Source organism: Colletes latitarsis, chromosome 8 (assembly GCF_051014445.1).
Source record: "Colletes latitarsis isolate SP2378_abdomen chromosome 8, iyColLati1, whole genome shotgun sequence".
Taxonomy (NCBI): domain Eukaryota; kingdom Metazoa; phylum Arthropoda; class Insecta; order Hymenoptera; family Colletidae; genus Colletes; species Colletes latitarsis.
In genome coordinates, this window is record NC_135141.1 from 24,128,979 (window position 1) to 24,372,258 (window position 243,280).

The following is a 243,280-nucleotide window of genomic DNA, read 5'->3' on the forward strand; positions in this document are numbered from 1 at the left end:
GGTCCCGTGGTCAGATCCAGCTTCGTCGAAACGATGATCTCGAAGTTTCAGCGACGCGATGGTGTAGCCAATTGCCCGGAAAATGAGAAACGCCGACTCGCGCTAATTAGGATCGCTGTCCCGACTTTCCACCTCCCCTCCCCAAACCCCGTCGTATACAATAATTATTACGAGAAATCCCCTTTAATCGGGCGGAATCTGAAAACGTATGCAACGGACGTTCCATTAATAAGGGATCGCAGTTTACGGAGCTTATTTGCAAACGTAATGTCGCGACTGAACAACGACTATATTCTTTTCGTTCCTTTCGTAACAAACTCTTGAATTAGTTTCGAGATACGGAACACAGAATCCCTCTACATATCTCGGAGCAGTTAAAGATAATCCTCGTGTTTTTCTCGTGGATATTTCACGTATTAAGAAATCATGATTGCTACGGTAAAAATCTGGGTGAAATAACCAAAGTTGAAATATGAATTTAAGACCTCAAAACAAACAAAAATTTCCTGTCTAAGTGCGTTCGCAAACGCTTCCGTTCGAAAGATAGTGACTTCCGAAGTTACAAGACTCCAGGAACGAATACTGATATGATTTTGTTTGCGCTGTAAACAAAGTTCCTTCCATGTTCAACGGATTTAACACTGTCGAATTTTTTCGTACGAAATGCCTCTTCGATCGTTAAAATGCGGGAAGAAATTACACACGTCGGTCGGTCGCTCAAAGTTTATTGTATTACATTTTTTTTAATCGCAGAGAGACCGATAAAAACTTGAAAATCGAGGCTCGAAACGTACTCGAATCCTTTCGGAAGGTTGTTAAATTTCGTAACTTCGTTTCGAGCCATTTTCAATGCATGCCGTGACAAACAATCATTCCCCATTCAGTGCGTCATTATTAGTAGAAATGTGTACACAAAAGATGGAAAGCGTGACGGAGTTTACCTCGAAATTGTTTCGAAAACATTGTACGCAATATTTAGGTCCATACAAATGTTTGAAATGTGTTTCGTTCACATTTTTGGTAATACGCGTTTGAGAAAATCGAATTTAACGACGTGAAATTATGTGGTTTCGCTTTTAAAATAATCCCATACAAGTTTAAAAGTTTTCGACGCGTCCTAATACTTGCGATCGGTGGGCTAAGTAGAAACGTGCGATAATAATAATAATAAGAGGATGCAGATTTATACGCGGATCAGTGGTTTCGCTGTCGAACCGGGTGAACCTTGGAAGCCCAGCTTATCGCGTGGCGCAAGGAGAAGTAATCCCAAAGTTTGATCCCGCGAGCCGAGTCGCCAAATTGCTTCGCAAATGAGGGACGCTCGGGGATGGTTAATTAGGAGCGTCGGACACGCGAGCTCACAATTCGCCGCTGCTGGCAATTGTAGCATCACCGTTACATCGATTCAAGGTTCAAAACCGGTGGCTTCGTTAAAACTTGCCAAGCGGCTCGACAATGTTCATAATATCGCGCGACGTCGATCGAACGAGCGATACGTCCACGCGCGACCAACGGATGTATCTAATTAACAATTAACGCCGGCGGTAAAAAGGCTCGTTCTGCGTCGGGGGGGGGGGGGGGGGAAGGACGATATCGAAGCGACCGGGAGAAACTTTTTTAATCAACCGGTTCCCTTTAATTTCTCACTCTTTCTTTATCCGAGGCTCGTCCTTTTATCCCCGCGAATTGGCTGTCAACTGTTTTTACGCTGGTTCGAGAGGATTTTCAAACAGCTTGTACCAAAGCGAGGCTCGCCAGGTGCCCGACGAAATATTCTTCCTGTAGAGCATTTTTTTTTTTTTTTTTTTTTTTTTTTTTTTGTCAGCGACGCGAGTTAAAGCCAGCCAGACGATAGGTCATTAAAATGCAAAGCGAGGATCAAAGCACGGGATTGGATCCGCTCGGTGTCACGCCACGCGGAACTCTTCTGTACACGCGGATCGAAATCGAACGCGCCGGATACCTAAGGGTGGAAAGTATTTGTAATCAAGAAAAATGTTCGGGGGGGAAATAATTCTTTCGCGGAAGATCTTTTAATGTCCCTCGAAGGGTTAAGGAGGACCGTCGTTTCGACGTCAAATTATACGGGGGTACTTTTATTTTTTCAATAGAACTTTTCAATATAGAAAACAGAAGGCTATAAATAAAACGGACCGTTGAAAAATCTTCGGTGTTCGTTCGACGAGATCCAATAATCGTCGCGGCACGGCGCCTTAATTACTCGGGTGCAGCGTTTAGGTTTTTTTTCTCTTGGTTGTAACCGTCACGACTCGGACGTTAAGAAGCGTCGATGGTTGGACGCCGCGGGGCGAAAATCGCCGGAGGGAATTCCGTTCGGGTTTGCAAAAGCAACGACATCCTTTTTCCAGCGTGGCGGTCCCTCGAATATTCCCCCTTGGGCGAGGACCGTGCGCAAACCGACCCACACGTACAAACACACCGGGCTACGAAGGGAATAGACACACTGGGATGGAGTGACAGGAAGTGGAAGGATATTAGCCTGGATGTCACTCGACGTAATAGGAAGAGGTGAGCAGCCCTCCCTCCCCCTCTTCCTCCCCCGATGCGCCCATTCTCTATACGTCCCGAGGGTGCGAGACACCCCAGAAAAGGAAAGAGGTCTCCCCAGTAACGACAGCTCGGCGCTTCCACGCTTCCACCGATGGATTTTTCACCCAATATCGATATCTTTTTCTTCCCCCGCGTCAGCTTTTATTTCGTTCCCTAATGGCGCGAACACTCTCCTACCGAATTTCGTCAAGCCTGTGTTGTTCCAACCTGTCGACCAAGATCTCCATCGCGGAAGAAAACGAGCCTCGAGAAAATAGTAGCTCTTACAATTTTCGTAATTAATTTATTATTAGTCCCACTAGTCCATTTCTCGCTGACGCACAATAGGTAACATAGATTATTTTTCTTCTCGTACAATTTGTAGAACTTTATCTAACCGGAGGCTTTTACCTGACTTTTAGCGCAACATACGCGTTTCAACGGCCACCGAGAATTTATGCGAACGGGTTTGTAAATATATTTTCCCCGAATTTCGCCTAGAAGGACGCGCAAAAGAGAATATCGAACGCAATGGCGTCGATTCGCGCAGCTATCCTTTCAATTACAAATTTACCGACGGATAGCAGAAAAAACAAGCTTCGCATTCAAATGTAAAATACGCATCTGGCCCCGTCGAAACTCGCGGAATAGAGATAACGTAAAAATGCTCTACGCAAATACTGGATCAATACGCGGATTTTCGGGGCTAAAACTTTTGTTTGGTCGATCGCGCGGCCGTTCCAAAAAATCATTCCGGGGGGAGGAGGGAGACTGTTGGAAAATACCCATTGGAATCCTCTTAGTTGGGTCTGGTATCGGTTTATAAATGAATTTTTTAAATTGCACGTTAAATCCGCTAATCGATACGAGGAAACACGAAAGAAAAGCGCAACGCGTTCCAACGATTCGGTTGAATTTCTTCTCCTGGTTATTGCAAGAAACCTGCGCAAACTGTGCCAGCTGATACCTTCTCGAAGAACCCATTCGGGAAAACTAACCAACAGTGTCCTGAGAAATTGATAGGAATTTGAAAAGCTAGACATTGCTTTTTTCTGTCTCGTTCCCCGAGTAATCCGTCCTTAAAGTTAGCGAAATCATTGGTACAGAAAGGGTTAACAAGCCAATATTCGGAAACGCGACATCGATAATCCGTTAATGTATATCGCTCAGCCGGAAATCTCATTTGGGTCCCGACCACAGCCACCGACGACTGTGCTTCCACGTTCGCTTGCGTCGTCGTGCCGGGCAACATTAATTCGCAAAACGTCGACGGCTCCTGATTTCGCTCCTAGCAACGGAGCCCGCGAATATTCTCGACGCTCACTTCCTGCCGGGCGGTAGTTTGAACGTGTCCCGGCCGAAAACTTGCTACTAACGAGATAATAATTTTGACACGCGCGGAACAGGAGATAGACGAAGTTACGAAGGAAGTTGCGTGCGTAGATACACGAACGAAATTTTGCCGAGTATAATTCACCTCCAACCGGCGCGAAAAACCAGTTCCTCTTATTTAGAGTTCGCGAATAATATCATTTGTTCGTACGTAGCTTCGTTTCTGAAAACATCGATTTCCCAAGGTACGCGCGGCTGACCATTGTCGGTTGTTTCTACTTAAATCGAAGCTTTTAAACATTGATAGGTATCATCTGTTTTCCATCGATTCGACTGTTTTCTAGTTAGAACTAGCCAACGTCTACGGGCAACATGCAAGTAGAAATGGTAAATAACGATCAGACTTGTCAAATTTGTTTGCCAATTAGAGGAAATGCTCAATAACATTATTACATTCATTGACGGGTAGTTTCTTCTTTGGAAATACAATTCTCCCGAAATAAAAATCCAGTGAATTTAATCATGAATTTAATATTTTATTCTTATCGTATTACGAGGCTTTTGTATTTTTATTTCGTGAAAATCGAATTTTTAGTGAGGACCGAAACACGAACGTAAAATAAGATATTCCTCTGCTCTAACGAGCAAAAGAGAGTATAGAATATTCCTCTTGAATAATTATTATTCCGTCCATATATCTGTGTGAAATGATCAGCTTACTGATATAAGAAGAGTTTGATAAACATAAGCAAGCGTCTACCAACGTTTCGACTCTCGTTTTCAGGCCGAATTATCCACCAAAAAATTTCAAAGCGTTTTATACCAGCGACGAACTTCCTCCGACTTAAACAGACAGGTTACGATGATTGTTGTTAAGCAGTATCGCCGGGATTGAGACTCGACAGACAAGAAGGGATAGTAATTATCGTGTACAATCAAAGTCGCGCTTATTAAAGCAGAATTGTAAGCCGTGGGATTGCGAGATCGCAAAACCGTGAGCCGAATTACGCGAACCCTCCGAGCGTAAGGGAAGAGCAACAGATGCATAGAAGACAGAATATTCGCAGTTACATGGGCAGTCGAGCGTGCAAATGAACGGCAAACGGCACCGACGAACCGCGTTCCAGCGATCTTGGCGACGAAACGACGAAACGACGAGGCGGCCCCGATACAACGAGGCGATTTCTACGCTCGGTGTCTCGTCGCGTCGCGCGGAATACGACGTCCCCATTACGCGGGAACACGCAGACGGGCTTGTTCACCTTTTTAAATCCTTGTACCGATGACAACCGTACGGCGCAGACCGTCGTGAAAAATGATTTCCAACGGGCGCGAGCGTGTGTGGTGCTTTTGAGCCCGTCGCGCGAACATCCTGCGGTAAATTGGAAAGCCACCGCGGCATTCAGACCTTTGTCGAGCAGAGCTTCCCGCGGATCAAAGCCTGGCGGGAGTTTCGTTTCCATGGTGCACGCGCGACGCTCGAGAGCTTTTCTTTTTCCTTTCATTTCGAAAATTGTAAGGTTCCGGCGCTACGGAATATACAGGGTGTTCGACCACCCCTGGGAAAAATTTTAATGGGAGATTCTAGAGGCCAAAATAAGACGAAAATCAGGATAATCAATTTGTTGATTGAGGCTTCGTTAAAAAGTTATTAAAAAAATTAAGTTAAAAAATTTCAAATCATTCGCGGAAAAATTATTTTCCGTTGCGGGGGTCAAATACAATTATTTTTGGTCAATAGACATACCCTCGAAATCCTAACCATTTTCGAGGAAAAAATTCCTTACCGAAAATCTAATGTGAGGTCAGAAATGTTTCCCTGAAATTTCATGCGAATCTTTAAAATGTCATAACTCCTGAACGGATTGGACGATTTTAATGTTTAAAAAAGCAAACTACGCGTATTTTGATGGAGAATATGTACAAATCGCAAAAATATTCGAAAAGTTGGTCCTTGACCTCGTAAAATCAGAAAAACCCCATAAAAATGGTCCAATTTTCAAACAGCCATAATTCCTACAGTAGTGAATATATTTCAGTGAAACTTTTTTCTGAAGTAGAGCTCATGGGTACCTACAAAAAAGTATTAGACAACTTTTTTGTAGGGCGTTAAACAAATTTATTAAAAATGAAAAACGAATTTTTGAGAAAAATCGACAGGGGGCAGGTGCCTAAATTTTTCGGCGAAAAAAAAAAATTTCAAATCGTTCTAAAAAAATTATTTTCAGTTGCAGGGGTCAAGTACAATCATTCTTGGTCATTACACATACCCCTGAAATCCTACTCAATTTCGAGAAAAAAATTCCTTACCGAAAATCTAATGTGAGGTCAGAAATGTTTCCCTGAAATTTCATGCGAATCTTTAAAATGTCATAACTCCTGAACGGATTGGACGATTTTAATGTTTAAAAAAGCAAACTACGCGTATTTTAGTGTAGAATATATAGAAATTCTAAAAATATTCGAAAAGTTGTTCCTTGACCTCGTAAAATCAGAAAAACCCAATAAAAATGATACAATTTTCAAACAGCCATTATTCCTACAATAGTGAATATATTTCAGTGAAACTTTTTTCTGAAGTAGAGCTCATGGATACCTACAAAAAAGTATTAGACAACTTTTCTGTAGAGCGTCAAACAAATTTATTAAAAATGAAAAAGGAATTTTTGAGAAAAATCGACAGGGGGTAGGTGCCTAAATTTTTCGGCGAAAAAAAAAATTTTCATATCGCTCTGAAGAAATTATATTCAGCTGCAGGGGTCAATTATAATCATTTTTGATGAATACACATACCCCCGAAATCCTACGTACTTTCGAGAAAAAAATTCTTTACCGAAAATATACTGTGTGGCCAGAAATGTTTCTATAACTTTTTAAGGAAGCCTCAATCAACAAATTAGTATCCTTGACTTTCGTCTTATTTTGGCTTCTAGAATCTCCCATTAAAATTTTTTCCAGGAGTGGCCGAACACCCTGTATATTCCAAACGACTACCGACTCTGCATGCGGCGATTCGAACCACTGTAGTCCTCCAGGTTACCTATTAGGGTCGTTCCGCCAGCAATCGATCACTTTTTGCGGTTGAACCGCCGGGGTCTCTTAGCGTTTTTGCGCAGTATGAAAATATTATTTATTTTATTAAGGTTACAGCCCTCGTCCTTTTATTTTCTTCTACCTTCGCGATCTTCTGGCCAACGAGGTATTCACTGAAACGCTGACGGGGTTAATTATTCTCCAAGGTTCGTAGGAAACGGCGTGGGGCAGGAGAATTTTCAGTGCTCGTCGTTAATGATCGATCTCGCGAAAAGATAAATTTTATCGACGGGATACAAAGAGGATTCCATTCCGCGTCGAATCCTCAACGGATAAACTTTGCACGGCCACTTGATGGATGCATCCGCGTCGCGGGAGGGGGGAAAAAAAAATTCAGCCCCGGCAATCAAAGTTCGAGAGTGCATCGACGTAACGTTTTACTCCCATTCTCGCGGCAAGTTTGATACGGACGTCTATTTCAAAGCAAACGGAAGGAACCCGAATAAAAAGCGAGACGATCGAGCTCGCGTGTCGGGTTGAAACTTTTTCCACGGGAAAACAAACTGCGCGAAAAGGAGGGAAGTCCTTGGTGGATTATCAGCATCGAGTTTCGGTATTCGGTCTTTCATTGCCGTTTAGAGTTCTTTTCGCTTCGAACCTGCTCTCGATTTCGTCTCTTTTCCGCGGAGAAGCGGTAACCGTCGGTCGCGTTTGTCGCTCGAAAAAGTTTCACCTGTGGAAAATCCTTTGGAAATACCAGCCTCTGCTTATATCGTTGGGAAAATATCGCGAATAATTTACACCGTCCGTGTGGAAAAGTTCAAGGTCCTGTCCCGCTAGAATTTCGCGCGCAGACTGTATCATCGCGACTCTGTGTAAACTGCCTTATCTCGAAGGAAAAGTTAAAGGCGAGTGTTCTTTATGGTAGTCGGTGCTGATCTTCCGACCAAATTCGAGTTTGTCGAGGAATTTATTATGCAAGGTGTACCCTTTAACCTCTTTGGTTTCACGATTTTTCTCTAACCGAGTGAAAAATATCTTCTCTACGCGCTTCGAATAATTTCCTGGACTATAAATGTAAATGAATTTTTAGACGAATATCTCGCGATACTTTCCGCGCAAGGTAATTAATAATAATAAGGTCTCGAATTATTTTATAGACATTGACGTTCCGCTGAATTAACTTGAATCGATTGTAATTAGTCTTACGCATTTTCTCGTCGTTTAAAACGATTAACAGAGGTACGGTGACTACACCAAACAACTTCCAGACGACTACTACTATTAGCTCTGTTCCCATCGAGCTGGGTAATTGTCACGAGGAAACATTTCGACACGGTCCCTTGAGTAGTCGAAACCGATTTTCACGCACCGCGGAGCAATCGACCAACGATTCGCAACCAAACTAAGCTAATTCAAATGGACGCTCTAATAGCAGTCTACTGTTTATGCATGCATATGAACACGATTTAGTTGACACGGTTTCGAATGGACGCAATTATCTGCTCTCTTAATAATTAGAATTCTGATACCGTTCGTTCACGTCCGACCAAAGTCGTACCGAATTCACTTTCCACTTAAAGTTTCCAAAAAATTTCTATGGAGAACACTTTCCAGGCTTGCAATTAGTTAACGAGAGACCTTGGCTGCTATTATGCATGCATACGAACTCGTTCTGGCCAGCACACTTTCGAAAGTATGATCAGAATGCTGACACTGTCCGGACATGTCTGACCAAAGTCGTACCAATTTCACTTTCCATTGCGGACGAAGTTTTCGATGGAAAATATTTTTCAGACTTGGTTAACCGAGACACATTCTAGTGTGCGTTTGCATAACAATGAACTATTCTCAAATTAATTAATGCGCTATCGATTCTGTGATGTCCGACCAAACTCGTACCGAATTCACTTTCTACTTGCGAAAGACTTTTAGACGGAGTTATCGATTTCATAGAACAGTGGTTCGCAACCATCTTTGGAAACTCTGTCTCGGAATCCGCGGAGTACAGATACAGCTAACAATATTTGTTGAAGAGGATCGTTGGAATCGATAGCCCCCGACATGGACGCGGAAAGTGTTCCGTTAGAATGCGAAGCTACGAGCGTGTCTGCTCGCAATCCTCTTCTTGAGCTCCCCAATGGCGCGTGGAACAAAAGGGTGGGTGAAACCGAGTCGGAAAAGAGCCGCCGCGCGGGAAGACCGGTTACGGAAGGGGGTCGGTGACAAAGGTGTTGGATGGAGTTGGACGTTTGATCGATAACTCGAGGAGTCCTGGCGCACAAAGCGCGCGATCAAACGCCGAGCTGGTTAACGCTGCTTTAACGTCGACCACGCGGTGCACGCACAGCCTCGTCGCGGCCACGGTTGTGAGCGTCGTCTGTGTTTATCCACGCGCTCGTGCGCGCAACGATATTTGCCATAGGAAACCGCACAATGGTCCGTCACACCGCACCGCGACCCTACCAAACGCCGACGAACCTACGGCAATGCGGAACACGCCGGCGATATACCTGGATTCGAGTGTCGATACCCGACACAAACCAGCCTCTTCCCTCCCTCGCGTTCTTCCCTTTCATCTGCGAGTCGACGAGAAATGAGGATGTTAACCGGAGGCCGCCGCCTCCTCCCGACCACTCTTTTGTACGCCGACCACGCGTTGTCCCGAGGAAACGATTACCACTTTGATTTGTTGGCAAGGCGTCGCTTTCGAAACCGATCGGGCCGTCATCTTTTTCTTTTCCATCCACCTGGGATGGGGATGTTGGAACTACCGATGGCACCAATCCGATAATACACCACACGGTTCTACAATGGGAGCGTTAGAACATCATCCGTCATATTTGTTTATCATTTTATATCGTACAGAAATAGAATTTTGTTCTTCCGTTGTGAACTTTTCGAGGCAACGTAACGCGGGTGACGGATAAAAATTGCACGTTCCATTTTTCACGGTCCGCTGTTCGTTCTAAAACGAAGCAGATAATGCAAATCGGGATTACGCGGAGGGAGTTATAAAATCGGCTCGCCGGCGGTCCACAATGGGTATCCATTTGTTCGAAAATACTGCTAATCAAGCTTCTAATCCGTCGCGTAAAACGGCTTGAAATGAGAAGATTAATCGGTTTTTTTGTTCCCCCGACCTGTCAGCTCTTGTAAGTACTTACGAAGGATTAGAGCGCGCGCGCGCGGTGCTGCAAAAAAATACGAAATCCTGCAAAAGGTGCAATTTCGAGCGTCGATGTATCTCGAACGAAAGGGAACCTCTACGATCGATTCGATCGATTCTCCAACCCCTTCGATTACGATCCTACTTGTTCGTTGCTTCAACTTTTTCTTTTTAATATCTCCAAGGTATTTAACAAATTGTTGCGACGATTTAATTAATAACCCGTAGATGCTTTCTCGCTGCTAGGAGCAACAATTCCAATCGCTCGATTCATCTCCGTTACCTTTGGAATGAACTTTATTGGAAAAAGTTTGAATCGAAAAGATTTAATACTATAACGTGATTCGAGGTAAAACCAAGTGTCGCGTGTTTTTAAACGAACGTTACCAATGTTACGAATTCGCTGAAAAAAAGGAGACAAATTAACGAACGCATTTACAGGCTGTTAGTATTTTCATTCAACGTATTTTTCGCGTTCCAACAAGGAAATTTGTCGTGCACGTGTTGCTCAGTTTCACATGCAAATAATTGTTCAATAACAATTCAACGATCCGCAGTCGCGCGCGCTTTTACGCGAACAGACGCAATCGATGCTGCACTCGTGCCAGCTTTAAACGCCGACACACGGCCCACAAAAGCCATCCATCCCGGCTCGATACACACCCATCGAGATCAGAAAATTAATTTACATCCCCCTGCCACTCGTGTCTAGTGTAGGTTTCACCGAGCCCGCAGTAATTGTACAAGCCTCAGCTGGAATACCGAAGCAAAGCTCGATGACGAGAGCTTTAACGAGACTCGCTTTGTTTTACAAGGAGCTAGTCGCGTCGGCGATGATCGGTTACCGTAACTTGTCTAGCCCGCGAAAATGAAGGACAAATCGTATTTTTTCGCCTTTTCAAAGCATAAGTATTAGAGAAAATAATTGGCGTTGTCTATAAGAGAAATTCTGAAATATGAATTTAGAACTTTCAGAGCGAACGAACATTTTGGATAGTCGATAATGTAAAAAGCTTCGAGTTCGACGACAGAGAATAGGCGCAGTTGGTTGAAATATTAGGTGGCCAGGACACGGAAATACCCTTGATTCAGATACTGCGTAGCCTGGTATAAATTCCAAGTTTCGGCTGCTGGCTGGAATCGCCAAGCCGTTACGTCGTAAATGTATTCGCGTTAGGAAATGGAACTGTTGGCCACAAATACCTATCTGCGGGCCTTAGTTTATGATAGCACGTTCTACAAGGTTGGTAATGCACGTACGGGAAGCTGGGCAGTCGGTGCCGGGGCGCACAGCCGAAATTCGATAGCGCAATTCGATGCATTGACCCGCCAAAGCTTCGGGTAACTACGTATACACTCAGAAGCAAATAGTGTCTCGTGTTCAAAGACAAGAGATCAATCGATTCCGGTCTCCCCCAACCCATCTATCTCTTCGTTACGTTTCCCGAGTCACAGGCTAGACCGCGTCCTTGTCAATCGACGCAGTAATTAATTCCGGGGACCGATAAAGCGACCTAAAAATTGCTCGTCCCGCCGCGTACACCGACTAATTTCTTAGCCGCGATTGTCTGAGCCAATCCTCCTCTCGACCTTATTGGAACGTCTGCTCGCTGAACCGGACGAAGAAGCACGTTTTTACCCCCGGGGACCAATCGACTTCGTGCATCGGATAAAAAAATTCGTCGCAACGACGTCCGTCCATTGGGCGAAATTTCATTCTGGCTCGAAAATCTCTTCTATAGCTGGGAGAAGTAATCGATTGAATCCGGGTTACGAGAACGTTAGGGGGTGACAAAACGAATAGTAATATTTTATTCGTGAATTTTCACACCGTGTTCCAAACTCGAAACATCCAGAGGCACGATAATCCGTTCGAACGCGTCTAATCGTTTCTAATCAACGCGTTCGATGAAGCAACGGAATTAAACATCGCGAAATTCGATCACGATTAGCGGCGTTTCGTCTATTCGCGCGACGATCGATGCAATATGCATCCGGGCTGCATCACGCTCGATGAATAAGTTATAGTAATTAGTCCCGCGTCGCTGGCGAACCTCAACGTCAAAACGTATCAACGACGTCGGCATTCTTCGTTCAGTGTCATGAATTCGTTACGAGCGTCTCCCTTTGACGCCGTCCATTTTCATCGACGGGGCCAGCCCCGACGTACGTTTACATATTTATGCGTCCTTTCGCGAGGCTGTCGGAACCGTAAAACATTGAAACCTCGATGCGCGCGGTCGCAGAAAAAATCATTCGCAAGATCGCTGATGGAGACAGGGGGTCTCGAGTGCGTACTCGTGGCTCGAGACCCCCTGATTGCAGTCTGGACAGAGTCAATTGGCCGCTGAAGGTCACTGAGAGCCTCTACCCCCACCCTGCGTTTGGTTACGCCCACCACTCGTCTTGTATTAACTCGGTTTCAAGATATTTGCAATCCATGTGTCCTCGACGGAAGCTTCCGCCTAATAGTGGAACTCAAGAGGGCACAAATCACGTTTCGTGACGCGGTGGAAATTTTTACAAGAGTTACAATTTGCGGGACTATTATGAAAGTTTGTAGGAACGTTTTTCTCCCTTTAATACGCAACAGGAAGCGAATGCAAATCACGGGAAGACTCGTCTTCCGCTCTGGCCTGGTTAGAAACTTTCTCGACGACAGCCGCTTCTTCCGAAGCAGTGTGTATGATATTTCTCCGAGTTTTCCCGCGGCAGCCAGTCCTGTCCTCCGTTATCTGCGGGGGTCTTTCAATCGTATGCCCTGTTTCGTATCCGTAGCACGGAAGCTTCCTTACTCTTAATCCTTAATTAACCCCAATTCGAACCAATTCCCGGCAAGCAGTTCCAGTTCAATTCGAACTTTAATCTCGACCCGTCGAGCGTTTCGAATAACCAGCACGGAAACGTGGAAGTCGTGTTTTCCCTCTTAGAGCGTCGTGGAATTCCGACGAAACAATAATTCCAACTTTGGGAACGAAGTGCTGAGAAAACATGGACCTTCTGCGCGATCCTTCGTCGGATCGAATCTGGGGAATCTATCTATCGACCACTTAGAAATGGGTACACGATATCGCTCAAGCATCTAGGTCTTTTATTCTTTAGATAAGGTATAAACGGCTATTCTAACAGATAGTATTGTAGTATATCTTTTAAATGGACATACAATATTACCGAGTTATGCAGGTTTACTTTAGATAAAGCGTAAACAGGTATCGTAGCATGTCTTAACCCTTCGATGAATGTCCTTATTATTAAAAACTAAGTAATAAAAAAATTATATGGACGAAAGTTAGTCGGTACTCGATTGCCAAGAAATTGCAGCAGCAAACTTTGCGTCATATCAAGATGATGCGTCGTTTCAACGATGCCCCCGCGTTCAAGGAAATAATAATAATAGTTATCCCCTCGTTGGTCGTGATAGCAAGAGAAATTGTACCGACGGAAGCCCTTTCTTTTCTTTACAGCCACTTGGAAGCCCCACCTCGAGTTGTTTCATCGAATTCGAAGGCGTAACGCGATCTTGCGCAACGATTCCGTGGCTCCTTTCGAGAAAGTTTGTTCTCATCGCGATCAAACCGTTCCGACATTTGCATTAAGAGCATCGCCTGCGAACAATACATGCTAATTACGAGGTCGCAATTATGAGTAGTCGCCTCGCTCTTCGCGACGAGGGTTACGCCCGATGTAGATGAACGTATATCTGGAATCCGGGTGAAATATGGTGCACGCCGGGAGAACTTTCTTCGAGTGTAACAACCGTGCAGTTTAAAAAGGAACAGGAGTCGTAAAATTGTGTAACTTCCGGCCGCGGTAGCGAGTTCGATGGAAGAATTACAGGAATAACCGGGAAAAAGGAGGCGGAAGCGTGTCGTTTGAAAAATTGGAAAGGTCCGTAACGACGATGCAGTTAAAACTGCTTCGAATTTATTGCTTACCTTTGCCATTGCTCGATAATTCCCTTCCTTTATAGTTTGGCTTACTCGGTGACGTTTTTCCTTTTTTTAGACGAAAGAGTGGAGAACGATAAGATTCGTTATACAAACTACCCTCTATCGGAAGGAAACTCTTAGATTTTAAGAAACGATAAGACACGCTCGAGTAACAATCAGCGGCTATTATTGATTCGAATACCATTAGGCTCCGCTGAATAAGGAGTTATCGATACCTGGTATTCCGAACCAGGAATTATGGTAATCCGATCTCCTCAAGTAGGGTTATCGCTACTGAATCTCTAGAGTCGAAGAGACGTCAATATCCATGCTCGTAAATCAGTCATCGACGATATATGCTCTCCTCGGTCGAAGATGTAACATGTCGCGTGTGAAAACGCGCCTTTGCCCAATACGCGTGGTTTGGTGGTGGCGCGCGGCCGCCCTTTCGGGTTAGAAATTGTAGCTATCGAATTTTCTCAGTGTAAAGTTACTTAGTGTAAGGACACTCGACGTTAATATCCACTATCCTTAGCCTTGAGTCATCGATATCAGCTTTTTATAGTTGCACGGATGACAATACCGAATCGTTAGAGAACAAATCACCGCTGCCAAGGGTATTGGCCGCCGTCATAGTTACGCGAGTCATAAAGGAACGAATTATCGAAGATTCGTCAGTCTCTAGCTGGTGCCAGGAAGTTTCCCTTGGATTCTTTTCATTGCTGGAGCATAATAAAATTCCTCCGGGGATATCCCGAGTCATTGTCGTTCAACGCCATTACGCTCTAGGAGTACCGTGGCTAAATGCAGCCTCTAACCTCCTGGTCCAAAAGACTACCCCTTGGCTCTGCCATTACCAGGAGATTATTAGACTCGGAATAACTAGTCCTCTCTTCGTAAACCGAGTCGTAAAAAGAACAAGTCTAGAGGAGACCTATTTGAGCCTAGCGTACGACTGTAACGACTCCTTTCCGACAGAGCATGTAGACGACTCTCAAAAACATTGGATATTCTTCTTCTTAGCGTAGCTTATATTTTTATCTACCCCCTAACCGGAATGTCCATCGCCTCCAGTTAGTTTGAGACTCGTCTTCAGGGATACGACCCATATGTTCCGAGTCACCCAACAAGATGTTCCCTCGAATCAAATATAACTGGCGATTTATAAGGTCGCAATCGTCGCAAACTACATCCGCTTTAAATCCGAACATTTAACAAATGGTTCGTCATTATTTTCGTTACGTAACCGCCGGTACTGGCTGTCGCGCGCAGTTTATTTTCCCTTGTGCTTCAGCCCGTCTTCCTTGCAGAAGCTACCCGCATGATCTCTCCCCCGCGTTCGCACACGTACGGAAGATGTTCGTTCGGTGGCGTGTGCGGGATCGCGTACGGGAGAAGAATGGGACACCCTGGCCGCACACGGAGACGCAGCCGGGCACGTAGCGACGACGCCGAGCGTTGGATTCGCCCGGGGGTGGCGACGACCGTGTGCGTACCGTAGAATACTAGAAGGGATTTAGCAAAGTCCGGCCATAAAGAGTAAATTACGATGTCGGTCTCGCTTCACAGTTTTACGCCATCCCGCGCTACCCGTTGTCGTCGCCGGCGTTGTCCTCCTCCGTGCATTCTCTCGTATTGTGAACCCGCCGGCACTTTCTGATGTGCCACCGTCCTCCAAATAAACTGAACTCGGTTTGCGATATTGTGCATGCAGAACCAGACCGCCCATCGTTTCACCCTAGCAACGGAAAAACTCGTTCCTCTCTCGAAACTCTTTTGCGCGAACTAAAGGCTGCAGATATACTATCGACAGTATTAGAATACATAAGTATACGAACGCTTTCTAATCGGAATTATAATATTCGAAGTTCGTTGGCAGCACTCGAATGCCTAGGAAATATAATATCCCCGGATCGATCGTCGGAGAACTCGAGGGTCCAAACAATCGAGGATTTTAGGAGAAACAAGAAGCAGACGGTATTGTTAGCTCCGGGCGACTGAAAAGCAATTAATCCGCGAGCTTTTCAATTTCTCGTTTGCAGAAGTCTGGATGTTTCGAATTCGACGGAGGGGAATAAAAGACCCGTCGTGAGCTTTGTTCCGGCTGGGAAATATAAAGTGTGAAAGATACGCGCGTGGGACGTATATTATACTGCGAAATTAATTCTCCGCGGTCACGACTGTTACCGTGAAAATTGTAATTCGAAGAATTTGCCGCGCGCAAAGTACTCCGCTGAATCTGCTGAATACTTTTCGAAGTAATTCTCTGGCGCCAATTAAGTTTGTATTAAACTACGTCGCGTGTCCGTTCGAGGGACACATTTTGCGCTGAAATTGCAGCCATTCCCGAGCAAACCGCGCACGTTTACAGGCGCGTGCAACGAAAAGGGTTGCGGAACGTTCCATCGTGCGTATTATTCCGTTATCATAAATTTTCATAAATACTTCCCTTTCTTTGTTTCGCGCAACTGCTCGCCACTCGTGTGGTTAACCTGTACAGGAGTCCCAAGTAAAGTCTGTATAATTAACTTACAGTGACTTTAAACAGGATGTTCAGCCACCCTTGGGGAAAATTTTAGTAGGAGATTCTAGACATACCCCCGAAATCCTACGCACTTTCGAGAAAAAAGTTCACAGATTGCCGTTCTATAGGCGGAACTCTAAATCTACCTGATTTTTGTCCTATTTTAGCCTCTAAAATCGCCCACTAAAATTTTTCCCAGAGGTGGCCGAACATCCTGTATAGAACAACGCACAATTGCTGGATTTGTGTTATTCTCGTTTCGGAAAATACCTCGGTCTGCTCAATAATCGTATTATTTGCTCGAGTTCTTGCTTCAACCCTTCCCTGTCGAGGCCCTGAGTCGGTCTTATGGCAATATAACGAGGAACAAGTGCAATGAAACTCGTAGATAAAGCTACTTGGTGAACCCTTCGCTGCAAGAAGAAGACCCCAACTTCCGGTCCTCGATTTTCTGGAGAACAATGCCTAGCTCATCAAATTTTCGATTCGTTTACTATTTATATCGCGATCTATGAACGATAAGAAAGCAAGATATGAATTCTGGAATCGTGACGCGCACTTACAATTTTCTCCGGGGCAGCTGGGATCGAACAGTTTTTAATTGAAAGCCGAGTACAAAGCGAACGAACGAACGACGTTTCCCTGACCCCGAAGTCTCCTGGCGGTAAGAACACGCTCTGTCGAAAGAGAAGCGAGGCAAATCGAACGCTTGGACGATCTTCCAAGAGCAATTAAGATGCAATTTACAATTTCGAAACGAATCGTAGGACACTCGAACGGTCTTTCTCGATAATATTCCCTCGCGTTTCTGACCGACTGAAATTTAAACAATCCCAGTGTGCTGGCAGCCTTTTTCCCTTGTTTTTTGTTTAATAGACGAGGACGTCGCGTTACCGCAGGAGTGTATCGCTTTCGCGAAGCCCGCCATATCGCGGGAGCTGGAACGGAGTGAGTTACCGAGTGCCTTTTATAAACTGTACACGCTCAACTAAAACTGAAAGCGAGACAACAAAAAAAGCCTGGCGCATTTGCATGGCTATGCAGCTCTCCGGGCGTCGAAGCAGTCAGGTGTGACCCACTTCACCGCCGACGCTTCGTTAATGCTACACGAGTCGCCTTTCTTCGTATTCCGCGACGGAGTGCCCGCGAAATTGCACACCTAATTGCTATATTGTGCGAGGTATTCTCAATAGTCGTTGAAATTAACAATTTTTTTATCACGGAACGAAAATAACTTATCCGATATCGTTGTTCGCGATCAAAATTTCGATCCCCGCGCTTTGTCGCGTTTTAATGGCAATAAATTACTTAAAAAGACTATGAACGGGCGCATGTGACTGTCAGTAGATGTACCACGACCCAGTTCAATCATTATGGACGTATAGGCACGAGTGGACTCGATTACATAATCTCCATAACTGATTATACGCGAATGTAATAACTAATCCAGGTTTAATCAACTTCGTCATCGACGAATCATTAATATCACATTAGTCCTAGCATCCTTAATTCCAATACCGTGCAGGATATACCGAACGATGAATTAACAATTTTTAATTGCAGAATGAAAGCAAAGGACATTTGTGTCTCGATTATTTGAATTTAAATAACATTTTAATACGTGTAACCCCACCCTATTAAATACGAGAAGAAAGGAAATTCGTAAAGTGCAGCACGTTCTAATTAATTACAACGAACGTTGGCGCTCTACACAAATCGGTACAATTTGTTACGTTGCAGTCGCCTACAAAATGCCGTGGAACAAAGAACGAAACACGTTTTCTTCCAAAATTGCGAATAATCAATGGAAGAGTGTATTTGTTCGCCGGGGTACAATGCACAATGTCGCTGTTATTATTTAATCGTAATTAAACGGGAAACGAATATGCTTAACAGCCACGCGTACAATGATCGTTTTTGAATGAAACGCGGCATTTTAATCGCTCAGAACGGAGCAGAAGCCTGGCGTTGCCTCGTGAGAATGAACGATAACAACGAGGAACTTCCGCGAAATCGCATTCCGGGCGCGAGACGACGCGACTACCGCTGGCGAGAGCGCAAAACGAATTAGCAGAAAGCGGCCGCTATGCCGCATTTGCATGTCTGCCACGGTTTTCCTGTCGCCCCGCGAACCAGAAGAAGACATAGCTTCCGCCTCTGTGCCCACAGCTTGCTGGCTTATCTTGGCCTAGCATGGCAATGAAAGAACTCCTCGAACGACGCGACGCGACGCGACGCCGGGAATCAAGAAATTTCCAGAACTGAGAAAGAGCGAAATATCGAGGAAAAATCTTATTCGACCCTCTCCTTTGGATTTCATTTCGTCGCATAAAGTATATCCCCTGGAATAATTTTTTTTCAAGCTGAATAAAAAGCTCCCTCGATACCGAAGGGGAACCAGGTCTCGCAGGGCGAAGATTGAACGCGAAAATTTCAATTCCTTTCGAAAGAATACATTCGTCCTCGGGTTAATCGAAATTTCTCCCCCTTCGACTTCGATTTCCACCTTCGAGTCTTCGCGTGTCTCCAAATTCGATTTCACTTTTGCTCGGTGCTGAATTTTTCACGAAATGAAACTGGCTAGTGGCTACTTTTTCGATAACGACAAGCGATGGAAAATGATAACTACAAGAACAAGAATACAATTCTTTTACGTCGATTCGTTTTATTATTTATCAATCACTGTAGAGGCTTGTTAACCTGTTCGAAACAAGAAACAAAGAATTTTCCTACGGTTAGACAGCTAACTTCTTCAGAATTTAACGAAGTTACCGAAAAAACTGTTTGGAATTCGTGAGAGATTTTTCTGAAACGTGAGACGTTTTTGGAAACGAAGATCGAACGGTGGAGTTTCATTTTCTCTCGGAAGGATATTGTGGATATCGGGAAGTTTCTCAATTGGCAGTCCTATATATGGACTCACGAAAAGGAATTTTTAAAAAATGATGCAAATTATTGTATCCCCAGTCCACTGGGGGACCAAATGGGCCCCGTTGAAAATCCCAGTGCTAGAAGGGTCATCAGTAAGGCTTTTCTAACGAATCCTGCCTTAGAGATGCGCCTCCCAGTTGGAAACCAGTTTCCTGTAACAGACTTCTCGCCACACAGTTTGATCTAAGGGCTTCTATAGGAGACTGTTCCCAACTAAGGAAGCACGTCTAAGGCAAGATCCGCTAGAAAAGCCTTACTGATGAGTTCTCTAGCGAATTTAGGACGAAACGCCACAATATTGTTGCTTCCAACGTCCTACAAAATTCAACTTCAGTAATCTCCAACGAGCATGCTTCGTTCCTACAACAAAACCCCTACGTAATTTCAGCCTGAAGTTATAAACAATTGAAGTTTATCGGTAAAACCGCGGTATCTCCTTTTTCCACGATCCACTCGAAAAAACGATTCGAGGGTTTCTCGAAGGAGTTGTATGGAAACGCGCTAACTACACGTGAAAGAGCAAGGAACCAGCAGCCAGCTTATTTGCATGGCCTCTGTGTGCTTTGCACCGCGAAAACACGGCATCGTATCTTATACATAATGCTCGCTCGCGTACGTGTCCTCTGAAGACGAAGTAGAAGAGTGGAGAACGGGCAGCCTCAAAATTCAACGACCGACGTCTGCGTTATCCGGCTCCACCGTCTTCCCTCCGTTTTTACATTCGAAGGAAAATCGTGGGATCGAAGGGAGACACCCCCGATGGCCGAAGCCTCGCGTGGAAAACAAAAACAACCACAACCAGAGCCTCAAAACGAGGAGCGATGCTGAAACGAGGAAACCAACTATTAATTTGTTTCGACGATTCGCCTTATACGTTTTCGTTGAGATGCACGTATCAATATAAATAGAATGTTAATGGAATATAAAAACGAAACGGACAAAGTACCAGGGAACTGTTAGCAGTTACTGAGACTGTCAGGATAAGGAAGAAGAATATGTTTCTGGAAATAACATCGCTAGACATTTTAAAGCTCTCGTTGCTTTAGAAGCAGACCTTGGGTGATGCGAAGTACAAAAGAAAAGCAGCTCCACTAAAGCTGCCATCCAAAGAAAAATATCCAGCTCAGGGGGCTAGGAAAATAGAATAGCGCGCGGAGAAGACTATTAAATCATTGTTGCTATTTTGTTTCGTTCGCAGAATATTCAGACTGCTAATAATTTTATTACAGTTTGAAACATAGTGAAAATCAATTATTTAAATATTGTTAAATCGTGCTTAGAATTGACATATTAGTTTTGGTTTTATTTTCTCTTGCAACGAGTACTGCTCGCTAATTGATTAGGGTAGGAATGAGTTACACGTTCGGAGATCATCGAAAACGAACGCGATAACGAGGTTGGGCGAAACGAAGCTTCGATCACGCGTCTGAAATCCAATAATTTGCAGCCTCCGTCGAGAACTGAGAGTCGAGACGAGATCGAAATCGTCGGAAAAATTTTGGACAACCGAAGAACCGAGCGCACAGCGATGAATAACACTCCGCCGTGTTTGGAAAGCACAATGTTTCATCCGCATCGTGGAAATCCCCCAACTATAACCACATTTTACTAATTCTTTTTTTTCCCTCGCCCGTTCTTTCTCTCTTTCTCTCGCCGAGTCTACGAACTGGCTGTATTTTTCAGCAATAAACAACGGAAACTTTTATCCCGTGATATACAACGAGCGAAGCTGAACGCGCGCACCACCCTGTTCCAGAATAGTTTATGAAAATATTTTTCTTCTCTTCTCCCGCAGGGGCTAACACCGAACGTAAACAAATCGAACATTTTTAATAGAACAATCAGCAATATTATTTTGATTTACCTATTCTACCGAGAAGAAAAGAGCTTCCATGTGGCTCGTATAGATCGTTCCTTGTAGTCAGCCATTGTAGATAAAAATTACTCATCCTGTCTACATTCTACTTACTCGTAGTACCATATTTCCTGGAATCTGAATCTGTTCTTCCTTTCTTCCTGATATTCCTCTGTGAAATCGTATTTTCAACTATAAAAACTTATCGCTTAATCGTAAGTTTACAATTCGATTAGGATTGTTTGAACAATTCAGAACCCTTTCGTCCACTGAACATTATCGCGAAGAGAGAAGCCTTTTGCTACAAAACTCGGGGAATTAATTCTGAGAAATAGGGGCGTAAGGAGTTGCCTGTACGGCGGTAAACAATTTTTCCCGGAGAAATTAAATTATTCTTCATCCTTTCCTGGTTCTATTTGTTGAGAGTCAACACAGAGGGAACGCAAGCGGGGAAAAAATAAACCGACAAGCGTAGAGGCACGTTGAAAGAACAGTCTACGGTGGCACAATATTTCTAATTTCTGTTTTTCTTTTGGGTGGCTTCCGAGTGATTCCTAAATTAACGCGCGGAATTTTTCTTCGGAGTGTCGTGTCTGATTGATTATAATTGTCATTTACATAAAGCTTTGTGTACTCGAGCTTCGGTCCATTGTTGTATTTGAGTCTCGTAAATAATTGAAACGCATGAACGTCGCGCAAACAAGTCGTTAAAATTATACGATAATCCGTGCTGTAAAATAGAAAAGATTGTTCTTACTCGAGGTACTATGAATTTTTCCAATTTTCTTAGGAAAAAATTGAACGAACGACTATTTTCGAATGCACGGGTATCTTCCTCGACATCTCGAAATTACTCTTCTATCTATGCCGCGACGAGGGCGTCACGCCGTCGATGTCGATGTATTTGAAATTCATGAATCTATCGACAGCGGAACGCGTCGGTTTAAAATTCCAATCATATTCAAAATAAATAATCAAATATGCATTTTATTGGTCTATATCGTCGACGTGCATACGCGTTCGTATTTATATTACATTCATGTCGATTTAATTGGAAATGGTGTCTGACGCTTGGCTAGTGTGTTTTTCCCATCAATATTAAACGCAATAACAAATTTCGACAAGTCGAATCGAATTTATGAAAAATTATTACACTACTTCGATTGAAATATTCAATCGATTACGTGACATTAGATTTTGTGTTTGCACAACTTCTGTTCTGTTTCGTTTCAACAAATTCAGCGAGTTTTTAATATACGATCGTCGTCGTAAAACGTTTAATTTCTGTTGCTCGTCGTATTTGTAAAATACAAATCAACATGAAAGTAACAGCATTTGATTATTATTATTTAAAATATTATACAAACAGGTAAATAAATTTTAATTTCAAATTTCAAGTTTAGTTTGTATTTCATGGAATAAATCGGTTTTACGAAGAGTTTACGGCCGTTGAATGTTGGTTGGAATTTTTTCCACCACCCTGCACAATCCTCCCTTAATTCGACGCGCAGAGACGTTCGAATAATCACGATCCGTGCTGTGTGTGCAGCTGCACGTGCACGTGGTTGCAGGGGGTGCGTTAACGTCTACGTTGATGCACCGACAGAGGCATCCTCCATCCACTTGTCAGGTAATTGCGTTATGTATTGACTTGGTTTACCGAGGCGAACGGGAAGGTTCACGTAAGGGCACGAAAGGGTGGGGCACAGCCGACGAGTTGCATATTAATTATCTGATAATTTCCAGCTTAACGAGCCCGCCACCCTCGCTCGTTCGCGACTCCGTCGAGCGTCGCGCTTTTTCGCGTACGCGTTACCGGCTCGAGGGGTTGCGATTGTTCGATCCTGGAGTCTCTTTGTCGTGGAACGTCGGGAGATCCCCTTTCGAGGGGATGAAATCATCGCTCCGCTGAAAACTGACTCTTACTTCGACGAAGTTTTTAAGCTGCGCTCGAAGATGAAGCGTGCGATCGAAAACGTCGACGATTTCGAACAAAATTTCTTCACGAGTTCGGAAGACACTAAACGCGATTGATTATGACGAAATTAAATTATTTAAATAATTTACATTTCCGTTAGTTCGTCACTAATGAAGAATAATTTCTTTCTTGTTACAGTTATCAAGGATTAACTCCTTTGTTGCTCACCAAAGATTTAATTTACTCCAAAACTTTCGCAGTAATTAAGAACCACCGGAACGAAGGGTTAAAAATTGTAATATAGCCCGTAGTAGATTTCATCTGGTTTTATACACATATTTCCAGACACAGAGGTACTAAAGAACGCATTCATCCATCGAAAATAATGTCGTTAATACAAGGAATAATTATACGATTGCAACGAGGCTAGAATCCACCGTCGCTCGAGTAATTAATTATTGGGTAGCTACGCACACGCACCTGCGTGCCTCGATTGCAGACCTTGTTTCCTGAGGGGTGGTAAACAAGAGATGCTGTCGATGAATTCGTGCAATCCAGTCGAGGATTTAATGAAGAATCGTTCAGAGACCCGGTCGTCGACTCGTTTTTTTAAGCACGCAATTAGAGTAATCGAGAGGACTCATTGTTTTCATTTCGCGGGACGTCGAGTCTCCCGCTGGGATAGGTTCGATTTTTGTCGGAATTGAATGGAAAAGGGTATCCTTCGTTTCGTCGACGAAATTATTGAGACTCCCGTTGCTCGATGAATTTCTGCTGAAAATTGGAAATAACGGTTCGACGTTTTAGTCAAGAATCGATTGAATTCTCTGCGTGTATGTAGTCGCGTATATCGTGTAAACTTTTTGATACACCAATAGTCTGCTGGATGATTAATTGCCTTAACGTATAGACGACACGACGATTTCAGTCGTATCAAATTGCTTTCCCTAAACAATGTCATGCCATAAGTGAATTCACAAACAACAATCGAATGTATTCAGACAATTAGTCTTTCGCGAGCGATCCACTTACCAAAGGGAATATGGAATGGAATTGTATGTAGCCTAGAGATGAATTTAACAGTGAAATTGGTGAGAAATTGGTATGTTAATTCCAGAATATCGTTACTTACGTGTTCCCATTGAATAAGTAAACAAATACATGTTTATTCTGTTGGTACGCTATTAACCCTTTGCACTCCAGTGGCTCGGAAACTCGGTTCGATCAACAAAATAATTAAAACTTTGTACCGTAACGATTCGTCGCTAATTACAGCGTCGATAAAAGTCATGGAAAGAAAAGTGCTCGAATCTCGTTTAATATCAATCAGTCGAGAATCGGTAGTCTATTGGTGATCCGAGGTTTTCCCGTAAAAAAAAAAAGAAAATCGTACCGCCCCCCGTAAAACAAATAAATTGATGGACATCCGTTGGATGTGCACCGATACGGTTGACTTTAGCGGGCCGTGTAAGCGATATTGCTCGGCTGATAGATGCGCGACCGTGCCCGCGATATCGCGTACAATATACCGGATGATAGATGCCGCGTATTTAAGCGAGAGAATACGGAAACGTGCGCTGCCCGAGTAAGATACCTTTTTATAGGCGATCATTGATTCCATGGATACGGTATCGAAAGCTCGTAAAAACGGATTTACGGGTGCCGCGAATATAATGCCCCGGGAATCCGAGGCGAGGTTAAATCACGCGTTTCTGCTCGACTTCTGCGAAAAGTCCCGGCAAAAACTCGGGACAACCGTACTCGTTAGCGATCCGGGGTTGCTGCGTTCCGCGCTTCAGGACGAACGTGTCAAATACGCGACCCGATCCATCTAATTTCGCGGCCAGCTTGACTTTTATGTTTGCTCGATTTTTTATTTTATTTTAAATATAAAGATCTATACCTTTCTTCAATTTGGACAATATCAAATCTCTATAGAAGTATTTGCAAATTTAAACGTGGCCGCAAGTTTCCATGCTCGGAGAACATTTGCTGCACCAAAATTGCACGCCTAACGGCTTAACCTATTTCACCTACTAACTAGGATTTAATCCGGTCGTTGCCCCAATTTGGTTTCCTCTTTCTCTCGCTGATCAATCCGCCATCTCCTTTCCTTCGTCTAGGGTTATTAACCTATTTTTACCTTACCCCGTATCGCCTAACCTCTATCGTGCCTCTTCTATCTTTTTACGATCAGTTTGCCATACGACTTCCTCTGTCGAGCGTTGGAATCTTTTGAATTATCATTTATGAAACAATCGTAATGAAACCTGGAGCGTATGTAATATTAAGTACAAGAAAGTATAAAATAAGCTTTTGCATTCGAACGGTATTTCCTGTTCTATGGAACTTTGAGTAACTCGACTAGTGAATCGTATTATTGGATTCCGAATAAACGTTCTCCTTGCCATCGGAGCGACGCTCTTTACACAAGAGGATTAGCGAAACGAGACAACCGGCGGAGAACATGTTCGATTGGGACAGGATATATGTATAAGCTCACGCGCGACCATGCGTAAACGTCATCCTAAATGTAGGCTGAAGAGCGTGTTTAACTCCGTTCAGCCGTGTAACCGCATTGACTCCCGATGCACGTGCGATGCATCATGAGTCTAAGGAGTCGATATAGCGCGACGAATGTCTTGAATGCCTCGAGAGAGCGCGTAAAGTTTGCGATTCCAACGATGCGCGCGAATTAAAGCGCTCCCAATAATTCAAACGACTATGTACTCTCTGGCAATCGAATTTATAACTTCGCTTTATTTGACCCGCGAAACGGATATCCTGAATCGCAACAGAGATCACGCATCTACGAACAAACGTAGATCCGAAATATGGTAAAGAAAAGATTTAGAGTCTATTACGCACGAATGAAAATTGTTCGACACGTTACAACTGAAAAGAAATCTCGTTATGAGTGTAAAACAAAATTGGCTCGACGGGACGCGATGACAAAACATTCCACCGAGAAGAGAAATTTTCAGTAACGCGATACAGAAGATAGAACAATGTCAACAACGAAAGGAATGCTTTTAACGAAACGTTCGATTTCAATAACAACGCAAAATCACGAGTAAAGTAATTTTTATCGAAAAGCTTGGTGTTATTAATGAAGAAATTTTTATGGGACGACTCTTTTCGTACTTTGTTCTTGAAAAAAATAATTTTGAATATTCGTAGGATTTCGTGTCCGACTATTACTCGATATTTCTACTTTCTGTATTTAAACACTTGAGCATACTGAAGTATGTTCTGACTCTGTACAATTTGTAAAGCAATAGGATTACGAATATATAAGATGAATAATGTTTTTAAAACTTGACGCTTTAAGCGAAGGTAGGAAAGAGGGTAAATTTTTTTTTTATCTCCAAACTAGACGGACTCCTTAACGAAAAACCGATATCGCGGCAAATGTCCCGAACAATAGTCGTACTCGTGCCATTGTCGAGGCGCCAACTCTTCCGAGAAGTTTGCAGTTCGAAACGTTCGCGTCTGTCAGACGTCTCGATGTCGTTATGGGAACAAGATGTTCCTCCTATTCGGAGATTCTACGTAATTATCTCGTTCAAACCGTCGACGAAGGCTCCGCCGCGGAACGGAAACTCGAAAGGTGGAAAAAGTATGCTGAGAGAAGAATTGCGTAACGAAAAGAGAAAAGGGGGAAGTTCGTTTAATTAGAAACGGGATTACGCGAAGATGCAGGTACGCCGATGAAAGTACGCCGAATGTATAATTAAGTTGCATTTCAGCTGGAGCGTAGTCTGTTCTCCGTTGATGAAGTAACGTGGTCGACGAGATTACTCGGACAGACTTCTATACAGAATTACATCTCGACGACTCCCGGTATCGTGACAGAAGTTTAAAGGGAAAATATCTGTAGAACGTGGCAGACGCCGAAGGGTACGGTTTAATCACTCTTTTATGAACCAAGTTGGTATACTGTAACCATTGATAAGGGTACTTTATAACTATTAATTAAAACCTTCCAACTATGGGACGCGCGACACTATCGCGCATAATGGACGTCTGGTTATATTTGACCAGCAAAATTGAATTTCGAATTGAGTAGCGTTTGGCCGTAGAACTTTTTACTAAGAATAGTTTAACCGATTGAAAGAAAAATTATGCGCAAGAGGATTAAATTTGTCATTAATCCCAAGCTTGTGTTTCGGACCACCCTCCAGTAAAATCTATAACATTGTATCAGTAATTATGCTCGAATTGTTACCTTCTTTGCGTTTCCATTGGCAAAGTTGGAGACCTTCGATCGGGTGAATAGGTGCGTTGTTCCGTGGAAAATGTCGTCCGACGGAAACCATCGACTCCCGTTCTCGCTGGCGTTCATAACAGCTCCGGACGGGGTGAAGTTTATAGAGAGGGTTTTGCGCGTTCAAAAGGGCTCGATACGACGTGTCACGGCCGCCGTCGACGACGTTCGTTCGTTCAGAAAGCCTAACCCTTCGGGGACGCTTCGTTAATGGAGCGGCGCGTGATCATTAAAGTGATTGCTGCCGCGAGAATCGCGTGGAAATCGTGGAAACTGCGCTGCATTTTGACGACGAACACGTGTTGCCATGCTTAAATATGGCTGGCTCGGGGATAATTGAACGTAATAGCAGTAGCTGAATGGCGAGGCACCGCGTTTAATTTATTTAAGAGTTGCCGTTGAGGGTTCTTGCCTTTTTAAAAGGTGAAGCCTCTACCGTTGTTTGTGTTACAAAATCTAAATCGAGAAAAATGCATATCAGTTTACCAGTATTTTCATTATGAGATTTGAAAAGAATCTAAATCTGAAGTTTGTTTCTTCGGTCACTGTAATATTATCGTTATGCAAAAATCCAAATTAGAAACTTTTCAAGGAACGTTGCTAATGTGAAACGCGTGTCATGCTTTAGTACATGCAGTTTAGCAGCATCGAACATTAAACTGCAGCACGCGCGAGCGAGCCAGTTCATCCTGCCGGTAGTTTATCGTTGCAGGATTTCCTCCTTTCGTCGTTTGCCTGCCGCGGCCTAATGGGAACATTTACACCGAAGGACTAAACCGCTTCTGAACCCGACGTTGAAGCATTACAAGGTTCCCGTGAAAAATCGATAGCCGGATGGCTGTTGCTGCGTTTGAAACGAAGAATTATTCAACGTACTCGGTCGTCGACAGAGTCTCTGTTTTTGAAGCACGGTGGCTCGCGCAATTTGTTTGAACAAATCTGGATTAATAAACTATTGCAAGACCTGGTACGACGAAAAGAAGACTTGGCAAGAAATATTGCTAATACGTCAAAACTTACTATGGAAAATTTAATCACCGAGAGCTCTTGCGTTCAGTCTTTTTACCGAAAGCGTCAACCACTGGGTACGTGGTCAGCTACTGGTACTTTTACTTTACACGGATGATGATGGTACGATAGCCGGAGGAATCCACGCGAACAGATGGAAACGTTGGATCTGAATTTTATATACTCCCGGCAACGCACAAGGAGAGAGCACGGCAGGAAAAACGCTGCGGGGCATCCGGTGACAGCCGAGCAGCCTCAGGATTATAATAATTCGCGTCACTGCGTCCAATTTCAATTTACCTCTGGCCGTGCAGAATGCGTCGCGCGGGGAAGCGAGACTACTTCGTTAACCGGGCCACCGGCGTGCTCGGTGTCTCGAATCAACGTTTTTCCAGTTTATAAGTATCCCGCGACGATCAGATTCCTCGAAAGAGAAACATAATCTGCGAATATCGAGTTCAAATTATCTCCCGACGCCCAACTTCCCCTTTCGCGAGTCTCGATAATCTCTTCACGGATTTCCTCTATTCGACCATTTTCCTATCAGATCGATTCGATAGTTTCGTTGCTTCGAACCGGTCACTAGTAATTTTTAAATTATTCTTCAATTTGCGTCCGATTCGATGAGTCACGAAATCTTTTAAACCTTCTCATTGGTACCTCATCCTTGTAAGTTTGAGTACGTGTTTTCGGTTAAAACCTTCCGAGGATTTGACTGGCTAGGAAATCCACTTTCGACTCAGCAGACCCTTCCACGTTACGTTCCCTCCGGTGGTTACCGGTAAAACGAGAAAGTCACACGTTTGCAGTTGAATTTTCGAAAGAGCACACCCGAAGGTGGCTTCAATCTTTCTTGGTCGCCCGAGGGGGTCGTCTGGACCAGGGGCAAGTGTCGATATATTGGACGTTTGGCGTTTGTATGTCTCATATTTATATCGCCTTCTCTTGTTGCTTTTTAGATTCTGACTACGGCCTTACGTGCCATGTATTGAAAATTCGAAACCTATCACCATTTTTCACTCAGAGCCTTTTCATTGTGTATTTCACAGCCTTCGATGACGGACACTTCCCTTCATAAAACGATCGTTTCTCTTCGAACCGTATATTTCCATGGAGGGATTTGAGACATTCAATAGTCATCGTATTAATAACAATAATTCTTACAATATATTTGTAAATTTTTGTAAAGTTTCATGTCGTACCTATTCAGTTAATTATTCGATGGTTATTCTTAAGACAACTGGTCGAAATAACTGTCTTATTTTGTTCAAATGAACCGATCAATTCTAGTCCTAATCCCTCGGCACATTCGTCGCTATTTGTACGCGTTCGACGCTGATGAGCGTCACCGCGATTCGCAATATCCGCGAGGAGGAAATACGAAAGGAGCCATTTCCACGTTACTCCAATTTCGCGGCGTGACGAGCCGATTAATAGCAGGCATAATATCCGACCGCGATTTTTAATACCGCTTCGAAACTAGCAAGAAAAGCCGCGTCGAAAGGGCAAAAACGACGTACAAGAGGGAAAAGGAACCGATAAAGAGGAACGAGGATACGAAAAGAGTATAGAGCGAAGCAAAACGAGGACGCGCGAGTGCGCGAAAGAGATAGAGAAATTCCATCGTAAAGCAACGCGCGGAGGCAGTGATTTGCGACTGGTCCTTCGGGTATTTCCGTGGCTCCGATAAAATAAATTGTTGTTCCCTCTTGAGAATTCGAGGAGGACGAACTTCGTGCCCGCGAATGCCCCGAACAATATCGTTAGTACCTTCGGAGTTGAAGGAGAGCTGGTTTTCGCCTCCCTTTTGCTAGTCTTCGTCCCTCTCCTCCCTCCTCTGTCTACGCCTCTGCCTCTTCTTCAACCACCGAGACTGAAATTTATGATACGTCGCGCATTTATATTCCCACACCTTCCATAAATTGTATTTAACGCGCATGTAAGTGGCTCCACTTTTGTCCATAGATTTCTACGACTGTCAGATTTATGTCAGCGTGCGTGGCACGATTCGACGCCCGAGACACGGTAGAGGCGGGCATCGGGAACGAAAGGATGCTGTCCAGCTATCGAGCGATAAACCTGCTAAACGGTATTCATTATACCGGAAAACACCGGAATCCTATGATCTCGTCGAATCATCGTCCCCTCGACATCCAAAATTTACGATCTGACTCGCCCTTTCTTAGCTAAAACTTCTACGAGTTCTGGTTCATATTGTAACGTAATCTTTTCACAATTTAACCAACCAAAGTATTGTCGAAGATATAAGAAATATCCCCAATCAAGGGCTCGGAACGTTAAATAAATAGACGCTTATTTTAGCCCCACGAGTTCTATGGAAGCTAACGTCAATATTCTAGGTTCGAGAATTTCAAGCCCAAGTACGAGAGAAATGACAGTATCGACAAGGAACTCGTAGGTAAACAAATTTTTCGGCGACAAAAAAATTTTGAATCGTTCTGAAAAAATTATTTTTAGTTTAAGGGGTCAATTATAATCATACTTAGTGAATAGGCATACCCTCGAAATCCTTTCTACGTAAATCTTATCGTATATGTTCGATGTATTGCACGCAGAAAATAATATCAGTCCAGATCGCGTTCGTAACGTAGTGTTTTTTCGAAGAATACGATACAATCGTGTCTCAACACCACGCTAAGAAGAGTCCCATCCCGAGTAAGTGGGAGAAAAAAGTTTTCATCGTTCGAACGCCGCGAGGTGAAAGACCTTTTCGAAATAGAAGTCCAGCTTTAACATCCGTTCACCCTTGAAACCCGTTTGGTAAACCCGCGAACTAATCCCGGTCCGTACCCTCGATAGATCCGCTTGAGAAAAGGAACAAGAGATCGATCCCGTGGCAAGCGTGGATCGAACGATTCCCGAGAAAAAAGTTTCGCCCTGCGTTGCTCTATATTACATCGACGAGCTGCGAGCCATGATCGATTTACGGAAAATCGTCGGGTTCTCCGTCGTCGGGCCGTTTATCCTCGTAAAAAGGTGGAAGCCAATCCGAAGGTAACGGACAGCTTGCGAGGGGGCAGAGGGTAAAACCATTCTCCTTAAGAGGAAGCTGAACTTCCCGGCGTCCTTTTTTTTGTCGTTACCTCGCGTTTCTCGACCGTTCAGTATTATTAAAGCCGCGCCCCCAATTTCCATGGATCCCAACCTCACGGGTGGAACAGCATCCCTGGATAATGGAATAAGACCGTATATACGTTCGGTAGTTGCTTGACGCGGCCATCATCGATAGTATTTCAATCGGTGGTACACCAACTCAGTCGTGAATTCATTCTCCTTGTACGAAACGCAAGTAGATTTCAATCATATAGATTGAAAGTGTGATCGATTTCACGTGGAATGACCCGATAATGAAAAAAGTTTTCCCAATCATATACGGGGCGTTTCCGAGCCGATGATACAACCCAAAAAGACGCGAATCTGTTAGATCGTCGCATAAATTCGTGTCGTATTTTGTACTAATGGGTTTTCCAACAGTGTTCAACGCTAATATATGGGAGGTATAAATGTTATTAATACAATTCAATGACTCAAAACTGTTAAAAGTATGAAATAATTTATTTAGAGATTTCTTTAAAATGCTTAACTGTATACGTTAAATATAATGTAAAAATAGTCGAATATTAGTATAATTTACAAAATCAATTAAAAATTATGTGTTCTCTTCTATGTTACACATTGCATCGAACTGACACTCTATTTCGTGGTCAGGATACAGTGCCTTCATAATGGACAATGGACATGGTACATTTAAAGGACACCCTGGGAGATAGAGTGGTCTTTCTTGATGCATGAAAAGAATACTTGGACCGCTAGATGAACAGCTAAAACAAAAGTAACACGCATCAAGAATGTAAAAAAGCATAATTATCTTTTATGTACAAAATAATAATTAATAATTACTTGTATAAAACAAACGCGATATTAGATGAGAACGAATCGATAATACCGGTCTTCCATGCTCTATCATCTCCATACAGAGAAAAGAGATCATGCATTAAATGTTGATCGTCTTTTGCAACGCCCAATAAAGCCAACAATTTCAAAATGGTGCCTGAATGGGTGAAATACGCTGATACTAATGGTCCATCGACCGATCTGCGATTCAGAGGGTTTATGATATAAAATGTACTTTTTTAACATAGATAAATTTTAAAAGAAAAATGTATACTTACGCGACAAAGGTAAACATATCTCTCAATGCAGAACATGCTTGTTCGTAACTTAATTTGTGACCATATCCGTCGATCCAATATTTTCTTAAATCCTCTGCATACTCCAGAACCTGAAAAATTTATATTTGGAATTTAGTTAGATTGTCGGTAGAATTTCACAAAGAAAATGTGTAACTATTACAATGATAAAAGTTTAAGCATAAAATTCACCTTAAAATCATTCAATGAAAACATTCTACACCAAGGTGACTCTGTGCTTGGTTGCCATGCTGTTTCAAACCCACATATCATATGCATCAAGTATGCAGTTTCTGAAATACACTTTTGTCTCAAGTACTTCATAAACTGATTTGTGTGTACTTTGTACACAATATGCACACACGCCAAAAGTTAAATTTATATACATTACCATAATCAATCTGATGACCAGTATGTTTTGAGACATCTTGCAACATCTTAGTAAAAATTTCACTCTTCAAAAATTTCTCCCTCTCTATTTGTGCACTTTGATTTTGGTGCACCTCAACTAACCAACGATGACAACGTTTGTAAAACTAGAAACTTAAAATAAAATAATTAAATAATAGAAAATCAATTACTGATTAAAGTAGGTGGTTGAAAATTACTCTTAACACAGGATCCTTATCTTCTGCTTCTGGATACCAAACTTTGTGACTATTGTATCTGCCAAATAAACCAGTGGCAAAGTTTCTGGCACTTTCTTTGGTACGCTGTGTAGCAGTATATTTGAACTAAAATTTAATATTAATATTTAATACGTGCAGTAGAAGTATACATTGAGAATAAAGTTTATATTCTTCTTTACCCTATAAGTCTCATTATTATAAACATCTGGCATAAGAGTAGAGAACCTAGATTGATATCTTTCCCCTAAATCAATCATCTCATTTTCACCTTCTTCTGCTAATTTCATAATATTGTCCTTGGTGAAGGTAATTTTCCAATCTGCCAATAAAACTGCATCATCGGCCGTAAGACTTGTTTTATTTTTTTGATAATTATTTAAAATAATTTGTTGTAAATTTGGCAGTTTTTCAGTCATAGATGACATATACTTCATACTAGGAAATCTTGTGCCATGCCTTAAAATTAACCATATCTTCTTTGGCACACAACCTAAAAATAACATTAGTATAAATTAATTTATTGCATAGGTAATAATTAAATAATCTACATACCTGTATATTCAAATGGAGAATCATCATAGTTAGCTATAAATCTGTATGGTGTTTTTGTTCCTAATTTACATCTATAATCACTGTTATGTAGAAAGCAGTTATGTGCAACAGAAACCATTATACTTATGCTTAAAATCAAAAGTACTTTTATATTCGATATTTGTTGCATCTTATCAATACTTTATGTATCTACAATATACAAAGTTTGTATCTGACATAAAGTGTTGGTTTCAAATGCTTGTATTGACCAAATAATAGCAGCTTGAATCAATCTTTAGCACTACAAAATTTGCATACTACATTATAAAAATATCACTGATCGAATTTATACGTAACATACAGAAAACGTAATGAAAATCATTTTAAAAAAATTAAAAAAGTCAAAACGTACTAACGAGAACCTCCAGAAATTGGACGATCCAGTAGTGAATTGTGCTGATCTTTGAAAAGAATCAACGTGTGACATTCAACGTGATTCAATGTACGAAGTTACTCGAAATTGTTTTACTTGTAATTTTTTAGAATGATCATTTTACTGTTCAAATAGCATGACAGTAACTTTCATTCAAAAGAATTGAAACTAAAACAAAAATATAATACAAAATTACTTTGCATTATTTTCAAAATATTGCATGTTGCCGAATCAAGTTATATTTGTTCTCTTAACCTAGCACATTCGAATCTTCAACAATATAAAAGTTGTGAAAAAATAAATCTATGTATTAATTTTTCCTATTTTTTCTTTGTAACAATATCTTCGAGTAATTCGTAAATTTAAAAAAAAATTATTTTATTTACAAATTATAGTGTCATATGTGGATGAAATAGAATATTTCCAAAGGTATGTTTATGATAAATTATTGTTATACTATAGTTACTAAAAAGCATTGCAGTTACTTGTAACATATAATCAATATATTAATTAACTTTTGTTGCAACTTAGATGGGAAAGAAAAGAAATATTCAACCACCACCTACTCCCCTTCCTGGACGTGTGAAAGTGGAAATAAAAGATGAATTGGGTAATAGAAAATATTTTATTTATATCTACCAATTTTAGCAATAATTATTAATTCATTATGTGTATTACAGTTTTAATATAATAATTTATTGAATTACATTAATCTTCAAAATAGCTGTATTCTTTGTTATTGGCAATATGAATGTTATAAACTTGAAATGAATTTTGCTATAGGAGATAGTGATGTACTTGTGGCAAGAGATCGTTTAAAAGGAGCACTTAGAGAACTGTTACAACACAGTGATACAGGATCATCAGCAGATTCAAGCGAAGAAAATTCATCACAAGATTATAAACATCAAATGAAAAGAATGTAATATTACCGAAATATGTACAAATATTCTTCTTTTATATAAACTAATGGATCTACTATTCTAGTGATCATATGTTTAAAACAAAATCAATGGGTAATCAACAGCCACGAAAAGTAAGACGTCGCAGACAAGTGCAATTGGATACAGCATTTCATCATACTTATGTAATGAAATTATTTGATCGGAGTGTTGATTTAGCACAGTTTCAAGAAGACACACCACTTTATCCTATATGTAGGGCTTGGATGGCTAATCAACCAAGGAATCCTAATCTTGTTCCAAAGTGAGAAATGCAAAACAATGAAAAATTACAAATATCTAAATGTTATTCATTCATTTTGATGCTTGCTCATACATAACAGTCTTAATTATCTTATTAATGCTATTACATTTTCATATGTATTTATGTTAACATTAACATAATTTTAAGAATATTATTCGTAGAATATTTATACAGATTTATACAGAAACAACGCAATTTACATTTTGTATTTACGTTTAGAGTACGCAGTCCAAGTCCCGAAATAGTAAACGAAGTTAATGTAAGTAATAATATATTGGACACAAACGGAGATGTTCGTGATGTTTATTATCTGCCACCTCCGTTGCCTTGCGAAGAAGCTATGCCTAGAAATCGTATACCTTCGCCAATATCTAGAGAAAAGGAAGAATTAAATTTAGATTATGTAAGATATTTACCCAGATAAATTCACATGTTTTATCTTAACGCGAAAGTACGATCATTAACTATCGTAATAAATCTGTATATATTATGGATAATATATTCTAGGACGGACAATCTTTGAAAACGCGAGAAACACTGTTAAGAGAACATAGAATACATTGGAATACTGTACGTAAAAAATGGCATCAGCAAGCGCATAAGAATGAACAACGTTTTGTACAGAGTGCAAATATATTAAATACTATATTTAAGAGGTTTGTATCAAAGATGTTGACGGGATTATATCTAATTATTAATTGGAATTCTGTAAAAATATTTTTCAGATTAAATTTTATGCTGCAGGATGCACTTTATTATAAAAACATTATTATTTCTGTTTTAGGGCACAATCAGAATTTGAGTAGCCGATCTATGGCAGTATTGATACTGTCGGCTATTCATTAACAAAATCTGTGCTCAATCAGCATATAACATTTTTTTCAGATTTTTCTACATACGTTTTATTTTATACACTTAATTATACCTGTTGTATACTACTTGTAGAAATATACCTTTTTATTACAGTACAATTAATATATAGCAACTATATTTTATAAGGTTATATAAAAGGAATCGCGTGACAAGCAATAATTCGTTTTTATTTCGATAGAAATTATTGAAGGACAGTGATATGTAGTAAAATTATATTTGTTTTTCGATACAAATTGCTGTATGATAACAACAGGTTAATTAATGGTTTCTTATTCTGTACATAATTTGTTTGAATAATAAAATAACTTCAACGAAATTATTTATCTAGAATGAATAAACTATAAAGAATAAATAACAAACTTTTATTATATTACTACTACTCTTAATAAATTGGAGCGCTACTTACAATTATTTTATCACGGGTATAAAAAGGAACTTGGAATAGTTTTAATTGCCCAAACACTAAGAGAGGCAGTTTTTAACATATTGTTACACAGAATGTTAATTAAAACAGTAATTCAATAAATATAATTAGACGTTGATGCTAGAAATTTCGAAAAAAATCTAATGCTAGGAGAGAGGACAAAACGAATAATTGTTGAAGGCTTGAGAATTACAAGCTTTTTATTTTAAATATTGACAGTCGTAACTTACAGTACGTACTTTCAACAAGAAGATTTTATCTGTATTTGATTGGGTATTGTTTAACCTCAAACATAATTTGAGTCAAAGAAAAATGTTCCAACTTTTCGCCAGAGCTATATTGTAATTTTCAAGACTTCTGAGTGTTATGTACCACAATCTTCATACTACTACATATTTCCTCCATATAAAATGTAGCTAAGAAATAAATAACATAAGTTAAAATCATTTACTTTCATAGTTAATGCTATATGATTTTCACCATTTGACCTGTACGCTGTAACTATATACCATAACAAATGTCTGTTGCAAACAACAGTTTTACTTTACGAATCGTAGGAAATGATTTCTTGTTTGACAGTCTCGATATTGCGCGGCCGGAAGATTTCTCGTGATCGTGGAAGTATAGCTTGATCAAGTTTCATTTATGACTATTGCACATTTTAAAGTTCACTTGTCTGTCAGAGACAGCTCCAACACTTGCCGAAACGTTTCTTCTTCCAGCAATCGGCGCTGCTCTTCTTCTAATTGTTGTTGCTCCGACAATCTTAAGGCTAATCTTAATTGTTCCGTCGTATCTTCGGGCGCATCAGAATCTTCTACGTCACTAGCTTTATTCATATTACTTCGACCACTCGCACATGCAACAGTACTCTCCTGATACAGCGCCAGGCTTGCCTGAATAGCTCTGCATTAAACAAAAAATCAAAAATTTATTGTTGTTCATTAAAATCAGAGGTGGGCAAAATTCTTATTTAGATAAAAAATTTCAAATAACAAATCGAACTAATAATGTATTAAAAGATAACTGAAAATAAACTCAATTATAAAATGAAATCGAAATAAAACTGTTCGATAATAATCGTTACGAATAAATCGATATATGGTGTTTTTATTAGTCATCTATTATTCGAATAAAATTTTGCCCATTTCTGATAAAAATGTTGCACAATAAAAATATTGCCTAGCATTGTTATTCTATGTACGTCAGTGCGTACAAAAGATTTAGGCTGCTAAAATATACGAAAAATGGGACTTCTAAACAAATTGAAAAACTATTTCTCTTCTAACACATCGTTCGGCTTCTTGCATTTAACGCAAGAATTTGTATACATTGTTACACGAACGTTCTAAATATTTATCAATGGCTAACAAAATACTTTTTGGAATTCGCTTTGAATGATTATCGTGAACCAACATTTGTTAGAGGTATCCTTCACCCACCTTCCTGAATATGAATTGTTGAGCAAGAACACATGCAAAATAAATTTTTTAGAACCTTTAAAATAAAAGCAAGGTATCCGAAACGACATTCCTATGAGTGTTATATTTTCGTACCTTTGAAATTCCCTTTCCTCTTCTGTTGTCAGGTTGGGTGTCGTTGGTCGTGATGGTTTTTGAGACCTTAAAGCTTCCCATATATCAACCTTAATAATTCAAATTGAATAACATGTTAGAATTCATGTAAATTAACATTCGATTTTTTAAATATAAACGTTGGAAACTTAAGCATATGCATACCTCGTCACGTTCGCTTCCAGCTTCTAGTAAACTCTGTTGAATAGCAAACTGTAACAGATCATCTTCTTCCTCAATACTGAATTGTGTTCGAACTTCAGCACCTGTAAAAAATATATATTATAATATTTTGGAATATCTTATAACAAGTTATAATTATAAGTAGTAGTGTTAAACTAGATTTCACTAAAGCTCTTTAGGCTTGAACCTCGAGCTTTATACATCATATACATTATAAGTATAAGTCATGCTTACCCAATTTGACATATCCCATTGGTGCTTCAAAGCAAGTGTCATCAACTAAACAGGTCATTCTATTAGTTTCTTCTAAATGACTTACATGTGGTACTTCTTGATCCATGCCAAAAATATTTCCAAACGTTATTCTCGCATTTAATATATGGAACAGAGGTATTTCTAAAATAACAAAACATAACTACACGTTTATCAAACATTAGTATATCAAATGCATTTTTTACTCTGAGAGACTACAATATTTACCAATTTTAACAGGAAATCCAGCTGGCAATTGCATTTGAATAAAATCCTTTAATTTTGCAAAATGTGAACTGGATATTGCCATAAGATCAACAATTGGCATAATTTGTTCTTGAAGACTTAATGGATATTCTTCACTTAGCCACAAAGTTGCCTATAAGTTCATTTGATATCTAATTACATTTTAACCAATATTGATTAAGATTACATTCTCATAAAAAATATAATTTCAGCATAAAATACCTTAAATTTCTGAATTTTTGTATTTACTTCCTTTGGTCTACCTATATCTCTTCCATTTAAATCAACATCTGGATCAAAGTATTCTTCAGCAGTAATGTTAGACGGATTTCCAACATTGTTATATTCTTCCTAAAGCAAATATATTATTAAATATAATTCCGAAGTTATCGTTGGGTTTATCATAAAATATTTAAGAAAAGAAAGTTACGCTAGTAGTTGCACTAATGCAATTCTCTTGTTGTTGTTCTGCTATGCCAAGAAATGATTGTAGAGGCGTACGAGGAGCGCGTGCCCTTATTTTGTCAGGTTCGGACAAGTGATCTAATCGAGTTTTCGTTATTAATTCTACATTACTTGCACTAAAAACCTTACACTCGTGTCCGTTTACTACCTCACTTTTATCAGATCGCCAACCCCATAAACCAGCTTTATTTCTATTTAAACATTGAAAACGTTGTAAAAGATATATATGAAAGATTCTAACAGTAAAATAGAAAGTATAATTACCGTTCAAAACTAATCTTATCCGTATCTATATATGTAGTAACTATAGGATTTGTAAGACGACCTAATACACCTTCTTCAGAAGGGTCCATTAGTTGCATATTATCCACATCTATGAGTTTCATATGCTCGACGTATACTTTCCGTGTTTCGTGATCTACTTCCATCATCGTTGCTCCATCGTCTGTATAAACAAAAATTCTATTTTTATATTAAAATAATTTTTTATGAAATAATTACTGAAATAGAACTTACATATTGTTCTACAATGTAAGACTCAAACTAATTAATTTTATAGATAACAACTACTAGTAATTGTATAAAGTCTAATAACATGTTTTCAAATATTTTATATTTAAATATATATGTATATTTAAGTACTTACTTGTACGAGGATATGAATAAATTACATATTAGATGCAGTTATTTATATAATTATACAACAATATAAATATTATTATAATAACTATAACTAAGTGACACATATGCTTACCATTGCAAGCTTTTGTGTATTACATAAACTTTTAAATAATAATGAAAATTGAAAGAAAATAATAATAAATAGAATGCAAAAGTAAATATCTACATAACAAATCTATTGAATAAATTTGTTTTTACTTTGTAAAAGTGTATGTTCTCTAAAGTCCTGTAGACCACATTAATTGAAAAAGTAATTCTGTCACCTGACTCTTGTCCCACCATACTGAACACATAACTCCGTTCGCATCTAATTGCCACAGGTACATTTGATGCAGCTTGCATTTAATATACACAATTAAAGAACAAATAAATGATTCTACTATTAATATAAAAGAAAAAACACGCAAAAAAACCTGAAGATTGAAATAAACTATACGAATATTAATGTTCATGCAAAATAATGATCTCAAAAATATTTACTTTGTCCTTTGAAAACATAACTGCGATTTCCACGTTGCCAATTGGCATGATCAAATCCCAATAATGTTGTATCGATTCTCACGTTACTGCCTTGTTTGTATACTTTATAAGTGTCACTAGGACACATTCTAGAGGCAAGAGGAACTAACGATAAGCAAAATATTAGTTTAATGCCTGTACTTAAAGAAAATGATAGAATTATGTATTTTTCTAATTACCCCAACTAGTAAATTCCCATTTCATTTCTATGTAAAAATCAGGAGCCTGAAAATATTTGATTTTGGTTTACATTCTGCGAAATATCACTATGCTTTCTGCTTTGTTCTAACGAACCCACTTGTTTAAGTTTATGAAGTAATTCTGGAATACCAGCTACCCGATTGCAATATCTTTGATAATCTCTACGTGCTAGCACCATCTGCAATAGCTCAGGATTTCCTGTGCCAACTGCTTCATGGACCACTATAAAACAATTACAAATTATGTACATATTTTTATACAAATTTGAAAAATGTAGCAAATAAGATTATTACCACTCCATCCTTGAGTATTTTCTGTGTTGACATTAGCTTCATGTTGCAATAACACTTCAACACAATTAATATTACCCAAAGTTACAGCTAACATCAGTGGTGTTCTTCCCCTATTATCATGCTTCTCAATGTCATGCTAGATGAAAATGATTCTTTATTAATTATGATTCTTATGTTTCTATTAACTTATACGTATATTCTTAAAATAATTATGAACATTTTATGAGCAGATCAGATAAATTTCATTGTATAATATATACTTGATTTAATGTGAACTTAGCAATACAGTATAATTATTTTATCATTTGTAACATTAAAAGAAGAAGGATTGACAAGGTTAATAATTTGTGATACAATTATTATACTATATCAAATCAATCAATGATATATTCAAAGTATAATATCGAAAGTTACAAGTCAGCGAACATTTATGGTTTCCCACATACATGAGGCTTCACTCATAAAGCTCTCTTGACAGCATACCAAATAATGTATTCAAATCAATAGGATGTAATTGATTTTAATAGATTAAAATAAATTCATCAATTCTGAGATTTTTTAAATATCTACGTATATCAATACAAGAAGACATTACTAAATTTGCATACATTAGTTAGTAACACTTGTCATAAAATAACATTCCAAAAACATACTTTCTTATTATCTTTTAGAATCACACATTTCTTTTTATTTTACCACTATTATTATCCAATACATGAACAGAGAAACGAGACATAAGGGAAATGTCATTTATCATATTCGGTTAGTAAGAAAAAAAATAGCAATCGACAAATGTTTAAGATTCTTATCTTCATTAATACATCTATTTAATGACAGATGCAACTGACGATATCTTCGAACGCGGTTTAATAATCGGATGACATTTTTTTCGTACGAACCAGCTTCGAAGATAACTCATCCTCGAGTTCTAGATAGTTGTTATTCCATACGAGCCAGTGCAGCGGATAATTCTTTTGTATTGTATCTATATTCACCATTTCTATTGAGTCCTTCTTAACGCTGACATATAACACCAGTAATTATACAAAATTCCACAATTCAAACACACGACACAGAATTTTGTCAGACGAATACATGTCACCGAGCCAGATATGTGGCGAGCAAATGACCACTACTCATCGACCGGGTAAGACAGCTAGATAAGAAACTCCGAATCGCATGCTGAGTGCATAAAATGAAAAAAGGAAATGTTGCAAGTGGCGCTTATATACGTTCTATTCAGTAAACGTTTCCAAAACTATGTAATTCAGCATAAGTTGCAAATAGCCTTGTAGGGAGCATGTAGTCACTCTAGGGAGACCAGCGAGTGGCGTGGTTGGCAGTAACGTGGACACTGTAATCATGTGAGTCACGATAACTTAAGAAAGCGTTTTTAGGAACACCATAAAGTTGCTCGAATGAACGTGCTGAGATCCCGGATTGTTGGGCACCGATTGACGTCACCGATAGGCGGCCAAGATGGTTGTCAATGTTGATAAGTGGTTTGGTAACACGGAGAACCAGTGATAAAGCCGTGACCGATACGGACACCGTGCGAGAGGAATTATGCCCGTGAAGTAGGTGTCAGGTTCGCGGACAACAAAACAGGGGGCCGTCATCGTGGCGCGGGATGGCGGACGGTGAGGATGCGGAACAAGAGATTCGTCGAGCCTTAGATGTCGTTCAATCCATGATTGACATCTCCGCCGATCGGCTCGAAGGCTTGAGGACCCAATGTTCCACCAGCGCAGAACTCACGCAACAGGAAATTCGTACGCTCGAGGTACTGCGAAATAATTCGCAGCCCCTTCGATTTTTTTTCATTCTTGTTTCGTTACCTTCAAACATGATCGCCTTGACCTCGTGAAGGGCTGTTCCGTGTGATTGTCAACAAGTTGCAAATGCATTTCTTTATCGACTTTGAATTTACATTTGCATGCACGCGAATAATTTGACGCTTTTGTTCCCCGTTTGCGGTCAGTCATTATCGCTCTGCTGTTATTTTATCTTTTTACCGCATTATAATACTTTAATTCGAGACAATGATACAATGTCGCGTCGAAAAAAATATTGAACTTTTTATTTCCTCCGGTGTGGAATACTTTTCAAATATTTTGTTTCGGTAAAACAATTTCAAGCGATCGAAGTGGAAATTGTAATTATGTTTTCACTAACTTCATTATCTTTTTAATTTGATGTTAAAAAAGGTATTGCATACTTACTTTGTGAATCTATTGTTGTTATTCGTTCTTATCATGAATATAAGTGACATATTTCAGGGAAAACTTATCAAATTATACTCAAAGCAACTAGTAACCAAAGCCAAACTGGCTGTAGAATCATTGCCTGCAGAGATGAGACAGTATCCATCTTTGCAGCAATGGTTACGGGTAGTAGGACTTACACAAGAGTCTATACAGGTACAAATAATTTTTCAAAAATACATTTCTGTAATCTTTATTTTAAAAATTTCATAGCAACTATGCATTGACTTTAGCAAATATGTGCATTAATAATAAATTTCAGATGGTCTGCTCTAAGGCTAACTCATTGGAAGCTCTCAAAGAGAAGTCTGAACATGAGTTAGGTAGTATGTTGGGAGAAAATAATGTTAGACATGAAGAAGAACTTCGTAGACTTTGTAGGGCATTGCACAATCTTCGTCGGTATATGGGTAAGAGTTCATTTATATTGGAACAGTGCACATTGTATTTTTCGTGTATTTTTATCTAATATTATGTTTTATTTAGATGTTCTCTTAAGAGGAGATATGGATAATAGTGATATGAATTTGTATTGGGATTCTTGGGATAGACACCATGTACGTACAGGAGCATCTCCTAGGCCAGCTCGATGCCGTACAACCAGATGTTCTGTTCCTTCCGAAGACAGCATTCCATATCATAATAACAACAATAATCTTAACAGTGATATATTAGCACAAGCTTCTTCCATTACGTCTTTATCTTCAACTAGTCCTCCTTCTACTCCTCTTTTACAAAGGCTAGGACGTGGTAAGTAATAAGTCTTTCAAATGTATTAATTTATTTCATGTTATAATATACTTATACAATTTTATAATCACTGAAATTTTGTTTTCTAATAATAGGAATCAAGTTTCCAACAACTCCTCCTCCTTGTAAAAAACATCAAATAGGTTTACAAAATACAATATCGCAACCAGAAGTGTTTCCATTAACTAAGTCAAAATCTCATGAATCACAATTAGCAAATCGTCTTGAAAATGGAGATACAGCTTCAAGGTAATACTTTAATTCCTAATAGTTTTCTTATAAAACTTAAAAGTAATAACCAAAAATTAGATCGTTATTCAGCAAAAATAATGCAATATCAGAGACCGATTCTTTTTTAATAAATTAATGTAAATATTATATATTCCTTCATCGTTTCCATAGTTACGGGAACGATCCTGTTGGTTCAGTAGGAAGAAGAAATCGTCTGCCTACGGAATCAGGATCTTGCAGCAGTAATGCAGACATTACAGGGGAAAGTCTGTTACTGAATAGTAGTAGTCCCGTTAAGTCACCACCTTATTCTAGTGCAGAAAGCGATGATAACAGTTTTAAGGGAACAGGTAAATGCATTTCTAAGAAGAACAAAATAATAAAAACGTTAGGCTTTCCGAATCAAAAGATGTAGTTAGTGCTCCTTATCATTAAAATACATTGCAAATGATTACTTTTATCTTCCATAGTAACAAGTCTTCAAGTGCCAAAGTCACCACGTACTCCGACTGTAACCCGAGGAATGGGCCATATAATTGCTCACCGCTTTACCAAAACTTTCAAAATGATGACAACATGCGACTATTGCGAAAAGCAAATGTTTATGGACACTGGCTTAAAGTGCAAAGAATGTAAATATAAATGTCACCGGGAATGCGAATCCAAAGTACCACCTTCTTGTGGCTTACCTCAGGAACTCTTCGACGAGTTTAAAAGATCTGTACAAGGTGACGGTGCGTATAAGCTTTAAAGTTTTATCGATTCTTTCCAACAAGTTTGATTAAAACAAAATTTTTTAGGTATGGTAAATGTTTCTCCAATATTAAGCAAACCTGGTATAACATCCCCTAATCATCACAACTCAAATTTATTGAGCTCTTTAAATCGAAGGGATCGAAAACGATCCCATCCACATTCTTCTGTGAACATACCTTTTCAGGTGTGTTAAATATGGGTTCACGTTTCTTTATATTTTTTCTTTGGTCAATGTAATCCTTGTTTATGTTAGAAACACATACCTTGAAATTACAATCGAGATGAAATCCATTTAACACTTAATACTTTACGAATGTATATTCATCAGGGCGCGGATTCTAGTTCAAATACCTCGAGCTGTAATAGCTCAACGCCTTCTAGTCCAGCTTTGCTACCTGCCAATACGAGCCAAACTCCACAGGCACCTGCCAAACAACAGTTCCATTTTCCAGGTACCAAAATTATCGTACAATGCATTTTATTGCGATATAGAAAAAATTGATCACAATTCACTTCCAGATGTTGTGCTCAATGATAAAGGTGTTACATTAGAAACTCATCGACTCGAAGGTACAAATATGTCGAGTGATAGTGAAAGAACAGTAAGTGTTTCTGGATCTGGTAGCGTTAGCACAGATTCCGAACGCACACCTGTTAGGGTTGATTCTCAAGATTCTCAAGTCTCTGACGGAGAACCAGGAGACAGTCGTTGGCCGCGGCAGAACAGTGTATGTAACATCAATATATTTAGAAGAGAACTGTAGCTTATCCCAAATTTTAGAGTCGCCTTGTATTACAATCGCGTTTAAATGGGATTTATTATTACAGTTATCGATGCGAGAATGGGACATTCCTTATGACGAATTGAAAATTGGAGAACCTATAGGTACCGGAAGATTTGGTACAGTGTACAGAGGCTATTGGCATGGTAATGTTGCGATTAAAGTCTTGAACATGGACTATTATTTAGACGATGATAAAACATTGGAAGCATTCAAGTTAGAGGTATAATAAATTTTTTACAGTTAAATTACATTTACTAATTCAATACGGCCGTGAAATTTTCATACACGTTATAAAAAGTATTCTTCTGCTGGGAATAGCTTGTTCTAACGCTTATACTTTCGCTTTTACTAATTATAACACGAGCAAAATAATGAATTGATTAATTTCATAGCTTAATTGAGAATTTATATATTATTATTTTTAGTATAATGGTACATATAAAATTAATGTATCGCATGAAACTATTATTCTTGATTTAAATACTAATGCACCATTTTGTTTTCAAATAAAAATTTTATAAATTAATAAATGTAGCATGATATCATGTCTTATTGTAAAATAATTATTCTCGTAACATCATTTACTCAAATTAAATGTAATATCATAACGTTCATTATTTAAATTATATTACGTTCAAATTTATAGGTGGCTACATTCCGAAAAACTAGACATGAAAATCTAGTTTTATTTATGGGAGCTTGCATGAAGCCTCCTCGCTTGGCGATAGTGACTAGTATGAGCAAAGGCATGACTCTTTACACTCACATTCACCTGCGTAAAGATAAATTTAATATGAATAAAACCACTATCATCGCTCAACAGATTTCTCAGGTATATACACGTAAAAAGCATTTAAACAAATCCTTTGGTGTAATTATCATTCCGGGTAGAATTTATCGTCATTTTTTTAACAAATTTAAAAAGAAAACAAATCATGAAACGTGCTTCTTATTATCTAGGGAATGGGATATCTTCATGCTCGTGGAATAATTCACAAAGATCTTAAGAGTAAAAACATATTTTTAGAAAACGGAAAAGTTGTCATAACTGATTTCGGTTTATTCAGTGTCACAAAACTTTGTTATGGAAATAGGTAAACTTTTATTTTAAACGATGTACTTAATGTAAATCGTAATTCTAATGTATATTTATTATTTCTTGCACAGACAAGGAAATGCGTTGAGTATACCACCTGGTTGGTTATGTTATTTAGCTCCTGAAATTGTTCGACGACTGAGACCGCAACAAAATCGAGATCAGGAAGAATTACCTTTTACAGAGGCTTCTGACGTTTATGCATTTGGGTAAGTATAAAAAATTGGCATCAAATATAACTTTACTTTATGAGTGTAATACATTCTATCTGATAAACATTGCAAAGAATATTGATCTTTTCTTAAAATTCTTTCGTTTTTTGGGTAAGTCTTTTCGGTACGTATCAACTCAATTTCGGAATCAATTAATACCTTTCTACGTTTGAAATAATATTTATGAATAAATCTTATTATTAAATATAAATAAATTTTTCTACTTTTTTCCTATTCATGATAAAACTTTTTAGCATTTGAATCCAACATGCAAGGTCTCAAAGTAATGTAAACATTGAGTGTAATATAACAACTATTCGAAGTATTTTTATTTAATGTATCTAAAAAAAGTGTCCTATCATAGGACCGTGTGGTATGAGCTTTTATGCGGAGAATGGCCGTTTAAAGGACAACCTCCTGAAGCAATTATTTGGCAAGTTGGTAAAGGAATGAAGCAAACATTAGCTAATTTACAAGCCTCCCGTGATGTAAAGGTATATTAAATTGAATATTATATGTTGTAAATTTTATTCACAGATTTTTACAAGATGCTGCTTAAAATATTCGTCAACTTGTTCGATTTTATAGTTTCTATAATCTTTTAACATTGATTCTTTTTTTCACATATTTATAGGATATCCTAATGCTTTGTTGGTCATATCATGCAGAAAATCGACCCGATTTTGCGAAATTGTTAACTACTCTGGAAAAGCTACCTCGCAAAAGGTTAGCACGTAGTCCTTCTCATCCTATACATCTTTCTCGTTCTGCAGAATCCGTGTTTTGAATACATTTAAGTCTATTTAAATACACTGTTGTTCTCGTAGTGTAAATATAGAACTGTGCAATTATTGCCAGAACTTTGTTCGTGAAAGGTAAAATAAAAATAATCACTGAAAGGTTTGTTTGTCTATTCTTATTTAGTTGACAAAAAACTCGTGGAAATTAAACAAGAAAGAAATTATTATATTTTGTTATTTTAAATAACTTTACATTTTGTACATGAAACTTGCTTTCACTTTGCACAATAAATAATACGAAAACTGTATGGAAATGTATTAGTACAAAGTAGAAAAATACTGAACTTAATATACTTACGTTTATTACACATAAGAAAAAGAAAGAAATATTTGTTTTTTATTGGAAGAAATTTTTATTCATTGCTCACTTTTTGCAATTCCTGTAGCTGCCTTTGAAGAAGCGCAGCACGTAATTTATTTAAAGCTATCCTCTTCTGAAACGTCAATACTAAAGGCTTCGTAATTATATCCGTTATGTGAACCAATGTACGTGTTCTCACTGTAAATAATAATCAAATGCATTATTTCTTTGTTACAACGAAAATCAAGAATATTTAAATAATTAAACTAACCAGCATTATTATGTATACTGGCAAGAATATCCTGATGATTTTTGCATGTTTCTGCCATCTCTTCTTCTTCTTGAACCAAAATTTTCGGTAAATCCGTCATTGTCTAAATCAAATATATGAAAATTAACTATTTCTAATTGAAAATTACATTTATATCTAAAACTAGCTATAAATATATTTTATAAAAGTTTACCTTTAAACATTTATCAGATATCAGAGATGAGTGTACAATTTCTAATGGAATCTCCGTTGCTTCTCCATTATATGATTGAAAGCAAGTTAAAGAGATCTCTTGCTCCTGTTATTTAAACAAGCACAATAAATGAAATGTATCATAATAGTTAGATAACTTTCATTCAATACTTACTTTAGATTCTTTGCTTTCTGAAAATACTGAAAATATTAAACCCACAAAGGTAGGATCCATTGTCTGATATGTTGTTTGAGTTCTAACATCTAGAAAAATATTTTTATTATCAGAATGCTGTGTTGAATAAAATTTATTTATTTTTTTATCTATGTATGAGTGGTAAATATAATTTGTACACCTACCAAGGTGTGAAGGGCAAACAGTTATGTGTGGATGTGAATGATACCAACCAAGCACACGGACAGGACGGTTTAATTCATCTGTTAATCGTTCTGCTTCAACAACAGCTTTCAATAATTGTTCAGATGAAATTTCAACTCTGTCTTTCTTTTTGTCCAAACGTCGTAAAATAATAACAGCAATAATTTTTGTAATGCCACATACTGTCTAACATAAATTATCATTGAAGCAATAGATGTATTTTTGCACAAATGAAAAATGTGTAAAATTGCATCAGGTAACAAAATATAATTATAAACATACATCCCCAATCAATAGTCCCATTACTTCAAAACTTTCTGTTGACAAGGCATGCTGTAAACATGCCATGTATACATCAGTTTGTAATTCTACTTTTTTCAATGGAAATGCAGCCATTATGTAAGTCTTTGTTATAAATATAATTGAATATGTATAATCAAAACTGAATCTGAAATCAATTACATTTATTAATTTTATGCACGCTAAAATAATCCAAATTTTAACAAATATGGGACTACATTAAGAAGTAGTCTTCTTTAAACAATATACATTTAATTCATATTGTAAGTCCTAGAAAGAAAGAAAGCATATAACCTCAATAATATAATAATATTTCAACTGAATTCACATTTCAAATCAATTATCATTCAAATTATTGGTGTTAAAAATGATAAATATTGTTTATGATTACTTTTACAATAATTTCATACGATACAACGCGATTAGTTTTTTGGTATTCCTAAAAGTTAAACATTCGTAGATTCTTAAATATGTAGTATAAATTATGTATGCATACATATAAACATTAAAGTTTTTCAGAAACGAAGAAATAATATTATTTATATGTTAGTGCGTTCTCTTCTGTACTTTTCATAAATGATATTTTATACAATATCAACACGGTTCAAAACAAACTTCGTCACCATTTGTCACTAATTGTGAAGATATGCAGTAGTGCAGTTGCATTGGTATTATATACTTCCCACATATATTTGAAACGTTCTATATTTTTAATACGAATTTGTGTTTATGTGTACACCCTTGTTTTTTTCATTTATCATTCATATGTATATACATACATAAATAAAAATAATACAAATTAAGAGACACGTAAAAGCAGATTGCAAAAGTTACCGTAAAAGAATGTTAATACCAAATAATGTTTAAGTTTCCAATAATAACATATTTCGATAAAATTGCACTTTAAAATAAGCCCATGAAATTTTTGTACACACGTATCATTTGTTTTTTATCTAAGATTATAGTATTATATTCTATATAATCCCTATTTTATTATCTCTTGTGAATATTTTATTACTTGTTTAATGGCATTTAAAAATTTTGATTTTGTAGAATTCATTTTAAAATGCCAAATGCTGGTTCCAGAACGATTTTTTAAATGAAAAACAGATATCAAATCACAAAGATTATGTACCGAACATAAAAACTCATAAAAATATTTTTCAAATATCTTCTATTTCATATGTCATTTTTTTTCTATTCCTAATTAAGGAATAATTTATCAAAATAAATTCGGTATTATTCTTAAAATAATTTCAAAAGAAATGGTCTAACGGGATCAAATGTTTCCTAGACTGCTTACCGTAGAATATTTTTACTTCATGGCAAATCACCACTTATAACAATATTGAATTCTCCTCTATAAATTTTTCAGAGTACCTGGAAAGCATTTCGTGTATGTCCGACTAGTTGATAAGTAACAATTATTAATAATGAACACGTTTAGGAAATAACGTTTTGTTAAATCGGTTATATAGTTGAACGAACCGCACGAGATGAAATGTCGGAGATTCGTGTAGCTTTGAGTGCTGGTGATACATCTAACGATCGATAACATCCGATTAAATTTTGTATTAATAAATGTCAGACAGGATGGCTAGTAGAGAAACATCTATTAATTCAAAAAATTCGGATGACCACAGTGTTGAGGTTTGTAAATATGCAATATAATATTTTTATGTTCGAAACTGTATAATAATGTTGATGAAAGTTATATATCTCTTGCTATCCCATTTTGTTTGTTTAACGTTATAATAAAAGTAACGAGATGTGCATTAAGTACATTTTAAGCATATTTACATAGAGATTTCAAATATAAATAAAACCATTACATATTCCTGTCAAATTATAGATTATTTACTTTAAAATTTATAATATATAATCATTACAAGTTCTTAATTTTATTTTAGACACTGGCAGAAGTTTTCCGATGTTTCATCTGTATGGAAAAGCTTAGGGATGCACATCTTTGTCCTCATTGCAGTAAATTATGCTGTTATACCTGCATCAGACGATGGCTCACAGAACAGCGTTCTCAGTGTCCCCATTGTAGAGCTTCTCTACACTTACATGAATTGGTAAATTGTCGATGGGTAGAAGAAGTGACACAGCAACTTGATACGCTTCAAGCTGTTGGTATATCAAATTCAAGACACGATGATTCCAACAGAGATAGGTATCTTTTTGTAATTTAAAAATCGCCATCTATAATTGATCAACTGATTAGTTCTAATGAAAAGAAGAATTGGTTGACTGATGTCCAAGTTTGGTTTCAACATCTATATATTTCTTTTTAGGTGTACTGTGCATCATGAGAAGCTATCTGTTTATTGTTGGACCTGCCGTAGATGTATATGTCATCAGTGTGCCCTATGGGGTGGAACTCATTCAGGACATACTTTCAAGCCATTAGAAGAGGTCTATGATCAGCATGTCACACAAATAAAAGCAGAAGTAGGACAATTGGAACGAAGATTGATGGAGTTGATAAGTCTTGTCCAAGAAGTAGTATGTACAAATTTTATAAAAAATATTTTGAGATTTTCTAATTAATATACCACCAATCTTTTACTAGGAACGTAATGTTGAATCTGTAAGAGCTGCAAAGGATGAGAGAGTTAGAGAAATTAGAAATGCGGTGGAATTAATGATAGCGCGTTTAGATTCTCAATTGAAAGCTAAATTGCTGACATTAATGGGTCAGAAGAATTCTTTGACATTAGAAACAGAACAACTAGAAGCTTTATTACAAGAAGTGGAACATCAGTTGCATACTTGTACTCGTTCTGAGCTTATCATTAAAAGCGCGGATCTTTCACGGATGATACACCAAGTGAGAAAAAAACCAATGACGAGTTTTGTGACCGCACCTGTTCCTGCAGATTTTCATAGGTAAAGCGTTAATTTCCTGTACCTTAATTTACAATATAATGTTATGTGTTTACAAAAATATAATCATATGTTTATTATCGTAGCGAAATTGTACCAGGTTACGACAGTGCAACGTTTGCAATGCAAAATTTTACTCAACTACAATTAAAAGCAGATCCAGTCTATTCTGCACCTTTGCACGTTAACGGATTATGCTGGCGATTAAAAGTATATCCAGATGGAAACGGCGTTGTACGCGGAAATTATTTATCTGTTTTTCTGGAATTAAGTGCTGGTCTACCAGAAACATCAAAGTAAGTACAATGAATAATATCATTCTCACGTTTTAAAAATATAACAATTAAACAGCCTGTTTCTTTGAATTTTTAATTAGGTTTTTTTATTATTGTTCTATTTTTCAGATACGAATATCGAGTTGAAATGATACATCAAGGATCTCGTGATACAAGTAAGAATATTGTTCGAGAATTCGCGTCTGACTTTGAAATCGGTGAATGCTGGGGTTATAATAGATTTTTCAGATTAGATTTACTTGCAACCGAAGGGTATTTGAATACAGAATTGGATACTCTCATATTGCGGTACGTCTAATGTTTTCAAATCGTAATAACTCGTAAAATAACGTTTTACTGTATATAATAATTTCCTTTGTCTATGATGGTTCAATTTATTATCGTTTAAATTATAATATAAAAATGGACAATAGATTTCAGGTACGGCCACCAACGTTCTATCAGCGTTGCAGAGATCAACAATGGTATATTAGTCAATTAGTTACCGTCCAAAATCAATATGCCACTCAAATTAATGAACTGAAAGAGGTAATATCTGAATTAAAAATTTACAGCCCCGCATTTATGCGTAACTGTAACATTTATTCATAGCGACTGGCAATCGAAATGTCTCGAAATGCTATCACAGCAACCAGAGTATCCAGTGGGGCTACATTATGTGGATCAACATCAAATGTAACATCTTTGGTAATGCAGCAACAGTCGCAAGCTGCTGGAGATCCATTACTTATCTCAAATTCTACTCGTTCGATGGAAACGTATCCAAATGGCACGTCGACAAGGTGAATCGTATTTTTTTTACAGCAATAATTTATCACAAAAATTGGAAACGAAAACTGTATATCTTAACAGCTGTTTTTCTAGTAGATCAGTACAGAATGTCCTTCCTAGTGGAAATAATAATGCCGTCATGTCAGGAGATCAATTAATGCCTATGTGTGAATTAGGAGAGCTGTCAAATATACGTCCACTTGGATCCTCTTCGACATTATCCTCTATCTCGTCGAAAACGAGTCTAAAACAACACAGAGTGAAACCTGAATCACCCAACCTGCATAGTACGAACGACGATCTTCCGGGAGATTGTCAAACTACTGGAGCTCATTCTCCATCCCCATCATTTTCTTCACCGACGGTCCTTAATCAGCAACCATTGAATCTTCTCTCCAGTAGTAGCAGTAGCGATAGCGGAGTAAGATCATTCAGTTAATGTTCTATAATATAGTCTGGAATACAGATACATCTTTTGTTATGACTACATATTTAAATTGACAATTTTTATTTGTTTCAGGAACTAAGTGAACACGATATATATTTGGAAGAGTGTGACCATAATGAGCCACATTTAACACTTTTAGATGATAACTCTAATGACGAAAATGATGTGGATGATGAAACTATGTCAGGTACGAATTGAAAACATCGTTAAGTAACTTAATAGAAAAGATAAATGAAATCCTTTTTTGTCTTTATGTATTAAATAATATAAATATGAATGATGTACTTTATTTAGCTTATTAGGACAGACGCAAAAAGCACATGTTTATCTAAAATGAAACAATTTATGTAGGAATAATTTTACATATTAAAATACAATTGCATTAAAATTAGGTACGAGTTCGAACAGAGGTTCTATAGATATGCAGAGACATAAGCAGCGACAATGCAAGTTAGATACAGGTGTCAAAAATGAAAAACCTACGAATGAGAAGCCAGACGAAGATTTTATGAAAAAGAATCCTACTTCCGATCACTTTCAAGCGGTTTCATAACAAAATTTCCGTCTATTTCTTAAATAATCTCCGTCTTCTTCTTACGCTTGGTTTTATAATAAAGAATATTTTCATATTTGTGCTGTAATAATCGAAGTCACAGGTTTTGAGTAGAAGATTCATTTTATTAAATTTGAAACAACCGTTTAAATGAACTACTTTGCGTCTCGCAGTGACACAGTTTTCCCAATTATAATACAAGTTTTTAGCTTCTTATATTCATTACTTTAACAATCAATAATAATTTTATTTTTAATAATAGTCACTGTAATGTTTATAGGAGAAAACGACGTAGAAGTTGCAGAATCATTAACGCCGTGGATTCAAAACAAACAGCGCACAAAGCAACAGAACAACCGAGACAGTACAGGAGATACTTGTAGGTATGTTGAAAGTAAAAATTGAAAATTAAAATTGACCCAAAATAAGTAAAAAGTAAGAGGACTGTGATCAGGGATGTCAGAGAAAACCTGACTGCAGCCTCATTGCACCACATGTACTTCGTAATCCTCTATAAATTTCGTGTTTCCCTCTCATTAAAGTAGTAAAGAGTTTATTTGAAGGGAATATGTAATTTAGTTGCTTATCAACATGACGAGATACTCCAGTTCAGACGAGTCACCGCATAGTATCGATTCCTAACCTTTCCTAACTCTGGCAACCCTGACTGATGAATCTCACGGCAGATATTCCAAAATACTTCAAATTTTATACAGATTGCGAGGCAATGATAGTTTGGAAGACGAGATTATGTTGTTGCATTTGTTTGAAATGCAAGATCGGAACTCTGCTTGGACTTCTTTGTGTTTTAATCAACATGTAGACGACACCAGTGATTCGAGAACTTCTTCAACGAGTTTACAACATCATAATGCTAGCCCTTTGCATTACACTCCTACACTGCCGACTCATGGATCGTCCTCATTCTTGCATAAACATCATGAGCTCGACTCTACGTGCAACGAGCAATTCTCTGACAAACGTTCTACGTGCCCCTCGCATCTTTGTCAACCTCAACTTATATGTAGCGGTCGACCCAAACTGGGGCAACTACCGAACATTTGCCAGCAAGAAGTTTCTGGATTAATAGCTTGTGCTAATCAAACGAGGTCTGAACCCGCGACTTGTTCGAATTCAATAGATTGCGAGAAAGATCTTCCAAAGATATCTGTAGTTAATAGAATTAACCACGAGGTGGAGACATCCAGATCGGACTTAATAGTGCCAAATGGTAACTGAAATACCGAAAATTTACCGTATTTATAATTGACTATATTTCATGCGCATAACACGTAACGTATGCATTTTCAGTAGTGTTGGACAGCAATAAAATTGTATCTAAACATTTGTTGTCACGACGACAATCATCGCCGTCATCCTCTGTCAACGTTAGTGTGATAAGCAATGGAAACAGTAAAGTATTTGAATTTGAACAATTGCTGGAAACCATTCAACTGTATCCGATATCTCAAAAGGACACCGTCGGTTGTTTTAACAAATTAAGGTACAAATCTTTCTTTTTAAGAGGTTATATCACTTTAACGACGATAAGACCGTAATCCCTTAAAACAATTGTGAAGAAAAAAGAAAAAAAATTAAAATAAGTGGTAATTTTTTGTTTACATATTATTCACAGAAAAAATATTTCCTTGGAAGGAAAAAGTAATAGTTGCACCACTGCCACTATTAAATCAGCTGCCCTTTCGTTAAGCCATGATATTGCATCGTCATCAACGAGCAACGCAACAGATGCTGTACCGAGTCCTAACAATTACAGTTGGGCTCCTGCGTTGTACCAACACAAACACAGTAAATATAATTTATATTGTAAGAACAATACGAAGTTTCTATGATACGAAGTCATTGAAACAACATTCTTAAATGTCATAGGTCAAAAGAGTATTTTGGAGGTAACTATGCAACCCTCTTCTAACGATACTGCCAATAAATCTACTACCGAAAAGTAAGTAAAATTTGATTTTTAAAGAAATATTATTCACAGTCGATTGATACATATGTTTAATAATTTAAGTACTTTTTTAACATTGGATCGATTAAATGTATACTCGAAGATACTTAACACAATATTACAGAATTATACAATACAGAATACTTATAAATGTAACATTACATTATTATTATTACAGGTCATTAGAAGAAACTAATTCTTCAAATTCTCCTTGAATTATATTTGTCATACTTAATATTACAAGTGTACTGTGATTTTTGTTCATTTAAACGTTAATTATTCTTATTAGAAGTGATAAAAAAGAAGTGAGAATGCTCAGATTAGAGATCTGATATTTGAACGTATTACCATGGTAAGTGTAATTATTTAATGAAATCAATGTCTTCTAGCGGGTACAAAACATTTTATATAAATATAACATATTGCGCGTATATTTTATAATTATTTAACAATAATTCACTATTTACTTTGACAAATTTTACATTTTTTGATTTTAATTAGATATTGATAACACGGATCAATTTTTTTTTCAGCTTGAAAAGCATACACAAAACAATATGACTTCAATATCATTCCATACTAGGTAGTGTAATTTACATTATTTATCATTATTTATTACACGCACATGTTACATTTTCAGAAAAATTCCACTTTCTTTAGACTTGAATATTAATGTATAGTATCAAAATACTCGAAACGTTTACTTTATTTCTTCAGATGGTTATGGTATTGTAAGTATTATGAAAACAAATTTTGTACTATTTATATCTGATTGCTTGTGAATATACGTAAGTGGAGCACAGCCACGACATTAAAATAGAATAAAAAGCACACCTAAATGAATATATTTTGCTATTTTTTTCTGGTTGTATATTTAAACGCCACTTCATTAATTTGCAGTCACTTTTAATTTAATAAAAAGTATAAATTGATTAGTACACGGTACTTACGAATATAACGTAGTGCCATCATAAAAGTATTGACCACTCTCTCATTCTTATTACAGATAATAATTATATTCAGATACATCTATATCACATATGAATGGGCTAGAAATCAAAAGGTACTCTTTGTTCTCTGAACAATTATATAGTACTATTAATTCTATATAATACGTATTATCTGTAATTAGTAGAGTTCTTTTTTTTACCTTAACTTATTACGACTCAAACTATACATAACTCCTGAGCATTCTATAAGATATACATAGAATAAATAATAACTATCGTACTATTTTATTATTGTTCATTAAACTTTCACATATATTCAAATTTAAATTTACATTCAGTTTTGAAAACGAAACCTTTCTATTTTTTGCTTCTCATTTGTAAACGAATAAAAATTCAGATTTGATGAAACGCGAAAAATGAAAAAGAAATTAATGTACATTATTTTTTGATTTTTCTTTCTTTTCCTATGAAAATATGACTTCTTTAGCATCAAGCATAAAATACGTTGTACAGAAATGAACATTTGCTCTATTAACGTTACCTTGCATTCCACGTAGATAAGAAAGTTGTTACGTGGTATCATTTTCAATACCACTTTGCATATGTGTAACAAGTATTTCATTGCGAGCTTTTTCATCTTCTGGATATTCTCGTGCTGTTTCTTCATTTGGTACATAATAAGTACCATTGAATTTGTAAAAATATCTACCAAGGGCATGATGATTTATCCATTCGGGGTTTGAAGCCAAACACAAGTTTTCTAAATTTAAAAATTCATGTATTACATAAAAATGCTTGATTTCTTCTATTTTATAAAATGAATATAAAATCAGTGTTACCTTGAGCCTCATAATGACACGATCCAGCGTCTACAAATATATTATCATCTACAAATATATTATAAAATGGTTGATTCACACCTTCGTCCGTGTCACTTACATCCACTTCAGCCATCCATGCTGTGGTTGCCTTAAAAGGTGCATCCCACCCTGTTATTACGCAAAAAGATCTGTGTATTTTGTGCTTCATTATCAATCCTATTGCATATTTTACACCCGGTACTCTTTTTTTAGGTTCTGTTTCTTTCTAAAAATGTGAACAATTATTATTTATTAAATCTTAATTGATACTAGTGAAAAAGTATAATACAAAACATAATTCGTTTATTTGTACCTCTGGTGGTAAACCTTTCACATGTTGCTGAAGTGTCTGTAAAATAATATTTGCTTGCCTTTTTGATATCATTTCAGAGGTCTAAAAATTTTTAATATAATTTTCATTCAAATTTGTACACAGTTTTTTGCAATGTATATTATTAACACCATAAAATACCTTTTCATTTTTTATTTTTTCTAATATTTCCATCAGTTCTGTTACATCCATATTTTGTAAAATATATATGCGAGCTAGTTTTGAAATTATACTTGTATCATTGGGTAATACCATATGTTGTAGTTCAAGAGCGGATAACAGTCTTGCAGTTCTATCATAAGGATGAGTGTGTTGTCGGGCAGCTAATTCTAAATTATTCGCCATTCTTCTTACTACCTGTTAGAAATTATAATTATTAAATTCAAGTAACTATAGAGAATAATGCTTCTTAGTTTTTTAAAAAAATGACAGACCTCCACAGCAGTCGCTGCCGCATGGACGTTATACTTTTCTATTGGACATTTTGAAACCCCACCAATTCTAGGGCAACTTTTCTTAGTTAAAAATTGACCACCATTGAAAACATCAATATAATAATTTTCTGCATCCTCGGATTCAGAATCACTAAAATAAAACATATAGCAATATGTAAAGAAATGAAATTTATTATTAGATGAAGCATGACATTAAATAAATATTAACAAAATTTTTAAACAGCTGAAAATTTGAATATTCATATATCTATTTGATATGACTTATATTTATAATGATTGGAAACTTACTACGACTGCTTCCACCGTAATAGGAAGTGGGATGGGAAGCTAACAGGCTCACAACGTATACCAAGTCTACGTGCAACACTTTCAAATACTATAGCCAGTGTTATAGGAATTCCACGTTTCTGTTCTAAGACCTATTCCAATATATATATATATATATATATATATATATTATTTCTTATGTAAGAATAAGTTACATTTGAAAATTATTATTAATATTATGATTCTAATTTGAAACTTACACGATCTATAAATGAATTTTCTGATGAGTAATACATCTCACTGTTTCCATAGAATCCTAATTTCTGAAATAATACTTGGCACAATGCATCTGTTACTTGTCTAGTTTCTGTAGGGTTCCATTGATTGTCATCAATAATACTATTTTTCCAAAAATTAAATTGCTCCACTGGAGTTGAAAATATGGAATGAGCTGGGTAGTGTTCTTTGAGTACTTCTTTAGTTTGTTCTGCAATATTATCTAATAAGGATGATATATATGAGTATGATATATGTCTTTTTGGTTGACTCCATTGAGCTACAATAGCTGCACCACGTTCTAAGGTTTGTTCCTTTGGTTGTAGAGATATAAACTTTTCCCATTCGTTTCTCAAATGACGATGTTTTAAATATCTGACAACTTTAAGAGCATAATATCTATGTGTTAAATTGCTAGCCCTAGAAATATATGTAAAAAAAAAAAATGATTGATCAATACTCTGAGAAAAAATGTGCGAAGATCATATTTAAATTATACTTACATTGCAGGACCTTTGATTAAACTGATAAGTTCATCCACAAGAAAGTAATAAGCTAATGGATGAGCACCTTCTTCCAAAAGAAACAAAGAATCAAATTCTTTAAATGCAGAATTTGGTAACTCCTGTTTTTTATAGTGTTTACTAGACATCATTGATAAATGGTAAAGTAATTTCATTCTAATGTTTAAACTAGCTTTTGTCTCTTCTCTCCAGTTTATCATACGACCTTCTACTTCAGTGTTTGTTTGATAAGCATCTTTCAGAAGAGGCCATCTATTGTTTAAAAGAATGGCGTATTTTAATTACAACTAATTTCCCAAAAAAAGGAAGATATTCTATTTCTTTTGTATTAATTCTCGTATTAAAAGATAATTTTTAAAATGTTTATATTTTCAGTTTTGTAACAAAGAAACGAAACAACAAGCGAGTGCATGTCAAAACGAAGTGCAAGCGCATGTATATGAATTACGCATATACATGCCCAGTATATAAAAGTAGAAATTTATATCACGATTTAAAATAACAATCTACGTTTTACAGAATTAGTTAAACAAAGCATAGAAGTGTCTTGTTTACACAGGGAATTATTGAGAATCTCGCGATAGTTGAGATGGATGAAAAGGTGCGGTCGCTTAAAAGTCAACACTGTGTATAATAATTCCCTTTTTTTTTTGTATTATATGCAACACTTTGATACTTTCGATAACGAATGAATGTACCTTTGAAAAAACTTTTTCTTCCAAAGTTGATTATTGTCGTTGACAATTTTGTATAAATTTCTGCATGTCGAACTGAAATTAATCACATCCAAGAAGTCGAGTTGTTTATCTTCTAAAATGCATATAATTATTTCCCCAGGTAACAAAATTATTGCGTCACTTGCCATTTCTTGCGATTTAGCGATATAACCTCTTTAAGAACGAATTGTCTAGTCGTAGAGTATGACTGTGATACCGAGCAAGAAATTAATTCGACGTGCACCTGCCATAGAACTTTATCACCCCAACGTCAGTATCTGCCAGTAGCTACTGTTGAGAAACAGATGTTGACACTTCCGATTTGTGACGAGCAATGAGAGAACCCTCATACTATTAAATACAGATCACACTTCTATTCATTACGTATGCATGTACGCAGAACTTCAGTAAATAGCAAAAAATCGATATACCAAATGTACCCTTTCTTCTTCTAAAAGCTTTTAGTTGTAGCATGAATGAAACGCTAGGTGGTGTTACTTAAGTTTTATAATAAGTTATCAATTCAATGTACGTGTTATTATTTATTATCCATGTATTGTTGCTTGTGAATACACTCGTGCATATGTCATTTAAGTAAAATGTGTAAAGTATTATTTACGTATATCAGAATTTGTTCCAAAAATGTCTCCTTTAGATTGATAACCTATAAAAAAGATAACATCGTGGAGCTGTTGACAGTTAAATACATACTTCGTAGTGCTTGCCGTGATATGTATTAAAATTTATTTGTAAAACGCAGTGATGTATATTTAATAAATAGTAGCCCAGTATTAATACAATAAATGTTACTCAATAGATCTTGTGTTTCTATATGTATATGTATATGTTTGTGTAGGTCAGTTCCATAATAAACCATAATATTGTATGTTTACGGGGTGTTCGACCACCCCCGGGAGAAATTTGAATGGGAGATTCTAGAGGCAAAAATAAGACGAAAATCAAGAATATCAATTTCTTGACTGAGGCTTCGTTAAAAAGTTATTAAAAAAATTAAATTAAAAAATTCCAAATCATTCTGAAAAAATTATTTTCAGTTGCGGGGGTCAATTACAATCATTTTTGGTGAATAAACATACCCCCGAAATCCTACCCACTTTTAAGAAAAAAATTCAATACGGGCAGAACTTTAAACGTTAATAACTTCTTAACGAAGCTACCATCAACAAATTGGTATTTTTGATTTTCGTTTTATTTTGGCCTTTAGTATCTCCCATTAAAATTTATCCCAGAGGTGGCTGAACACCATGTATAATGTAGTCGACCAAATCGCTATTCGTTCAATGAAAAAATCGCTCTATCATCATTGACATCAGTTTCGTTTATGTGATACTAATTCTCGTGCCAAATACTTTAATTTTGTTCCATGTCAATATAAACATGTGTATCATGATCATATTTTAACTATTAAAAAAAAAATTCTTTTTCTAAAATTTATTTATAAAATGTGCTACCAAGATTTCGAGCCATGTTTTTATTTAATAGAGTTAGAAATGTGTAATACATTCCTTATGTTTATATTAATAAACAGTCAAAATCATAATAAATATTTTCCATGATTTTTATTTAAATTCTCCTCTACCTTTCCCAATAATTCCTTAATTTTTATGAATACTAAAGTTTTATAATTCCTTATAACTACTCCAAGTATTATTCCAAACTAATTAAGTTCTTCAACCATCTCTCTATTCAAGTAATTAATAAGTTATAAACGATTACTGAAAGCGACAGGTATGTATTTCTCTTTATATTGACTTTTATTCTATCCAAGATATACACATATGTATTTCAATTATTTGCGCCAAAAAGTGACAAAAATATGTGTCGCCATCTAGTAACAGGATTCGAACTAAAAAATTCGTGCCAGGATCACAGAATGTGTAAGGAGGTATCCGGAGTACAGGTTCCCCCACTCCTGCTACTCCTGATACGCAATACCTTGATTAATCGCTAATAACTCCTTTTCTGAGATTAAAATATGAACTTTTAGAATTGAAGAATATAGTATAGACCCTTGGCTACATTCAAGGATACTTTTTATAACCATTCCGCCCGTAATTAACAAATTATTAACGAATATCGGAAGTCGGAACATTTACGGCTGTATCACTGTCTGCTTTAATCGATTAATTATCAACTTTTCAACAATAACAGACACATTTTGGCTATTAGAGAACCAAGTAGACATTCCTGGCAACATTCAAGGACCGATTTTGCAACGCTCCTCGCTCTAATTAATTAGTTATTAGCGATAGATCCCTAGGATGTCGCGTTAAAAGGTTAGAAACAGTGCGCCGACTTCCGATATTCGTTAATAACTATTTAATAACTCATGGAATGGTTATAAAAAGTATCCTTGAATCTTGCCAAGGGTTCATGCTATATTCTTAAACTCTAAAAGTTCGTAACTTATTCCCAGGAAAGGCGTAATTAGTAAATTAACGAGCAGTGATTCATTAAAACCGGTGAATTATTGATTTTTACATGTGGCGCCAACTAGTGGCGGAAACAGAGTAATATGTATTTCTCCGTATTTAATGAACTATTGTTCCTTAATTTACTAATTACGCCTTTCCTGGGAATAAGTTACGAACTTTTAGAGTTTAAGAATATAGCATGAACCCTTGGCAAGATTCAAGGATACTTTTTATAACCATTCCATGAGTTATTAAATAGTTATTAACGAATATCGGAAGTCGGCGCACTGTTTCTAACCTTTTAACGCGACATCCTAGGGATCTATCGCTAATAACTAATTAATTAGAGCGAGGAGCGTTGCAAAATCGGTCCTTGAATGTTGCCAGGAATGTCTACTTGGTTCTCTAATAGCCAAAATGTGTCTGTTATTGTTGAAAAGTTGATAATTAATCGATTAAAGCAGACAGTGATACAGCCGTAAATGTTCCGACTTCCGATATTCGTTAATAATTTGTTAATTACGGGCGGAATGGTTATAAAAAGTATCCTTGAATGTAGCCAAGGGTCTATACTATATTCTTCAATTCTAAAAGTTCATATTTTAATCTCAGAAAAGGAGTTATTAGCGATTAATCAAGGTATTGCGTATCAGGAGTAGCAGGAGTGGGGGAACCTGTACTCCGGATACCTCCTTACACATTCTGTGATCCTGGCACGAATTTTTTAGTTCGAATCCTGTTACTAGATGGCGACACATATTTTTGTCACTTTTTGGCGCAAATAATTGAAATACATATGTGTATATCTTGGATAGAATAAAAGTCAATATAAAGAGAAATACATACCTGTCGCTTTCAGTAATCGTTTATAACTTATTAATTACTTGAATAGAGAGATGGTTGAAGAACTTAATTAGTTTGGAATAATACTTGGAGTAGTTATAAGGAATTATAAAACTTTAGTATTCATAAAAATTAAGGAATTATTGGGAAAGGTAGAGGAGAATTTAAATAAAAATCATGGAAAATATTTATTATGATTTTGACTGTTTATTAATATAAACATAAGGAATGTATTACACATTTCTAACTCTATTAAATAAAAACATGGCTCGAAATCTTGATAGTACGTTTTATAAATAAATTAAATTAATGAGTAATATTCTACACAATATTAATCTAAAACATTTGTGGTACTCATGAATTCATATACATATAAACAATATTTTGCGTATTTTATTTAAACGATATATACAGGAATATATTAAAGTACCATGATACATATTTAATAAATATTCGAATTGTTGATTTGATTAATAATCTATTACAAACTTTTAATTCTTACATAGAACGAATTATCGGATCTCTGTATACATAGAATAGTGGTCTCGGAATAAAAATTATATTTGCTTTCTAGTTTTCACTGCATGTTGCATTACCATAGCATTACAGTGTTATGCGTGTAATTTGTTGCTATAGACGAATTAGGAGAGTAACAATAACAAAAAAATGAATGCTTGAAATTAAAATCTTTCCATTGTCAATATTACTACAATAATTCTTGATTTTGAAGATGACGGTCATTAATTCGATCTACTGAATTGCTGGATTCTGGTTGATCGTCAATGTCAAGTTCGACAAGACTTTCATCCGTTTCAACCTAACAGAAAATATACTGGAATTATAAGTCACGTCGTTCAATGAAAACGATTAAAAAAATGTATTTAAAAAATATATATATACCGTTTCACCTAGAGCAGCCAATCTTTCCTTGTATAATATAATTTGACCATCTTGATATGTTAGAAGTTCTAAAAGATCTTCTTGATCTTTTTTCAGTTTCTCTAATTCTTCGGATTTTTCTTGTAATTTACGTTCAAAATCAGTCTCATTTTTTTCTTCAAGTTTCTGTTTATATTCCTTTATCGTTGAAGCGTGTTCTGTTAAACGGTTTTCAAGTTCTGTAATAAAATTCTTACATTTCTCTACTTCTTTTGCAGAATCTTCGTTTTTTACTGCGCCATCAGATTCTGTTTCTTCCAATAACATATTACTTTGCGTTGCTCGTAATACTAAATTTTGATCTTTTAAATGATTAATGGTTGACTGAAGATCATGAACTTGTACCTGTAGAAACAATCGGTGATCAGAATACTATAAATACCTAATTATATAGTTATGAAATTTCATTCGTGAATATCGTTTATAAATATGTACTGCACTATACTTCGAGTTCGTGTTTTTCTTTAACGAGTAATGCCGTAATTTGATTAAGTTTCTGTATTTGTAAATCTTGCTCCCGAATAACTTCTTTATATTGTGCGACCAAAACAAAGTCTGGCGGTATGGGTATTGAATTTTCACTTTTATGATGCGAGCTACTTCCATCTAGAACTGACTTTGTAATCACACCTAAAATATGTAATGTGATCAAATTCAAATTTTATAAAACTATTTCTTACAGTCCGTTCACGCAGCTCTATATCTCTACTTAAAATTTAATTTTGAGTGGTATATATAGCCTACTTCCTCTCAACTGCTTTCAGCTATTATTGATTCGATTAAAAAATTGTATCATGTGAACGGACTGTTAGAGTTTGTTATTAAAGTACAGTGAAGATTAATGATAAATACCCTCTAGCGCTTTCGATAATCTACAAAATTCATGGTCCAATAAAAGCTCTGAAGGATTCTTTGCCGAAGGTTGAGGATGTTTCAATGTCCTAGAATATACTTCGTGTCTACCGAGACTACCAATGGCGTCTTGGAATCTTTCTAATCCTATTCTATTTTCGACTAAATTACATAATTTTTCCTGGAAGAGTACAATTAAGTCTATACATGAATATATTATATTCATTTTAGGGTTTTATATAAATACCTTTGTATAATTAGAAACACTGTTATCATTAAAATGTATACATAATCCAATGAGTATGGCGCACATACTTTGTAATAAAGTTTCTTGCAAATCATCGTTATTCTCCTGTGACGATAATAGAGCAGTTAAATAAGCTACAGAAGAATCGATAAGCAAGAACGATTTAACAGCGGCTGGACAATGAGCGGTCCATCTGCAAAGCAGCATTAAAAGACCTAATTTGCATTGTGTTTTATTGCCTTGCTGCAACAACATAACGCATTGTTGCATCAAAGTCACTGGTGGCTTCCCAATATTAGTTGCGAGAAGTACGCGCAACAGTTGTTCTTTCTGTGTACTATCGTCAATCAATGCATGAGATAATGCCACGGCGGAAAACCAATTCGATGAAGAATCCGGGGAGAATAAACCTCGGCATAACAACTGTCCTAGCAATATTACATTTGTAAAATATTTCTTGTTCATTATGCATTAAGACATAAAAAAGAAATCTGCATGCAAGAAAAAATAATGTAGCTTTCCACAAACCTGTTGTCAAAGATGGCATTTCATTACCTTGTGGCAGTAAAGTCTGAATAAGCTGATTTTGTCCTACCTCGTTTTTATACAAGAAACATTGAAAACAATAGAGAACAGAACATCTTAAAACAAATGGTTGTTTTTCAGTTACCATGGACATAAGTAAAACTACGATTGCAGGTCTGTAAAGTGATACGCGTTTTAAAAAAATGAACAGTTTTTTTTCTATCAATTTATAATAAATTGGTAAAGTAGAAAGTCTGTAATGTTACCGAGGAGGGCTACTAGGTGCCATCACACCTGCTATAAATTCTTGATTACTCGTATTTCCTCTAATAACTTCAGCTACCGTATTAATTGTCTCTGTCAGCACATCCGCAGGAACACCATTGGCCATTAAAATATTACATAAAGCTTGTAATAATCCACAGGCTCTCATGATTTGTTGACAATTTGCTACAGCCTTCAAACAGGTTTTTGGTAATAACATAACAGATCTCAAAGAAACAAAGAGAAAGAATGATTCAAGGTAATTTGTACTCTTGCACTTACCTGAGCAGGCCCACTTGGTGCTACTAATGCACGTATCACTTGTACCATGGAATGAACATTTAATACTTTTTGTGGACTCCACCCACTCAGAGGGCTATCTTCAGATTCTGGTGATATTTGAAACATTGGTGTTAACTTTTGAATATAACTTCCTACAAAATAAACGATTCATTATCATTTGTATTAAATACACCAGATTTGGCACTTTCATTTAATCAAGTGTGTATTACCTTCTTTAAAAAAATTTTGGTTACTTATATTGCCCCTTAAAAGATTTAACATAAGCAGGAGACAATCTTCCACTACAATACCTCCCTCTGCATTACCCTCTTGTGCAATAACATCAAAGATGCGATCGAATGCATTTTCAAATGCAACAATTTTTTGAATATTTGCATTGCCCTTTGTTAATTGAATAAGAAGCAACAGAACCTGCAACATTATTAGGTGCATTTCAACTTTTGTTCAATAAATTATTAAAAAACTGAAATTTATTGTATAGTTTGACTTAAAAACAAATGTACATCGTTACGTATGACTTCTCTGGTATCACTCAGGAGATCCATTAATTTAGAAACACCCATTGGGCTGATTAAAATTATTTCTTGTATATCCTTTGGCCTATTAGTTAATAAATGCATTAGTAATTTTAGTGAGGGCCATCTGACATTGAAGTCAAATTCTTCTAAGAGTGTTAAGACTAATCCCACGCTATCTGAATTTTTAATAAATATTTCTGTGAATTGTTCTCCTACTTGGTTCACAGGTCCAAGTTTATCCACTAAAAGAAATATTTATATGATATACAATTGAATTTGATATACAATTTATATAAATAAAAGTATATATACAACTACGTATACTACCTTCTTCATCGAATGTTTTGGGATTAGTTATATTACAAAGAGTGTCTAATGCTAAACCAATAATTTCACAATCAGTTCTATCCACCTCCAAAATTTGTTTTAAGGCATCCATCCCTTGAGCACCCACTTCAACGCGGTAAGTACGTGAAAGAGCTTTGAGTGCTCGACAAGCATCCCGTCTGTCATTTAATAATGTTGACGATTGTAATCTGTCTACCAATCGTTCTACCTGCGTTAAATGTTTCAATGAAAAAAGTAAAAAAAAAGGACAAATAATAGAAAAGTAGAAAAATAACAATGAAGATTTTCAGTCTATCGCAAAATATTAACATTTATTTAAACCGTGGTTTACAATCGGTCTATTTTACATTGGTTATTCCACAAATTATAAGTACCATGTGTTACCAGATGTAAAAATCGAAACGTAAAGATAAATTGATAGAAAATAGAAAATACCGTATCAGCGCCCGTTGGTTCATTTTCTACTGGTGTAGAACCTAAAACAGACTTCAAACTACTTTTGAAATATTCCATTTTGTTGACAATGTAGCAGAGAACAGTTAGTAACAGTTGTATACTACATGATACTACACGTCATAAGAAAGCCTCAAATCAGAGGAGCGCGAACCCCGTTGGCGATTGTAATTGGTGCTAGGCAGAGATGCCAGACGGAGCCCCGGTTGCACCGGGGACACCTCATTCCACGGTGTACTATTCACACATGCCAGATCACGCGTACGTGAGCTCGTGGAGTTTCGGAAAGTCGACAAAGGCAAACTGACACATGCCCTTTTTCTCGATTATTCCGAAGCTGCCCGAAGTAATTTCGGACCGCCTCGTGGGAGTCGAGGGAGAAAGGCTCACATTTGCCTTCTTGCTCTTGAACAACTAATATCCGACCTCCCGTCAACAGGTCTCCACTGGCCTCTGCTGACCGCTGCCGACCACTCCTGTTACTTCCGACAACGTATAACGATTACGACTGACATGCATGCAACTGTGCATGCCTTTGCTGACCTCTGCTGAACACTGCTGACCAGCCCCCTGACGCTTCTGACATCGTATAACAATTACTACATGCTACTGTTCGCCCCTGCTGATCTCTGTTTGCCACTGCATGCCTCTGCTCGTCTCTGCTGACCGCTGCTGACCACCTCTGATGCCTCTGACAACATATGTATAACGCTTACTACTTGCAGGCCTCTGCTGACCACCGTTTATATTTCTGGCAATGTACAACGATTACTACGACTCTTGCCCTCCTCTGTTAACCTCTGACAGCGTCCCCTGGCCTAAGCTGGCCTCTGCTGACCGCTGTTGACCACTGCTGACCACCGTTTATATTTCTGGCAACGTACAACGATTATTACTGGCTACTACCACCCTCTGCTGACCTCTGCCAACATCTCCCGACGTCAGCTGACCATCGCTGACCATCGCTGACCACTGCTGACCGTTGCTGACAAATTGTGACACGATGTAATATAATATAAAATGTTTATATGTATTAAAGTGTTGTATAATGTAAATCTATGGCAATAAATGATATAATTTCAAAGAATTCTATGTGTTCTCATCATTTTTACCCTTCTTTTCCTATCGAAATCATTCCTTTAGTTATAAGACACTCCGAATCTTTTCCAGACACTTTTCAAGACACTTGGAATCCCTAAAACTTACCGGCGTCCCTGAAACTTCTCGGAATCCCTGAAATTTCCAAGAAGTTTCAGGCAGCGGCAAGAATTCCGGCCTGAATTTTTCGGCAAAAATTTTGAAAAGCCGTTACGTAATATTACGTAATATTATGTAATATTACGTAATTTTTGCCGAAAAATTCCGGCCGCGAAAAATTTTCAAGAGCTATTACGTAATGTTACGTAATATTACATAATGTTACGTAATATTACGTAATTTTTGCCGAAAAATTCCGGCCGCGAAAAATTTTCAAGAGCTATTACGTAATGTTACGTAATATTACATAATATTACGTAACGGCTTTTTAAAATTTTTGCCGAAAAATTCAGGCCGGAATTCTTGTCACTGCCTGAAACTTCTTGGAAATTTCAGGGATTCCGAGAAGTTTCAGGGACGCCGGTAAGTTTCAGGGATCCGAGAATTTTCGGGAATTCTTAGAAATGACGTCATTTCCAGGAATTTCTGCGAATTTCTGCGAATTTCTGCGGTGGGAAATTCGGAGAGGGAAAGAGGGGTAAAAAATGATGAGAATACATAGAATTCTTTGAAATTATATCATTTATTGTCATAGATTTACATTATATAAAACTTTAATACATATAAACATATTATATTATATTACATCATGTCACAAGTTGTCAGCAACGGTCAGCAGTGGTCAGCGATGGTCAGCTGACGTCGAGAGATGTTGGCAGAGGCCAGCTTAGGTCGGGAGATGCTGGCAGAGGTCAGCAGAGGCTGGCAGTAGCCAGTAGTAATCGTTGTACGTTGTCAGAAATATAAGCGGTGGTCTGCAGCGGTCAGCAGAGGCTGGGAGAGACTAATAGTAGCCAGTCGTAATCGTTATACGTTGTCAGAAATTCCAAGAGTGGTCAGCAGCGGTCAGCAGAGGCCAGTGGAGACCTGTTGACGGGAAGTCGGATATTAGTTGTTTAAAAGCGAGAATTTTGTCTTTGTCGGGTTTCCGGAACTCCACGAGCTCACGTACGCGTGATCTGACATAATGTGAGAGAGTACCTTCGGTGCCTTTCTGGCATCTCTGCGTGGGAGTTGAGAGCAGCCCAATTTGCGTGGAATAGTTCGTTATTTTCAACGATAGATGGCGCTTATTTACCGACCTCTGGCCCTCTGGTGCTAAAAAGCCCAAGCTTGTCGAGAAATCCATCTACCGTAGACGATACGAACTATTCCACGACAAACTTGGGCGTTTTAGCACCAGAGGGTTTGAGGTCGAAAAATAAGCGCCATCTAGCGTTGAAGGTACCGAACTATTCTATGCAAACTTGGGCGGCTCTCGACTCCCACGAGGCGGTCCGATATTACTTCGAGTAATTTCGGAGAATCGAGAAAGAGGACATGCGTCAGTTTGCCTTTGTCGACTTTCCGAAACTCTACGAGCTCACGTATGCGTAATCTGGCATAGTGTGAGAAAGTAAAATGAAGTGTCCCCGGTGCTCCGTCTGGCATCTCTGGGTGCTAGATCATATCGTTCGAAGTGGCTCCCTCTTACACTACTATAGTACTATCTATATCTAATTCACTCCACTCGAACGCGCCAATTTAACCTACTTTGGTTTCGATCAGAGCAGCTATAAATTACAACAACAGCGAAATGTTTTATTGATCATATATTACACATTTGATTTGTTATATTAGATCAGGCTAGGGTTTGTTATAAAATTGACAGTACTATGTTGTACGCAAATGTGTGAAAGGATGAAATCTTTCACATATCTCTCGTATCACACTTTTATTAAGAGTAAAGAAACTGTTCTATCTTAAAGTTATAACAGGCTACTGTTCAGTCACAAATAAAATCTATTGTAACAGTGTCGGGTTCATTAAAATGAGAGCCTGTAGATAGTGTTAGTATTGGTTTCTCCTTTTCTGGATCCATAACCTGTTAAAACTTTCGGGTTAATAATTATATTGGCACAGTTTAATATCACAAAAGCAAAACTTGGAAAACTAAATGGACACGTTCTATCCTTGATGTGCACTAACCGAGCGTCGTGGATTCTTTTTACACAATGGCCGTGGTGCTACACGTTAACGATCGACCCGTTCGCTACTAGGCGGGAACATTAAACGTTTAACACATATACGTATACATATATGCGCTTACTTATTCTAACATTATGAGCTGCTTACGCGTAGAGTTATAAAAATGATGCAATAGGTGAAAACAATATTGTTCCGACGATTCTGACGTAAGAAAAGCCAAATCAATATCCGTTGTTATTGCATCATCATAGCGATAGAAAACTCTGAACTTTTCGAATAATTAACACGAATATAATTTAATATAAAAACAAAATTGTTATGAATAACTACGTGGATTTTTCATTTGATAAACTCAGCAGAGTAAGAAGCACATGGATTACCAATTAAAGACGAAGTAATCGGAATATGAGCAAAATTTGTGTAAACAAATACATGACAATTGCCAACATTCTGCTTATGAAATATTTATTATCATTGTATCATCCTTGTTGTATATTCATTTTGAGTTATTATTAAGTAATCTCAATGTAGTTGTAAATTGTAATCAGAGATAAGCCAATGGTCGTTTACGCATAAACTAACAATTCGATATTGCTCTAATTCTTACCAACGGTTCAATTATATTGTGAGGGTAGTTGAGACATGTAATTAATAATATGACGGGCGCGATATCTAATTCTGCAATCCCTTTTAAAATAAAGTAACAATTATCTACCGATGTTTACGAGAAACACCATCCTTTGATTTTCCTATTGCGTCTTCGCTGCATTCTGCTCTTTATCCTTTTCTTGTCGCAAAACGTAACTAAATATAGTCGCCGTTTTCGTCAATTTACTATCGTCCCTCTGTTCTCTTATGTGATTACGTGGTTGATACTCCCTCCTTTCATTCTTCCTTCCTTACTCCTTTCCTCTTTCGTTGTTATTCTGGTACTTGGTCGTGTAAATCTCATTTTCCATTTGCTCATTAAATTGCTTTGCTCCTTCTTTTGTGTACCCTTCGTTTCTCTACAGTTTGTTTTCGTATATACACGAAAATCGTTTTAACCAAAGGCATAGTCCGAATTTTCTCTAGGAAGGAGTAAAAATGCTAAACTGAAACTTTATTATCAATTACTTATTTTTTAGTATAATATATAATATTTAAACAATAATTAACATGGTATCGAATGCTTGTGATTCTTACATATTTTCAATGCTACAATTGCATCACGTTTTTCAGCCATTTCTTTCCAAAGAAAATTGAATTAAAAGATTTATTTATTTATAGGACAAGTGGTTTTACTGTTTGGTCGTTCTTTGTGTCCACGTATTTCAATGTGAAGTCATCGCTCTAGTAATAGCTCAATTGTCTTCATTGTGTATGTTACTGAATTATTTTATTTTTAAAATTATACATACTTCAGAGATTAGAAACATAGATTACACGTCGACAACGTACGTAAAAATTCGTTTGTTTTTCTGATACGCGTATACACTCAAGCATAAAATTATAAATTTGTGATAACAAAGGATCAATTGTTAATCCATCAACATATAATATTATAAATACTCTTATATATTAACTGTTTTAAATTACGCTTATAACTATAGTTCCGCACACTTTATATTACTAGATCGTGTGTTTCGAAGAATCTAGAATTTCGTTGATCAACGTTTTCGTCGTACACTTTTAACTTTCGTTTATTTACCAAATTAATTAGTATTGCCTATCGTTTCTGAACATTATTTCCACCTTGTTCGAACGAGAAACTGTACAATAATACTGACGAAATAAAAAATTGTAATTTTGTCATATTAAATTTTTTTAAAAATAAATCCACTGAGTAGTAGGTACTATAAATGGGAGATAGTACCGGTAATTCTCAAGTCCAGCTTCAGCCGAGAAACCGAATGAAGTATAAAATAAGGCAAAAAGAGTAAGGAACAAGTCACTGGGCAAAGAGAGTAACAAATAAAGACATGGTGGAGAAGGCAGGAGGTTGTGAGTGGGGCAGGGACGGGGGGAGTGAGAGTAAGGGTAAGAGACAAAGAAACCATACGTCGTCGATTAAGAATTGCCAAAGTTACTGCTGTTATTTATGAGAAAATAAGTAATTGATTTTGTGAGAACGTAGATGAAAAAGAACGAGTTCACGAAACGTTTCAAGTATGTATCGTGGCTGGAATAATATGGATATCGTGCAGTAGGATTGAAAATGTAAAGAAAGATGACTGTATTACAAGAAGTATACAATAAAATAAATGACTCATGATCATTTGAGAAGCCAATTACAATTAGACGGCTTCAAAAATTGGTACGAACATGGAAAAGCCATGATGTAGAGAAAGGGCAAATAAACATCGAAAACACCGGTAGGCCACGATTAAGCCGAGATAGGACTGTCTTGGTCGTTTCGTTGATCGTTCGGTAGATGATGGCGAAGGAAAACGGTATTAAGGGCCGAAGATAACCGAACGACAAGAAACGGAAACACCCGAAGTGGATGCAGTGAGAAACATCACGTAGTCTGTGTTGCTAGGCGGCTTGCGGAGGGCGATGCAAGGGAAAAATTGACAGAGAGGGGGATGTTGGTATAAAAGTCGCGTCATCGATGCCGGCGAATCAGTTGTTCGAATGAGATATGTGAAGCTGTTTGTCTTTTATTGTATAGTGTTAGTTCAAGTGAAAGTTTAGGAAATAGCACCGTTTGAATTCAGATATTTGGAAAAAGTGATATTACTCGTTTTACAAAGAGTACCGGAAAATTGTTATCGGGGACAATTAAAGCATTAAACACGTTCGTAACGTCAAAGAAACAATATCCTCCGTGTTGTAATCCGAAAAGATTGTTCTGACGTTCGTAGTATCTGCCTTTGGAACATGGAGGTTTTACCATGTCCCGTGAATGTGAATTTCAGCAACACAAGAGGTAAATGTTGCATTATTTTCTATCTTTTGTCCGTTTTTTCGCTTATAACATTACCGGCATTTTTCCACGCATTTGCGTACATAGAGACAATCGATCGTCGAATATCGGGAACTAGTGTTGGAGTTGTTCGTTTCAGCTGATTTTGCGTCAGCTGATTTTTCACAGAGAAATAGATTCCGTTTACTCCTGACGACATTGTTTAAAAAAATGTAATTGCTTTTTTCAGTTTTGATAACGTTCGATTTTATTTATTTCCTCTATTTTCCTATTTTAATGTTTTTATATGTATTTGTCCAGTAATTTGTTTTTATACGTGTGACATGGTATTTATTAAAAGAGTAAAAAAATGGTCGTATCGTTATATTAGTACGTTTTCGAATAATGGTTAGAAAGCCTTGGGTCTGTGAATAATAGTAGCTTGGTCGCCGGTATAGCGGCGTCGTTATCGTCATCGTGTTGTCGAGCTGTATATGCGTGTACATAAATACACTGTGGGATACGTTCTGATGATGAAGATATGTTCTCTATAGGATACGTATTCGTAGATCTTACGAACGCGAGCTTACTTACCGGTCATAATGACGTATCGTGGAGAATAGCGTGAAGCGCGTAGGAAAAGATTAGCAAAGACGGACGTTTCTAATCGTCTAGTTATTACTCGATTGTAGCTGGAACTGTGACTGACGAATTAGTGGACGGAGCTTGCCAAGCTCTGGCGAAACGTCTGGAAGTCGAACTAAGGAGGGCCAAGCACGCTCAGCTGGCTTGCGGGGAAGTTTTGCTACCTGCCGATCTTCTACCTAGAATAGCCAAAAATGTTCTCAGCATGGCTGAAAATGAACCTTGTGGTCTTCGGTAAGTTATTTCTAATTATCATGACATTTTGATTTTACTTTTATTTTCAAATGTTCGAAATATAATTTGTACGCGTTTTGATCGTTACAGAGGTTGCACCTTGTTTATCAGTTTTGAAACCGACAGTGTGTGTCGCAAATTGTCAAAAATACAATGCGACCCAAATGCAGTATCAACCTTCGAACTTTACTTGACGTTGAAGCAGGATCATACGTCGTGGCACATTCTCTTACCTCAATTTTTAAAGTAAGTAGCAAAAATTGATAACAAACGAAACAAGAACAAATAATTTTTAATGCGAGTTTTTAATTTTTACACGTTTTTTTCTTTTGCAGAAATCTTACGCGAGGAGGTACCATCATGATCAGTAGAGATTTTACCTTGGAAAAAAAGAAATTGTACAGATCTTACCAGCAGACACAATGAACGATTTATTTGTTTCTGTGTCATTCGATTTTCTTGGTAGATACAGTTATTCCAAGCTCCTCCAATAATTTCATAGGCTCAAGAAGGTGATCATCTCTTAGAGCCTATATTTTCCACGCAGAATAGCAGATCGATTTTTTCGATGTGTGCATATTTTGCAGTTGTCAAAGACAAAAGGAAGAGAAACGGAGAAAAGAGAGATAGAGGAAGAGCGATATAAAATTCGATATGCTAAATTTTTAAAATATCGATATATCTCTAGACCATAATATTAAAAAGCGATTGCAAAGAAAAAGTTGGAAACGCGTCTCGTTGTGAAAATGCAGAATTAATAACGCTACGTTTAGTCCAATCTGCGATGGCTCGAGATAGATCGTGCGATTTGGCTGTGTTTTTAGCCGCTAATATTGCGATCGGTTTGAAGACAAAGTTCGACTATTGTGATAGTAAGACAAAACATAAATTTCACTATTGTTAAAGGCGAAAAGTTTCTATACGCGATTCTTGAACTTTGCGTGCTCCTTTAATCGTAAAATTAACAAGGTACCGATGTCATAGTATATCCACACAAGGAACATTGTTTCGGATTGTTGCGCGAAAATCTAAAATGCAAACGTATCCAACCAGTAGTAATGCATTTTAGATAAATATACGAAAGATAAAGTAATCGGATAGATTGTTATAATGCTATTTTAAACCTACATTTTGCAACTTGTTTATGGAACTTATTGGGAGTGTAATAAACATGATAATAAATTTCCGGGGTCGCGTACAGATACATTCTCACGTTATAAGAGAAAACGTATCTTCATTTGACGAAGCGATGATTCGTTATAGATTCTCCGTGATAACGCCTAACGACACCGGTTAGTCATAATAGTCTAGGTATCTAGTTAGATACGCTATAATTTTTAGTTTGAAAATCGCCATCTGATACCTAAACTGACACCCGTTTGATACATATTCATACAATTTGTTTCAATCATTCTGGTTCACGTTGCGCTTTTTCACCCGAGGATGTCGATTATCTATCGATACACTTATCTTAATCAAATTTCCTCGTTCTGACGCCTCGTCTAATCACGATAATTTAGGTATCGATTGGTAATGATGTTGTGATATTAATAAAAACAAAAGTGATTAATAAATAACATATATCTAATTCGCGCAACATATTAAACAATCACGTACGTAACTTCTCCTGTATTAGCAACAGTTTTCTAGGACAAAACAATTATGTTTGCTGTTCGCGAATTAACATAGTTGACGACTTTAATAGAATATTTTGTTTAAACATTGAAATCATTTCGTCCGAAGAAAATATGTATCAGTTCTTCCGGGAGGACGTGTAATATATACATATATATATATGTATATATACACACACGCGCGCTGAAATTTATATGTATGAATTTATAAGACTGATCAGCGATAGATACTAAATTTGTCAGAATAAGTTTTCATACAAGTCATACAAGTCAACAGATGTGCATGCGGTATATCTTCTTTATAATAACAGGGATACTTTGAGAATTTGTATGTACGTGGAACACTGATCGCTTGGCGAGGTTTCGCGGATTGTGTCGTTGAACAAAATGATCTCCCTGATCACTTTGGAGATAAAGATAAAAACAAAAAAAAAAAAATATGACGTATGTGTGATGTTCGTGTCATTATTGATTACGTAGAAAACAGAGTATATAAGACGCTGTTACGTATATTTTGTACTTCGTTAAAAAATTAGAAATAACAAAAAGACATTAGAAGCATAACGCGTAGAATATTTAATTTTTTTTTATATACGATATTACCATTAGGTATTGCTTGCTTATAGAGAAACATGGCGGAAAGTTGAACAAGAAACAAAAGTTGTGTTACGAAATTAAGCTACTAATAGTGTAAATTTTTAATATACTTTGATCAATTTCTGCAATTTGTCTTTCCTCTTACGTAAGAAAAGCGGTTTCGTTAATGAGTTTGCACTCGTTTCATGGCTCGCTTCAACTCTTCACTAGTTTCCTCATATTTTTTTGTAGTCGGAAAATTGTATTAACTTCGACCTACTAATGTAGGGTGTATGTAGTACTTTGTAGAAATTTATTCTTGCGAGACGTTTGTGATTTTTTTCTTGAACCCTTTACCGCCTATATGTGATGTTAATTTTAATTTGTGATCTTACTGACAAATAAGAAAGACAAGAAATAAAGAATTATGAAACTTTTAATAAATATACTGTTAATTCTTTGGAAATTATTTATTTATGTACAACTATTTATTTATGTGCAGCGGTTTCTTTTGCTGTATTTACGAGCAAGAAAGTGGTGCGAAAGTAAGATCAAAGTAAACCTATTAACTTGAATAAAAATACATATATCCACCATATTTCTGTTTCCTGGCTATATTTACGCGTTCAATGTAGAAATTAATAAATTAAAAGACTTACTGATGCGAATGTTTTTCAAGTCGTATGATTAATTTATTTTCACAGTGGTATGTTATTTGCTTTGCTTTGTTTTAAATATTTTTTCGATCGATGGTTATTTATCATATCGTTTTGCCATTCACGGTTGCTGCCATGAAAAAAATTAAAAGACGTAGATGTATGGCGATGGTACGTAAGCTCTGAATTTCTTACCATCGGATGATCCATTCCGAGTATTTTTCTGGACGAGTTTTCAACAGCAGATTGTTTTTTGATGAATTTTCTTTTTTCAATAACACTAGATCGATCGTTCTTGTCTTTGATAGATGCATCTTTCTCAATGAATCGTTTAGGCAGCTTCCCAACTTTAATACTGCTTGGCTTCGTTTGTATACGATTCTTTAATGTTGTTTTCATGGCATTTTTTGACGGTAACAGTACGGTTTTCTCGAGAGATGGTGATTTCTGAATGAAAGTTTGCGACATTTTACCAAAAGTCCACGAATCGATGGGCAATGGTTGCGGTTCGATATCGCCGATAATTAGAGGTTTCCTCGAGTTATCGCGTTTCAAATAAGGTTCTAGTCTTGGGAACATCCACTACAAAATAAACGAAAATACTACAAAATGAACCAAGTTTCGAGGTTGGGGTGCGTAAACGAATAATAATAACTTGCATCAAATAATCGTATCCATGTCACACGGAGACAGCGACTGGTAAATTCAAACGCCTTTTTCTCCATATTATGTTCTTCGATTACAGTCGCTGCAATGTCTATGATTTCTTCGCAAATAGAAGCGATTACATATTCGATAGATTGCTCATATGAGAGTTCTTGCCACTTCGAGTCCGGGATATCAAAAGGTACGTAACGAAACATGGTTGAAAATGGATCATCCGATGGAATAGTTCTTTCGTTTCCCATTATCCGTTTTGTGACAAATTGAACGCTGATCGTTGTTACTCAGCGGAGTTCGGTCAAAATTGCCAGGATAGCATACGTCAGGACTATTTATTGTATTCGTTTCATGCCTACAGTTACAACTTTCATAAAATAAAGTTATATCCTTGATATTTCAACGTTCATTATACGGTAGTCATTTATTGTCTCAAAGTATTTCTTTTCATTGTGTAGAATTTACAATGATACGCGCAACAAACAAACAAAGTTCGTTGGTGTACGAAAAACTTGTATACAGTTGAGAAATCTGTACGCGCATTGTTACGTACTTCATAAATAAATATCCTACGACAAATTTCTGAAGTTGTACGCGCACGCACGCGCACACGTACACGTACACCACGTTACAATACACTAACGACGTACTAAAAACTACAAAAGTTACAAAAAAAATCACGAGATTTAACGCGAAACCGAACGCTACGCTAGGCAATGCACGTGCCTCTCTCGATAGTGTCAGCCTCGAAATACCATTATGAGCATTTGCGATTCATACTTTCGAGTCGAACAAGCTTTCCAACGAATGATTCTTCGTACAATCGCATTAATCGATGAAAGGCTATTACTAATTACGTAATAATTTGTATTACCTCGTAAAAGAAACAAGACACGCAAAGGAGGATACGAGGTAGATTTTGCAATATATCTACGAGTATTTCCTCGACAGCTTACATAGTTATTTATGGTTACGCGGCGAACAAAATGTCGAATACCGTCGCCAATTTTTTTTTTTTTTTTTTTTTTTTTTCTTTAACAAATGAACAACGCGACAACGACAACATCTCGGAATGAAAATGCTAGAAAAATCTCGTGCGCGCTGTAATTCTTGTTGGATAGCCGAACGATCTTTTTTGATTCGCTTTCGAACACTCGTAAATTTACGATAATACTGGTTGACTTGTCCCCGCGTAAACCATTTCTCCCTTGTTCGTTCAACGGTACCCGCCCGCATCGCAATCGCAGGATCACCGCCGGAGGGATATAAGGGAATGGAAAGAGGGAAAACAAAAATCGATTAATCGTTCCTCTTCGTATCCCGTGTCAGCCAATTCAAGCGACAACGCTGGTTATAACACCACCAGATACGGGAAGACCAGTCGATCCCATTAAAGCCATATCTATTTCTCTCGCGGCTTGTCTGCCCTCGGTAATTGCCCAAACAACTAACGACTGTCCACGCCGGCAATCTACGTGGAATTAACGCCATACCATCGTTAACTTTGCATCTAATGCAATTGTTACCAAATAAAACAAGAGTAGCTATAAAAGAATGAGAAAACTTACCTCCAGCTGCGTACGTGCCGGATAAACTTGTTTCATATTTGCCAATTGCAGTTTTGTAATTACCTCTTTCATCCAATGTCGTGTCTAGCTCCGTTGCTACGTACTTTTCTGGACCCAAGAAACCCATTGCGAGTAAGACTAAGTCGCATTTATATATCTGTGAAAAGAAAACGGAAAAGAGATTTAAGATTTAAGGAATTCAATTCACGAATGAATCTCAGATTGTTCTTACTTCTTCATCCAGCATGTCCTACTTACCTTTTCCGATTCGGGAACTTCCTCCATCTTCCAACGACCATTTTCCATCGTCCACGAAACTGACACCGTTTTAATCCCGCTCACATGTCCATTTCCATCGTCCAAAAATTCCTATGAAAAATGCGGAAAATATAAAATAATGACTTCGTTTTAAGCGAAAATTATTATTTTATTGCGATCTTACTTACTTTGCTCAACGTACTGAATTGACGTGGGTCGCGTCCAAACTTCAAGGAAACTTCTTCGTGACCGTAATCTACCTTGAACACTCTTGGAAATTGAGGCCAAGGATTATCCCTTCCCCTTTTGTTCGGTGGTTCTGGTAAAATTTCAAAAGTTGTGATTGTTTTGGCACCCTGTAAGAGAGAAGTATAAGAGCGTATGAAGATAAAAATTCTTAATAATTTTTTTTTTTTAATTCATTAAGCTACCATAAAATTATACCTGTCGCAAAGATGTAGCTATGCAGTCACAACCAGTATCACCACCACCTATTATAATGACATCCTTGTCTTTGGCCATCAGACGCATATCGAGCGGGGTATCGTTTCCCATTTGTTTCTTTTGCCAATGCTCCAAAAAGCTTACGGCAAAATGAATACCTTCCAGTTGTCGACCTGGTATTGGCAAGTCTCTTGGCCAGGTTGCGCCAGTACAAAGTAACATTGCGTCATACTGTTCGCGTAATTCCTGTACACAAATATAAAAAGTGAAAAAATGACGATCGAAAACTAAACTTAAGCTAAAATTAAATCTAACCTTAGCAGAGATGTCTTTTCCAACATTGACGCCAGTTTTAAAAGTGATTCCCTCAGCGGCGAGAAGGGAGACTCTTCGCTGAACAACTTGTTTCGACAATTTCATAGTTGGTATTCCGTATTGTAGAAGACCCCCTATTCGATCATTCCTTTCATAAACAGTTACCAAATGTCCTGCCTTGTTTAGTTGATGAGCTGCAGCTAATCCTGCTGGACCGGAACCAATCACGGCGATTCGTCGACCGGTTCTCGTTGTGGGTGGATGTGGCACTATCCAACCTTGCTCGAACGCATGATCAATTATAGCGCATTCGATGTTCTTTATAGTAACTGCTGGTTCAGATATTCCCAAAACGCAAGCACCTTCGCACGGAGCAGGACAAACTCTCCCTGTGAATTCTAAATAAGATTCAATTTATTAGTTAATAAAAGTTTACAAAAATAATACACGAAAAAAGAGTTAGAAAAATAGTTATTGTATGTACCTGGAAAATTATTTGTTTGTAATAATTGATTCAGTGCCTCTTTCCAATTCGATTGGAAAACAAGATCGTTCCACTTAGGAATAATGTTCCCTAATGGGCAACCATGACTACTTTGACAAAATGGCACACCACATTCCATGCACCTCGCAGCTTGTACGCGTAGTCCTTTACGGACTCCTTGGAAATTATATATTTCGTCCCAGTCATTTACTCGGTTTTCAGTCGGTCGATAAACGCTTATTTGTCTCTTATATTTCATAAATCCTCTACAACGATATTACGAAAATAAATGATTTGATCGATTCATTGAATTAAACAAAAGAATGTTAATGTTGAAGAGTACTTTATCTTATCCAATTTACGTTGTTCCATATTGATATCCGTAATGGCATCTTCGATGTCTTTGATTTGGCTTTCCAATGTTTGGGAATTTCCATTCAAGATTGGTTGCGCTTGTTTGGCTTCCTCGACTTGTTTTAATGCCCTTTGATATTCATACGGAAATACCTTGAAGCAAAATAATGATTAAAGAATGTTTAGTTCATCCAGTTGGTCAAACGGATTGTTTTAAAGATGATTAAAAATGATTGTACCTTCACAAATCGCGTCGTTGGTTCAGGCCAAAGCGTCAGTAGATCTTTTGCGATTAAGGAACCGGTCTTCTCGACAAATTCCTCTAAAAGTTGTTTCACGAAGTCTATATCTTCCGACTTGTCTAGAGGAAGCAGCTCTACCATTTCAGGATTACATTTGCTGTACAAAAATTATGTACATTGTACATGTATTATTATTGCATTGCCCATTCTGGGTACGAACACACGATGCATACTAGTAACAAAAGAAACATACCTCTTGAACGATCCGTCCACATCGAATACGTATGCTATTCCACCGGACATTCCAGCAGCAAAATTTCGTCCTGTAAGTCCTAGAATGATCGCACAACCACCCGTCATGTATTCGCATCCATGATCTCCTACGCCTTCGACTACAACTACTGCTCCACTGTTTCGAACGCTGAACCTTTCGGCAGCGATCCCTCGGAAATAAGCTTTCCCGGAAGTTGCGCCGTAAAGGCAAACGTTACCTACAATTACGTTTGTTTCGGAATCGAAAGTAGAATCCTTCGGTGGATATATGACAATTTCTCCTCCGCACAGTCCCTGAAAATAATCATTTATAAACAGTGCTAGTGACCTCAAATGTCAAAGAAAGCATTAAAACGGGAGGAAAGATGTTTATTACTTTTCCGACGTAATCGTTGGCATCTCCTTCAAGAGTTACGTGCACCCCTTTAGTCATGAAAGCGCAAAAACTCTGACCTGCTGAACCTTTCATCTTTACGTTTATACTACCTTCTGGCAGTCCATCTTCGCCGAACAATCTATAAACAAAACACCGATTGATAAATCTGAAATCATTGAAGATTATTTAGAGACTCAAATGGAATAAGAAGAGTGTTTACTTAGAAATATGATAGCTCAAAGTCGATGCAAACGCTCTACATTCATTATTGATATTCAACTCCATCTCGACGCGATCTTGTTTTCTTTCAAAGACTGGTTTCGACAATTCGATCATGCGATTGTCCAATCTGTTTTCCAACTGAAAGTCTTGTTTCATCGATCCGCCTTTAATATTGACTCCTGGTCGAAGTTCGAGCGCATTGCGCAAAATATTATCGAGATTTAGCGTTTTGGCTTTCTCGATCGAGACATTTTTTCGAACTCTTAAGAGATCCGTACGGCCAATTAGATCTTGGAATTTACGAATTCCTAGACTGGCCATATGTGAACGTACCTGAATAAGAGCAAATAAAGAAATTATGTCAGTATTAAAATTGTTTTTAGCAAAATTCTATTTCTGTTTTTCTTTCAGTGCCTGTACCTCTTCTGCCAATGCAAAGAAAAAGTTTATGACGTGTTCCGGCTTTCCTTCGAATTTCTTGCGAAGTGCAGGATCTTGTGTGGCAATACCTACAGGGCAAGTGTTTAAATGACACTTTCTCATCATGGTACAACCCATAGAAATCAAGGGTGCAGTACTGAATCCAAACTCATCGGCACCCAAGAGAGCTGCTACCACAATATCGAATCCCGTGCGTAATTGTCCATCCGCTTGAACAACAACTCTTGATCGAAGATTATTCAAAGTCAGAACTTGATGAGTTTCCGCGACTCCCAATTCCCACGGTAAACCCGCAGATTTTATTCCCGTCCAACTGCTAGCTCCAGTTCCGCCATCGTGACCGGATATTACGATGTGTTCTGCTTTTCCCTGTTTCAGTACAACGAGAAGAGTTTCAACATTTGCATAGATAATAGTTAAAATAGCAGTCTGCTTGCTATTATAACATATTACCTTTGCCACGCCTGCCGCAACTACGCCTACTCCTACTTCCGACACTAATTTTACAGAAATACGAGCCGAAGGATTAGCGCATTTTAAATCATAAATCAACTCTGCGAGATCCTCAATTGAATAGATATCGTGATGAGGTGGTGGTGATATTAACCCCACTCCAGCTACTGAGAATCTGGTCGCAGCAATTTCAGCGGTTACCTGAGCAAATTACGTCAAAAGAACTCATACACGCTCTATTTGATTAGACACGATTATTTTATTCGCTACGTGTTCATTATCAGCTAACCTTATAACCAGGTAACTCGCCTCCTTCTCCCGGCTTCGCTCCCTGTGCCATTTTAATTTGGAGATCATCAGCGTTTGCTAAATAACTCGAAGTTACGCCGAAACGACCACTAGCAACCTGTTTAATAGCTGATCGTTTATTGAATTCTGGTTCCTGATCTAGATATCTAAAGAGAATGTTAAATGATCGAAATTGTACGGATATCAGGGAAGAATCGTACATACTCTTCGGTGTACACGTACTCGCGTATATTTACCTGTCAGAATTTTCACCACCTTCGCCAGTATTAGATTTACCTCCGATACGATTCATCGCGATCGCTAGAGTCGTATGTGCCTCTATCGAAATACTTCCAAAACTCATGGCTCCGGTTGCGAACCGTTTCACGATTTCGGATGCTGATTCAACTTCGTCGATGGGTATGGAATTCTCGGTCTTGTCTACAAATTCCAATTGACCTCGTAACGTACAAGCCCTCACCATTTCCATAGTTGTTTTTCGATACTTGTCGTACGCGTTCAAGTTCTTCGAACTCACGTAGTCCTGTGAGATAGAATATTTGTTTTTAAACTCGCGCATTTTTAAATATTCCATTCCCTCCTCAGAAAGATAAACATACGAAATTACCTGCAAATTCGCAATGCTATCAGGATCATTTATGTGTTTCTCTCCGCCGGAACGCCAGTGGTAAATGCCTGGATTGCGAATGACGAGCATATCCATAGGTTTGTTCCAATATGTAAGTTGATGCCTTTCGAATGCTTCTTGTGCCAAAATATCGAAGGTAACTCCACCAATGCGGGACTGTGTACCCTGTAAAATTTACAGCTGGTAAGCGTAAAATGTATTATACCGCAAAAGTCAATGAAAGACATCAAACTCTATGATACCACGATAGTAGCACGTCATTTGAAAATATTTAATCACGGACCATTGCATTCATTAATTGGATCCAATTTCTAATCATACGTACTTCTATTAAATTGTATTATATCAGCGTTTCGCACGGTAAAACAATAACATACCTTGAAGCATTTGTCGACGACCTCATCGGATAACCCGACCGCTTCGAAAATTTGAGCTCCCTTGTACGATTGCAACGTAGAGATTCCCATTTTTGCCATTACCTTCCCTATACCCCTCTCCATTGCTTCTGCATAGTTCTATAACATTTGTAAAATGCGATTCGTACACACTCTTTCTATTTTCTTCTTATCAAACTACTAATAATGAATTGCAAAAAACATTTTTAACTTACCGCACATAAAGCGTTATCAGTCAAGGAAGAATCTAGCACACCATCTGCTCGTAGATTTCTCGCCATCTCGAATACAAGATACGGACAAACAGCATCCGCCCCGTAACCGAGTAGCAAACAAACGTGATGCACTTCTCTGGCTTCGCCGGTTTCGAGAATAAGACCAACCTTCATACGCTGTCGTTCTTCAATTAAGTAGTGGTGCACTGCACCCAGTATTAACAAACTACTCACAGGTACTCTAACAAAGAAGTTATGGATATTTATAGTATAAGAAGGTACAGTTGCACCCTCGTCTTATTTTAACAACACTACTACGTACTATACATATATTATAATATATGCAAGCAGCGATGATCAACGTACTCACCTTTCTGGACCAGCCTGTCTGTCGGAAAGAATGATGAACTGATAACCCTCTTTCGCAGCTTGATCCGCCTCCTGGCTAACACGGTCCAACGTATTCACTAACCCAGGCGGACCATCTTGTACAGGGTAAGTCATATCAATTGTTTTAGTCTTCCATCCACGGTATTTAGTCCGTCTGACTATCTCCAGATCTTCTAGGGATAGTATTGGTTGCGGCAAAAATAACCTATGCACTTGCATTTCGTTTGGTTCCAAGATGTTACTCTCGGGACCGATGGGACAAAGCATCGACATTACGATCTTCTCTCTAAATGGATCTATCGGAGGATTCGTAACCTAAAGAACGTTTCGGGATAAGGGAAAAGAAAATATAATTTACTATTAGTAACATTAAAATTAACAAAAAAAATTGTTCCTTGTAAAAGGTGGTTCTACCTGGGCAAACAACTGTTTAAAATACTCGTAGATGAGCGGCTGAAATTGCGACAGGCAGGCCAGTGGAGCATCATTACCCATGGAACCCAGTGCTTCTTTTCTAAACAAGAAGCCCATAATTTTGTTAACGCGTGGTAAGTCAATGATGACGACGCAAGAGAAGAACAGTAATGCACAACTAATTTTTGTAAGATTTGGGACTCAACAGTGAAAGTTAACCGTTCATTACTGTAGTTATAAAAACTGAGAGACTAGAATAAATAAAATAATACATACTTGCTCTGCATCATTGGCAGAAGCAACATATTAATGGTTTCTAGCGTGTATCCATAGAGGGATAGTCTCTTGTCGCCTCCCCAAACTCGATTCACAGCAGATATTGGATTTGCGTCGACCGCCGCGAGTTTTCTCATAGCTTCGTCTTTGGTTTCCGCCGACCCGTTTTCAGATGGCATTGCCGCGTGACCGACGTCGGCAGCACGTAGCTCTTCCATCGTGATCTGCACGGGCGAGAGCAAATTCAATTTCATAACGATGTACTTCGGTACATGGTCGCGTTCATTCTCTCGAACCACCGCCGTGCACGGATACGACAGAGTAAGTAGATGATCGTTGTAAAAATAGTTGTTCCGAATGTGAATTGCAAACATTCGCAAACAACAAGAAAATGAAATTTTATTTGTGTTACGTCATACGATGCATATGCACGAACTCTGCGTAGACGGTAAAAGCGGCAAGAGATATGCGACGAGACTCACCATCTGCGTGCAATACAGCACGATGACCGCGCGTAGGTAAGTTTGGAAAAAAAGACAAATCCCTTTTGTATTAGACGTATCGACATGGATGATCGGTTACTTGAATTTTCTACACGATACTAGGATGGCATGTGTGTGATACGAGTAGCAGCGGAGGTAATGGCTTAGAGCAAACAAATGTATAAAGCACAATATGATTTTGATGTGTAACGAAGGAATCGTTACAACCGATGATAACAAATAATGAAACGCGAAGATACCTGATCTTTCAGCCATTGAGAATGAGGTCTGCTTCTAGCAATCTGTAGCTTCAGTTCGACGTCTTGAATAATCCTCCGTTCGTGAGTATCGACGAGCAGCATTCTTCCGGGTTTCAAACGGCTCTGCAAATAAAACAAAACGCAAATAATAATCGTCGAACAGCATCTACGACCGTTCAACGTTCACAGGACGGCTCTGGATGACGATCCTACGACTCTATACAAACCTACTTCCTAAATGAAAAATTATACATCACATATGACATGTTTAAAAATAAATAAAATACAATATGACCGTCTATATGCGTAAAAACTAAAGCGATACGTAGAACGAATGAGATGAGACAAGACGGTAACATGTGGATGAATTGGACGGTGAATCGGATCGTCCGTTTTTATCGAGAGATACCTCATCTGCAAGATTCATTCGATAGAAAGGTGAAGCGCTGGTACTCGCAACGCACGACCGATTCGTAAGCTGTCCTTCGAGTTTATATCTATTATCTTCGAAGCGAAAACATTTTTTTAAATACGAATCAGTCACGAGCGTAGGTGCTACTATTGCATTCACTATGCTTCTGATCGGTCCCAAAATGATTCGTTGGAAGACAAGCACATGGATAAAGACGAGAAAAAATCGCGATTAATAGATAGATGGAAGAAATACGAACGAAGCGTATAGAGACTGAAGAGAGCACAAAATATTAAATTATCGAGAGCAACCGGTGTGTTTGACAACGCGTTCTCGATGGCGAGGTCCGAGTTCTGATCCGCGCGCATCGTTCTCTCCGTCCGTGTTCGAAAAAAAGGTTTCCTCCGTGCATCTTCCCCCTAGAGCTGAAATTTTCTATGTCGAACACAATACAGAGGGAGCATCATATAGACGGGAACGATCGCTCGTCATGAGCTAGCTCGGCTGGGGAACTTATCCGGAGGGTAGGCCTGTCCGATGATGCATTTATTTCCTCGTTTACCTTCAGGGCTACATTGCTGGGTGGAGTATCATAGACGCCCACTTCGGACGCCATCACCATCATGTTATCCTTAGTGACGTAGAAGCGCGACGGGCGCAGGCCGTTTCTGCCAAACAAAAATTCAAAAAAGTCTTTTGTATTACCACCTCAGTCTCGCGCGCTGTTATCAACTGTGACTATATTCTTGTTCGTTTTCTCGCATTGCCTTCCTGTTGGCATTCGCTTATATATATGTATGTGTCTGTACAGGGTGTTCGGCCATCCCTGGGAGAAATTTTAATAAGAAATTCTAGAGACCAAAATTCAACGAAAATAAAGAAGTTATTAAAAAATTAAATAAAAAAATTTCAAATCACTCTGAAAAAATTATTTTTGGTTGTGGGGGTCAATTACAATCATTTTTGGTGAATACACATACTTACGAAATCCTACGCACTTTCGAGAAAAAAATTCGAGGTGTGAAATTTTTCGACAAAATTAAAAATTTTCAAATTGTTCTGAAAAAATTATTTTTAGCTGCGGGGGTCAATTACAACCATGTTTGGTGAATAGGCATACCCACGAAATCCTACGCACTTTCGAGAAAAAAATTCGAGAATGTGTGAAATTTTTCGACAAAATTAAAAAATTTCAAATCGTTCTAAAAAAATTATTTTTAGCTGCGGGGGTCAATTACAATCATTTTTGGTGAGTAGACATACCCACGAAATCCTACGCACTTTCGAGAAAAAAATTCAGTACAGGCGAAACTTTAAACGTTAATAGCTTTTTAACGAAACCTCCATCAACAAATTGGTATTCTTGATTTTCGTCCTATTTTGGCCTTTAGAATCTCCCATTACAATTTTTCCCAAGGGTGGCCGAACGCCCTGTATATGTATATACATATTCTCTCACGTGCACACGCATACCCACATGCACACATTCTGCCTAAACTTTGCCCATTTACCTTTCGCACTCATTAGTCACCCAACCTTGAAAGAAGGATGAGTATACCTATATCTCTATAAACATCAATTTTATAGGCACTGGATACGAGTGAGAGTTCCGCGTGTTCCTCTGCCTACGAGCCTCGGAGGGAAGCGAACACTCTCTTATTACGATGTTTCGATGTGTTTAGATACTTCCTTTGCCGAATCACAATACATCCTCTGGAAATGCGTCTCGACTTCTTCCCTACCTTTCAACATTCCATGTTGCAATAAATCTAGGCGATCCTACCTGCTTCCCTCCAGAACCTCAATAATCTATGTTTAGCTATCCTTCATGTTTGACTTACTCGAATCTTGTTATATACATATAACACAGAGTACATAGCATGGGCTCGTCGATTTTCTGGTTACATGTGTAGATATATAGAGGTTACGCTTTGCAAAAGCGTATATGCCTGTACGCGAGTACGAGATGACATATATGTATACGCACGCACACGATTTTTCGATTATTATGACATTCGTGTGTAATCGTCGTATTTGATTCGTACACCGTTTTCGTAACAGTTTCTCTCAAACGGCACCTCGAATTCTTTACAACAAATAGAACAAAAAACCACACAAATATGAACAACGTCAATTATCGTGCACGTACCGCGCAGGCACATCTTTTAGTTGTTTCCAACACCGTTAGTTCGACGAAGAAATTCCATGCGTGCGTAGTTTTGTCGCAACTCCTTTTCGAAATAATTACGCTAGAGAAATCGATCGAGGACCTGTATATTCGACTAGAACGAAGCTGCACGAAAACGGGTAGAAAGTGGATGTCGACTCGAATCGCGCGAAATAAAAAACGTTAGTTTCTACCTGTCGAGAATAGCGCCAACATAACGTCCATCTGTGAAGGTCAATAGGGCAGGGCCATCCCAAGGTTCCATCGCGCAAGCGGCCCAATGATAAAAGTGACGCTTTTCCGTCGCCATCGTTAAATCATTTTGCCAAGCTTCTGGTACCATTGTCATCACCGCCTAAATTCAACAGGTTTCGTTCAATCTGTATTTGACTGAATTCGATCAAATTTAACGTATAATAGGCACATACCTCAGGTAAAGATCGTTGTCCCGCCATCACTAAGAATTCCAACACGCAATCGGCAGCTCCGGAATCCGACAAGTTTGGTTCTACCACGGGATAAAGTTGCTTTAATTGATCGCCAAAGATTTTGCTGCTCATCACTCCTTCTCGGGCTTTCATGAAATTTACGTTTCCCCTTAAAGTGTTTATTTCACCATTGTGCGCTAACAACCTGCGAAAAACGAATTATTTGTATGTTATTCGAAGAATCGATCAATAAGAAAGAATGGTAATTTGTATTTGCTACGATTGCTTACCGAAGAGGATGTGCCCTTTCCCAACTTGGAAATGTGTTCGTGGAGAATCTCGTGTGAACTAACGCCAAATATGTCTCGAATCTTGGCGACTACAATGAAACAGGAATACTCCGGTAACTGACGAATATATAAACGATATACATATATACGTATGTATACTATTTTAACAAATTCTAATCACCTTCAAATCTAAAAAATAAAGCCACAGCTGGTCTGCCGTTAATTGACCTTTGTATACGATCGTCCGTACAGAAAGCGAGCATATGTAGTATCTAATTCCGGGTCGTGGTATACAATGAGACGATCTTTTCCTTAAGATGAAAACCTGCAGTTAAAAATAACATATGCTGGTTGGAACTCGCCAATTCTTCTACTTAATCGATATTACGAGCTAGAATTATTTTTCGACATACGAATAAAATTCAAACGCGATGAAAGATTCAAACAAAAGATTATTTGCAATGCTGTTTACCTGCCGTTCAAGACTGACATCATCCTGATCGCCAGTTACAAAAACTTGACGCATGTAAGGTTCGCATTTTCGCGCCACTTGACCAATCCGTGTGTTATCGGTTGGAACATCGCGCCAACAAATTACCTGCGGAACAAAATATCCGTTTAAAAGGATAACATTCGGAAATAGGCGAGCACGCGTAAATACATGTATGATGATATCGTACCCTCAGGTTGCATTCTTCAGCTAATTTTTCAAACGCAGCCTCGGCTTCACCGTGTGTATTCTTGTCAAGAAACAGAATACCGGTAGCGTAACGCTCAAATTTTGGCAATTCAACATTTTGTCCCTCGCTAAAAAATGATTTCATGTGAAAAGTTTATTTTTTAATTTCTAAACAAAGGTACTCATAAACATAATAGTGCAAGAATTGCAACACTTTAACATTTATTAAATTATTTCAGTTTATCTTTATCTACGCATTACAATGTTTGTAAACATGAGTCTAATTATAAATCGATATGAGATTAATTTTCTTGTGGGGATACTTCAAAGATAAAAGGTATTCGCATCCTGTTATTAGTGTTCAAGGCATTCAACATCGTATTCGTTTAGAAATATCGACAATTACACTCGGTCTATTTCATATAAATAAAATTAATATCAGGTACAATATATCCCCTTTTAAGCGAACGTCTTCCGTATACCGTGTACGTATCTAGCTTTGCGTTTGTCAACGCATTTAAGCTATTATTAGCATCATGCTGCAAATGCGTAAATACGAGGAACGAGAACAAGAACGTGATACAAAGAAAAAACGAGAAATAGGTTGAAACGACGGGTAAATACTACTAGTCATATAGCGGTAGACATTGTTCGCTTAATGGTGGTGATAAGAAGGTAAACACACAATATTTCTGTACGGCTAACGACGTATGCGCATAACGTGATAACCTACAAATAACTCCATCGACCCGCAAGAATTATGAAATCAGACGCGTCATTACCAACAATACGTTAGAGAATGATAACACGATAAAAAAGAAGGGCCATGAATCTTGATTATCTCTTACCGAACTTCATTGGCGTAATATTCATGCGGAATTGCGCAAAGAACACCGGCACCGTCTCCGGTGTCGTTATCGCATGCACAAGCCCCGCGATGGTTCATTCGCGCCGACAGGATCTCCGCATCGCGAACAATCTGTAAACAGATCGCGCAATACGCAACATATCAATGTAATCGTCGTCCACTTGCATAATCGTTTCCATTCAAACAGAATAGAACGCGTAGCGATGGCAGGAATTGGCAGCGCGTAAGGATTATTTCAGGCAAAATTAAACATTTTTTTCGAGTAATATTTTAAATTTTGCTGAAACTTGGATATATTATATATTTTGAAGATACTTAAACATATCTTAAAAGCAGTGTACTTATCCATCCTTTTCCGGATGAGAATGAATTTTTAAGTGCTCATAATAAAAAGATAGGAATATTAAATACAAATTCTTTAAATTCTTTTTACTGTAAACATTGAGAAAAAGGTAGTATTATTTTTCAAACAACTTTAAAATCAACAATCTACAACATCTTGAATACATCCTTCAAAATACGTACGTTTAAATATTGCTAAAAACTACAGTATGCTTGAAAACCACCAAACAAGAAATGTACGTTAGAAAAACAATAAAAGTAATTTGTGCTAAAGATTTACCTTATGCGATTTTTGTCCATCTATAGAAACGATAAATCCAACACCGCAAGCATCCTTCTCGAGAGTTGGATCGTAGAGAGCCTGCTTTGGTGGTAAAGACCAGGGCTCGGCTTCGTTCATATTTTCAATCTGAAACAGGTTATGGTGTTGGAGAGTTTAAACCCACAAATTAGTCATGGAACGAAATTCTATTTACGAAAGAATTGTAAAAGATCAGATAAGACGAGCCAACGATAAAAGAGATATTACACGATTAATAAACGCCAGTCAATAGGTAGGACGAACTCGCATGCGAGTTCAAGGGTTCTCCCTTATCGTTGCAGTTGCACTGGACGAACCTACATGATGCACTATGCGCCGTCGAAAATCGAATCGAACGCGTGAACGTGCGCCGGCGCGCGCGAATCCGAGGCAGTCATTACGTAAAGTCGTGCGCGTTCTTAATCATCTAATGCAATAGATAAACCGTATCCAACGAAAGAAACTGCGAAGAACACAGAGAAGGAGTACGTGACGACGTCATAAGTATTAAGTTCGATATATCAGTTAGACGCAAATCGGATTGTTTGGAGACGCGAAATTTTTCAAATGGTCGATCCTGCCTTTATATACAGACTATAACGAAGTATGATCGATTGTGTAGCATATGATATAGTTGTGATGTTCCTCGCCTTTCTCCATTGGCGATAGGAAATACGTGTACATATCCATCAAGTTTCTTATTTCTGTAACCGGTGTGGCCCTCGTCACTCTCTTAGAACGCGTAAGTTGTAATACGATGTGTCGCGAATCCGATCCGGAAAATAATCGATAGAGTTGACATTGGAGTTCACCTCTGCGGTCGAGTTCGAGCTAGCGAGAAACTGAATCCAGTTATTGCGCGTTTCATGCCATGACAAATCGGTCGCCTCATGGTAAATATCGGGCAAGAGACCGGTAGATCTCGTACATCACTCGTCACATAGCGGAATTGCATACACATCGTCGGATAGTTACTTTCAACAAAGGCTGACTTGCAAAAATAATATGTTTGTCTCATCTTGGCTCACCTCGCCCACCCGTCACATATCGATTATATTCAAGATGCTTTGGGTATGTTGTATGTCTACATACTACCTTTGTGTTTCGCCTTTTTTCATGAAAAAGTGCATCATCTTGTACTCTTGCCTTATTAATATGTATTTCCCTGTTTATCTGTTAAACTCTTATCGAACTAAATTAAGCAATTACAACAATTTTGTTCATACACTAGACAATGTAAAACAAGAACGCAGAAGAACATTACGAAAATGTTGTATTAATTACATCGAGCCTAGATCATCGGTAAATCGTTCGTCACCTATTCCCAATATACGTAAAAAAGAAACTGCCAAACGAAAGTTTACAGCACCAAAATGTAACAGAAAAATAGTGTTGCCACCTCTTTCGTTTTTATTTCGAGACTTCAAAGTTTAAGAATAATGATTTCAACGCCATCTACCGTGAAAAAGTCCAAGTGTCGTACAAGTGAATGAACAAAACAGATTGAAAAAAGTTGTAGTATAAACATTAGCCAATTTCCTTGTTGTTTCATACTTATTACTAGATATAATGTACGCTCATTCTTTTTAATAAAGGCGTTTTCTTTCGCACAAATTTTATGAACTTCTTACATCTGTGCTAGTTATTCTTTGTTACTAGAATTTCCGGTTTTTGTACTATGAAACGGTGACAGCCCTAGAGGAAATTCGGTTTACCGAAAAATCGTCCATACAATAACGCTAAGTGTAGACAAATTTGAAGAATGTTGGCTGTCGCTCGAACAGAGACATGTGGTCTTACGGAAGATGGCTGCCAAGCCTTCTCTGAGAATCGTTTTTACAGCCAGGTCTTCGCGTGGCTCGTAAAATATGACTATCGCGGTACAGTAATTAATTGTACATGCTTACCCCCGCGGTTTCGTGCGCGGCAGCGTCGACACACAAATTTCTTTTCGTTTGATTCGTGTTTCTTCGATATAGCAAGGTAATTTCAGGAAACACCGATCTCTCGAAATCTCAAGCATCAACTGATTTCCTGACCCTTTGACTGCTACTAAAAAGCTTCCGGCCTACTACCGTCGTTCCTTGCTCGCATTTCATCTTCCCTTCCCTTCTTCCATTTTACCCTCTCTATGTTCACCCGTTCAATTTTTTCGCGACTTGCGTCGTGTTTTCTCCCCACCGATAGCTCAGCCCTGTCGATTCCACGTTTCCTTCTAGTCTCGCTGTGCCCGTGTTCTATCTTGTCCCGTACCGTCTTAACTCTTCGGTTTCTTTGCTCGGTTTACTACGTATCGCCGCCGGATTTCGACTCGTCCCACCGCACCCCACTTCACTACTCCTTTCTCGTTCTGTTTCGTCTCACACCGCGGTATATCCCACTCAACCCGTCAAGCTTTGCTTAGCTTCGCCCCGCCTTCCCCCTCCATGCTACCACCCTACCCCCTCCTCTTCATTTCCTCCGATTGCATCCGTTCGCACCCCGCGCTTCGCCTAACCCAACTATGTTTATCGCTCTTATGAACGTTTGCGGAACCTTTTTGCGTTTCGTTACCAAAACACCGCGTATTTATCGCACAGTTTGATTTCGATCAAGATACATATCGCGGTCTACTTTTCTTATTTACGGAAATATCATCATTATTGATACGTTGTTGTCAAAAATTTCAATATCTTTTGTTTTACAAATCGATTGTGCAACTTTTAGTTTTTTATCTATTCAAATTGAAAACGGAAAAACCATTTCGAAGTGATTATCGTTAACAAAAAATATTAATCGACAGTTTCTTCGTCTCGAAGGTTAAACAGTTACGCATTAACTGCGTCGCATTTACACATATACATACGAGGGGAATAATTCAATTCAACGGATATATTTCAAACAGACAAAATGTAAAATCTAATATTGCATAAACTGTACTTAATTGTATTGAAAATAAAGGAAATAAATAAGTTGAAAGTATATTAGATATTTATGCCTAAACTTTTAAATAAATAATACGAGGTACATATAAATAGGAACCTAACCAATAAATTGTCACTTTTAGCGTAAGAGTAAATGAATTATTTTTTAGACATAAAAATTTGGTTCCTAAGAACCAAATTGGGTTCGTAAGAAAAAAAAACAACTAATCAAATAGTAAATGATCAAATAGTGTATAACGTAGTTTTATCGTAGAGATATAATTCGGGATACTGCCAATGTTACGAAGCTACAATATTACAAAGCAGAGATACACGTTTCTTTGCTAATCGAGAGTAGGACAAGGATAATAATCCAATGGCAACTCGCTTACGATCTTTCTTTTTTGTTCCATTCTGGTACACGTTTAAAAAAAATACTAGTATATTCGAGATGGCAGATTTCAACGGCTAATCGATTCATCGCCCATATGTTCCGTTTACTCGGCAACTCAGTAGATAGGTAGGCTTGGCGATTGGCGGCTATATTTGGCCTGATGCCAAAGCGCCAATAGGACCTGGAAAACTCTAGGTTTTCCCTAAAATACATTTCTATTTTAGCAATGTGACAGTCATTGATAACGATTTTATTCTATCATCGTTATACGAATGACTTACTACTGTTGATTGTTGGGCTTTCGAACAGCATCAAGTTGTAATGCAAAATTTTAATAGTTAAGAATTCTTACCACGTATGTAATACTCTTCCTATTAATTACATATCGTTGCAAATGTCAACATTGGTTCTAAAGATTTTAAATTGTTTCCTGTCCAACCAGCAATTAAGATCTTGAGTTTGTACAGTTTCACTCGATCGATGGCATTCTTACTACGAGTCATTGAAAACCGTGAATCGCTTACTCATCCGAAATTTTCAAGTACGATATGACCTTCGAGACCAATTATCTCTCACCAAATTTTAGTGATACTAATCTGATAAAGATAAACGGAAACTTCCACCGAAAATGCAGAAGTTGATATATTTAAGCAGCTCTTAGGCTCACGCATTGCTTTTTTATCATTTTGATAAGATCAATATCAATTCGATTTTCTTTCTCGTCTTAATCGTAACACAATGTGTATATGTAGTCGTAAGAAATAAAAACAAATATAACCGCCATGCATGTACTTTCTCCCGAATCTTTACTGTTTTCAAAGATCGATCATCCATTCTTTGCAAACGACGCTACACAATTCCTTAAATACTTGTATCAATTTTATAATGCATAAAATATGTCTGCAATTTTTTAAATCCATCGAAAACGAATTTGTTCGCCTGCAAATGGAATCGATAGCATAACGGTGACACTTTAAAACTTGCAGATTCAATATAGAAAAAATATGTGCCACCATTTACTTCGAAACATGAAATGCATTGCACCTTCGGTCATCATAGAATAAAACACAGGCGGTAGTTAAAGTGTTAAACAAAATTTTTCACGCGTAATAATTATCGAAGTTCGACCGACCTACATACATGCGTAGACTCGAGGAAAAAAAACCTAACCGCAATAACACAGATGCATGGTCACTACCAGCAGAGAAAACGTAGCATTTGAAAATACAATACTTTCAGAGGAAGAATGTCAATTACTCAACAGGATTCTCATATACTTTCTTTGTAAAAATAGAATACAACAATTTTATGCGCACCTCTCCACGAGCAGTACAGTTTTTTTACTGAGTGTAGACACATGCCACGTAAACGGGCTTGTAACATTTTGCAAATAACACACACGCGCGTTGAACATTCTACATATACATGTACCGATATAGGTATACTTTTACGATCAATAGGAATGAACATAAGGAATTTGTAGTTACTCGAAATTCTCCGCACGCACGCGTATAAAGTTGTTTAGCTTTTGTTTTTAGTTTGTACGATCGTACAGAAACAACATTTCTAAAACAAAAAAATTTCTAAGGATTCTATGCGTCTCTAGTCTATTACCATTCTTCGAATAAATGTCGTTTAATCAATTCACATATTATTATAGTATTCACATAGTATTATAGTTTCCTTACATTCAATCAAATTCGGACCAAAAACATCACATACGAATCGTATAAATAAATAAAAAACACATTTACCTTTCGAGTTGTGTCGCCGACGAATAGCACGCGAGCGCGCGCGCGCGCGCTCTTTCTACACTTTGGTTACTTTGCGAGATTGTCAATTATTTCACCTCCTTTATCGATGTTCCCACTTTTTTCGTTTCCACCCTTAATCGCCCCAACAATTGTTCCTTTACCTTTCTAACCAATGCTTATCTCGATATACACGATCCGAACGATTTTTGATTCAAAGTATTTACGCTGAAAGAATGTTTCCTTGCTTAATTTTGCCAGAGGCAACTCATAAACGTGTCGATAGGAAGATATGTAGAAGGTAGCTCGACTTAGTTATTACGAACAATTCACTTTTATAAATGTTATGAATTCGAATAAATTTGCGTAGTCTCTCTCGATCCGTCCAAATCAATTGCTGCGGTTTGACTAAATTTGGATCAAGACGCCCCACCGAACCTTACAAATCGAACACAGGAATTCGTCGTTTCGACTGACGCGACAATGCCGCCTCCCTCGGCAAATTTCCAGTCAATGTCAGCAAAATTGTAACTCGCGTCTGCGCTCTCTACCGTACGGTTCCAGTAACGAAACACGTTGGTGTGTTAAATGTAATTTGATTGGCTGTACGACTGTCGAGTATAATTTAAAACAAAACCTAATTCACCGCGTAAAACTTACAATGAATTTATTAATAATCGGGAAGTATGGTTGATAAAACGATGAGGAAATTCTGTAGCCGCTAAAATACTTTACAAAAATACACGGTGATGAAAAAGGTAATTACACATTAGACAAATTAAATTTATTCGTTCGTTATATTTTGTACAGATGTTAAAGTCGTTCGGTAACTACATCTACACAGAAAATATAAAATTTCCAATAGTGATGATTTAAAATATTCAAAGAAGATAAATACTGTATAGTCTCTTCCATTTTTGAAGATTGGACAGCACTCCAAACAGTTGCAAATGGACGATACACGAGATGCGTTTCTGTATTATTATTTTTACGAATTTACTAATGTGTATACAAATATTTGCCTTCCTTTGCGTGCACTACAGGAATTGTACTTCTGATCCTTTAACAAAGATTTTTCCCTGTATATTGCATTTCCTTCAAAAAATCTGTTATCGATTTTACTCCTAATGTTGTTAAAATTTCATTGTGTTTATACACACATACCACCGAAATACAATGGACGAATAACTTTAACTTCGTCTAGCGTATCTTTTCCACCATTTTTGAAATTACAAGTGACTCTTATATTTCTCATTCACATCATACTTCTTTACAATAGTTAAAAAATATGTGATCTCTAAAAATATAATCGGTAATGTATAGGATAATAAATTGTGACAATACTTGATAATAAGGTTTACTATCGCAGAGTACTTGCTTTAAGTCACCAACGAAATCAATTTCGTTTCGACAGAACGTGAAGTACATTACAACAAATATAGTGCAAATGTACCACATGCTTGCTATACACAACAAAGAAGATACTTTACTACACATGTCTCGTTAACGCGTGTCGCAATCGTCCGCTTGCTCCACATACTAGCAAAAACCAATGTGATGAACAAAAATGCTGAAAAAAAAACGTAATAACTAGACTGTTACCTCATCGCGCATTACGTGTATAAGCATAAGTGGACTATTTTGCACAATTAACACTAATCGTTATTCTATGATCTTTCTTCAAAGGTTTTTTCTTTAAATTACTTAAGAAAACATAGTTATCTAGTTGGTCATCGTCGATAAGAATAGACGTGGAATGGAACAATGTGTGACCGTCGATAGAATGAACCTGTAACTACTATGCACACAACTTTTGATGTTCATATTACACGGGGCTCTTGAGAACCCATTCAAGAAATACGTAAAAAAAAAAGAAAATCATCCGTCTATAAGAAAAATATATAGAATCTCTAGCGCACGCGTTTTTCTCATTTTGAAATACCAAAAATAAATATACGCTGGGCCCCTAGAACCTGGCGTAGTATTTACAGGTTAATTAAAACAAAATGGAATGGAACGAAAGCGGAAGACGGACAATTATCAACGCGGTAGGCCTACAACGCGCAACAGCCAACCGTAGTTCAAAATTGTTAAACTGCTTTAGGTCGGACGCGTATCTTTTTTCTACTTGTATAGTCTTATTTTAAAGCTGCCTGTTTGATTAGTCCGCGCGCGCGCACGTTCTATCGAACGATCGCATTAAAGCTTTCGTGCCGCTTGGCTGAATAATGAAAACGTGCATACGCGTAACGTCGAGACACTCCGTACTCGGTACGATACGTGCGATATCAAATATAAATATGAAACAACATCGTAAATAACAAGTAGTTCTAAAAATTAAACTAATACCATCTATGTACATTCGTAAAATATAATCTTTATTGTACGCTGCCTAGGCAAAGTCAACGTAATAGTTTTAAGTTACGGAGCGATAATTCTCGTAAGCTTTGTTCGTTGCGTGTAAATTTTTCAATGTTAACGTTAAATTAATCAAAAAAAAAAGAGAACGAGATTATGAATCGAGCACATCGAACGTGGTCTGCCACGAGGATGAGAAATGATTCGACAGTGTACAATTACGTTTGTCTGAAATAATTCTTGTTATTAATCGTTACGTATGCGTTCTTCGTAGGTACATAGTTTTAGCCAGAAACTCTGCAAATGGTGGTTGGAATGATTTCACGTAACACCCCATCTAGTTGCGCCAGTAACTACACAACGTGCTTACAAATGAAATTGATTTAGGATTTCAGTCTTAATTCCTATTGTTGCTATTATTGTTGGCGATAGAAGTATTGCTACCAATGTTATTATTGTTGTTGGTACTGTTGTTATTGCTGTTTAGAGCTGTAGGATTACCTATGTTATCAATTTCGCGTTGGGCGCGTGAAATCTTCACTTTATCCCGAGGTGTCCCGTCTTCGCCGGTTTCCATTGCGAACATTTTCATCTTTTCTTTAAAGCTGAGTTTCTCAGGTACTGGCCCAATTTGAGAATTCTGTTGCAGTTTTTGCTTCTCAGCCAATCGTCTTTGCCTCGGATCCCTAAACAAACCGATCGAGCGATCAAAATTTTTTTACCGTGTATGTGATTGGTCGATTTATACGCTGAACAAAAACAATAACGTGGTGTTACTTGTAAACTTCCTGAGCACCTATCACGCCAGGTGTGCTGCCGGTACTTGGAATACCAGATCCTTCGGGTGTCTTTGGAGATGCCAATAAATTTTCTGCATCGTTGATGAAATTCTGGAATCAGGCGAGAAACTGATAATCTTTTTACGATCGTCCACTGACATGTTAATTCTGAAATACAAATGTTCAATCAAATTCAAATGAAACTTTTATCGCCTATATGTAGAACGTGACGACGATCATGAGACATACGCGGTTAAAATAAAAAAAAAACACATTTTCTAAAATAAAGAAGACGGTAAATATATACAACAAGAAAATTTAAGAAATTTTGTTTTATACAAATAAAAGAAAAAACAGTTCGAGAATCTTACATTTGGATCTTCCGCAATAATATCCATAGTTGTGGATGGTGGCGTGCTTAAATTTCCAGTCGAAACGTTTCGTTGCATAGCTTCCGCTGGATTCGCGTTCGAGTCGTGAAATGAGACTCTTTTAATGGAAGTTGACTGTTGAGGATGGGCCAACGGCATCATATTAGACGCGTTCACACTATTCGTTCTGAGAGCACCTTGTTGCGACATCACAGCGTAGCTAGAGCCCCGTTCCGGTGGCAAAGGTGCGTCACTATTACCATTTTGGGTTGCTATAAAATATGTAGATGGCTAGTTTATGCATATATGAGTATATTTTTCATTCATTTTAATTTATCGTACGTAGTATGTACTTACAGATTGCATTCGGTCCATTGATAACCAGATTCTCCAACCGCAACATACTAGGATGTAATACTTGTTGATTCTTAAGATGGGATTGTGATTGTTGTAAATACTGCTGTTGCTGCTGCTGATATATGTGTTGAATTTGTTGTTGTTTAGCCTCTTCTTCCTTCCGTTTTAGAGTTTCGTCGAATTCGATTTGCTTTCTTTTAATCTCATCCTGCCTACGTTGAATTTCTTTGTCTTCGATAGACTGAGGAATGCCAAGAGAACAGGACTTCTGAGAAGTAGCCAACTGAATCAAAGATGACATCGGTATTTGCCCGACAGTATTTTGTACTTGATTGGTATGTTCGTGTTGCAGATTTTGGGACAAGTGCGAGCCAGAGTTTTCTTGTTGGCTTAAAGAGATATTTGAAATACTTTGCGAACATTGCTGAGTACCGACACCGTGCGCGGTAACACTCGTAGAATGCATCGATGCACCGAGAGATTGAACACCGTGGCTACCCCGGGCAGATTGACTGGCAACGTTGACCCTGGACAAATTAGGATTATGTTGTTCTGGCAGATTTCCTCGCTCTTGAGTCGTAGTTGGACGAAGTAAACCCTGAACTCGCTGCATGCTTTCAGCATCCAAATCGTTACTTTCTTCTTCGTCGTCTTGCTGGTTAGCAACTTCCTCGGCTCTTTTTTGGAAATCTCTTTCCAACTGGAGAGCTCGAAGCTGCTCTTCCTGTTGCGAGGTTCTATGAGGTAATGCACTCAATTCCGCTATTTGTTGATCTCGCCACTGTCTTGCAGCTTCCCTCCTGAGCGCTTGTTCCTTTTCCCTTTCTTCTCGCTGCCAAGGATTTGTAGCGCTGTATTGATATTGTCGCGGTTGTAAAGTAGTTCCCGCCGTTCCATTTGCTGGGTAATATCCACCTCGAGGAGGATCTTGCATGCTCGCGGTGTATCTCGAATCCGATTGCTTGTTGTAGAGAGGATGAGTCGTATTCGGTGGTGGAGGCGGAGGACTTTCTCTGAATCCATCTTCAGGAAGTACAGGTCGTATAGGAGCAATTTCATTCGGCTGGATGGACGCGGTTCCTTCCGGTAAAGTTTGCGTTCTGTTCGTACCGTTTTCACTAATATATTGATCGCTTCGCACATCCGAACCGCCATTCAAATAATACTGCGATCCAGCAGCAAAGTGCCGAGTTTGGTCAGCATACGGTCTACTAATTTCTTGACCACTTTGATCCCTTCCGTAGTCAAGTGACATCCCGTTTGGTTGCAATCGAGTCGAATCGTTTTTTCCCCTCGACGGTTGGGTGTTGTACTGAATATGTCCAAGGTTTTGTTGTTGCATATTTTGATGTTGATGCTGGTGCTGATGCTGCGATTGAAGTTGAGGCTGCGGCTGAAGTTGATGTTGGTGCTGGTGCTGATGTGGATACTGATGTTGATGTTGATGCTGATGCGTAGGCGGAGACTTACCATACTGGACTACGTACGGCCCGTAATGCGAGTCCATGTAACCGTAATTTGCAGCGGTCGTTTGCCTCGCAGCATGACCAGCTGTCGAAATCGTCGGTGAAGACACCGCCACTGGCGTATTTGATCCGAAATTTGGTTGAGAACTGATCGATTTCGTCGGCCGAACGACTGTATTAGTCGATTGTTGTGTCATATTCGATTTTATGTTATACGTGGTAGGTCGACACTGATTGGGCGGGATTGGTACGCCACCTCGCAATTCGCGTCTCCTGACTTCTTCTTGCATTTCTTGAAGCTTCGCTTCTTGTCGTATTATGTCCCGTGAGGATTGTGATCTTGGAGGTGCTGCGTTGCCTTGTTGTTGCGATTGGCCACCAAAGTAAGATTGTTGTTGAGCTTGCGATACGTAGGCGGATATCGGTCGATCCCTAGGTTGGCTTGTTTCGAACGTACCTGGACGATTTAAAGAATTCTGAGAGCCTCTCGAACTCTTCTGCAACTGAAGTGGATTTCTAAAACATGAAAAATACGATCACCGTACTATCAACGAACAAATCACGGTAAGCAAAAGACCAAAACTAAATCTTACCTTTCGTCCGAATGTTGAGAAGGGCTATATCGCTGTTTTGCCGTTGCGTCTTGATTTCTGTAGACACTTAAGTTCTGATAAAATCTCTCGGCTTCGTTACTTTGAAGAATATTTGCGGAGCCTGTTCCGATAGCAGTCGTCGAACTATTGCTACTCGCGGTCGTCTGACCGGGATTTAAATTCGGCGATGACTGCTGTCTACTTACAAGTCCGCTTGGCGGTAGTGTTCCGATCCTTATCGGGTCATGCAAATTATGACTCGAGCTGTTTTATAGGACGAGAAAGATAACGTTGTATATTCTCGAAAGTAAAAATAACATATTCGAATAATAATGCATTTGATATTTATTGTACTTGCCGAGAACGCAGCGATGTAGTACCGTTGATTGCGGTCATCGACGGTGGTTGGGTAACCGGTGGTGTAACGCTGTTGCTGGATGATGCTCTACTGTAACCAGGATTGAATACCTCGTGTTGCTGTTTCCCGTCGGTGCCAACGTCTGTAATGAGTCGCGAATACAACACACTCCCTTTTTTCCAATCATTCCTCTTTACGAATATCATGAACACGATACAATGAAACGACGCGGCGAACATACACGGTTTATTATAACATGTGAGTTAAAAGTACAATAACAATAACAAATGTTTATGTAAATATGTGTCTGGTGAAAACTTTCAGGAGTGTAACGTCGAAAAATCAGAGCAGAAAAGAATAAACGAGTTAAAGGCGATCGCAACGACGAACACGGTATTGTAAAAATACGATAGCAAATCGATGGGCCAACGTCAGTCATACTGTTACTTACTGTGCAACGCTGGCACGGACTTGCTGGTATGTATTTGTTGCTGAGGAGCGGTTGCGTCACGTCCAAGTCGTGACGGTAAATCTCGTTCACTCATGCGACGAGGTCCTGCGATAAGCACAAGATGCAAAAACACGTATCTGTAGGTTTCTCGTACGAGACCGTACGAGAAGATAACATCTAGAGCTAGCGTGAGCAAGCCAACAGACAGCATGCAACGTGCACGTAGTGCGTATACGCGTGCAGATGTTTAGTGTACGAAAACGAACGCGAACACGAACACGAATACGAATGAGAACGCATGTCAAACGAACAGTATAGGCGAGGCGAACGAAAGAACGTCAAACGGACTTGCTTGCACGTAGAACTAGCTCGGGCCATTACTAGGAACTAAATTAAAAAGATAATACTACACAGAAGATAATTTTTTCTTACACTAAAACGTTTTGTCATGGTTCCGACACTAAATTCGATCGCGAATAAATTGCTAACCAAAGAGGGAACCAAAAACTGAGGTTGACGAAACCGTTTAATGAAAAAAATCTCGCCATGCGTAGTGAAAAACCGATGGCTTGGATTAAAAAAATTCGTCAACGTGTACATATAATTGCTGGGCGTGGATGTTCAGGCGTGTTGGATACAACGATCATTTCCAAATTCGGCAGGCAAACATTCAAGAAACGCGAGCAATGCGTCGTTTGCTTACGTAAAAGAGAACCAACTTCTAGACAGGTTCGATTTGATCTTGGATAAATCGTCCGATCGATCGATTTCTGTCGATATTTGGTCGAATCGTTGGCTGAATTGTCACCAGGAATGATAGTACATTCTTCCTGGTCGTTGTTACTCTTTGGTCGAGTCTCGCTAGAGATACGATCCTCGTTTTGTTGGGTGCACGACCTCAAATCCTGAGACGAACTATTTTTCAATTCATGGATAACCCAATAGAATTTTGCGTCACTCGCTTGTCGTGGGTTATTAACGTTCGCGTTCGAAAATTCACCATCGGCGAAAGAACTTTGCGAACGTCGTTCTATCTTATTTTCTCTGTCCCTCAGTAAATCGATTTTCTTTAAACATGGATAGGAACTCGAAAATTGCCTTGGAAATCGAGCGTCGAATAACTTTTCCTCCGTATAGTCATCCTGAACGTCACTGTGCTCGTTCACGTTCATTGTCCACTGTGGTACGTGATCCAAATTTTCATAAAGAACATCATCCGAAGACGCGGCGATATTTTCGCACGATGAACAGGGATGAACGAATGCGTCGTCGAGATTAGACATTTCTTCGAGCTGTTCTATTATTTGTCGTTGCTCCGATAACGACAATTTCTCTTTGCTGCTTGTCGATTTTTCATTTCTCTTGGTCATCATATCTTCGATCGCGCTACCATGTCGCGCGTACTCTTCGGTGCTCATCCGCAAATCCAATTCAGATAAATATTCCTTGCCAACAACGGAGAAACGATGACCCGGTCTTGTCTCGTATACTTCAGGCGAGACAAAGTTCGGCTCAGACGCAAATCTTCTAGAATCATTTCCCAGCCTGACTGTGTTTGATCTCAACACAATCGACTCAGCGTTTCCGAGCTTGGAAAAATGTCTAGCCAGAGCTGCCACCCGGCCACATCCAAGGCGTACTTCTTCTGGTGATTTCCAACATTTCTCGAAGCTCGACACGTCGCTAGACGTGTCACTGTCCAGGCCAGACAAATCAAGATTTAATTCTGGGATCGTGGTGTACACCCTTGAAACATTAAATGCTTGGTTCTTCTCTCTCGTTTCACATTCCATCGATTCTCTCCCATCCAATGAACTACTCGTCGAGGTTGGCGTTTCTATTTCTAACTTCTCCAATGTTAAGTCAGTGTCTGCTAGAACAGTGTCTCTCGTTTTCCGTCTCGACGTTTCTTGTTCGAAAGGCTGTTGCTTGGTCGTCATCGTTGGTTCTCGCACGCGATCCACCTCCACGTCAAGTCGACGTAGCGATTCGATGGAACAGGACCTTGATATGGTAGTCGCGGTCCCAATCCGATGATCGTTTATGCTATCGTTCGATTCATCCAACCAAGTATCATCCGTTTGATCGATGTAAGGTATCGAGTCGAGAGAGAAGCTGTCGAGTTTGCTTTCCACGGTCGAGGATTCGTTCGCGTCGCGCACGATGTCCGAAGTCGTGACGGTAGACGTATGATCGTTATTCGCGACCTGGATTTGCGGACAGGTTTGTTGAACGTTTGTATCGGATGGGGGGAGACGATCGGTCCAACAACGCGGGTTATTAAGCGGTACGTAAGAATGGCCTCGAGTAGACGCAGGCAGAGTCCCGAGAGACGAACACAGAGCCGTACGAAGCGAAGCTTCTTCTTCCCGCGACGGACAAACTCGTTGTACCAAAATTGCTTCGTTGCGCCCGACGATCGACCCATGATCTATGAAACCCCACGCATTTTCATCTCGCAAACACCGTCGCGAATCCTCCGGTAAAACGCGCCACGAGTCGTTCGTTCGATTCAAACGACACGTGGGATTCAAGGAATCGTAATTGTAAGATTGACCCTCGGAAATCAGGGTGATAGTCGCACCTGATGGTACTGGATCAATTGAACGGACCGAATCGATCGCGTGCCTTGGTACGGTCAACAAATTACCCATCGAATGGGATGTAGACGGCTGCTCGTTCGCTTCCTGCACCTTCGAAGCTTCCAAATGCTCGGACTTGGGTCGAACTTTGTGCGCTGCTCGGGAAGAATCAGTTAGTAAAGCGTTAGTCAAGCGATTATTTACACCTCGCGGCCTCGCATGAGACAGATCGAGATACGTAATGCGAGCGAGAACGATTAGAGAAAGCATCAAAGCATGGAACATTACCCCTCGAGCAATCGCGGAACAAAGCGGGATTATTGGACACGAGAAAGTCGGTCGGTCGGTCTGGTTGCAGATTCGCGCCACTTTTCTCTTTCGAGCTCGTTGCTCGACTCGCGATACGCGTTTCGATCGAAATGGCTTTGAACGGAATCATGATGATCATGTAAGAGAATCGATGGAACACCACCGAAAAAGAGGAGGAAGGATCCCAGATATATCGCGCGGTAAACGAAAAAATACGTACCTCTGGTCATAACAGGCGAAGGCTGCGACAGTAGAGTGGCCAAACCATGGTATATGGCACCCTGTTTGGCAACTTCGAGGGTTACTACCGGTCCGGTACGCACCAAATATTCGGCAGCCCTAAAGAATAGGTGGACGTGCATAAAATTACATTAAAATTGGTCACCAGTTGTCTCCAACGTGTACTCACTTTTCTTGAGTAATTCCGACTAAACTTTGTCCGTCCACCTTAAGTAACTGATCGCCTGCTGTCAATCTACCGTCCTGTGCAAATTTCATAAGCTAACCTTTATAAGGATCCCTTAAATGTCGATGTTGGATTTTTTGTTACCGAATTATCGTACTTTGAATGACAAGTATAACATATTTGTTTAAACACTTTCTATATATAACTGCGTAAATCTGTACTCACAGCATCAGCAGCACCGCCTGCAACAACACTTTTTATGTATATTCCGAGCCTATCTTGACCAGCACCCTGCAAAACACGAACGAAAAATTTTACATCGATCTTTAAATATTAGAACTGTCTGTCAAGCTTCAGAATCGTGGTGGTACGAACCTTTGCTGCGACGATGCTCAAACCCATTCCATTAGTCGATTTATGTAACTTTATTACGTGAATCTCTGGCTGAGCCGAACTAGGTCCAGTGTGACACGAATAGCCTCCAGACCTGTTACTCATCGCACTGGGACTACGAAACTGCGATAAAAATCGATTAAACATCCTGGTTAAATATTAAAGGTCACTTCTCGAGATTAGAGTTTTCCGAAAGGATAGCAAAACTAAAGAAACTAAATTACTCACGTTATTGTGATGATCTATCATATATATGGTCCAGTATCCACTGCTCGTAGGCTGTGGCGCCATCCGACACAGACCATCTCGTTGTAAGGGAGCTAAAAATTCAGCCAAACCCGGTGGTACTCCACGTATTACTTCGCAACTGTATCCGTCCTCTGGGAGAAGGAGAGCCAACGCTAGCGTGGGTTCCTCCTCGAGTCGAATTTCTCTCCCATCGGCACGTGCGAGCGTATCGGCCACGCTTTCCGCCACCTGAAATGTTCGCACAACGTAACGCAACGCAACTGAACGCAACGCAGCGTAACGCAACGTAACGTATAACGTAACCTAACGTAAGATAACGTAACATTATTGTAATACGATAAAAGAGATGATGAATTTGTTCGCGCGCGATCGCGACAACCGCACGTAAATCGACTTACTTTTACTACGTTTTCGATTAACTCTGCCGGAAGTCTCGGCTCGTCCGCGGCTGGTTGATATTTTTGCAACAATGCCCTGACTTGAAGGGAATTTAGCTTAAAACAGGTAGAACTCAATGTAGCGAGCTCCTCCGCGTTATATTTCGGCGCTTGGAGGAGATGGGTCGCTTGCATGATCGTCGCCAAGTGACACTGACTCGCAAGCTCGAGGCCCTGCCTCTCGGCCCAAGTCTCGAGAGCGTTCAATCTCGCTTTCAGTCGACGACCGAACCATCTTACGCACAAGTTCGTGTTCGAAACCAACGCGTTAAACGCGGTTGCGTTTATCGTGTGAAACAGATGACTGAACAACTGAATCGTGAGGGCGGCGTTCACTCTGCACCGCCTCAGCAGAGCCATCGTACTCGAAAATATTTGCAGAACTCCGGCTTCCTTGGCGGGCTCGTCGGCGTCGGCCATAAACTGCGACATCGCCGGAGCAAGTTCAAGAGAAATGCAGCGCACCAACGACGCGAATGCCGCGTGAACTGCCTCCGTCAAAATGTCCTGCGCCCTTGTCGAGAACGCCCCGACGTGTCGATCATTTTTCAGCATGTGCAGCAGTTCCGATCCGTTTGCTAACCAAAGAGCCAAGGAGGATGCGTCCATGTACCGTTCCTATCAACATTTATAACATGCTATCACGGTTTCGAAATTTATCATTATTTATCAAACAATTCATTAAATGTATTTAATTTTACTCATCATTTTAATCTCCCTTTCTTATTTTTCTCCTTTACCATTACCTGTATCACTCGTTGTATCATACCGGCGACGTTCGCCAACATCACTGTCAATCTATGCGCTCTCTCCGTAGGTTGCAACTCCGGTCTATAATGCGTACTCGCACGATATCTCGCCGCTAAGTAAAGCGTGTACGTTGGCGCAAGTTTAAACTGAGGCGCTGACGGCTCCACATCCGTGATTACAGCATGGAAGAAGGTCTCTTCCGTTTCCTCAAGAAACTCTAGCACAGCTGGCAAAATCGGATCCGTTCCGCGTGGTTGTCGATCGTTTTGCAACGTTCTATCGAAAGAGGGAACAAATATCGATGTTATTGTTTGCTCTTACTCTTGCATTCGTTTTCCCGTCTCGAATGAAATCGGGAATCTGACGAAATTCGTCGTTGCCAAAAAAAAAAAAAATTCCAGCGAATCGCTCCTTTATCGCGACCGAGTGTTTCGTGCCCCGTCTCCTTTTTCCAATCCCCTTCGCATACACGCACACACACTCATCCACTCACGGAAGCACGCATCTCCGTGCGCACATCACGCTTCTTCGAGACAAAAGCAAAGCTTTTCGTCCAGTGGTAAACCACTGCTCGTTACCTGTTACCGTCCCTGCTGCTGGTCAGACTGGCAGTCTCAACGTTCCCATCGAGATCGAAGGTAGTTTCATAATTGTGCGTGGATTCCGGCGCGTGATTCGGGCTTCGAGCGAGGCAAACTGCGGCGGAGCCAGACGCGGCGGACTTGCTCGGACTAGACGGATGGGACGGTTGATCTTGACCCGGCTGGCCCTGGCCTTGAACTTGAACCTGACCCCCGTTCGGAGTTCCGGACGCAGACCCGTATCTTTCCGCGTTCGTCTCTTGATTGGTCAAGTCTGGGGAGCGTCTACGGTACAGAAGCAGGCCGCGTGCAGGAGAAAAAGAAGCGAAACCAAGAAACGAAAAACGAAAGAAACTTGAGGGTGCCAGGGATGAGAGCCTTCGGTGACTCTACGTTGTGCGCGATCGCTCGCGCGGCTCACCGGAACACCGACCTCGTCAACTATATAATAAAAACAAGCGTGCTCTTGAAACGCGTATTTGCTCATACGAGATGATCTTTTTCCATCGCAGCAGCCAAATTCGGACAATCTCGTCTACTCGCTACATCCTTTTACTCTCTCACCTGATACTTTAAGCGCAGAAGACACTTCCCCGGGAGTTTTTCTCCTTTTTCCTTAACCTTTAGTCTCTAACCTACTCCCTAAATTTTCTTGATTATCCACGAGTTGCTATGTGGCCGCTTTTAACGTGTCTATCCATCTATTCGTTTATTCGTTGTTCTAACGTGCATCGTGCGTCCCGTATCGCGTATCGCATATTATTCATTCCGAGCGAAACAACGAACAAGCGAGACTATTCCTTGCTAGCCATACTAAATGCACTCACCGGTCGTAGCCGTATTCGATTTGCCTCCCAGAATCGTGTCGTTGTCTGATGCGTTCCTCGGGTGCTGGGTCGATGAATCTGAAGGTATGTAGTCTGCCGAACTTGACGATAGCTCCGTTCTAAAAATGTTGGTGAAAAGATGAAGAATCATGAAGAATGTATATATGCAGGGTACTATTTTGTTTTATATCAACAGAATGGTTGGAATACTGCCCATCAAACGTGTACACACAACGCAATGCAATGAAACATTACCTGGAGTATCGTTGTCTGATGTATCCTCTGATTGTTAACGTAAGTGTGAGCGTCTCTGGAGCAAGGCGTAAGTGTAACAATATTTTCAGTAAAAGCAATCACACAATGCCTCGGCATGACCATCGGTCCAGTCAAAGTTAGGGTTTGAGCTTGTACAGCCTGTGGACCTATGGGCCTTTCCGAGCCTACCTCCGTCACGTTAGGCTGCAACCGGTGTCGTATGCCGGCTCCATTTGGAACGTCACTTCCATCAGGATTTAATTCGAGTAAAAAGGGTAATCTCTCGTCCTCGTACCTGCGACAACCAAACCACGCGAACCGTAGACTCGTTGCATCGATTACTCACGGTACCGCAACTTTCGTAAGCTATAGACGTAACGATTTGTCCTCTTTAATTTTTATGATATTTATATGATGGTTCTAATTATTTTATTAACCTGTACATATACTTGAAAAGCACTCGTACAATGTAAACTGAAACGTTGAATAATGAAACCGCCTTGTACATGTTCTTAGAATTTGAGTAAAAAACAGTTACTTTTTTCTACGCGTTATATGTATATTTCAAACAACTATAATTGGGAAGACTATTTGAAAAATAATTGTAAACGTGTAAGATTAGTGTATAATCCGTCGCACATTGCGGTCGTATTGTATCACAGAACATATGCCATACTATTATTGCAACTCGACCTATGACTATCGTACAGTAAATCATTACATCCATGGTCCCTAAGGTCTGGATAGCTAGTCCACATGCGCGGACACACGCCCTTCGATCTATGCTAGATCGAATCCAACGTCTTTGTAAAAAAATCTGTTCGCCAAACCATATCGTAGGGCGATGGATGCTTTCTTTACAAACCTGTGGTCAAACTCGTTCCACTTTCCGCTAGGTTTTTTCTTGCGCTTCCGAGGCACGTAATCCGCGGGTCTTCTACGTACATGGAACATAATTGAACCTGAAAACAATACGAAAGATTCTAATTAATCGTGTCTCGTCTCTGTTCATTTCGTTCCTATAACAATCATGTTTTAATCGAAACATCCACTACTCTCCTGGTACAATTCCTAGTTTAGGAAAAAAAATTCCCGCCACACCCATAACAACCTCTCCACCTTAAATCTAATTCATTTCCTTTTGATTTCTTATTTCAAGCGGCAAAACAACGATCGCCTTATGTTTATTGTCGGTATCGACGCCAAATCGTAACGTCTTAGACGTTGCGTGTCCAACTGACCTACATAGTCCACGTGCGTCGACACAAGCGCACCTTTTTACTTCCATTTCCTACGATCGATACACTAACTCGTCGAACGATGCTTCCCATCGTTGAGATTGCGAAATCAACGCAAACATAAAGGAACGACACAAAAAATCAGGAACGTTTCTACGGTTATATAATTTGATTTATTTAATTTCTGGTCCAAGCTTACTTGATCCTACCATTGGACGAAAGCGATATTTCGACATTTCTCAAACAAACAATAAAGAAAACAAAATAAAGAAATGGAAACTTTTGTAGGATGAACGTATTTGAAAAACGATCAATAATCAAAAGTCACATTCTTTAAAAGTCGCTTGTTTGCACCAGACCTTAGACAGTAAAATCGATGTCGAATGTACATATATACGTTCTTCGATACTTTCATTGTAGCATATAAACATGGAGATTTGACGATCGAATTGATCTACTCTATGCAAAGGTTACGTCGTGCGTGTATATTTATATTCATGCACTCTGTTCCAATTGTCGAGAATACTATTCGACGGCCAACGGTTAAGAAAGAGAACAACAAAGGAAAAGGGGAAAACACGTGAATCGAAATTCGTTATAAGAAAAATGTTTTAGAGCAATAGTCTTACGTCTAATCCCCCAATCCATCATGTTGCGTAAAACACGTTGATTTCAGTTGTGGTCCCTGATTTCGTGATGTGGTCCCTTTTACGATTAAAGATGGTCCGCCAGAATTTTGGTCCTCTACGTTTCACAATCTTTCTTCTAAGGCAAATATACTCGAGAAAATACACGAACAAGAGCGAAACGCAAAATATATACTGTCGTCTTCTCTTTATTCCTTTCAGGAATTTACAAAAATCGTACAAAGAACTTGGTTATGAAAAATGATATCGTTTCCCTTAATGTACCATAGCGATTTTCGCTGGTTTGGTTCTTCTCTGCCCGGGATGCTATCGTCGTATGCCCTCGTTTCGTTTATCCTTCGATTTTCTTAGACTCGAATGAACTCCGTCGTATTCCGCAAAAAGTCGAGCAGTTAGATTTCCTCGTTTACAAATAATTACGATTAATGGCACGTTTTCACACCCGGGCAGGCTGCAGCGAGAAATACGTTTCCAATCACCCCATTTCGAAACGTATCGTCCTCGAAGGCGATCGTCCCCGATATTTCGACGCTTTACCGTATACTATTCGTTACATTACACCACGGTTTGCGGTGATCTTTCACGCGCGATATCGTACAATCCTGAATACCGGCCAACCGATTTCGTCTCATCGTGACAACTATTTCCACAGAAGTTCAAACTGCTGGCCAAGGCAAAAGCAAACCCTCTTCCTTGCTCGAGCGAGAATTGCACCGAAACTTGTTCGCGTCGCGACCAAGTTCGAATCACGACTGACAAGAAGTATCGTTGCATTACATCACAATGTTGCGCGAATGAACTTGAGCATTGCAGATAGAAACGGGGGTGGCCAGTCGTTGGTTAGCATGAACGAACAGAGGAGGAATTGGCGCACGCGCGTATACCTATCGGTATACAGTGACGAGCAAAAGTGTAAACACATGGCTCTCTAATCTTTTAAAGATTTTTTTATTTAATTCGGTAGATTAAAAAATCGTACTAGTCGATAGACGATCAACTTTTACAAACGAAATTCCTCAATTAACGAAAAGATATTATAGTCGGAAAGGAAGAAGCGAATCCTGGAACACACTATGTTGTAGTATGCGCCAAAAAGAGCACAAGAAAGGATCATAAAAGTCTGTAATGTGAGAGTACGTGTACTCCAATAGTTTGAGATTAATCACATACACCATAATTTTTAAGATAAGCATTACGTTTCGAGATAAGCACATTTGTTTGAAGAATGATTAATTATCCACTCGTTGGTTCTTGCACTGATTGCGTGAGCAGCAATTTTTGGAGTGTTTCTCAATCAGAAATGAGTTACAGTCTACACAACCATACATTTTTCAAATCTTTGCAACAATCATGCGACTAACTTAACATTCTTTTGCAACGTTTACTTTACTGCAGAAAGAAATAAAAATTTTCTTTGTATCTTCGCTTAATGGCCTCGCTCTTTGTTTCTGTTCCAAAGTAATCTATTGAACTAAACAAATTTCTTCCATTTATAGCAAAGTTTTTGATATATCCGGTATTCGATTTGGTACCCAATCGATTAGCCGGTCTTTCTATCAAATATCCAAGCTTAGCGAGTGAGTTCGAAAAGTTTCACGACGATTAACACCGAATATCTCTCGTTAATAAGATTATACCTACAACGAACGGTAATCGCATTCGATTTATTTAACTAGAACAGTCATCGTATAAATTCTGTGCTTCTTAAATATTCGTTGACGCAAAAGATTCGAGGAATATTTAAGTTTTTAAACCAACTTACCCCGCGCAGAAGGATGATTCATAAGAATGGCCAAAGGACATTCATCATCGTCCAATATATATTCCTGCTGTGTTCCTCCACTCACGTGTTCACTGTTCACCTGTGGAATGTTCAAAATAAAATAGCAAAGGATTGGATCGTTCAATTTTCGATTACTGTACAATTCCACGACCGATAATTCTGATATGAATTATCAAGGAATATAATCGTATTTATAGGTATCTGAATGCGATAAGAGATACGCTAATTGAATTGTATTCGTTAAAAGAAAAGTACAAAGTAAAAGAGATATTAAAAGGAGAAACTGACCTGCACAAGACAATATTGTTGCGGATCAACCTTCTCCAAACCGTACTTCGAGAGCATTTCCCGTACAACTTGAACTGCCGAATCCCGTACACTTAAAAGTAACGTTTTGTATGGGACGTCTTTACAAAGCGCCTCGCCGTAAATCTTCAACGTTCCACCCGTATCAGGACCGCCGTCTTTACTGCGAAATTGCTGTAACTTTCTCTCCAGCTTTTGTTGCCGTCGCCTTCTCATTACAGCTTCTGGATTCGAAATGCTTCTGGTAAAACTAGTTTCTGGTAGCTCTGAAATGACAAACAACGTTTCCTTACTAAAGCGTATTCGTTTTTAAATATATTTTTCTAAACCATTTCAACGACGCAGTCAACAAGCAAAATCTGATCGATAGTCATTAAACAGTCTTAAACCGCAAGTCGTTCAACGTACCTGTAACAATACGATACGTACACTCACGTATGCATTGTTTATTCCACTTACCCGTATAAAGTTTCTCTGCCACTCCATTCTGATCAACGGGTACCGCATTTTCATCCTGTTCCAGACTCTTCAACCGACTGAGCTTCTCTTGCTTTTTCATTTGTTTCTTCTCGCGTTTACTCAGCTTTCTGCGAAAGCTAGATCCGTCTGAACAAGAAAAACCAACGCCTTGAGCATTGGTTTTGTCGTCGATTCTTCGTAAAAGGAAACGTCCCTCGCGATCGTCGATGTGCCAGTTCAATTGCACTAGCAACGGTTTTTCATCTAGCCTGAGCTTACGTTCTTCTGTAAACGAAACTCAATTAGTAAATATGCTTAACTTCCGTGCGTATAAGACGTTCGATCGAAATCGATGTCGCGCTCGTTTGTGTCCTTCCAAAATATGAGTGGAAAAAAGATGGGGGAAAAGAAACAGAACAAGGGGAGAGGGCACGTTATCTTGTATACATTATATCTACTTACCACCGTTCTCGTGAATTTCATAGAGGGCATATTCTGGAACCGAAAGCATTCGCATATCTGGACGGAATTTTTCAATAAGAGTTTCGATCACCGCTTGACTTGTCGCATCCGATGCTACTCTGATGCACTTGGTCGCGACTTTCTGACCGCTGTCTTGAAAGTAAAATCTCATTACTCCGTGAAACTCCAAGTCCTGAAAAATCGGACAAACGTCAGAAATGATCTCGATCGAGCGATTCAAATCCATCGGAACTAACGAAAAACAATATGAAAACTCACTTCGTTCGGTTCCGAAAGCTCGAACAGATCCAAGCGGTTGGCATTCCATTGTTGAATCACGCCACGCAGTGCCTCGCGTTCGGCCTTCTTACTTGCCAACTCCGTGGCCATTCTGAAAAAAAAAAGATAAAAACGAGTGAGAACAGTGAACAAAAATGCACGTTGAAGCTTTTCAATATCCCGACGATATTAAGCTTTACTTTCCAGACCTTTTTCATATACGAATAACAGTGGCATTTCTTCATTAGTTTCTCCAAATTCTATCCCTTTTTACGCGCCAATTACTATCTACGATGTGCATTAACGACCTTTCTCAACGATCGTTTCGCCAAGATCAAGAATCGGTAATTACCTTCGGTCAAATTTTTAATGGACAGTTGAAATCTCAAGTCGTTTAATACGCGTAAGAGAATCAACGACAGTGCACCTTGTCACTCGTGTAAAAAGGATGCACCGTTATACATCAATGCTTCTCAATTTCGCCGCGATTCGCTGCCAAGCGTGCAGCTATACCAGACTTGTCTTATCGATATTATTCCAGCGATCGTTTCTTATCTATAAACTTGAAACCGCGATAGTGAATCATCGATAAATCGCATTATTTCGAAACATGTATGTTTATTTTTGGTGCATGTATTTATTTGAAATTACGCGTGGCACGAGAAATTAATAAAAATGGAAAGAAAGGCTTACCGAGAGAATTTTCCTATGACGCGTATGGTTTACGCATCTAGCAAGGTGAGCGAGGAAAAATGCATGACGGAACAGACATGGTCTTCGAACGATCGGTAAATCAGGGTCACGAAGCGTTCGAGAAATTGCAGTCGAGCAACAAAGCAAAGGGACTTTTGTCACAGTCGGCAGGAAAGGGATCGGTTTGAATCGGTCGCGATCGACACGACTCGGTCCTTCTCGGCTGTTGTCGTCAAATCGAATCGGGCCAACTCGGAGTAGAACGCGTCGCAACGAACAAGTCGCATACCATGCATTCCTATCTCCTTCGACAGCATTCGGTCTTAAAACCTTAAAAGCGCGCTCGAGTAACTCGAACACGCTCGAGTACCCTCTGCATGATACAACTACCCTTACGAGTGTCTGCGATCGTTCCAATGCTCACCCGAACCAGATGTTTGTCCGACTAGAGCCGATCATTCTTGGCGCGAAATTTTCTCACCGGATAACATACCTACACGATTTCATAGAATGTTGCCTTTCGTTCTTTTCTTCCTTTGTATTTCGTACTTTCAATTTCTGTTTAAAATAACACGATTTGCAACAACGATTAGACTCTTGTATGTTCGATGCTAATTACAAGATTACTATCCCTCTAATTACTTAAAAGCATTAGTAATACCGTGATTTCCGATAAGCCGTTGACTCTATTACTAGGTATACGTTAAAGAAAATTTCTATTCGCGTCTCTCACTCTCTCTTTTTCTATTCTACAAGCCAATTTCTTGTTCATTCATGATATGTAGGTCAGGTGAATATTTGTCACAAACACGAAACGGAGGAAGAAGTAATAGCTTGTGAATAAACGTAGTTCAAATAGCAACAGTTTTTTAGTGAAAAAATGCACTGTACAGTTTGTCAAAAACGAACGTTTTGCTATTATTCATGATAACAGTAGAACGTACAACGTTCAACGCGAAAAACACATGGCAAAACTCGCCCATTGTTAGCGTTAAATAAGTAATTTATAGAAATAAATTATACAAATGTATGAAATCGCAAACTCAAAACTATCGTGTATTAAATGCTATTAAAACTGGAAAGTATAAAAATCAGTCAGTCAAAAAGAGAGAGGAAAAAAGGACAGGAAGCACTTCGATGCGTCATCGTACTTACTCTTCCGAGACTGTCATTCTTCTGATGCGGTTGAACAAAATACGGCAGACACGAAAGACATATGATGATCCAAACACAACTTGTCGCCTCCAAGAAACAAGTAACGAAGATTTTGTCGGTTTGGAAGGAGAATACTGGCTTGCATCGAAAGTATCGGAAACAATGTGATCCGACTTACGAGGCACTCGAGAATCCTCAGAGCTGTAGAAGAAAGGTTGCGTGCATGCAAAATCTTCACTATACTCGTGGATTCAAGAGACTATCGTTCCTTGCAGCTTTTACAAAATGCAATGTTGCTCGAGAAATGCACGTAAACAATCTTCCCGTTGTACTAACTCGACAATGTGAAAACATATTTCTCGAAATCCGTCGAAATTGCAGCATTTTTCTATCTTGGAAAGCAAGTGGTATTCAACGGCTTTAACGTTACACACTCCGTTAGCGGGAACACTTTCAAGTACGTGAGCTTAGTCCAAACTTGCAGCCACGACTATGAATTCAAACTTTTCTTCCTTTGTAACCACTAAACAGTCTTCGATGAGAATAATTATCGATGATGCTACACCAGATCCTATAAAAACAACCGCCACACCCAAACAGTATTCAGACACAACCAAGTTCTACGTACGATACCCAACCAAAACGTATCTCTCGTCGTGTAATTACTAACGAACTGGCCGACGCGAACGGACTTGGTAAAGCTGGGGCCTCAAGAGTGGGAGAACGTTACGTCTTGCTATAGCCTTTTCCCCACCGACCCTACTGCCTACTCCCTCTTCCAGTTACCCCTTCTCTTCCCCCTCATTCTCTAGTCCTACTTTCCCTTTCCCTATACTGCTCACTGCCGTGCAACGATACGGTTTGGTCCGATCTGCTCCGATCCTAACCACTCTACATAATTCGTTTCGTTCCGTTCCACTCCATTCCGTTCCGTTCCTTTTATTCCAATCTGTATCTTCTCCGGTTCTTTTCTTTCATTCTTGTATTATATTTATTCTTGTATTTTACATGTGTAAACGCATCTTCGTGTCCTTAAAATTTTATTTTCCACGCAGTATCTGTTTGTCCATTTGTTTTGTAAAATACATTCTCCCGTTTTGTTCTCACTACGTTACTTCGCATCAACTAAAATTTGTAATTTTAAACTTTCCCTCAAACGATAGTTAGGACAAATATTTACAGAAACACAACATACAACAAATTATTATTCTATTACTAATAATAATAATAACAATAATTAAATTACGTAAGAAATTATACGTTCTTTGTTCTCTTTCAACTTATAAAGTACATATTACTCACTAGCGTATATCGACACGCTAGAAAACGAATCTAATTTTCGTTGTATGGCTTCCCTCGTAACTTCATTACGTATTGCACCATTAGACACCAAACGACCCCCTCGTATTCCATATTATGAAATCGAACAATGTCAAAGGTAATAATATTCGATGATGACTTCAAATGCATTTCCCCCCCCCCCCCTATTTTCTTCCTTTGATAATAAAATGTAATGAATGCAACACATACAATGCATATATCAGATTGGTGGAATTTATCTCGAGATAAAACGCATGAATTTTTATGAAATGTTCGTTTGTAGTGCCGAACACGACACGTGACACAGGACAGCTACAAATCTAACCGCAAAATGGTCCTCGTACAACGCATTTAACTACGTAATAACATTACGCCATCGAGTTACTAGAGCTCTGTCGAGGGTGGATGCCTGACGGTCTGTTTATTGCCCTTAACTAACCGCTTCCTGCTTATTTCGTTCACACGAATATGTTAAACGAATACGTATGCACGCATTTACTTTGCATCTACAGTTTATTGTAAAAGCTTCAATTTGTCTCTCTCTCAAACGTGTAAACTTGTTCATACTTAAAAGCTTTTGCGATGGAAACTCCCAGTCTGAGAGCTTCTCTGAAGAAACGAGTTCCGAGGACGGCTGTTCGTAAGTATATGTACGCGGTCAACGTCGCAGCGTCTCGGGCTCGATCCGTTTTATTATTGAAGCAACCTTTAGGAAGGGTTCAAGAGAACTCTTTTCACAGCTATATCGAAAAGATGAGCTTGGAAAAAAGTCATAAAAGTCATAGCAGGCTTTTCATGTGACCATCGTGACACGTGAAAAACGTTCCTTTCTTTTCTCCTCTCAGCTCTCTTAATAGTAACATTTATTCTTTACCTACTACGCAATAATCATTTTCTATTTACACTTAATATCACATCAATCTTAGGAAGCTGTATATTTGGCGGCAAAATCTATCTGAAAGATTCAAGGCACGTTACATTTACGCGCGAATATCGTGCTATTGTTCAGAATCCACGGGATAAAATGATATTTACACAGTTTTGGAGAATCATATTGTAAACGTTTGACGAATGTACCCTAACGTTTACTACTACGCAATATGTTAAGGATAAAAGTACAAATATTATATCTAATATATTTCATTTTGTTTGTTGAAATGAAACAAATCAATTATACGTACCTCCGTTAAACGAATCGCTTCTTCTTCTTGGAAAATAGAATATACTTTTGGCGTCTACGCCACTCTTCGTGATCTTGACTTCAGTGGCATCGCGGGAAAGTGCTTCCATTCGATGAGTACACGACATTACCCACCACTATTTCGACAAGTACTCAAGGCACAGACACTTTAATCCACAATAGGATTTCGATGACATTAATCTGAGCATAAATGCGTAAGCATCACAAACACAGCCTTACAGGGCATGCTCGTACGCGCGCACGCAAGCGCAGAGCGCGCGTATGCTCGCGCGAATATAACGCTACACACATGCACACATATAACCGGTACGCGGTTCTACTCAAGACCGGCCTCACACACTGGTACCGTTGCCAGCTGACACAACGATCGCAAAGACCAGAATTACGATTGTTAGCGTCGACTCCTGAACTACTAGACTTGTTCTTTGTCATCTACATATACGCACACTCGCTTTTAAACTTTGTCGACGCTTTAACCAACTTTTGGTAAGTTTTGACGCGAAACCATTGCAAACGTACCGTCCAATACCACCGCGTGCCGCATACTACATAGTTCGCCCAACCGCCCAACTAAACGTATCGGAGCACCACTGACCACTGAGTAAATTACGAAACGCGCAGGCGCGATTCGTCCATCAGGGACAACGCAACGATATCTCTCGATCGAGTAATGTTTGCTGTTCGACGAGAGTATAAAAAAACAGGATAAAATTATACATTAAGTATGACGAAAAATATCAGCTTCCAAGAAAATTTGAAATATTTTTAATAACAATTACATACAACCTTACGTAGTCAATAAATAAATTAAAAATGTATCCAAAATAAAATGCAATGTTTTTAGGGTATATCGAACACAATATTTTTATTCTCAGCCCTTATAATATTTAACCATTTATTTCATTCAAGTTATGTTATAGTACATAATAACTAATAGGTATAGTGAGAATAATACGTTTACACATTTTTTATTGGTCTGGTCATTTAGACTCCTTATAACCGCGTGTTTAAGGCGTTATATAGAGAGACAATTATTTATGAATTTGTAATTGGCATTATTAATTAAACCACAATGATTTCTAATACATAGAGACGAATGATAAGATGTAACCAGATGTAATGTGTAACGTGCGTTTTTGTAAAGTTTTGTATGACATGTAGAAATGCAAGACCTGCTGTGATGTGTGGTGTAATCGAAAAGGGTGCAGAAACAACAGGATGATCGTATTTCAATTAAATTTACGTGCGGGAGAATAAAAAAGATGGAGGATGATATCGACATTTATGCAGATCTGCCAAGTTTCGAAACGAAATGTGACGGGGACGTAAGTATCGCAAAGCAATATTTTGTTTTCTCACAAGATTAGGTTAAGTTTTACATCATAAAATCATATGGTATTTATAGTTCGTATTAAATAATGAAGAAAACATTACGCATGAACACGTAGAATTAAAGAAACAAATCGCAGAGCTCACAGTACAATTGGAAAATTTTCGAAAAATTAACGGAAATATGGAGGTTAATATGGTTTCGCTATTAAAAACAGCAAAAGCAGAAATTGCACGAAAAGATAAGATGATTGAGGATTTGAGAAGACAGTGAGTAGATACTTTTTCTTTTACTATCATAACAATATTTTCTTAACAAAGATATGATCATTGTAGGCTCGACGATGCAGCATTCAAGAGAGGCATGTATGCCAGAACAAACGAGTACTTGGCTCGCAAATCAACTAGTCGTGGAGGAATTACAAATACCTGCCACAAGTCAGTTGACTTTCCTTTGCCACCTATTGAAATTAAACAGGAACCATTAGAAGTAGATTCAACGTGTAACATAACTAAAGATCCTAACTCAATTAAATCTACCTTAACACCTATTACAGTTTTCGGTGAACGATTACGTAAAAGAATTGCAGATGAGCAAAATTTAGAAAGGAAGGACAAACAACCAAGCAAGTTCACTGTTAATGGTAATAATGGAATGTGTGTTGAGGGTTATGTAGCTGAAAGTGATAAGGAAAATGGTTCAATGCGCGATACTAATTCCTGTAATATGAGAGAAATTGAGGTGCGTGTTGACGCACAATATTCTGAAAATGAACGTACAAAAAGCCCTAAGATAACATCAAGAATCAGTTCAAAGGATTTCCTAGCTAGCGATAAAAATGAAACTGATACGAATCTACAACGGAATTCGGTGCTTGCTGTAAACTGTACAGGGAAAAGAGCAAACGACGACACAAGTAAATCCATTCCTGCTAAACGAATAAAATTTGAGGGCGAAGAGTATTTTTCAGGATCAGCGAATAAAGAAGGAAATGAGAATGTCGCCGTTGAATTCAAGAAAAAACGTGATTCTGTGAGGTATAATAAATTTGAGCCTTCTGATAAATTTGGCGAAATGGAACGCGTCACAAAAAGTTCAGATACAGAACTTGACTACAAGATGAATGCAGATATTAAGAAACGTGGATACCTTATCGACAATACTGTTAAAAAAGGTAAAAGAAAAAATGTAAAAGACGAGGACGACGTATCGTGCGATAAGAAAGTCACAAAAGTACATTTTACGAAACGACATTACAAGCACGCAGAAACTCCGATGTTTAAATTAAATGAAAGAGACATGAATTATCGTTGCACTGAGTTAGCGAGGAAAGACGATTATCGAAGTGACACTATTGAATACCATCAAGCTAAGCGAAAAGAAGATCGTCGCGGGAGTGATACAGACGATAATCGATCGCGCACAAAGTCAAACTCATATAAATATAATCGGGAAGAAAAACACATTAAAAACAAAAATAGCAAGCATGTCAGTTGTGGTGACAAGGAATCTTGCGATCCCAGAAGTACGACGAAACGTTCTTCAATGGATCGAAAGACCAATAATTTGCAAAGTAATAAGCATTACGATGATTCTGGATTTCGACGATTGAAAAGTGTTGACAGAACAACTAAACCGTACAAGAAGCAAAACGAAATCGACGACTGTTCGTCACATTGGAAGTCTAGTGTAGTAAAATCTATCGCACGTTCACAATATTCTGAAGTTTCAAAACGTGAAAGGAGTTATGAAAATAGCTGTGAAAGAAGTCGAGAAAAGAGCTACGAGAAAAGTCGAGAAAAGAGTCGCGAGAAAGTTCGTGAAAAAAGCCGTGAAAAGAGTCGAGAAAAAAGCCGCGAAAAAAATCGAGAAAGTAGCATCGAAACTAAAGAATGTCTGGCAAGCATTGTACAAGTTAGACAACATGTACTAACAGAAAACGAACTTCCACAGAGACCTCACGATTTGGCCTCAACTTCACAGAAACACGATGATCAACTGCAAAATTTGGAAGAGTTAGAAAAGGTGAAGATTGAAGTTACATCAAATAATAGCCCAAGCAAGGATAATGAAAGCGAAGAATTTAAAAAACCCCAACACGATTGTGATGAACTAAACGTTTCCGTAAAGATTGATGTAGAGAAAAAGGAGATAGAATGTAATAACGTACAAGATGAATTGGTCAAAGATTCGAACGTACTTTCCAACGATGTTGCGACGTGTTTACCAATTGCATCCTCGGGCAAACAATGTCTTGAAAGTAACGAAAATATTGATAATGTAGAAAATGTTGAAAACATTGAGAAATTTATTCGCAACTATGCTTTCAACGATGAAAATCTCGAGAAGGCAGAATCGGTATCGGAAGCTGCTGGCAGAGAAAACCTCTCCAAACACACAAAAGAATGCATATCGACGAATGATAATGCTTATAAATATAAGAAAAATTCTGGGGAACATCATATACCGGAATCTAATGTTCGTAAACTTCTTCCGCTTGATGAAAAACAAGAAACGAACGTGAAAATCAACACAATTGAACCGAGCGATACGTCCCTATGTGGCTCCGAACATTATACCGAGAACGATCGCATTGAAATGCAACTAGCGTTAGAAACTCCTGTGAAACATATTGAAAATTCCACGAAAGTGAATAAATGTGTATTGCAAAATTCCATCGAATTATTGAAAAAGGAGTCTGACTGTTTAAAAATAGAAGGATTTGTAGAAAATACCTCAGAAGTTCTTCGAAATCATTCTCTGAAATCGTACGAAAAAGAGAGTAACGTCAATGGCGGTGATGTAGGCGTTTGTAAAGATTTAAACACTAGTAACCTGATCAACTACAACGATGATCAAAACATTCAAAACGACCGTAAAAATGATTTGAAAGGAAAAAGTAAAATAGAAAATACATGTGTTACGATACAATCGGTCCAAGAGAAGAAAGATGAGACCAACAAACGACCGATTAAAGAAGAACAATTAAACGAGTTAGAGATGTCAACCGACAAATCCAACGGTACAAATGCAAAGTATACGTCAACGAACATTCACGGAAAAGTAATTCTATTCGCTCGTCGCAAGAAACCCGTGTGTTTAGCAAACAACAACGCGAATATGACTGTTCTTATAAATAACACTTTCGATTCTAGTATCAATTCAACCGACACAAGTAATAAAAAGGAATGTAATTTTCCTTTAAAATTAAGAGCCCGCAGGCGTTCGCGACGCGAAGAAAATGATGTAGTTTCTATTTGAATAATGAAAATCAATTACACAGTAATTGTTTATACGAGGGAAAAGAAGAATCCTGTCAAGGAAAAATGCGCCTTTAATTGGTATTTTTCGCATTTCTAAATTCATTAGGATACGATACTTATTGATTGAACCAACATCGTTGAACTTTGTACTTGGTTCTACGACTGTTCGCGTTAGAAAAAAAATTGTATAAAACTTTGTAAATAACACGTGTGCATAATATACAACAATTAAATAGAGAGTGATTCCTAACAATTTCTCAAACGTAGTTGACGTAGGCGAGCGTGCTATTTTTTTATCCTAAGTGTAAAGACTTTAATTTGAAATAATACAACATAATCAATACCAATAAAGCTGTCCGACCATTAAGTATTGTTAAGATTAACTATGCTCCCGGGAAACCATTAAATGTTTCCTTAAACATTTATTTCAAATAAATAATATCGTGAAATCATTTTTCTGTCCCTTTTGTTTAGCGATTACAATCTGTACGAAAAGCTGGCGGAAAATTGAACAGAAATGTATATATGGTTATAATTGCAACAAATACCACGACGGCTAACTTGTCTCTAGAAACCCCACCAATTATGTTACAGGACAGAAGGTAATGCGACGCGACGCACAGCGTCCTAGCGTCGCGTCGTACACGCTCTGCGCTGTCGCAGTCGGAATAGACCGAGCAAAACCGAGAGAGAAAGAAAAAAGGAAGTATGAACACCAATATATCGTGTCCATAGCCGTCATTTGTAAGATTCGAATAATTCTTAAGGGCGCTCGTGAGAATAAGTTTTGAAAATCCGTAGATATGTACATATAGGTAAGAGACGGACAGTTTTACCGAGCGTACCCAAGTCGCGCAACTCCCCAAATTCGCGGCTACAGCTCGTCGTCCGTCCAGCCCAGATTCCGAATCGATTCTTCCGTACGACTAGCGTTCGCGTCGCAAACGGTTTCACGTTGTCGAAATATGGGCTCGATCGTTCTAAAATCTCTCTCAGTCCTTCTTGGTATTTTTTTTGTCTTCGTCGGTACCATGAAGCTGACTTCGCATATCAGCAAGGATCTTCACAAGGACTTGGTGAGTCAGAGCTTGCTCTTCGCGTAATTATGTAACAGAAATTCACCCTATGTTATGATTCGCGTTTCACCGCGCAATCTTCTTTCCTTCCATGTTCAATTTTCGGTTCTTGATCGACTCTCGAATGTACTCCTACGTTACGTTTGTCTCTGGTTTTCGTAGCCCCGCACCACAAGTATTTTCTTCCTTGCCTTTTCTCCGATTTAGTCGGTTAATCGTAGTTGCACCGTGTTGTGTGCTAGCTGTCAACTTCACCAATCATCATTTCCCTCTTTCGTTCTGTCACGTTCGTGGTGGTCCCTCGCTTTCTTTTGCTTCCGTTTTTTCACGCGTAAAACTCGTTCCCTCTCGTTTCAAAGATCCGGACGGCACACGGTGCTCTGCTCGATTCGCACAGCCGTTATCTATTTGATCAAAAAATACTCGTCGATGCGTAACATGTACAAACGCGCGCGCGCTCGCGCCCATTTGTTCTTTTCATTAGCAAGCATGTCAAGAAACAAAACTTAATAAATACTAATAAGAACATATTCTCGTTTTATTTTTTATATTATCAAATAATTTTTTTGAAAACGTAAAACGTACGAGGAAAAGGAGGGAATTTAGCAATAGTCTTCTAGCTACGAGCCACATTGAATATTTGTCACTTGTCAAAACATAATCCAACTCCACATTCAGTCGAAATATATTTCAACGGTTGTTACTCGAAATCGTTTCATACGTATCTTTTTTTAAAACTTATGCAGTCATTTGATGTTCTAGAAATAATAAAACATTTGATTTTGTCAACATTCGAATATCTGAAATTCCTTCTAACGTGATCAAATTTTAATGTATGTAATTCGTTTTCCTCGATACGCCTCGTGAGAAGATTATTTTTGTCTCCTGTTGTTACCCAATGTCCAAAGTTCTAGTAAACCGTCAACCTTTTGGTGATGCGCCAAATATCGCTCCGAGTGCCAGCGTGCGATGTTTACTATAGCCAGAAATTGTAATAATTTTCCTCGCATCGAGTAATCCACTCTCTGCCCATCATCTGCGGCTGTTTCTCAGCCGACTGCTTTACTATGTTTCTAGAGAAAGGAGTATGTCAAATATGCAAAGGTGTTTCCTCTTTCTGGTACCCTGGATTTTAAAGTACCGAGCAAATGGTACAGAAGAGTTGTCGGATCGCTCGAGATCATCTGCGGACTTGCAATGGCGATAGTACCAAGTCGTAAGAAAACATTTTTTTCCTGTTCCTCCAATTCGCTTATTTTTCGTGTCTACTTCCGTATCATCAATAAACAATACATTATCAAAATATTTCCTATTTTACTATTATCTTTTCAGACAAAATAAAGAACGCATCGAACGCGGTATTACTGTTGCTGATGTTAATGGCCGTATATTCCCACTATATGGTCAACGATAAATTTGAGAGAATTGCTCCGGCATTGGTGAGAATAAAAAGAGAGTTCTAAATATTCCGTAATATTAATGACAGAAGTTTGTTCGAATTCGACCGTTCTTTTAGGTATTCTTCTTCATGCTGACAGGACGATTGGTGATAGATTGGCAACTTAGACGAGAGGACGCACAACCAGTAACGGCGAACGGAGTCGACGATAAAACCAAAAAACAGGATTGAACTCGTGTGTCAAGACTTTATTTCGTGTTAAAATAATTACTGATAAAAGAGAAAACGAGTAAACGTTATGATCTTCTTCATCCCGAAGCGCGCGCAAATGCCGATGAATTCGATCGACGTTCGATTTCTCATTTATTAGCTGTGAATGCATACACGACGATCGAGTTGTATTCGTTCAGCTTACGGAGCACATTTTTCGAAAACAAACTCATAACCATAAAAATCCTGAATCATTAACCTCGTACCTCGAAGAGTAAAAGTATCGCTTCGTTCAAACACGATCGGTATATTAGTCTAGTCGCCTATGGAGGGCCATGAAACACAATTAGCTCAAACACAAGGTATTAACTGCCATTTGAATTAATGTGTTCTCCTTGATATCGTATTAAGATGTATGTATGTACATGTCCTTAGATAACGATTAACGATATTGACATTGTAATACACGCTTGTGTTCTCTCTGTTTTCTTGTTGCTTTCTGCTTCTTCTTCTTCTTCCTAGATATGCACTTTTTTAAAATCGTATGAACAAAAATATGTAAAAACGATCATTAAGTAAAACCGAACCAAATTCGTTTACTTACTCAGTGGTTCACCCAGCTGCGACCTTAAATATAATAATTTGACGATCGCACATTTCGGTTTAATCGTATTTATTTTTAGTATTTCAACTTTTGTATCGAAAGGGACGGAGATTTATTGAGAGAGTAACGTGAAAATAAAGAGTAAAGCAGGCACAGCACATTCACACTTACGAACAAAAATATGTACAATCTTTTGGAAACCATTCATAAATTGAGAATATTGTTCGTTTTCTAAGGTGGTTAATATTTTTAGCACGTAAGGACGGCACGAAATATTTTAATTACGAAAAACTAATATTTACGATAGTACTAGTTACCTTCACTTACGAACTTTACACGCTTTAAAGAACGCACGTGCGAAGTGAATACAATTATAACATAAAATTAAACATATAAACGTATAAGAGTTAAATAACAAAGGAAACATCCAGGCGATCAATGCTTGGTTTTCACTTTTACCAATATCCATTACAAATTTTTTAATGCCTTCTTTCCTACGACATCCAAGAACAAGCTCGAGCGCCGATTCATTCTCGATTTTATACGCGTACAAGGACGAGTTTTCGATACTCATTCCTTTAAGTGAATTATGTAAAGTGCCTAATACTTTATTGTTCAATTTACTGTTTAATTATATCTATAGTGCTCACCTCAATGCAATCTTTTTACCGAAACGGCATCAAATCAAGAAATCAACGCTTCTACTATTAGCTAACGACGTAGCTATACAAGCATAGTTCAGAGCAGCTTTTTCTAGCAAGCAGCTCTAGCAAAGGGAGGCAGCAATTTGTTTTTACATGCTGGCATTACAACAGATGGGTTTATTCACATTCTGAACTTTGTTACAAAATACTGGACTCCACCAAGGTTACCTATTGGATTTATCTTTCTACAAACTCTTTAACATGCTTAATTTGCAAATTGGAAAAATATGTGGGCAAGGCACTGCAAACATAATGAAAATAAAAACTTATCAGATGTCTAACTAATCGAACAAGAACCAAGGAGATAATATGATTTTAAGTTCCAGCAATATAGTTCCAGCTGAAGAACCAATTAATAATATAAGTAACATTCAAAGTGACGGAATATTCAATATGGACGTAGATTCACCACCTATGGCATTAAAACATACAAAGTCGGAAATATCTGATAATTCTAGTGATCTTCTAGGTTTATTAATTGTTTGTAAAGAGCTAGCAAAGATGCTATGCTCCCACTTTAAAAATTCTGCTATTAAGAATTGATTTACCAAAATTGAAAAACTTACTAAAACCACCCGACGATCTTTTCAGTTTCTAACTCCTACAACTTACATTTGCCTATAAAGACATATTTCTGGATTTCTGCTCATGTTGGCATAGTTGGAAACGAAGAAATAGACATAGCAGCTAAACATGCTTGCACCATATTAGCTAAAATAATACACATTTCTGTTCTTTATTATGATCTAAGTAGTACCATTCCATTCTAAGTATCACTACTGGTTAATCTGATTATGGTCACTAATAACCGAACAGGTTGGTGTGATCTTAAGCTTAAAAAAAAATAGACAAGTTTATATTCAACAGATTCTCGATGTTCGACGTGGCTGTAATAATGTAAACGATTCAATAAATAACTTATTGAATTTGCTTCTGTATTAGTTAAATTGCAGTTACTCGTGTTTACATTACTGTTAACAAGCAATAGAAGTCAACCAACTGCATGTAGATTTTATCGCGAAATATAAATCGTTGATCGAAATAAGTTGATCATTGAACAAGATTACTCCTAATCATCTGAGTCCTTCGCCAGTGTCAATATGTTTAAAGCCTTTCGAAGGTTTGTCACAGCTAAAGGCACATCATCGTAATTCAAAGCACCTCCAGCCCATTTAATAAATTTTTGTGCGTTGTTAATCTGCTCTAATGACAATTCAACTCCTCCTATTGAATATGCATTCTTATCGTTCAAATAATTGCATACGAATCAATTAAATTATTTATTTGTGATTTACCTTCAGTTTTTAAAGTCGTATAATAGTCGTCTTCTTTGACATCAGAAGGCAATTTCCCCGCGTTTCCTTTGCTAGTTGAATTACGCGTTGAATCGAACGAATCAATATTATGACTATCAGTTGATCCATCTGTATTCAATGGTGCTTCTTCTTCTTCTTTTGTTTTCATTGTGGTAACAGAATCGTTCAATTCTATTAAAAGACAAAAAAAAGGTAAGACGAGATTTAGTTATTACAATAAAGGAAAATCAAACTATTTTGTCATTAATACAAACGTTTTTATAATTTCAAAATATAGAAAATTTTATTGGATCTCTTATTTATAGTAATTTTACCTAAAAGCTAAGTAATAAGGATTTTTTAAATACTATTCAATAAAAAAATTCTTTTATTAAATAGGTCTGCAGTATGGTGAAATTTAAAAAATACTGATGCAAGTGTGGTGCATTTTCTTCACCTTCTTCTAAACTTTTCTCCAAATCAATGTTGTCCGTGTTTTCTTCAATTGGTCCTGGTATAGGTGTTTCACCATTTTGCAAACAATTATAAATATATGTTGCCTTCCATTTAGCATACTTTCTCTTTTGCATATCATTTTCACTTAATTCACCAATTACAGTTAAAACATCGTAAAGCAGGCCAGCTGTAAAAAAACTCTGTGCTACTTTCTTGGTAATGTTAGAAGCTCTATCGTTTGTATCTGCAAAAAGAAAAATTTTTTCTGCCCAATTTTCCAAATGTGCCTGAGCCGCTGCATCATTTGTGATAGCTTCATTATCACGTGACTCCTTTTTGGTCATTTCTAACCAATCCATTAATTTTAATAAAAAATTAGTTTCCTCTGGTGTTTTGGTTGAAAGCTTTAACCCTGTTTGAAGAGCATATAGTCGACCTGTATCAATAAATTATAGCTATACTTTGACAACAATTAACAATCTGAAATTGTTAATTAGGTCAAAAGCAAACACATACACCAATAACTAACAACAGGATCTCGTTGGTCATAAACTGATGCTATTCTTAAAGATTGTTCGATACTCTTTAAAGGCAGTGGAATCTCTGGCAAATTTAGTCCAACCATGTTAAATGATCCTTGATCCTACCTTGAATAATTTTCAGTTCTTTTTTATTTGTTGTTCTATTTTTTCCTTCTAACTTTGTTATGATTGTATTTTAAAAAAATGTTTAAGCACTTTGTAATTAATACATAAGTTATGGCACAGTGAATAATAAAGAAATGGAATATAAACTCGACAATTCGATGTGTCAATGAATCTAATTAATAGGTGGTTTATCAAATTACCTTATCAATGTAGATCGTTCCTGATCTTGTGAGAGATTGAAAATTGCTAAAACAATAATAAACGAATTTCCTGCATTAATCAAGTCTATTTTTTACAGACTTAGGTATTTGCCGACGATGTCATGCAACTGTCGATTACTTCCAATTCTTATCACGTATTACGTAGCAGAATCTATCAGTCACATTGCTCAAAAGTTAGGTTCTATTTAAAATTATAGTTATGATAAATAATAATAGAGAAAACGACAATATTAAGAATAATCTAGATCAGTATGTATTATTCGTTTATGCGTCTTGACAGATACGTTGTTGACTTAAAATCAAAACATTGCATTCTATGCTGAAATAATTTCTGCTGGGGAAACTTCCTCTCACTTCCTCCTATAAACATATATAACAATATAGAAACTTGTGTATGTTATGTTGCATGATTGCACTTGCATGGATGTGTTATATGCGATGATTTGATGTAAAAAACAAATGTGATTAAGTTTTTACTAATTAAATTTTGCTTTATAGCCACTTAAAGACAAATGAATTGTACTACGTACTTTGAAAACTAATCAAAGAAAAAATAACTAAACTACTTTTAAAACTAGTTTTGTATGTTTAAACATAATGTGCATTAACATAAGTTCGTAATATTTAGTATATGGATTAGTCTGATCTAAAACCTATTTTTATTTTTAATAAAAAAGAAGACACTGCTATATAAGGATTGATACTTCTATTACAGCAAAACTAGATGAATATTCCGTTTTCTTCACCGTTAGATAGCATCACAGGATTGGTGAAGTTTAGACTCTAAATTCTGAAACTATATAAACGACAAAACTACTATCGTTCGGATATCATACCGCTTACGTAGTGCGTATATATGTATAGTATTTATACACTCTATCTGCTCTTATCCATTTTAATTTAATAGTGAACAATGTTGAAAAAAATCTTAACAATGCATACACCAAACGGTACTCCCCTCGTAACGGCGAGTAAGTTATATGTTTCATCGATTTCAATATTCTGTGAATTCATTGAATATCATTCATTACTGCAACACGATCTTGTAAATACATCGTTTTAAATTGAAAAGGTTAAAGGTAAAAGTAATTCTGTAAATCAATGAAAATTTTTCACACAGGTGCTTTATCAACATCTAAGGTTATATCTCGAGCCTTATCACAAAATATTGAAACTGTAGGAACATGGGACCTGTTAAGCGCCGTTTGTTTAGAACGTCACCCAATAATTACAAAATCAATGCAAGATATAGAATTTAGATTCAAAGAGTTGAAACTACAGGAAGAGTATGAAAATAGTTTATTATCAGACTTCGAGATACGATTAAAAAAGGAAAGCCAGCTAACAAAAAAAGTGACTACCGATGATGATGATGATGATGATGTACTTGTTCATCAAACGGCTCAAGACTATGAAGATGCTAATAAACAAGAATTAAAGAACTTTAAATTTGCTCCAAGAATATCTGGTATATGCATCTATAACTTTACCTCTCAAAATTATTTAAGTACAATACCTTCTAAAATGAAGTTCCTATCATACTTATTGAAATTATAGAATTTGAAGAAGACAATAAGGTTGTATCATTAAAGCGTAAACTAGATAAAAATCTAATGTTATTGGTAGAACAGAGTATTGGAAATGCTAATTTTTGGATTCCTCCCCAAAGTGTAAGAAAACAAGAGGAAACAATGATACAGGTAAGACTTGTTATTTATTACATTTTATTGAATGGAATACCAACAGAATATTACTTTGCCCCATTGTTTCAGACTGCGTATAGAACTGTACAAGAATTATGTGGGAATAATATAAAGGTAAAATTTTATGGCAATGCACCAATTGGCTTTTATCAATATAAATATCCAAAAGATATGCGAGATAAGGGACAAAATGGAGCAAAAATTTTCTACTTTCTGGCAAAATATATAAGTGGTGATATTTCTTCTAATGTAAATTACTGTTGGTTAGATCGAGAAGAATTAAAAAAAACTGTCCACCCTAATATTCACGAAAGTTTATCCCAGTTTTTGATACCTGAGTAAATTATCATAGTGTGCAACAGAACTCTAGTTACTTAAAGTATATTATAAATTGTATAATTTCCACATAGAAAATTATATTTAAACAGATTCGTTTCTGCATTTATTTTAAAGGAATAAAACATTTATAAAATATATCCTTTTCTGCTACCTTAAGTGTATTTTACTCGCTATACGATTATAACAGAGATTTATTATATATTTATTGAATCAAATTAAATATTATAAATGTAAATAAAAAATTTTTTCAGTTATGAACTCGAACTTTATATGTACATTTAGAAAATATATGTACATTTTTGTTGAATTCTGTGCAAAATATATAAAAACTATTGTATATTAAAATTTATTACATCTTCTCCTTCCAGTATACTTTGAGTCTTCTCGCACTTTCTTTCCCTGCTTTCTTCGTCTTTCTTTCTTTTCAGCAATCCAATCTCTGCTCTTTTTTAATGGTTTACCTCTGGCTTTTTTAATTTGCTCTCTAAAAAGATAAAATAAATTATTTAACGCAAAATGAAAGTAAAACTATGATCAAATTTACAAGTTTAATACAACAATAACCTTCTAGATGCATAAGAAATAACTGTGTCATCTTCACTGATGCCTAAAGCTTGTGGTAGAGCAGCAGGTCCACCTGTCATTAAAACTAAAAAAAACTTCTTTGCCTTAGTACTATTTGGAAAATCAACGACTACACCTCCATAAAAACCTGCCTTTGTTGCTTGTGTTGTAACTAGTTCAATTTGTTCACTGTTTTCAGGATAAAACTGAAATACAGCTCTGGCAGATCTTGATAAACATGAAAACAATGTGGAAAAAAATTTATATAGACGTTTTGATGGATTATGTGAACTTTTATCAGCATTGCACAACCACTGTAGAGCTGAAATGCTAATTGCCCCATCAAAACTTCCAGCTCTAAATGGCATTCCTTGACCCATATCTCCCAAAATTAAATCTCCATCAACTTCTCTTTCCAAAGCTACACCTATGGTTGTAATAAAAAAGATTGCAAATGATAAATATCTAATTACTATCAATGGTAACAAATTAACAGCTAACATTTGTCTTTCCAAACTGAAAAATGTATGAAGTAAAATATATGTCAGATCATCTGATGAAAAAATCTAAGCAGCTACATTGTACTCTCACTGTTGTACAACTGCCACAACTACAATTCCACAACAATATTAAATGATTACAGATTTCATATGTATTTACCAAGCATTGCTAAAGATATATCAATTCCTATCCACACGTGTTCACATTCTTCAATTACACTGCCACTTAGACCAGAACCACAGCCAATATCCAGAATTAAATTAGTTTTCTCTTCTGACAACAAAAGAAGCTCTATAGCACGTCTACACATTTGTTCTTGTATATCTATCATTCGAGAGCTGCAAAATCAGAAGATATACTTGTTACTATGATTTAAATAGAATATAAGAGCTATGTACATAAATATAAAGTAGTGTACCTTTGTGTGTACTTGCGAGCTTCAGTTTCATCATAAAACTGTGTATAAAAGAAAATCAGTAAAGCATCACAAAGTAATAAATTGAATATAATTCATCTTACCACTTCAGGTGGAGCTAAATGTTCTGGTCGTTTCGACATTTTTTCTTGTCCTTATTAATTAATTTCCCTTATAAAACTCTTATTAAAGTGAATTATTACGTATAATACAAGGGGCTTGTACTCCAGTTCATTGGTACTTTCGTCTTTGGATAATTTAATATCAACAAATGTTTAAGATGCAATTAAGTTCACTTAACAATACTACAATTCACTTGTTAAGACACTTAACAATAGTTTCTTTTGAAATACTTATTCAAGATCAGATCACGTTTTAATGAGAGTTGGTTACAATAAGGTTAGGCTCAGTGTGGCCAGACCTGGCATAATTGAGTGTATGAGTGTATCGACATCGGTCGTCGACATTAGTAACGACGAACTTCCTGAGCGTTTAACGGAATGGTGGGGAAAGCCAACATATCCTACCGTACGAGCCACATGTTACGCCAGGTCAGCATTTCATGCAACTTCGGGACTCTGAGATTGAACATCTCTTTCTGAACTCGGTTACTGAGTAAGAAAAATAATTATTCGTTCCATTCAGGGTCGAGAATTCTGGTTTGCAAAGATCTTTCGCAGACAGCGATTAAAACGAACAACTCTGGTTTCTTTGAACATGAACATGAGCAAAGTCTGTTCTTCACATATTGAGTATAAATTTAATCAGCTGTTTATAATCAATCGTATTAATAACATATATATGTATACATATACTCATTCATAGGAATAATAATAAAAATTTCTTTCTTTTCAATAGTTGAAACATGATCAGGGAGTCTTAAAACGTATATTTCTTAAATACGATATTTATTCTAATTTAATAATAAAAGGTAAATAAAATTGTTTGTACAGCAGACAGTTTATAATATATAATTGTAACAAATCGCAAAATACATTATATTTGCAAATTTGAAACGTATTTAACTAAAAGAAATTATAATGCTATATACTATTACTCGAAACGACTTTTCTAAGTTCTGTTGCAATTTGTGATCTATTGTTTATACACAGCATCGAATCTTTTTCGACATCTAAGTCGAATTTAATAGAGTAATGTGGGTATGTACTAATTTAAAAATCTAACAACGAGGTGTATGAAAAAATACAATATGTGGGTATTCCTTAATAAAATAAAGCCTTTTTATATAAAAGCAAGTTATTTTTGCTAGTTTAAAATAGAGTAATCATTCTCATGATAATGCATAGGGTAAAACTCAATTGTAATACATCAAATGAATGCATCCCTTAAAAAAGTTGGCAATTTTTCTTTTACATTTAAGTAGTACATGATATTATTTTTACTTTTGTAAGATACCGAAAATATTCGATTTTTTAGTGGGATGGAATTGGTTGACATTTAAAAATCATTATCAATGGTTCTAATATAGGTACTAACAATAGTAACAGGAAAAATAATGATACATGTAACAATGAGGTTGAGAATAATTGTAATACTAGTTATAATAGTAATAGCAACAGTAGCATTAAGGACAATAGCATTCATATTGATAATGATAATGATGATGATGATGATGATGATGACAGTAATAATATTTGGATCATTATGTTTAATTAAAAATCAAGTTAAAAATGATAATTACGATATTTGTAGTACTGAAAGCAATAATAATACAAAGAATAATGGGCATAAAACAAGTAAGTGGTGGGAGTAATAGCAATAATAGCAGTGGCAGCTTTAGCAAAAGTAGTGAAGTGCAGCAGTGCTAATAGCAATAATAATATTAATGTTGCTGACGATGACGATGATAACGACGTTGATTGGCATAGGAAGGGAGGTGGAGGAGTATGATAATTACGATGACTATAACAATGGTGATTATTACGATGACAATGATGATGAAAATTATGATACACTATTTCTACAGTTCCAACAGTATCTTGTTACTAAATGTGACTTAATCCATTGTTTTTATAAACTCAATTGCAGAACAGAATTGCGTCCACCAATATTGTTCTTCACCTTCTAGTCTGTTTCCATAGAAACTATCCACGTATTGTATAGTTGAAAGCAAGGACGGTGGATTAGTCTGAAAAAAGTAGTCCAAAAAAAGAATAGTTTATATGGTAAATTAATAAGTTGCGAATAATAACAAACATAACTTGCCTTTATGATAACATAGACCAAAACAGGAATAAGATCGTCGGCCGCGGGTACTCCTCTCTCCGTTGCCATTGAAAGCAAATTTATGATAGTTGTAGCACAACGAAATACACATTGTAGTTTATCTCTAGGAGTTTTATACGCTGATATTACAGCTAGTTCGGCTTGTGCCCACGGCCAGGGACACTCATAATGGTATATCTTAGGAATTCGTAGATCTTTATGATTAGGCGTCACAACTTTGGCCAATTTCTTAATGTGATCGTGAAGCAACTGATCCCGGTAAACATCACCGTCCCCATTTGGATAAAGTGCATTATGATAAACGCGCGCCATAACAGTTCTTTCAACCACAACTCTGGCTAATACCAGTTGATTTTCGCTCGCGCCTACAAATGTCACTCGATCGTAATCAATCAACACAATTTATTAAGTCAGTTTCGAGGTCGAAGAAATTCTTACTTACATTGCCATATCGGATCATTGTCCATTTTCGAGTGAACCTTTCCCAGGAAGGTATCTACCAAATCTTGTTTCTCGTCCGCCAAAGTCAGTTTTTTGAATTCATCACAAAAATGCAAAAGGAGCGACTCTTTTTTTTCTAAAAAGACTCTTACGCAAACGGATACGAGATGATTGTTAACGGCATCACGGTCGCATTTTACTCTAACACACAACCTTTACACAATCGCATAACATTAATGGAATTAGCATTAATCCTTACTGTTACAATACACCGAATTTAAATTAAATTGATGTGGAATTATACCTGTCTAAGTGAGCCAACGTGGAAAGTAATCCTTGTCGACATCTTATTAAATATGCAACGTAAGGTGACCGTTTTTGATAATCTTCGCACAAGGATTTAAACAATTTCCTACATCCGTCGTCATTAAACAATCTAACACAACGCAGTGTTTCGTGTAGATGAGCTATTAACGCTCTGTCCTGTAAATTGATAGCTTCTGCTAGCTGTAATTGTAGAAAAGCGACCAATTCGTTCTCTTTCTGAGACCAAGAATTTCGCTGTAACAGAAAGATCGTCGTGTTTTAGGTTAGTTCAATGACAAGCAACGAAGTTAACAGGCACGCAGGAAACTTTACCTCAGATGTAGTAGTCCAGGGAATATGCTGAAGATCAGCGGTACTGAGAACCATACGTAATTTCCTTTTCGCATCGGCAAATGCATAAGAGAGTTCAATGTTATTTGGATCTATCAACAGTCTCTCGTCCTCTGTTGTTTCCTTTGTACGAGAGTGATTGCTCTCGATCGATGCAGTATCGCTTGCTGTGCTCGGTTTCCTCCTGTATTTGGCCAATATGTCGTCTGTACTATCTAAAAAGTTTTCATACGTCAATTTTTTTCATTATTTTCTCTTGCATATTTTTATTTTTGTGATTATCTCAGCTCCTGGTTTAATGTATACAATCGTGACAAATGTTTAATATCGATGATCTAAATGTGAAAGAATACCATACTTACCATTAATCGCGTTACCAGATGATGTTACATCTTCGGACATTATTCTACGTAATCTGTGTCGCCCTACATCAACACTGTCTACGCCGACATCTCGTTCGTACCACCTACTGATAGTACCATCGTCAGAACTACGGATTGCCTTACCCCTTCGATTTCTCAGGGACATTTTCAATTTCCCAAAGAAGCTCCTTTTATTCTTTTGTTCGTCATCCAACAATTCTTTGTCTCCACGTTCCGCGGTCATATCGAAACTGATACTTTTTGGTATGGCACCGCTAGATGCGTTAGGTTTTGGAGAGTCGCAGTTTCCATTAACCAATAATGTCCCCGACAATGGTAACTCTGAACTTGTGTTCTTCCCTCGAGATTCAGAACCAGAACTACCTCTGGACATCAAGTTATTAATACCCAATCCAACACCTTCTAGGTCAGTTTCGCCAACTGTTTCGTTAGCCGAACCAATGCAGTTTTCTAATTCCTACAAAATTATTTGAACGGCGCTTTGAGAAATTAATTATTATTATTATTTGTTATATTGGAGGAATTAAGTATCGTCAATGTACCAATGAAAATGACAGCAGATATAATAATAATAATAATGTCAATACCGATTATGATAATAATAATAATTAGGAACAAACCTCTGATTTTGCGTCGATGTTTCGCGATTGTTCTGCGCTCGACAAAACCGGTGGTGAAATATGATTAGCTAACAGCAAAGCCGGCGCAACAGCTGCTACCCCAATATGATTATGAGTCGAAGTCTGCTGTTCCATTTGACCCTTTCCATCGTCGATGTGGAGTTTGTCCATGAGATGAACTAATCCATCCTCGCGCAACGATTTACCGTAATCTCTAACACTGCCGATATTGTTGGCATTTTTGTCGACATATTCTATCGTACCTCTTTGATAATCAGACCTATTTTCATTTTGTCCAGTTATATTCGAAGAGGATGCTGAAGGGGATGTTGTTGGCGAAGGAGTACCGGTTGCAGAAGATCGTGTATCTTCTCTGTTAATTGGTATCGATTGAAAACCCGTTGCCGTGCATTCAGTTGATGTTGTGTTTTCTAGAGACGAATGAAATACAAAATAAATATTGCAATTTCGACAATCGTGTCTCAACGTAAAAGATGACGCTTAAGATAAAACCGTTCTTACGGGGAATCGCCTGTGTAAGTGTTTCTTCCGTAGCCTCTGCTTCACTGCGTGCTTCAATCTCAATTTCAGATCTCGCAGTATCATCGGACCTGGAAATAAAACAAATGCGGCGACACGTAAATGAAATGTATTACGACTGCCAGATTCTTCCCATTCACTTTTTACCTACTTCGTTTCATTCTTTGACTGTTTTATTTCAAACATACCTTGCAACGCTAGCAGTATCATCAGTGTCAACTTCGGTCAATCTCTCGGAATCGCTAGCTAGTACATCGGTACTCCATGCTTCGGACGCAGTTTCACTGACATCTAATGCCATATGTGGCATTGATTCCGACGTTGTCGATATAACCGGTGGGTTTTGCTCCGACAGAGGAGGATACTGTATCTTTTCTTGCTGTTCAACCATTTCACTATCCGAAGCTAGAACATCTGTCGACCACGTATCAGACACCATCGAGACAGTCTCGTCACCTAAAAATATACTGGCTAATATAATGGCTGAAACTTGACTTTTTCTAGACATTACGCGTATTTTCTTCTTCTCTATACCTTCGATCAGCTTTTTAATCTCAAATTTGCAAAACTTGTCATCTATTTCAGACCGACTTTGTTTCGTTGGTATATTCGATGGAGGTAAATCCAATTGTCGTGCTTCGCCTGCAGCACGTCCTTCGTCTCCTTCGGTGATTTGAGATGATGGCGTATCACGACCTACAAACATAAACGCGAAAATATCTGTAGAACTTTAACCTTTTTCTATTTTATATATTACACGTATGCTGACAAACCTGATATATTGGGCGTTCCTCGACCTGAAACGCTGGCAGACACCATATCCGATAAATTATCGTTTTGATCTTCTGTTTCTAGTTCAAGAGAGGAAGCAACGCTGTGATTTGAAGCAGCTTCTGAAACAGCCTCCAAATTGTCCGAGGTATTTCCGATGAAACCTTCGAACAAAACTAACAATATTCTAAGTTAACGTCTGTCCCTTATAAGAGAAATAATTATCATAATATCATTGCATGTACTTTCTTTCCCTTAAAGGGAAAGTAGAAATGTAAATTGTATTTGATTAATTTTTATGATTTTTCAATGTACCGGATATAAATGGAAATATAAATTCCAATGAAAATACCTTCATCATGTGACAATGAAAATCGAGTCTTCTTTTCTTGAGTTTCTATCCGTTCAACCCCACAACTTCCCCGTCTGTCGTGTACGTTTGGTATGTCATCCGAAAGATTCAGAGTAACAGGTCCGTTTTCCATATTGGATCCAAGTTCCATACACAGGACCTATAATATCGAAGAGAAAAATGATCAACAATATATTCAGACCTATCAAATTGTAAATCGAGAAATTTCATTTAACAAAATCGATTCAAATTACGAGTCAAGGAAAATTAAAAAATGTTTTATAAATAGAAAAGAACATTACGTACTTTCTGTTCGCTAAGAAGTCCCACGAATTCTCCGGTATTTGGTTCAAACGGAATAACGAGAACATCTTGAGAATTTTTCTCGGTCGATTCTTCCTCGGGGGTTGAAGTACCGTTCATTTCGTCTCCTCCATCATTAGTTGCATTAGACGAGTACGATGACGATGATGACGATGCCGACATTCGTACTACTCGTCCTTTTCCTACCGCAGAAAGCAAACTTCAATACGTCTTCTTCTCCATTATTCTTATACTTCCAGCTTTCTTGCGTTTCTTTCATCTTTAAGGTACAGGAAGGAAATAAGAATCAGTTGTTCAGATAGTTAGATGGGAATTAAGGAGATGTAAGAGTCTTCAAGGCCGTAAAACATATTCTTTTAGGGCATACATGAACTGTGAATTGCAAAATAATATTGTTTGTTTATAATACGTATCTAAAGAACATCTGACGGACATTTCTACGCGTCGAACGTCCAAAAATGTTAAAAATTGATGAATTGTATAATGAAAGATGAACAAGAATAGATGTAATTTTACAACATAATTACCTTTCCCTAGAAGGCCCCCACGTCGGTTGCTTGTTTCGACGTTGACGTTATTAGTCAGTTTATTAGTGATTAATGAACCGGAAGGTAATTGAAAAAGCATATCGATTAATTGCTTTGCATCGAATGTCGTGGATCGTGAGACGTTTTCTGCGGTAGTTTCAGCAGCTATGGATTGAAGAAATATAATCAAAGTGTTTAGTTCTGTTTCCGTAAATAAGGCGGCAGAACGAGAAAGGCCTCGAAATTTATTATTGTCAATGACGTTAGGCTCGTCCTCGAGTTCTTCTGTTGTACCATCCACTATTGCATCTATTATAGAAGAGACAGAATCCTTGTCGAATTTCTTGTAAAGATCGAACGTTTTACTATCGACTGTTTGATACTTCATTAAAGAAAGCATTTGCAAAATTTGTCCAACTTGCATAAGATTAAATCTAGCAACGTAGCTGATAGGCGCGTCAGTAATACCGTATGGTTCTGGATTTACTATAGCAGGACATATGAAATATGTGAAAACCAAGTCAGTGCACATTGCATGCACTTCCTTTGGATCGATGTTCCCATTTTTTACCAAAAGTCCTGCCATTTGTCTAACCAACCAGCATACACTGCTCGGAAAACAATGCATATTTTCTTGTATACTAACTATGAATCTTTGAGTTATGCGAAACAATGAATTAATCGTCCACAATCTGTAACGCTGCAACTTCATTTCATACTCGGGAGTACCTTCCTTTCCAAACTTCTTCAATCTCTCTGATGGAGGAAATCTTACAGGTGCCTTATCTGGGTCAATATCAAGAAACATTTCATCCTCCATTAGTAACTGTACAATAGGATTATGTAAAGCAGCTGTTAGGAAGAATTTGGCCGAAAAAACACTCTCATGAAAGACAGAGTAAAATCTAGAAAATGCACATGTGCCATGTCTGAGTAACCTTCGAGGATTATCCGAGGGAACAATTTGTAGCAGCATCAGATGTCTAAGTAATTTTAGAACCAAAATTTTATCCTCTGGTAATAAACAATTGCCATATAAACCTGCTGCCAATGATTGAACGATATTTTGCACTAAATCTGGTAATAATTTATCTCCCTCTACCAAACATGATGCAAGAAGTTTAGGAGATTTTCTAAGGGTGCCTAGGAATTCTCCATAAGACAAACAAGCCTGGTAACGTAAATACTTATACGCATCAACAAAACGTGAATTTTCCAAAGTATTTGCTTTTTGACAACAAGATGCTGGAGTACAATCTGGTCTAGACATTATTAATCGATTTAGATTAACTCTTTGTTGTGCTGTAATCCAGGCCTGTTGTGCTAAATTTGATGATGCGTATAATACCTGAAACAATTTGTACAACTCGTTGATATTATTTTTCATGCATTGTTCTATCACTTTTCTATTTTCTCTTCTAATAAGCAAAATTAACATGTACCTTTTCATTGAGTATTTGCAAATTTTGTTGTTCAGAACTGACAAACAGACGCTCTTGACGCAGATGACTGGCCAGTTCGATCATATCCCACTGTAGTGTTCCTAGGGATTCTATGCTGTTTGCCGACGACATTGCTGAGCATACCCAGGGAAACAACAAATATCACGAAATTAATTCAATTTGGTTTTAGCAACTGATAATCAGTTAATGGTTTGCGGGTTTTTATAAGATATCACTCAAATACCCAAAAACGATGTATTATGCCACAACCAACACAACCACTGTTTTGTATCAATCAGCAATATTTTTACTTTCTATCTTCTTATATAAGATAAAATTTCTACAAAATGATTAAGAGATAAAACAGAATGGTTCGAATGTTGGAAAATACAAAAGAAAAATTATAACAAATTGCTTCTGGTGAAAACTCCGTATCTTCTCAAAGCGTGGTATATATTTCTTCAATCGATGAACGTATTTCAATAATCCGTAGTTAAGCGTTGCTCACAGAATCATAGTACTTTATTGTTGTCCTTTTTATCTCGAAACAACACCCCCCACCGACACACAATCATTTTCTGTTTTAGGTTAGAATTTTCTATGACAAATGGCTGTGCTTGTACTTTAAATCGAAAATTAAATGTCGATACATAACTAGTTATTCGATTATTCGAGAACATATCGAGTTTTAAAAAAGAATCAAAATGCTCACAATCAATTAGAAATTGAAAATTTTGATTTTTCTAAACGTTGATAAATTGTAATCTATTCGTGAAATAATCGGAGATACTTATTACATTTCATTAAAAGAGATTCTAGGCAAACGAAATGTTTCTACCTGTTCTTCTATTTGATTTGTTATACAGGAGTTTTCAATATTGAATAATTGTAATGTTTTAAATAATTACAATCATATTACAATTGTTTACGTAACTACTACCTGAATTACCTAGCGTTGTCTGGTATACAAAATTGTATAGATCCAAAAATTATGGGATCGGTCAATATCTCAGTTATTATCGATTCCATAAAAATTTAATTTGCAATTACGTTTGTTACGTGTATATCTTTATTCTAAATGTAATTTAAAGTAAAGGTACGCGAGATTCATCATGAATAGTTTCATTGGTTTCTGCTTTATAATTGTATTACTTATTTAATAGCATTTCATTTTTGTATTTTATATTTATAATTATGCTCTCACAACTCCCCCTCGCACCAAGAATTTTGTAATTTGTGTAATTTAGATTTGAAATTGAGCTACTCTATAGATACGCTTCAAATTGGAACCTCCAATACGATTCGCCCCTGTTCAACACATTTGTATAATGAGAAACGAGGAAAGTTGTCCATAGTGAAGTTAACAAAAAAATAATGACAGATATTTTGTTTGAAACGAGAAAATTCATCTCGGAATGTTGGGAAAGCATATTTGCAGAAGTACGCGGTACAGTGGTTTACATAGATCATTGTGCAGCCGAATGTTTACATTGGTACACAGCTGGTAAAGGTTATTTGGCACTAAAAGATGCTGGAGCAATTGCAGTTCATGAACTCGGCATGTATCATTTTCGAGTAGGTATACACAATTTATATTTAATCATTGAAGTTTGCATTTTAATGTCATTATGAATGTAACAAGTTTCACGTTGTTTGTAGTATGTTGAGGTTAGAGAAACCAAGAAAGCTGTTATCGTGTCTACTGCTGATGATCCAGTGTTTTATCAACGAACGATCAAAATGATTTTAGCAAAAAATGCATTTGAAAGCTGTACAATATACTGTAGTACTCCTTGTTGCACTACTGATTGTCTGGAAATTCTTCCAACCGAGGAGAAATTGAATTATAATAAATTAAGAAGAGATATTAAGGCTTGGATGTCTTCAAAAAATCTGTTACAAGTTTGTGCACTACACATTTTTGTTATTATTATAATTACAATTCTCAAGCATTTATCAATATTAATAACCAATTTTAAATGAAATAAATTTATTTTTAGGAACCTTCTGTTAACATCATCCATGTTCCATTTTTTATAGCACTATTAAACAAAGATCTAATTGTAACACCTCCTTTTGGGGACTTAATGCCACCTTTAGACACAACTGTTCCACATGATACATCTGCTAAATTAAATCTTCTAGCAAATTCTTTTTACAAATTGTTTGCTAGTATAAATGCCAGATTAGATATTTATGCAATTGGAAAATTGAGCGATCGTCTTGCAGAGAATTTAGAAAACTGCATTGCTAATGCAGATCATCGAAATGTGAGTAGTGAAATGATAGAATAAGGAAAATATGTAAGACAAACTACTTATAATTATTTTTATAGCATTCGTTAGGAGCTCAAGAAATTGGGGTATCCCTTATTTTAATGGACAGGACATTAGACCTTTGTACACCAACTAGTAATAATACGGAATCATTTCTTACAAAAATATTACGAACGTTTCCTCGTTTACCGCAACACAATAATGACGTAGCAATTAGCATGGCACCTATACTAGGAACAGTGGAGGTAAATTTGTTTTCTGTACAGGCACAATATGTTTATGTATAGCTTGTTACAAAATCAGCTTAGTTTAATTATTTTGATTAAATCATTTTTTCTCACGAGTGTTAAGGGAGTTTTACGAGCATGCGAAATACGAGGATGTTTGGCAAGCATAGAGAAAACTACAATCGATCTTTTTATTTCGGAAAAAGAGAAAAAGTTACTAGCCATGGCCCATCAGTCGCTAAATGATATGGTTTCTACGAAGGATAATCCGAAATTGAGAACACCAACGAGAATTTCTGGTCATTGTTTAGAGAAAGCTCTTAGTAAAATTCGAATTACAGACAATATCGATTCTTTTATGGCTTATAGAAAAGAACTGCAGGTGATTTTCTAGCTTCCCGTTTCCACTTTTCTGCATATACATTCGATATCTTTCAATTGCGTTTAATTATATTTTTCTGGAACACAGAGTATCTTGGCGATAACTGGAGCAACGACGTCACAAAAGACAGGTCAACTTGAATTACTTACTAGTTTAGAGAAACTAGTGTTGCAAAATCTCTCCGTGAGCCGTGAATCTTCGAGTATACTTGCACAAGTAATCAATGGTTCGATTCCAGTCACGTTCGCACGACTTATGTTCCACCGAGTAAGATAAGTTAATTGTTTTAGCTGAGTAATGTTATACGAACACGAATTGACAGAGGACTCGACACTGAAAACCTATTAGCACTGTTAATACACGTTTATGCCCTTGCGGGAACGCAAATCCGGTTTTCTGCACAACAAGAACGCCAATTGGAAGAATCAATCGCGGATGCAGTTTTTGAGGACTTACAAATTTTTAAAGAAAATCCATCTACTAATACAACATCAACCTATCAACGAACTTTATTACTGTTAGGTATGCATTATACAATATTCACTACTTGCATACCATTAGTTGCAAGTAATTTTCCCGTATTATTTCCATGTTAGGAGTGAATGACGTAGCCGCAGCACGAGAAACTTCGTACAGGATAGCAGCACGTATTATTAGTATACTTCAATCAATCGCGGTACAACGTTCGAATTTACAAGATTACAAGTAAATTTTCAATTTTCTTTAGCTTAAGAAAAAATGAATTATTCAATACTAGGTATATTCTCTAATAATGGACATCTTTTGTTTGATTTACACGAAATTTCATTGATATTACAACCATTTTCAGATTTTGTATAATAAAACCAAGTTCGCAAGAGACAATTCGGCGAGTCAGTATATTGGAGCAAATAACTAGGGACATACTTTGCATGGGCGTAGCTCGAGAGCTGCGGGATTTTCGTCAAAGATCATCTTCATTTATTTCTGCTGGTTTCAAGTAAGCATTGTTATAATGGTTGATGAAATTTGTCTAACTATGATGTAATATGTTAAAATTCGAGAAATTCCTTCTTATTGTAGTTTACTGTTAAGGGGTAAAGCAAAGCGTCATCCTCGCGATAATCCCTATATTTTAATATACATTATTGGTGGAATCACTGCAGAAGAGTCAAAAATAATTCAAGAAATGAGATCAGAGCATAATGATGATAAGACACCATACATAATGTTAGCAGGATCTAGATTGTTAAATCCTTTGGATGTAGTGGACAAAATACTGTTTCAATGATACATCTTGAAATAAAATTTGTAAATACAATGGAGTTTATCCTTTTTCTTCTCCTTCATTCACTTTCCATTTTATACCATTTGACAAAATAGAATAATGTACTCTTCTGACAGTTCGCTCTGTTTCCAATGTACACATCAGATTTTGTGAATCATGTATCTTATGCAAATGTATCTTATAATATTCAACAGCATCTGTTAAGAAATCTGTCATGAATTTCTTTCCTTTGTAATTAACAATACTTTCAGGAGGTCTGGTATATATTGTTGCAACATTGAATCGAGTTGTGTGTACTGTAGCAAGCTGTAGCAATTTCCTTATATAAGTATTAACTGTAATATTGCTATTATTTTTACGATCTTGCCAATAATATGCTGTTATACTGTCAATTGCTAAGAGGGCAATTTCAGAATTGTCAAGGAATATATCGTCTAATGTACGTAATGTTAGAAAAAATTGTTCACTGTTGTAGCAATTAATGATGTACAGATTACGCAAGGAATTTTGTACAATAGATATTTTTTCTGAATTTGTCTTGAACGTTTCAGATTTCAATGGTACAGTACACGCAGCGTCCACGATATTATTCATTATATCGATTAATTTTGAGACTTGAAAATGGTGATCTGTATTTATTAAAATAACTGAAGCGTTACAGCCTTTAATTCGAACAGATCCATAATAATCTGGTAGGATACATTTTGCAAGCATTTGAGAGAGAAGAAGAGTCTTTCCAGTTGAACGTTCTCCATTGATTTCTATGATGTCCGTATTTCGAAGACCTTCGAGAAATAAAGTATCATCGAGTCCATGCAGGCTCGGTTTACTGTTTAATCTTACAAGCAACTGCGCACCGGATTCTATTTCCGATTGCATAAATTTTACTTTTCTTTCTCCTTTCTTTTTTTATTTGTTTTCTTTAAACACGTTTACTTAAGCAGTAACGAAAGTTTCGTTCTAAAACGGACACGCTTTAACTTTATGGTGAAATAGACTCAATGCATCGTGTATCGTTTACGACAATCATTTGATCAATGTAATACTTCGTAAGCAAAAGATTTAATTCGATAAACTTTGCAAATAGATGTAGATTTTATATAGACCGTAATAATATCCGTATACTTACAAGTAAATACTACAGTCGTTCTAATATTTGAAATAATTTGGAAGAAAATTGTTATTATGAAAAGATGACGAAATTATCTATGATATCGATAATTGATCAAGATTAACATCGTCCGAAATTGGAACACACCTAACCAATATAATTTCAACCCTTTCCGCGCCTTTTATTTTACACGTTTGTAAAAGATGGCGTTGGCTGTAGCTAATTCTCGAATGTCACGAATATAGCGGTTTTATTGTTTTCCGTTTTTATTACGTACATACTGTACGTATGTATGAAGTACCTGATTTGGTACTTAGCTGTAAATAGTTAAAAAGTTTTCACGCATGAGAAAATTATTTTCTTTATAGAGGCATAGATAAATAGAGACGAAAACGAACATTACATATAGGAGCATAGAATACGTCGGAGTTGGAAAGTTTTATGAACTACGATTTCGTGATTTAACGCTCGGTAGGTAGCAATAGTCAACAAAACGGTTCCTCGATCACATGTGCGTTAGCGACTCGAAAAGAATGAAAAGATACTTTTGCTAAGGATGTTTGGATATGTTACGAGTTTAAGATGTAACATGATATATTCATTTTAAACGAATAAACTAACAATAATTGGTCGTTTTAACGTGAAGTTATACATTTCTTCTGGATCTTTAAACGAGGTTCGAATGGCAAATGCACTGAGAATCATCAGTGTTTCTAAGTGTAATCTACCGTAACATTCATTCATATGCACATATCAGTTAATATTCCGTAAATCGTTGATATATTGTGATCGAAACTCATCCGAAAATGGTACCACTTGGACCTTCACCAGGGCATCAGTCATCCGTCAATAATACCGCAACTGCTCCTCCTGCCACTGGAACAAAAAGCAGTTCCACACTGGTTAGTACTATTTTTCTTTTATAGAATATAAAGGAACTGTATTTTTCCAATTTTTTTTTTTCCAGAAACCAAATTATACTCTGAAATATACTTTGGCAGGTCATACTAAAGCAGTTTCTTCCGTGAAATTTAGTCCTAATGGAGAGTGGCTTGCAAGTTCTTGTAAATAAAAATTTTTTCAATTTAAATGTTACTTTTTGCTTTATAATAATTAAGTTAAATTAATAGTGATTGTTTTTGTCTTTCTAGCTGCTGACAAATTAATAAAGATATGGGGATCCTACGATGGAAAGTTTGAGAAAACCATATCTGGTCATAAGCTTGGTATCTCAGATGTAGCATGGTCTAGCGATAGTAGACTATTGGTATCTGCATCAGATGACAAAACATTAAAAATTTGGGAATTAAGTTCCGTAAGTTTTCATCTGGGAATACATTGATCAGGGACTTCCATTTTGTGCATTGTTGATAGCAATAAAATTGTTAACATATTTTGTCTTTCTTGCTTCCAGGGAAAATGTTTAAAAACATTGAAAGGTCATAGTAATTATGTTTTCTGTTGTAATTTTAATCCACAGTCGAATCTTATAGTTTCTGGCTCTGTAAGTATTTTTATAAACATCCTTGTGTATATACAGCTTCATGTATTGCTGAGTATGCAAGCTTCTGAATTACTGTACACGTAAACGTACCTTACGTCGCAACAATCGGAAACTATATTTTCTAATGCAAAAGGAAAATCAGTAAAAAAAGGTAAAAAAACAAATGTAAAATAATGTTTTATATATATTGTACAGAGTAGCAAGGCGTATCGTCGTGGACAGAGTTAATAAGTAAAAACGTAGAGAATCTTAAAAAACGTGCAATAAATTATAATGTTTTTAAATATCACAAAAGGTAGCTTACGTGTTCACGTAAAAAGAAGTTTGTGCGCATAAATCGTTTAAAAGGACGTTTGCCTAAAATATTGATATGACGTATATTATTAGTTCGACGAAAGTGTTCGAATATGGGATGTAAGGACTGGAAAATGTTTAAAAACGTTACCCGCTCATTCGGATCCCGTAAGCGCGGTACATTTTAACAGGGATGGATCGTTGATTGTGTCTAGTAGTTACGACGGATTATGGTAAGCATATAATTTTTAATTTTACATGGACATGTGGATGTATCATGTATATATAATTATACGATACACGATTATATAGTCGAATTTGGGACACAGCATCAGGCCAGTGCTTAAAAACTTTGATAGACGATGATAATCCCCCAGTATCTTTCGTAAAGTTTTCACCAAATGGAAAATACATTTTAGCTGCAACATTAGATAACACGTTAAAACTTTGGGACTATAGCAAAGGAAAATGCTTAAAAACGTACACTGGCCATAAAAACGAAAAGTACTGTATATTCGCAAATTTTTCCGTCACAGGAGGAAAGGTATGTAGCTGTACTGCGTTTTCTGTGGAAGCTGTTGTATGCTTTCTGTAGATTATTCAATTTTATTGTATTGTTCGTAGTGGATCGTTTCGGGTTCGGAAGACAATATGGTATATATTTGGAATTTGCAGACCAAAGAGATCGTTCAAAAACTGCAGGGTCATACAGGTACAGCAAATGAACTACAGTTAACGCTTTGGTGGTACATTAATTGCAATTTTTTTTTTTGATTCGCAGATGTCGTACTTTGCACAACGTGTCATCCAACGGATAACATTATAGCTTCGGCCGCTCTTGAAAATGACAAAACTATTAAATTATGGAAAAGCGACACGTAGAAGGGACATGTCGGTTATGGTTTTATTGAAACTTACAAGGTGCTTTTGCACTTGTTGAATACACACTCTCTTTTTTTTGTCTCCGAGGCTTTCTTAATTCTCGATCGTAACACTATCTGTAATTTCGACGGTCGATTCGTCTCTCGTGTTATTGTGGAAAGTGGAATTTCAGTTTCATACGCGTAGAGCTCTGATGTGGTACCGAACGTTAATTCGGAAAATGCAACTTCAGACGCCATACATGAATGCGCGCACGATCTAATCTATATAGATTCTAATTAAAATCCATTAAGCTGACTATAGAAAACAGTAACGCTTGAACTAATGGTTTGAAATGTAAAAGGACACGAGCATACAATGTCAATGGCAAAATTATATGCTTAGATGAACAATTCCCTCATTTTTGATATTTATCGTATAGTTAGTCACTTTATTCTTGCATCTATGCGCCACTTATAAAACACGTATATAGTTTTTCGTGTATAGTCCAAAATAAAACAGTGCGTAGAGATTACTAAACAGTTAATATGTATTAAAAAAAAAAATAAAAAGAAAAAGGAAACAAGCAAATCAAAACGAATGCTTGTAACATGCAGTTATGTAAACAAATCGAGAATAAAATATATATTTTCGTACCTGAAATAACATATCGTGAATTTGTAGTTTTTTTATTTACGATTAAAGAATGCTGCGATTGCTATTAACTCTTCAGCAGAGTATCCCACGATACCCGCAGAATGCTGCAGTGTTTTTCGTTGAATGATTAATTCTTTCATTTAGCTCTATCTTTTAATCGAAATGCATAGTTGAAGGGTTAATTGAAGGTCAAATGCAATCAAACAAACTTTGGGTCGAAGTAAAAACTGCAAATTGATATTTTGTATTTTATTAAAGCACAGATTTTTTTAACGTACAATTACAGAATCGTATAACACGCGCGGTACAGTGAATAAATGAATTCCTTCCCTATCGAAAGCAAAAGTTAACTCGCAATTTACAAAGCGAGTATATTGATTATAATTACCTATATTAATCGACAAGATAACCGGTGTAATTTACCAAACGAATCTTCATAGACTCTTCGAAAGAACTAAGGGTAGACGCGAGCGAACAACAAGTACGAAGCGAAGAACAAAAAATAAAAGGAACGAAATTCAGGTGTTTGAGGAAAACTGCTATGTTATAATATTTATGTAAAAGAGTTTGTTTTTTTCAACCGTATTCGTATTTCGTATTCTTTAATATAACTTTTTTTTCTCTAATTGAAACTTCGCAGAATATCACTTATATACGTGGAAGGATTCACCATTTCCTCCAAGTCTGAAACGAAAATCAAATTAGAGTTTAAAAATTTGTAAAATTATTTTTTACATTAACCTTTTTCACTCACCGATGACGTCACAGAATTCTTTAAAAGACGTACAGAGTAACAATTCGTCGCGATAAGTAGCCAGCACACGTTCCGAGGCTTTTAGCATGGCTTCATCGTTGTGCCTAATGTATTCGGCCAAAACCGAAGGCCACTGATCATCCGACAATACATTAACTTTCTAAAAAAAGAAAGAATGAAGAATGAAGCTAACGTCTTGAAACATGGAACCAAGCTAATTAATATCCAATTAGAGAAATACGTAATGGAGAAACGTACCTTGAAAAAATTAGCATAAATACAGTTAACTAGTCCAAAGAAGATTAAGGCGCTTTTGTATATCGCATAATCCTTGACGGTAATGTCGACAATTGTCTTTGTAGCAGCTGAAGGCGAAACATATCGTTGGTGAGCAAGAACGATTAATCTGTTCAAAAGAGCGATCCTGTTTACATTCCACCGGGTCGGCGTAAGAAGCAGAAGAGAAATGGTGCATTGATAAAGCGGTCCTTCAGCATCGTAACAACTTTCGAGCCAATTGGGACCGGGAGGTGTTCGCAAAAATCCGGTTAGTGCTTTGTCTTCTCGCGTGGCCGATCGTGTGCTACAAAAATACACAATAAAATAAGCTGATCATTTGCAGAGAGAGCACGACAATTTTCAGAGCACCGTATAATCGAATTAATTTACATACGTATTGATTACGTAAAGGGCCATGTGAATCAGGTAAGGAACCATGTGCATATTCGATTGAGGTCCTCCTCCTCCTGTATCTTCGTGAAAACTTTTTTCCTGAGCAAATCGTAATAATAACAATTTCAAATCGTGAACAGTCGAAGCGTAAGATATGTCGCGATGACTGGTACACTCTTGTAAATAAGTATTATGTCTCGCTAAGCAACTAGCGAAAGCAGATTCTGGAACTTGAGGACCCCACAAAGGCAAGAGTCCGTTGCATTTGGTGTTTGCATTTTGCAAGGCTGCGCTTTCCCATTCATCCCTGGCTCGTGCTAATATTATAGCCGACATATGGCAATCAACGTGAACAACATTGAAATGTGTAACAGTCGTGTAGCCTACTGTCTTTCTTTGTTTCGTTTCAAATTCTTCTACATTGCAGCGCTTCGTGAAAGTGTAAATGCCCAAAACCTGTAAACAAATAAACGTTCGTCGTTAGCAGCTGATACAGAGAAGGGAGACCCACAGAATATGTATGCACGCGTAAATTTGAAAGCCCATCGAGTTCAGACATCAGAAACAAGGTTTTACAATTAAATTCAAAGTGGTTTGGACGGTAAGTTCGGTAGATTAGGGTTACGATCCCTGTCAGAAATAGAAAAATTCTTACCATGTTTGGTTTAAATTTGTATCCTTCGCGACAGATAACGCAGACCAGACCCGTTTCATCACCCAGATCTTCCATTTGTTGAAGGATCGTTCCACTGGCCATTACCTGACCCTTATCGTTCGTCTGCATGCCTAACGCACCGAGTTGTCTTTCTCGCATCGCCATTGCCAAGCGTTTCTTCTCGCTGCGTGTGTGTTGTCGAGCCTCCTCGATCAACTCAGCCACGCGTTTGTTTGTACATAACGCCTCCAACAAATTTTCTGCCAACGAACCGACGTGTTCGTCCGAAGATACTTGTTCCAGCCTATGTATTATACTGATGGTAACTTGCGATACTGTCAGCTGAGTCGGCTCGTGATCAGTTGCTAGGCCAGTAAGAAATCGCAGAATATATTTGAGTGCTGGTTTAGATATAAAGTCCTTCAGTTCGTCGCTATCCGTTCGCAACAATGTGGGTTTTACGCAAGGTGCGTGCACTGTTATATATTCGAAAGCGTCTTTTACAATTCCCATACTTATGATATAATCTTTCAGGGTATTTCCAATGGCGTTACGTTCGATGGCTTGAGTGAGAATGCAAAACAATTCGAGTTTCTGCTCGTCCTCTGTTGTGTGCTCGAAATCGAATTTATAAAAATTTAGTACAGGTTTAAAGTAATCCCAAAGAAGAGCCATTTTCTCTTGATTGCCATATGTAAGTGCAGCCAATACGCGCGCGAGATGTGCCAATACGTTGTTGCTTTGCCTGACTGCCGTAGTTTGGGTACATGAAAGTAGCGCTTTTACGTGGTCCGGCCCACCTAGAGTACGCGAGAAAGCTTCGAAACTAAACAACGGTTGCGAGGCTGCGTGCGTTAAAATTGTTTCTATGATGTCCAACAGCTGCTCCGTAATTTGTGCTTGTGAATTCTCAGACTCGGTCGCGAGACAACGTTGCAGAACGTCAAGGAATACCGTGACCGCTCCTAACTCGGGCTTACTTAGAACTTCTTGATTCTTTTTAACTTTAACCGAAAGTCGGAACAGTTTAAGGAGAACTTGTAGAAGCGGTCGTGCTCGGTTCACGTCTTGTATGGCAGCTAATCTGTTCAACATTACTCGGAGGCCGCCGCAATCCGCCAAAACGTTCGCCATTTTATAGACTTCTTCGTTGTTCACTTCCTGCTCTGTACTTGCGTTCAAGCTTTCAACGAACTCTTCGGTCGCGTCTCCAAGCAGTCCTCGCACTCGGTACACTACGCGCATCGCGTCGCAATCTCCGCCTTCCAACACCCAGATTTTCTTGTAGACTTCTTTCACCGGCAGATCGAGACTGATGATCTTGTTGTTAACCAACAGTTCCATACCGTTATCATCTTCCAACAACGTGACCAATTCGCAATCCTGACAAATTTTATTTTTAACGTCTCGCATCAGTGGTCCCAATCCAGGTTCTAAGCTGCTGTATGGATTTCCCAGCATTCTGCCTTGAAGAAAATCTTCCTGCTGCGAATCTTTCTCAAGGGTCAGGAAGAATTCACCGACATCGTTCTCCTCCGGATAGATGATCGAGCAGAGTCTTTCGAAGATGAATACCGGCGTGCGCACATCTTCAAGGCTATATTTCTGTACAGTTTCGACACAGATCGCCATGAACGCTTTGGTTTCCTCTTCGGTGCCGGTGGTCATCTCTTCGAGAAGTTCCAACAATTTCTCCTGGGTATCGTCGATGAGCCTCGTTCGTTGAACGACCAGCCTTCTTAGGGAAAGATAACCGTTAAGGACAGCTCCTACCAATCGACCTTTATACTGTTGCTTAATGTTTTCTTGTTCGAGGAACGACGCCATGAGTTCCGTCAGCATCTTCAGCGAGTAACCTTGCGTCAAATCGCTGGTCAAGGTTGTCTCCTCCAAACGATGGAGTTCTTCGATCTCTCTGGTCAAGAGATCTGCGAGCAAGGTCATAACGCCCCGTACTGCTAAAAATTGTTTCCAAGGCGGTTGTCTGATTAAACTTTGGTACAATGTGAGGAATTCGGTGCTACTCTCGCCGGCCGAGCGCAATTCTTCTAAATAACATGTGAGCAGTACCAGTACCTCCTTCTTTCGTTCCGTGCCTTGACAAAGACTCTCTATCATGTTACAAGCAACCTGCCGTGCAAGTCGCGAACTTGGATTGAACAGAACTTCCTTCAACCAAGCACCGTCGGCCAATTTTAACGGTTGAATGCCTTGCTGTCTCGCGCATCGATTACGCCACCTGTGTCCATATTTCTCCATTAGATAGAGCACACGAGTCTCTTCCTTCTTCAGCGGCTTGCCGCCAGAAGGTGGTTCGATTTTCTTACTCGGCATACGACGAATCCATTCTGAATACGAATGTTTCAGATCTCCGTTTAGCCATTTGTTTACATCAATAGTTATACTACCTTCGGGTGGTTGTACGGTTGCCAGAGTTTCGATAGATTTGTCTTTGTTCTTTTTAGAGACCGGTTGATCCGGCTTCACGAGACCTTGCAGTATTTTTAGACACGGCAAAATGATGTTCTCCATAACGACAGGGCTTTTGGATTCTTTGCAAGCCATCAAGAACAACTTCATGACGCATCGTAGCTTTTGTTCCCAGCAAGAATCTTCCTTTTGAACGAGAGCAGCTAATAGCGCCATTTCATGACGCACTGCCAGAGACAGATCCGACGTAGGCACGCGTCCACGAAGCGTCAAAGTGATACGTCCAGTCAACAGAGAACAAAGTTCTTTGGTAGATTGCGGATTGTCTTTGGTAACAAGGCAAAACAACTGTCTGACCTCCTCTTGCATCTGTACTGTACCTTTACGTAAATTGTGTTCGACCAGTTCTTGAATTAATCCTTGTTTGCACAGAACTTCTTTGGCGATTTGGTTGGTAGCAAGAGAGCGTAGCAGAGTTAGACAGTGTTCCGTAGCAGCGGTTGCACAACCGTAGCAACGACCAACCGTTTGCGGTGTCGCAGCAGCTACGATCTCGATGGGTTGTGTCGCCTCTTGCGACGATTCTTCTGTGGCGACGGTAGGCGTGGCTGTATCCGTCGATGTAGAACCAACGACCACAGTCTGACCTCGTTGTTGACGATCGTAAGCCACGAGTTCTCGTCGACAGGCTAAAACTCTCTGTATAATCTTACTTAGTTCTTCGAAAGAAGTTTTACATTCACCACAATATCTTTGAGCTAAGAGTTGTATAGCTCTGTTGACTTGTGTACTTCCGCTTGACACTTGAATGGCGGGGGTGCCGGTGCCGTCCTCCAACACGCGATGCTCCGATATTTGAACCAGTAACATTTCCAATGTTGGCTTATTCGAAATAAGAGTTTTGTATACTCTGTCAGCCTTCTCGAGCAAAGCATTGATCGTTGCCACCGTTTTCTTTCGATCGTCATCGCTCTCGATCGGATCGACGGCGCAACAGGGTCTTCCAGTGAGCGTGTAGTCGAATTTTGCGTATTTACAGAAGCCACAAGCGTGACAAAGGAATGGATCTTTCTCGTCATAATTAATCGCCCGACATTTGTGACATTGGAACACGTTTTCCCCACAATTGGCGCAAACACCTGGATTCGCCGGCACGCTTGCGGAACACCGTGGACATTGCAGAGTCTCGGAAGACGCTTGAATGTTCTCGTAGAAATCCGCGTATTCGATCATTAGATTACAAGCAACGATCGGAAGGGGGAATTCCATTTTGATCTCAATTTGACCTTGAGCAAGCGTAATCTTTTTCGCTTTGTGCCACATGGCGGGTTTATTTTTTAATTCGACTACCGCCTGAACTGATCGATTGTTGTAATATATATTGATCGTACGCACCATTTTCGTCTTTTTTAGATCGCCTATCCGTAGTGTGATTCGGCCGATCGTATGACTTCCAACTAATTTTACGATTTGCGTGGTCGTCGTAAACTTGGAATCAACTTTGATCGAAGAAAGCTTGATCGTCGACATTGGAACTTCGGGATTATTGCAGACCAAGCAAGGCTCGCTCTCTAAATAATAGCCGTCCAATTCGACGAATTGTGCGAGATTCGCATACAGGTTAGCGTTCGGATGACGTGCAAGCAACTGATTTTGCGCGCGTAATACCAAAACTGCTTGCTCCATGTAAGAGTGCATTTTTTTACCAGCGTGAGGTGTCTTTAAAGAAAAGTAACCGAGTAAATCCACGAATTGCGCAGCTTTTCGACCGTAAGCAGGTAACAGGGGCCATAGTCGCCACATCAAGTCCAGTAGAATTTCTTGATCAGCCGGGCCACAATTCCTATAAAGAGACAGATTTAGCACAAGATGCTCCTAGTAAAGTTCCAAAATAACATTCATGTTGAGTAGTATTATTTGCAAAGTTGCTTACTTATAAATAGCTAGTATCAGTGAGTGTGCTTGCCAACGGACATTGGTGTTGTTGGTTTCAAGTAAGAAAGCTTGAATGAATTTTGTTAACAAGCTTGGCGACACTTGTTTTTGAATTTGTTCGACCAAGGCTAAGCATTGAGTTTCCTCAAATTTGGCTTCTGTATCAGAATCTTCGGACTTTTCGCGTTCTCGTCTCTCCTTTGTCGTTCCTATAGTTGCGGATTTTGATTCCTAAACGGAAAATAAGCGAATCGGTGACTATCACTGCATTGTACCTTAGTAAAAGTAACTTACCTTGGTTTTGGTATCCTTTGGATCCTTCGACTTATTGTTCGAACATATAGCGCATTGTAAAAGCTGTAGCACTGTAGGACTGACGCCTTCGTCCAAAAGCGTTGATATAGTAAACAAATAGGATAACACAGTATTTTGCTTCAAGCAAAACTGTTGCCAATTTCCAGTACGGCTAGTAGCAATTTCGACGCAGCATTTTAAATGTTCGATCAATTCTACCAACGAATCATACGGTAAGTTGATGGAGTGTGGACGCGTTTGATGGGGCTCAAATCCGCCAGTGGCGCAGCACTGTTGTACTGACTAACAAACAAAAATTTATTTATTTAATGTACTATATTTCAACAAAAGTTCTTCTCTATTTATATGCTATACGACAGCAACAAATTTACCTGAGCGTGTGAGATCAAAGCGTGTAAATCACGCAGCTGTCTGTACTTTTCTTTATCGCCACAAATGAAGAGAAGTAACTTGCGCACGTGTCGTCTAACGACTGGTGTTTGATAAGACATCATATATTCGCAAAGATAGAAATACCACGGTTGTTCGAAAGCAGGTTGGGCTGCTGCACTTTCAGAATATTTGTGTACTTGGTATGGCAACCGTAGTACTACTTCCGTCAGTAACTGTGGATACGGTTCGAACACATCACCGGCATGTCCTTTGACGTACTGCCGCAAAAAGAATGGCGACATATCCGGTGGAGAAGTTGAAAAATGTTCCTTGAGCAGCTGACCACCGAGGGCAGTTCCTGTTTCTTCAGTCAATGTCCTATGAGAGATGGAAGAAAATGTAGTATAAGTTAGCATAATATTCTATCTGTAATACAGACACGCATGAGGCGAACTTACGTTTTCCAATATTCCAATAATGCTTTCAACAACGTCAAACAATAGTCGATTATTCCCGCTTTACCAAGTACCGCAGCTACCGTTTGAGAAACGAAATTTGAATTTTCTGCTTGGCTCTTAGCAGTGTGTTTCAAACGGGACATTAATACGCCTAAACAAAAAAAAAGCAAAAACAAACAAAAATAAGGATAACGTTGAAACAATATTGTCTACGCGCGTTTGTTGCATTATTAAACTCGACACTCACTCAGCAATCGCATGATAACCAAATGAACCTCTCTCTTGTTAGTACGTTGACATATATTAGTCGTGTCTGGTTTATCTATTTCCAATTCTTTCACCAATATTTGAAGTAATCGTTCGACGCAAGCTCTGTCTTTCTCCTCTTGTCCGTCCAAGTCTGACGTTAACATTAACAGAACCTAAAATGAATATGAAGGTTAAGGGAAAAAATGTTAGAAAGAACATTTTGTAAAAAAAAATAAAAACAAAGCATACCTGCAAAAGTGGAATGGCCAAAACTCCGGGTACGTTCATCAGATTTGGCACAAACTGCATGAGCTTGTCGAGTAGTAACAGTCGCACGGTGTGTAGTTTCGCGGTAACTTCGCAGCTCGTTGTATCATTCTCTTGCTCAACAGCGCGTTCCTGTTCCGTGTTCTCTTCTTGTTCGGCGACCTAACAGAATGATTTAGCTCTTGTACAATTCGATTTTTAGTTTTAGTAAAAAAAAATACAATGAGAGGAAAGAAGAAAATATGGAGAGTACACGATACGAATCACCTCTGGTAAACTTTCGTTTTAGACGTTTACATTTATAGTTGATGAAACAAATATAGCAACTTACTTAAGTCAGTTTCGGGTAATTGTACAAGTGATGTACTTCTTTTTAGGTATGAGACTTAGACACAACAAATCGATAAATAGTTTTTTTTCTGCTATCTGTTGGGTACAGTGTCACATAGGGAACGTGGAATAGAACCGATACTTGCATTTTATTTCACTAATATGTGGCGTACGTTAAGAGCAACAGTTGTAATTAGTGTTGAATATGTTTAAAAACACCAGGTAATTCAAATTCTGCAACCGAGACAGACGATCCGTGAGAAGTAAAATTTCGGTTTACATATGTATAAATACCAAGCAGTACTATTATCTTTTGCATTGATTGAAGTCTGGGTACCCATTGTCTACGTCCGCAATATTGAAGATTATCGGACAATTTCTATCTTTGGAGTTATAATAATCCAAAGATTAACAGCGTTTCAGCCAAGTGTCGTAATATTTATGAACGACAGTGTACATGTGAAATTTTAATTGCTTTAGGGCACGTTTTTCTGTTATTCAATCGAATTCTCATTTTATAGGAATTAGTTTTTAATAAATTGGAACAATATGAGCGGAAGAGGGAGGTGGAGGTCGAGATAGAAAAAAGTCAAAAACAATTTCGACTAAGAACTTCTGTGTGCAAATTGGTGCAATACAATACGATGCATAACTATAGTTATGCACCGTACTGAATATTGACAGTCTACCATCATCAAGATAAGAAGAAGGTAAGCAAATAACGATGTGGCAACAGTAACGGAGGACGACAGCGATGGCAACGACGATGACGATGACGACGACGTCAATGACGATAACACTTACGGTTAAAGTCGCGTGAAGACCCACGGAATTAGTTTCCGAACGTGGCACTTGACTGACTCCAATTCCTCCGATCGGAGGTATAGAATCGGGAACGTTGTCTCCGTACACGGAGCTCCTTCCCGATACATTATGTTCCCCCATCATGCTGTCTACGGCACTTCCTCCGCTTTCGCTTCCACTGCTCTCGCTACCCTTGCTACCACCACTACGACCCTAACATAAAATGTGTCCCATACGTTACTACGACCTGATACAATTTTTCATGGTTCTCCCTCCCCCTTCTCTCGCTGTTTTTCTCTTATTCTGAATAAATAGCAACAAGAGCAGAGAGTAGTGAAAGTAATCGCCAAACAGCCTCGAGTACGAGTTGGGAAAGCTAGAGTGGAGTAAACTCACTTGTTCCGCCGGGGACGTCCGTAGCGTGCTCCCATCGGTAGCAGCAGTCGATCCCTCGTCGTCCGACCCACCGGCGGAGGCAGTCGTATCTGAATAATGTCCTCCGCCTTCTTGACCCTGAACGATTCCGCGTAAACACGAACATTATGTACATCTCGATAAGATTTCATTCAACAGAAATATTTGTACGTTTACCTGATTGGTTCGCTGAACTTGAACCAATCCTTGCGCCGCCAACGCTTGCAAGCTCTGTAACGCCGGTCCAGTCAAATTTTGGAGACTCTCCAATCCTTGCAAGTTCGACAAACTTTGTTGGAATCCTTGCCGTAGTGCTTGCAATTCAGCGCCACCCCCACCCTCATGATCTTCCAAACTTAGCGCGATCGCTAGTTCTACCATTGCTTCGTCATCAGTATCCGATGGTACGTCTAGTATTTGCGGGAAATTTCCAGCGCCGAGTAATGTTTCCAAAGAATTTACTGTTCCTCTTGTCGATGGTCCACTGCTACTATCGGTAACGGAACTGGAGCCACCGGTACAATTGCTGCTGGTCGTAGCGATGGACGACGTTGCTGCACCGGTCATAGAACCACTACTGGAACCTTCATTACTGTTTGTCGCAAGCATAACATTCAGTGAATCAATCTCCAACCTGATTGGTTCGATGTCAGGTATTCGTTCCATTTCTTGATCTATCGTTGATGTAGCCGATGTTGCCGCCGTTGTAATATCTCGATGCAGTTGCTCTGACGATGTTGACTTTTCTTCCGAGTCCACGACTGCACCTACACGTTCAAACATAAAACGCCATTAATCATCTCGAAAAACCTAAACAAATCGATTGTCGCCGTTGATAATTTTTATTACCTGGAGTACTACAGTTAGGGGGACTTGGTATATAAACTCTCCTTCTTTTACACCTTGGCCTGAGCACACGAATTATTGCCTGTTTAGCACCGAAACTGGTCGTTGTGTCCGACGAAAGCAGCATTTGGAGATACAGTTTCGCAGCTAAAGAAACGTTTTTCTCAACATCGCACGTTGCAAATGCGTGAATTATTTCCACCATTGCGTGAATCGTTCCTTCGGCATGAGTTAGACCCGGAACAACTACCGGCGCCAGAGCCATATTTTTCGGATAAGCCATATGCAAAGACCACAACACTTCCATAAGTTGCATGACCAGATGCTGTTGGTGACTTTCGTCCGCATTTTCACGTGTCTGGTTAGCAGCATTTAGTCGATCTTTTTCCAAAATTGGTACTAAATATCGAACAAAATATACAAGTTGTTAAAAAGAGTGTTTCAAAAAACGAAAAACGAAAGTCTATTCGTCTTACCATCGGCCTCATCTATTAGTTTATTCGTGTACTGTTCAGTGAAGTTGGCAAGATTTTGCGGTCGCGAAACGGAAATACTTCGAACAATAAGCACCAGTCTGTAGAAGTTTTCCGCGTCTATATCTCGTGGATCGGTTATCTCTCTCATCGATTTTAAAGACGCCAGTACGTGTGACAACAGTACGTGGTCCTAGAAACATAGTTGTTTTTCTTTTTTTAATTAGGAGACCGTTTTATTCATTTGCAAAATATGGTATAGTTTTAGCTTACATTGTGAAGATGATATCCCTGTTTAGATTGATGTAGAGAGGCTAAGAGCGCCGTCGTATGCATTTGTACCGATGGCGGAGTCGGTAGTATTAGTAACCTTGATGCCATTTCGATAGCCGTATTTTTCAACGGCAGTTTATTTTCATCGTTCGATGGTACACTGAATGACAATTCTAGAACTTCCAGGATGCTTGCGATCATTCTACAATATAAAACAACACTTCAAATAGTATGATTGTAGTTCGTATAGTAAATTATTAGATGTTTCCTATCGTTCCAAATTACCAAAACCTAATCGTATTCAAGTTCTTCTTACCTTTCGATATTAAGGGAATTGTCCTTCGTGGAGCTAAAGCATTGTGTAACGATAAAAGATTTCGCTTTACACGATAAACGAATTTACTATATTTCAAGATAGAATTTGAATACGTTTTAATCATTATTCTTTACATACCTATCGACAGAGGACAGAGGGGCAGGCGTGGCGAGAGCATTGTCTGTATCGCTGTTTATCGTTGTTACCGGTGCCGATGTCGATTGACCAGTCACTGGAGTATCTTCTATTTCTTCAGGCCAACCAAAGGCATCTTTCGTTTTACCGTATCTGAATGCGCGAAGACATAAAAATTTTTACATGTCAGGTATTAAAACATAGTGACATCATTAATATCGTGCAATGATAATACATACATCTTAATAGAATCCACCATAACGATACCCTCGTGATCTTGGGAGGGTCCGAAAGTGATAGTTAACTTCTTGTCAGCTTGAAGACTCTCTTCTCGAGTCAAGGGAACATCAAACCAGCGACTTTTGTTCAAGACCGTTGTATAAATAGTTCTGCCGAATACCTGAGATTCCGTGCGACAGAAACAAGCGAACAATAACATAATTTTGCATAAATAAAGGAACCGGGACATTTAACTAACACCAAAGGCAAAATTCGTTTGTTATAGATACCTTGAGGTTAACTGGAGCTCTTTTAACATCCTGACTTCCAAGCAATACTCTGATACCCATTATAACAAGAACAGGGTCATTGTTGGTAACTTCGACGTTGAATCCCATTGCTTTTATGGAAACAACGTACATTCCAGGGGTGTTAAGCCTATGTTTGATTTGCGCGACATTGTAAATTTGTAGCAAATCATTGCCACCGAATTCAACATCGTTCATCACTTGACAATGTTCGAAAAAGTCAATAGGGAAGACAACGGAACCCGACGGTTTTCCAATTTTCGTTGCTTTCTTCTTTCGTGTGGGTTTGACCACAGCCATCGTACCTATTGGTTGAACCGTAGGTGACATCCAATATTCAGTTTGCTCCATCCCCGCCATATAAATTCTCAGACTTCCGTCTTCGCACAACAGTATCAGGGTAGTCCGGTGTTCGGCGTTCGAGCTTGGGTGTCTTATTGCAACCATATCCATTATTTTAGCCTTGGCGGGAATAACTTTAATTTCCTGAATCATTATTGTATCAGGCTTGATCATCAATATCACAGGGTTATTGCTTGTCTGTAAAACCGAACAAATCAGTCCAGGATGATTTGGTACTTCGCTCCATTGGCACAGTGGTTGTGGTTGATTGTTATTAGATTTGTTTCCGTTGAAACTTTTATTGCCAGCGAGATTGATTTGAAATACAACCGTCACATCGAGATCCATATTTTTTAGAGGCGCGATAAAACTTTTACCACTCGCGTAACTAAAGAAGAGTAATTGCAAAGCGTGCGAATAATATATCGATACACCTTCGCCGCCAACCTGACCATTATTCTTTATTTCGGGGTGATACACTTTCAAAGTAGTGGTCACGTAGAAAGATCCGTGTATCGCCAAACTTTCCTCGTCCATCCTTTGACCGTAAATATAGCCGGGCGAAGACATAATCAGTAGGTAAAAATTACCATCTTCTGCGCACATGAACGTACAGTCCCTTATCTTTCCGATCGGCAGGAGGAAGTAATATTGAGGGAAAAGCGGGTCTTTCCCAAGATCATAGATTTTCACAAAGTCTGCGGTGACTAATGCCAAACGAGTTTGAGACCCAGGCAGCCAAATTGCTTTTATGATGAAATTACCGCTTTCTAGCTGAGGGTACAACACCAAATGATCAGATACTGTCCCTGAGGTATTAAAAGTTAACACATGGCAATCTTTGAAACCACAGACTGCCAGGAAGTCTTCGTTCCAATGATTACCAGTTACCGATAGCACGACAAAAGGTACTGGTGCAGAAGCAAGTCTTGTTAAAGTCAATTTCCTTTTGGACGAATCAGCCTGTTTTAGCAAAGCACTTAATTGCAGCACTGTTATTTTTCCTTTCTCGTGCGAGACCGCCAGGTGTTGTCTTTTGCCGTGCGGGGATGATAGGCAACACATTGCAACGCGATGAATCATGTGTGCGGATAATAACTGTCTGATGGTTTGTCCTTGATCTCCCGAATAATTCATTCGTACATTTTCGAACGCGCCCTCTTGTGACCCCAATGTAGGAAGCATCAATTGATCGGTATATTCGAATTTCTTATCAATCGTGTGTAATCGTTTAAGTGCAGTTTGTGCACGCGCGTGACAACCGACTGCCGAATTCTTTCTACAAGATGCATCCACGGCGGGTACCAACGGACGCGTTAGATCCACCAACGATGATACCAAGCCACTTTTCCAGAGATAACTGCATATCCAGTCTTTTGATCCCTCTAGTTGTTTGGCCAAATGTGTATGTCTCTGTTTCTCGCGTCCTTGTCTCTCCTGTTTGTCGTAAAAGTACAAGGGGCTCGAAGTTCGTCGACGCAAGCTACTCGCGAGCAGCAAATCCCGGTTCTCAAGAGATGTTCCGTGTGCGTTACTATAGCTTGAACCGATGCCACCGGTCGAACCGCTAGCCGACGCACTCGTGCTTCCAGCCCCAGTGACACCACCGATATTATTCTGGTGTTCTGATGCTTGGGGACTACGTTTAATCAAAGCTTGACAAGATCCGTCTTCTTTGGCACCGCAGTCACAAAAGAAGTTTCCATATTTTGCGTAAGTGACATCGTGTTCGCGATGACATACGCGAGCACACACTGTACAAACACCGACACCGTCTACCATATGGCAAGTGTGGCAGTGATACCAATGTTGATTCATGAACTCCTTATGGGTAACGAGGAAGGTGCAAAGTTTATTGCAAAGGTTGTCCTCGTCGGAATCCTCAGCGGCGCTATCTTCGTCTTCGTGCGGAATTTCATCGACCCAGTCGCTATCGTTTACGTCATTGATCGGTGTAGTACCTTCCCAAGGAGGACTAGTCGCTCGATCTTGAGAATGGATGGATCGAGGACAAACCGCACTTATCACATCCGCTATGTAGTTCAATATGCAGCAACCAGCTTCGACGAATGCCAACGGTTTATCCAAATTCTGAAGATATTTGTTCGTCAATTGTTCCTTGCTATACAAGAATGAATACATCTCGTTTAATTATTCAAAATGAAAGTTAAAAAATATGGTGTCATAGGGATTCCGAAACGTTACCATAGCTCGATCCATTCGATCGCGGCTTTAAATAGCAAAGTGTGTCCTTTCTCGGAACCGGCGTCGGCCAACGTGGACATAACGTTCATCAATTCAGGGAAACCGTTACCCTCGATCGCGGGAGAAAGAATGTGATAAGCTAATGGTATCAGAGCTTGTAAAATCGTAACTGGTACACCTTCGTCCACACCGCTATATGATATTCATGAAATAAGAAATTACATGAAAATAACGTCGCACAATGTGCAGAGTATTTAGGAAAAAAGTAGAAAAACTTTACCTCTTTTCTTTAACTATATAATTCGTGAGAGCTCGCAAAAGTCGACTATTTTCATGCATTGAATGTTGTTGTTGAAGTTGCTGCTGCTGCTGCTGCTGTTGCTGCTGCTGTTGATCGTCGGTGATACTTGCAGATTGGTTGTTACTTACGGAACCGTCCGACAACAAAATTGCCCATTGAACTTGTTCATTGTTTGGTGCATTATTAACATCGTCCAATTTTTGCGTATCTTCAGTCGTACCAGCAACGGCAACCAACCTATCGTTACACACTTTTCATTAGTTATATCCAGAATTGAGTAAAATGTAATCAAATTACATCTCCAGAGAAAAATATTTACGACGTAATCGTATACTTACGCATTCGCTGTTACTACAGTGGGTGTTTGCACGTTTGTAGAAGATGCGCTTGGTGAAATACTCGTTGCTCCTAAAATGACTTGTTTCAACCAAGTTTGTAATTTTTCCGTTTCCACGTGCGTCAAATTCGTTACAGATCCGCAAAGACGTTCCAACGACGCATTGCTTCCTTTTTCCGCTATGTACAAAAGATACAATGTCATTTAATTCGTTGTATCTCGCATTAACATGAAATATTACTGCAGTATTATCAAGAAACATATTGATTACCTGTTTCAAACACCATGTTGAAAAAGCGTAAAACATGAGTCGAAAATTGGCGAGATGTTTGTGGGGACGTTACGCATAATAAAATGGAAACAAGAGATCTGTCGGTATTTGGTGCGAAAAATAAGTCCAAGGCCTTACATCCAACTGGCTTGTCCAGTAGTTGTTCCCAGTATTTGATAGACCGTTTTAAGATTTTCTCATCCACGGTTATGCTGAAATGTATATCGAACCGTGAAATTGTTACATCAGACATTCTCATACTTTTATATGTATAGAATCATGTTTTTCTTCTAGAAACTGTAGCCTACAAATACTTACTTCACAGGATCTTGGACATCGTTCGTATACTCGATTATCAAATTGTACGTGTGACGTAAAATATAGAGATGTTCTCGCAATTGTAGCGTTTCATTGTCGTTTTCACCCAGCAGCTTTGTCAAGGTTTTGCTCGCCATATCTCGAAGATAATCCGTGCGAGCATCCATAGACAATGCGACGAGAATATCCAATGCTTGCGAACGCACGTCCGAGTTTTCCGGCGCTGTGGCTGGACTAACGAGAAAACCTATCTTACACTTATTTGATACGCAACGAAGGAACATGAAAGAATGAAAGACAGACACGGGATTGTAACTTACGTGACATATTCCACCATAAAAGCAACCAAGCTGTGCAATAAATTCTTCAAAGATGGATTAATGGAGAACGTTGGATATTCGGACAACGAACTTACGTGATGGTTCACAGTTGCCAAAATGTAACTTTCTGCTGGTATGATATCATTCGCATATGTGTTCTAATGTTGAAGAGATTAAAAAGTGTAAGAAATTTAAGAAGAATAAGAAGGAATGAACTAAAAGCTATAATGATTTAATTTATGTAATATTTATACTCACCCAAGGAATATGAGCAACACCGATGGATTTCCATTTATCAAGGATCGACTTTACGGAGTTTGGCAAAAATGTAATTAAAGATGCTTCGGTCGCCCAATTCGCGCCTGCCATAGCAACAACGTCCTCGAGTATCGAGAAATCTCGAATACCGTATTTGGTATCTTGTTCCAAGGATTCGAGCATTTCGTGAAGTATACTCGATCGACACGAGGCTAAAATAGACTCGGTCAGCGAGAGAACACGAGGAAGAATACTGATAATCATTTTGGTTGCATTCGTGCCACCGGATTCCGAACTTTGCGAGCTCCTAAAAACGTTTACGATTGCTTAGTGCATCGTCAGGGTTGGGCAAATTTTATTCTCGAATAATGACTGTTACCGAAACTGTCATTAGGATGCGATCGATTCAACTTACTTCGAATTTTCAATATTCTCGTTTTGACTCTTCGATATACTTTCATCGAAAATAACTTGTAACTTTCCAACAACCGCAGCCAAAATGCACAAAGAACTAAGCTTCGGCAAAGCACTTTTTGGCATTACTTTATCGCTGAAACTCATTTCCGGTTTTAAGGCAGTAATACAATTTTTGGCAACTGTAACATCGTACTTGACGGAATTGACGGTAGACGATACCGTTTTCAGAAGATTCTCCGCGTATTGGGTATACATTCCCTGTCTGACTAAACAGTCCTGCAGAACAATGCAATGAAAATTTTGAAGATCTGTCAATGCTACGATCGAAATCGATGGTATTTACCTTCATCCAGCTGGTGAAAGTTTTGTACGCGGCTCTGGGTCCCCAAATCAGGGAATGAAGTAGCATCGGCCCAGCAGGGATTTCTTCACCGAGAGCCAATTTATCCATGTACGGTGTAGAAGGCGGTAACATTAACAATAGTCTGTGAATAGATTTTATAAATAAACCTGAATGGATGAATTAATTTGGTAATTATTTCTTCAATAGTCCTTATTAATACGATACATACCGCCAACATATGGAAAAGCAGTACCGAATCGCGCACAGGCCCGTAAATGTGGGCGTTTTGTCTTTGCCGTCGGTCCCCACTTTCTTCTGCATATCCGTTTGATTCAAAACGTTCAAAATATCTATTAATGCGTCGACCAAAAGCGGGTATTTCATCTTATCCGGCGCGCCCAGAATGAAATTGCATGCCTGTAAAGTAGGTGATTCCGCTGATTGTATCCGCGAAAAACATTCTAGGACTGAGATGAATTCATTTCCACAGAATTCAAACGCGATACCAACCAATCCATCCAACTTCCGAGTATCTTGATTATTGAAATCCGTGGTAGAAAGATTATAGAATCTGGGCTTCATTGAAAATTCGTCTTGTGTGCCGAATTTACGGTAGTTGTCCTCAATATCTGTCCACGGTGTAAAAACTCGAGCAGTTTGTTTATTGCCGTCTTTCGCGTCGCAAACCAAACTGGTAGCCGAAAATAGATTCCACTGAACCTGCACGTCGTAATTATCCAAAATATTGTCAATAAATTGTTTCTCACGTACTGAGAATATGAAAATTTGGAATCATACGGTGGGAAAAAATGTACAAGACTCTTACTACCACTCAAACGTGCCTTTCGATTCGGTGGCCCTGTTATCTTGTGTCTCGTTCATGCACGAACTCAACATTGCTTTTGCATTTGATATTTTCATGTTATTCGGTATAATATTTAGAATAACGTGTAAAAGAAAAAAAAAAGAAAAGAAAATGTGACGATGTAAAGAATGATGTGAATAAAAGTGGTGGAATGAACTTCTAGAAAGAAACGGAAGTGAACGGGAAATAATATCAAATGCTTTCTATCATGATAGTGACAATCAACGAATAAATTATATAAGTCACTTACTTGTTCAAGTAACACAGGAGGCGCGTCATAAAGGTGTTTCATCATATACTCGAGCAATAACAACAAACGCGATAAGTGTAGTAACTGGGAATCCTTCATTGGAGTTTTGACTGCTTCGCTACAACGTACCGCACCGCTACCGGTTACAAGTAGTACCGATTTTTTTTGCATCAAATTCAGAGAGTGTAATAGTATCAAAACTAATTGAGCGTGTTCCACGTTTAAATCTGCGAACATCGACATCATCCATTTTATATACGTGTATATACAAGGTGTCTCATGATTTCTCTACGAGAACTTAATCTAGAGGTCGAAAAGAGAAAGAAATGTTATAGAATTGTGTTCATACCTTCATTTTCCGCTTCGAACGTGGAAGGTGGATTGCATACATTTTCTACCATAGTCGTTACTAAACGATGCCATATACTTATGCAAGCGGCTTCTTTTTCTGATTGAGGTTTCAATAAAAGTACCTACCGACAATAACGCTCCGCATTAGTAACAGCGAAAAAAGAAATTGAAAAAAACGAATACTCTAAAATAATACACACTTGCGCTAACACGCTCAAGGTCCTCGGGTACACCTGGAGCGGCCACGTACAAGGAGTTGTGCCTTCAGTACCGGACCAAGGATTTACTCCTAAATGATGAAGGAGCGTGTTTTGTAAACTTTCGCTCAATGTATTTCGAGCCAGTAAATTGTGAGTGTAACGACTCAAGGCTTGAGAAAACTCGGAATACATTGTGCCCAACGTAGCACCGTAAAATACCGAGATGGTGCCTAAAACACAGTGAATACAAAACAATGATATTATCAACCATTCGCGTTGAAGCCATCGATAAATTTTGAGATAAATTCAGAATTACCGGTTTCCGTTCTAGCTGTTTCGTGATCTAAATCTCTGATTATTGCTGCTAATATGACCATTTGTTGTTCGACCAGGCCATTTACCACGTATTCTCGCACGTACGAACTTCTGCTGCCGATTAAATGTTGATTCATAAATTGAAAAATTTTAGTGGCCAACGAAATGTACTGTAATAAAAGAAGAATCCAACTGTTCTATTAAATTCTCATTTCTACATTCGCAAATGTAGAAAGAAAGGATAGAAGACACGAAAAACAAAGATTTCTTACGCCGTGAGGTTCGCGATTATCAGGAACGATAGTAGTCATTGTACGTTCGACGCTGGTTTCGTTGCTAGGTTCTTTTGCACCATTTGCGGGTGACCCATCAGACGGAGCGATAGTTTCTTCGAACCATAAACCCAATATAGGTTCGCTGTCCTCCTCTATCGACAGAACAGTTTTTTCTGTATAGCGAGAAGACGCGTTTATTCTATTAATCATCTCGTTAAAACACAATGCCAATCATAAAAGTAAAAGACAGTGTTTCTATTTTGTATAATACGTACAAGCATAAATATCTTACCTTCGTCGATAGAGTTATCCGAACAGCTCAGTAGATCTTCGTAATACGTCGTGGAATCAGATTGACTTAAAGCATCACCTTCGAAAGGATGTTTTTGCACTCTTTTCAAGGTACAGGCCTGCAATGTATTTATAAAGGAATTAGAAAACGAAAGCTCGTTACAAAAAGACCAACGAAATTTACGAATTACTACTAACCTTTCTATAACTGATCGTAGCCAAGTAAAATAAGAGATGATTAAGCGGTACAGCTTGGAGAAAAGTTACAGCTCTCTGAAGCGCACTAGCAGTGGCCAATATATCTAAAGGTGCCGGATCAGGAGGAACTGTATAATCGGTAACTGCTTCGACCGATACATCTTCTAAAAGAGCACTCATTAACGTGAGGGCGTGAGAAGCTAAGGCTACAGACAATACACCGAAACCTTGCTGGCTGAAATCCAAATGTATATAATTTTCTTCTCGTTCTAATCGACTGCTAACACCACAATAGAAGATGCAAACTCAAAATATAATATATCGCGAGGAAGTAAATGTCTTACACTTTCATGAGATTGACACGAGCCGTTCCATCGCGTGCTTTGCTCGGTGATTTTCCTTTTTCTTCTTTTCCCTTATCCGCCGCGCTGAAACTGCTCACTGAGAGTTGAGCTTGCAAACCAGCTACTAATAGCCATACTCCAATGAGCAAATGATTTTGCAAAATCTGTTACGAATAGTTAGTAAATTACTCATACGAAAATCAGCGAAATACAGTGTTTGCGTAAAATTTCTTACATGACCGCCTGCTCGCGTGCTGTTTTTAATGACGTTCGAAACTAGTCCAAATATTTCCAAACTCCTTTCGACGACTGTAATAGCTAAAGCATCGTATTCCTCTTCTGTATTTTTGGCGCTCTGACTGGTTTGAGTTCCGGCAGAAGCATTTGTACTACATTTCGGCGACACGGCATTCGTTATACCAACGATACTGGACGCGGTTGCATACGCGATCGAACAATACAGGCAAGACATGGTCAATGCGGACAACTTTTCCAATTTTGTCGGTGTTAAGGGTTCCAATAAAGGTAATGACATTACATTGTGCACAACATTAATATCGCTTGCCACAGAATGCAGACTATGACGTACAGTGTGCGCTTCCGAAGCATTTGCTGGTAAACTGAAACCTTTTTTGTTCAAATATGCGTGATATTTGCGAGTATATCGCGATAAATAAGGTAGGTTCAAACACATGTCCAAGAGGGTGTCACCAGCACCCATATTTCGAAGGATATTTATATTATTTGCAACAAACGTAGTCTGTAAAATAAAACAATATATTCAACAAAATTATTCTTTGCATTGCTAATAGAAATACAATATTCTAGGCAAGATGATATTTATACACCAACCTTTGTGTCAAAGCAAACTTCATTACTAGTACCATCGTTTGTAGTTTTACTGGATCCATCATTAGAGTTGTCAACAATGAGAGGCACAGATAACGTAAAGTCTTGTAGGGGCATAGTCAATTGCTTTAGAATACCACTGGATAAATCCCCCCGAATTCGTACAGAATCTTTAGAGGACTGGGAAGCATCTTTTTCATTTCCGGATGGTGGTAATTTAATATAAGAAGGTATTTTAGAATTTTTTATAGTGGCTATTAAAGCTACTTCTTCAGCAGATGAAAGGAAAGATTGTCCAATGCAAAGAGCACGAATTGGAAGCAACAATTGTTTTGTACTGAATACAGTAGGAGTGCCATCACCCAGTTGAACTCTATGCTGAGACAATTTTTCTACAAGACGACGAAGTAAGACTCTACATGCTTGACAAACTATTGATACTTGATTTTTAGAAACTGTAAAACACAAAGAATGAAATTAAAGACCGCATTAAATAATCGAAGAATCATACTGTGCAGCAGGTGCGAGAAAATTAAACTTACAGGTACTAGCGCAACCGCTGAGGTAATCCGCCGAAAGGGCTGCTACTGCCGTATAAAATGTTTCGTATTGTTCTTCGTGGGAGACAAATTTATTTTCACTAAAAATGCAATGAGAACGTAAAGCAAAATCAATCGAGAAATCGTTTAAATTAATGATCGTTCGTTTCAGGGCTGTCACTGATGAAAGTACGTTTCTTGGAAACATCAAAATTTCCGCGACAAAATGTCTTTTCGACAAGCGAAATTATTCTTACCTTTTCACAATACTCTTTGCCAATTCAATTATCTCAGTCTTGTCAAACGATCCCTGCGAAACCGCTAATATTGGTTTCATTATTGATGACCATTCGTCGTTACCTCCACTCTTGGCCGCCATTTTCGGAACTGTTCGACTTTGTTCGAAACTCAGTCCTCCTCGACAGCAATTTACCTATACACCTTTACGTATGTCGTGTAAACGTTTCTTTTACGTATCACGTACCTTTACTCCTTCAAGTTTCTCTGCCTTGATACACACAGATAACACCTGCGCAATTTTGAATCTCTACATATTTATAGTGAACTGTATCCACATGCGTGTCTATGCTTATTTATTGTAAAACAACGTATTAGAAGTAAATAAAGAACGACGATGAATAACACAAAACAGTTGAGAAGGATAGATGGAGGATATCGGTCGTCACACGTTCATATATACAATCCAACTAAACAAAAAAAGTCTGTCTTCCTCGTCAAAAATACTCAGTCACTTTTTCGTGTGAACAATCAGAGATATTAATACGTTTCGTTTGAGGGGAATACGGCTGACGGCACGACCACGCAAATACATCCCCTCCTTTCTTAATAAACTTCTAGTTTCCGCAGTGATAAAACGCTAGATGGCGTTAGATAAATTGTACAGAATATTCGACTAGTGAGCAAAACAATAAGCTTGTCGACTCTTGTTACTGCATTTCACACATTGGCCTCGAGCAACCTTTTAGAAATCAGAAGAAGAATGGGAAGCCCAAGGAACGCACAAAGGTTCTTCATTCATTTTACGTTATTATGAACCATCTAAACACTCTTATACTTGCGAATACATTAAGACTCATTAGATTGTTAGATAAACTGTTCGTTCCCGCACTCTTCAAGCTCTTGGTTCACTCCTCTGTGAATTTTGTGCTCTCTTACCACATTTTTCCTACTACGTCTTGTATTCCCTACTACTACTAAGGAATATTGGAAGGGGAACCGATGCCACGCGGTGAGCCATGCCATTAGGGGATCAACCATTTACGGTAACAATTACTTAACCATTTATAAAACCGCAAAATACATTTAGGAAAAAGGAAGGTACTATCTAAGAAAATACATCAAAAAATTGAGCCTCACGCTTTGGTAAAAAGTATATTCTTCTCAAAGTAACCGGTGACTATAAGCGCGTATAATTCAAAATTATCTAAGTTTATTTTGACGCTCGAATAGCTCAAAATTTACGTCTAATCGTAAGTCCAACTCGTTCGTATAAGCGACACGTGCTGCTGTTTTGATTGTTCGCTCAGCTATGGAGCTCAGTGACATAAGGCCAAATGATATTGCTACTTTTGGCAACTTTGTGCTAACTACGTAAACGATTTCGAGGAAAACAACGCAGTACATACTTCGGATGGCTTCGCCGTTATCATCATAATTATTAAAGCACCGTCGAAAAACTCGAGTGTTTTCTTCCGTTTGCCAGAATTACTCCCATAAACAGAGTATTACGTTTTGTTCTTCTCGTAGACTCAAGTATATAATATACATCGAGTATATGTATATATACACATACATACAAAGAAGCGATCAGCCTAAATTCGAACAATTTTTCGATTGCAGTAGTAACATCGTGTTTACAGAACTACATCGACAGATAACAAATTATATTCGTATAACAAATGCATTTCGCGTTGTAACGATAACACGATAACGCTGTTGCAAGGGCACAGCTGTACGTTATATTCGTACAATTTCGCCGAGTATCCCTCGAGTTAACAATATTGTTTATCGCGTACGATAAATAACAAACGATAGTCTCCGTTCAAGCACGCACGAATTTATTTCGATTCGATCCATAAAAGTCGTACCTTTCGCCAATATATTTAATTACAAGAAAAACGTAGAAAATATTTGTTTTCCATTTAGAGGCCATCGTCGTTGCCGAACATCGTCATCGTCGGTCAAGTAACTCGTGCGAGTCTAGTATTTATTCGGTACAAAATTTTCTTTCATTCACGCGCTCTACCTATCGAGATCGTAGCCACTTTGATTATGAAATAATAATGTTTCACGCAATTTGAATACATTCACGCATACGTCGACAATATTTTCTTATCTCGTTGTTTATTATCGGCGATTCGAATTTAGTCTAATGCTGATTCTACATATTCGGCATTTAGCAAATACCGAATGTGTAGATCTAGCATAACTCTTTACAACACGGTGGCTAGTTTTGTGCGACTCATAGAAATGGGCAAAATTTTTCCTTGAACCATAAAGACTAACGTAGAGTAATTCATTCGTGACGTTTACTCAGTTTAACAGTGAAATTTGTATTTGTTCATTGTTGAATATTTCATTATATAATTGAAATTTTAATTATTAGTTAACGAGTAACGGATAAACACTTGTTTATTACTAGATAAGAATTTTGCTCATCTCTGGTGACCGCCTAAAAAATGTCCATTCAAGTACTGTAGTTAACATCGATCATTACTTATTTTATCATCTTGCAAGAGAACCACATCTTCATTTTTTGTTCACCTTCTAAGTTCGTGAAAGGTTTCAATACTATTCAAATTTTTGCGCCGCTAAGAGTTAAGCGAACGATGAATTTAACAGTTTTTAATATTTTTGTCAGACTTCTTTGCGATTGTGAAATCGTATCAGAGTTCGGAAGACTTACAGAACATACACCTATATAATTATATGTAAAAGAACAATACAATCAACAACAAGGTGCCTTTAGAGAATCTGACCGACGGACGAATGTCCGCTCACCAAAATCCGATTACTGGCAGTATATTTAGAGGTACAACGATCGGAAGACGCTAGACTCGCCTAGCGACCATTTTACTTATTTTCGTTTGATTACACTCGTTGTTAGTATACTCGTTAAGCCGTTCGATTAAAAGTTCTTAAAGCCTATCTTTTACTCATCTCGTAAGATAGTATACCGTTCTTCGCATTCGAATCACCAAATTTGATCGCAATCGAATTGATCTCATCTTGAGGGGATGAGATGTCAACGTTAATTTCATCGTAGAAGCGCGACAAATAATGACGACCTTATTTGCGTTAGTTTTAAACTACGAAGCAAGAAAACAAACATTCTCGCGATAAATTGTATCAAATTTTGAGCGGTTCGTTACGTATTTGTGTTAACACTATTTAAGCATAAAACGTAGCAAACGACGTTTCACGCCGGACGTGGAAAGAGTGGAAGTACTTTGACAAATTGTATTCACCGACGCATTTGGAAAACCTGGCTAACTATCGATCAGTAGCCAAATTTGGGCATTATTAAAACATTATTAAAACATCGGATCAAACAGCTGGATCGTACGAAAATATTTGTGACCTCTTTCCAGCGCCCGTCCTATTCGAGGTTCCAAAGCAATATACTGATTTTTTAAACGAAAAGATTGATCGATCTTTGTCCGAAACAGCAACACCAACGTTTATTCAAACGCACGATATGTGTTTGAAAGTGGAAGCTCCAAAAACGCAAAGGCGTATAAAAGTATCAGGAATTTTTAGAGCATTGCAACACGCGTATACAAACATACATTGCATAATATTACTGTAACGGGAAAAGATCGATGTCTGAATAAAACATTTTTGCTTCAAGAGAAGACTTAACTCGCGTGTATGCAGTATTACATGGAACTTGACTATTACTGCATGCAGTTTGTACTTTTTTTGACACGCAGTTCACTACTATGTATAGACGGAAGATTGAAAAGTTAGACATGAAAGGAATTGCGAGACGAATTGGGTCAGATGTTTCAGTCAACTCCGAAGGCTCGTGATTAAGCAAAACATTACTCGACACTGTCTGCATTCCCCTCAACCCAGGACTGGTCTTTCGATCTCCCGTCCTTACACAAATCATTCAAAGCGAATAATATACGCAAGTACAAAGATTTCGATTTCTTTCCTCGACGACTGCATTCGTCGTTGGTCAAGGAAAATATTTTCGTTCATTGTTTGCGCGACTTAAACACATTCTGAACTTTGCGCGGTTCGTACACAATATCTGTAAAACTGTAACGTCCGCGTTAATCATTCTTAGCGATTTTTATCACACTTTATTTGTCACGAATCGAGGTCTTTTAGAATACGCGCGTTATGCGTGAGAATTGTCGATAAAAAAGTATTAGGACCCACGCAACGCATAATGCCTGCTCTACGAAATTTGCACGCGAGTTTTAAATCGAGATTTTCAAGGTTCTCTCTTTTCCTTTCCCTCGTTCTCACGTCGCTCGATTAAACAAGTAATAAATATATATATATACGAAGAAACGATTATATATACTTATTCACCCGTATATATTTATATTTATGTATATGTATTTATGTATACTTTGTAAGCGTATTTCTTTCTCTCAGTTCTTCGATTCCTCACGAAAATTAGATCCCCCCTTAGGCCTGTTTTTCGTAGCCATATTCATTGAAGTTTACGTATTCTCGATTAACACATTCAAAACTGACATACTGTTACAAGAATCTCTCCAATAGCCGTTAATGTTCTTGTTATCTGACTAACGTGATGCGTCATCGGCAAATCGTGTATGATGTTGCATCATTTATAGAGTAAGTCATCGGTTTCGAATATGTTAATGTACGCACAAGGAAAGGTGAGGGTAGAGAGAAGGTGAGGAAATTCGGGATGAAAAACAGGTGGCTGGATGCGAGGAAGACGGTAATATTGATTACGTTTGCACGGTCCGAATTTACGCCAAAGTTAAAACATTCAAGCTCAAATAACTTTGAAAGAGTTCAACGAATAAAACATATATGAGCCATGTACGTATATTTCCCCCTTAAAACTGTTGTGTTTAACAATTTTGTTAAAAATGATCGAGATGTTTAGATTCAAAGTTCTCAACTCGGTTCGTGTAACTAATCACTTTATTTTACAGGGCAAGAGTTTACGTTCTCAAAGGGATGTCGATGTTTAAACTTTAGAATAAATTTGGACGGTGCAAACGTACTGATTGATATCGATCAACGTCCGTCCCATCCGCGCGTGCAAACGCAGAAGAGGCAATTCGGTCGTCTGTATTATTGCGCGGAACCGATGGAAGAACGATCGCTGTCCGTCGATGCGGTATCCGAAAGCGGCGCGGATGACGACGCTGGCGGCGGCGAATCAGACGCAACGTAATGTTCGCGAAAGATTTTCGCCGACGACTGAGACGGCGGCGACAAAGTCATATTCACATTTTCCGGTAAAGGTGGTAACACGTTACTCTGAAAATGTCCAGATATATTACCTACTGGTCGATAGTTGGCTACCACGATTATTTTTCCGCTTCTGCTGCGAGCTTTTCCGACTCCGAAGTAACGACTGCTCGCCCAAATTAGTTGCGTGAAGTGACCTACGACGAGAAATACATTTCGTAAGAACTAGGGTTTCAAGCTCTTCCAGATACAAATGCTTCAAATAATTATGCAGGCTGTTTTAAAAGAAAAGTTTCTTTTCCATGCTTTTGAGTAGCAGTTGAATTAACAAAAATTAATAAATAAAAAGTTTTGGGATGCCCTTTCTATGTAAGGACTCGAAACTGTAGCTTCATTATCTATATGGCGGATTCACCTCTGGGAATAACTGAAATAGAGAACCGAAAAAACTGAACGTATCGATTCCCGTTACGATTCCAATATTGGTTCTTTAACTGTAGGTAGTTCTGTGCCGATTCTATAATTATTTTTCGGTTCTATAACGGTTCTAGCATTGATTCTACAGAGAATAAAATGTCAAGGGGAGATAAAAACGTTCACATTTCGTATATCTTTCTTTTACAGTGCCGTAGTCGGATCTCAAGACAATTTTTTATTTAATTAACTGTACCATGGAAATACCTGCGTTCACGTTGGCATGAAGGATATCCGGTTCTTTTAAAAAATCGTACTGTTTCACCGCTGAATACCAGTACGACGCGACGTCTTGTCCAGTTACATCGGTAGGAACTGCACCTCCGGGTCGACAATAAAGATTTTGTCCTACTTCTCGATCGTTTCTGTAGTAGAATGTGTTCGTATGCGCCAAGTGATTGGCCCATGTTTGTGCATACTCGCATAACTGTAAACACAGATGAAGATTGATTAAAGCACGGGAATATACAGGGCGTTCGGTCACGCCTAGGAAAAATTTTAATGGGAGATTCTAGAGGCCAAAATAAGACGAAAATCAAGAATACTAATTTGTTGATCGAGGCTTCGTTAAAAAGTTATTAACGTTTAAAGTTCCGCCTGTAGAACGGCAATCTAACGCATGCACGCAGCTGTTTGCAGATTACCGTTCTACAGGCGGAACTTTAAACATTAATAACTTTTTAACAAAGTCTCGATCATCAAATTGGCATTCTTGATTTTCGTCTTATTTTGGCATCTAAAATCTTCCATTAAAATTTTTCCCAGGGGTGGCCGAACACCCTGTATACATATTTAATTCCTGCAATTTCAGTACGAGCGGCCATGAATTTCATTGAAATTGTATTATCGAATAGTTATGATCGGTTACTGTCTCAGAAGTTTCTAAATGTCAAGCTGCTATAGACGTAAAATGAATCGAAAATATAGAACAAAGTTTTCTCGCGCGAGGCTTTGTTTCCGAAATAACTGACGTTAAAAGTTCATTAGGTATTATATTGCCGTTTGTATCGTCGGTTATCGAGTATACCGCATACAAAGTATTTTATCCGTAGTTCCGTACGCGCGCTATGCATTCACATTATGTATATGTATGTACGTTGCAATGATAGGTATAGTGCATGGAACAAATATAACGATCTCGTGAAAACTGTAGGGAACGAAAACAGCAGTACCCTTGAGTGCAAGATGTCAACAGTTCACGGTCAGCCTGCAGTGATCCATATTGAGCTCTGGAATTATGACTGTTTGGGGTATCTCAAGGTGGACGCGCGTTGCGATATAAAATTTTAAGCTCTTTTTCATACGACATTGCACTTATATCGGTTACATATCTATCTATTATATCGATTAAAAAAATCATTCGAATATTCGTTTCTGCATCAGAGTATCTCAAGCTGATCGCCGATACAATTTGTTCCACGCGCTATACACGTGTAGGATTTTACGGTTTCTGAAAATGTTGTTATACTTACTTGCGGGGACATTGTTAACGGTGGCGCGTTGTGCCTCTGTCGATACACATTATGCCAGCACAAACATTCGGTAATAAATTCGCTGTCTCGCCAGTCGGTCTCCAGATCGTTACTGTCATGCGCGATACTCATCGGTCTGTTACTCAGGATCTACGTGGTACCGGTACAAAAAATAGAGCAGGACCAGTAAAAACGTACCGTTTCTTTAATAAGCAGCTAAACATCTAGGCACCCGCGTTTTGTCCTCGAACATCGTCCTACGCATCGGGGACCTAGATCATCGTCCACGGTTTCGTTCTCTCACCTTTTTTAAGAGCTTCGGCCGATTATCGAGCCGCTCGGCTCGATCGTTATTCAAGACCATAGAGGCAGAGGTCGATCCGCAGGTATCTGAAATTCGATTCGCTTTATACAATTTCGATTGTTCCACTCTTTTTCGAAGATTTTCCAATGCTTTCGCCTCTTCTCTCTTTCTAGAAGGAGGCCAATTTGCGTTCGAAGTATGTATCATACTGATACCAACGCATGGCGAATCCTAAAATGCAAAAAAAGCAAACATCGTTGGTTTAAGAATTTATCATTTCTTTTTTTTTTCAGATCGTCATCAATTCCGCTGATCCAAACGCGCGAAAAGATACAGCGTGTAATTTAAAGATAGATTGCGCGAACATTTACGTACGAGGTAGAAATATCGTTCGACACGATTTAATCGGAGTTCGATTTCAATGCGGCTTCGCGAAAGTACGAGCGTATTAAGTGGCTCGCAAGACGTGATTTTAAAGAACATACAGGTCGAACATGATTCGAAGCGAAAATTTACTCGTTCCTGCGGAGAATAAGCGGGTTACCGAAAACGACGATAAGTGTAGCGTTTTACTCTGTCTCTCCGTTCGACAATGCAACGCAAGTTTCGTTCCAAACCAGATTAACGAATCGTCGTGAAACAGGGACGATCGTTGTATTAGGTGCATCGGTGAAATTCGCCAGATTCGATGCGTTTTTTCGGTCTGTTAGCATTACGCGTAAAGATCATAGAAAGGGTTAGGTGCAAAGGATGGACGCGATACACCACCTTTTGATGATTACCATTGGCAAGATTGAAATCCGCCAAGTGCGCGGTTTGACTAAGCAAACGACGACTGGCAGGGCATCGATTACGATTTATCATTTCCTTCTGAATAGCATATTCGATGAAGTAACTTTCCACTTCCGCGTTATCGCGATGGGATGGCGGTAGAAGTTCCGTAGTCTCTTCCGCATTGTCGAATATGCGATTCACTTCGCGCAACTCCATTGCTAAAAGGAGCCTCGCTACACGATCTTTTGCAACCGACTGCAATTATCCGTAATTTTTAATGTACTAGATTCACCGCAGTTGACCGCAACTACCGGCTGTCTAGAGTCGACTACCGAGCCACCACCTTTGGCTACCTCGATACACCCTCATCTATCGGCCTCTCTCTATCATTTCTATACTCTGTAGAGGGTTGCACCCGCGTCGACGCGCGTTCGACCGCCTATGCACTTGCGCGTATCTTGAATCCGTTTGCTGCTGTGCATTTCCTCGTCCGTGTACTTCTATGTGCGACCAGTGGTGCACCCAGAAATGTAGCAATCGGGGTGCAACAAATTCTTTCAAGGCGATTGTCAGGCAGAAGAAAAGGGCCCCCTAGATTTTTTAAAATGAAAGATGGCATTAGTTTTCTGTTATTTGTACAGCTCTTATGAAACTAAATATTTACTTGAACCATTTTTTTTGATTGTGAAAAAAATGAAGCCGACATCTTCATTGGTTTCTGAGAAAACAGCTTCTAGACTCACAGGTAGAGCCAAAATACGACACACGCATATGCGCGTTGCAGCATCGCCAACCGCTGCAGTTCACTGCATTTGACTAGCTCACTTGCAAAATTGACCGCTTATGAGAACTGAAAAATTATTATAACTGTTAAAGATACATCGATTCTAGCTTCGGTTTCGACTCTTCAGAACCTATATTACACCGATATTATAACTGCTAATTTTCAATTCTATACAATGCATATGCTGCAATAAAAATTAAAATATTTTTATTGTTGTTATCGAACTATTGACTCTCTAAGGATGATATTGAAATCGATATAAGAATGTATATAGACAGAACTGAAAAATAACAGTTATAGAACCGATATTATATAAAGAACCGTAGTCGAAATCAATATAGACTAGAATCGATATATCTGTAATAGTTATAACATTTTTTTAATTCTTACAACTGTTTTAATTTAGAACCGATATATAACAGTTTGAAACAGTTATTTTTAGAACCGTTTCAACTACTACGTGGAACTAGCTAGAGAATATGGAATTAAAAATATTTCTCACTATACGTGATACTAAGATAGTAATAGGATCTTAGGACTCAACAAACGGTGGATAAAAAAATGGATTGGAAGTTTGGTTTCTTCCTGTATTAATAGGTGCGGTATGTATAAATTATTGTGTACAACACATCAAACATAACAAAAAGTAGTTTATTTTTATTATAAACATAAATTTACAATAAATATTCAATAGATTTCATCTGTAAAATGCAATTATCTGCGATACGTTGAAAAAGTAAAAATTTCCCACTTTTTCAGTGTATGTTCATTTACTATTTAAATATAAAGATATCAACTAACTTTAAATGCCCTTCTTATTGTAACAGATATATAATATTAATTTAAATCTTTATTACAGTTTTTCAGTTAATATTTTGTAATGTGTGCATTATTTATGTGTTCATTTTTCTTTATCGAATGTAAGAGTAAATTCTGTTCCTTTGTTCCCAAAGAAGACCAATGTAATGATATAAGTTAAATTGATTTATTCTTATATTTATAATGAATACATTGTGTATATTATTGGCATACTACATGTACATGAATCTGTATGTATGTACTTATTTATACATAGATTTGTTTAGTTTCATAATAATAAATGAACTTTCGTGTCATGTTTTCCTTATGATAGGCCAGTTTGTATGTGCAATTTTATGTCGTAAAAATATTGTAATAATGTGCATATACATAATATTCTTCTATTAATCACTGATAACAATTATTTATGTATAATACAAATTACAAAAATGTATATATTAGGAATGATTCAGTGTGCTTTGATAAAATAACGGTAGACAAGAGTCGCCAGAATTCCGAGGGCAATAGGAATCAGCCACGACCTCCAAGAACCACTGCAATTGCTAATCATCACAACACGATGCAGCATCGACTATTTACATATCATGTATTTTACATTTTTATAATGTCACAATTCTGGATAGCACAAGCTTAACTCACAAATATGGTACACCCCACTGCTATGTACAAATGCAAAACACATAAGCATATTGTTGTAATTTTAATAAGCATGTTTTTGTAATAGACAAAAGTTACATCTTCAATTGTGCTATCCAATAAATAGTAACATAAAAATGTGAAATGATGAATACGATATGGACACAGATTATGATGTACTTGTAATGTTTAAATTTATCAATAATATACAAGATGGAGTATTTAAAACGGGTCATCCGAGTAACTTGTTTACTTTTTACGATAGAAAAAATGTTTCAGGTAGATGAATTTCATAGGTGACATGAAAATCAAACAAATTTTTTCTATCCTTAAAACTAAATAAGTTATTTATTGTGACTTGATTTAAAAACCTCACGTTATGTTCAAACAACAACATTAATCAACATAAAAAATAATTTATAAAAGAAACATATTTACCTAGAATTACTTTCTTCATCTGATTTAGCAGCTTTCTCTGGTTCTTCTTCCTAAAATGGGTAAATAATTTCTATTTTGTAAAGACTAACATTTCCTTTTCTTAGGTAATATCATAATCATTATAATTAATTACCCTGAGAATTTCTCCTATTTTATATGGGACCATCATTAGTCTGGCATCACTGGAGTGTCCAATATCTTCAAAAGCTTCTGTACTATCACGACCAGCTTGATCCACGAGAATTGTTGGCCCACCTGGATGCTAAGTTCAGATACAAGAACGACCATGTTAGCTAAAATGAACTAAGTACAAGATAGTAGTTATAAATAGATAATGGTATCTACCTTGTTTAAAAATGTAGTTAAATCATAGACACTATTGTTAATGATAATCCACAAACTATTGATATCTCTGTGCTCAGCAACTTCTGCAGTCGTGTAGAATTTGGTAGTATCAGTAGCAGTGTTCTCAGACTCCATATTTTTTCTTCTTGAAACAGATGATAGTTTTTACAAAGTATTCAAATATTATGAATTTACAAGATGAGGTATTTAAAACAGGCCATCTATATAACTTATTTATTTTTTTTATGCTAAGTTATTTATTGTGACTTGTCTTAAAAGCCTCATCTTATATTCAAACAATAACATTAATCAATATAAAAAACAATTTTAAATAGAAGCATATTTACTTAGAATTATTTTCTTTGGACATTGCATCTGATTCTGTAGTTTTTTCTGGTTCTCCTTCCTAAGATGGGCAAATAATTTCTATTTTGTAAAAACTAACATTTCCTTTTCATAGATAATATCATGATCATTGTAACAGACATTATTTACAAATGATTAATATTCAATTTTACACCTACTTTGAGAATTTCTCCGATTTTATATTGGACCATCATTAGCCTGGCACTGCTGGAGTGTCCAATAATTTCAAAAGCTTCTGTACTATCGCGACCAGCATGGTCCAAAAGAATTTCTTTCCCACCTGGATGCTTAAATTCAGATACAAAAACGATCATTTTCATACAACTTTTAATCAACAAAATATGTTAGTGAAGATATACTAAGTACAAGTTATTAGTTATAAAATGATAATAATATCTACCTGTGTTAAAAATGGAGTTACATCGTAAACACTATTGTTAATAATAATCCACAAACTACTGCTATTTGTGTGCTCAGCAACTTCTGCCGTCGTGTAGAATTTAGTAGAAGTGGTGTCAGTAGAAGTGTTCTCGGACGCCATATTTTTTCTTCTTAAAAAAGATAATAGTTTTTACAAAGCATTCGAATAGTATGTAGATACTACTGGAAGAAATGAATAAAGTATTAAGTACAGACGATCGTCTATTATTTATGCTAGTTTCGCGTTAGTTCAAGTGACCTTCAATTAGAAAGTACTAACATTCACAAAAATTTGTTCAATATCTTATCGGCTATCTGCAACTACAGCTACAGACCAATGTGGCCAGATTTGGCATAATTGAGTGCATCGACGACGACACTAGTAACGACGAATTTCCTTAGCGTTTAATGGAGTGGTGGGGAAAGTCGACATATCCTACCGCACGAACCACATGTTACGCGTGGTCAGCGCTTCACGCAACTTCGAAAAATCAATAAAGAACGTGAATGGGAGCTTTTCCTTCTTGGCCTTGAATAGCTGCCGTCCTCGCGTCAATAGCATACAATTTCGAATCTCGACTGCCCAGGCATTTTTACGTTTCGAGCTATATAGGCACATACACATAAGCAAAGTCCATAATGAAAGTGCGTAGGATTTACAGGGGTATGTTTATTCACCAAAAATGATTGTAATTGAGCTCCGCAGCGATTATCGTACCAGTGAGTCGAAACCCTGATGATTAAGAGAATAGATGATCCTTAACGTGCTGGTGGTATTCTCCGAAGCCTTGACGAAGTACACTCACACGTTATTGACAAGTTGCCCCTTCCAAGAATCTTGTCATTTTTGAAGTTTTCAAGAAATAGTCCACCAAAATTTTCACCAACGTAACAAATATAAGCAACCCATTATCAACGACCCTGAAATACGCAGGAGGAAATATTAACCGATTTAACCTCAAATAAAAGATTACGACAAAAATATCTTTCTCACAGCGTACCAAACACGGACTTCAGATTTTAAAATCGAAACAATCGTCAAAATAAATTGTTTTTCCGCTTTGTTTAAACTTTCCTGAACCTGTATTCGCGTATACGACCCGAACTTCACCGAACCAATAGTAGCAATCAGAACGAACAACTCTGGTTCCTTTGAACATGACATGAGCATGAGCAAAATCTGTTTTTCACGTTTGAGAATGAATTTAATCAGATATTTATACTCAATCGTATTAATAATATACATATATATATATATATATATATATATATATATACATATGCTCGTTCATAGAAATAATAATAAAAATTTCTTTTTTTTCAATAGTTAAAACATGGTCAGGAGGTTTTAAAACGTGTATTTCATTATATCAAGAAAGAAGGGCTCACACTCGCCTTCTTTCTCGATTTCCCGAAGTTGTGTGAAGTACCGAGCTCACGTAACATGGCCCGTGCGGTAGGATATGTCTGCTTTCCTTACCACTCCGTTAGACGTTAAGGAAGTTCGTCGTTGTTAGTGTCGCCGTCGATGCATTCAATTATGCCAAATCTGGCCATATTGCTACAGATTGAATTTAGCGAATCGATTAGTAAATGATGCGAATGTTACACACGCGTATTTATAATAGTAATATTCGCCACTAATATGGTTTCTAGTAATAATATCTGCAATCTCTTAAAGTAGTCAAAATTTCTTTTCACTGCTGCGATTGATCTTGATCAATAGTCGAATTCAATTTTTGTAAATGCGGCAAGATGATTTACTTAAAGTTATACATATTAAATATATAAATTAGCTATATATTTATGATTATCTGTCTATATTTTCGAATTGATAGTTAAGTATTATATATTTCAAAAACAGACCAATAAGAAAGCTCGATTTACGTGCATATCTAAGAGATTAATGCAGGTTGATTGTTGGTGTTTAAATTGAATACGATGGCTTTATATTATGAAATGAATATAATTGAATGTACTTTTTCATAAATTCGTACTGCAGTATAGAGTTGTCGACGATTGATTTCAGATTTTGGCAACTAATGTCTCAGTTTTACCAAATACAGTTCTTTTACGATAACCAAATAATAGAAAATGAATTTTGGCGGTTTCTTGTGGTTCGGGATCCTTGTTAGTTTTCAAATGAATTGTGCAAAATGTGAATTATTCTCGTCAGGAACGTTAACAACTATTTTTTCTACATTTTATACTGCAATTTCGTATGTACCGTGTCGATTTATGGAATGTTGTTCTGATGAATATGTTTCTCCTGATATGAACAGTAAGTATGTTAACAAGAAAAATGTCACATTGTAAATACATTTATTAAAAATATTCTTTGTATACATTAATTCTACATATATATTTTTTTTGTAGAATTAGATGATACTCTTAGCACAGAATTATATGGGCAAGAAATTGCTCGTCATATAGTTGTAAATGCCTTACGTGGCCACCTAAGTTCATCTAATCCTCCAAAAGCTTTAGCTATGAGTTTTCATGGTCCTCCGGGAACTGGTAAAACTTACGTGACTCAAATGATTGCTAAGTCCTTTTATAAAAATGGGGATCGTAGTCAGTTTTATCATCTTTTCAATGGTCGTAATGATTTTCCTTTGGAAAGAGATGTAGAGCATTACAAGGTACATAATTATCAAGCAGGCTTTAAATTTCAAATCAATGAACACATGTATATGACTTATTTTTACTTGCTTAAATTTAAATTATTTTTGTCATATTACTTTGTGTCTTGTAGGAAGAATTACGTAAAACTATTATTAACAGTTTAATAAAATGTGAAAGATCATTGTTTGTATTTGATGAAGTCGATAAAATGCCAGAAGGTCTACTGAATGTTCTTGTACCATTTCTGGATTATACAACATGGTTCAAATCATGGAAATTAATGGGCAATTCATTAAACACAAGGAAAGCAGTTTATATATTTTTGTCTAATACTGGCAGTTCTCGAATCATACAACGTTTGTTAAATTTATGGGGAGAAGGGAAACACAGGCATACAACTAAACTTCATGATTTTGAGAATTTAATAAGTGTTGGAGCCTTTAATGAAAAAGGTGGCCTTTATCATAGTGAAACTATAGATACTAGCCTTATAGACCATTATGTGCCTTTCTTACCACTGGAAGAGGTACATGTGAAGAAGTGTTTAAAAAAAGCTTTTTTAAACAGAGATACTACTCCTACTAATGCTATGATGGAGGAAGGATTATCTTATGTGATTTTTGGACCTCCACCACATAATCTTTATGCAACAGCTGGCTGTAAAAGATTAGAGCAAAAAGTAGCTTCTATTATATATGCTCAAAGGAAGAAGTCAATAAAACAAGAATTGTAGGATTGTGTAAGGAATACCTCGTTATGTTAACATTTTAATAAGGTCTAAATTTTATTGATTATTCTCATTGGCACAATCAGAAAATATGTGTAACAGTTAAAAAAAATAGTACAATTAATTTGTTACAGTAATGCGTGTAGCGATATTCATATATTTGTGTATTTTTATATTTAGGAAATAGCTAAAATTTTTATCGTTAACAATACAGAATTACAATATATACAATTGAGGCTTGGCAATTGACTTTAAAATAGTCATAAAGAAAAAAGTTGTCTAAAAGTATATACATTTGGCAATGTAACTTTTTCACGTGATTTGAATATACAAGATTAGACAACTTGGATCATTATGATTTATGTTTTTAAAAACTTAGTGGTATTGCCGTATCGTACCGAAAAATAATTATAATTTTTTTCGTCTATACAACTCGCTAAATACATTTATTTTTATGTTCCGTTTACGTACACGCATATGTACTTTCTATTTTTATAATGATGCTGATGTATGAAAATTAATTTATCTATATTTTATACAATGTAAAAATGTGTTATATAATTTATTTTTTCTTCTATTCTCCATTAAAAGGCGTTTTAATAAAGTGTTATGATTGCACGATGATGTGATTAATGTGTAAAATATTCTTGATCGTCGTGCCACCACATCGAGCAAGTATTGTAAGTAATATAATTTATATTTATTCTTCCTCGACGTACTCTTTTGGAAAAAATCCTACTTGATCGCCTATTTTTCCTTTCCACCATCCTTTGGCATCACCTTCTTTACTCAACACTACGACTCTACAGCCCCGTCGCAAGCTCAGTTGATTGCGTTCTCCTCCACGAAAATCGAACAATGCCTTAGCTAATACACGTTTGTACGGCCATAATAAACGTTGATCTAATTTTTCAAAATTTTCCGACAACGAAGCTCGTTCATAATATTCGACGAGTTCGACTACGCTTTTGAAGAAACGAGATTCACTGAGATAAAATAAATCGGCTCCATCGACGTCGCGTTTAAATACTCTTATATGTTTTACTGCTCCGTCTGCCCTACAATAGTAATTAATTTTTCTGTTTTTAAGACGAACACTTAAAAAAAAAACTCAATAAAAAAGATATGTTGTACGAGGATCTTACTTGATACTAAGAGCATAATTAGTTTCGTGTTTCAAACGCGGTTGTCCTGCTGGCCGCACTCGCAGCATGTATGTACCATCTTCGCGGGGTTCTAATTTATTTGAAGCTGTATCTCGACCCATTTCTCCCACAAACCATAATTTCACTGAAAGAGCCCGTTCACATGGTAGCGGTGGTGGAGGTGGTGGCGGGGGTGGTGCCGGCATACATCGACCCGAATGTGCAATGCACTGTTTGTGTACGGAAATGTGGCATACTTCACACCGATACCCCTGTATGAATAAACAATTTGGTAGTAAACTTGTATTATAATATTTAACGAACACGTATCGGTGACCCTTTACCTGGAATATGCGACCTTTTAAAAACTTGCCACATCGCTGACAGCTAAGTGGACTATCAAACGTAGTAACTTTAAACTTATGGTTCGTGTTGCGACATGCGGCAGGATTAACATTATCCATTGCATCTTGTAATGCCTTAATCCACATTTGTTTTTGTTCCTCTGTTCTTGCAGACAAAGTATATGCTGTATATTCTTGTTTATGAACAAGTAACCATTGATAGCACCGTCGAGAATCTTTGCCAATTATTCGTCTTCCTATATGATCTTCCAATCTATAATCATCTAGTCTTAAAGTTTCACGGTAACAGTACTGTTCTCCTCTGCATGCTTTACAAATTAATATTACTTGTTCGAAAACAAATGCGTAACGAGCCTTCACTCGTTGGTCACCGTGAGCTTTTACCTAAAACGTAATTACCATATTGTATTAATATTTCATTTAAAAATTCACTCGTTAAAACAATAATACCTTAAGCTCTCCATCTCTAAGCAGGCGGCCAAAATCTTTTAACTGTGCATCTACAGGAACAACCCAATCAATTATCGACGCCTGAATATCTTTTATAATGTCTAACGTGTCGGAATCACGTTTCACTTCGTTAATGTATTGAGCTATATCAACCATAACTTCTCTAGCTTTTCCAAGATGATGTCTATCTACTAGCCAGTCACAAGGAGTTTCTTCTACTAGTTTGTCCAGCAATAAGTGATATTTTAATACTCTTTGCATTGGAACAGACAGTATGTCCCGTAGCTTAAATTTACCATTATTAGCTTCTTGTTGGCACCTCTGTAATTAATGTTCCTATGAAATTTGTCGATTTATAAAAAATACCAAGTTAAAAATACATGTTGGAAAACGTACAATAACTTCTTGATTTACTACTTCGTTTCGCGCGCAAGCTTCCTGTAATGTGTTTTGCGCAAGTGTAAGGTTTGCGCAATAATCTCCATAGATCAGGAACTTTTCTCGCCAATCGAGGAAAACTTGCGCTAAAGCAGCACCGGCTCTTGCCTTTCGAAGCTGGCTATGAAAACCAGCATGAATTTCTGCAAGTTCTTTTATGCCAAAAAAAATTCGTGCTGAATCCTCAGGCCGTAGTAACGATGAGAGAGGTCTAGCGAAATGTCTGAGCAAACTGTTAAGGACGTCCGAATAATTTCGTTCTGTTTCAACGAGTTCCTGGATCACATAATCCCTTTTTTCACCTCCAGAGATTGCACCGTCCTGTTTTTCAGGAACCAAATTAATTAAAAAAAAAATTCGTTTACAATACACGAGGTGAAATACAAATACTATGAAGCGAAACAAGACCAATTATTAGCGTCGTGACTTACAAATTTCAAGTACTGTTAAGACAAATGTGATTATAAAATGCCATTTAGATTGCGATAACAAGAAACACAAAAATATAACGACCTGTGCAACAGATGGAGGAGGTGGCAAGTGTAGACTACAAAGGTCCTGGTAGATTTCTTCGCTTTGGGCATGGCTGCAAAATACTCCGTACCCATCTTCCTCTCCAACTGGATCTTCATTGTCTCCTCCTCCACCTGCTTCATTCCCTTCTCGCCTTCTAAACCTCCTGCGGCGGCCTTCATCCTCACGGCTTTAGCATAAAAATATGAACAGCCATGCACTATTCATGCACGAAAAAAATAAAATTTCTGGCGAACTTAAACTACTTATAGCGACGGAAGATCTTGCTATTAACAGTAAACATAGCTTAACACATACAACTGGAGCAAAAACAATTTAACTTTAAAATAGTGCCAGTTATCACTGTATTGAGTTGTATTTTTAATAAATATATGTAAGCGTATGTTATTTATATTGACGGGCCGCATGGGGGACGATAGATCCTGGGTCCGTTTGGACTCGTATTAGCTTTTTTTCGATACACATTCTAGTCGTTTTTTAAAAATTTTTTATGCTGTATATAATCAAGAGATATTTTTAAGACTCAAACAGTCGTACGATGGTGCAACGCACAGGTCCGAAGAGACCCAGGCATCGCCAGGCGAGGGTTAATAATGAAATACAGTGATGTTTGGTACTTTTCTCACAAAATATTTTGAACTTTCAAATTTCTGACAACAGATACCTTCTCTGTGGAAGGCCAGTCGTGATGGGAATTACTCGAGAAGCAGAGTAATTCCTGATATACTTGGGATTCATCTACATCCATACCCTTAGGTTTCATGGTAAATGCCACCACTCCTGTTGTGGGGCTAAACCCATTGACAGAAGTTATTATAGAGTTATAAATGTGCAAGGAACAAAGATGATCTGTTATTCTTCATCAGTTTTTTATAACGATTCTATAAATCTTTTAACTTTAAGTAAATCTGTTTGCAGTATAACTACCATAATTTGCTGTAACGCTTAATTGGTTTAGAATACACCAAATTTTATGGAGATTGAAATGCTTACCCTGCACCAGCACTTTGTAAATCCTTATAAATATCTTCTTGCGATCTACTGTGTCCTACAGAAAATCCACTGTAACAAAAATTTCTTGTTAGGTCAAATTAATATAACTTGGAATCAAACAATTATAGTGCAACAAATTACTTACGGAATACCCCTGCGTCTTAAACGGGAACATTTTGACAGAACAGATAAAGTGCATAGTACACGATGGAAATTTGATAGATCAAACAACATGGAGGGCTCGAACAAGTCAGAGTTTGATAGGCCAAAAGTGGTTGAGCATGCAGATAAAAATACTTTTATATTCCTCAAGCACAAAAACTGTGCCATTTGTGGTTTTTGATTCACATCTTTCATATCTATGCAACCAGGATCCACTGTATTTAGGAGATTGCATAGCAATACACCGTCTCTTAACGTATATGCTAAATCAACTGCTACTGCTTTTGGCCAATTTGCTTTGTGATCAGCCCTTAAAGCTCCACATCTGGTTAACCATTTGGCACATTCGTGCCAACCACTCCCACTATCTGAACTGCTCTCCGATCTGATCATTTTTGCTCTTCTTAACGAGCAGAATATTAAAGGTTTAAGATGAAGGTTCCTTTAACTTGTAAGACATTAGGCCACGAAGACTTTCTAAACAAGTTCCTTTACACTGAAAGACTGTAAAAATGTACAATCGTTATTACAATTAACAATTTAGGTAAATACACTGTTAATACTAAATAAAAAATAAAGATAAGCCATATCTAGAAATGCAACATTAATTGATAAAATTATCAGAATTATATTAATATAAGAAGTATGTCTAATATAAATAATATTTATAAACGCATACCTCCATTCGCCAGAGGATTTGCGAGATGTTTATTCGTTCTTTTGTCAGTGTTAAGAATATTTTGTGATATATTCTGTAATAGAAGAACTCATTATTGTGTTCCGTGTAAGTTGTTAATGATATCTCAACGAAATCCGTAACGTCGCTTAAAATGTTCTGTTGGTAGCGTCATTGTTAAGAAAGCATTTCGTTAAGCTAGAACTTTAATACGTTATTCCTTTGCTCGATATGCCTCCTTTTCTCATTGTAATATTATGACGTTCGACCCACTGTAGCTCACGATCGCCATATTGCTACTTCACTGCAGTCGGTCATATCATAAATTTTGTTGCAGTTTTTGTTTCGAATGCACAGTAGTAGATGGGGCTGTATGTTCCTGTAAATGCAAGTTGCATAAATTAACAAAAAGTTTATAATTACTCTTGTGCTTATATTATAAATATCTGTCATGTATAGCGTAAATCTAGAATCGATTTAAAGAATACGAAGATCTTGCTGCATACAATTGCTAGAACGTAACAATGAAATCGTTGTAAATGACGAATAAATTTAAATGTGCTTTCAAAGAGAATCGTAACAATTGCAACAATTATTATTGCGCACGCATTAATTAAGGAAACAATGATATTCACGTGCAGGAATCTATTTAAAATGTATGCATATCCATTTATCAAGCTTCGTTACGTAGACAGAAATAAAAAGCATCAAACGAATTGAAACTTGTGTGATTTCTAATTAGTATCAGAAATACAAAGTGTACATTGTTCAGAAGGGAATGGTGTAATCGGTCAGCCAATAGGATGGTTAAAGTTGCGTGACGTATGCCAGGCTTCGTTTACGGATCTTGCTACATTCTACGGTCGTTCCAGTGGTCGTGCAGCTGGCCGATCGCGATGATAGTAATTTCCTTACGTAAACAGAGTTGTGTTGTGTTTTAATTGTGATAAATCTCAGTACGTAAACATATACAATGTGTTAAATTCGAACATTCGTTTAAAGTGGCCGTATAGATTAAATAATTGATCGATGCCCGTTCGTAAACAGTTCATATTACTTGTCGAATATGTATATGTCAATTCGTTTAAGTATTCTAATACAGCGTGTTTGAAGAACATTTCGATTAGGCTAACGTTTTTGTATAATTCTGTGTCAAGGGACTAATATGTTGTAAAAATATTCTTTTCCGTCAAGGTCATTCTTTCAATGAGTTTTCAAGGTTACTGTCGTTCTTCTATACAAGTGCATGATATGTCGAGTTCTCTGTGTCGAATTGAATGACGCGCGTGATTGTAATCGTCATCGTGGGTATTTTAACGTTTCAGGGTGATTTCATCTCATGAATATTTTCAAATAACGTTTAACTTCACCTGAAAGGCTATATTATTTGTTCCGTAACCATAAAGAAGATATCTCCGGTAGGGTGCTGTTGAGAATATTCTTTTTTTATTTTAGTGAAGCGACAATGCGTAAGATATTTTATGTGATCACGTGCCTAATCGTGTGTAATGTCGCAAGCGTCGATTCTGACAATAAACTGCAATGTAAAGACGAAAACAACGCACCGGTTGATTGGTAAGTGTTTCCAAAGTTGTTATTCAGAATGATTACGAAATACATCGCGCTTTTTTTAAAAATAACACATTATATTTGTCTAATATTAAACGAGACTCAGAGCCCCACCATAAATTTAGCATGCTGGCCCTAGTGTTGCTGGTTACGCCACTGGCTTCGGGCCATTTTTCTAACAGTTCGAAAGTCATTAGCGACGACAATACGAATCGAACGATTTCACTACTGCGATTATACTAATGTTATTTTAGGTACGTGATTTATAAGTTACCGAAAACTCCAATGAGTAGTAATCCTTTAATCAAAGACGGTAATGCTTATTTGTACGTAACAAACGCAACTGTCGGAACCGGGTGGCGATTATCTACTAGGTCTATCGCTTCAAACAATTCTATCCCTGGGATCACATTAGCGCCTATTTACAATGACGTAAGCATGAACAAAATGCATTAATTAATATAGATTTATCTCAATTATTCGACAACAGTAGGACTTTGATACTTGCATACGAACATTCATTCGTTGCGCTGTGTTAACAACTGGAAGAATTATTTAACAAGTACAGTAGTACCCACATAAGTGACTGGATTTTTGCTCATATAAATGACCACGGTTATCTCCGTTAATTATTAGAAGCCAAGCGACTTCGAACATCGAGTGTGTCGAGCGTAACTTGACGTCGGTTCTTATCGATATATTGTATACACGGTGATCGGCCGCTCCTGGGAAAAATTTTAATGAGCGATTCTAGAGGCCAAAATAAGACGAAAATCAAGAATACCAATTTGTTGATTGAGGCTTCGTTAAAAAGTTATTAACAAAATTATTAATATAATTTGTCCAACTACACGAATTTTTTTCTCACAAGTGCGTAGGTTTGGGGGTATGTCTTTTGATCAAAAATGTTTGTAATTGACCCCTGCAACTAAAAATAATTTTTTTAGTATGATTTGAAATTTTTTAATTTCGTCTAAAAATTTCAGTACCTACTCGAATTTTATACTCGAAACTGAGTAGGATTTCAATTATGTCTGTTGACCAAAAATGCTTGTATTTGACCCCCGCAACCGAAAATAATTTTTTTAGAACGATTTGAAACTTTTCATTTTCGTCGAAAAATTTAAGCACCTACCCCCCTGTCGATTTTTCTTAAAAATTCATTTTTCATTTTCAGTAATTTTGTTTGACGCCCTGAAGAAAAGTTGTCTAATACTTTTTTGTATGTACCCATGAGCTCTACTTCAGAAAAAAGTTTCATTGAAATATACTCACAATTGTAGGAGTTATGGCTGTTTGAAAATTGGACCATTTTTATGGGGTTTTTCTCATTTTGCGGGGTCAAGGACCAACTTTTCGAATATTTTTACGATTTGTACATATTCTCCACCAAAATACGCGTAGTTTGCTTTTTTAAACATTAAAATCGTTCAATCCGTTCAGAAGTTATGACGTTTTAAAGATTCGCATGAAAATTCGGGCAGACATTTCTGGCCAGAAATGATATTTTTGGTAAGGAATTTTTTTCTCGAAACTGAGTAGGATTTCGGGGGTATGTCTGTTGACCAAAAATGCTTGCAATTGACCCCTGCAACTAAAAATAATTTTTCCAAGACGATTCGAAAGTCTTTTTTTTCACCCAAAACTTTCAGCACCTACTCGAATTTTTTTCTCGAAGCTACGTAGGATTTCGGGGGTATGTCTATTCACCAAAAATGATTGTAATTGACACCCGCAACCGAAAATAATTTTTCCAGAACGACTTGAAATTTTTGAATTTAATTGCTAATAACTTTTTAACGAAGCCTCCGTCAACAAATTGGTATTCTTGATTTTCGTCTTATTATGGTCTCTAGAATCCTCTATTAAAATTTTTCCCAGGGGTGGCCGAACACCCTGTATATGACAACCAAGGGAAGACGACGCCACAGGATATTTTTAATCCCGTTCTTCTGCAACTATCGAGGCCCTACTGTACAAATAATTACATACGTATAGAATTAATATGTTGTATACTTGGAACCGGTCGTTAAATCTTAATTCTTGCACCATGTATAGAAAAACGAGAACAAGAGTATGTGGACTTTGTACAACGATGATCCGCCAGATGCGCCGACCGTTTTTAAATATGGCCACGCGAAGGGCGTAGTGGTGGTTAACAGTGATCAGGGTTTCTGGTTAATTCATAGTGTGCCAAATTTCCCTCCGGTTCCCAATAGCGGCGAGCTGACCCGCCCTTCGAACAGGAAAAACGTAACTATCGCGGGCAGATACGATTATCCAGAGAGTGGAAAGTTGTACGGGCAGAGTTTTCTCTGCGTTTCCCTCGGGGGGGATCAATTTAATTCTGTCGGTGAACAGTTGATGTACAACGAAATTGTAGTGTACGCGAAAAATATTCCCGAAAAGCTCGATAAAGCGTATCCGTTGTTAAGGAACGCAACCGATCAGAAACGGATCAGGTCGCCCCCGTATAACAACAAAGCTGTCGTAAGATCCTTGGGATCGGTCGAGTTTGTTTCATTTGCCAAGGGCAGCAAGTGGCAGAAAGGTAATTAAATTTGAATTGGAACCAGATTTAATTCGTTGCATTGTACGACGTTCATTTGTTTAGGTTTATACACCGATTACGTTGCGCCACAGTTGCAGACAGATCTGTACGTGCAGTCGTGGTTAAACGGTCGTGGAAAGCTTCCATCCATGTGCAGTCATAGAAAGTAACATCCGTCATTTTACCGTTTACCGTTTTTCGTTTCAGTTCATTCTTCACACGAGTTAATTTTACAGAGTTTACAACGTAAAGAGCCTCGTGATGGAGGCAGCCAATGTCGATTTCTCGAGCAGTCGCGATCATTCTAAGTGGTCTATAACAGTTAGCAACAAAACAAACGTTCATTGGGTTTGCGTCGCTGATATTAACAGAGCCGTAAATATATATTCTAAATATTTAAGTAGTAAAGATTTCAAGGAATTTGAGGAATTTCTTTTCTTTATAGGATACGCAGTATTCTCGAGGCGGCGGAGCCTTGTGTTTCAAGCAGGCACAATTATGGAGCGATTATCGGAACGCTATAAACGATGTAGAGCCTTGCTCTCATAAGTGAACGTGTGACGTTTTCCCTTTTTTGGGAAAATACTGGGAATTTAAACGCGTTCGTAAGAAACTGTGCCGAGCAAACGATACTCGGTATCAGTATTAAACGTATTCTTCCAGTATAATAAATTGATTTCACGTAAAATAAGATTCCTAATTACGATTAAATATAATCCAGTCCTTTGTATGTGTTCTGTCTAGCGTAATGAAATTGTTGCAATTAATCGTTGAGCTGCCGCGTGATTCTCTTTGTTAATGTGAATTTTACGCGTACACGAGTCGGAGGCGGCAGGCGAGAAATATGCGAACAGTAAAGTCCTGTTTATAATATTCCTCGTGTAAACGTGCATATCATCGAGCGTTGCGAGTGTGCTTATTGTTTTCGGTAAATTGCGAGAGATGATAGCACGGCAGAGATATTATCTAGATATACATTTGGCATTGTGCCTGAGCACTAATTTAGCTCTAACTACAGTATGCCTGTAACGTACAAGAATGAGGTGTGAACGCGTATTTATTGAAAGCGTCGACAACGATTCTAAAGTTGTACGATCGTTCGAATGTAGCGTGCAGTCCGCCGTTTACACGTTTATATTTGTCGTAATGACGGAACGAAATGCGCCGACGATACGCTATCGCGAATCGGCGTCGTTTTCATCGAATTCTTATAATATCTGTACAGCGGATATTTTTCGTCGATACGTATCGTAAGCTTCCGTAACATCAATGCGAGTATACAAAGTAATAACTGTCATATTAAATGCAGTTTACTTGCGAGTGTATAAAGAAGAGGTCTCGGTAGTTCTTTATTACCGTGGAATAAGGACGGACGACGGGGATCAGAAGCAGTTCTTAAATTGGATTTTATGAAAGGCAGTAGCGGCTCCTCCTGCACCGAGTTCTCGTTTCGTCTTCCTTTTTCTCGACGGTGCTTATTGTCTACCTAAGGAAATTGCAGAGTAGCTCGACGTGCCGTTAATGAAAGAAAAAAGAAAGCAGCCGAGGTTTAGTAAGCGGAAGTAAAGAGGAACGATTTGCTCTTTAATGAAAATTTCAAGAAATCGACTGAACTTCGGCCCGCTCTTCATCGCCGTTTCGGGCTCCTCCATCTCTTTGATAGACTTTGTTTCGGAGACTTTCATCCGGTAGGAAAAAAGTTGTCTAAATACTTCATCGCGTAAATCGTAACGATCGATTATCAACAGTAATTACTCAGTCTTGTTACAAACGTTATACTGTACACCTTTACAGCGGACGAAAGTTTTATGAGAATATCATGATTTATTTTATAAACTTACAATTAGTTATGTGGCGCTGCTTCGCTGCGGGTAGGAACCCGGGAAATTCGTAGGCGTTTCATCTGAGCCTGCTAGTGGACTCATCAGCAAGGCTTTCTAGCAGGCCCTGCCTTAGACGACTGATATTGGGAAGTCGATCGAGGAATGTATACGCAAATAGCAACCGAGGGGTTGGTCGAGCGCTTGTGAGAGCACGACCCCTCTGGTGGCGAGCATGGGAGGTGACGCCACAGTTATTATTCTTTGCGTGGCACTCGTATATTTTTAAACAAGATAGCATACGCGTGCTAATTGTAACATTAAATTAAAGATAGCACGCGCGTGTGTAATCTGATACGTCTAATCTTCATCGATAAAGATAAAGGTGAAAGATTAATCTCTGCTACTTAATTAATTGTGTTTGTCAATTGTGTTTATCTCTTTTGAGTTTGCGTCACGTTTTTTTGAACATCTTGTGGTATACGCGATAGTATACAATGTACACCCAGGATATTCCAAGACGCGATACCCCATATTTCTCCATTTCGATTCGATTGTTAGAGAATTCGTTGAACCGTGTATTTGTCGAGGGGGAAAGAAGCGACAATTATATAAAGAACAATTGAATCTGATTTCCATTCACCGACTACGGCTTATCATTTGCGTGGAAGTTATCGACTAATTGATGGTACAAATGTTAAGCGAAGCGTGCTCGAACGCGGTAGAGTTTGTCCTAGAAACAAGTGATACGAGCACGGTCGATGCAGCCTCGTCAATCATCAGAGGAATGTTAGAATAACTAAACAGGGAGGGTAGGAGAGATAAAGAGGTTTGGATGAAAAGGTCGATAGATGGAAGGGGGTTGAAATTCGCAGGTGTTCGTTCAGGCGTGAATCAATCGGCGCACACTGCCAAGAGACAAAACAACGCTGAAAACAAGAAGCGAGGGAGTTCGGTAAAGCATCTGGAAGCGGATGCTTGGAAAAACAAGCTGGCTGCCGCTGAAAGGAGATTAAGAGTAGGAATGCAGACAGGGACTCCTTTAATACGGTGCCGGCAGCTGGCATCATTCGGTCAATTTCTTGGTGCCTACATAGATATTCATCTGTTTGATCTTGATTTTCCATGTCATGTCGTGATCTTGATTTTTCTGTGAAATAAAACTGTTTTCGAAATTCGTATGTATTGTCATTCGTTGTACTCCCGATACCAATAAATATTTGTCGAAAACTTTTTTTAGTCGGTGTCGCATGAAAGTCTATAAAGAGTGGAAAATGATTCACGCGGGCGTTCTCGAAAATATCCAGTTTTCGCGCGCGTACGATCACGTGACAGGTTAACGCGAATATCAACGATATATTTCACGTCACGTACCGTTTCGAGTTGGCGTGCTCGATGGGGCGCAGATTTCGGTTGAACCGCGTAGCGGTGTCGTAAAAGGGTATGAAATTTCGCCGGCTGGAAAGATGAGGATACGACGCTGCAGTGTTCGCGGCGATATTTCAGCATTAAAGGCGGCCTGTTCTGCATACTAAAATCCTGTACATCGTCCAAATATACGTGCAACGTTATATGCATGAAACCATCGTGTGTCGTGTGCTCGCGTGTGTACTTAAGCAACGCGGTTACGGCGCATGCGCGAGTTTCCGCCATCTTCTTCCCTCCAAAAGACCATCATCCGGTTTCCTTTCCCGCCTGGCTAGTAGTGCCACAGGGTGTTTCGAGCAAAAGGATGCTTTTGGATCAATTAAGAATTTCAATCGATGGTAAGACAAATTCCAAATCTGATACTGTTCATCTTGTACACGTAGTTTGGGTGTATGTACGACTCTTAATGGCTCCTGCACCAATTAAGATTTTATGAACCCCTTGGGCTGTAAACTCTGAGACCTTCAGCAATATTTTCAAAAGAAAAAGTACATTTATTTTTATTTCGCTAATATAGTTTTTGTACAAAAATAGTTTTCGTGAATAAACTGGAAAGAATATTGTTTCTTGAATAGTCGAGAAATGTAATGTAAAAATTCGATTTGAAGCTTCCGGAAATGCGACCGGAAGTAATTTCCGGTAGCCATCTTTTAATCAGGCTTCTTGAACCCGCCACTAGATGGCTGTTAAATAGATTTTCGCGCGTTTTCCATCGACAGAACGTAGTACTTGATCGATATTTGTTGAAGTAGCATTTTTCAATGCGTTTTTATCAATTGACTTTTTCATGTGATATCAATGTTAGTGTTTTATATATCGTATCGAATAGCCCTACGCTGAATTGTAATATTACCTTATACGTATTCGTTTCGTGTGTGAGAGAAATCATGTGCTCTGTTGTAGTTGGAAACAAGACTGTGTTGGGTTCTGCGGACGTAACGAGATTTCAATCTTGAAAGTTTACTGCAACCACGTAGGATCGTCACCCTCTGGTAAGTGCAAAATAATCATTGTTTAAAGTAATTCGAAAGTTAGGTTAAGATACGACGCAGCACTTGGTTGCGAATTTGCAACGACCGATATTTCGCTACTTCGCGTTGGTGGATAGTTAATGTTCCACCCAAACAAATTCATTTTCTGTCCTTTTGATTTAGAATTTGCATTCGTGATTGAAAAAAAGTTGCAAACAAACGCGCGTTTATTTTCAACGATAAAGATATAGGTTAAGGTCGTGGTTATGTTACACTCGTCCCGAGATTCGAGCGAGAGGTTATGCATATGTAACAAAGATATTTGTAGACAATGTTTAATATTCATATCGTGGGGTTCCGAACGGTTTCCTACATTCAACAAGAAAACGCGTTGCATACTACATCCTCACGATGTTATACTTGCAAGAATAATTAATAACCATTTTCATTCTCTCGCGAATGAAAAGAAATATTTTAATTTTAATTTTAATCTTTTCTTAACTCGATAAATTTGACAAATAGTTTTGCATACGTGTGTTTCCAAGTGCCAGGAATTTTCTACAAACATCAGAAGATACTTAATGTTTCGTAAGTACTGAAATCTGGTCTTAAATTCCTTGGATAAACTACGTAATTTCGAATTATCGCACGACCATAATTATCTTTTGTATAATTTTTAGCAAAAAGAAGACGTTCGATTGTAGGGCATCAATTAATTAATATGTAGATCAGAGTTGGGATAGGTCAATTTTAATTAGAATAAAGCAAGCTTCAGCCCCTCTCTGTTGCCTAATTCCAGTCAATAGCGAGATTAAGGTACCTTGACCCGGATTAATGTATTAAAGTAAATTAGGTCACTCCAGTATAAACTTCCGGGACATCTGTTGGGTTCGCCACAGGAGTTTGACGAACCACATCGAAGTTTTAATAGCGTGTCTGACCCGTATCCTTTAAGTGGTGCCTTTGCGGGAACCTTCGTTACAACATATGAAAGCCTCTTTGCAGATTGGATGTTGAACGTTATATCGGTAACCTATCACGTTATAATTATACCGTGATACTGGTTGTTGTACGCTGATACAATTCCATGTACAGGAAAAAATCGTTGATCGATCGTTCCACTAATTGGAATTCCGATAATCGACTTTCTACCGTAATCTTATTTTTGCAGGTGTATATCGCAAGAGAGAATCTTGTTTGCGAGCAATGATATCGCGCTATCTCTTTGGAAGGAAACAGAAACAACAGTGTCGATAAAGATAAATAATACGTAAGCGCACGATGGACGGAGATAGTAGTTTTATTGTTACGCTCCATCGCGACTGAATCGTTGGTGTACCGGGAACTACATTAAGGTTGTAGGAACTATCAGGGTGGTTCTCTCCAGTTGCAACCCGCCGGGAAACTACCCCGAACAACTGTCTCGGCGTAACCGAACTCGAATGCATCACCGTCGTAGTTTCAACCAGAGGCTTCCGGTACTTACCGAGAACTTATCAGACAACGGAAGTGTCGTTGACTCATAACCGTCGACTTACTACTTCTACGCTGTCGAATACTTGGTGCCAAAATATAACGACCTTTTAATTTCTCGCGTGTTAGAAATTCAACGTCCCGATGGAAACGTGTAGCGGTACTGTTTCTCCACTCGAAACGTTCTTTCGCGTATCAAACGCGTTTCCTGTCGGTCCACACTTCCTTTTCTCTGATTATTTGCTCGGTACATTCGTTCGTAGAAGCTCTTAAAATGCTAGGTTGCTCTGTAATTTCTCACGTTTTATCCGGGACGGATCAAAGAAAATGGTTTAACGTCCTTCGAAGTAGCTTGTATACAGGTCTACCGGATTTAGATAGATTTCAACGGTTTTATAAATCAGTCTTGTTTTTTCATAATAAATCTCAATAATATCAACCGTACGAGGTGTGTAAATTATGTAATGAGACTGGCAACGTAGGTGAACGCGTGATACGCCTTCGATACAAGTTTGTACCCGCTAGAGTCATTTGGTTGGCCATAGCAATTGTTTTCGTAGAACAGTTCTTTCTAGTGCGTTCTAAAAATTAGTCAAATCGTCTAGAAACTCAAGGCCTCAAGGCCAAACAGTCAATCAACAGTTTTACCGAGAGGTTGCACCATGACAATGCGCCTTGCCACACAGCAATTTCAATAAATGAGTTTTTGACCAGTAAAATCATTCCTGTGGCTCCTCAGCCTCCTTATTCGTCTGACTTGAGTCCTTGTGATTTTTTCCTCTTCCCGAGATTGAAAAATCACCTCAATGGACGTCATTTTGGGACACTCGAGAACATTGAAGCGGCTGTAACCGACCCGCTGAAGGCTACACCAGCCTCCAGTCTCCAGCGTTGTGTGGCTTCCCAAGAAAGTTATTTTGAGGGCGACAATATTGAACTGGAATTCTATTCGAATAAAAAATTTAAAAAAATCAGTCTCATTACTGAATTTACACACCTCGTATGTGTGTTCACGATGGCTTGTGGAAGCGACTAACAAATATAAACAAAAAAGTTCTGTCTCTGTTATTGCGAAACCTTATGGTACCGTAGCGAACGAACATCGATAGAGTTTCTGCCCGGGCGAAATCGTCGATAGATCGTCGGACATGGTTTTGTAAAGGGTGAAAAAAGCGCGAAGCAAGGTTACGGGCGAGTAGAATTGCAGACTACCGAGTCAGAGACCCGCGAACGCGAATGTTAAGACCGTGGAACGCGGCGGGGTGGTCCGCTCTCGTACAGACGCGGCAGAGAATAATTCAAGTAGGTAGAAACTGGAAGGATAAGGGCGAGGGTTGCGTGGCGGTGGAAATTGCGGATGGCAGGGGTAAAGCTGCAGCACTCCGCTTAGACAAAGCCTAACGAAGCTTCTATTCAGCAACAGTAGGCACCGCGAGGCCCAACTTCACTTCTATTATACTTACTCGTCGGCACGAAGTGAATTCCATCCATCAACGGAATTCCAGGCTAAGCAGCTCTCTGCTGCCTGGCATCTCCATCTCTGGCACGAGAGGTATTCTCTCCTTTTTTGGGGTTGCATCCTCTTTGTGTTTACCCCGCCGCCTAAAGTACCCGGTGTTTTCTTCTTTTCAACGTCAGCATTTCTATGCGGACACGTGTGCGTGCATATTTTATCGCTTCTCGCGGCTCGAGACTCACGCGAGCCGCGATTTCTCTCCCAGGCTTTTACACCGTCGTTCGACCAGATTTCGAATCGTCCGCGGCTCCCGTATAATGGTAGTTTTATTTCCGGCACGATTGTTCCGCCGCGGCGTTGCGTGCACGTACAGAAATAAAGCCCAGCATCGGGGAAATGCGAAATGACCGCGAAATCCGTCCCCGCAGCGCTTTCCAGTTATTTCTACTTGTTTTTTTTCACGGCGCACTTCTTTTTTCTTGTACGAGCCTAGGCGTATCGACAGTCGGGGATATGTTGGCGCGAATCTGTGGCCGGGATAAGCGCGTCTCCAGCGTAATAAAACTCCCGGAGGGAAGCCAGCACCGTTAGTCGGAACTTTTCCACGAAAAACGAGAAAAAGAACTAGAAGACGTAGAATCAATCCCGTAACGTCGCTCGGGTACTGCCCCACCGTACAGTTCTGCCCCCCCTCAAGAACCAATCGTAACAAACTTTGGTTTTCATTATAAAAATCTCTCTTTATTTTAGTCGCAGTCGAACCGAACTTGCGCGATAGACGTTCCTCCGGAACGAATCTTTTCTTTTACTGTTAGGTTAGTCCGTAAAACGTCGATTATCAGAATCCTGGTTATGCAAATGGTCAAGGGTCGAACACGTTCGCTTCGTGTACACTAGAAAAGTTCAATAAGGTTATTAGCGTAAACGCGATTGCGTGTTATTTTATTTTAAGTTGGGATAGAATATCTCATTTATCGTATGGTAAATATGCATGTGGCTGATTTTATCCGTAAATATCCGACAATGTTTATATCCTTTACAAGGTTCTGGTTGAAAGGTAATGAAATGAATTGAACGCTAATTTAAAAGAGTACTTCAAGCTGTTGGGAATACTCGTCTTAGTGGGTTCTTGCTCGTTTAAGGTGCTTGAAAATAAATAACTCGAATAAAAAATGCGAATACTTATAATTCTCGCTATAATATTTACACGTTGTGTTCACGTTGCTTGTACAGTTAAGAGCAAAACTGAACACACATACGAAATTTTTGCGTAAATAATATTTTATTCATTGTTTGCATGTAGAATACAAAAGAAACGAAATATACAGTATTAAGTACAATGTTTTAACTTTCCAAAAAAATTTTCAACGATCTTAATATCCTCATTATTTTGATACAAATTTTTTTTGTGTAGTTGGTTTTGCACCATAAAGCATTTGTAAATAAACATTTCAGTTTTATCTAGATTTAATAATTCGTCCATAAACCATTGGCCTTAATGGTGCGTTGGATGCGTTTAGGCATACTTAAAACTATATTTTCGCAGTATTGTGGAGTAATTGGGTACCATTGTTTATTGTCGTTGGCGGAGCATTATAATCATTCGCTAGTTTCATTTTTAAATATGCTCAAACGTAAGAATAATTTAGTAATATTCTCGTTTAGTCTGTGTAAGTTGCGTTTACTAATCGTGGAACGCTTTGAAGCGCCATTAGCAAGTCGTTGAAACGTCTCAATTATTAACGAACCGAGAAGCGTCGTGGACGTTTGACGAGTCGTGACTGGAAACTGGCCGTCGACGTGTTTCCGTGTTCGCGTCCGTGTTCGCGTTACGGCGTTTTTACGCGATTTGAGGGAAGGAAAAAAGGGGCCAGGAATATCGAGATACGAGGCAGGTCACGAAACTCGAGCGTCGACTTCTCGCAGAACTTACACGTTCTTCCTTTTCGGCTTTATCTGACTCCGTGCGCCACAGGACGTCGGAGTTGTGACCGGAATTGCAATATTTCGAGACGTTGCTTCGACGTTTTCCACGAGGTTGACCCGGAGATGCCTATTTCATCGGCGACGACACATCGTTGTTAGGGACCTCTACTTTATACGGTCTGCCCTTTAACCTTCCTCGTCCTGTTTTCTCCTTCTTATCGGGGACACGATGACTTTTCCGCGAAATGAAAGGGACACGAAAAACAGCAAATCTTTGGTATTCGGGTCAACGAAGCTCAAACGAAAAGAATAAACAACGATGTTTTGAAATTCAGGACTCTCGAAAGTCTGTACGCGTACGTCGAACCTTTCGATATCGTTGATACGTAAAAAACGGTTCAAGTTTGATCGCAACGAATACAACCATACGTTATTCTCGTCAAACTTTACCTAGGTTTAATAGCCCCAGACCGCAATACGGAGAAACTTTAAACGTATGCCGAAAGTTGACGCGAAACGTGTGCTCCCCTCGAGAAGACACGTACAAGTCGCACCGGGAATCAAATATGCATGAAGTACATGCGTTAACATTTTATGTACAGGGTATTCTTCGCGTATTTTCGCCCGGTGAAATTCACGGGAGCGTATGGCCGGAATTACGGAAGATTGATGAACGCCAGCTGCGCTTGGAGAACAAGTGGCAAGCAAGAAGGATCGTTCCGGCAAAAATGATGAAAACGAAGAGGAAATGGAGACTGGCGCCGCGTTTAACGAAGAAATAAACGAAAGTGTCGCGAAACCCGGACGATTGTAGCTAATTTCTACGCTGCGCGCGTTCTTTGTTGTTTCGTCTCACGTACAACGAAAGGATCCTATTAACTGCTTCGAACGTTCGAAATTTAGGCTAGCTATTCCGAGCTACAGATTCGCTTCGACCACGGAATAGTAACATTGTCTTCGGGTATTTATCTACTTCGATCGACAAAGATTTTACGGTTTACGAGAAGGCGCGAAGATTCGTTGACGATCGTTTTGGAAAAGAACGTTACATCGGACGGGTCCGTTCGCGTTCATCGGTTGGAAAGGAGGAGAAGGGAAAAAGAGGAACGCGGAGGTGACAAATGCAAGGGAATGGCTGTCCCTGAGTGTCTGGCAAGCTCCAGCCGAGTAATCGAGCGCGTGATCAATGGGCTTAACTTCTCAGCGAGTCCGGGCGAAAGGTGGAGAGAAGTGGAAAATAAAAGGAGTAGGAAGGAATGCTTTCCATTGGCAGCCGCCGTCTATCGTCAACAAGATCGTTTCTCGGTACAAACTTATCGCGACTAAGGGAATTGATTTACGCAGCATTCATACCACGGCCATTTGCAAGCGAATAATCTATTGTTCCCGAGTTTCCGTTACTATTAGATGGTCCCGCGAGTCCTCTTCGTTCTCTTTCTACATCAGGCGTACACAATTCTAACAAATTTGTTTTTCTCAACGATGGTATATCAAATACAGAGAGCTGGAAGAATCGCGTGCGCTGTTTGATCTCGCGGAAGTGTTCACGAGCTCCCGAAAGCCAAAAACAGGTAACGCGAACCAGAACTTAAAGCTCTAGTCGACAAGAGTCTCGAGAGAAATGGACCAATTACATGCTGAAAATAAATCTACAGAGCTTTTCGTGCCAACGTATGACTGGTGCGGGCCAGCGGGCGGAGGAGACAGAGTCGGTGGGATAAAGGTGCGAAGGATGAAAGAGAAAAGCAGACGAAGCAGGCAGAGGCGTTAGATGGGATGGCCTCCATTGTGTTCACTGGCAAATTTCGTTGGACAATGAAAAGGGTTGATTTGGCGCTCATGAATGTATATTACATTAGCGCCCAAGCTACTTTGGGATTTGAGGTAACAAGTTTTCCTGTCCTCCGTGACTCTTCTTGCCTCCGGTTCGTTTCGCCCTTGCGTTATTTCGCGTCCCCGCTCCTTTTCGCTGATTCGAGCAAATGCTAACGCGAAAACCAGCGTCGATCGAATCGACTGATTTGGAATTAAAGGATAGCCGCGCGCGCAGCGTTTTGGAATAGGAACCCTCTCTCTGCCGATCGAGCATCGCTCGAGCAATTTTATTATTTTCAAATATATTGTCTCACCTGATCGCGACACGCGAGGATGGGTTCGATGCGTAGGCTATTGCGTTCTACGAGTAACGTAATTAGGCGATTAATATTTACTCGACAGACACTCGTCGTTGGTTATTGCCTCGTAACAGGCTTCCAGGCTCTGCAGAGGGTTTGATCGCATCGAACGATTCCGAGTCTTAATCAGTGCACCTAATAAACCGACGGTGGAAAGAGGTTCGTTCCCGCGTCGGCAAACCGTAGAGGTAGAAACAGACGTTCATCGTCAGACAGACCGCTCGTAGATCCCCGACCGGTATTTACAGAAGGAATCTAGAACAGGCAAACCAGAATCACTTCGCTCCTATTCTCTCGCCGTCTCTCTTTGCCTTTCCCTTCTTCACTTTCGACGAAGATGGAGGTACTTGAAGAGCATTTGTGTGCCGTTTGCAAGGTAGGTGAGGCATCGCCGGATGCATTAGTGGTCTGAAAATGCGCCAGCGAGTGGCGCAGGTTTGTCTGACAGATAGGGAAATGCACGGGGTGTTTAAGAGAAAGAGGCTAAACAAAATATACGACGATGGAGCTGTCAAAAGTAATATATCTGGTGCAGCGTGACGAACGGGGCTTCGCGAGGCTGTGTGTAATAGGAGATGGAAAGGGAAATTAGATTGAGAACGCAACGGTGGATGCGATAGGATGTCGAGCGTCGCGACACGATTCACGAGTGGCTTTTGTAGTTATAGAAAAGTGGTTCTCTAGCTATTATTTAAATAGAAACGAAACCCCGTTATGATTCTTGTTTGTAAGGTTTAGTCGATGTTTCAAGTAAAACGGTTTAGCGTGGTGAATGGGCCATTTATCCTACTGTAAGCATGGCGTAAGGTAAAATATGGATAGTAGCGTAGGTGGCAAACAAAAGATAAAAACTGGCAAACGAAAGGGGAAATTTTAGTCGCGTCAATTACTGGAAAGACGTTCGCGGATGTGGAGAAAAAGTGGTAGAGGAGCGGTTGCAGCGCGGCAATAAGGGCGCAGGAAAAATAAGGGAAATGGACGGGATCGGGGAAACGGAGAAATAGAACAGACTTAGTGTTGGTTTACCTATATCAGGCGTGCAGACTTAAGACAATCGGCAACGAACGGTACAAACCACTTACTGGTTTTAAGTGGCGGTTCCGCCTTGCTCGCTTTCGCCGTCTGCTCGAGAGCCCAGGGAGAGGAGGCTGCCACTCGGAAGCGTACCACGGGCTGCTAACCGATTGCCGGGACCTTTCGGATGGGCTTGTAACAAAAACAATCGCAGCCAACAGAACCGAGCAACAACAGCTCCGATACAGCCACATCGACGACCCTCGATAGTCGAGAGTCTTCCCTTCCCCTTCGTCAATGGGAGAGTCGTTAACTATCCTACATAAAGGATACCGATTGAATTCGAATCCTTCTGGTTTTCAGATTTCACCAGGACCGTTAATTGACGCTTTAACGACCGACCCACCCCGCAATTAATTCGAACATGGAAATTTTCCAGCCATTCTGAACGACCGATAGGAACCGTCGACGTATCGGCGGATTTAAGGCCAGATGGGACTCCTCCGGTGAGTGTTTTTTAAGCTACTGATTCCTTGTTTAAATCCGTCGTGAAACATACAATATATTTTGCTTAAGGATGAATTCTACTGTAAACCGCCAAAAACTTCGATTGTCTTTTTTTTTGCATTTTCTTAAAGGATATAGCCTTAGAAATATATGTGCAAAAGCATATCGCCGAACTTCTAAAATTAACGAAGGTATACGTATTGCTCGGTCGAGCTATACCTGTTTAAATGGTCGGATTCTTCTGTTTAAATGCATTTTTCTCAAAACTATCTTTTCTGAATTGGCTTCCATGATATCTCAAGATCTACTTGACCGATTTGGCGTGTACCTTCAGTACACGTGTCGCTATAGCCCAGACGAGATATACGAGTAGACCTTACATCCAATGTATTTTTCCGACCCATTTTTCTAAGGCTCTACAGCACCATTAATACGCGTCGTTTGGAGTTATGATGTTATAAACAAACGCATGAAATTTTGGGAGTATCATTCATTCATGGTCAGACATTATCTTTTCGATAATGAATTTTTTAGTTGAAACTGAGTAGTATTTCGAGGGTATGTCTATTTACCAAAAATAATTATAATTGACCCTTGCAACTGAAAATATTTTTTCCAGAACGATTTGAAATTTTTTAATCTCACCGAAAAATTTCAGCACTTACTCGAATTTTTTTCGCGAAACTGAGTAGGATTTCGAGGGTATGTCTATTCACCAAAAATGATTGTAATTGACCCCTACAACTGAAAATAATTTTTTTAGAACGATTTGAAATTTTCTTTTTTCGCCGAAAAATTTAGGCATCTACCCCCTGTCGATTTTGCTTCAAACTTCGTTTTTCAGTTTTAATAATTTTGTTTGACGCCTTACAGAAAAGTTGTCTAATACTTTTTTGTAGGTACCCATGAGCTCTACTTCAGAAAAAAGTTTCATTGAAATATATTCACAATTGTAGGAGTTTTGGCTGTTTGAAAATTGGACCATTTTTATGGGGTTTTTCTCATTTTGCGAGGTCAAGGACCAACTTTTCGAATATTTTTGCGATTTGTACATATTCTCCATCAAAATACGCGTAGTTTGCTTTTTTAAACATTAAAATCGTCCAATCCGTTCAGAAGTTATGACGTTTTGAAGATTCGCATGAAAATTCGAGCAGACATTTCTGGCCAGAAATTAGATTTTCGGTAAGGAATTTTTTTCTCGAAACTGAGTAGGATTTCGGGGGTATGTCTATTCACCAAAAATGATTGCAATTGACCCCCGGAACCGGAAATAATTTTTTTAGAACGATTTGAAACTTTTCATTTTCTCTGAAAAATTTAGGCACCTACCTCCTGTCGATTTATCTTAAAAATTCATTTTTCATTTTTAGTAATTTTGTTTGACGCTCTACAGAAGAGTTGTCTAATACTTTTTTATATGTACCCATGAGCTCTACTTCGAAAAAAAGTTTCATTGAAATATATTCACAATTGTAGGAGTTTTGGCTATTTGAAAATTGGACCATTTCTATGGGGGTTTTCTCATTTTGCGGGGTCAAGGACCAACTTTTCGAATATTTTTGCAATTTCTACATATTCTCCTCTAAAATACGCGTTGTTTGGTTTTTTAAACATTAAAATCCTTCAATCCGTTCAGAAGTTATGACGTTTTAAAGACACGCATGAAATTTTCGGGCAGTATCTGTGGCGAATAAATTACATTTCCGTTTAGGAATTTTTTTCTTAAAAATGCGTAGGATTTTGGAGGTGTGTTTATTGACCAAAAGTGATTGTAATTGACCCCCGCAACTGGAAATAATTTTTCTAGAACGATCTGATATTTTTTAATTTCGCCGAGAAATTTTCGAAAGTCTAATTTTGACTACTTCTCGTTGCAAAAATTTATGAATATTATTGAAAGAGTAATGAATGTGTATGCGAAACGTCGATGCAAGGAACTTGCATAGTCTCTTTATGGAAAAATATCAAAGAAAACATAAAAAAAATGCGTTTATCTCCTTAATACAAATTTGAAAGAAGACTCTGAACTTAAATACATATTACGTGACACGACGTTTTTTGAAAGCTAGATATTTCCCTGCTCCGTTGGGGAGACGATAAGTAGTCGGTGCGTGATAAGAAAGAATACGCTTCGTTTCGAGGAAATTAACACGGGGTTAGTTTACATATTGACGCGTCCGCGTGTTGGGGTTGCTTTCGCGCACCGTACTTTTCTCCGGCTTTATTTTCTTCCTACATTTGCATTTGCAAAAATAAATACGTTCTTTGTCGGTGGTTTGTACGCCGGCGAAGCTGTCTTGTCCGTATAGGGGGGTGGTGGAAAAAAAGGTCCGAGCGGAAACAACGCTGCAACGCTATTGGAGAGAGAAAAACGCGAGTCAGATACGTTGCCGGAAGGAAAAAAGATTCGCGTGTTGGGGAGCATAGGTGGGGATTTTGTAGGATTTAGTGGCGCGGTATCACGGTTCGCAATGACTCTTCGGTCAGTGGTATGCCCGTTGCTTTGTACATATAACCGCAAGAAGTGAGCCGTTTTCCAACAAATCGCTTAATCTTCTTCGTTGAATTTCAACCCACGCTTAGAAACTTCTCCCTCCCTCTTCCGTTCGTTTTTTCTCTTTTCTTCTTTCATCAAGGTGTTCCCGTCGCGGCGCGCGATTAGATTTAAAAGAAAACAGTTTAACCAACCGAATTAACCGCGTCGAAGGTGTTCCGGGGTTACCGGGATCGCGCCTCGGCGTTAAGCTTGGCAATTTTCATGCGTAATTATGCGGTCGGTTTTAATACTTTTAGCCGAGATTAAATAATACCGAAGTTGTAATTTACATAAAACTAAAGGAACGACGGGGGTTTTAAATAACGCGATGTTCCTGCTTAATTCGATCTTTTCGACGTTAAAGGGAAGCTAAACGGACAGTAGACTCTGTAGGATGTATTCTAAATTCTGTAGTACATGAAAAGAGCCCCCCAAAAACGTCCTTGCATGCGATAGCACTTGAATTGGGGGATGCACCCTTCCTGGATGATACCGTAGAACGTCGAAAGGGCTAATAATTCCGGGTATTTGCCTGTTGGTGGAGCGGCCAGGGGGTAGATTACATGCTTATGATCTTCCTGATCGGGTGGTTATAGGCCACAGAGGCCAGGTACGCTTGGCACGCGAAGCAACGCTCGCTGTATAACCGTTGCTGCATTCGTTACGAGAATGAGAATTTCTCCCCTGATTCGTACCTTTCCAAAGCCGAGGGTCGATCGACTCTTATCAACGAAACCCTAACCGACGATCAAACAAGCTTGAAACTCGTGCCGCGGTTTCTGTTTCTTTAAGTTTCCGGCGTTTCTCGCTTGTCTCTCGAAACTCGGCCACGCGGATGATCGAGTGTCGTGCTCCTTTGCTAACAACTGTCGTCGAGTTCGTCTGGCCGAAGAGACAGACGCGGACGGCCTCGTACGTGCTGGTTGGAGGATCCTTCAGCTCAAGTGGGCCTCTCTCGAGCGTTTCCAGTACTAGCAACGTTGCCAACCATGTCGGCCAACCCCTCGCGAAAGGGGTGACGAAATAACCCTCCTGATTTACCAGCCTTCCACCATACGCGCGAGCTCTGTCGTCCCACCGATTCGAGATTCATCGATAATTTCTTTGCAACGGTCCAAGACACGCGACAAATTGATTTACGAAGGTTTCTAGAACAATGGTCGTTAAAACGTAATCCCCTCGCAGGGTCGAAATCTCTGAAAATGTTCTAAACTCAAAGATACCGTCTACGCGGGGTGGTAACGTCGGACTAGATTCTCGCGAGTCCACGAGTAAATAACAACGTACGCGGCTCAGGATCAAGCGAATTTAGAGGTTGTCCGAATAAAGGGCGAAAAGGCGAGAGGCAAAGGTAAAAAATACCCGACTTTATCGCTGTCTGCAGCCCCTGTGTTTGTATGGATACAGGGGAGGATCAGAGTTTACAACGCGCGAGGCTTGAACTGCGTTTTATCGCTCGCAGGCGTCAAATTTTTATTAAACGAAACAGCCCTGAAAATGTCGAACGCTGCAAAGTTTCGGTAATGTTCTATCGGAAGACTCCGCTCATGCTCGGACCACCCCTCGGGGTAATTTTTCTAAGTCGTCGACGTATACGTACGAGGTGTTCGACGCGAGGCAATCGTCCGAACCAGGGGAACTCGTGTTACCATTTTTATAGACGGCGGTGTGGTCCGCGGGGTAATTTTTCGTCTTTTTCGTTGCGTTTCGCACCCTCGTTCGCGTCCCTCTTTCTCCACGAGCACCGTCGAGTTATTTAACCCGCGCGGTTTATCAGCAGATCGTGGGCGGGGTCCGGTCGGTTCGACGGGTCTGCAAATTAATTTTCGAATTTCCGGTTTTTCTAATTTCTTTTTTGTTTCTTGTTGCGAACCGGTACGCGCTCGTTGATCACTCGGGGATTAATGGGCGATGGGAATGCGATTTTATCTCTCGCGTCTTTCGTACGGGGCCGCCGTTAGTTTCGATCGCGAGGATCGATCGCGCGCCGACAGTTACATAGATCCTGTACGTTTGGTTGATCAACGTCGACGCGGTGAAAGTAAGATTTAATCGAGAGAAGAATGAAATATCGGAGATGGAATTCAATCGAAAATCCCGCCGTTGAAATTGTAGGGAGGAATATTGACTTTAAATCACACAGGATTTTGTGTAGCTCGAGCGGTACGGACGGGATTACTAGGGCCAGGTATCAAGTGAAAAACGGAAAACCGTCGGTGTTTTCGAATCGAAGGGATTACCGGAATCGTACGAGAATCGAATGCTCTCGAAAGGCCGCGGCAACCGCGAAAGATTGCCCAAAGCTAAATTTGATTTCGGCCTACGGGCACGTTGTCCGCGAGATCTCTATTGTCCCTTGGTGTCGGTGAAAATAAAGAAAATCGGAAACAGAAAGTGCTCGGTACAATTGGCTCGCTGAAGCGCGGTAATAAAAAAACGAGGTCGATGAGAAAAGACGATGAAGACGGGGAAACTAGGACGACAACGTTTACTTTTCTCTTTTGTAGAAGGTACTCTTGACAAGATTTGCGTTGGTATACGGTGCCGGAGGAGGACGAACACGGACGTAAAACACGATCTTCGTTGCCCGGGTAAGCAAGACCAACCGGGGAAACGTAGGAAAAGATGGAAGGTCAAGTGGGGGAAAAACAACTGTCCCTGCCTCGACGTATTCTTTTTTATTACTTTTCCGTAGTTTAGATGGAATCGACTTCATTGGTCTTGTGTCTCGTCTTCCCTTTTCTCTTATTTCCCCGCCTCCGTTCTTCCACCTTCGCCGTTCGTTCCTCGCTTTTCCGCTGGCCATGCTCGTAAACCGAGATCAACTCGAACGGGTCGTACGCTCTCGTTTCACTTGTCACGAATCATTTTATTTATACAGTACGGACTGACGAGACGCAGATTTTTCCCCCGAACATTTTTTCCAACTATCCAGGAATGGATAATTAACGAAAATCTATATTACGAATCAACTCTAGCGTTTAACGAGTAGTGAAAGGTCTAAAATATAATCGAGGGGAAGACTTATGTCCCATTTGCTCGAGTAGAAACGCTTGGGGTACTCAAAAAGTTAGTTATTGACACAGGGGTTGCAAAAAAGTAACGTTTGTTACGAGTCGGAATCGTTCGCCTAAAATTAAAAAGCGATCGTTCTCCTATTCTCTTTTCGTTCCGCGCTGTACCGTAATTAAAAAAATTAATTTACCGAACGTTCCTCGACGGAGAAAAAGTCGTTCGTAGAACCGTGCGGAAATCTAAAGCGTATCTCGGATTCGCGTCTGTGGATTCGCATTAAAAAAAGATACGTCACCCGAAGCGATAAAGTAGAACAGGAATTGGCTTTCCTTATCGAACGATTGAAAGCTTTTACCGAAGGATTTCGAAATGTTTCCCCGGCGCGGATCGTCCGCAGCGACGCGGAGGAAAAATTTACGGACCCACACGAAGCCGGGGCCAAGGATCGAGGTTACTTTGACGGACGAATACCGCGTTCCTCTACCTATCGAGTTGTAATTGCGGTGCAACTACGGGGACCGAAACTTCCTCGTCGAAAGCTCGGACCGAACTTAAGCGAGGAATTCGTACGGGTTCTTCGAGAACGAAACTACGGTGTCTCTTTTGAGAAACAGAGGACGAGGAAATCTTTGATCTTTTCGGTCTATCGATTTCTGACGCCCTTTCTATATTTCGTTAAAGAGACTTCATAGTTGTAGGTGTATTTGATACTCTGTGGGTGACGGGTTATAAAAATATGCGAGAAAAATGACGAAAACTTGAAGCTCTTCGCGGTCGTTTTGATCGTTTAACGACGAAACAAGAATTAACGAGTATGTCGTTGGACTCGTCCCATCGGGAGGCGTACAGTAAGAACGTAAACAAGTTGAAAATGCGGCTGTAATCACGAGTTGGAGACCGTAATAGACCGAAACAAAAAGTTCCATTGTTGTTCGCGTTCCTGATGCAGTTTCATTTCTCTCCGGAAGCTTCTATGCACCTTGGCGAAAATAGGGATGGAAAGAGGGGTGGCGGAGGATGGAAGGTTCGCGTCTTTTCCACCTGGAGTGCATTCGAGAGGGTTTCCCCGGGACAATAAGCGAGGGTGGAGCGTGGCAAAACAATGAACTTCAAATGCGAACGACGGACCAGTGGCCTCTTCCGAGCGGCTTGGCCTCACAAAGGCTTAAACGGTTTCCCGGCCCTTTTTGCTTCCTTAAATTGTTTCTTTGCCCCGTGGAAAGGAAGATACCATAGCAGCTGGCCGCCGTTAGACGCCATTACATTCGTTCCGCGAATTTCCACAGTCAGCGTCTCGCTTATTTCCATTTCATCTTATCGCTTCGCCACCGTCGCTTCGAATAAAGACCCGTGGCTCCGCGCGCCAAGAAAGCCTTCCCTAAGAACTTAGATAAATATGTATTTTGTTCGCGGAGTCGCGAGCGTGGCCTCGTCGAGGTATTTGTAAATGGAACGGGGACAGAATTTCGATGCACGTGGATAACGGTTACGTTTCCTTACGGCGAGCAAACACTACGTTTAATTAATTTCGCAGCCGTCCGTGCAGCCTCGCGATAGAAAAGTCTATTCTAGCGACTAAGTTTTTTTTTTCTTTGTTTTTACCGACGAAAGAAAAGGGAAAACCCTCCGGGAAACGATGAACCAAAACCATCGAGTGCACGTAATCTGATAATGGAATAGCCATTACAGCAGGTATTGGTAGCTTCGGTAAAAAAAACGAACACGAAAAAAAATGTTCAATCCTCGGCAGACGCGAAATCGAATCGAAATTAGCGGTCTACGTGATCGTGAATAATGTATTGTACAAAAATATGGACGGAAGTGGGCGGTTGATTTTTTATAGGGGTCTCTCGTACAGTCGTTGCGAAATCACGTATGCTCGGAATCTCGTTGGAATTTAAAGAATTCGATTCCGTTGGAAATTTATTTCGTCGTTCGCTCCGGCGCAAATTGATTATTTTATTTTTTTTTTTTTTTTTTTATCTCACGCTGTATCGTTGCGAGCAATGAAATTTCCTGGACGACATACTGGGGAGGGGAGGGGGGGAGGGGAGGTTTGAAACATATCAACCGTAACGTCCACGCTCGTTCGGCTAATCCGCTGGCGACACCGGCGGAATATTCAGAATCACGACCCTCGTAAAAGTAATAAGGAGCGCAAAGACCGTAAAGCGACGCTTAAATCCTTTGAAATTAAAACTCTCGACTCTGAAACTGACTCCACCCGTTCGGCGCTTGTTACAATTTAAACATTTTCTTTTTTTTCTCTATATCTACCCGCCATTGTCGTCTTTCTTTTTCGCCTCGTATTCCGGAGTGGTTCCGTCCCCTCGAATTCCCTTGATCTTTCATTCAGCCCCTTATTTGTTGCAAATATGAGACTCGAGGCTCGTTAGACACCTTTTTCACCTTAGCGACGTTATTTCTTTCGCTAAGATGTTGCCGCGACGCGCTATCTTCTTCTTATCCCCTCGCCTTCCGTTACTTCTTCTTTCGACGCTCATCCCTCTTCGCGCGATTCTTTCGTACCGAGCTGTCTCGAAGAGGCATCGGGGCTCAGACATCTAGTTACTCGGCGACGATCTTCGTCGTTCTCACCTTTTGCAGCGCGATCTCTCCCTACCTTCTCGTCTCTACGCGCGAGCAAGTATAAATCAATATGGTCGCGCACCGAACTTTTTCTAAACAAACTCGCGATACCTTTTGCTTCTTTTCTTCGACGATCTCCACGAAAGATACGTTTCGTTCTCAAAACAAAGTCAATAGACCGGTGTCGTATCGTTGCGTTAAGTTTGTCGAGTAAATATTTCTTTTTATATCAACGTTATTATAACGCGAAAGCGTTTCAAGCTGCGTGCAAAACGTAAATCCTTGTCGTATCTACGAATCGAGATCATAGAGGGAAATTCGGTCCCCGGGAAAGCTCCCCGCGCGCTCGTCGAAATCGCATTCGCGCGGCGTTTAATTGCCGAATAGAAACGACGATGTCGGCGTTAACGTACGTCTGGAACGTATCCTTTGTTTTCGCGGCCGACCCAAATTCACCCCTTGGCATTTCGCGGATTGTAGCAAACTGGTAACATAAGATTGCGACAGTAACTGCGCGACGCTAAAATTCTGCAATACGGTCGAAATTGAAATGATCGTTGAACGCGATTACAGTATATTTTCTAAATATAATAAGATAAGAGTTCGCGAGAGATTGCGCAGAGCGAATTAAATAGAACGTTAAGCGTTGTTGGTGACTTTTCGGCCGCAAGTAGGGCTCGGGAAGAGCCGGAAACCGTAATTCCGCGAATGGCTCGAAAATCGAATCTGTCGTTCGCACGCGCGTTCGCTTCAGCCACATACTTAGTCCGACTGTCGTCGACGTGTGTGGCCGATTCCAAAAATCTCGTTGCTCGAGCTCGATTAAACGCTGGCAAAGCCCTGCACGGAAGTGACGTCGAACGATGCGGGAGGAATGAAAGCGCCATTAGAACGGACAATGAGCGATTCACGCGAACGAGAATGGGGAAGAATAAGAGTACGGGGGTCTCGAAGTGGCGCGTTTCTGACGAACTCTTTCTTCCCTGGGATTATCGCGGTAAATAGTGCAACATCCCCGACCGTGGCCGCACGCTACTTTGGATTATTACAACTCCAAGAAAATAAGTCCTCCGATAATTTTATTTTGGTGGATAAATCTCCCCATATACGCTAGCGTTGAAGTTTCGTGGGGGGTTAAGGAATCGCTGCGAACGAGTTTCTTGAAAGGCTGCGCAACTTGTTACTACGTCTCGGAGATTCTTTTGTTCGCCGTGTTGTTGGACAGCGTTACACGACTCTTTCCGGGTAAGGGCACTCGATGGTCGACAGCGGCCGGGAAACGGCGGTCTGTGCACCCTAGACGAAGCGAACGTTCGCGCGAACTGTCCTTCGATCGCGTTCGAAGCACTTACCGCTGGAAAAGTCTCGGGCGAAGACCGGTACGACCAAGTGTCCGGAGAATTAAGTGGAAAAAATAGAGGAACATCCGGTCCACCTGCACAGGGATAAACTGGCGAACGAAAGGGGAACGAGGGTGTAGCGAGAAGACGGAAGTTCCCTCGCGAAACTTTGAGCGGCAAACTTATCGTAAGTCGGAGAACCGGTCTGATATGAACAAATGGACATGGGAGATCCCCCCCCCCCCCCCCCCCCACCCGTCGCCCAAACCTCTCCGAAACTTTGGTCGCGTTTCCGTCCGTCTGTCTTTTTGCTCGTGACACTTTATTCCGCTATAACGAACGTATCGAGAAGTTCCTAGAAGAAACAGAATTTGACCTGAAAAGCTCGCCGGCAATGGAGGCTTGTCGATAATTCGTTCTAAGTTGGTTTGTGCATTCGCAGCGTGGATCTCGACTAAATCGGTTGGGCAAGTTCCCCTAGTTTCTTTCAATAAACAACAACTTTAATTGAATGGAAAGTTGCATGGATATCGTAAGAAATGGGCGTCGTTTGTCGAAAACATCGACAAGCTACGTGCGTACATTATAAAAGAGCGATTGTCCGGATATCCCATCGTCGGATGGTCGCGTATTACACGGGAAGTTTGTTAAAAATTATAACACGTACTCGAAGCGTTTATTCTCGTCGTTCTCCCTTCGCGGGAGCTGCGCAATTAAAAAGTACTCGAATCGATCCCAATTAACAGTAATAAACGCAGCATTCACTCGCCACCGCGCGGATGATAGCGGCTGAAATTCACAAAGTGCACAGGTGTTTACAACGAAGATTTGAATGTGGCGTAATTATCAGAGAGGATTAAATCAACATTCATTAGTTTACATTATGCGCATACGTTTTCTATACAAAGCGAATATCTCTAAATCTCGAATGAAAATCTGAAAATCATCGATGCGATCGTCGACATAGTCTGTTGACAAATTTATTCGTTCTCGTTAGGTCCTGATCCGTTTCCAAACGAGATTTAATGCGGTATTTAAGAATGTATAATTAGTAAAGGAAGAAGATAATTGGTAGAATGCGCGAGAAGGTCGCGTCGAGTCCGTGAAAAAGTCGAGGGTTTCCTACTTAAGAGCATTTATTAGAGACTCTCGTCTGAAACGGGCATTTAGTTCGTAGCGAGTGCCCATTGATCGATTCAGTTGTCGTTTCAATCTACTTAGAGCAAACTATGCGCTCGTCGCTCGGCTTCATTTGGTTTAAACTTGGAATTCTCTTTGAAAGTGGTAATTAGAATGTATTTACATTACGATGGTTCCAATTTTGGGAATTAGAGTCTCGACGAAAGTACGTATAAATAGAGCTTAAAGGTAGGAGGATCGCGCGACGTTACGTTTACCAGTGTCGAATTCGACGGGAAGAAAATTTAAAGGTGGAAAGCGTTTCGATTACGCGCCGGCGAAACAAGAATTAACGAGTTTTGGAAGCGGACGAAACAAATTTTTCGGGTTGATTTCAGTGTGGTCGGATAGTTGGATTCGGTGCAGCGAAGGGGGAGGAAGAAGAGGACTCGAAACGCGTAATTTAAATAGGCAGACAGCCGAGGAACGCGGTGGCGGATTCCATTAAAACTTTTCGCTCGGCTCGTACGAGAGGTGACACGTACTCTCGCATACTCGAGCGAAGTAATACATTTTAAAGAATTTCAGACAAGAAAATTTACGTTAGAAAAGTTTACCAGAGGAATTAAATAAAGGGCAGTTTGAAACGCATTACGGCGCACTGCTGGCGGGAAGTACTATTCGCCGCCATTATTCCCCGTAAAATAAACATTCTCGGTGTTTCGTTTAGTATTTCGTTTAGCAATGTTTGATGAAATATTTTGATTCTGTGTGACATATCGTGGGTGTCTTTTGGACACAGTACAGAGACTTCAGTCTGACGAAAAGCGTAGCAGACGCAGAGAACGGATAACGAGACGCAGTTAGAATATGGCCGAGCCACGAGGTCTTGTAATCCGAACGCAGACATCGTTTGTTTGATCTTGCCTTAGATTTTGCTAAGTCGACGGCAAAGCCGGTTCTCCGGCTAGTTCACACGTTTCCACGTTGAGCAAATACACATGGCTGCATGTTGCCTGGCGAATCTCCTCTCACAGGGCTCTATCTTATTTGTCTCGCGAGGAATTTCCACGCTTGATTTTCTGGGATCGCGTGTCACCTTGCGTCCCCCATTAAAAAATTGACTCGAGTGCAACCGAATAATCGAACAGATCGAGTCCTTTCGAGTTCGAAAGGACAGCACTAGGAAATAATTTAAATAGAGTTTATCCACCTTTTGAGATTTAAATCGATCGAGGAACGAAAGGGAATATCCATTTCCAGGATTCGACGGGGCATTAACGAATGCGTTATCGGATCGGTCCGGTTGGTAGCGCATCCTGCGAGCAAGCAGCGTTGATCAGCGTTAAGTATCGCCTGGAATATCGCGGGAGATCGATCGCGGGGATCGATGCGAGCCAACCAGCGGGCGGCCGATGTCTCTCGGAAATTTAAAATCCCTCGGCGAGCGGAAAATTGTTTCCTAATAACCCGGTAACACGCGACCTGCGGCTTCGCTCTCGTTCGCTCCCTGTGTTCTGAATTCTTTCGAGGGTACGAGGATCCGGAACATTTTGTCCCTCGAACCCGGCACTGTTGCGTAATTACGGGAACCACTTGAAATTTATAACGACTACCCTTCGCGTTCGCGTAATTGTATTTCGGTTTACCCCCAGCCGTTGAAAAGAACGAAACGGTGGTCTTGGCAAAAATAAATTATGCCCCCGAACATTCTGACAACCTATCAGCGGGGTGTTAAGATTCCCACCTTGGAGGGACTGGGTTCGCGACCAAAATGATTTATGGACTCTTGGAGAGTGTTTTTCTTTGTTTCCTTACGTAACGACCAATTTTTCACAACTTTCCCGATAATAAATCTCGTTCGAGCTCGTGGAGTTTGAACGAAACTTGTTATTTACTAAACGAGACGTTTCAGTTTCTGATTGTCGCGGACAAATATCCGCGAGAACGAAATCTGCCCGACCGAAAAAATCCCCAAAACCGTTACCGCCTATTTTCCTTTTTGTTTTCTTTCTCCCGTTCGGTGTCTCGTTTCATCCGTTCGTTTGGCTCTTTCGTTTGCACGCGTGGCGCGTTCAACGTGGATTTTGATGGCCTCTCGTCCTGCCGTCGCGATATTTCAACGGGACTGCGAGCCCGTGTTCCTCCTCGATACGTGCGAAATGTAGAACAAATAGACCGGGATCCACTGCGAAAACGATAAATCCCCGCGTGACGCGGACAATTTGCCGAATCTCGAGCCGGCGAGGACCGAGAGAGGAGCGGATGAAAAGCCTCTCGAGAGGATTTTTCCGAAAAGGACAACGTCGATCGCCGTTGTTCGTCTCCGTCTCGATCGTCGCGCGATACGAATAACAAATAACTACGCGGAATAATGATTCCACCGGTCCCGACGGATACGCATGGATCCTGGACAGTTGTTGATCATTTTTTCGTCGACGATCGCTTCTTTTGTCTCCACGGCATTCCTTCCAGTTTGACGGATGTCCCGACGCTGCGTTTCTCCTTGTTCTTTTTATCGATCGTTCCGCGTCGTTGTATCGTATTTTTTCCACCCACTCCTCCCGGCTTTCCCGCGACAGGAATTATTCACGCGTTGCTTTCAGTCTCCTATCTCTCGTCGTTGCAGAAGCTCTTACTCCCGTTCCAGTCGAAGCGATATTTTCTTTTTTCTTTCATTTTTTTTTTTCGCCAGACTCTCGACGTTCATTCTGAGATTTTTCGGTAGATTTATCGCAAACGCGATACGCGAGCCCGGCAGCGGAGCGCGAAACTTTCGCGAACGGAAAAATAAAGGGTACTTATTAATATTGATGACGGGGTCTCGCAGCGTGACGTTCGCGCGCGACGCAATTTGGGACGCGATCGAGTCGGCCGAAAAATGCACGGCTACTAATTGGGTTGTTCTTGCAAAATTAATTACCACGATTAATACCCATTCGACTCGTAACAAATTAATCAGACACGTTGCCAGCACCGGACGAAAATTTCGTTCGATCGATCCGGTTGCCGGCATCGACGATGGAAACTTCGCCCCTCGAACCTGTTATTTTCTCGTTTGTTCGCGTAATCGTCGCGTTGCGCGATAAAAAAAATCACCCCCACGACGGATTATAACAGCGTTTCCGTCTCGTACGGAAGCGGCATCGGATTCGAAGCGATTCGACTTTTAGATAAAAGTGTACAGGGTCGCGTTTATGCGACCAGGAGGAACGTTAAACTTCTTTTCATGAAGTTTCAGCCACGGACGGTAGTTTCCGCCTGTAATATCGAAGTTTGTAGAGGAAGCTTTAAAAATAGTTATGCCGGTTACGTGTGTACTCTCGCTGAGAAATAATCGAAAACCCAACCGTTACGGCGTCGTTATTACCGAGTCCCCGCATGCTACGTACCTCTGACCATTACCGGCTTGTTTATTTATGGCGTCGTGTTGTACCACCGGTCATTTTCTAAGGTTTACTTACTCGTTACACACACACATAAAATATTCGTTTATCCCTTCAAACTGGTGGCAATCCTTTTATTATCGTCGGATTTCTTTTCCTTCGTCCCTTTGAAAGACGCGGTAATTTATGTTATTTCTCCGGGATAAGCATATTTGTTTCTTCGTTGTTTTTCAACAATTTTTCGATTCCTACATTTTCACTTTACGATTCTCGTTTAAACTGCTCTCCGTTTTGGGCTGCACCGTGGTTCGCGTTTCGTGTGAAAATGGAAAGGTCGCTGTTAAAACGGTGTCGATGCCTCCGGTCGCATGTCCGGTCGACATTACGTCGAGCGTTACTACTGGCGTCGAACGTATTGTCGGCTCTTACGCGTATAAGTAGCCTTGGCAATTACGGCCCGGCGTATTAACGCCGGTAATATCTTTGTTCCAGGCTTCCTTCGTTCCCGCTATATCGTTAATAAGCCATTTTTCGCAACAACGACCTCCAGAATGGCCGGTGTCACGCGAAACCGTCCGACACGTTTCGCGCATAAGTGCATCGTTCGATTGATCCTGGGAAATTACGTGCCGGGAACGGGTTTCGATCGAAAGCCACGTACAGGAGACGCTCGAACGAATTTAGTCCAACGCCAGACGCGCGACGGAAATGTAAATTCGCGTAATAGACGGTATCGTCTGAGGCGAAAAGAGGGAATAAGGGATCGCTAATGTCGGCTCGCGATGGTTTCACGAGGATCATTTGCCGAAAATACGGCCTCTCGGTGGTAAACGCGCGCGGATGGTGCAGCGGGGGGGGATAGCTTGTTCGCCTCGTTGGCCTGGGTTAGCCGACTTAGAAAGCCGCGCACGTGTGCAGCCGTGTGCAGTTCTCGTGACACGCCAACCACGTACTACGCGGACCCACGGCGCCGCTACGGTGCAGGCTAAACGAATAACTTATGCGTTCTGAATAAGAGACCAGCGCCGTCTGGCCCGACGCTCCGTATTACTACTTCGAGGAACGCGCGCGCCACCCTATGTAACCCAGAAAGTTTTATAGTCTGTCAAATAACCGCCTCGGACCACGAGTTTTCCAAGAAACGTTTCCCGTCGCGGTTCTAACAACGACGCGACATCATTATCGTACCTACAACCTGGCAATTCACCGTTCCGAGAAAGAAATCCAATCGAGCGCGTCCCGTCGATCGATACGCTTCGTTCGCTGTATTCGTTTATTAAATGACCCTCGATTTTCCATCCGCGTTGTCCCGTCCACGAAATACTGCGCCCCCATTTTCCGAAAACATCCTCGAAACGTTCGTGTACATTAATGAGAATTTAAATACAACGATACGCTATAATAGCAAGAATATATTCAAAGAACACACATTTATATTCGTTCACTCTGTCTCAGAAGCTCGATCTACGACGTATGCACGTCTTGATCAGCGCGTCTATTCTCGCCGGCGGTTTCTTAACAATACGAGGAAGAATCGCGTAATCCGTGTAGGTCTACGACCCATTTCCAGGTCGCGCGGCGTGTCCCGGTGAGACACGTTTAAATCATGCAGACACTGCAAACCTGCCCGTGACGCGCGGAAGTACATTTTGGTTTAATCGTGAACTTTGTTCGGCATTCGTTACACGACGAGCAAGTAAATATAAGATACAGGACAGCGACAGTGGTTCGACGTTCGGTTGAAATCTGATTAATATCTGGTTCGCGACGCAGAATAAACAGACGAGGGTGAACGAACCGCGTTCGGTTATTTGGGTCGAAAGTTCGCAAACCCTTCTTTGTAGGATTACTCTCCTCGTGAATTATTCGAACAAAGCTGCGTCGACGTTTCGATGCTATTATCAGTCAATCAGCTGGCAAGCACGCTTTGCGACAGTCGGGAAGACCGCAGCGACAGGAATAATGCCGCGACGCGACAGAAACCGCAATTATTGGATCGAAGGCTACGGATTCCTACGCGATTTCGGCCATTAAATCCGCCCAAATTTTTCACTTCAACGGGTATTTACGCGATCCGAATTAATCGGCTCGATGGACGCTGAGAAGGTGCAATTCGTGTGTCCTAGGTGTTCACGATAGTGCGAGTAATACGCGGTACGCTTATTCGATGTCACATCGATCACATTGTATATAAAGCCTCGAGCTGAACCTCTGGCCAACTAAACACAAGCATTCGCAATTTGGATAATGTTGCTGGGCATAATACGCGTGACAGGGCCTTTGTCGACCATTGTCGATCCAATTTTGTTACTATCAAAGCAGAATTAAACCTGTTTCGTTCGTCGACCTGACCGTTACTTAAACCTAAGAATACGTGATCGAAACTAGAAAATAATTCAACGATATGCGCAGTTTTTGTTTATCGGAAGCGGTCGAGAAACGTATAAGTAAATTACCGTGCCTCGAAGATTCGATTAAAAGTTCCCGTTTGACGTTCAATGTGGAAAAAAAAAAAAAATAAAATGCAAGCGAAACACTAGCCGGGCGAGGCGGAAGGCGAATGGAAAACGAGGTTCTGGAGTTAAAAAACGAGCAGGACCGAGAAATTGGAAGTTAAGTAATGGCTTGATGTTTCTTGCATAAATAACCCGGCGCCGTGGCTGTTTCCACGAACAACCACCCCTGTACAAAGGTTTCGCCCGAATCGCGGGTTTATCGACCTTCGACACGTTGACCTACGCCGCTGTATCCAACCTATTCGTAGGAGTTTCGATCGAACGATGCGATTTGCGAACGTCCTCGACCATCGTATCTTTCGACCTCCGCATACATTTCCGTCAGTTCTTGACCGTGGAATTGTCGAACAGCACTGTTTGGAATCCCTCTCGCCGGTAGCTTCTGTTTTATTTCGACTCGAGCCGAATCGAATTAATTAAAACGCGGCGATCGTGATTTTAGAGCGCTTCGTTCAACCGCGAAACCGAAACCACGGGATCGCCGCTAATTGCGACGTTACTCACGCTACATTAAGAACGAACGAAGTCGAGAAAGTAACGGTGGAAGATGTCACGACGATAAAAATTTCCAATTGGATCGTTTCTTGTCGGTGGCCCCTCTAAACGATGCCGAGAAACGAGCTCGCAATTATCGGCTTTTTCGTATTCTACAAATTTTCCGGCTCGTTCGCGGCAATTCAGAGTATCAGTTTCACGATCAACTTTTTGCGGTACAATCTGTCGGCAATTAAAATTAGTTTGCGTCCCGTCGAAGTTTGCGCCCGACGGGGATGAATTTTTTTTGTTTCCTCTTTCCTTTTTTAATTTTTTTCGTCGGGCGGGAAAGCCCCGGGAAACGAAAGAGCCCGGACGAAAATTACGTTCGCAACGTCGTCGACCTTTCCGAACGTGTTCGCGTTTCGTATTTCTCGGGGCCAAGGAAATTCTGTTTCGTATTACAGGCGTAGGATAACGATCTTTGCATAACGAACTTCTGTTAGGACGAATAGCCGGTTCGGAGAATAAAGGGTCGTGTCCGGGTCGCTGAGATAAGAAACAGTAAAGCTTCCTTGAAAAAACGCGGCTATGCTCGGCGCATTATCATATAAAAGAGTCTGGTTGTAATTCAGTCATAAGGAGAGTGCATGGGAAACGGATAAAAACATATAATACTGTACACGACTCGGGAAATTCGGAACGAGTAAACCTATTTTTCTGAAAATTTGCCAAAGTTTACTCGAACGATACAATTCTAGACTTCTCTCGGGCCTACATGTCCTTTTGTACTGTGATAATTCTTCGGTTATATCTTGTCACAATTTATTGAATTCGAATGTCAGGTGCCAAACGATTGTACAACCTAGGAAATGTTCGTTCCACGCGTTTTCGATTGATTTTTTATTCGATTCGTTCCGCACAATCAAATGTCAAATCTGGCCCCACTGTATGTCAGCGCGATTCTAAACATTTTTATTTCGTTTCAATGCACGATGATCGCGATGTTTAATATTTTATGGCTCCGAATACAAAAATAGCCCGTCTGACAAGCTACGCCGCGAGCAAAAGAAAACCGTAGTCAGAAATTAAGTCGAAAAATTTCATTAGCACGCCGCGAAATTAAACTTTGCTTTTTAATGCATATTCATGACGGCGGCTGTCTTCTCGTCAGTAGAAAAAAGAAACAAAGGCGTCACGTCGGAGAACAGACGTGTCTGCTGTCCCGTGCATCCGCTTTCCATCGAATAAACTTTGTTCTTACACCGCCGAAACAAAGCTAAACGTACGTCACATCCCACTGAATACGATTTACCTGGCGTGTCTGCCTATTAATCGCTATTTCTACTTGCTTCCAAGTCAGACTCGTACTTCGCCCCGTTATACTTATTTTCCTACGTAGAATCACCTGCCATATCGTGCCACTTGTTCGGATAATAGGGAGCATTCATATTTACCAATAAATTTCTGTTTACAAAAGGATATCGTGTCGACACGTTCTTGCAGAACAGATTGCAATTCCGTGGAGAGTCCGCCGTTCGTTGGCAATTTCGAAAAGCCGACCGATCCGAGCGAAACTCGAAAGTGGTCGCAGAGATCGTTGGAATCGACTTTGCGCGATTTGTTCGTAATCGATGCGACAGTTTGCGAAAATATCGTGGATCATAGAGCGAGGTTTGTTCGAACTTTCGGAGCGTCTTCCTCGTCGTCCTCGACGGTTACTTCCGCCTCGTTCGGAGATTCTGCGCGCGATGTTCCGCTGTTTTCCCCCAGGTCTTCCCATGAAATTCGTTTTTCGGGAGGATCTCGCCCCGGCGAGAAAAAAAATGGCCGCGCATTATCGAGGCTTAAAAGCGTCGTTCGTCAAGTCGCGTTGAGCGGATTTGGTGGCCCGTGCAAGAACGATTACGCTACCGGACTCCATCTCCGTAGTCCCGGCCCCGTTTTTCATACTTTTCGACGAATTTGTACGAGGGAATTTCTCTCCCGCCTTCTTCTATCGTCCCTCGAAACGATCCTCGTTCGCGACAGATTCTTTTTTCACGCAGCCTGAAGCCACCCTCTGCCCTTCGAAGGCGATTTATCCTAGTCAACGTTAACGGGAACGATTAGTTCGCGTTACTCGCTGTCGGTGCAACCGTTGCATTATTAATGCTATATAGTGACGAGCAGTTAGCGATACGGCCAAACCGTCCGATACGGAATTCAATTTTAATAAACAACCGCGATTCGTTTCGCCCACCTTCGCCCTGTTCCCCGTCAATTTCAATTTACCCTCGTTCCCTTTCCTCGATCTCTGACCAACTATTCCGCTCCGAGTCAGTTTTCAGCTTGCAGTTTACAGCTCGAAACGAACGAAATCGTTAATCGAGATCGCGCGGCTAAGAACTCGGGGCGAATTACTTTCTTCGTCTCCGAGTCCACCCTCCTTGCCCCCATTTTTTTTTTCTCCATTTTTCCCGTAGGACAATTACTCGGGTTACCGCGACAACGTCACAAAGACCTCGTAATGTAAACGAACCAGCGCGAATCGCTTCTGCGTTTCACGAGAATTGAATCGTTCCCGCGTCGTGCTCCGGTCCACTCCCCCGCAATTCGTAAAAACCTCCAGGGCAATTTACCGATGAGGAAAAGGCCAGGGCGTTGCGTTTCCAGTCAAAACGAGTTCTAGTTCTCGTTATTTTTTAAAAAAGAAAACTGAAGAAGGGGCGTGAAATGTTTTCGGCGCCCTTTTTGTCGGGGTGCTCGCGCACTGGAAGCCAAAAGGACGCGTGGAATCTAGTTAAAACTCCGTCGAAACTGAAATTTAAATTAAACCAATCATCGTTCTTGCCTGGGACGTTAAGCGGGGTTGAAAGTTTCAGGGCGAGTTTCCGGGCGGGACGCGAAAGTAGGGCTAAGAATGCGGGATTCTTGCAGGTCCGGATGCCGAAGAAATTTCGAGGTTAGAGAAGAGAGGTAAGAAGAAAGACAGAAGGGAGAGTTAGCGAGCCTGGAGATGGTAAAACGGGCAGCGTGCCAATGGAGCGCCAAACCCCTCATTGATCGCGCGCCACCTCTGGCCCTCCTGCTTTCCTCTCTTTCCGCTCCTCTGCTCTCCTCCTTCTATCGTTTCTCATCTCTCCTTTCGCCTTTTCGCTCTCCTCGAGCCTGAAATTCACCCTGTTCCCTCTCACACCTTCGACGGGATGCACGTATACGCAGATCCGTGGGTGGGCAACGTGCCAGCACACACTGATGTAATTAACACTCCAGCCTGACTCTGACTCTGCCCTCCGACCATTCTCTCTGTCTCTTACCCTGTTTCCCCAGTCTCTCCTCTCTTTTCATCGTGTTCCCGTTCCACCCTCGAGTTTTCTCCCGGCCGTTACCCCTCGGGAGAACGAGGACCAGCCACAGTCGAGTGGGTTAGGGACGTCCACTCCCTCTTCTGTCCCATTCCTCGCTGCGGTATTTACAGCGGAACAAATCAGTCGTGGATCTTGGAGAATCTGGTCCTTCCGACGCGCCGAGATCTCCACCGAATAACGTCTTCTTCCCTGACGTCGGACGATTAACGAATTTGCGGAGGAGACGTAGGAATTCGCTTCTTTCACCCCTCGACGACGGAGAATACGACACCGAATATCCGTCGATTCGAAATATTCCATTCAGGAACGAGGCGACGATCTTTGTTCGCGCGCTGGATCCGTTCGCGGAGGCGCTAAGGACGACGATAGAATTCGAAGCACTCCGCTCTCTGATTCCCGTCGCGGCAAAAAAAAAAAGAAACAAAAAGACGGTACCCGGAAGGACCGAGATTTCCCCCCTGGATCGACGTTGCCACGGTGCTTCGTTATCGAGACACGTCGAGAACAACTGCGACAAAAGCGAAATTCCCTGCCGATTGTTAACGTTTATGAGTACAAAGGAACGGGAGGCAAAAATTACTTCCGTTCGCGTAAATAAATTGTAACCTGGCGTCGCGCGAAGGACTAGATGATCAACGAAAACGAAAATTGCCCCCAGGACGATCTATCTCGCCTTTCACCTTGGAGACTCGCCGAGTCAGTGAGCCGCCGCTAATACTCGCTCTCGGAATTAATTATCCTGACTAACGACCTGCGGGCTACCACCATTCTCCTTGTTCACTTTTCATCCTCGATTGTCCCTCGACTCTGCCTCTTCTTCGAAAAAAATTACGTTTCTTTCGGCTCGAATAATTGTAAATCCAGCTTGCACCTTTGACAAAATGGTATTTCAACGCCAAAAAATATCTGCCCTCGGATCTCCCTTTCGAAAATAACGAAGCGCGAAATATCCGCGGGGGACGATAGCGGGATCCGTACACGGGATCGAAAGTTTTCTTAACAAAAGGGTTCGCCTGAAAAACCGGTGGTGGAGCTTATTACAATCCGAGCATGAATACGGGCGAGACACCGTTGACAATGAACGAGTGGCTAGCGGCAGTGCGGAGCCTTTCGATTCCCGGAGGCATCCCCCGTTCCTCGAGACAGCCAAGACGAGCGAGAGTCGAGGGTTGAACGAAGAGGTCGACGCCGGTGCGAGACGGTACGAACCAACCTGGGGCCAGTAACCACTAAACTAGGCATCTAATAGTTCCTCTCGTCCGGCCACTAACAATAGCCTGTGGTGAACGCCATCAGCTTCCTACGACCCCTTCAGGAATAATACCATTCTCCTCGGTCACCCGGTACACCGTACACCCGCGACTATAAATTTTCTTCCGTCGATGTCTGCTCGCGAAATGCTCCTGGGGCTTGTTCGACGCGATACGCTTCTCCGACTGTTTCAATTTCAATTATGAGTAGTTCACCTCTGTCGGAGGTAGGATAATTACTTTATTTCTGGACGATAAGTGCGTTTGATGTTCGCTGAAAGGCACGCTCCGTTGGATAAAAATATTATCAATTTAACCTTTATGCGCATCAGAAAAAATTACTCGAAAAGAAATCGAACGATTAATGGCGTTTTATCTGGTGTTGACTCTGAACGGAAAGTATCCTTTCGATACCCCCTGCACGTTTCTGCTCACGCTGATTGCTTCGCGTTTTTTTTTTTTTTTTCGTCGTACGTTCGACCGCAACGCGAATTCCGTGGGCGCCGTTAATCACGTTCCCAGCCCGAGATACGCGAAACGAGACGGACAAAACACCCGCCCGGTGTTTTGTAATGCCGGTATAATTTCTGTATCGCGGCGCGAGTCGAAAGTTTGCTCGTGGAAGACGGCCGTTCGCAGGATTTGGGTTCCGGTGCTAAGGTTGCCGAGCCACCTCGGACGTGTACGTATCTCCATCCGCAGCCAGTAAATACTAACTACCTAACTCACGGTGCCAGGCGTGTTCGAACTCCCGAGGAATCTCTCTTGTTCCGGCGACTTATCCCTCTCCGCGTGTCCTTCCTCTTCCGTAACGCGTGTTCGCCGTGAAATATTGAAATAGCCGCTTCCCTAGCACGTGTTTCTCTACGCCGCACGAAACCGACCGAATTTGTCGAACGGTTCCGCTCGTAGCTCCGCCGAATTCGTCTCGCAGATTTATCGCCGCCCGTCGCGTCATTCCTTCGAATGTCTCGCCTATTCGTTACCAGCTGCGTTGTCTCGATCGCTCATTGTCTAATACTCTTTTGTAGCTATCCATGAGCTTTATATCCAGACTAAATTTCAATGAGATTCATTGACTATTGTAGGAGTTATGGCCGTTTGAAAATTGGACCATTTTTATAGTAATTTTCTCACTTTTCGAGGTGAAAGAACAACTCTTTCGATATTCTTGGAATTTCTATATATTCTCGACCAAAATACGCGTCGTTTACCCTTTGAAAAATTAAAATCCTCCAATCCGTTCAAAAGTTATGATGTTTTAAACATACGCATGAAATTTCAGTGAAACATATCGACGTGTGGTCAGACATTACATTTTCGGTAAGGAATTTTTTTCTCGAAACTGCGTAGGATTTCGGGGATATGTTTATTCACCAAAAATGATTGTAATGGACTCCAGCAACTAAAAATAATTTTTCTAGAACGATTTGAAATTTTTTAATTCCACCGAATTTGTTCAGCTTCCTGAATTTTTTTCTCAAAACTGCGTAGGATTTCGAGGGTATGTCTATTCACCAAAAATGATTGTAATTGACCCCCGCAACTGAAAATAATTTTTTTAGGACGATTTGAAATTTTTTAATTTAATTTTGTAATAACTTTTTAACGAAGCCTCAATCAACAAATTGATATCCTTGATTTTCGTCTTATTTTGGTCTCTGGAATCTCCCATTAAAATTTTTCCCAGCGGTGGCCGAACATCCTGTATATCGTTAGGTACCCTAGAACTTCACTTTTTTAACCAAAAATCAAAAGATTGTGTTCCTGCTCTCTCCTTCATCATCTCCTCTCCCGTAGAAGCTGGACCGGAAGTAGGGGTTAGTGCGTTTGACGCGCGATATTCCCTTCAAACGGACAGGAATTAATGGACCCGTCCCGTACAATGCGGTTGAAATGTCATTTACAAAATTGAAACTAAAAACGTGAAACCGCCCCCGCCGGTTCCCGGTTTTTTCCAAGCAATTGCTGATAAGTTTCTGGCCCTGTTGTTCGCCGGGCGGTTTTCGTTGGCGTGCGCCGTGCCGCGTGAAAAGCTCCACTTAAATTCAAGCAAACTTTTTTGTCAACTGGGATTTAATTAAATTAAATTGCGCGTTCTATTCAACCGCTGGTAACGAAAGCAGCGACCGGTAGTGGGGATAGGAGGAGAGCGGGGGCGTAGAAAGAGAACGCATCCTGGGGGTCCCCGGGGGACGTGTGCTCCACGCGGTTTTCTCCTTTTTTTTTTTAGGTCCGCCCGTTAGGTTCATTACTTCCCGACCTTTTCTGTAGCCAGTAGGCAAACAATCAGGAACCTACTTCCATTTAGTTCGGTTTGGATAAACCACTCTTTGCCTCGCGCAGCCTCCCATAGCTTATCGCTAATTCATCACCGACTACGGAAAACACAGCCGGAACGTTTAATTATTTACGATCCTATAAGCGCTCTTCAATTTCGCTTCGTTACACTTTAACCAGATGTACGCTTCTAAAAATGAAATTTTCCTCGCAGCCCCGTCCGGTATCGGGGTTTCCCTTGCTCTTCTATTTTTTATATCCATCCAGAGATGTTTTTCGACTCCCGGAACGTTTTTAGCAACCGATCGCGCTTATTGTTAATATATCGTGTTCCTGTCAGTTATTGTTTCGCTTCGCGTGATCCGAGCATCGATGGAAATATAGCCGCGCGAAGCAGAGCAGACGAATAAAAACGTATTATTTATGATCCACGGAGAACGCGCGTCCCTCGAATTTCTTCTTTTTTTTTTTTTTTTTGTCGCGCATTAATTGGCGCGTTTGTCGATCAGTTATCGTCAACGCGCGCGCCGTTGTAAATCGTTCCGACTCTTGGAATATTTACGAGCGTCTACGGTTTTTAGCAGCGTGATCGACGCAGGGATCGAATAATTAGAAACCGCCGGTCGATTCGGAACATTATACGAGTCGTCGTTCCACGGGGAATTGCTCAAAGCGTTGCTCGTTGCTTTGCGTTCATTTCGATGCGATGTTTAGCAAACGGTTAATTCCAACGGATCGTAACCATCGTGTCGCTCGTCGATGGAAAATGGAAACCGATACGGGAAGTCGCGTCGACCCTGCAATTTTCTTCCAAATAAATAAAAAGTGCGCCCTTTTATATCGGGGTTTCAAAAAACGATCGTGTAACGTTTGTTATCCCCGATGAAATTCGTTACGCGGGTCAAAGGATCCTGGATGCTCGTTTCTCTGCCCGTTACTTTGCGGCTTTTTGAATGTTTTACCGTTTCTCGATGCAAAAGAATTTAATTTGCCGACGTTAAGTACGAAATACGTTCACAGCTCCTCGAATCTCCCTTGTAATCTTCGTTTCATTCTTATTATGTCGCGTATGGTCCCCGTTCTATATTTTTATTCTGTCCTGAGACGAATCAAACCCTTTTGCTACTCGTCTGCATTTTACGGAAGGTATTGTGCGAGTCGAGGTGAAATTTAGTGGAAAAAGGTCCGTGTCGATGAAACTTACAATGACCCGGTGATGAAGCCTCTGGGACGATTCGAGGAACGAAGATACGTTAAGTCGGATCGCAGGCATGGAAATGAAAGTATTACCAGCAGGAAGCAATTAGGAGGACGTAGTAGGTGTCTAGGGATTAATTCCAGAAAAGCTCGAAGAACGTCGGCGAGCGCGAGGGCGGGAAAAAGTGGTGGCTCGGGCAGGATAGGATACGGTAAAAAGCGTTGAACGAAGTCTTCGTTGTTCGTCCAGTCGGTCTGTGTATTTTCTGCGCGATGCACAAAAGACGGATTATTAAAACTGTTTCCATTAAATACTTTCCGCTATGCCTTTCGTGCTGTTTTCTTGCGTCGCGAATTTTTCACGCGAGAGTTTCCATTCTGTCGCGTCAGCCTGCATCTTCGTCGACTCCCGGCAAAAAACCGACGAAAGAATGGACCGTTTATAAAATACGACTGTTGTAAACTTCCACAAGATTTTTACGTACGCTTTCTGTTCGAAAATTAGGGAGGATATCTTGGTTCTCGTAAAAGATTCAGCGATTGCAAACGGGCGCTTACGTTTGTAACAGTCGGAAAAACGGTGATTCCGTCCTCTTTGCCGCGGGACTCGAAGGGAAAGCAGCACGCTGGAAATATTAGAAATGCTCGGGGAAACAAAGAAACCAGGCGACATTGCCGAGCATGGAAATATTACGGTGGAAATTGTTGGGAACGAACTTACGCCGATCGAGACGGGACGAGGAAAAAAGTATCATCGAATTTCCCTGCGTCTTGGAAGAATTTAATCCCACCCCGGACTAAGGGGTTACTAGTGTCTGCGAGCCCTTTCGAAGGTTGCGTTTCGTTGGAAAGTTGCCAGAAGTTTCGGTGGACGCGTGGCGATCGTAACGAGGCCTTATTTACAGGGCATGGATCGTTTGGGAGTTTTAACGGTTCGACGACATCGAGTGGAAGGTTTCTTCTCCGACGACTTACATGCTGATTACCTCTCGATAACGACCGGGCCAATCTCGAGAGTTTGGTTTTCTACGACTGGGAAGTTGGATCGAATCGGTATCCGGTTTCCTATAGCACCGGGTCCTCGAGTCTCGAACAATTAATTCAGGGTGCACGATGGTCGTCCATCGACGGCTTAGCAGAGCCATTCTTATCGTAGACACGAAGATGAAAGCCTCGAGAAAGTCGAGTTGAAAATAAAAATACTTGAAAGAGCACTTCGTGCCGTCGAGGTGGCTTGATTTCTCGGAGGTAAAAAACCATCGGTCTTTCGCGGAGGATTAATGTACAAATGGAACCCACCAGTCACGAAGAAGGGAAGAAGGAAAATCGAGGAACGTAATGAAAGGAGCGAGACAGCTTGGTAAATGTTTAAGGGCCGCGAAAAGCGTCTGGGAAAGAAAAATTGGACCGCGAGCCCCGCGTATATATTCAATAGAATGTCAAAAAAAAAAAAAATAATAAAAATGAAAGGAAAATCGAAGAAAGTCGAGCCGCTAATTTCGTTCGATCGAATAATAGAGCGACGAGAAGAGTTTCCTCGACGATGGGAAACGTTTGGATCTCGATCGATGCGTTTGTTCTTCGCGGGGATCGTGCTCCGGCGAGCTTTTTAAAAGTTTCACGGGGTCAATTGAAAAGTTTGTAGTAATTGAAAAAGTACATCGCGATTCGGAGGTGGCCCCACGCGAATTACAGTCACGGAAATTATTAAACCCTTTTAACGACGTTATTTACTTGTTTCGCGTTAGTTGGTCGGGCAACGCTGAAGCGTGGAAATCGTGCTACGTTTTATATTTTCCGCTCGACATCGATAACTTTCAAAAGTGAAGGGGTTGGGGGGAGAAGTAAATTTATCTTGACGTTACGGAGGAAAAATTGCCGGACTCATCCGTGAAACATTCTTTACCTGTTTAACACGGAGACCCGGAACGAGAGAGAAAGACGAAAGTTTGCGCAGCGTATTTTTCGTTGAACGAACTTGGACGTTCCCGAGTCGCGGAGAAAACGGCGAAGCATTTCGTTTCAAAATGTCTTTTCAGACGGAAATTAATTATTTCCTCGGGATCAGTTTTAAAACTTATAAGTTTTCCCGTCGCTGCCGCGCCCGGGAGGAATGAAACACGAATACGGTAGCGGCCCCCCGGACACGCTTCGATGGGAATTAAAGCGGGAAAACGTACTCGCCGGGAACTCGATTACGCGTCGAAGTTCAGAAAATACGAAGTTTTCGAGATAGTTTCGCGCTGCGAGACCGGACGAGGAACAGGGGCGAAAGAAAAGCGCGAAAATCGATTGTCTTCGGTTGTTAGACGAGTCAAGACGAGAGACAAAAGAAAAGAAGCGAACCGTAGAAGCTCACGGACTGTCGGAACTTTATTTTCTGCCGCGTTTCGAGTCGGAAATTAATTATTTGCGACGGACCGATTGACAATTTTGAAGTTCCTTCGAAGTCAGAGATCTCGAAACGAAGATAATTCCAAGTCGAGGCGAAACGGGGTAGTCGTTTCAGATCGAAACGAGACGGGCGAGATTCTCAGTAGACAATGACGGGTCGCGAAACATCGGGGGAGTCTCGCAAAAAAATTCAAACCGTTGGCGGATTTAAGCGGTCGCCGCGATTCGCCACACTGTTTCGAAGAGCCGTGGATCGAGGCAGCTGCGCGGGTTCCCAACGCCGAGCCGACTCGATCTTTCTTTTGGAAACCGGGGCTTTCACGCAAGTCGAGGCACAAAATTCACCGGTGCCCGAGGAATCTTTTCTTTTGTCTTTTCCTCGGTAGAGCGACGTCGAGTTTCACGGAGAAACGGGCTCCACCTTGCCTCGTCACGGGTAAACCGGCGCAGAATTTTCTCTGCGGTGCAACGCGAGGGAAAATTCTTCGAAGGGATGAGAAAGATTACTTTTCTCATTACTCACGTTCGCTCGTGCGTTACCGAGCATTTATTTAATTTTCCCTCGAGCGGGGAGGCGGCCGGAAAATCGTCACCGTTTTGCGAGAATTTCCCGGTAAGCTTTTTCCCCGTGGATTCCTCTCCGGGGAAACTGTTGTTCTTCCCGTTCGATCGTCGCGGGGAAACGTTCTTGGCTAAAGTGGACGCTCGTATATATGTGTTCGAACGTTCTATTATATCTGGCCCTGTCCTTCGGATCTCTCGGGGAATCTCAGAGGTCGTTTTGCTGACTGCGGTTTCCTCCGTTTCGAAGGCGAACCGCTCGTAAAGTCGGCCTGGTGTTTCCTTTGGTTCGACGATTTTGCTCCCCATCGACGTCCCAAAGACGACTGATTCCCTCCGACGAACGCCGCCCGTGACTTTTCCATCCACCAAACCGCTTTTTCCTTGCTCTTTCGACCTTCTTTATATTCAGCCCGCGTCTCTGGTAATCGCGCCGCCCAAGGAACCTTCCTTTCAAGACGGATACCTCCGCCAACCTCAAACAACCTTGTTTATTACTAAATTTACAGTCCACGTTTCTTTTATTATCCATCCCTTATTTATTTCACAACGATACAACGCACTTACAACTTAGCTTTTGTTACTAGAACTACCAACAATTATAGTGTATCGTGTATAGATATTTGATTGGGTAATTTTGGCTGATTTGGCAGTTCCAGCGTTAAGGAAGGCTATTAAAAATTGCTTTTGTTCGGGATCCTCGAAGAATAGCGAGTGATCAGCTTTGGTCAGCGTCGGGACGTTAACAGTTTTTTCGTAATCGAATAAACGACTCGGGAACGTGATAGACGAAGCACGGGTCTGGTTTTTACGAGCGTCGGGGAAGTTGGTCGACGACGTGGCGAAAGTCGGCGGTTCTTACCTGGCCGTGGAGGATGGTGGAAAGCTTCCGGCGTGTGTTGGGGGGTCGTAACGCTAACTTCGGTATCGGAAGCCCGTAATGTCCGTATGCGGCCTAACGAACCGTTTCGACGCTTATCGCCGTCCAACCAACTTTCCTCGAGGTCGAACCGAAAATAAGACGAAAGAAACGCTGGGGCCTACGTAAAACGAACCGGGAAAGCCGCGAGGAAGAAGTTTCCCGAGTTTTCGCTTTCGGTCGAGTCATCGGTGCCACGACGATGGGGATGAAATACTTCCAACCGCTTTGCGAGTTTACGATGGGAAATGTTCATTAAGTCGAACCGTGCCCGTGACTTCGACAACTTCCCTTCGTCGTTGAACTCGACAGAATAGAAAACCGTCTGTGTCTCCTCGCAGAAGTACATGGTACAGTGGAGAACCGACAGAGAATCGTGGTACGAGATAATTTGCTACCGTTAGAAAGTGAAAATCCTGTGTAAATAATTTCTACTTCTGAGAACTTAGTAGCACAGAGTAGATTTTGGGAGGAACTTGAGGCTTTCCGATCGAGTTTACGAATTGGTGGCGTCTTGGTGGATCGAAGTGGCGTCGAAACCGTAGCTACGCTTTTAATTGCCGCTGTTCCTGCGCGTACTTTCCGCGAAAATTGATTTATCGCCGTCCTGGATTTTCGCGCGGTCAATTCCCCGAACAATGAGCCGTAATAGTCATTTAAGACTGGCGGAATCGAATTTTACCGCTCTCCAGCGCTGGAATGTTCAATTCCCACGACGACTGCTGCCCGGATAGAATTCCGTCGAAGGATCGGCACCGATCCATAAATAAATCGTTGGACGCTTTTAACCAAATGGTTGTCCGGTCGAGCAGGAAATCCGATGGGGTGAGTGGGTGGAATTTTTTGAACTTTCGACGACGGCCACCGGAGCAGAAACTGCTTCCGGTTTTCGTTTTTCGGGTCCCGTTCGCCGCGGGGATTTCGCTCGGATCGAAATGATTTACCGCTGGAGATCGCGTCCGAAAGATCCGATCCGCGCAGAACAAAACAAAGGGAAAAAATCGCGCGAGCACGAGGGGAGAAAAAAGAGAAGAAAAAAAAATAAATAAAAAAAAAAAATACCCAGTACGGCTACGCAATGAAAATTTTCAACGGCGAAATTCTACCGGCGATTTGAATCGAAAACCGAGCGTGACGGGCATCCTTTGTTCGCGACCGTTGTCCAAAACAAAACGCTAGAAAGCCCCACCGACGATTTATCGTCGCGACGCGTGTATTTCATTTCCGCGCCGGGCGCAGAAATATAGAAAAATTATATTTCGCCGAGTTGCCTAGTTAAAAAAATTGCGTACCTGCCGCAATATTTCCCTCGTCTTCTTCGGAGGATGGCGATGATCGGGGATCCCCAGTGGTTGAAGCTTCATTCGTAGCAATTTTTTTATAAAGCCACATCGATTGGAAGTTGTTTAAACTGGTTGTAATGAATATTAACTTATCGTCTCTCGTTTAAGTGGAGCTAGTGTGATATTAATCCGACACCAGACAGCAGACTGTGTTCATCATCGCGACCGTGCATGGTGAAATTTACGACGTCGTAAAATTCGTAAGAAACGCGAAAGAACGGTACAGATATCGAGCAATAAAGATGGTAACGACACCATTCTCCCAAATAAAGCGGCATCTCAACGATCTACGTTGCAAGTTTCATGATCGCTTCGCTTAGAATAATAGTGTTTGGCTGTTTGTCGAACTAGCTGGCGAAACAGGATTTTTAGTTCCCTTCGTTCTTAATGTTTAACAAAGAAAATGAGTCTAGAAAATAGCTTTTGACAAATGTTAGCCCATTCTTTATCCTGACACGAGTTTAGTAAATAATTCGCAGGTTCGCCAACAGTTTTTAGCATCGCTTGAAAAATAACGAATTTAACGTTGTTGCGGCAGTGTATTAAAATAATTTTCCATGTTAGCGTAAATTGTGGCCAAGATGAGCCACGGCTATAATGTTGCAAATTCCCTGGTTTTTTTTTCAACTTGTTGAATCGAAGCCAATGAAATAAAAGGTGGAGATTGGCTGGGGGAATCGGTGTTTCTGTGTTTTTCGCGTCTCGTCCGGCCGTGGAACAATTAAAAAAGCGAAGAAAGGGGGTCGAGAGTAATGTAGGTCGGCGAAAAAGAGCAGCAGGAGGGTTGCGTATACATATA

At 39.2% G+C, this 243,280-nt stretch overlaps 26 protein-coding genes and 2 long non-coding RNA genes across 79 annotated transcripts; 11 read left to right on the forward strand and 17 right to left on the reverse strand.

Moving 5' to 3' along the window:
* Positions 1-32,114: 32,114 nt before the first annotated feature.
* On the reverse strand, positions 32,115-34,397 carry LOC143344247 (multiple inositol polyphosphate phosphatase 1). Its single transcript, XM_076770096.1, has 9 exons — positions 34,300-34,397; positions 33,909-34,188; positions 33,536-33,846; positions 33,336-33,461; positions 33,119-33,263; positions 32,920-33,020; positions 32,710-32,819; positions 32,438-32,632; positions 32,115-32,358 (listed from the first exon to the last, which is right to left on the reverse strand). The coding sequence occupies exons 2-9, from the start codon at positions 34,075-34,077 to the stop codon at positions 32,187-32,189; spliced, it is 1,329 nt and encodes a 442-aa protein (XP_076626211.1). The 5' UTR covers positions 34,078-34,188; positions 34,300-34,397; the 3' UTR covers positions 32,115-32,186.
* Positions 34,084-37,269, forward strand: Mip40 (Myb-interacting protein 40). 2 transcript variants are annotated; one of them, XM_076770097.1, is made up of 7 exons: positions 34,084-34,389; positions 34,716-34,749; positions 34,852-34,930; positions 35,104-35,242; positions 35,308-35,526; positions 35,746-35,929; positions 36,034-37,269. In XM_076770097.1, exons 3-7 carry the CDS (start codon positions 34,852-34,854, stop codon positions 36,370-36,372), a joined length of 960 nt encoding a protein of 319 aa, XP_076626212.1. In that variant the 5' UTR covers positions 34,084-34,389; positions 34,716-34,749; the 3' UTR covers positions 36,373-37,269. The 2 variants fall into 2 exon arrangements, with proteins under 2 accessions (XP_076626212.1, XP_076626213.1); XM_076770098.1 differs by lacking the exon at positions 34,084-34,389 and having other exon boundaries at positions 34,421-34,749; positions 36,034-36,182; positions 36,311-37,269.
* Positions 37,006-42,273, reverse strand: LOC143344246 (ankyrin repeat domain-containing protein 13D). Of its 3 annotated transcripts, XM_076770092.1 has the most exons (14): positions 42,137-42,273; positions 41,238-41,373; positions 41,042-41,166; positions 40,923-40,968; positions 40,705-40,848; positions 40,488-40,559; positions 39,808-39,988; positions 39,509-39,734; positions 39,301-39,429; positions 39,061-39,211; positions 38,815-38,976; positions 38,563-38,663; positions 38,380-38,468; positions 37,006-37,729 (listed from the first exon to the last, which is right to left on the reverse strand). In XM_076770092.1, the coding sequence occupies exons 1-14, from the start codon at positions 42,233-42,235 to the stop codon at positions 37,492-37,494; spliced, it is 1,899 nt and encodes a 632-aa protein (XP_076626207.1). In that variant the 5' UTR covers positions 42,236-42,273; the 3' UTR covers positions 37,006-37,491. The 3 variants fall into 3 exon arrangements, with proteins under 3 accessions (XP_076626207.1, XP_076626208.1, XP_076626210.1); XM_076770093.1 differs by lacking the exon at positions 40,488-40,559; XM_076770095.1 differs by lacking the exons at positions 40,488-40,559; positions 40,705-40,848.
* A 273-nt stretch (positions 42,274-42,546) lies between these two features.
* Positions 42,547-48,233, forward strand: Ksr (kinase suppressor of ras). 3 transcript variants are annotated; one of them, XM_076770089.1, is made up of 16 exons: positions 42,547-43,020; positions 43,517-43,657; positions 43,764-43,911; positions 43,988-44,251; positions 44,347-44,500; positions 44,654-44,832; positions 44,953-45,216; positions 45,283-45,422; positions 45,567-45,690; positions 45,758-45,966; positions 46,067-46,243; positions 46,670-46,855; positions 46,984-47,117; positions 47,191-47,328; positions 47,696-47,825; positions 47,966-48,233. In XM_076770089.1, exons 1-16 carry the CDS (start codon positions 42,868-42,870, stop codon positions 48,116-48,118), a joined length of 2,694 nt encoding a protein of 897 aa, XP_076626204.1. In that variant the 5' UTR covers positions 42,547-42,867; the 3' UTR covers positions 48,119-48,233. The 3 variants fall into 3 exon arrangements, with proteins under 3 accessions (XP_076626204.1, XP_076626205.1, XP_076626206.1); XM_076770090.1 differs by having other exon boundaries at positions 45,779-45,966; XM_076770091.1 differs by lacking the exon at positions 46,670-46,855.
* Positions 48,228-50,243, reverse strand: LOC143344249 (lys-63-specific deubiquitinase BRCC36). 2 transcript variants are annotated; one of them, XM_076770099.1, is made up of 7 exons: positions 50,071-50,243; positions 49,557-49,722; positions 49,256-49,460; positions 49,071-49,159; positions 48,897-49,001; positions 48,704-48,806; positions 48,228-48,630 (listed from the first exon to the last, which is right to left on the reverse strand). In XM_076770099.1, exons 2-7 carry the CDS (start codon positions 49,668-49,670, stop codon positions 48,485-48,487), a joined length of 762 nt encoding a protein of 253 aa, XP_076626214.1. In that variant the 5' UTR covers positions 49,671-49,722; positions 50,071-50,243; the 3' UTR covers positions 48,228-48,484. The 2 variants fall into 2 exon arrangements, with proteins under 2 accessions (XP_076626214.1, XP_076626215.1); XM_076770100.1 differs by lacking the exon at positions 50,071-50,243 and adding an exon at positions 49,869-50,034.
* A 467-nt stretch (positions 50,244-50,710) lies between these two features.
* LOC143344407 (uncharacterized) lies at positions 50,711-56,805 on the forward strand. Of its 4 annotated transcripts, XM_076770435.1 has the most exons (17): positions 50,713-50,970; positions 51,053-51,224; positions 51,485-51,750; positions 51,872-52,082; positions 52,150-52,466; positions 52,550-52,759; positions 52,868-53,047; positions 53,173-53,287; positions 53,351-53,541; positions 53,624-53,951; positions 54,051-54,165; positions 54,812-54,914; positions 55,248-55,762; positions 55,843-56,035; positions 56,168-56,340; positions 56,422-56,494; positions 56,679-56,805. In XM_076770435.1, the coding sequence occupies exons 2-17, from the start codon at positions 51,156-51,158 to the stop codon at positions 56,713-56,715; spliced, it is 3,096 nt and encodes a 1,031-aa protein (XP_076626550.1). In that variant the 5' UTR covers positions 50,713-50,970; positions 51,053-51,155; the 3' UTR covers positions 56,716-56,805. The 4 variants fall into 4 exon arrangements, with proteins under 4 accessions (XP_076626552.1, XP_076626550.1, XP_076626549.1 ...); XM_076770437.1 differs by having other exon boundaries at positions 50,711-51,224; positions 55,846-56,035; XM_076770434.1 differs by having other exon boundaries at positions 50,713-51,224.
* Positions 53,839-61,367, reverse strand: LOC143344408 (F-box only protein 21). Of its 3 annotated transcripts, none has more exons than XM_076770439.1 (10): positions 60,862-61,367; positions 60,143-60,415; positions 59,624-60,059; positions 59,385-59,515; positions 59,076-59,226; positions 58,783-58,998; positions 58,624-58,704; positions 58,290-58,536; positions 57,992-58,210; positions 53,839-53,985 (listed from the first exon to the last, which is right to left on the reverse strand). In XM_076770439.1, exons 1-9 carry the CDS (start codon positions 61,026-61,028, stop codon positions 58,020-58,022), a joined length of 1,893 nt encoding a protein of 630 aa, XP_076626554.1. In that variant the 5' UTR covers positions 61,029-61,367; the 3' UTR covers positions 53,839-53,985; positions 57,992-58,019. The 3 variants fall into 3 exon arrangements, with proteins under 3 accessions (XP_076626554.1, XP_076626555.1, XP_076626553.1); XM_076770440.1 differs by lacking the exon at positions 53,839-53,985 and adding an exon at positions 56,505-57,914; XM_076770438.1 differs by lacking the exon at positions 53,839-53,985 and having other exon boundaries at positions 56,505-58,210; positions 60,862-61,366.
* A 3,052-nt stretch (positions 61,368-64,419) lies between these two features.
* On the reverse strand, positions 64,420-69,135 carry P115 (general vesicular transport factor p115). 3 transcript variants are annotated; one of them, XM_076770993.1, is made up of 12 exons: positions 68,589-69,128; positions 68,133-68,361; positions 67,791-68,047; positions 67,497-67,698; positions 67,267-67,418; positions 66,987-67,177; positions 66,724-66,896; positions 66,196-66,623; positions 65,949-66,129; positions 65,542-65,726; positions 65,058-65,441; positions 64,420-64,974 (listed from the first exon to the last, which is right to left on the reverse strand). In XM_076770993.1, the coding sequence occupies exons 1-12, from the start codon at positions 68,664-68,666 to the stop codon at positions 64,864-64,866; spliced, it is 2,571 nt and encodes an 856-aa protein (XP_076627108.1). In that variant the 5' UTR covers positions 68,667-69,128; the 3' UTR covers positions 64,420-64,863. The 3 variants fall into 3 exon arrangements, with proteins under 3 accessions (XP_076627108.1, XP_076627109.1, XP_076627110.1); XM_076770994.1 differs by having other exon boundaries at positions 68,133-68,357; positions 68,589-69,125; XM_076770995.1 differs by lacking the exon at positions 64,420-64,974 and having other exon boundaries at positions 65,313-65,441; positions 65,532-65,726; positions 68,589-69,135.
* Positions 69,136-71,423: 2,288 nt separating this feature from the next.
* LOC143344388 (uncharacterized) lies at positions 71,424-76,138 on the reverse strand. Its single transcript, XR_013080100.1, has 2 exons — positions 76,009-76,138; positions 71,424-75,542 (listed from the first exon to the last, which is right to left on the reverse strand). It is a non-coding gene; the product is annotated as an uncharacterized LOC143344388 (long non-coding RNA).
* LOC143344385 (protein charybde) lies at positions 74,601-78,262 on the forward strand. The gene is made up of 4 exons (XM_076770409.1): positions 74,601-74,742; positions 75,411-75,597; positions 75,688-75,843; positions 75,933-78,262. Exons 1-4 carry the CDS (start codon positions 74,694-74,696, stop codon positions 76,021-76,023), a joined length of 483 nt encoding a protein of 160 aa, XP_076626524.1. The 5' UTR covers positions 74,601-74,693; the 3' UTR covers positions 76,024-78,262.
* Positions 78,263-79,439: 1,177 nt separating this feature from the next.
* On the reverse strand, positions 79,440-98,884 carry LOC143344378 (uncharacterized). 4 transcript variants are annotated; one of them, XM_076770396.1, is made up of 33 exons: positions 98,461-98,884; positions 93,389-93,517; positions 92,747-92,877; positions 91,900-92,026; positions 91,692-91,817; positions 91,401-91,544; positions 91,220-91,308; positions 90,930-91,134; positions 90,696-90,856; positions 88,897-89,002; positions 87,923-88,045; positions 87,181-87,404; positions 86,905-87,004; positions 86,471-86,805; positions 86,101-86,341; positions 85,868-86,005; positions 85,470-85,655; positions 85,099-85,385; positions 84,843-85,008; positions 84,554-84,754; positions 84,080-84,469; positions 83,658-83,992; positions 83,438-83,576; positions 83,042-83,355; positions 82,786-82,945; positions 82,536-82,699; positions 82,193-82,458; positions 81,709-82,106; positions 81,394-81,639; positions 81,138-81,305; positions 80,950-81,060; positions 80,692-80,848; positions 79,440-80,594 (listed from the first exon to the last, which is right to left on the reverse strand). In XM_076770396.1, exons 2-33 carry the CDS (start codon positions 93,506-93,508, stop codon positions 80,458-80,460), a joined length of 6,195 nt encoding a protein of 2,064 aa, XP_076626511.1. In that variant the 5' UTR covers positions 93,509-93,517; positions 98,461-98,884; the 3' UTR covers positions 79,440-80,457. The 4 variants fall into 4 exon arrangements, with proteins under 4 accessions (XP_076626511.1, XP_076626512.1, XP_076626513.1 ...); XM_076770397.1 differs by lacking the exon at positions 98,461-98,884 and adding an exon at positions 95,317-95,525; XM_076770398.1 differs by lacking the exon at positions 98,461-98,884 and adding an exon at positions 93,638-93,766.
* A 335-nt stretch (positions 98,885-99,219) lies between these two features.
* Cno (adherens junction formation factor afadin) lies at positions 99,220-121,884 on the reverse strand. 12 transcript variants are annotated; one of them, XM_076770384.1, is made up of 26 exons: positions 121,503-121,884; positions 119,002-119,202; positions 117,154-117,265; positions 116,875-117,067; positions 116,413-116,697; positions 115,936-116,219; positions 115,627-115,726; positions 112,845-112,941; positions 111,980-112,274; positions 111,725-111,843; positions 110,895-111,182; positions 110,313-110,592; positions 109,528-110,184; positions 109,109-109,357; positions 108,863-109,003; positions 108,713-108,778; positions 108,491-108,564; positions 108,302-108,420; positions 105,894-107,927; positions 105,191-105,295; positions 104,740-104,881; positions 104,382-104,645; positions 102,323-104,304; positions 101,966-102,237; positions 101,593-101,705; positions 99,220-101,501 (listed from the first exon to the last, which is right to left on the reverse strand). In XM_076770384.1, exons 2-26 carry the CDS (start codon positions 119,016-119,018, stop codon positions 101,213-101,215), a joined length of 8,577 nt encoding a protein of 2,858 aa, XP_076626499.1. In that variant the 5' UTR covers positions 119,019-119,202; positions 121,503-121,884; the 3' UTR covers positions 99,220-101,212. The 12 variants fall into 12 exon arrangements, with proteins under 12 accessions (XP_076626499.1, XP_076626498.1, XP_076626504.1 ...); XM_076770383.1 differs by having other exon boundaries at positions 119,002-119,572; XM_076770389.1 differs by lacking the exon at positions 121,503-121,884 and having other exon boundaries at positions 105,894-107,621; positions 107,775-107,927; positions 119,002-119,778.
* A 263-nt stretch (positions 121,885-122,147) lies between these two features.
* On the forward strand, positions 122,148-126,572 carry Flash (FLICE-associated huge protein). Its single transcript, XM_076770400.1, has 4 exons — positions 122,148-122,244; positions 122,684-122,847; positions 122,928-123,121; positions 123,188-126,572. Exons 2-4 carry the CDS (start codon positions 122,785-122,787, stop codon positions 126,111-126,113), a joined length of 3,183 nt encoding a protein of 1,060 aa, XP_076626515.1. The 5' UTR covers positions 122,148-122,244; positions 122,684-122,784; the 3' UTR covers positions 126,114-126,572.
* LOC143344389 (uncharacterized) lies at positions 126,186-128,257 on the reverse strand. The gene is made up of 2 exons (XR_013080101.1): positions 127,777-128,257; positions 126,186-127,595 (listed from the first exon to the last, which is right to left on the reverse strand). It is a non-coding gene; the product is annotated as an uncharacterized LOC143344389 (long non-coding RNA).
* Positions 126,825-129,285, forward strand: LOC143344386 (putative acetylcholine receptor chaperone). Its single transcript, XM_076770410.1, has 4 exons — positions 126,825-127,191; positions 128,269-128,407; positions 128,524-128,630; positions 128,708-129,285. Exons 1-4 carry the CDS (start codon positions 127,081-127,083, stop codon positions 128,819-128,821), a joined length of 471 nt encoding a protein of 156 aa, XP_076626525.1. The 5' UTR covers positions 126,825-127,080; the 3' UTR covers positions 128,822-129,285.
* Positions 129,286-129,350: 65 nt separating this feature from the next.
* Positions 129,351-133,251, reverse strand: Vta1 (vesicle trafficking 1). 4 transcript variants are annotated; one of them, XM_076770404.1, is made up of 6 exons: positions 132,819-133,243; positions 132,707-132,752; positions 132,376-132,502; positions 131,861-132,295; positions 131,404-131,595; positions 129,351-131,332 (listed from the first exon to the last, which is right to left on the reverse strand). In XM_076770404.1, the coding sequence occupies exons 3-6, from the start codon at positions 132,482-132,484 to the stop codon at positions 131,178-131,180; spliced, it is 891 nt and encodes a 296-aa protein (XP_076626519.1). In that variant the 5' UTR covers positions 132,485-132,502; positions 132,707-132,752; positions 132,819-133,243; the 3' UTR covers positions 129,351-131,177. The 4 variants fall into 4 exon arrangements, with proteins under 4 accessions (XP_076626519.1, XP_076626518.1, XP_076626520.1 ...); XM_076770403.1 differs by having other exon boundaries at positions 132,376-132,506; positions 132,819-133,242; XM_076770405.1 differs by having other exon boundaries at positions 129,351-131,329; positions 132,376-132,506; positions 132,707-133,251.
* An 80-nt stretch (positions 133,252-133,331) lies between these two features.
* Mrpl46 (mitochondrial ribosomal protein L46) lies at positions 133,332-135,076 on the forward strand. Of its 2 annotated transcripts, none has more exons than XM_076770407.1 (4): positions 133,332-133,698; positions 133,848-134,195; positions 134,285-134,427; positions 134,500-135,076. In XM_076770407.1, the coding sequence occupies exons 1-4, from the start codon at positions 133,641-133,643 to the stop codon at positions 134,770-134,772; spliced, it is 822 nt and encodes a 273-aa protein (XP_076626522.1). In that variant the 5' UTR covers positions 133,332-133,640; the 3' UTR covers positions 134,773-135,076. The 2 variants fall into 2 exon arrangements, with proteins under 2 accessions (XP_076626522.1, XP_076626523.1); XM_076770408.1 differs by lacking the exon at positions 133,332-133,698 and adding an exon at positions 133,814-133,847 and having other exon boundaries at positions 133,908-134,195.
* A 25-nt stretch (positions 135,077-135,101) lies between these two features.
* Positions 135,102-136,777, reverse strand: LOC143344383 (18S rRNA (guanine-N(7))-methyltransferase). Its single transcript, XM_076770406.1, has 5 exons — positions 136,354-136,777; positions 136,253-136,290; positions 135,994-136,172; positions 135,334-135,760; positions 135,102-135,253 (listed from the first exon to the last, which is right to left on the reverse strand). The coding sequence occupies exons 1-5, from the start codon at positions 136,390-136,392 to the stop codon at positions 135,109-135,111; spliced, it is 828 nt and encodes a 275-aa protein (XP_076626521.1). The 5' UTR covers positions 136,393-136,777; the 3' UTR covers positions 135,102-135,108.
* A 427-nt stretch (positions 136,778-137,204) lies between these two features.
* Positions 137,205-145,337, reverse strand: Gapvd1 (GTPase activating protein and VPS9 domains 1). The gene is made up of 15 exons (XM_076771152.1): positions 144,554-145,337; positions 143,112-144,459; positions 142,567-142,766; positions 142,261-142,420; positions 141,911-142,084; positions 141,672-141,833; positions 141,326-141,593; positions 141,120-141,208; positions 140,598-141,028; positions 139,957-140,434; positions 139,577-139,809; positions 139,242-139,498; positions 138,939-139,150; positions 138,476-138,861; positions 137,205-138,398 (listed from the first exon to the last, which is right to left on the reverse strand). Exons 1-15 carry the CDS (start codon positions 144,683-144,685, stop codon positions 138,267-138,269), a joined length of 4,662 nt encoding a protein of 1,553 aa, XP_076627267.1. The 5' UTR covers positions 144,686-145,337; the 3' UTR covers positions 137,205-138,266.
* Positions 145,338-145,771: 434 nt separating this feature from the next.
* LOC143344765 (sec1 family domain-containing protein 2) lies at positions 145,772-148,729 on the forward strand. The gene is made up of 10 exons (XM_076771153.1): positions 145,772-146,128; positions 146,213-146,455; positions 146,554-146,823; positions 146,889-147,074; positions 147,181-147,438; positions 147,526-147,654; positions 147,729-147,960; positions 148,035-148,143; positions 148,268-148,417; positions 148,501-148,729. The coding sequence occupies exons 1-10, from the start codon at positions 145,928-145,930 to the stop codon at positions 148,706-148,708; spliced, it is 1,986 nt and encodes a 661-aa protein (XP_076627268.1). The 5' UTR covers positions 145,772-145,927; the 3' UTR covers positions 148,709-148,729.
* Positions 148,647-149,881, reverse strand: Xrcc2 (X-ray repair cross complementing 2). Its single transcript, XM_076771155.1, has one exon. It carries the CDS (start codon positions 149,582-149,584, stop codon positions 148,745-148,747), a length of 840 nt encoding a protein of 279 aa, XP_076627270.1. The 5' UTR covers positions 149,585-149,881; the 3' UTR covers positions 148,647-148,744.
* Positions 149,882-150,101: 220 nt separating this feature from the next.
* Wds (WD repeat-containing protein wds) lies at positions 150,102-153,143 on the forward strand. The gene is made up of 8 exons (XM_076771154.1): positions 150,102-150,718; positions 150,784-150,880; positions 150,968-151,131; positions 151,231-151,320; positions 151,708-151,847; positions 151,927-152,158; positions 152,239-152,326; positions 152,396-153,143. The coding sequence occupies exons 1-8, from the start codon at positions 150,623-150,625 to the stop codon at positions 152,494-152,496; spliced, it is 1,008 nt and encodes a 335-aa protein (XP_076627269.1). The 5' UTR covers positions 150,102-150,622; the 3' UTR covers positions 152,497-153,143.
* Positions 153,144-153,366: 223 nt separating this feature from the next.
* Poe (E3 ubiquitin-protein ligase-like protein poe) lies at positions 153,367-175,753 on the reverse strand. Of its 5 annotated transcripts, none has more exons than XM_076771147.1 (44): positions 175,204-175,752; positions 174,950-175,047; positions 174,411-174,862; positions 173,794-174,318; positions 173,559-173,722; positions 173,215-173,449; positions 173,018-173,135; positions 172,723-172,877; positions 172,452-172,620; positions 172,136-172,365; positions 171,934-172,057; positions 171,585-171,811; positions 170,980-171,189; positions 170,699-170,886; positions 170,470-170,611; positions 170,125-170,402; positions 169,710-170,016; positions 169,452-169,609; positions 169,132-169,365; positions 168,814-169,025; positions 168,544-168,721; positions 168,185-168,442; positions 167,905-168,096; positions 165,340-167,821; positions 165,070-165,230; positions 164,834-164,983; positions 164,696-164,728; positions 164,380-164,581; positions 164,110-164,299; positions 163,637-164,032; positions 162,965-163,554; positions 162,770-162,886; positions 162,374-162,586; positions 161,222-161,401; positions 160,971-161,145; positions 160,724-160,874; positions 160,265-160,643; positions 159,873-160,175; positions 159,577-159,809; positions 155,214-159,486; positions 154,560-155,014; positions 154,145-154,469; positions 153,887-154,046; positions 153,367-153,816 (listed from the first exon to the last, which is right to left on the reverse strand). In XM_076771147.1, the coding sequence occupies exons 1-44, from the start codon at positions 175,323-175,325 to the stop codon at positions 153,755-153,757; spliced, it is 16,206 nt and encodes a 5,401-aa protein (XP_076627262.1). In that variant the 5' UTR covers positions 175,326-175,752; the 3' UTR covers positions 153,367-153,754. The 5 variants fall into 5 exon arrangements, with proteins under 5 accessions (XP_076627262.1, XP_076627261.1, XP_076627264.1 ...); XM_076771146.1 differs by having other exon boundaries at positions 172,723-172,898; XM_076771149.1 differs by lacking the exon at positions 162,374-162,586 and having other exon boundaries at positions 172,723-172,898; positions 175,204-175,753.
* Positions 175,754-176,362: 609 nt separating this feature from the next.
* LOC143344520 (uncharacterized) lies at positions 176,363-184,045 on the reverse strand. The gene is made up of 5 exons (XM_076770649.1): positions 183,392-184,045; positions 182,624-182,854; positions 182,320-182,469; positions 181,055-181,274; positions 176,363-180,570 (listed from the first exon to the last, which is right to left on the reverse strand). The coding sequence occupies exons 1-5, from the start codon at positions 183,611-183,613 to the stop codon at positions 180,254-180,256; spliced, it is 1,140 nt and encodes a 379-aa protein (XP_076626764.1). The 5' UTR covers positions 183,614-184,045; the 3' UTR covers positions 176,363-180,253.
* Positions 184,046-184,834: 789 nt separating this feature from the next.
* On the reverse strand, positions 184,835-188,355 carry Cyt-b5 (Cytochrome b5). 12 transcript variants are annotated; one of them, XM_076770293.1, is made up of 10 exons: positions 188,207-188,355; positions 187,884-188,126; positions 187,646-187,810; positions 187,186-187,336; positions 186,944-187,072; positions 186,767-186,825; positions 186,420-186,564; positions 186,208-186,336; positions 186,075-186,124; positions 184,835-185,571 (listed from the first exon to the last, which is right to left on the reverse strand). In XM_076770293.1, the coding sequence occupies exons 3-10, from the start codon at positions 187,765-187,767 to the stop codon at positions 185,550-185,552; spliced, it is 807 nt and encodes a 268-aa protein (XP_076626408.1). In that variant the 5' UTR covers positions 187,768-187,810; positions 187,884-188,126; positions 188,207-188,355; the 3' UTR covers positions 184,835-185,549. The 12 variants fall into 12 exon arrangements, with proteins under 12 accessions (XP_076626408.1, XP_076626406.1, XP_076626405.1 ...); XM_076770291.1 differs by having other exon boundaries at positions 184,843-185,542; positions 187,924-188,126; XM_076770290.1 differs by having other exon boundaries at positions 184,843-185,542.
* A 405-nt stretch (positions 188,356-188,760) lies between these two features.
* LOC143344330 (torsin-1A) lies at positions 188,761-191,186 on the forward strand. 3 transcript variants are annotated; one of them, XM_076770289.1, is made up of 4 exons: positions 188,761-188,832; positions 189,235-189,486; positions 189,582-189,847; positions 189,961-191,186. In XM_076770289.1, the coding sequence occupies exons 2-4, from the start codon at positions 189,300-189,302 to the stop codon at positions 190,561-190,563; spliced, it is 1,056 nt and encodes a 351-aa protein (XP_076626404.1). In that variant the 5' UTR covers positions 188,761-188,832; positions 189,235-189,299; the 3' UTR covers positions 190,564-191,186. The 3 variants fall into 3 exon arrangements, with proteins under 3 accessions (XP_076626404.1, XP_076626403.1, XP_076626402.1); XM_076770288.1 differs by having other exon boundaries at positions 188,789-188,885; XM_076770287.1 differs by lacking the exon at positions 188,761-188,832 and having other exon boundaries at positions 188,902-189,486.
* Positions 191,007-195,699, reverse strand: Vav (Vav guanine nucleotide exchange factor). Of its 2 annotated transcripts, none has more exons than XM_076770284.1 (9): positions 195,324-195,699; positions 194,628-195,148; positions 194,483-194,551; positions 193,469-193,658; positions 192,914-193,276; positions 192,518-192,838; positions 192,047-192,451; positions 191,703-191,974; positions 191,007-191,615 (listed from the first exon to the last, which is right to left on the reverse strand). In XM_076770284.1, exons 2-9 carry the CDS (start codon positions 195,035-195,037, stop codon positions 191,258-191,260), a joined length of 2,388 nt encoding a protein of 795 aa, XP_076626399.1. In that variant the 5' UTR covers positions 195,038-195,148; positions 195,324-195,699; the 3' UTR covers positions 191,007-191,257. The 2 variants fall into 2 exon arrangements, with proteins under 2 accessions (XP_076626399.1, XP_076626400.1); XM_076770285.1 differs by lacking the exon at positions 193,469-193,658 and adding an exon at positions 194,154-194,280.
* A 434-nt stretch (positions 195,700-196,133) lies between these two features.
* On the forward strand, positions 196,134-200,131 carry Dnaseii (deoxyribonuclease II). Of its 3 annotated transcripts, none has more exons than XM_076770759.1 (7): positions 196,134-196,276; positions 196,776-196,895; positions 197,144-197,321; positions 198,948-199,440; positions 199,504-199,606; positions 199,677-199,815; positions 199,886-200,131. In XM_076770759.1, the coding sequence occupies exons 2-7, from the start codon at positions 196,786-196,788 to the stop codon at positions 199,991-199,993; spliced, it is 1,131 nt and encodes a 376-aa protein (XP_076626874.1). In that variant the 5' UTR covers positions 196,134-196,276; positions 196,776-196,785; the 3' UTR covers positions 199,994-200,131. The 3 variants fall into 3 exon arrangements, with proteins under 3 accessions (XP_076626874.1, XP_076626875.1, XP_076626876.1); XM_076770760.1 differs by lacking the exon at positions 196,134-196,276 and adding an exon at positions 196,283-196,539 and having other exon boundaries at positions 196,646-196,895; XM_076770761.1 differs by lacking the exon at positions 196,134-196,276 and adding an exon at positions 196,283-196,539.
* Positions 200,132-243,280: the final 43,149 nt, after the last annotated feature.

Coding starts and splice junctions, on each gene's coding strand:
- LOC143344247 (XM_076770096.1), bottom strand. CDS start 34,077: ATGCAACAAATATCGAATATAAAAGTACTTTTGATTTTAAGCATAAGT. Junction 32,820..32,919: donor TTTCATTGAATGATTTTAAG/GTGAATTTTATG, acceptor TAAATTTTTCAG/GTTCTGGAGTATGCAGAGGA. Junction 32,359..32,437: donor ATCGCGTTTGTTTTATACAA/GTAATTATTAAT, acceptor CTTTTGTTTTAG/CTGTTCATCTAGCGGTCCAA.
- Mip40 (XM_076770097.1), top strand. CDS start 34,852: ATGGGAAAGAAAAGAAATATTCAACCACCACCTACTCCCCTTCCTGGA. Junction 34,931..35,103: donor GGAAATAAAAGATGAATTGG/GTAATAGAAAAT, acceptor ATTTTGCTATAG/GAGATAGTGATGTACTTGTG. Junction 35,527..35,745: donor AATCCTAATCTTGTTCCAAA/GTGAGAAATGCA, acceptor ATTTACGTTTAG/AGTACGCAGTCCAAGTCCCG.
- LOC143344246 (XM_076770092.1), bottom strand. CDS start 42,235: ATGGTGAATATAGATACAATACAAAAGAATTATCCGCTGCACTGGCTC. Junction 41,374..42,136: donor ATGAGTTATCTTCGAAGCTG/GTTCGTACGAAA, acceptor ATTTTCATCTAG/CATGACATTGAGAAGCATGA. Junction 40,969..41,041: donor TACTTCATAAACTTAAACAA/GTGGGTTCGTTA, acceptor AAATATTTTCAG/GCTCCTGATTTTTACATAGA.
- Ksr (XM_076770089.1), top strand. CDS start 42,868: ATGGCGGACGGTGAGGATGCGGAACAAGAGATTCGTCGAGCCTTAGAT. Junction 43,658..43,763: donor TTACACAAGAGTCTATACAG/GTACAAATAATT, acceptor AATAAATTTCAG/ATGGTCTGCTCTAAGGCTAA. Junction 44,252..44,346: donor TTTACAAAGGCTAGGACGTG/GTAAGTAATAAG, acceptor TTCTAATAATAG/GAATCAAGTTTCCAACAACT.
- LOC143344249 (XM_076770099.1), bottom strand. CDS start 49,670: ATGGCTGCATTTCCATTGAAAAAAGTAGAATTACAAACTGATGTATAC. Junction 49,160..49,255: donor TGTTTGCCCTTCACACCTTG/GTAGGTGTACAA, acceptor ATATTTTTCTAG/ATGTTAGAACTCAAACAACA. Junction 49,002..49,070: donor CAGAAAGCAAAGAATCTAAA/GTAAGTATTGAA, acceptor TTTAAATAACAG/GAGCAAGAGATCTCTTTAAC.
- LOC143344407 (XM_076770434.1), top strand. CDS start 51,156: ATGTCAGACAGGATGGCTAGTAGAGAAACATCTATTAATTCAAAAAAT. Junction 53,952..54,050: donor GTAGCAGTAGCGATAGCGGA/GTAAGATCATTC, acceptor TATTTGTTTCAG/GAACTAAGTGAACACGATAT. Junction 55,763..55,842: donor GGACTTAATAGTGCCAAATG/GTAACTGAAATA, acceptor ATGCATTTTCAG/TAGTGTTGGACAGCAATAAA.
- LOC143344408 (XM_076770439.1), bottom strand. CDS start 61,028: ATGGCAAGTGACGCAATAATTTTGTTACCTGGGGAAATAATTATATGC. Junction 60,060..60,142: donor TTAATCAAAGGTCCTGCAAT/GTAAGTATAATT, acceptor ATATATTTCTAG/GGCTAGCAATTTAACACATA. Junction 58,999..59,075: donor CGGCAGCGACTGCTGTGGAG/GTCTGTCATTTT, acceptor AATTTCTAACAG/GTAGTAAGAAGAATGGCGAA.
- P115 (XM_076770993.1), bottom strand. CDS start 68,666: ATGGAATATTTCAAAAGTAGTTTGAAGTCTGTTTTAGGTTCTACACCA. Junction 67,699..67,790: donor GAGAAGTCATACGTAACGAT/GTACATTTGTTT, acceptor ATAATGTTGCAG/GTTCTGTTGCTTCTTATTCA. Junction 67,178..67,266: donor CACCAAGTGGGCCTGCTCAG/GTAAGTGCAAGA, acceptor ACCTGTTTGAAG/GCTGTAGCAAATTGTCAACA.
- LOC143344385 (XM_076770409.1), top strand. CDS start 74,694: ATGGAGGTTTTACCATGTCCCGTGAATGTGAATTTCAGCAACACAAGA. Junction 74,743..75,410: donor GAATTTCAGCAACACAAGAG/GTAAATGTTGCA, acceptor ACTCGATTGTAG/CTGGAACTGTGACTGACGAA. Junction 75,844..75,932: donor CTCTTACCTCAATTTTTAAA/GTAAGTAGCAAA, acceptor TTTCTTTTGCAG/AAATCTTACGCGAGGAGGTA.
- LOC143344378 (XM_076770396.1), bottom strand. CDS start 93,508: ATGAACGAAGCCGAGCCCTGGTCTTTACCACCAAAGCAGGCTCTCTAC. Junction 92,027..92,746: donor TATTACGCCAATGAAGTTCG/GTAAGAGATAAT, acceptor ATCATTTTTTAG/CGAGGGACAAAATGTTGAAT. Junction 83,356..83,437: donor CCAACGATTACGTCGGAAAA/GTAATAAACATC, acceptor GATTATTTTCAG/GGACTGTGCGGAGGAGAAAT.
- Cno (XM_076770384.1), bottom strand. Junction 111,183..111,724: donor ATCGAATACGGCTACGACCG/GTGAGTGCATTT, acceptor TCTGTACCGTAG/ACGCTCCCCAGACTTGACCA. Junction 101,502..101,592: donor GGTGCTCAGGAAGTTTACAA/GTAACACCACGT, acceptor CGGTTTGTTTAG/GGATCCGAGGCAAAGACGAT.
- Flash (XM_076770400.1), top strand. CDS start 122,785: ATGGAGGATGATATCGACATTTATGCAGATCTGCCAAGTTTCGAAACG. Junction 122,848..122,927: donor AAACGAAATGTGACGGGGAC/GTAAGTATCGCA, acceptor TGGTATTTATAG/TTCGTATTAAATAATGAAGA. Junction 123,122..123,187: donor ATTGAGGATTTGAGAAGACA/GTGAGTAGATAC, acceptor TGATCATTGTAG/GCTCGACGATGCAGCATTCA.
- LOC143344386 (XM_076770410.1), top strand. CDS start 127,081: ATGGGCTCGATCGTTCTAAAATCTCTCTCAGTCCTTCTTGGTATTTTT. Junction 127,192..128,268: donor AGGATCTTCACAAGGACTTG/GTGAGTCAGAGC, acceptor CTATGTTTCTAG/AGAAAGGAGTATGTCAAATA. Junction 128,631..128,707: donor AGAGAATTGCTCCGGCATTG/GTGAGAATAAAA, acceptor CCGTTCTTTTAG/GTATTCTTCTTCATGCTGAC.
- Vta1 (XM_076770404.1), bottom strand. CDS start 132,484: ATGGTTGGACTAAATTTGCCAGAGATTCCACTGCCTTTAAAGAGTATC. Junction 132,296..132,375: donor TCCTGTTGTTAGTTATTGGT/GTATGTGTTTGC, acceptor TTATTGATACAG/GTCGACTATATGCTCTTCAA. Junction 131,333..131,403: donor TACGACTTTAAAAACTGAAG/GTAAATCACAAA, acceptor CATATTCAATAG/GAGGAGTTGAATTGTCATTA.
- Mrpl46 (XM_076770407.1), top strand. CDS start 133,641: ATGTTGAAAAAAATCTTAACAATGCATACACCAAACGGTACTCCCCTC. Junction 133,699..133,847: donor TACTCCCCTCGTAACGGCGA/GTAAGTTATATG, acceptor TTTTTCACACAG/GTGCTTTATCAACATCTAAG. Junction 134,428..134,499: donor AAGAGGAAACAATGATACAG/GTAAGACTTGTT, acceptor CCATTGTTTCAG/ACTGCGTATAGAACTGTACA.
- LOC143344383 (XM_076770406.1), bottom strand. CDS start 136,392: ATGTCGAAACGACCAGAACATTTAGCTCCACCTGAAGTG. Junction 135,761..135,993: donor TATATCTTTAGCAATGCTTG/GTAAATACATAT, acceptor TTACAACCATAG/GTGTAGCTTTGGAAAGAGAA. Junction 135,254..135,333: donor ATTTCTTATGCATCTAGAAG/GTTATTGTTGTA, acceptor TTATCTTTTTAG/AGAGCAAATTAAAAAAGCCA.
- Gapvd1 (XM_076771152.1), bottom strand. CDS start 144,685: ATGTCGTCGGCAAACAGCATAGAATCCCTAGGAACACTACAGTGGGAT. Junction 142,767..143,111: donor TGGGGGCCTTCTAGGGAAAG/GTAATTATGTTG, acceptor TTTCTGCGGTAG/GAAAAGGACGAGTAGTACGA. Junction 140,435..140,597: donor ACATCGACGCAAAATCAGAG/GTTTGTTCCTAA, acceptor ATAATTTTGTAG/GAATTAGAAAACTGCATTGG.
- LOC143344765 (XM_076771153.1), top strand. CDS start 145,928: ATGACAGATATTTTGTTTGAAACGAGAAAATTCATCTCGGAATGTTGG. Junction 146,824..146,888: donor CTAATGCAGATCATCGAAAT/GTGAGTAGTGAA, acceptor TTATTTTTATAG/CATTCGTTAGGAGCTCAAGA. Junction 147,961..148,034: donor ACGAACTTTATTACTGTTAG/GTATGCATTATA, acceptor TTTCCATGTTAG/GAGTGAATGACGTAGCCGCA.
- Xrcc2 (XM_076771155.1), bottom strand. CDS start 149,584: ATGCAATCGGAAATAGAATCCGGTGCGCAGTTGCTTGTAAGATTAAAC.
- Wds (XM_076771154.1), top strand. CDS start 150,623: ATGGTACCACTTGGACCTTCACCAGGGCATCAGTCATCCGTCAATAAT. Junction 151,132..151,230: donor AAATTTGGGAATTAAGTTCC/GTAAGTTTTCAT, acceptor TCTTGCTTCCAG/GGAAAATGTTTAAAAACATT. Junction 151,321..151,707: donor ATCTTATAGTTTCTGGCTCT/GTAAGTATTTTT, acceptor GTATATTATTAG/TTCGACGAAAGTGTTCGAAT.
- Poe (XM_076771146.1), bottom strand. CDS start 175,325: ATGGCGGCCAAGAGTGGAGGTAACGACGAATGGTCATCAATAATGAAA. Junction 174,319..174,410: donor AAGTTTGCTTTGACACAAAG/GTTGGTGTATAA, acceptor TTTATTTTACAG/ACTACGTTTGTTGCAAATAA. Junction 162,887..162,964: donor AAGTTCAGCGAACCAATCAG/GTAAACGTACAA, acceptor GGAATCGTTCAG/GGTCAAGAAGGCGGAGGACA.
- LOC143344520 (XM_076770649.1), bottom strand. CDS start 183,613: ATGGAGTTGCGCGAAGTGAATCGCATATTCGACAATGCGGAAGAGACT. Junction 181,275..182,319: donor CGTTAACAATGTCCCCGCAA/GTAAGTATAACA, acceptor CTGTGTTTACAG/TTATGCGAGTATGCACAAAC. Junction 180,571..181,054: donor TCATGCCAACGTGAACGCAG/GTATTTCCATGG, acceptor TTCTCGTCGTAG/GTCACTTCACGCAACTAATT.
- Cyt-b5 (XM_076770291.1), bottom strand. CDS start 187,767: ATGCTATTGACGCGAGGACGGCAGCTATTCAAGGCCAAGAAGGAAAAG. Junction 186,826..186,943: donor AAATCGGAGAAATTCTCAAA/GTAGGTGTAAAA, acceptor TGCCCATCTTAG/GAAGGAGAACCAGAAAAAAC. Junction 186,565..186,766: donor TCCAAAGAAAATAATTCTAA/GTAAATATGCTT, acceptor ATCTGTTTCAAG/AAGAAAAAATATGGAGTCTG.
- LOC143344330 (XM_076770289.1), top strand. CDS start 189,300: ATGAATTTTGGCGGTTTCTTGTGGTTCGGGATCCTTGTTAGTTTTCAA. Junction 189,487..189,581: donor TGTTTCTCCTGATATGAACA/GTAAGTATGTTA, acceptor TTTTTTTTGTAG/AATTAGATGATACTCTTAGC. Junction 189,848..189,960: donor GAGATGTAGAGCATTACAAG/GTACATAATTAT, acceptor TGTGTCTTGTAG/GAAGAATTACGTAAAACTAT.
- Vav (XM_076770284.1), bottom strand. CDS start 195,037: ATGATCAGATCGGAGAGCAGTTCAGATAGTGGGAGTGGTTGGCACGAA. Junction 192,839..192,913: donor TAGTAAATCAAGAAGTTATT/GTACGTTTTCCA, acceptor CATTAATTACAG/AGGTGCCAACAAGAAGCTAA. Junction 191,975..192,046: donor TAAAAGGTCGCATATTCCAG/GTAAAGGGTCAC, acceptor TTATTCATACAG/GGGTATCGGTGTGAAGTATG.
- Dnaseii (XM_076770759.1), top strand. CDS start 196,786: ATGCGTAAGATATTTTATGTGATCACGTGCCTAATCGTGTGTAATGTC. Junction 197,322..198,947: donor TAGCGCCTATTTACAATGAC/GTAAGCATGAAC, acceptor CACCATGTATAG/AAAAACGAGAACAAGAGTAT. Junction 199,441..199,503: donor GGGCAGCAAGTGGCAGAAAG/GTAATTAAATTT, acceptor TCATTTGTTTAG/GTTTATACACCGATTACGTT.